The sequence below is a fragment of the Rhinoraja longicauda genome, chromosome 12 (assembly GCF_053455715.1).
Source record: "Rhinoraja longicauda isolate Sanriku21f chromosome 12, sRhiLon1.1, whole genome shotgun sequence".
Lineage (NCBI taxonomy): Eukaryota > Metazoa > Chordata > Chondrichthyes > Rajiformes > Arhynchobatidae > Rhinoraja > Rhinoraja longicauda.
The window spans coordinates 10,846,902-11,099,515 of NC_135964.1; the positions used below are offsets into that span (position 1 = coordinate 10,846,902).

Here is a 252,614-nt window from a genome sequence, read left to right on the forward strand (position 1 = left end):
CATTGTTGGACACAACAGATGGAAGTGAAATACACCAATAGATGTGACGTAACCAAACTGAAATGCCTGTTTCTGGGAACCTGATGGCCATGTTGTGGAGCCACACCAGGATCCACTCTCACCATTGATGGCAGCTACTGTGTCAGGCACAGGGTGTCACCATTAAAACCAAGAATACCAATTGGCAGTGCTTTATTGTGACGGTCGACAGACTAGCACCTCTAAAATGGCAAACAAAATTAACATTATTAGAATTTTTTTTTAATTTTGATTTTATACTATAAAAAATATTATTTTATTAAATTAGAAGTTGATTGGTCACAAAATCAAAACGGAAGAGGAAGGTATATTGTTGGAAATTATTGATAAATGCAGCTTAGTTCTTAATTGGGATGTGTATTGACACCGTTTTGTTCTCAAATTAAGCACTGCCAATTACAGCTCCGACCACAAGTATGCTTTCAAATATTGATGTTCATGAAACGCTTTGCTGTCATTGTTAGATTTCCACATGCCAATAGACTTTCTGTAGGTATTTGCATGAAAAGTTGTCAAGTAAACAGCAAAATTCACAGAGCCCTGAACACGACAGCTAGGATATTGATGGAGAGGGAGAGTAGGTGTGATTTGCTTCATCAATCTGAGTGAAAACTCATTGACGGGCAGCATTGTACCTTGAGCAGGAAGAGCGAGTTGAAATATTCAGATCCTGTCCGAAGAAGGGTCTCGACTCGAAACGTCACCCATTCCTTCTATCCAGAGATGCTGCCTGTTCCTCTGAGTTACTCCAGCATTTTGTGTCGATCTGCGATGTAAACCAGCATCTGCAGTTCCTTCCTACACATAAAATATTTTATTCACTGTCAAATCAGATCCAGAGAGTTGTTTCATTTCTCAAAAATGGATGACAAAAAATACTTAACAAAAAGCTATAAAAAAAGATAGAAAAGTAAATGAAAAGTTGTATAACGAAGAATTAAGAATAGTTCAAAGCTGAAGAAGACTGTAGCACTGAGTTACTTTTCAGTGATGTGCAGGTTGTCAAAGATAAGACTTACCCTTCCGTTCAGATGGTACATAGACGAGAATGTCCATGTCCTCACCGATTGGAAAACTTTGTCTTTCAATGGACTGGACAAGCTAGATGCAGGAAAAGTGTTCCCAATGTTGGGCGAGTCCAAAACCAGGGGCCACAGTCTTAGAATAAAGGGGAGGCCATTTAAAACTGAGGTGAGAAAAAACTTTTTCACCCAGAGAGTTGTGAATTTGTAGAATTCTCTGCCACAGAGGGCAGTGGAAGCCAAATCACAGGATGGATTTAAGAGAGAGTTAGATAGAGCTCTAGGGGCTAGTGAAATCAAGGGATATGGGGAGAAGGCAGGCATGGGTTATTGATTGGGGACGATCAGCCATGATCACAATGAATGGCGGTGCTGGCTCGAAGGGCTGAATGGCCTCCTCCTGCAACTATTTTCTATGTTTCTATATTTCTAATGGCACGCTGGGTGATAGGATGCTATTTTCAGGAGGCTTTGGAGAAGCAAAGCACCTTGTACATCTCAGATCACAAGGCCACATTTAACTGGACAAATGTCACGAACAAAGCTGTACGAGATGAGGGATGTTAGATTTACCATTCAGCCAAATCCAGCCCTATGTGCTTTCAACGACACATGCTCTCCATATCCTGAAATTAAAACATGATATTCATTTTAATGTTGCACAAACAATTCAATAATATAATGATGAAGTTCTCAATATTACAGTCTGAATATCAGTCTGAAGAAGGGTCCCGACCCAAGATGTCACATATCCATGTTTGTCAGAGATGCTGTCTGATCCGCTGAGTTACTCCAGCAGTCTTTTTTTCTCAATATTACAATTTGTTACACAGAAACATAAGGAAACATAAGAAATACAGGGGCTAGTTAAGCCCCTGGGTTTCTTACATTAATCAATATAATCCTGGTTGATATGCACATTTACCTGCCCGTTCACCGTGAACCTTTAACATGTGCATGAAGCATAAATCAATTGATCATGGCTATTACCATTCCACCTGATCCCACATTTACACACTTTTGGGGATGGCAGCTCGAAGTTTCCATGTCGGTTTGCGTCGATTCTTGCTTTCTAACCACTTCTAGCTAATGAAACTCTAATTTTAATATCATGTTTTATATTCCGTATATATTCCACTTCTCTGTATCGGTCTATTAAAATCTCACGGGTACACACAAAATGCTGGAGTAACTCAGCAGGACAGGCAGCATCTCTGGAGAGAAGGAATAGGTGACGTTTCGGGTCGAGAACCTTCTCACAGGCAGCATCTCTGGAGAGGAATGGGTGACGTTTCGAGTCGAGACCCTTCTTCAGTCTGAAGAAGGGTCTCAATCCGAAATATCACCCATTCCTTCTCTCCAGAGATGCTGCCTGTCCCACTGAGTTACTCCAGCATCTGTGTCTACCTTTGATTTAAACCAGCATCTGCAGTTCTTTCCTACATATTCAAATCTCATTATCATTTTAAAAACCGCAACCAGATCATGTCTTGAACTTCAGAAAACACAAATCAAGTTATGCAACATCATAATTTAATCATTTCAATTTTCGCAACATTTTCGTAATTTTCAATACCTTCTCTCAAAATATATTTTCAGCAATGCAATCACCAAATCTAAATGCAGTACTTTGGTGCTGAGTAAAGTGCTCTGCAACTCAAAGACCACTCTCTTGCTTTTATATCCCAACTTGCTGTTTAATTGCTTTTTGTACTTGCACTATCGTCTTTATGGTTTGTGTATATGGACACTTCACACTGCCTCAGGAAAGCAGCCAACATAATCAAGGACAGTCATTACTAAACAGTCATTCCTTCTTCTCCCCTTTCTTGTCGGGCTGAAGATACAAAAGTCTGAAAGCATGCACCACCAGATTCAGGAACAGCTTCTTCCCCGCAGTTATCAAACTACTGAATGTACCTCTCATATCCTCAGGGTGTAGTTCCAGTCTCCCAATCTATCTCTTTGCAGTCCTTGCATTGTTTTAAATCTGCACTTTCTCTGTATCTGTAACACTACATTCTGCACTCTCTTTCCTTTCTCTTTTGCCCTACCTGTTGAAGACATGTATGGTTTAATTGTACTCATCTGCCCAGACAGCACACCAAAGAACCTTTTTCACTGTGTCTTGGCATACAAGACAATAATAAACCAATACCAATAAATTAATTTGTTCCTGCACAATTGCAGTGTCTCCTCATCATGAAGATAATCCCAATTTCTCAGATTGTAAGGGGACAACCTCACTGTTTTTAGATTGAACTCACTTGCGCTGATTTCCTCATTTATTTACTCTACCTTGGTCTGATTTGAACCTACATAATTTCCTGTTCTGTCGTGGAGTACTCTCAAAAAATAAATAATAAGTGTGGAACTCTTTATCCTTGCACTAAATCATTAATATATAAGATGAAAATCTGGAGATCCTGCACAGATCACTGTTACGATTGTCTTTAATTCTTCAGTGAGACACATCCAGATCTAAAAAACACCAAGGAATAAATCTTCTTTATTGCTTGATCTGTTATAGCTTCTCTAATCATTCTCAATGCTCTGAAGATGTTGCCATATGTCATATATTAAATAACGCCCTTTTTCCTGCATTTCAAATGCACGTCTTTAGTGCTTTTTAATGTGAGATAATAAACTGACTGTGCATTGATATATGTGAGAGTTCAAAATTATATGTCGTTTAACACCGCATTAATACATTTATACATTGAATTACAATAGTACAATGTTAACATTAATAACTTACTTTCGTTTTTATAATGTTTACTGTAGATCTTCATTTTGATCCTCTATACTGACAATGTAATGTAAATGATATATGAGGGTATTTATATACTTTATTATAACAAAAACAGAGGTAAATGATCATAACTTTGGCAGATTGAGTTCAATTTATTGAAAAATGTGCTGTACCTTGAATATCTAATGTAAAAAAAAATCAATAGGATATTTGTTTTAATTCTAGAGAAGAGGCCTTAGTTTCCATTTGTTTGATTCTTTAGGTTTCTTGTGTTTTTTGGTTATTATTCACTTATTGATGGTGGTCTCGCTGTTTGCCAGGGAGCAGATGGTAATAATGTACCTTGTTGAATTGCTACAGCCCACCAGGGCATGGTATAATAGACTTCAGGCACAGGAACAATGAGGGAATGGCAGAAGGTGGATTCTGTCTTGAAGGCAAGCTTACCAGTGTTACTATTACCAAGCACAAGCTTCTTTTTGGCTCCTTGGTGGTAGAGGTTCTGGTGTTGTTCAGACAAATCTGTCTGCAGGGATACACTGCTTCCTGTTCAAAAGAATGGTTCAGGAAACTGAGTATGTCCAGTCTCTAGGTACATCTGCACTTGTGAACTTGTGATGGAAAGAAAGCTACCGATGAAGTAGCTGAAGGACTAGATTACAAAAGCATGGAGGTCAATCCAGGATCTTCTAAATCACTCATTATGTCTCTGCCGGAGAATGGTGGACCAAATTCTGGCACCACACATCACAATGGGTGTGAAGGGTCAGGAAGGTGCACAGGAGACATGCCAGGGAAGGACTCAGTTTATGAGAAGACCTCAGGAAAGATACCACTGTTCTTCTTGAAGCAGGTTGCTAAATAGTGATGCAGGAAAGGACTCGGGCGGCACGGTAGCGCAGCGGTAGAGTTGCTGCTTTACAGCGAATGCAGCGTCGGAGACTCAGGTTCGATCCTGACTACGGGTGCTGCACTGTAAGGAGTTTGTACATTCTCCCCGTGACCTGCGTGGGTTTTCTCCGAGATCTTCGGTTTCCTCCCACACTCCAAAGACGTACAGGTATGTAGGTTAATTGGCTGGGTAAAATGTAAAAATTCTCCCTAGTGGGTGTAGGATAGTGTTAATGTACGGGGATCGCTGGGCGGCACGGACTTGGTGGGCCGAAAAGGCCTGTTTCCGGCTGTATATATATGATATGATGACTCGGGATGGAGAAGATTGAGAAAAACGATTTTTTTTAATGGGATATCAAAGAACGAGGTGACTCTTTGCTGTTCTTCCCAGAGAAGGATCTACCATCATCCTATACAATTGCTCTACTCTTTGAAATTTATTTTCTACTCACAGGTATAGTGCTATTTCTAAACTATATTCTGTATCCACTCCGTACCTTTCCCTTTGTTCTATCTATTGTACTTGAGGTTGGCTTGACTGTATTTATGTATGGGATATTTGACCTGTTTGGATCGCATGCAAAACAAAGCTTTCCACTGTACCTCAGTACATGTGACAATAAGAAAACTGAATAAATTCAAAATCACTGACAAAAGTTCTTGAGAACTGTTTTAATCAGAATTGTCAAAACTAGCCAATAATATAAAGGAGGATAGCAAAAGTTTTTTTAGGTACGTGAAGAGGAAAAAAATAGTCAAGGCAAATGTGGGTCCCTTGAAGACAGAAGCAGGGGAATTTATTATGGGGAACAAAGAAATGGCAGACGAGTTAAACCGTTACTTTGGATCTGTCTTCACTGAGGAAGATACACACAATCTCCCAAATGTTCTAGGGGCTGGAGAACCTAGGGTGATGGAGGAACTGAAGGAAATCCACATTAGGCAGGAAATGGTTTTGGGTAGACTGATGGGACTGAAGGCTGATAAATCCCCAGGGCCTGATGGTCTGCATCCCAGAGTACTTAAGGAGGTGGCTCTAGAAATAGTGGAAGCATTGGAGATCATTTTTCAATGTTCTATAGATTCAGGATCAGTTCCTGTGGATTGGAGGATAGCAAATGTTATCCCACTTTTTAAGAAAGGAGGGAGAGAGAAAACGGGTAATTATAGACCAGTTAGTCTGACATCAGTGGTGGGGAAAATGCTGGAGTCAATTATAAAAGACGAAATTGCTGAGCATTTGGATAGCAGTAACGGGATCGTTCCGAGTCAGCATGGATTTACGAAGGGGAAATCATGCTTGACAAATCTACTGGAATTTTTTGAGGATGTAACTAGGAAAATTGACAAGGGAGAGTCAGTGGATGTGGTGTACCTCGACTTTCAGAAAGCCTTCGACAAGGTCCCACATAGGAGATTAGTGGGCAAAATTAGGGCACATGGTATTGGGGGTAGGGTACTGACATGGATAGAAAATTGGTTAACAGACAGAAAGCAAAGAGTGGGGATAAATGGGTCCCTTTCGGAATGGCAGGCAGTGACCAATGGGGTACCACAAGGTTCGGTGCTGGGACCCCAGCTATTTACGATATACATTAATGACTTAGACGAAGGGATTAAAAGTACCATTAGCAAATTTGCAGATGATACTAAGTTGGGGGGTAGTGTGAATTGTGAGGAAGATGCAATAAGGCTGCAGGGTGACCTGGACAGGTTGTGTGAGTGGGCGGATACATGGCAGATGCAGTTTAATGTAGATAAGTGTGAGGTTATTCACTTTGGAAGTAAGAATAGAAAGGCAGATTATTATCTGAATGGTGTCAAGTTAGGAGGAGGGGGAGTTCAACGAGATCTGGGTGTCCTAGTGCATCAGTCAATGAAAGGAAGCATGCAGGTTCAGCAGGCAGTGAAGAAAGCCAATGGAATGTTGGCCTTCGTAACAAGAGGAGTTGAGTATAGGAGCAAAGAGGTCCTTCTACAGTTGTACCGGGCCCTGGTGAGACCGCACCTGGAGTACTGTGTGCAGTTTTGGTCTCCAAATTTGAGGAAGGATATTCTTGCTATGGAGGGCGTGCAGCGTAGGTTCACTAGATTAATTCCCGGAATGGCGGGACTGTCGTATGTTGAAAGGCTGGAGCGATTGGGCTTGTATACACTGGAATTTAGAAGGATGAGGGGGGATCTTATTGAAACATATAAGATAATTAGGGGATTGGACACATTAGAGGCAGATAACATGTTCCCAATGTTGGGGGAGTCCAGAACAAGGGGCCACAGTTTGAGAATAAGGGGTAGGCCATTTAGAACGGAGATGAGGAAGAACTTTTTCAGTCAGAGGGTGGTGAAGGTGTGGAATTCTCTGCCTCAGAAGGCAGTGGAGGCCAGTTCGTTGGATGCTTTCAAGAGAGAGCTGGATAGAGCTCTGGGCGGCACGGTAGCGCAGCGGTAGAGTTGCTGCTTTACAGCGAATGCAGCGCCGGAGACACAGGTTCGATCCTGACTACGGGTGCTGCACTGTAAGGAGTTTGTACGTTCTCCCCGTGACCTGCGTGGGTTTTCTCCGAGATCTTCGGTTTCCTCCCACACTCCAAAGACGTACAGGTATGTAGGTTAATTGGCTGGGTAAATGTAAAAATTGTCCCTAGTGGGTGTAGGATAGTGTTAATGTACGGGGATCACTGGGCGGCACGGACTTGGAGGGCCGAAAAGGCCTGTTTCCGGCTGTAGATATATGATATGATATGATATGATAGCGGAGTGAGGGGGTATGGGGAGAAGGCAGGAACGGGGTACTGATTGATAGTGATCAGCCATGATCGCATTGAATGGCGGTGCTGGCTCAAAGGGCTGAATGGCCTACTCCTGCACCTATTGTCTATTGTCTATTGTCTATTGACCTAACAATAGGAACATAAAAATTCTGATAAATAATTATAAAAATAAATTAGAAATGTAGTTCAAAATGATGAACTTACAGAATATTGGAAGAAGGTGTGAAAATGGAAAAATACACAACCTCTTTTAAAGTGACATGAAAGAACCTATTCCATTAATTTTGATTCTGTGAATATTAGCTACAGTGTTGTGTGGCTGTTGTCAATATTCTCAGTATAACTGTTTTTCTTCAATGTTTGTTGGTAGTCAAATGGCACAGAAAATAACACGTTTGATGTTGCTAATTTAAATTTAGATTGATTGGACGGGATCTGGCAAATATTGAATTTAATTCAGTTTCGGAATCAGGACCATTAGTTTTCCCATGCAACTCAAATAATTTTGATTGACATGTACTTTTTCATTTTCATTTCTCATTATGCTGAAAATAATGCAGAATTATTTTTCTTCCAACACAAAAAAGTTATGCTAACTTTTCACGTTCTTTAAAATACAAAGCATTGTCCTCACTGTTTTGTGTCTCTGCTTCTGAGGAGGTTCACTTACACCTCCTCCAACGTCATCTACTGTATCCGGACTCCTAGACATCGGCGAGACCAAGCACAGGCTCGGCGATCGTTTCGCTGAACACCTCCGCTCAGTCCGCCTAAACCTACCTGATCTCCCGGTTGCTAAACACTTTAACTCCCAGTCCCATTCCTATACTGATCTTTCTGTCCTGGACCTCCTGTCAGAGTGAGGCTCAGCGCAAATTGGAGGAACAATGAGTTCTCCAACCAGTCTGACTGTCCCCCTGATTAAATTTTATCTGTGTATGCTTCTTTGTCACCTTCTCCGAGCTAACAATGATCGATTCTACATTTTCCTTGAACTGCATCCCCCTTGATGTCTCGTTTTCACACCTTGTGCCTGTCCCGCTGAGTTACTCCAGCATTTTGTGTCTATCTTCAGTGTAAACCAACATCTGCAGTTCCTTCCGACACACTAGCAATGCTCACCTGGTTAAGAATATATCAACATCCAACAACTTTACATTGCAGCAGCATTTGCTTCTTCAGTCTTGCACAGGTGGAAACAAGGTTTGAGAATTTTTCCTAGCAAAATATACTTCACTTACACAGTGAAAATTATCAGCCATGAAAAAAGGATTCTTGAGGCCCACTTGCCACAAAATTTAACAGTTCACATTCTTACGCATCTTTTCATTTCTACTTGGGCCAAGTGGGATTTACAGAGTTCCAATGTTTTGTCTTCAGCTGCTGTTTCCTGGTATTATAATAATGTAATTGGATTTTAAAATCTTATGTTGAGCTTCTGCAAGCACCTTCCTGTCTCTTGACATTTTTAGAGGCATGAGGGAGACCATACAGTGTGGTATGTGGAGTATATAGTTTCTGCATTTGTTGCTTTGTGTCTATGCACTCTTACATCGAGCATGCAACACGCCTGTTGCTGACTTTAGTCGAGCCTGCCTGTTATTTACCCAGTGTCGCACCGGTTTAGAGCTGCTCTTTGTCTGTGCTGTGTTGCTAGTTTCCCGGAGATCTGGTTACAGGCTGTACACTGCATCTGTTGCAAATGTCCCAGCGCTTCCTCCCGCTGCTGGCCGAGTGCTGATCCCGGAGAGAGCCGCATGAGGGATGCCCGGCGCCGGCCGCTGCAGCTGCCTCCGCCCGCTGCCCTGAGCCGGCGCTGAGCCTGGCCCCGAGTCCGCCCAGCACATCCCAGCTCATCGGGCCGGGCCGGGCCGGGCCGGGCTCAGGCAAGTGAACCGCCGGCTTCCTGCAACAGGGGGAGAGGCAGGCTCAGGCTCAGGCTCAGGCTCCGGCTCCGGCCGCCCGCCCGCCCGCTCTCAGTGTGTACATTGGTAGAGGAGGGAGTGGCGGGGAGCAATGTGAGAGGGCTGAGGGGCAATGTGAGAGGGCTGAGGGGCAATGTGAGAGGGCTGAGGGGCAATGTGAGAGGGCTGAGGGGCAATGTGAGAGGGCTGAGGGGCAATGTGAGAGGGCTGAGGGGCAATGTGAGAGGGCTGAGGGGCAATGTGAGAGGGCTGAGGGGCAATGTGAGAGGGCTGAGGGGCAATGTGAGAGGGCTGAGGGGCAATGTGAGAGGGCTGAGGGGCAATGTGAGAGGGCTGAGGCAGAGAAACTGAGATAAGACAGTGTGTGAGGGGGATGGAGACGGACGGCGGAAAGGAGTGAGGGGAGGAGTGATGGAGTGAGTGTGAGGCTCTGAGGGGAGTGAGTTATGGTGAGGGGAGTGATGGAGAGTGAGTGATGGTGAGTGAGTGATGGTGAGTGAGGGGAGGGAGTGACGGTGAGTGAGTGATGGAGAGTGAGGGGAGGGAGTGAGTGATGGAGAGTGAGGGGAGGGAGTGAGTGATGGAGAGTGAGGGGAGGGAGTGATGGGGAGTGAGTGATGGTGAGAGAGGGGAGTGATGGAGAATGAGGGGAGCGATGGTGAGTGAGTGATGGTGAGAGAGGGGAGTGATGGAGAGTGAGGGGAGTGAGTGAGGGGAGTGAGTGAGGGAGTGATGGTGAGTGATGGAGAGTGAGGGGAGTGATGGAGAGTGAGTGGAGGGAGTGATGGAGAGTGAGGGGAGTGAGTGAGGGAGTGATGGAGAGCGAGTGACAGTGAGTGATAGTGAGAGAGGGGAGTGATGGAGAATGAGGGGAGTGATGGTGAGAGAGGGGAGTGATGGAGAATGAGGGGAGTGATGGTGAGAGAGGGGAGTGAGGGGAGTGATGGAGAATGAGGGGAGTGATGAAGAGTGAGTGATGGAGAGTGAGGGGAGTGATGGAGAGTGAGGGGAGTGATGGAGAGTGAGGGGAGGGAGTGATGGTGAGTGAGGGGAGGGAGTGGTGGAGAGTGAGTGATGGTGAGAGAGGGGAGTGATGGAGAATGAGGGGAGTGATGGTGAGAGAGGGGAGTGATGGAGAATGAGGGGAGTGATGAAGAGTGAGTGATGGAGAGTGAGGGGAGTGATGGAGAGTGAGGGGAGTGATGGAGAGTGAGGGGAGGGAGTGATGGAGAGTGAGGGGAGGGAGTGATGGAGAGTGAGGGGAGTGAGTTAATGCGAGGGAGTAATGGAGTGAGTTATGGTGAGGGGAATAACTCACCATAGGGGAGTGAGGAGAGTGAGTGATGGTGAGTGATGATGAGTGAGGGGAGGGAGTGATGGAGAGTGAGTGAGGGGAGGGAGAGAGTGATGGTGAATGAGTGATGAGGGGCCGGGGTTTGCCGTCACTCACTCACTCACTCACGACCCCTCACAACATCCCGGTAACTGGGGGGAGGAGGGGGGTGTCCGGGTCGCGACCCTCGCCCCCACCCCGTTCACAGACCCCCCCCCCCCCTCCTCCCACCGCGACCCACGCCGGTGCTGGGCGAGGCCTAGGCCGGGCCGGGTCGGGCCGGGCCACGGCGACGGTGAGCCCGGGGCCGAGTGAGTGAGGGGGGGTCGGGCCCTCCAGGCCGGCCAGGCCGGCGTCCAGCTTGGAGCTGACTGGGGACCTGTGGCGGGGGCCCGGGGGGAGCCGGGCAGTGCAGGGGGAGAGCGGCACCCGAGCACAGAGACTGTCAGTGAGGGGAGAGTCAGCCCTCCCTGGTCACCCTCACCTCCATCATCGCTGTGTGTGTCTGTCTGTGTGTGTGTGTGTGTGTGTGTGTGTGTGTGGACACCGGCGGTTGTGGTCTGTCAGTGAGAGAGGGGAGAGAGGGTCAGTGAAGGGGGAGAGAGGGTCAGTGAGGGGGAGAGAGGGTCAGTGAGGGGGGAGAGAGGGTCAATGAGGGGGGAGAGAGGGTCAATGAGGGGGGAGAGGGGGGTCAGTGAAGGGGGAGAGAGGGTCAGTGAGGGGGAGAGAGGGTCAGTGAGGGGGGAGAGAGGGTCAATGAGGGGGGAGAGAGGGTCAGTGAAGGGGGAGAGGGGGGTCAGTGAAGGGGGAGAGAGGGTCAGTGAGGGGGAGAGAGGGTCAGTGAGGGGGGAGAGAGGGTCAATGAGGGGGGAGAGAGGGTCAGTGAGGGGGGGAGGGGGTCAGTGAAGGGGGAGAGAGGGTCAGTGAGGGGGAGAGAGGGTCAGTGAGGGGGGAGAGAGGGTCAATGAGGGGGGAGAGAGGGTCAGTGAGGGGGGAGGGGGTCAGTGAGGGGGGAGAGGGTCAATGAGGGGGGAGAGAGGGTCAGTGAGGGGGGAGAGAGGGGAGAGAGGGTCAGTGAGGGAGGAGAGAGGGTCAGTGAGGGGGGAGAGAGGGTCAGTGAGGGGGGAGAGAGGGGGGGAGAGGGTCAGTGAGGGGGGAGAGGGTCAGTGAGGGGGGAGAGGGTCAGTGAGGGGAGAGAGGGTCAGTGAGGGGAGAGAGGGTCAGTGAGGGGGAGAGAGGGTCAGTGAGGGGGGAGAGAGGGGGGAGAGGGTCAGTGAGGGGGGGAGAGGGTCAGTGAGGGGGGAGAGAGGGTCAGTGAGGGGGGAGAGGGGGGAGAGGGTCAGTGAGGGTCAGAGAGAGGGGAGAGGGTCAGTGAGGGGGGAGAGAGGGTCAGTGAGGGGGGAGAGAGGGTCAGTGAGGGGGAGAGAGGGTCAGTGAGGGGAGAGAGGGGAGAGAGGGTCAGTGAGGGGAGAGAGGGGAGAGAGGGTCAGTGAGGAAGGAGAGAGGGTCAGGGGGGGAGAGGGTCAGTGAGGGGGAGAGAGGGTCAGTGAGGGGGGAGAGGGTCAGTGAGGGGGGTGAGGGTCAGTGAGGGGGGAGAGAGGGTCAGTGAGGGGGGAGAGGGTCAGTGAGGGGGGAGAGAGGGGAGAGAGGGTCAGTGAGGGGGAGAGAGGGTCAGTGAGGGGGGAGAGGGTCAGTGAGGGGGGTGAGGGTCAGTGAGGGGGGAGAGAGGGTCAGTGAGGGGGTGAGGGTCAGTGAGGGGGGAGAGAGGGTCAGTGAGGAGGGAGAGAGGGTCAGTGAGGGGGAGAGAGGGTCAGTGAGGGGGGAGAGAGGGTAGAGGGTCAGTGAGGGGAGAGGGTCAGTGAGGGGGGAGAGAGGGTAGAGGGTCAGTGAGGGGGGAGAGGGTCAGTGAGGGGGGGAGAGGGTCAGTGAGGGGGGGAGAGGGTCAGTGAGGGGGGAGAGAGGGTCAGCGAGGGGAGAGAGGGTCAGCGAGGGGGGAGAGGGTCAGTGAGGGGGGAGAGTCAGTGAGGGGGGAGAGTCAGTGAGGGGGGAGAGGGTCAGTGAGGGGGAGAGGGTCAGTGAGGGGAGAGGGTCAGGGGGGGAGGGGGTCAGTGAGGGGGACAGAGGGGAGAGGGTCAGTGAGGGGAGAGAGTCAATGAGGAAGGGAGCGAGAGTGTCTGAGTGGGAGAGAGGGGCGGGGAGGTGGTACCTCACATCCCCACTCTGTGTTGTTAGGGGGAGAGAGAAAGAGAGAGACCCCTGGTCTTCCCTCATCTCCATTCCTGTGAGTCTGTATAGGCTGTTGTGGTCAGTGAAGGGAGAGAGGGGAGGGGAGGGGGAGGGGGGGGGGGGGGGGAATATGGTCCCTCATATCGTTATTCTGCATTGGTCAGTGAGGAGGAGAGGGACAGTGAGGGGTGGGAAAGGGGACGGGGAGCAAGGGACAGGGGTGGGGAACAGGGAGAGAGGGATGGAGGGTGGGGGACAGGGAGGTGAGGGACTGGGTGGTGGTGGGAGGGGGGCTGGTACCTCACACCCCCCACACCCTCTGTCGTGTTTAGTTTAGAGATCCAAGATGGAAACAGGCCCTTCGGCCCACCGGGTCCAATGCCGACCATTGTTCATCCGTACACATTAGTTCTATGTTATCCCACTTTCTCATCCAGTCCCTACACACTAGGGGCAAATTACAGTTAACCTACACGGTTTTGGTTAAAAGTTAAACCCGCACGTCTTTGGGATGCGGGAGGAAACTGGAGCACCTGGAGAAAAGCCACGCGGTCACAGGGAGAACGCGCAAACTCCACACAGACAGCATCCGAGGTCAGGATCGAACCTGGATCTTTGGTGCTGTCTGTGTGGAGTTGCACCACTGGGTCGCCCATGTGTCACTGAGGGGGAGAGAGACATTGTTCCCCTACTCCCTCACCCCCTGTGCAATGTTTGCACACTGGGCAATGTGGTGCATCAGTGAGCGAGAGGCCTGGTCCCTCATCCCCCCCACCCACCGCCTTCTGGTCAGTCACCGCGCACTGGGCAATGTGGTCCCTCACACTAATCCTCTGTGTAGTGATGTTGTTAGCAGGGAGAGAGGGAGAAGCCTAGACCCCCAGACAACCCCCACAATGGACAAACAGATATGTCAGTGAGTGAGGGGAAAGGCCTGGTACCTGGTATGCCTCCCATTCCCCCTCCTGTGCATGCACACTGTGCACTTGACAATGAGAGGGGGTGAAGGTGGGAGATGGGCCTCATCATTCATCCCTTGCAATATGCCACCTCAAACGCTCCCTGTGTCTCAGCTGTGGTGTACACTGGGGTGTGGATAGTGAGTGGGGGGTAGAGAGAGGGAGAGAGAACTGGTTTCCCATCCCTTGTGTGTGCTTCACCCCACCCTGTCTCTCATGGTATAAGGTGCTGTAAGCGAGGGAGGGGTAGAGAGAGGGTGGGGTGGACTCCCCTTGCATGTGCCTCCAAGTCTCCCTTTGTCGTCTACCCTGCACCGAGGCATTGTCAGTAACAGGGGGGGAGGAGAGGGGGAGGCCTGGCCCCCCCAACTCTCCCCGCGTTGTCTACCCCACCTCTCACAGTGTTGTCTCCCTTGCACTATTTTCAGCGGGGATAGGAAGGGAGAGAGAGGACAGGACATTCCCTGTCATTCAGACGTGTGCCTCCCACGTCTCCCTGTATGATACACTGAGGTGTTGTCATTGAGCGGGGTAAAGGGAGGGGCATGGGCCCCTCTCTGTGTGTGTCTCACCTGCACCGTGCAGTGTTGGCAGTGAGTGGGGGGATGGGGAGGTAGGGTTGGGATGGATGGGGGGGGGAAATAGGAGGAATGGGGAGGGAGCTTTAGGGTGATAAAGAGGAATAGGGGACAGAGAGGGAGGGATGGGGAAATATGGAAGGGATAGAGGCTTAATCCCCATTGCCTGTGTATTCCCCCTCTCTCCGTGTGTGTGTGTGTGTGTCTCTACCAGTGTGTGTGTGTCCCCGTGTGTGTGAGTCTCTCTCCTAGTGTGTGTGTGTCTCTCCCAGTGTGTGTCTTTCCCAGTGTGTCTTTCCCAGTGTGTGTGTCTCTCCCAGTGTGTGAGTGGCTCTCTCCCAGTGTGTGTCTCTCTCAATGTGTGTGTGTTTGTGTTTCTACCAGTGTGTGTGTGTGTGTCTACCAGCGTGTGTGTGAGTCTCTCTCCCAGTGTGTGTGTGTCTGTCTCCCAGTGTGTGTGTCTGTCTCCCAGTGTGTGTGTGTCTGTCTCCCAGTGTGTGTGTGTGAGTCTCTCTCCCAGTGTGTGTGTGTCTGTCTCCCAGTGTGTGTGTCTGTCTCCCAGTGTGTGTGTGTCTGTCTCCCAGTGCGTGTCTCTCCCAGTGCGTGTCTCTCCCAGTGCGTGTCTCTCCCAGTGTGTGTCTCTCCCAGTGTGTGTGTGTTTGTGTTTCTACCAGCGTGTGTGTGTGTCTACCAGCGTGTGTGTGAGTCTCTCCCAGTGTGTGTGTGTCTCTCTCCGAGTGTGTGTGTGTATCTGTCTCCCAGTGTGTGTGTGTGTCTGTCTCCCAGTGTGTGTGTGTGTCTGTCTCCCAGTGTGTGTGTCTCTCTCCCAGTGTGTGTGTGTATCTGTCTCCCAGTGTGTGTGTGTGTCTGTCTCCCAGTGTGTGTGTGTGTCTCTCTCCCAGTGTGTGTGTGTGTCTGTCTCCCAGTGTGTGTGTGTGTCTGTCTCCCAGTGTGTGTGTGTGTCTGTCTCCCAGTGTGTGTGTCTCTCCCAGTGTGTGTGTGAGTGAGCCTCTCCCAGTGTGTGTGTATGTGTCTCTCCCAGTGTGCGTGAGTCTCTCTCCCAGTGTGTGTCTCTCAATAGACAATAGGTGCAGGAGTAGGCCATTCGGCCCATCGAGCCAGCACCACCATTCAATATTATCATGGCTGATCATTCTCAATCAGTACCCCGTTCCTGCCTTCTCCCCATACCCCCGACTCCGCTATCCTTAAGAGCTCTATCTAGCTCTCTCTTGAAAGCATTCAGAGAACTTGCCTCCACTGCCTTCTGAGGCAGAGAATTCCACAGATTTACAACTCTCTGACTGAAAAAGTTTTCCCTCATCTCCGTTCTAAATGGCCTACCCCTTATTCTTAAACTGTGGCCCCTGGTTCTAGGCTCTAACGTGTCCAACCCCTTAATAATCTTATATGTTTCGATAAGATCCCCTCTCATCCTTCTAAATTCCAGTGTATACAAACCTAGCCGCTCCAGTCTTTGAACATATGACAGTCCCGCCATTCCGGGAATTAACCTAGTAAACCTATGCTGCACGCCCTCAATAGCAAGAATATCCTTCCTCAAATTTGGAGACCAAAACTGCACACAGTACTCCAGGTGCGGTCTCACTAGGGCCCCATACAACTGCAGAAGGACCTCTTGGTATAAGCTCCTATACTCAACTCCTCTTGTTATGAAGGCCAACATTCCATTGGCTTTCTTCACTGCCTGCTGTACCTGCATGCTTCCTTTCAGTGACTGATGCACTAGGACACCCAGATCCCGTTGTACGTCCCCCTTTCCTAACTTGACACCATTCAGATAATAATCTGCCTTCTTATTCTTATCACTAAAGTGGATAACCTCACACTTATTCACATTAAACTGCATCTGCCATGCATCCGCCCACTCACCCAACCTATCCAAGTCACCCTGCAACCTCATAGCATCTTCCTCACAGCTCACACTACCACCCAGCTTTGTATCATCTGCAAATTTGCTAATGGTACTTTTAATCCCTTCATCCAAGTCATTAATGTATATTGTAAATAGCTGCGGTACCAGCACCGAGCCTTGCGGTACCCCACTAGTCACTGCCTTCCATTCTGAAAGGGACCCATTTATCCCCATTCTTTGCTTTGTCTTTCAACCAATTTTCTATCCATGTCAGTACCCTACCCCCAATACCATGTGCTCTAGTTTTGCCCACCAATCTCCTATGTGGGACCTTGTCGAAGGCTTTCTGAAAGTCGAGGTACACCACATCCACTGGCTCTCCCCTGTCAATTTTCCTACTTACATTCTCAAAAAATTCCAGAAGATTAGTCAAGCATGATTTCCCCTTCGTAAATCCATGCTGACCTGGAACGATCCTGTTACTGCTATCCAAATGCTCCGCAATTTCGTCTTTTATAATTGACTCCAGCATCTTCCCCACCACTGATGCCAGACTAACTGGTCTATAATTTCCCATTTTCTCTTCCCCTCCTTTCTTAAAAAGTGGGATAACATTAGCTTCCCACCAATCCACAGGAACTGATCCAGAATCTATAGAACATTGGAAAATGATCACGAATGCGTCCACAATTTCTAGAGCCACCTCCTTAAGTACCCTGGGATGCAGACCATCAGGCCCTGGGGATTTATCAGCCTTCAGTCCCATCGGTCTACCCAACACCATTTCCTGCCTAATGTGAATCTCCTTCAGTTCCTCCGTCACCCTAGGATCTCTGGCCACTAGAACATCTGGGAGATTGTTTGTATCTTCCTTAGTGAAGACAGATCCAAAGTACCGGTTCAACTCATCTGCCATTTCCTTGTTCCTCATAATAAATTCCCCTGCTTCTGACTTCAAGGGACCCACATTTGCTTTGACTATTTTTTTCCTCTTCACATACCTAAAAAAGCTTTTACTATCCTCCTTTATATATTGGCTAGCTTACCCTCGTACCTCATCTTTTCTCCCCTTATTGCCTTTTTAGTTATCTTCTGTTGCTCTTTAAAATATTCCCAATCCTCTGGCTTCCCACTCCTCTTTGCTATGATATACATCTTCTCTTTTATTTTTATGCTGTCCTTGACTGCCCTTGTCAGCCACGGGTGCTGAATATTCAGATCCCAGCCCTGGTCCTCTTGTAGCCATGTCTCTTACTCCCCTTAGAATCTTTCCTCCTCTTTGGGATGAATTGATCCTGCAACTTCTGCATTGTTCCCAGGAATACCTGCCATTGCTGTTCCACCGTCTTCCCTGCTAGGGCCTCCTTCCAGTCAAATCTGGCCAGCTCCTGCCTCATGCCTCTGTAATCCCTTTGCTATTCTGTAATACTGACACTTCCGATTTTCCCTTCTCCCTCTCAATTTGTAGAGTAAAACTTATCATATTGTGATCACTGCCTCCTAATGGCTCTTTTACCTTGAGTCCCCTTATCAGATCAGGTTAATTACACAACACTAAATCCAGAATTGCCTTCTCCCTGGTAGGCTCCAGTACAAGCTGTTCTAAGAATCCATCTCGGAGGCACTCCACAAACTCCCTTTCCTGGGGTCCAGCACCAACCTGATTTTCCCAGTCTACCTGCATGTTGAAATCTCCCATAGCCACCGTAGCATTACATTTGCGACATGCCAATTTTAGCTCTTGGTTCAACTTGCACCCTATGTCGAGGCTACTGTTTGGGGACCTGTAGATAACTCCCATTAGGGTCTTTTTACCCTTACAATTCCTCATTTCTATCCATACTGATTCTGTCACCCCTTACAAGGGAGTGAATATCATTCCTTACCAACAGAGCGACCCCACCCCTTCTGCCCACCTGTCTGACTTTTCTATAGGTTGTGTACCACTGAATATTCAGTTCCCAGCCCTGGTCCTCTTGTAGCCATGTCTCTGTGATTCCCACAACATCATACTTGCCAATGTCTAACTGAGCCTCAAGCTCATCCACTTTATTTTTTATACTTCGCGCATTTAAATACAACACTTTAACTTCGGTATTCACCTCCCTCCCCTCTCACACCAGTCACAATTGGCCCTGACCTTACTCTCATCCCTTCTAGAACTTCCCTTCCCATTTATTCGAGAGTCTTTTGCAATTTCTCCTGTATTCACTTCCCCTTTAACTCCATCTTCATATTTCCAATTTGTCAACCCCTCTCCCCCACTACTTAGTTTAAAGCCACACGTGTAGCACTAGCAAACCTGCCTGCCAGAATGTTGGTCCCCCTGCAGTTAAGGTGTAACCCGTCCCTTTTGTACAGGTCACCCCTACCCCAGAAGAGATCCCAGTGGTCTAGAAATCTAAATCCCTGCTCTCTGCACCAGCCCCTCAGCCATACATTCATATCCCCGATCTCTCTGTTCCTGTTCTCACCAGCACGAGGTACAGGTAGCAGTCCAGAGACAACCATCCTCGACGTCCTACTTCTCAGTCTTCTTCCTAACTCTCTAAACTCACGTTGCAGTATCTCCTTCCTCTTCCTCCCGACGTCGTTCGTGCCCACGTGCACAACTACTTCCGGTGGATCGCCTTCCCTCGCTAGGATGTTCTGAAGCCGGTCCGTCATGTCTTGAACCCTGGCACTAGGGAGGCAACAGACCATCCTCAAGTCCCGCCTGCGGCCACAGAATCTACTGTCCGTACCTCGGACAATGGAGTCACCCACTACTATGGCTCTTCCTGACTTCAGTCTCCCTGGTCGAGTTTCCTTGCCTGGATTAGAGCCGCCAACCTGTCCGCCGCTCGGACTGGAAGCGTCTTCTGCCCCGACAGCTCCCAAGAGGGTGTACCTGTTTGCAATAGGCACAGCCACTGGGGTCTCCTGTAGTCCACGTTCACTCCCCCCTGAAACGGTCTCCCATCTTCGCTTGACCTGGACCCTTGGCATGACAGCCTCACAGTAGGTCCTGTCCAGGAAACTCTCGCATTCCCGGATGGCCCTGAGGTCATCCAGCTGCTTTTCCAACTCCACCACACGTCCATTCAGGAGCTGCACTTGGACACAGTTCTTGCAGGTGTAGCCCCCAGAAGATCCAGCGGTGTCCCTACCTTCCCACATCCTGCAGGAAACTCACTGCACCAACTTATCCGCCATTACTTTAGTGTCTAAAAACAAATCAAGCTTAAAAACAAGAGTATCCTCCTCACCTCAGCCAGACAGGGCTCCCAATGTGTGTGTTTGTGTTTCTACCAGTGTGAGTCTCTCTCCCAGTGTGTGTGTGAGTCTCTCTCCCAGTGTGTGTGTGTGAGTCTGTCTCCCAGTGTGTCTCTCTCCCAGTGTGTTTGTTTCTACCAGTGTGTGTGTGTTTGTGTTTCTACCTGTGTGTGTGTGTGTGTGTGTGAGTCTCTCTCCCAGTGTGTGTGTTTGTATTTCTACCAGTGTTTGTGTTTCGACCTGTGTGTGTGTCTCTCTCTCTCTCCGTGTGTGAGTCTCTCCCAGTGTGTGTGTCTCTCTCCCAGTGTGTGTGTTTGTGTTTCGACCTGTGTGTGTGTCTCTCTCTCTCTCCGTGTGTGCGTGTGTGAGTCTCTCCCAGTGTGTCTCTCTCTCTCCCAGTGTGTGTGTGTGTGTCTCCCTGCGTGTACGTGTGTGAGTCTCTCTCCCAGTGTGTTTTTTGTGTTTCTACCAGTATGTGTGTTTGTGTTTCTACCTGTGTGTGTCTCTCTCTCTCCCAGTGTGTGTCTCTCTCTCCCCCAGTGTTTGTGTTTCTACCAGTGTGTGTGTGTTTGTGTTTCTACCTGTGTGTGTGTGTGTCTCTCTCCCAGGCCACTCACTCAACACTGTGTGTGTGTCTCTCCCAGTGTGTGTGTGAGTGTGAGTCTCTCCCAGTGTGTGTGTGTATGTGAGTCTCTCCCAGTGTGTGTGAGTGAGTCTCTCTCCCAGTGTGTGTGTGTGTATGTGAGTCTCTCTCCCAGTGTGTGTGTATGTGAGTCTCTCCCAGTGTGTGTCTCTCTCTCCCTGTGTGTGTGTGTGTGTGTATGTATGTGTGTGTCTCTCCCAGTGTGTGTGTGTGTGTGTGTGTGTGTGTGTGTGTGAGTCTCTCCCAGTGTGTGTGTGTGTGTGTGTGTGTGTGAGTCTCTCCCAGTGTGTGTGTGTGTGTCTCTCCCAGTGTGTGTGAGTCCCACCTCTCTCCGTGAGTCCCGAGGTGAGGCGGGCTCGGGGCTGCTGTCAGCATACAGTGAGCGCTGGGGGAGGGACTGTGTGAGGGAGATCCGTGTGTAACGGCGGAGATCAGCTGCTCGGCCCTGCTCCGCCGGCCGCCCTTGATTCTCTGCCCCCGTGTACATGCAGAGAGCCGGCGAGGCCCCGGTCCCGGCCCCCCGCTGCCCGATGGAGGAGTAAGGTAAGGCACAGCACATCTTGTACCTGCCCCCGGGCCGCTGTTGAATGCACCATCTCCAACTCCTCCTGCCCGCCTGCCTCAGCTTGCACTTTCTGCAAAGTGTTATTTCCTCGCCCCGGCTGTCGGCGAGTGGGGACTGGAGGGAGAGAGAGAGAGAGAGAAAGCTGAAACCATTCCATGTCCTGCAGATCACACGTCCATGCCTCGCAGCCACTCGCCCACTTGCAACAGGGACACTTTAAAAAATATCGTCGTTAAAGCGTGAGTGAGTGAGCAGAGCCAGGCAGGCAAGCAGAGGAGTGGGTGAATGAGTGGCCTGGTGTGGAGTGAGGGGAGTGACTTGGTGCTCATGGAGGGGAGAGGGAGGGAGGGAGGGAGTAGCCTGGGGTTGAGGGAATGAGTGAGTGGCCTGATGCTAATGGAGGAGTGAGTGAGTGAGTGAGTGGCCTGGTGTTGAGTGAGTGAGTGGCCTGGTAGTGAGTGAGTGGCCTGGTGTTGAGTGAGAGAGAGAGTGAGTGGCCTGGTAGTGAGTGAGTGTTGCAGGGCCGGCAGAGGGGAAATGGCAGCGTCGCTGGCAGCTCTGTCTGTGGGTCTGTGGGTCTGTGACTGACTGACTGACTCTGTGCTCTCGGCTTCCCCCAAGCAAGATGGACTCTCGCACTCGCTGTCTTGTCAGCGCTCGCATCGACATTTTGCACACAGCGATGCAAACTTGAGCTTGGCCTACTTTGCACGGCCACCGTGGTGCTGGGCGAGGGAGGGCTGGCTGGCTGGCTGGCTGGCTGGCGGCTGGGGCCGGGCCCGGGGCCCACATTGTAACTTAGTGAGTGAGTGTACTTTTTGTTGTTGGGCCGGCTGCTTGTGTGTATGTGTGGAGCTGCCGGGACCAGAGAGCCTGGGGGTTTTGTCTGTGTTGTTGCAAGCCGTCCTTTTCCGGAACACCCCGTGTTTGGACGTCGGGTTACAGTGTACCTGTGTCGCGGTCTCAGAAAAGTGATTGGTTTCCAACTTAATATCATTGTTCAGTGGCAGGGGAGGCTGTACAATTACAGCATATTGTAGTGTTTTAATACGCAAGGCGTAGTGTACGTCCCATGTGCCGAGTCTGCACAGCACACACAGCACAGCACAGCACTGACAAGTCCTGTAACTACTGGCTGCCACCACTGAACCAATAGACAGAGTTGGTCCACAGCAAACTCGTCGCATTTCGCCGGATTAATTCAACACAAACACCATTTTTTAGCCAGTTCTGTTACCATAAGTTTGCACTTTGAGTCAACGTGCGCAAGTTTTAATTCATGCTTAAGTTAAACACAGGTAGAATGCAGGGGTGTTGAGTATTTCAAAACCTCAGAAAATGTCAATGTTTTCAAAACTTCGGTTCTTCCAATAGGGTATTGACGAAAATCAATGTGCAGGGTCACTGCTTGAAGGAAGGTAAGCTGAAGGAATTAATCACAATTATTTACAGTTGTTAACTGCTTCGAGGAAATGGCTGCAGTTCTGTTGTAAAAGAGAGATTTTATATCGCAGTTGCTTTAAGAAACATCTTTATTCATAACGTATGGCTTGTTCATTTTGTACTGTTTGTTGGTGGTCTTCAATTATAAGGAAGATTAACTGAGGCTTTCTCCATTGGTCATGAATTATCCTATTGGAACAGTTGGTATTCAGATTTGAAGTTTATAATCAGCGATGTGATTTGACTAAAGTTTATTATTTTGTTAAGAGAGTTGTAATTAGAACTTTATTCCGAAATATCCTTCCTTGGTTTGGTGTATTACTGATATCATGCTATTTTACAGCTGATAGAGATTTTTTGTATTAAAGTTTAGAAAAATATAATTTCATTTTAGTTAAGGTGACATTATGAATTAAGATAAGACGCTGTTTGAATGGATTCCTTTTCATTCTCTTCTCAAAACACCCAAACCTCAGCTACTAGCTTTGACATTTTTTTAATGAAAAATTCAAAACGGCATTCTATGATCAAAATACAATTTGGACGTGTCTCCAACAGCTGTAATAAAGGGCATTTACCACTGCTCAGTGATATTTGTGCAGGATTCTTTTTAAAAAAAAACCAGTTGTGGAGAAAGAGAGTAAGAATAGTAAATATCTTGATGATTATTATCAAGAACGGCCAACTCAAAACAGAAATGGGAAATTCATTTGTTTGAAGCATTCCCGTGTTGTACTGTTCTATGTTCTAAATATCCCAACCATTGGTGTGTTAGATAAGTTGTAGGAAGTTAAGACTCTTTGGATTATCCTGATGTTTGTATGTGAAAGAATTCAGGCTTATGGTGTAACAAAAAATATGATTTTATGAGCGAATAATTATGATTTTAGATCTTCAGATTGTACCTTGTCAACTCTCATAAGTCTTCCAATGCAAGGTTTGTACAATCAATGTAAAAGAGAAAAGAAGTTGAGTGTATGTCCAGATTTTGGGGTGCATCTCAGATAATGTAGTTCATCTCTGCATTTGGACAAGGGGATGACTAAGCCCATATCCCTGATCTGTAACTTTGATATGCTCATTACACTTGTGTTTGTTTGAATCAAAAATATTGGTGTATAGTTCTGTCATCTCTGAAAGCAGCATTGTGTGAATGAACTTCCCTGTGAACTTATTTTAAGTTGTAAAATATTTTTCAGCTGTGATACCACAGTTTCCCATCATGCAAGAGGAAATTGTGAGGGTGTGGAAGCAATTTTTGTTGGAAGATGTTGACATAAAAATACTATTATAGGCACAATGGAAAATGCCAATAACTTAAATTCCAATGATGCTAAACTTATGGCATACATAATATGTGTCCAATCAGTTCTCAATGGTTCAAATTCCAATTCATTAAAAAAAATCAAAAGTGAAAATGAGGATCAATTGATGATGAGATTGATCACTGTACCTTAATTGGTACACGTGACGATAAAAGACCTTTGAAACCTTTGAAGGGGTGAGGAAAGAAGGTAGAGTTGTCTTTCATTCAGAACATTTCATTATTTAACACTCTTGCTCCATAATTTGCATGTGGACCTGCCTGATGGCCTTAAGAAGTTGATGTGTGCCTCTTTCTTCAACCACTGCAGTCAGTGTGGTGAGTGAATGATGCAACTGAATGGATTGCAAGGCCACTTCAGAAAGGCAGATTCTTGCATACAGACCTTGACTAAGCTATTACAAATGGGTATGGTTGGTATAAAATGTTAGACTTAAAAGTTACATTTGAGGTTGAGAATGCGGTTCTGTGTTCATTAATACAGACTACTTGTATAAGGTGCAGAACAGCAATCCTGCAAAAGTATTATAACTTCAATTGGTGTAATGTCCTTTTGTGGGGCATGATCTGTATCTGTGCTGATGGGTATAAGGTGGCAGACGGTGAGTTTTAGTGTTGCATTAGTGATTACTAACTTGGATGAAGGAAGGGATATTGGAGAGAGTGGACTTTTTTTTCCCAATGTGATATGCCCAGCCATAGGCGGTTGTGATTTTAATTTTCTGCGACATAACACCTAAGGTGGGAAGATCTTTAATATTTCACAGTACTAAGTTAATGATTCTTAACCTGTTGACGGGATTGGAAGGACTGGTTCTGTTACAGGCTACATTACTTCCAGAACATCCTGAAATCATTCCCAGGAAGGCCATGGAGATTCTTCAGGGCACCTTGATCAATATTTATACATCAACTCACAACAACTAAACATATGATCTCATCAAATTACTTTTGGGAAATCTTACTGTGGACAAATTGGCTGCTATGTTTTCTATATTACAACACAATGCACATCAGAGTATTTTATTGTTGGGTTGTGAAAGACTTAAATATTTCATGAAACTTTTACCAATCAATACCTAATTTTTCTAATTTAAAATTTTTGTTTTAATTATTGTTCAGTAGTCTGATTTCAGAATATTGCAGTATGTCAATAATTTTTCATACGAGAAATACAGTGCAGAAACAGGCCCTTCCCCCCAACTTGCCCATGCCGACCAAGATGCCCCATCTACACTAGTCCCACCTGCCTGTATTTGGCCCATATCCCTCTAAACCTTTCCTATCACGTACCTGTCCAAATGTTTTTTAAGTACTGTTATTGTACCTGCCTCAAATACCTCCTCTGGCAGCTCGTTCATCATACCCACTACCTTCTTTGTGGAAAAGTTCCCCTCTGGCTCCTATTAAATCTTTCCCCTCTCACCTCAAACCTATGTCTTCTGGTTCTCAATTTCCCTAATTCTTGATTCCCTTTTGAAGAAAAATAAAATTGCATAGATATAACGTCCTGATTGTTATGCTGAACACATTGTCTCTTTTGCCATATGGAAAATATGGAAATTGAAAGTGATATGTGGATTCAGTTACGCATTCACAAATACCAAGGTTGTTATTATTTTTAATCAATTTTTGTGGGTTTGAGCATCAACGGCAAGGTTGGGTCTCATCCCAACTTAACCTTGAAAATGTGGTGATGAGCCATCCTCTAGAACTGCTGCAGTCCTTCTGCTCAAGGCACACCAATAACTTGTTTGGGGAAAGATATCCAGAATTTAGGCCCAGCGATGATGAGGGAATGGCAAAAGTCACAAAGGCGTACAACGTGGAAAGGTGCAGTGAGGTAGTGTATTCCATGCATTTCAAGCCCTCGCCTTTCTTCGAGGTAGAAGTCAGACCTGTGGCGGCTGCTCAGATGAGTACCTGCACTGTGCTTTGTGGATGGTACACACACATAATGAAGGGAAGGGTTGTTCAGGGTGCTTGAAGTACCAATCAATCAGGCAACATTTTCCTGGATAATGTCAACCTTCACTTGTCGATGAGCTGCACCATCCAGGCAGGAGACAGTTATTCCATCACACATTCATCATTGATTCTGCTCTTGTAGCCACGGATTTTGTGTGGTTGGACCAGTGGAATTTGTGATGAATCGTGACTCCGAGGATGTGGATGGTGAGGGCTGATAATTATGCACAAGAAAATGGGGCAGGAAGAGGCCAAATGATCCTTGGTAACTTCAAAGGAAAAATCCAATTGAACTTCTCAAACTTCAACTGCTTGATATTAAGCACCTGAACCATACAAAAACAGGGAAGTCCAAGGTTTGACTTTTTGTCTCTGCTGCTGTTTGTTTCAGGAAGGAATTGACCAGCTCACGTTTATCTCTGCTCTCCTTCTGGCTAAAATCTGGCTTCCTCTTGACATGGGGCAACTTTTGTTGGAAATGCACCTGCTGTGCTGGCTCTTACTCACGATCAGATAATGTGCTGCAGGATCCTCTTGAGGGATGGTTACTTGGTGAGATGCTGGAGAATGAGTAATTTATGTTAAACTGGACTCCATGAAGGAGTCTATTTCTAGAGAGAAGAAATTGCAGCTAAATGAAGGAATTTTTAAATAGAGTATTATTTGGGTTTAATATTTTAAGAATGGCATGTCTCTTAAATTGATTTCTACAAATTGTTTACTAATATTTGACCATTGCAAGATATAGTACGGAGTGGGGCATTCCTTGGAAATGTAGTTATTGCAGCACCTCCTACATGCGGGGTTAGTAAATTTTAATTATACTCAATATATTTCTGATAATATATATAAACTTCAGGAACGTACTTCCCAAGTAACATCAGCATGCATCCTCGAGTACTGTTACACCACCATCAGGTATGCCTATCGCTCCGTTCCTAATCTCGGCTGGTCTGGTCATCCGTTGGTGCTGCTCCTGCAAGCTTACGGACAGAGATTGATGCACGAGGCTCCAACAAAGAGAGTATTACATCCATGGTCTTAGGAAGCGGAGGGTCCACTGAACGTCTGCTTTGAGTTGATGGACTGGAGCTTGTTCGAGTGCACCATCCAGCCTGAATGAGTCCACCTCAGACATCGCTGGTTTCATCAAGAAATGTGTTGACAACTACATTCCGACAGACACTCTCTGCTAAAGTCTAGATCCCAGGCTTTCATGAAGGATGGTCCCTCGCTGTACAAGAAGCCAGGTGGGATCTCCGCAAGTCCATCGGGAATGCCGAGAGGAACATGCAGAAGAAGCTGGAGGTTCAATTCAAGCAGATGCCTGGTGACTGGCTGGACCAGAATATCATCACGGGGTACAAGTTAAAATCCAGATCTCTGGCACCGATGCATCTCCACTGGATGAGTTCAATGAGTTTTACGCCATTTTGAACTGGCACACAATGTTCCAGTGAGGCCCGTTTCCACACTCCTATCCCCATTGGCTCTGTTCCATGCATCTCAGAGGCTGACGACGGATCTGCTTTTATGAGGGGGATCTCTCGGAAAGTGGCTGATCCGGATGGAGTCCCCAAACGGATTTTGAAGTCTTGACCAATCAACTGACCGCAGTCTTCATCGATATCTTCAACCTCTCGTCATCAGCAGGTACTGTTCCCATCCGTTCAAGGAAACGTTCGTCATTCCAGTCACCAAGGGAAATAAAATGACCTGTGTCAATGACCCGCACCCAGTAACACTAATGTTGACCATAATGAAGTGCTTTGAGAAATTGGTAATGGCCCACATCAGTGCTAGTCTTCCAGGCAATCTTGACCCATTGCAATTAGCGTGCAGGAAATTTGGATCTACAAAGAATGGCATCTCTCTTGCACTACATTCTGTTTTGGACCACCTTCATATAGCACAGACTTCAACATCACAATACCAAATAAGCTCATTCTTAACCTTCTGGATCTTGGCCATGGGGCCACCATCTCCAGCTGCCTGAACGTACAGAGAGTGGTGAACACAGCCTAGTCTCTCACAGGCTCCTCCCTCCTACTTCACGGTGCGTTGAATCGGGAAGGTGGAATGGATCATTAAGGATGCCCACTACCCTGGCCATTCTCCTTTCTACCTTGTGGCATAAGAACAGACTTAAGAACAGCATTTCCCCCATGGCTATCAGGCTCATGCAAAAATCAGCTCTTTCTCACCAACTTCCTGGAAGGACTACTGCGAACCATTATGCTTGACTCGACTTCATTCAGTTATTCTGCTCCTGACTTTAGTACTATTTCACAGTGCGCCACAATCATTGCATTATTCTGCTGATTTGCACTCCTTGTATTTATTGTTTATTTATCATTACTGTAAGTACACTGTTTACTCTGTGAGCTTCAAATGAACAAGGAATTTCATTGCACCCTGGTGGATATGGCAATAAACTAATTTGAATAGGGCCTAAATATATTTGTTCTACTGTAACAGTGTGAGGTATGTTGTGGTGTTAATTGATTACTTTCAGAGTGATAATCATAAGTAAGATTTGAATTAAATTTGTGATTTTCAATGTTCATAAAAGGGAAACATAACCGTCTCATAATTTTAGACCGAATATTAAATTGCATCAATTGTTTTAATTTGATTTTTAGTATGAGTATGACTATTGATGGTTGCAGTATTTTACTCAGTCGGGGAACCAAGAACCAGAGGACATGGGTTTACAGAGAGATCTAATAGGAAATTGAGGGACATCTTGTTCACACAGAGGGTGGTGGGTTTATGGAACAAGCTTCCAGAGGAAGTAGTTGAGGCAGGTACTATAATAGCATTTAAAAGACACTTGGACAGGTACATGGATTGGAGAGGTTTAGAGAAATATGGACCAAACGCAGGCAAATGGGACTAGCTTAGATGGGGTAGATTGGTCGGCATGGGCAAGTTGGGCCCCAAGAGCCTGTTTTCATACTGTATGACTCAATTTGAGCTCCCCACGTGTACATTTATTGTTGTGCATGGAATTTTGATTTAATGGGGATTACACCACATTCATTTCATGTTGATTCCTCGTCTGACCTATTATGTTAAGAAATGGAATTGGAAAGGCAGGTGTTTGAACCGTTGTCAGTGAGCTGGTGCTCACTGGTGTTGGCCACTCAGCTGTCATTCACTTCAACCACAGCGTCATAAATTCGCAGCGTTGCTCTAGACCACTTGGTGCTCTAGTTTTGTAGACAAAATGTGCTGGTATGCACATCAATTAAAAATTAAGCTACATTTATCAACAGTTTTTTCCATACATATATATCTGCCTCATCTGTCTCTTTTTTTATTTACCAATTAACTTCTAATTTAATAAACTATAATTCAAAAAGTATAGAATGCACACACTACAAATAAAACCTGATTATGTTTTTAACGTTTTCGTGGTGTTGGTGTGCTGGACTGGTGGGCATTGTCAGAGAGAAAGCACTGCCCAAACTAAATAAAAACCTATTGATTTCTACAAGAAACCTCCAAATAACCCAGCTTTCACAGTCTATTGAGGGAATGCGTCTATATTTGTCTTCTATTATCATTTGCTATGAAAAATGTTTCTGCTCATAGGTGTAAATTAAGATTATATTCTTTTGCTCTTGTTTTTCTCACCGGAGAAAATCACTTTTTTTGCATCCACCGTCTCTAATCCTATTAACATGTTCAGTGCTCCAATTATATCACTCGTCAATCTTCTGCACATCCGGAACAACAGCCCGGTTTATAAAATTCGCCTTCGCTTTAGGAATCTTTGAATTGCGGTGCAATGAACAAAATAGTATTCTTCGTGGAAGATAGATGTTGGGAATGTTTTTGTGTTAATTGATGAATGCAAATGTCATTAGTCGTAATGGGAGGCTAAATGCATCAAAAGTAGTGTCTGACTGCTGCAGAGTGGGGCTGATGGCGTCCAGGTTTGCTGCAATGTTGGAGACATTGAAACAAAATGTACTTGCTGTGCCTCCTGTCCAGGTGGTGGCTGCAAGCACTTGGTGCTGTGCCTTCTGCAGGATTCGCAGTGGGAGCATGAACAAATTTGCTGCAGGACGATTTATTTAATTGATATGCAATTTGTATTAATTGGACCAAGCATTGGCAGGTGGGACTAGTGTAGATGGGGCAGCTTGGTTGGCATGGACAAGTTGGGCTGAAGGGCCTGTGCCCATGCTGTATGACTCCATGACTCGATTACATTTGAAGATGGGTTGAATTATGCACATAGAAGGAATAGAGAGAGATGGTCAGTATGGAAAAGTAGCACTGTGATGCAAAGATCAACCATGAACTTATTGATCCATGAAGCAGGCGTGGGGTGTAGGAAGGAACTGCAGATGCTGGTTTGGACCGAAGATAGATGCAAAATGCTGGTGTAACTCAACGGGACAGGCAGCATCTCTGGAGGGAAGGAATGGGCGATTCTTTGGGTCGAGACCCTTCTTCAGACCTCAAACCCACTAGGAATGCTGCGTTGCCCGATGTGGATGCATTGCGACGCAGACTGTCTCCTCGGCCTTGGCTAGTAGGTTGCATAAAGATATTGAAGATTTGCGGCATTGGAAGAGTGGATATTTCTTCATGGTCTTGCTGAAGCACTCCATCGACTGATGCAATCAGAACATTCCTGCACGGTCGCTGAATGGCGAATGCTTTCTGCAACAGCAGTTCAGAGCAATTCTTTCTGATGCCTTCTCCATTTTTGGTGAGAAGTGTGAAGTGTTAGATAAATTTAAGTTCATTTTCTTTTCAAATGTATCTTGGAATGAGACTTGTGAATATTAGGAATATAGTCACTTCTGCCAGTTTTTTAAAATGTTATTCATTCATAGAATGTGACCATTGGTTGCAAGGCCAAGTCGCGCTTCAGTGATTATGGACATAAAAAGCTGGGGTAACTCAGCGGGACAGGCAGCATCTCTGGAGAGAAGGAATGGGTGTCGTTTAGGGTCGAGACTCTTCCTCACTTCAATGGGTGGTTTGTGACTATATGAGTCACTACGATTCAGGTGAGAAAGGATTTCTGGATCTATGTCCAACTGGTGGTGAGGTGCTTTGCATCAGGTGAAATCTGGCCATGGCAATGTGATTGAACCTCCCAGAATGGCAGTCACTTTTCTTGCTGGAGACTGTTATTTCCTCGCATTTGCATGCATACATTTTGTTTGAAACTTGTCAGATGAAGCATGGATATTGTCAAAGACTTCCTGCCATATGGGGGGAGACTGCTTCAATTTCTGAGAAAATAGATTTTTTAGATTTAGAGATACAGCGCAGAAACAGGCCCTTCGGCCCACCGGGCCCGCGCCGCACAGCGATCCCCACACACTAACACCATCCTACACCCACTAGGGCCAATTTTTACATTTGCCCAGCCAATTAACCTACATACCTGTACGTCTTTGGAGCGTGGGAGGAAACCGAAGATCTCGGAGAAAACCCACGCATGTCAACGGGGGGAACGTACAGACGGCGCCCGTAATAAGGATCGAACCTGAGTCTCCGGCGCTGCATTCGCTATAAGGCGGCAACTCTACCGCAGGACAGTCCTGATGAACTAATGCTGATGATGTCCTTAGGATTTGGTGTCCAGCAACCACATACCTCCTTTGCAATGGTGTGGTTTCAGAAAGTGAAGAATTGTGTTCTTGGGTTTACCTTAACTTCAGTTTTACTGGATTCCTTGGCATCATAACTGCTTTGATGTAAAAAAAATCACTCCCAACTTGCCTCTGGAATTCATTTTCTTTCTCCAGGCAGTGGGACCTGGAGCCAAGAGCTCCTGGTGGAAGTAAACCTGAGCACCTGTTTAATTACTCCTTTTATAGCAACATCTTCCATCATTTAGTTGATGACTGAGACTGCTGTTGATGGTCCAGTTTAGGTTGGTTTGTTTATTTCTGGATACAGACAGTTGCAGGGCAGTTTTTCAACGAGCAAGGAAGCTGTCGTTGTGTTTTAACGAAGGGTGTCCAACTTGAAACGTTGACTCTGTTTCTCTTCCCTCGAAAAGCAATCTGACTTGAGCAATTCCAGCATTTTCTGCTTTTGTTTTAGATTTACTGCTTCTGCAGCTTAAAAAAAATATTTGGAGGCAGATGCCATTGGAAGTGCTTGGATAATTCATATAGGAGTTTGGTGGCTGCCATAGATTTTACAATTCATAAAACTGTGCCCAAACACCTCTGGCTGGCCTCCATATTTCTCAGCTCTTCTCTTGAGATCATTCAAAATTCTTCTTCTTTGAAGATGCCCGAGTTAACATTTCTGGCATATGTTCATAGTTCTACAAGTAAAGAATAAACAGCCTGGAGTCTCCAAGAATTGCAGGTTGTCATTTTGGAAATACATGATGGGACGATCCCATCGTTTAGGAAACAGTTAGACAGGTACATGGATGGGACAGGTTTGGAGGGATGTGGACCAAACCCAGGCAAGTAGGACTAGTGTAGCTGGGAGATTGTTGGCTGGTGTGGGCAAGTTGGGCCGAAGGGCCTGTTTCCACACTGTATCACTCTATGACTCTATAAGCTTCCAAATGGCCCTGTACAGCCTGTACAGGGCTTGATAAGATAATTGCTGTGTGACATTTCCCAAACAAATTGGGATCGTCTTAGGAAAGAGAATCACTCATTTCTCCTCTAAAGGTTATGGATCTTTGGATTTTCCCCGTAAGAGAGCTCTGGATGTTAATTCAGAAACAATATTCAACACTGAGGAAAATGTTTGGACCATGGGGATTTCTGAGCATTGGAGGTAAGACAGGAACATGTTGAAGTCAAAGATGAAATCTGCCAAGCTGATAAATGGTGGAGAAGCTGTGTAGTGCCATCCTGCTCGTACGTCATATTATTACCCTGTTTTTCTTTAAATTTTTAAAATTATTATTTATGTTTTATTGGAAGCATTTGTGTAAAAAAAAAACATGACAATTTTGTAGCTTTATGAACAACTTCAATTTTAACACTTCAAAAAGGGCATTTAATTAAAAAGAGAAAGAAAGAAGGAAAGAGAAATAAAAAAGGAAAAGAGAAAGAAAAAAGAAAAAAGGGGAGATATACCCAACAACCCACCCTTGTGCCCGCTCACCCAGCTCTACGAGTGATTTTGAATTGTGTTCAAATATTGTATGTTCGAGAAAATCAATAAAAGGTGACCATATTTTTAAAAATTGCTTCAGTTTGTCATTCGAGATAAACCTAATTCTCTCTAAATGTAATCTGTCCATCATTTCTGCAATCCACATCTTCACTGGAGGAACTTCAACACTTTTCCAGAATTTAAGTATGAGTTTTTTTGCTAATATTAGTCCATAGCCGACAAAGCGTCGCTGAAAAACAGTCAATGTACTACATGCTTCTGATATTCCCAGTATTATCAGTTTTGAGTCTGGCTCTAAAGGGATTTTCAGTATATTGGAGAAAACGTTGAATATTTCCGTCTTAAAACTTTCTATTTCTGTACATAGTACGAAACTATGGATTAAAGTGGGTTCTTGGAATTGACGCTTATCGCAAAGAGGAGAAGCACTGAGGAAAATTTTGTTCAGTTTGGTTTTTGAATAGTATAACCTGTACAGCACTTTGAACTGTATCAGGCAATGTCTGGCATTTAAGAAGCAAGTATGGATATGTTGTAAGCTTTTGTCCCATGTATCATTGGAAATTTGTTGACCCATCTCATCTTCCCGTGCACGCCTGTAAACCTCAGATGATGGGGAGTTGATGTTTTGAAGAACATTATAAATGTAGCATACCAATTTCTCTGTATCTGCATCTCTATTCAAACATTCGTCAAGTTTATCTGGACTTGCAGTGTTGTAGTCTTGCATGTATGTTTTCACATAGTCCCTAACCTGAAGATATCTGAAAAAATTATTCGTATTCAAATCACCCGCAACTCTTGGAAGGAGGAAAAAGTCCCCTTCCAGTATAGGTCTCCCACAGTATTAATTCCTTTGTTCTTCCATTGGGTGAAGACACCGTCTAAAGTAGAGGGTTTAAAAGAGGGGTTATTTGCAATAGGAAAGAGGAGAGACGTGTCTCTCAATTTAAGACTGAACTTCAACTGTTTCCAGATACGAATAGTACCATGAATTATAGGGTTGTAATCATACATTGACTTATTCAGGGTTATTGGAGACAGGACAATCGAGCCTATGGAACAAACCCTGTGTTTTCTGACCTATAGTGTGTAATGGTAACACAGTGCATTAACATTGACTACAGTGTGTACTGGTAAAACAGTGCATTAATACTGACTACGGTGTGTACTGGTAAAACTGAATTAACATTAATTGCAGTGTGTACTGGTAAAACAATGCATTAACACTGACGTGCAGGAGGTAGGAGGGAGAGATAGATCAGACACGATTGAATGGCGGAATAAATGGGCCGAATGGCTTAATTCTACTCCTATTCCTTATGATCTTACAGTGTGTATGGTAAAACAGTTCCTTAACACTGACCTGCAGTGTGTACTGGTAAAACAGTGCCATAACCTTAGAAGATCTTGTTCTCATTTTCATATCCTTCTATGGTCTTGAACTTCTGGATCTCCTGATCAGTTCGGCCCTCCTGACCATCTCCACTGATAGTCCCTGAATTCAAACACTTCACCGTTGGTAGCCAAGGCTCCAATTCCCATTTTAATTCTTTTCACTCCTTCCATATCTCCTCCTTAAAGCTTTTGGTCCCCCACACTAATATTAATAGTTGTTTGATGTGAAATTCTGCTTGATAATGTACCTTGTGAGGTGCCTGGGAATATTTTGCCACCACTGAGGCACTACATAACTGTAAGGTGTCCTGGTGTATCATGTATTTCAGCTGTTTCTTGATGGCGTTGACTGCAGACACAATTGTGATGCTTGGGACTCGATGGAGAGGCAGGATGTTCATGAGCTGGGCTTTTCTTGACGAAGATTGTGTGTGCCTTTTGCACTCGCATGCTTGGCTTGGTTGTTGTTGAGATTGGTGATATCCATTGGGGTTATTTGATTGATCTCCAGAAGTGACAACTGGATGTGACAGAAATCTTGGCCATGGTTTAATTTCTTGGGGGGGATCTGTTGGTTTTTCTGCTGATCAGGAGACTTGTTGATGATCAGTTTTGCAACTTTACCATGTTGTCACCTTGTAATGCTTGCCTTTGTTCCATGAACCAGGCATGTCGTGACTGTAATGGCTGAGAGAGATGTGCAAAGCCATGAGGTTATAGAGGTTTGTTTATTTCTGGGATGTGGTCATCTTTGGCAAAGCCAGCATTTATTGCCCATCCCCAATCACACTACCTTGTTGCACCTGCAGTCCATAGAGGTGGGATCTAGATGGGTACATTTGTAATCTTGGTGCAGTATCATGGCAATGACTGGAGTGGGTATTTTATTGTTTTTAACACCCACGCCAATTGAAATCCAATTATTTTCAGACCTGTGGTCATGTGTGCCATTTTCTGTTCTTCCTTGACGAAAGCAGAATCGATAATTTGGTGGCATGGCCTTTAGCTGGATTCTCTCCTTGTGACTGCATATCTGTTTCACTTTTCTCAAAGACGGGAACATGTTCTGCATGGTTGGCTGATGTCAGATTCAGGTTTTGCTGATGCTTCTTCAGCAATCACGTCAACGCATTTCTAGTTTGGCCGGTTAAATACTCTCCTCGATAAAGGTATCCAACCACAAGAAGACCACCACCACACAGGGCAAAGCACCACTTCAATGAACTGTACACAATCGTTCCCTCCGCTGCTGGTTGTACTTGGAACCATGCACTGTGATCACTCACCTCAACCTTTGACACCGCTTTCCAAATGTGTGACCTCTTCCAGAGGACAAGGGTAGCAGATGTACACCAACGCCCTCACGTTATCTTCCAAGTCACACACCATCCAGACTTGAAAATGTAGCGCCATTCGCACATTGTCACTCAACCCTGGAGCTCGCTCCCCAGCAGCTGTGAAGGAATATCTTCCCCAAGAGGTTGGCAGCAGTTCAAGAATTTTGCTCGTCACCACCACCACCTTCTTAAAGACTGTGACAGGCCTTAACAACAATGCCTGAATATCAGGAACAAATAATGTGGACGCCAATAGGGTTAACAAACTCATTAGGAAGGCTGGCTCCATCCTGGAGGTGAAGTTGGATTCATGGGAGGTGGTCCTGGAGAGGAGGATGCTCCTCAAACTGTGAAGCATCTTGGACAATACAGCTCAGCCCCTCCATGACACATTGGTCAACTTGAGGAGTACCTCCAGCAACAGACTGGTTCCACCACGATGCTGTACAGAATGCCACAGGAGATCTTTCTTCCCTGTGGCTCTCAAACTGTGTAACTCCTCCCTCATGTCATGGAGGAGATTGACTCCCCTCACCCCCCCCCCCCCCCCCCCCTAAAATCTTTGCACATCCCCAATCCTTTCCACTCGTCACTTTAATTTCAAGTTTCATATATTTTGTGTTTTATGGCTGTTGGCAGATCAATTTCCCTCCTGGGATAAATAAAGTTCTATCGTATCGTAAGTAGTTTAATTCAGAGATACAGCGCGGAAACAGGCCCTTCGGCCCACTGAGTCCGCACCGACCAGCGATTCCCCACACACCAACACTATCCTACACACATTTGAGATAATTTACATTTATACAAAACCAATTAACCTATAAAACTGTACGTCTTTGGAGTGTGGGACAAAACCGAAGATCTCAGTACAGACATGGTACCCTTAGTCAGGATCGAACCCGGGTCTCTGGCACTATAAGGCATTAGCTCTACCACTACTTCCTTAACTGTTAGAGAATAAAATGGACATTATTTGAATTTCAAATATATATTTTTTAATAATCAACCAGAAACAAACCATCGGTATTTCTGTAGATAATGATAAATAGAGAAATGAACCAGTGACCTTTTTGGACTACGGTTTTTGTAATCACTGAAATTTATAGCTTTTTTCTGCAGGAAATTAAGTTGTGGGATCATCAGCCAGGATCATAAATAGTGGCCGAACAGATTCAGAGGACCAAGCAGACCAGGCCTGCTCTTCATTCTTGTTTCTAAGTGGATTAAGAATGGAGTTTATGACTTGGGCAGCATGGAGCTCTTTCATACTGTATCTAATGGAACTCCCTGTCACTGAAATATTTTAAACATTTCTCATTTATCATTGAAGATGGTTTTTTGCCGTTGCAATAAATCTTCATCGTTACCAGTGCAAGGAATTGGAAATAAAATAATTTTTTTGTATTATGTAACAGACTGTGAAAAATAGTGGAGAAATATACAAGTATTACAATTGCAGATTATAAGGTTCAAGTCATGGGGATAGTCACAAAAAGCTGGAGTAACTCAGCGTGTCAGACAGCATCTCTGGAGAATAGGAATTGATGAATTCTGAAGATAGAATATTCTTCAGAACAAGGGTCTCGACCCGAAACATCACCTATTCCTTTTCTCCAGATATGCTGTCTGACCCGCTGAGTTACTCATGCTTTTTGTGCCTACCTTTGGTTTAAACCAGCATCTGCAGTTCCTACCTGCACTTAAAATCATGGAGGTCAGTCATCAATCGAAAAATTGTCCTGTGTTTCAATGTTAACCTTTTTTCTTCTATAGATGTACTACAGAGGGGGGGGGGGGGGTTGGGAGAAACTTTTTTAAATTCCTTACCTTGACGGAGATGCGATTGTTTTTTCCCCCCCCCGTATCGTATCTCCGTCCGCACTGTGGCCCAACATCGAGGAGTTGGCGGTTTTTGCTGGAGACCGACTTCGGGAGCTCCAACCGCGGGAGCCTGTGGACTTTAACATCGTGGAGCTCCTGATCCCTTTGCCAGGAATCGACCTCTGAGCTCCAACCGCGGGAGCCTCCGGACTTTAACATCGTGGAGCTCGTGGTCTCTGGTTAGAGACCGACTTTGGGAGCTTCGACTGCCCCAACGCAGAAGCTTCGACTGCCCCGACGGATGGTTCGACTGCCCAGACCGCGGGAGAAAAATTAGGGAAAATTAGACTTTATTGCCTTCCATCACAGTGAGGAATGTGGGGAATCCGCTGTGGTGGATGTTTATGTTAACTTTTATGTAGTTGTCAGTCTTGTTGCTGTTTTTTTTGTATGGCTGTATGGTAATACAAATATCACTATACCTTAATTGGTACATGTGACAATAAAAGACCTTTGAAACCTTGACACGAGAGTTTTGAGCATTTTCTTTTTTTTATATTACTCTGTTTAAATATTTTCATGTCTTAAGATTACTAGAAGATGGACAGTTTACATCTTTCTCTATTTACAAACGTGCCTTTAGTTTAAACTTTCCTACTTCTGGTGGAAGTTCATCAGCCTGCAATCTGTCTCCCTCAGAGGCTTCCTGACCAGCTGAGTATTTCAAGCATTTTCTGTTTTTATTTCCCCGAATCTGCAATGTTTTTGCTTTTTGTTTCTACGATTGCTGCAGCTGTTAAATTTTAATTAGGCCACATTTAGTGTATTGTGTAGAGTTCTGGTTGCTAAACTACATGAAGAATGTTGAGGAGCGGATCAGAAGAGGTTCACTAGGATACTGCCCGGATTAGAGGGTAAATCTATCAGGAGAGGTTGGACAAACTTGGATTTGTTTTAGTTTAGGTTAGTTTAGAGATACAGCACAGAAACAGACCCTTTGGCCCACCGAGTCAACACCGACCAGCGATCCCCGCACATTAACACTATCCTACACACACTAGGGACAATTTACACTTAGACCAAGCCAATTAACCTACAAACTTGTACGTCTTTGGAGTGTGGGAAGAAACTGAAGATCTCGGAGAGAGCCCACGTGGTCTTGGGGAGAACGTACAAATTCCGTACAGACAACACCCGTAGTCGGGATCGAACCCGGGTCTCCGGCGCTGCAAGTACTGTAAGGCAGCAACTCTACCGCTGCGCCACCGTGTCGTCCTTTGTGAATTGTTCTACGAATTGTTTTCTGAAGTGAGACCTGTGTGAAATATATAACATGAAGAGAAGCACAGAACCTTTTTTTCCCAGGGTCGAAATGTCAAATACTAGAGGGCATAGGTTTAAAGTGAAAGCGAGAACGTTTAAAGGAGATGTGTGAGGCAAGTTGTTTTTTTTTTTACAGAGAGTGGTAGGGCCTGGAATGTGCTGCCATGGGGTAGTGGTAGAAGCAGATACAATAGCATCATTTAAGATGTATTTAGATATGCACATGAACAGGCAAGGAATAGAGGTGTATGGTTCACGTGCAGGCATGGGATTAGATTGGCATCATGGTCGGCACAGACATGGTGGGGGGAAGGGCCCGTTCCTGTGCTGTACTGTTCTCTAATGTACCCGTGTGGCTGAAATTGTTAATCCTCTTTTGGGCTTCACGTAATTTTGTTTTTCTTGTCTCTGAATCTTTGCTAATCATCCTTTCTCTTCAGTTCGTTTTCTGTTGGCCTTCTCTTTGTCTCACTGTTGATTTCTTTGTCTCTACCTCTCATTCTGAGCGTGCTTCCTCTTTTCACAAGTCTCTATCTCTGTGTCTTTAGTTTCTTTTTCTCTTCCCTTTTCTGCACTCCGATCTATCTTGCTGCCTTCTGCTCTCCTGCTCTTTCCCAAACAGACTGCTGAAACCATCTTATCTGCAGGAATGTTGTTATGCCACATTGATTGCCAACCCACAGCTCTCCTTTTCAGCAGGACTACCCAGGATTCCTAATATCCTGAGGACTACAAAAATACTTGCCTCTGGGTATGGTGAATGAGTATTGAGACTGGTGCCTGCCTATGACCTATTTCGGTGGTTGAAAAACCTGCACATTTTTTTTTGTTGAGATTTAGAGATACAGTGCGGAAACAGGCCCTTCGGCCCACCGAGTCTGCCCCGCCCAGCGATCCATGCACATTAACACTATCCTACACACACTAGGGACAATTTTTACATTTACCTAGTCAATTAACCTACATACCTGTACGTCTTTGGAGTGTGGGAGGAAACCGAAGATCTCGGAGAAAACCCACGCAGGTCACGGGGAGAACGGACAAACTCCGTACAGGCGGCGCCCGTAGTCAGGATCGAACCTGAGTCTCCGGCGCTGCATTCGCTGTAAGGCAGCAACTCTACCGCTGCGCCGCCGTGCCGCCTCAATATTGAAAATGTGCCTTCTGGCACTCCACGACGACACTGGGTTGGGGATTGTAGTAAACCAGTGTCTTGGAGCGGGGGGGGGGGGGGGGGGGGGGGATGTGAGCCCAGGAACATTGAAGGTCTGAGCATGGGGCATAAGGTGGGTGGGTACAGGTTAGGGACAGGCAGTTCAGAGAGAATATGGGGGATTATTGAACTATTAGTTCAGAGAAAGACGTGGCTGTGCTCGTGGTAGTAACTCTGGAGTTTTTGGGGACGGGCAGTGGAGGAGGGTTGGGAGTGAGTTTGGGGGTGAGGATGGTGATGTCGTATGAGGGAAAAGTATGAAGTATTGACCACATGGCAATGGTAAACCTGGAAATTGTTGTGGCTGTGCTTTATTGGGTGGGGGAATCAGTTTTTGATTCCATAACGTGGAGGAGTGGACAAGTGATGTAATCACACACACAGGCAATTATTTTCTCGGAGATAGGAAAAAAGGAATAGGTGATGTTTCGGGTCGAGACCCTTGTTCTGAAGAATATTCTATCTTCAGAATTCATCAATTCCTATTCTCCAGCGATGCTGTCTGACACGCTGAGTTACTCCAGCTTTTTGTGACTATCCCCATGACTTGAACCTTATAATCTGCAATTGTAATACTTGTATATTTCTCCACTATTTTTCACAGTCTGTTACATATTACAAAAAAATATTTTATTTCCAATTCCTTGCACTGGTAATGATGAAGATTTATTGCAACAGCAAAAAACCCATCTTCAATGATAAATGAGAAATGTTTAAAATATTTCAGTGACAGGGAGTTCCATTAGATACAGTATGAAAGAGCTCCATGCTGCCCAAGTCACAAACTCCATTCTTAATCCACTTAGAAACAAGAATGAAGAGCAGGCCTGGTCTGCTTGGTCCTCTGAATCTGTTCGGCCACTATTTATGATCCTGGTTGATGATTCCCACAACTTAACTTCCTGCAGAAAAAAGCTATAAATTTCAGTGATTACAAAAACCGTAGTCCAAAAAGGTCACTGATTCATTTTTCCATTTATCATTATCTACAGAAATACCGATGGTTTGTTTCTAGTTGATTAAAAAATATATATTTGAAATTCAAATAATGTCCATTTTATGTCCGAGTTGCTCCAACATTTTGTGTCCACCTTCATTTTCTGGGAGATCACTGACGTACGACATCTCAGGGTTAATAAGTTGATAATAATTTATATACGTCCCTGAATTATTTTTGGCCTTTTACTTTCTCGCTATTTATTGTCAGCGTCGTAGAGACCCATTCCTTCTCTCCAGAGGTGCTGCCTGTCCCGCTGAGTTACCCCAGCATTTCGTGCCTACCTTCGTGGAGTGTCAACCTCGGTTTATTTTATGAACACAACATTAGCTCTGGGGCACCCACTAAATGGAAGAGTTAACATTTCTTCTTTCTTTCTTTTAAATTGAGATTACTGATTCATAACTGAAGTATAATAAATTTGTGCTTTGGGATTACACCCATTAGCAACTGGATTCAAATGATGCAACTTTATTTTGGAGGGAGATGTTAATGGTCCCTGTGCTGATCTTTAGGCAATGAGGCATGTGTCACAAAGCGAGCTGCAGAAGCTGTGTGCAATTTGTAGTTGTGCCCAGTAATTCTAAGAGGCAGAAACATGTGAGGAGTGTGTATTGACCTGTGCACTTGGCGATTATATTTTAATTCATGAAGTTCACATTAACACTGCTACTTCATAAAATGTAAAGCCATGTGTGCCAGAGCCACAGGTATGCCAGTGTGGATCTAAGAGTAGAGAGACAGGGTCTATTTTGCTGTACATGTTTTTAAAGCATGGTTCTGTAATATTTGAAGCAACAAGTGTTGCATAATCTACCCATCTTATTTTGTTGGATGAATTCCTTCGGAGTAAATGAACCGCGTGCTGTTGTTTGAAAATCTCAGTTTATTTAAAAGCCGTGACCTGTGGGTGTATTTCTTGTATAGTTATGATATAACAGCGTGAACCACTTTTTCTAATGAATGCTACGTTGCTGCCTGTGAGCACTGTTGAACACACTGGCTCCCCTTACTGGCCAGGCAATACTGTGGACTTTGAGCTGCGGGAAGCGTTGATCTGTGTTTAGCACAACCACTTTGCAGATAGGCCTCTGTTAGCAGCCAACAATGTAACATCAGACTGTGATGGCATTCGCACTGTTTAATAGAGGGAACATCAAGCATTGTTAATGTCTGATGAGCAACTTCCCTCTCCCTTTCTGTTTTTAGATGTCGAGAGCGTTTAAACACTATAATTGTTTTTTAAAATCTTGTAGTTCCTTCTGATGTTGTGGCCCATTAACCCCATCTGAAAATTGCACAGCCAGAATACAGCCCATGTCTCCATAACATAATTATGGTTTATAATCGTGACTGGTTCTTTCATGAATAAAACCCACTAACCTAGAAGGAGGGTTCTTTCTTCAATAAATTGGGCATCTTTATGAAGAACTCCATTTGTTGCTAAAATGTTGTGCAATACTCAATTAATCCTGTTTACATATTCTGTTGTGCTGCAGCGAGTAAGAATTTCATTGTTCTATCTGGGACCCATGACAGTAAAACACTCTTGACTCTTTTGAGCTTTATCATAATTCTACAAAGGCCATATGTGAGATCTGCCTTTAATTGACTTCTAAATGAGTTATTCATTACTCTGTTTCCCACTTCCTGTGTTCGTGCAGGTAATGGTGCTAGTTGGTTAGAAATTCAGCCAAAAGTAGACAGTATGTGTCCTCACCTCCTCTTGCCCTCAAATTGGCCAAAAGTCTTTGTGGTTGCTTTAATCTATTTTTGTCACAGAAATAAATTGTGCAGTTCTGTATTCGAGGTCCTTTCTAAAGATACAACACATGTTGGAATTGTGTTTAAAATACAACCTTTACCATCCTTTGGGGAATCTGTAGAAAAAGTGTAAAATTAAAATACTTTAGTATTTAATAATTAGATTGTTACTATATGATTCAACTGGAAAATTCTACCAAATCAGACATCCTCATCAAATTTTATGCAGAACAGAATCGATAATTTATTAATTGTCATAAATAAGAGAAATTGCATAGAATTGTGGACCCAGTCCAGACCCTAACACAAATCAACCTCCCGTCCATTGACTCCATTTACACCTCGCGCTGCCTCGGCAAGGCCAGCAGCTTAATCAAGGATGAGTCGCACTCTGGCCATTCCCTCTTCTCCCTTCTCCCATTCGGGCAAAAGGTACAGAAGTGTGAAAATGCACACCTCCAGATTCAGGGACAGTTTCATCCCAGCTGTTATCAGGCAACTGAACCATCCTACCAACAACTAGAGAGCAGTCCTGAGCTACTACATTGGAGACCCTCGGACTATCTTTGATCAAACTTTACTGGACTTTATCTGCACTAAACTTTATTCATGTTATTCCCTTTATCGTGTATCTGTACACTGCGGATGGCTCGATTGTAATCGTGTACAGTCTTTCCACTGACTGGTTAGCACGCAACAAAAGCTTTTTACAGTATCTTGGTACACGTAACAATAAACTAAACTGAGTTTTCTTCTGAAGATTTTGATTTTGAAACGTGACTGTTTTCTTTATTTTGTGAGGGTGTAACTTCTGATTTAATCAGTACGATTTGCACTGCTTGGTTTCTTAAAATGAAAATCACGGGAGAACACTTTTGGTTATTATAAGTTTATTTGGGTGATAAAATTGCTAGAAAATTGCTATAAAATAATCGTAAACTGCTGTAAAAACAAAATATAATCTGGCCAATCAATTCATGCTAAGCAATTGGGAATTGTTACCTGTTACTTTCCCCTTAATGACTTTCTTTGCAGTAAATATCATGTATAGAAAACAAACTACACTAGCAATTACTGAAGGGACAGCGTGACACAAGACTTGACTTAGAATTGAATGGAACCACACGTGGAATTTGCATATAAAATTAGGATCCTTTGGGCTATACCTTGAAACCTAATTTTAGTGAAGTTAAGTTTTCCAAAACATAGAACTCCATTATCAGCTTCTTATCATCCAAAATCATCTTTGAAATGATCTTGAAATGACTCCCTAGTTGTCTACTAATGTTTCAACGCAGATTTGCTAAACTGTTAATTTTCGCCTCTCAATCCTCGAATGACTAACAAACAATATTTAAGCACATAGTATGACCTTTTATTAATGCCGTTTGAAACGAAAACCATTAGCATTACAATACTGGAGGAAAAAATTCTATTGAGATAATTTGGTTTTGGGATCACTATGCTAAAAAAAACGTAACCTCTTGGTTTGACTCCTCGTTAAGGAACAGTCCATTGCTTTCCTCGGGTTGAAGGTTGAATGATACGAAAGTTGGCTCACCACGCTGGCCCATACCTCCCAATCAAGGTTGAATTGGAGTTTGTCTTTCCATTTTTAACAACATTACACACAAGGTACAGTAAATGAAATTCTCCTTTCTTGCCAGACCGCCATGGAAGAAGCCAAGCAAGCAGCCCAAATATTAATTGCTTGTTAATGCACTCAACAATTACTACATCTTAAAATGAAAAATGGAGTATGTGACAATTACGAGATGTAATTGGTTGTAGATGGATTTACCCAGCAATTTAAATAATAAGTAGTTGGGAAGACGATTCAGTGGTCCAGAATCTGCCGCCATCAGCAAGTTCATTCAGTTTCAGTGATCGTTGTGGGAAAAGCCTCTCGTTTCCAGACCTTTGCTGTTGTGTGAGGTGTTTGCATGGCCTATCACAGGGAGGAACTTGCCCAGCTCAAACCAGGTAGCTAATAGTACACTTTATTCACTTTTTAAACATTATCCAAAGTATTTACTATTGAATGAATTTAAAGTTTAATATGTTTAAAGTCAAAGTTTTATCCATTGAAATATTTATGCAAGGAAATACATGAAGCAAGCATTTATATTTAACTAAATAAACACCAGCTACGATGGAGTAACTATTGCTTGGTAGCCATTGGAATTCTAATAGATCACACAAGGCAGTGCTGCTTTCTCGTTCCCTGAAAATTCACATCCAGTGATTGCTCTCCGTGATTGCAAGCTGCAGACCCCAAGTGCACTGAATCCCTGGCAGAAAGTTTGAGATTTCAGCATTAAACTTTGCGAGAAAGTGCGGATAAAAAGCGACCAAAGGCTGCAATAATATAGATTGGGGGATCACAAATCTGCTCAAGAGTCCGATTCCAGTGGGGAAGAAACTGCTCTTGAATCTGGTTGTATGCTGTCAAAGTTTTGTACCGTATGTCTGACGGGATTGTGGAGTAGAGGGGATGTCCAGGGCGTGAGATTATGTTGGTTGCGTTCCTGAGGCAGTGTAGATGGAGTTGATGTGTGGAAGTTGGCTTGCATTGTGGACTGGATTGCGTCCACATCTGCCTGCAAGTCCTTGTGGTCTTGGGCAGGGCAGTTGGCAACCAAGTTGTGATGCATCCTGATAAGATGCTTTCAATGGTGCATCTTTAGAAATTGGAAAGAGTCATTACCTTGGTCTTCTATGAAAGTAGTTTGTTTTTTGAATGTAGCATCAAAGTGGTTGAACCATGACACATTGCTGGTGATATTTACACCTCGGAACAAAGCTCTCGACCATCTCCACCTCGGCACCATTGCTGATTGGGGTGTGTACCCCTCGCTTCCTCAAGTCAGTGACTCCCTCCTTCATTTGCTGACACTGAGGGAGAAGTTGTTGCCTTGACACCATGTTACTAAGCTCTCTGCCTCTTTCCTCTGCTCTGTCGTCATTGTTCGAGATCCGGCCTGCTACGACGATGTTGTCTGCAAACTTGTAAAGGGAGTTAGATCAAAATCTGTCTGCGCAGAGAGAAGTGACCCATGACTCCCTGTAAGTGATTTGTTTCGTAACCGTAACCCTGGTGGTTGCAAATGCAGAAAGAATAAGACAAAGAATTTCCAAAACTTTTTACACCTGCTGGAGAGGTTACTGCAGATGAAGGCAAAATATCTTCAAACTATATCTAAAATAGTCAAGAAAAAAATAGTATGTGTCATAGGTGTTCCCTAAAGGGCTGAACATTGTTGGATCTAGCCTGCTGCCTGCACCCTCTCTGTGACCATAGTAATTTAGTGCAAATGTGCAGGGAATCCTTGCTGGATCACTGTGTTTGTGGAATCTGGCAAGATGCAGAGAGACTTGAGCAGTGAATATGCCTCAGGAAGTGTGATCATGAAAACTCGCCTCTGTACTCTACGACAGTGCTTGATGGAAGGTCGGGCCATCGCGGATTTTACATTTATAAATGACTTTGACATTCACATTCCTTTAACGGCTATTAAAACTGTCTGGAAAAAAGTATAAATTATTTGAAGACACAAGGAACTGCAGATACTGATCTACGAAAAAAGATACAGTCTGGCACTTTTAAAATTATTTGAACCTTTTTTTAAAAAAAAGTGATTTTTCACACAAAATTACTTGCTAATGATCAAAATCATTGAACCAGAAAAAAATATAAAGATATTTTTCACTTTCTCCATTTCACACTGTACAACTAGCATTCAAATGAATGGGGGCCCGGAAATTGCCCGACTACATTTTAACATCGCGTAACATCTCGGTTTCTGTAAGTTTCATAAATGATGCAATTTTCAGTTGTGAAGTCACACCACAGTATTGTTGGATTTTCTTCTGTAACAGCAGTCAGTATCGACTAATCTCGCAGCTGATAGCACCTAACCTCAGCTGTGGCTTCTTGCAATCAACTTCTAAAATGTCAAAGCAGTAATGCTCTTTGTTGCGAATCCTAATAATATTACTATTGCAATGTTTAAGAAACAGGTACAGGAACAGGAAAGATGTAGAGGGATATGGGCAAAGAGCAGACAGGTGGGACTAGTGTAGATGGGACTAGTGTAGATGGGGCATGCGGGTGGGCGTTGGGGTGGGCAAAAGGGCCTGTTTCCACGCTGTATGATTCTGATTCAAAGAATAGGGCGGCGCGGTGGGGCAGCGGTAGAGTTGCTGCCTTGCCGCGCCAGAGACCCAGGTTTGATCCCGACTACGGGTGCTGTCTATACGGAGTTTTTACGTTCCCCCCGTGACCGCGTGGGTTTCCTCCGAGATCTTCGGTTTCCTCCCACACTCCAACGACGTACAGGTTTGTAGGTTAATCGGCTTGGTATAAAAATGTAAAAAAGGTTTCCCTAGAGTGTGTCGGATAGTGTTAATGTGCGGGGATCGCTGGTCGGAGCGGACTCGGTGGGCCGAAGGGCCTGTTTCCGCGCTGTATCTCTAAACTAAATTGAACAAAACTAAATAGATGCTGAAGTAATGGGAAGGAGTTGTGAGAATGCACAAAGGACTAGGGACAGGTTGGGGAAGAACTCTGGCAGGAGACACATTCTGCATGTAGTGAAACCAAGAGTAAAGCCAGAGCTTGCTTGTGGCAGGCACTTGGATGGCTTTTGGGAAGAGTGGTAGCACTGGGTGCGGGCCAGGATCCCACATGTTAGGGAAGCCAGCTGTGTAGGCAAATCTCCGCGCTTGCTGGACCTCCAGCATCTTCTGGTTTTGTTTTAGATTTCCAGCGTCTGCTGTATTTTTCACTTCCATGCATGTTGTGCCTGGTCAGGTGGACTGAAGGAAAAGCTGAAGAGATTTTCCCTTGAAAAGGGAGCTTGGATGACCTCCCTTGTACAGCGGTGAAGTGGAAACTGAGATGTGGCAGAGATCAGAAGTATGGCCTGGAATGATTCTGCAGCTTGGAAGCTAAGAGTAACCGTGACCCTGACCTTCGAGGGGAAACCCTCGAGCCTGTGTTGGAGATCACGAGGTTGCAGATCACAGTGAGGACCCAAAATGTAGTGTGAATGTCAGCCTTTTAAGTAACATTGCTTCAATGTAAATGGGGTTAATTTAATTGTTCTCAAATTAATTTAATGAATGAAATCACTGATACAGATGGGAGGTGATTTTAATTTTAACCAAAATCACGTGATTACTTGCTGTTAGTAATTGATTTATTACCAAATTGACATTGTTTCCACATTGAACACGTATATTTGTGCCAGGCACATACAAAGTTGAAACTGATTGATATATTTTATGTTCCTACAAAGTTGTGACATATTTGTATGATGAGGTAAAATTAAAATTTAACAATCTTTCTATTCAAATACATAAGCCCATCCAACTTCACAGTCTCTGTGTTAACTTCTTTTCTAACTTTGAGTCAAAACAGGGTGGTTTTTGGTGCATCCAGTGGGGACCTGTGTCTGGAAGTAGGAATACTTGTGGGACTTTCAAGCGTGACCGCTGTGACACGGGGATAATCTCCAACACGTTGCGTTTGGTAGAGTGCACTTGTTGCTTGCATCTCCCATTGACCCACTTGCTCGGTCTGGGCCTTGTGCAGTTTAGCCAGATCCCTTGGGTCGGCAGAAACGAGACCCGCCAGAGTATTGCTGAGCAGACCTTTGACAGGTGGCAAAGCCATGCTGCCCAATAAAGGTGACAAGCTTTCAATATCCATAGTCATTCAAAAAGTATGCAAAATGCATAACAATGAAAAATACTCCCGTTTTAAATATAATATCAAAATAAATTGTATTTTTCCTATTTTCCTCACGGTTGTAAGATGTGTATTAAACTAAATGAGTTTGCTGATTCTGCACTAGGCAGGTATCCTGTGAATCTTGGCAAATTAGTGCTCTGCCATTGGGCTGCATGGAGAGATTTACTGAATGGAATCTGTCAACAAGTTCAAAATGTTTGCATCTACACTGGTAAATGCCAGCAGAATATTCAATTCATATCTTTCATTTAGATCTTATTGAAGGATTTGAAGGTTTCGAAAAAGTTCACCTGAGTGGTGGATTGTAGAATTTGGTCGCCTAGCCAGAAAATATGGACAGTAAAGGCCAATAGTATCAGAGATGGCCATGGAGCTAAATGGAATGATTTCAGTGTGGTCTTGTACCTCGACTGAACATGCACATTCACTTCATTGTCAACAGAATCGTCAGTTCCTGAGCAATATCTGTGGTAGAAGTTGTTGTAAAGTTGAACGTGCGATCCTACATACTTTGATAGGTCAAGGGTTGGAAACTAGCATTATTTATGTAACCATGGGGTATTGATCAAAGTTAAATATTTTAAAACCTGCACATTATTATGGTTACTGCAGCAATGATTGCAGAGTTTGGGGCATTTTTAGTACAGAAATAATTAAAAACACCACTTGGTTTGCTTCATCACATTGCCCCACGATGACTTTGAAATTAGTGTGTTACAGCATATCATCTGAGGGGTTAGCATTTTCCTTCCAAAATGTAAATGATCATGAGATAAAATCTGACGGTGGAGAATTCTGGCAGATTATACACATGGTGGTTCTGGACTTGATTCTATTGAATGCGTGGCATTCTCCAGCAAGTTCCTGGCACTTGTATTTAGTAACTTAGCGGGTCAGACAGCATCTCTGGAGAAAAGGAATAGGTGATGTTTTGGGTCGTGACCCTTCTTCAGACTGAATTCGCCTACTCCTTTTCTCCAGAGATGCTGCCTGATCCGCTGAGTTACTCCTGCTTTTTGCATCTATCTTCGGTTTAAACCATCATTTGCAGTTCCTTCCCACACACTTGCTTAGCTGTGCTATAGAGTGAAAGAATAGATTGCAAGCCTGGAAGGACAGATTGGAATAGCTGACGGAGACTGTTTCAACATAAAATATCCAGTATGGTAGAATGGAAGAGGTTTAAAATTTTTTGGGAAAAGAGCAAGGGTTTTGCAGACACTGGTTTTCTTCGGTGTGGTGATGTGTTGGAAATGTGTGTGTTGTGTCTTCCTGATGTGTAATTAGAAGCTTTAGGAATGTGTTAGAATAAACAACCATGATCATACAATTTAGCCCTCGGAGTCAGCTCTGATACTAATTTTGATTGTGAATGTTCAACAGCCTAGTTCAGTGTGCTGGAGTTAAAGAGGGATATAATCCAGTTGATGCATTTCCTAGAGGGCAATTAGTTGAGGAAAAGGACAGTGTTGAGCAGTGTATTTTTTGTGCGGTGATCATCGGCAAGTGTACTGGCACCTCGAAAAAGCGAATATTTTTAGAATTTCAATTTTTAAACATGTTAATTTCATAATTTGTATCCTGTATCTCTAAAGGTTTATAAACTACGTTGACGAACAGCAGCCAATAACATTGAGTGAACTATCATATGCCAAAATACCTTTTATAAAAGCACTGGTGTGAAGTGGATAGTCTTGGGGAACTTTGGAGGTAGTGGTGTGTGGACAAGTGGGAAGGCCTTTTGTAATATTTATAGTGTGGCGAGAGGGGGTTAGAACACCACACCACACTTTCTACTATTATACCCCTGAAGTTAACATTTCTGTTTGATTTATGTATTGCATAAACTTTGATCATCTCTGATTTTCACATGGAAATACAGCAGATCAAAGTTGTTTATTTATACTGTAAGACAGTTTGGCTTCAATGGAGATAACTGCAGAGGATTTACACAGATGCAGAGGGTGTGCTGCAAGGCAAAATTGTGATATGCTGCCTTCAATGTGAGCTGTGAAATGGTTGAAAAGATTATTCTTGCTCAATTACTTACTCTGGAAGTGACTTCCACAGCCTTGAGAATCTCCTGCTTTTTATTTATTGCAAAGCTCTTCCCTTTATTCTTGAATCTGATTACATACTTGGATGGTTCAAACTTTAGCACAGTCTGAAGAAGGGTCCCAACCGAAAACGTCACCTATCCACGTTCTCCTCACCTGCTGAGTTATTCCAGCACTTTGTGCCTTTCCTTGGTCAACCCGGATCTACAGTTCCTTCTTTCTAAAGGGCCTGTCCTGACCCCCTCAGATGATTGTAAATGATTGCATTATATTTCAAAGAGGAGGAAGGAGTCTTTCAATACTTCTCTCTCTATCAGCATCCTACCAATGACAAAAGCAAGCTATCTGGCCATGATTGCATTGCTGTGACCAGGAGCTTGCTCTATATAAATTAACTGCCTTGTTTCCTATATTGCAGCAGTGACTACTGCAAATACACCTGTGAAACACTCGAGGATGACCCTGAGGTTGTGAAGCATGTCATTTGAAAAATAAGTACTTCTTTCTTTTGGCTCTGCGACTTTATAAAACCAATGTATTCCAGGTTCTCACTGCAATCTCGTAGGTCCTCTAGGTCGATTAATATGTGGGCTCTGGTGTTCTGGGTTTGCATGTTGCCCACTCCTGATTGCTGGCCATTGACCATAGGTCAGGATGCTGCCATGCAAATCACTGACCAGGCTGTGTTGTAATTGCCTTCTTTTTTTAATTTAATTTTAATTTTTAATTTTTGAAAGCATATGTACAAATAATAATAAACGACAAACTGGTTATAGAGTTCTTGCATAGCTTCAATTTTAAATTTTTAAAGAAAAAATAAAGATGAAAAGAGACTGAAAAAAAAAAGACTATAAACTAATAGAGAGAAAGCAAAGAAAAAAGAGAATTACAAACATAAAGATTATGGGGATAGATCCGGGAGTTAGTGAGTATAGTTGTACATCCAACCCTAAACTCAAGTTTTAACTTAGGTTTAAATTTTAGTTTTGTGACAAACCCATTTACTTTTTTAAAAATTCAATAAATGGAGACCATATTTTAAAAAATAGATCTGGTTTGTCAATTAAGGCAAACCTTGTTTTTTCCAAATGCAAGGTCTCGGTCATTTCCGTAATCCACATTTTAATTGTGGGGGGTTACTGTTTTTCCCCAAAATTTAAGTATTAATTTTTTTTCGCAGTTTTTAAACGAAAGTCCTAATGCAGTTTAAACCATCAATATATGTCATGAGGGATATGCGATCTGATGGAACACACCACTCCGATCCTTGAGTGGCATCAAATACAAGAAAGAATGGAAGAGCCGCAGAACAAAGAGCAGGAGAGTCACAAAGCTGCAGAGGTCACTTCCAGAGTTAGTTACTGAGTTAGAATAAATGTGTATCTGACCCCTTGGATTTAACTTGTTTGTACAACCACTTACATGAATCACGTGCTCACCTGCCCCGGCTTAGTTTCACCTCTGACACTGGACATCCCAGATTAAAAGAAACAGGCGGGTGAGGCATGTGAAAACTGGATGGCGAACTGATCAGTCATTCACTGAGGACAAAGGCTGCTCCAAAGATGCTGTTTCAACCCAGTAATTCCATGAAATGAACGTTATAAATATGTCTTCCCCATTCCAACACCGGCGTATTTTGTGCCCTGTGTTTATATCAGTTGCGCTTATTTGATTTTGCTGTAATATTTTTGTTTTTCTGGGTCAATGAAGGGAATATTTCACAATGTGAAGCACTTGTGAACAGATTTTTCATGACATATCCGTGTCATTGAAGTGTATGGTTCAGACTGTGCCATCTTTCGGTTGCGTGAGGCTGTGTGTTGCCGTGTTATGCTAGATGAGGAGCTGGGGTAGGGTAGGACGATTATTTACAACGAGCTATGCACACGTTGAAACACAGGCTTGTAAATCTTCAGCCTGTATACCAGACTACTGAATCTGACATGTCCTATGAATGATTCATTCCATAAAGCAATATCTGTTTCTTTTTAGGTCGCGATCAAGTGAGAAGGAGTTTGGAAAAGGTTCATTCTCATCACATCAATTTCCATTTTAATTGTTTGGGTAAGAAAAATGCAAATTTTTTGACGCACAAGTCCATCCAGAATGCACTGTGTTTTTGGAGATGTTGGCAGAAAACTCTTTGGCATTTATCTTACTTTAACTGTTCATTTGACTATAAATCTACATACATTCAAATTATTGTTCTGAAGGGATTTATAACAATGGAGTTTGACCAATCTTTGACCAATAGTTCCAATTAACAATATCATGTTAATGTGGTTGTTGTCAAAAATTGCAAATCATATATTGAGTGTTTATTTGTTACACTGCTGTTGTACCTGCCATAGATCTATTATCTATTCCCTTCGTTTCTGTGAGGAAGGCAATCAATTCAAAATTATTTTCAGAAGTACCTGTTGGGATGTGTCTTACATTATTGTGGTTGATGTTGATATTTTTAGTGTAGTTTAGAGATACAGTGTGGAAATGGGCCCTTTGGCCCACCAAGTCCTTTCCGACCAGCGATCCCTGCACATTAATACTATGCTACACACATTGGGGTCAATTTACACATACCAAGCCAATTAACCCACAAACCTGTACGTCTTTGGAGATTGGGAGGAAACCGAAGATCTTGGAGAAAACCCACATGGTCACGTGGAGAATGTAAAAACTCCCTACAGACAGCACCCGTAGTCAGGATGGAACCTGGGCCTCTGGTGCTGTAAGCGCTGTAAGGCAGCAACTCTACCGCTGCGCCACCGTGGCATACTTAAAGTAAGAAAACGGCTTGGAAATCAGAAAGAGCACTACAACATTCCAATTGCAATACTTTCGGTATAATTGAAAATCAAAAGTTTAATCTATACTTGAAGCTGTGGAAACAAATTTGTTTAAGCTAAACTTAAAACTTTTTTTGCGCTGCTGTTCTCTGTTGCAAGATAGTATGATTTTTTTTTGGCCTCGGTACAATTCTGAAGCTTGGAACAAGCTTTGAAAAACATGTAATAGATTTCTGTTGTCAGGCAAAGAAAAATTATGGGGAGGGAAGATTTATCCTGGCATTCTGGTTTCCACCACAGATATTCCAACTGTGTTTAGTTGCATAGTTTCTGCTATATTTTCTCCTTGCTACTTTATCTGGAATAGCTTCTATTTTAACATCATACTAGTCTCTACTGCCTAAATTTGGATCAAATAAATAAAGTCTTATTTCCAGACACTTTCCAACACTTTATATTTGGATTTTCAAAATGATATTCATTCAAGTGAACGTGTTTCAAGCTGCTTCACTAACTACAATCACTCTCAGTAACGTAACATTATCCGAACTTATTTAAACAAAGATTTTGTGAAATTAATTCCATGGAAGTTTATTACTCAATTTCTGTAAAGATAATATTTGAACTATATAGTAGATTAATATTTTAGTGAGGGAGTGATCTTTCATTAATGGGACATGTGAAGCTGGTATAATGGTGTAGGAGAGAATTGCTCTTTTACACCGAAGATAGACACAAAATGCTGGAGTAACTCAGCGGGACAGGCAGCATCTCTGGATAGAAGGAATGGGTGACGTTTTGGGGCGTGACCCTTCTTCAGACTGAAGAAGGCTCTCGATCCGAAACGTCACCCTTTCCTTCTATGCAGAGACGCTGTCTGTCCCGCTGAGTTACTCCAACATTTTGTGTCTCTGCTGATATAATTGTTGGCCGTATCTAACCTGAAATTACTAAGGAGGGAGCTGACCGATTTCTTCAGTTAGTTGTGTATTGTTGAGACTTTGCTCCAGTACTGCTGAGCATGCAGTATAATCATTCTGTGTATCATCGGCTGAAAGTCAAGAGTGTTTAATTGTCATGTGTACCGACAGTGGAACAATGACATTCTTACTTGCCGCAGCTTTACAGGCACTTAAAGCAATAACACAACAAATAAATACCCAATAATCAACAGTACAACAAATTATCAGTAATACCAGGTAACCAGACAGTAATAGTGCAAACTGAAGCACACACTACAACCAAAACAAAGTCCACAGTAGATCTGAGCATTTGTGAAATTGAAACTGAAGCATTTGTGGATACAGAGGGAATCAAGGGACGTGGAACTGGCACAACGAGCTGAACATGTACAATACAATACAATATATCTTTATTGTCATTGTACAGGGGTACAACGAGATTGGGAATGCGCCTCCCATACGATGCAATAAATTAATTAGCTAGTCAGTATTAATTTAAACAACCAAATGAAATAAATTGGAACAGTTTTAAAACAGAATAAAGTGCAAGTAGATCTGTGCCGATTCACTGTGCGATGTGACCATCCGGCTCAGCAGGACCGGTTCATAGCAGCTATGGCCCTGGGGATGAAGCTGTTCCTGAGTCTGGAGGTGCGGACGTAGAAGGCCTTGTATCGTCTGCCCGATGGTAGAAGTTCGAACAGACTGTTGCAGGGGTGTGAAGAGTCTTTGTGGATGCTGATGGCTTTTCCGAGGCATCGCGTGTTGTAGATGCCCTCCAAGGCTGGTAGTGCTGTAGTGGACGAATGACACTTGCTTCTGTTTCTTACATCCATGATATACTTCAACATTACAGTTTATTGCCGGGTTAGAATGACTGCTGTAATTTCACAAATTAGTCATATTAATCAGAAGACGCGGAATAGAACAGTGGTAAATATTTTTCTGTTTCGAACAAGAAATGGTAGGCAAAACAGAAGAAATCTTTTATTTTGCATTGATTGACATTTGTCGCATTTGCCATTACTTGGCTTTTATCCATGCAGTAAGATGGTTTAAAATGGAAGGTTGTTCCTGGTTTGCAGGGGTGTTGTCTGTGTCAACTTGGCTCCATGTTCGTGTGCACTTGGCTGAAAGCCAACCTGAACGGTTAGTTTGTGCAATTGTGGGTCTCAGCCCATTCTCCCGTAGTGATGGGAGAGGGGAAGTTACTGCACTGTTACCCCTGTTCACTGGCAGGGAGTTTTTGATGTACCCCCAGCTGTACATTTGTCCTGCAAGCACTTTGTTTCTATGCCTATTGAGATGTGCAGCCCACTTCTTGTCAACAGGTCTGTTTCATGATACATAGGGAGAATTAATCTCCTGTGTGTGTGTGTGTTTTCAAAAAAAAAGGAAAAGTTCTCTGAAACTTAGAAATTAAGTAATATAATGTGACAGTGAAGCTTTGGAAATAGTTTGTCATTAATGATGACTGATCAATGACATGTAAGTAAACATGCAGGTACAGCAGGCAGTGAAGAAAGCTAATGGCATGTTGGCCTTCATAACGAGAGGATTTGAGTATAGGAGTAAAGAGGTCATTCTGCAGATGTACAGGGCCCTGGTGAGACCACATCTAGAGTATTATGTGCAGTTTTGATCTCCTAATTTGAGGAAGGACATCCTTGCTATTGAGGCAATGCAGCGAAGGTTCACGAGGTTAATCCCTGGGTTGGCGGGACTGTCATATGAGGAAAGATTGGAATGACTGGGCTTGTATTCATTGGAATTTAGAAGGATGAAAGGGGATCTTATAGAAACATAAAATTATAAAAGGACTGGACAAGCTTGATGCAGAAAAAATATTCCCAATCTTGAGGGAGTCCAGAACCAGGGGCCACAGTCTAAGAATAAAGGGAAGGCCATTTAAAACTGAGATGAGAAAATACTATTTCACCCAGAGAGTTGTGAATTTGTGGAATTCTTTGCCACAGAAGGCAGTATAGGCCGATTTATTCACAAAATGCTGGAGTAACTCAGCAGGTCAGGCAGCATCTCGGGAGAGAAGGAATGGGTGACGTTTCGGGTCGAGACCCTTCTCCTGCCCCTTCTCTCCCGAGATGCTGCCTGACCTGCTGAGTTACTCCAGCATTTTGTGAATAAATCGATTTGTACCAGCATCTGCAGTTATTTTCTTAGGCAGTATAGGCCGATTCACTGGATGAATTTAAAAGAGAGTTAGATAGAGCTCTAGGGGCTAGCGGAATCAAGGGATATGGGGAGAAGGCAGGCACTGGTTACTGATTGTGGATGATTAGCCATGATCACAATGAATGGTGGTGCTGGCTTGAAGGACTAAATGGCCTCCACCTGCACCTATTTTCTATGTTTCTTTGACAACAAAGCTGAAAGAAGTACTTTCAATCGAAGGTCTTGAATTATATGTTGCGGCACCTTATTCCATGCAGAATCCATGGGCGCTAAACTTGTAATATTCAAATAACGATGCGGATTAATAAAATACATCTATCAGAAAGGATTTAATGTATTAAAAAGCTGGATATTTTTGTACAAAGGAAGACATGAGCATTATGGCTTTTTTTTGCCCATGGACACATCCATGGTCATGGCTGGATAAGATTTACACCACATTTACTCCAGCCTGCACACTATCACATCTTTTGTCAATTTCTGCTGTTTAGGCTAAATCCCTGCTCAGGCAACCTCAAATCATGGCACAGTTTCAAAGTTTGGCATTTCAATGCATGAAAAGCAAATTAGAATATTAAATTCATTAAGAAACAGCACAAAGAAAAAAATATTCTATTTCTCGATCAAGGAAAATGAAAGCAAGCGAGAAAATATATTGTTGATAGATATATCCATGGTTGGTAGTGGAGTACAAGCTATACAGAAATTGCTGGACATTATGTCCCCGGAATTCAGTTCCAGTAATAAAAAAAATATTTCAGAATCTTGAACAATAATTAAAAGCTGAAAGAAGGAGTCTCCATATATTTCCTGGAGGCATTATTGTAGCCAAGGCACTTTCTCTGGCATGAAGACTGCCACGATCTGTTCTGTTGCCACTTTCATTCAACTTGATTCCATGTTTATTCCTGAAATCACATTAAAGTTTTAACTCTGTTTTAACCACATTAAAAGGTGGACATCCTTCAGTGTTTCCACTTATTTTGATTTTAGTTTGTAAGTAGTGGGCAATTATTTTTCTAAAACTTAGTGAAAGCTTTTGTCAGAATTTGTCATCTTGTTAGAATTTATGTTTTGCATTAAGAATGCATCCTATCCTTTTCAAAGTGTTGATGCAAACTACTTAGCCCCACTTCCCTGAGCAATATTCTGGTTCACAGAGTCACAGCGGTGATGGAGTAAAACCACGGGCGGAAATACGGCACAAAGGTGTGTTCTATTACGTAAAATAGTATCGTTTTGCTGGAGAAATGGTTCAATGAAAGCCCGAATCAGTCGAAACACTCCAGAATTATTTCCGGTAATACCAACAAAATGACCTGTCAGATTGCAGAGTTGCATCATGTGCATTTCTCAGCAAATTAAACAATTCTATCTCAACTGCAAGAAAACAAATTAGTGGTAGCAAACTAAACTGAAACGGGAGCTTGAGGAAGGGAATGACACATGCATGGATTAGTTTGGGCAGTCATCCAATAAGGAATCCGGGCGAATAAAGTAAATCAGCCATTTGGTGAGTTGTTCCACAAAAGAGTTCTCACGCAAGGATACAGCCGCGGGGCGGCACAGTGGCGCAGCGGTAGAGTTTGCAGCGCCGGAGTGAGACACGGGTTCCATCCCGACTACGGATGCTGTTTGTACGTTCTCCCCGTGACCGCGTGGGTTTTCTCCGAGATCTTCGGATTCCTCCCACCCTCCAAGTTTGTAGGTTAATTGGCTTGGTATAAGTGTAAATTGTCCCTAGTGTGTGTTGGATAGTGTTAATGTGCAGGTTGGTGTACAGCCTGTTTCCGTGCTGTATCTCTAAACTAAGGTACACCATTCTTCTAACAAGTATTTGTACATGGTTTCTGAAAATAGTTTGCTGAGCAGTGTAGCAAAATGGCCATGTTTCATGCCCAAATATGTCTGCTGGGCTTGCTGTAAATCACCTGTGTACATTCAGTAACAAGGGTAGAAATGGGAGGTGTATTCTCACGGCTGAAATGGAAGTTGCACCAGTATTGCTCAGAATTGCCCATGTTGAACAATCCCTGTTCCAGGTGTATACTGGCCCTATCCCCAAACTCTATCTCTGTTACATTGATTTCTGCATCGGTGCTACCTCCTGCAGCCAAGCAGAACTCTCCGTCTCCATCACAGGAAATAGACTATTGACTGACGTCTATTACAAACCCACTGACTCCCACAACTATCTCGACTACACTTCTTCCCACCCTGCTTCCTGCAAAGACTCTATCCCCAACTTCCAATTCCTCCGTCTACGCTGCATCTGAGCCCAAGATGAGGTGTTCCATACCAGGACATCCGAGATGTCCTCATTCTTTAGGGAACGGGGGTGCCCCTCTCCCATCATAGATGAGGCCCTCACTCGTGTCTCCTCAGCACCCCGCAGCTCCGCTCTTGCTCCCCTTCCTCCTAGTCGCAACAGAGTCAGAGTCCCCCTAGTCTTTACCTTCCACCCCATCAGCCGTTGCATACAACACATAATCCTCTGGAAATTTCCGCCACCTCCAACAGGGTCCCACCACTAGAGACAATTTTCCCATCTCCACCCCTTTCCGCCTTCCGTAGAGACCGTTCCCTTCGCAACTCCCTAGTTAACTCATCCCTTCCCACCCAAACCACACCCTCACCAAGTACCTTCCCCTGCAACCGCAGAAGATGCTACACCTGTCGCTATACCTCCTCCCTTGACTCTGTCCAGGGACCCTGACAGTCCTTTCAGGTTAGGCAGAGGTTCACTTGCACCTCCTCCAACCTCATCTACTGTATCCGTTGTTCAAGATGTGGACTCTTGTATATTGGCGAGACCAAACGCAGACTGGGCGATCGTTTCGCAGAACACCTTCGTTCAGCCAGCCTGAACTAGCCTGATCTCCCGGTTGCTGGACACTTATTATCTTTCCCATTCCTGCACAGACCTTTCTGTCCTCGGTCTCCTCCATTGTCAGATAGAGGCTAAACGCAAATTGGAGGAACAGCATCTCATATTTCGCTTGGGCAGCTCACAGCCCAGTGGTATGAATATTGATTTCTCTCACTTCAGGTAGCCCCGGCATTACCTCTCTCTCTATCCCTCCCCCACCCAAGATGCACTAGCTTCTCATTTTCACCTTACAAATAGCTAACAATGGCCTGTTTCCTTTATCATCTTTACTTTTTTGCACATCTTTCATTCATTGTTCTGTATCTCTCCACATCACAGTTCATATCACTCGTTTCCCTTATCCCTAACCAGTCTGACGAAGGGTCTCGACCCGAAGCGTCACCCATTCCTTCTCTCTAGAGATGCTGCCGGTCCCGCTGAGTTACTCCAGCTTTTTGTGTCCATCTTCGGTTTAAACCACCATCTGCAGGTCCTTCCTACACATTGCTCAGAAGAGTTCTGATCATCCAGCACGTTGCACAAACTGGGACAAACGTGAGTCCCGGTATAATCACTCGGACACACGCAGAATGGGCACGGTCTGAATAAGATAACTGGATGTAAAGCAAGGTCAGGCAACACCATTGGTGATAGTGCGACCCTACCTGGTGAACTGAATGCTTTCTATGCTCACTTTGAGCTGAAGGCCAACAGGGTTGAAGGTTGACACCCGTCCCTTCAGACTCCAGTGTGCCTCTCCCCAAGGTGACTGTAACAGAGGTTAGATTAGTCTTCCCGAGGGTAAACCCACGAAAATCAACCGGCCCAGACGGATTTCCTGGCCACGTCCTTATTAGCTGCGCGAACCAGCTAGCGGGAGTATTCATGGACATCTTTAATCTCTCCCTACTCTATTCTGAGATACCCATCTGCTTCAAGAAGACCACCATCATCCCAGTGCCAAAGAAAAGCAAGACCTCGTTCGTAAACGACTACCATCCAGTGGCCTTGACATCCACCATCATGAAATGCTTTGAGAGGCTAGTTATGGAACGCATTAAATGCAGTCTACCAAGCGGCCTTAACCCACTGCAGTTCACCTACTGCCACAACAGGTCCATGGATGATGCCATCGCCCTGGCCCTACACTCATCCCTGGAACACCTGGAGGAGAGACACCTACATCAGACTCCTATTCATAGACTACAGCTCTGCCTTTAACACCATTATACCTTCCAAGCTCATCCCCAAACTCACAGGACTTGGTGTCAGCACTCATCTCTGCAACTGGATCCTCGACTTCCTGACCAACAGACCCCAATCAGTGCGGATAGGGGACAAGTCATCCTCTGCGATAATCCTCACCACTGGTGCTCCTCAAGGATGTGTCTTCAGCACCCTTCTTTATTTCTTGTACACCCATGACAGTGCAGCCACGTACAAATCTAATTCAATTTTCAAATTCGCAGACGACACCAGCATTGTGGGATGGATATAAAATAACAATGAGACGGAGGAAGGAGATTGAGAACCTGGGGTCGAGACAACAACCACGATGTTTGTTGCAAGACAATGTCAGCAAGACAAAGGAGATAGTGATCAACTTCAGGAAGCGAAGCGGTACATATACCCCAGTTTGCATTGACAGCGCCAAAGTAGAGATGGTTTAAAACTTAATTCCTAGGAGTCAATATCACCAACAACTTCTCCTGGACCACCCATATTGAAGCAACGACCAAGAAAGCACACCAACGCTTCTACTTCCTTAGAAGTCTTAGGAAGTTTGGCAAGTCCCCTACAACTCCCACCAACTTCTACAGATGCACCAAAGAAAGTATTTTATCAGGATGCATCACAGCTTGGTTTGGGAACAGCTCCATCCAAGACAGCAAGAAATTGCAGCAAATTATAGATGCAGCCCAGACCATCACACAAAACTACCTATTGACTCCATTTATACGTCACGCTGCCTCGGCAAGGTCAGCAGTATTATCAAGGACAAGTCACACCCTGGCCACTCCCTCTTCTCTACCCTCCTATCAGGCAAAAGGTATAGCAGTGTGAAAGCGTACACCTCCAGATTCAGGGACAGTTTCTTCCCAGCTGTTATCAGGCAAACTGAATCATCCTACCACAAACAGAGAGCAGTGCTGAACTACTATGCATTGGTGACCCTCGGACTATCCTTGATTGGACTTTGGTGGCATTATCTTGCCCTGAACATTGTTTCCTTATGTACAGTGCCCTCCATAATGTTTGGGACAAAGACCCATCATTTATTTATTTACCTCTGTACTCTACAATTTGAGATTAGTAATAGAAAAAATCACATGTGGTTAAAGTGCACATTGTCAGATTTTAATAAAGGCCATTTTTCTATGCTGTAATTTCTACATGGTGAAACCAAAACGCAGTTTTTATACATAGTCCCCCCAATTTCAGGGCACCATAATGTTTGGGACACAGCAATGTCATGTAAATGAAAGTAGTCATGTTTACTATTTTGTTGCATATCCTCTGCATGCAATGACTGCTTGAAGTCTGTGATTCATGGACATCACCAGTTGCTGAATGTCTTCTCTGGTGATGCTCTGCCAGGCCTGTATTGCAGCCATCTTTAGTTTATGCGTTTTGGGGGCTAGTCCCATTGTTTTCTCTTCAGCATATAAAAGGCATGCTCAATTGGGTTCCGATCAGTTGATTGACTTGGCCACTCCAGAATTTATCATTTTTTCGCTTTGAAAAACTCCTTTGTTGCTTTAGCAGTATGTTTGGGATCATTGTCGTGTTGTAGAATGAACCGCCGGCCAATGAGTTTTGAGGCATTTGTTTGAACTTGAGCAGATAGGATGTGTCTATACACTTCAGAATTCGTTATGCTACTACCATCAGCAGTTGTATCATCAATAAAGATAAATGAGCCAGTACCTTAAGCAGCCATACATGCCCATGCCATAACACCCCCATCACCGTGTTTCACAGATGAGGTGGTATAAAACATAGAAAATAGGTGCAGGAGGAGGCCATTTGGCCCTTCGAGCCAGCACCGCCATTCATTGTGATCATGGCTGATCATCCACAATCAGTAACCTGTGCCTGCCTTCTTCCGATATCCCTTGATTCCACTAGGCCCTAGAGCTCTATCTAACTCTCTCTTAAATTCATCCAGTGAAATGGCCTCCACTGCCTTCTGTGGCAGAGAATTCCACAAATTTACAACAATCTGGGTGAAAAAGTTTCTTCTCACCTCAGTTGTAAATGGCCTCCCCTTTATTCTTAGACTGTGTCCCCTGGTTCTGGACTCCCCCAACATTGGGAACATTTTTCCTGCATCTAGCTTGTCTAGCTAGTCCTTTTATAATTTTATACGTCTCCATAAGATCCCCTCTCATCCTTCTAAACTCCAATGAATACAAGCCTAGTATTTCCAATCTTTCCTCATATGACAGTCCCTCCATCCCAGGGATTAACCTTGTGAACCTATGTTGTACTGCCTCAATAGCAAGGACGTCCTTCCTCAAATTAGGAGACCAGTACTGCACACAATACTCCAGATGTGGTCTCACCAAGGTCCTATACAACTGCAGAAGGACTTATTTGCTTCTGTACTCAAATCGTCTCATTATGAAGGCCAACATGCCATTAGCTTTCTTCACTGCCTGCTGTACCTGCACGCTTACTTTCTGTGACTGGTGTACAAGGACACCCAGGTCTCGTTGTACCTCCCTTTTACCTAATCTGACACCATTGAGATAATAATCTGCCTCCTTATTTTTGCCGCCAAAGTGGATAACCTCACATTTATCTACATTATTCTGCATCAGCCATGCATCTGCCCACTCATTCAACCTGCCCAAATCACCCTGCAACCTCCTAACATCTTCTTCACAGGTCACACTACCACCCAGCTTTGTGTCATCCGCAAATTTGCTAGTGTTACTTCTAATTCCATCATCCAATTCATTAATGTATATTGTAAATAGTTGCGGCCCCAGCACCGAGCCTTGCAGCACTCCACTCGCCACTGCCTGCCATTTTGACAGGGACCATTAATTCCGACTCTTTGCTTCCTGTCTGCCAACCAATTCTCTATCCATGTCAATACCCTACCTCAATACCATGTGCTCTAATTTTGCTCAGCAACCTTCCGTGTGGTACCTTATCAAAGGCTTTCTGAAAGTCTAGATACACTACATCCATTGGCTCTCCTTTATCCATTTTACTTGTCATATCCTCAAAAAATTCCAGATTATTCAAACTGGATTTCCCCATCATAAATCCATGCTGACTTGGACTGATCCTTTTACCGATATCCAAATGCGCCGTTATTACCTCTTTAATAATTTACTCCAGCATCTTCCCCACCACCGATGTCAGGCTAACATCTATAATTCCCAGTTTTCTCTCTCGCCCCTTTCTTGAAAAGTGGGATAACATTAGCTACCCTCCAATCCATAGGAACTGATCCTGAATCCACAGGAACTGATCCTAAATCATGCTTTGGATCTTGGGCAGTTGCTTCTCTCCTCCATACGTTGCTCTTGCCATTGTTCTGATATGTTCATCTTTGTCTCATCTGTCCACAAGACCTTTTTCCAGAACTGTGGTTGATCTTTTAAGTACTTCTTGGCAAACTGTAACCTGGCCATCCTATTTTTTGCAGCTAACCAGTGGTTTGCATCTTGCATTGTAGCCTCTGTATTTCTGTTCATGAAGTCTTCTGCAGACAGTGGTCATTGACAAATCCACACCTGACTCCTGAAGAGTGTTTCTGATCTGTCGGACAGGTGTTTGGGGGGGGTTTTCTTCATTATAGACAGAATTCTTCTGTCATCAGCTGTGGAGGTCTTTCTTGGCCTGCCAGTCCCTTTGCGATTAGTAAGCTCACCAGTGCTCTCTTTCTTCTTAATGATGTTCCAAACAGTTGATTTTGGTAAGCCTAAGGTTTGGCTGATGTCTTTAACAGTTTTATTGTTTCTCAGTCTCATAATGGCTTCTTTGACTTTAATTGGCACAACGTTGGTCCTCATGTTGATAAACAGCAATAAAAGTTTCCAAAGGTGATGGAGGAAAGACTAGGTGCTGAGAGCTCTCTTATACCTGCATTAAGGAGGCAATCAAACACACCTGAGCAATTACGAACACCTGTGAAGCCATGTGAAGCCTGAAATGGGGGGACTATGTATAAACACAGCTGTAATTTCTACATGGTGAAAGCAAAATGTATAAAAATACCCTTTAATAAAATCTGACAATGTGCATTGTAACCACGTGATTTTTTATACTATTGTTAAATTGTGGAGTACAGAGGCAAATAAATAAATGATGGGTCTTTGTCCCATACATTATGGAGGGCACTGTATCTATACACTGTAAATGGCTCGATTGTAATCATGTTTTGTCTTTCTGTTGACTGGATAGTGCCCAGCAAAAGCTTTTCACTGTACCTCAGTACACGTGATAATAAACTAACCTGAACTAAACTGAATAGAGATCAAATACTGATGCATCCCTTGATGGGAGATTTTGAACAACTAATTTTGTTGAATATTTATCACCCCATGCCTCCTCAAAATGAACCAAAAAATTCAAATAATATTTATGATGTAAATGTCGGCTTTGAATTTGACAAAAATGTAGCGGAGATCTAAAGTGTCCCGTCTGAGGGTCAAAATGCCGATAATTATATCCTATTTAGAAGGAATGTTTTTTACACAGAAGGGTGGTGGGTGCCTGGATCATACCACAGGGGTGGTGATGGTGGAGGCAGATGCAATGGTGGAGTTTGAAGCTTTTGGATAGGTACATGGATATGGAGGGATATGGATGACGTGCAGGCAGATATGAGTTGGTAATAAGTGTCAGTAATGCTGACACAGCAGTTTCCAAAGCTGGCTCAGCACTACCATCTTGAGGGCACTTCGGAGTAGGCACTGACCTCATCAGTAACACCCCATGGCCCACGATTCTTTTAACTGAAAAGGAAAATTTAGCATGATACTAATTCTCCCCCTGAAACAATTGCAAGAAAAAATAGGTCACAGAACAATCTATAACATTAAGCATATTGAAACGTTGTTGTTTTGTGCCACTTGACTAAAGGGAAGAAGCGAAATCCAACAAGTACTTTCCTGCAGGCATGTCTGATATTGCAAGTCCAGAAAGAAGTGATTAATATTATTCAAGATTATCATTTAAAGCTTCCAAGTTTTTTTTCTATTTCTACCTTGTACCAATAGTTGACTGTACCCCTCTGTAAGTCCCTCTCCTGAGAAAACCAGGATCAGGATTTTTCCCCTGTGGAGCTGTTTTTTTCCAGGCTTCTTGCCACACTACATCATGCTCATTTGCAAAAAAATGTATTTCTTCAAAACAAGATGCTGCAAGATGGTAAATTCACCCTCCTATTACACACACACGTCCTCACCCACTGAACTCCATACGTAATAAAACGGGACTGTAGATGCAGGTTTATACCAAAGATAGACATGTTGGACCAGCATTTTGTGTCTATCTTTCATGTGCCCCCTGTCCACCTCAGTTATATCTAGCCTCCTTTTAAGTCCTCTGCAGCCTCCATCCACCCTATAACATCTATCACTCTATCCCTTTGACATAATTTATGACCTTTTTGTTCTGTACCTTTTTAGAGAATTTTCCACCTCCTTGGCAATGCAGTTGTGAATGCCGCCAACACAGTTAGCCACATAGTTCTATAAGAAAATAACTGCAGATGCTGGTACAAATCGATTTATTCACAAAATGCTGGAGTAACTCAGCAGGTCAGGCAGCATCTCGGGAGAGAAGGAATGGGTGACGTTTCGGGTCGAGACCCTTCTTCAGACTGATGTCAGGGGGCGGGACAAAGGAAGGATATAGGTGGAGACAGGAAGATAGAGGGAGATCTGGGAAGGGGGAGAGGAAGGGAGGGACAGAGGGACTATCTAAAGTTGGAGAAGTCGACGTTCATACCACTGGGCTGCAAACTGCCCAGGCGAAATATGAGGTGCTGTTCCTCCAATTTCCGGTGGGCCTCACTATGGCACTGGAGGAGGCCCATGACAGAAATGTCAGACTGGGAATGGGAGGGGGAGTTGAAGTGCTCGGCCACCGGGAGATCAGTTTTGTTAATGCGGCGAAGCGATCGCCGAGCCTGCGCTTGGTTTCGCCGATGTAAATTAGTTGACATCTAGAGCAGCGGATGCAATAGATGAGGTTGGAGGAGGTGCAGGTGAACCTTTGTCTCACCTGGAAAGACTGTTTGGGTCCTTGGATGGAGTTGAGGGGGGAGGTAAAGGGACAGGTGTTGCATCTCGTGCGGTTGCAGGGGAAAGTGCCCGGGGTTGGGGTGGTTTGGGTAGGAAGGGACGAGTGGACCAGGGAGTTACGGAGGGAACGGTCTCTGCGGAACGCAGAGAGGGGAGGGGATGGGAAGATATGGCCAGTGGTGGGGTCCCGTTGTAGGTGACGGAAATGTTGGTGGATGATATGTTGGATCCGCTGGCTGGTGGGGTGGAAGGTGAGAATGAGGGGGATTCTGTCCTTGTTCTAGCCACATAGTTAGCCACATAGTTAGTTTGGTATAAACCCGGGTTCGATCCCGGCTACGGGTGCTGTCTGCACGGAGTTTGTGCGTTCTCCTCGTGACCTGCCTGGGTTTTCTCCGAGATCTTCGGTTTCCTCCCACACTCCAAAGACGTACAGGTATGTAAGTTAATTGGCTTGGTAAATGTAAAAATTGTCCCTAGTGGGTGTAGGATAGTATTAATGTGCGGGGATCGCTGGTCGGCGCGGACCCGGTGGGCCGACTGGCCTGTTTCCGCACTGTATCTCTAAACTAAGAATACTGAACACAGTCGGAGCTGTACAATGTGGAAACGGGCTCAGCCCATCTTATCCTGACCTTGCCATCCAAGTTGACAAACTGCACGAGTCCCATTTGACTGCATTCTGCCCATACCCTTTCAAACCTTTCCTATCCACTTCTCCACTTTTTCTTTCCATTTTTAAATAACTATCTACAAATTTTACTTGTGGATATATATGGGTTCACATCCTGAATCCATCTCTAAGCAAGGGTATCCTTTCTTTCTGTGAAGGGATGTGGAAAAATTACCACATTTAAAGGCAGTACATGAATTTATGTTGTTGTCACAAACCAAGCCGCTTTCTCCATTAGTTTGTTAAATCAATCATCTACTCTCAGTAATTGTAACGTCTTAATAGACCGATAGCAATTGAATGATGAAGTGACTCCAGTCTAGTAGAATATTTATTCATCATCACTTAAAAATAAATTTTTGAAAAAGCGGTATTGTTTAGTTTATTTTCACATTTAATGAATTTTCCACCTTCTTGGCAATGCTGTTATGAATGCCTCTCTTTAGGCAGTCTTGGTGTGAGATGGCAATATAAAGGATTTGGATGTCAGTAGTGAAGATGGGCTCTATGGAAGGCAGCAAACTGGAGACAAACAAAAGCAAGGGAAACCCAAACCATTGACTGCAGGGTAAATAAGACAATGGGAAATCCCATCAAAGGCAGCAGAGATTTGAGTCCAAATACAGAATCCGTGTCTCATTTTAGTTTAGTCAGTTTATTGTCATGGGGCACAGTGAGAAGAATGTAGTTGTGCACTGTCCAGTCAGCGGAAAGACTGCACACGATTACAATCAAGCAGGCCACAGATACAGGATAAAGCCAATAACGTTTAGTGCAAGGTAAAGTCTAGTTAAGTCCAATTAATGATAGTCTGAGGGTTTCCAATGAGGTAGAGGGTAGGTCAGGTCTGCTCACTAGTTGGTGATAGGATAGTTCAGTTGCCTGATAACAGCTGGGGATAAACTGTTCCTGACTCTGGAGGTGTGCGCTTTCACACTTCTTGTACCTCTTGTCTGATGGGAGAGGGGAAAACGTGGAGTGACTGGGGTGTGATATGTCCTTGATTATGCTGGTGGCCTTACCGAGGCAGCGTGAAGTGTAGGTGGAGTCAATGGAAGGGAGGTTGGTTTATGTGATGATCTGGGCTGCGTCCACAATTCTCAGTAATTTCTTGCGGCCTTGGATGGAGCTGCTCCCAAACCAAGCTGTGATGCATCTCAATAAAATGCTTTCCATGGTACATCTGTAGAAGTTGGTGAGTGTTGTTGGGGACATGCTGAAATTCCTCAACCTTCCAAGGAAATAGAAGCAATGGTGTGCTTTCTTGGCCATAGCTTTGATATGGCTTGATATAATCTCTTATAATGCCCCAGGCTAAGCAAGGGAATAGAATTGTCTGAAGAAATGTCCGAGCACAAAACATCACCTATCCACATTCTCCATCGATGTTGCCTGACCCATTGAGTCATTCCTACAATTTGTCTTTTTCCTGTAAATCGGCATCTGCAGCTCCCTGTGTCGCCAGAATATTTTGATGCAAGGGCTGCTTTAGCTGAAACCTGGATGCCAGAAAATGTGACGGTCATTTGCTTCTGATTCTATGTTCTCAACCATTCAATGACTGACTGCTAATTGCAGGCATATTCTTGAATTGGTTGAAATCCATGTGCCCTGTTCAAGTTGTTATTACATTGAACAAAAGGTAAAATGGTTTGTAGAGTGGTCAGGAATCGGCTAATAGTCCATTTCCTCGAGTTAAAGAAATGATGAAAATTAGTATATATTCACTCGAAACTTGTCTTTAATTTGAATTTGTTAAGTGAAAAATAACCGTAAAATTAGTGTGAACAATCAGAAGAAATATTCAGTGTTTAAAAAAAGGGAAGTCGTGCCTTTCGATATAGGGTATGTCTGTAACGCTTGTCTTAAGCAAGTTGAGTGTTTAATCTCCAAAATTGTTAGCTTTTATTAAAATAATAATGTGATTTAAATGTTACCTTTCAAAACAGTTGCTTCCATGATTTAAAAGGTATACATTACTGATATTCTGTTATTACTGATGTGATTAAAACCATTTTATCAAATTGCTTATCTGTGCTAGAATGGATTAAATCAAGCAATGTAGGTTAATAAAATCATAAAGTATCAACAAATTACTGCGGTTCATCTCCAAGGTAATAGTTTTTAAAATCAGAGAGGTTTTGCTGTTTAGTTATTCATCGAGTATTGGGAGCAATTGTGTTGTCCGCATTTCAAAAAATATGTGGCGACAGTGGAGATAGCAGGGAGCTGCAGGCTTTACCTGCAGAGAGATTGAACAAGCTATCTCTCTCTCCTGTGGGGAAAAAAGCTGGCTGAGAAATCATCTAATGGCTTAAAATTATGTGATTTTGATAGGGTAGAGCAGAGAAGATGTTTCTTTCTCCTGGGTATTCTAAACTCGAGATCATGAACTTGACGCTGTCACTAATAAATCCATTATCAATTTCAAGAGAAACTGCTGTAGCCAGGGGTCTGGAGAAGAGTCCTGACCTGAAACGTCGCCTATCCTTTTTCTGCCAGAGATGCTCCCTGACCCACCGAATTACTCCAGCTCTTTGTGTCTATCTCTGCTTTAGCCAGGGAATGGTTAGAACGTCGAGCCGAACACAAGGAGAACTTGGGGTGAATAGAGAGCAAAAGGAAAATTGTTGGAGAACCAAGCGAGTCAAGCAGCATCTGTGGAGGCACTTTGGATCGAGGCCCTGCTTTAGGACAGAGAGTGTAGATGGGAGGTAGCCCGTGTGATGAAGTGGCAGGGAGGGGCGAGGCAGGGGCTGGTCAGTGAGAGATGGAAATAGGTGAGGAGGTGGTTAGGGGGCAGGTGGGGCCAAATGAGGCCAGGAAAAGGTGGGCGATAGATAGAGACAGAGAAGGAAAGAAGGGAGAAAGGGCGAGGGGGAAGATGGTTAATTCCACTGATGTGTTCCTGAAATGGAGAGGAGAATGAATGAACTTCAGGGTGATGTTAGCCGAGTTCTGTAATTCTGATTCAAAGAAGATAAAGATCCCGAAGAAGGGTCTCAACGTCACCCATTCCTTCTCTCCAGAGAAGCTGCTTGACCTGCTGAGTTACTCCAGCATTTTGTGTCTATCTTCAGGGTAAATTCCTGATCTTCTAATGTATCTTGTTATGGCATGTGCTTTTGAAAGAATCTGCACTTACTCTGTAGCTGTAACACAAGATTTTGCACACAATATACCGGATCTATAGCATGATGTGATTGTGCACACAATATACCGGATCTATAGCATGATGTGATTGTGCACACAATATACCGGATCTATAGCATGATGTGATTTTGCACACAATATACCTGATCTATAGCGTGATGTGATTGCATAGCATGGCAAACAAGTTATTTTTTTACTGTATCTGGAACACGCGACAATAATAAACCAATATTCATAACAAGCAGCATTCAGGGTGGTACTGGGAACCTGAAACTCACTCATCAGGAACTCACAGGAGTCCCACATTAGCAGTGAAGGATCGCACCATCTCACCTGTCACCGCGGAGCCTACGGAACCAGTGCAGAACCACGTCACTGCTGATCCCAAGGGACTGCCTAAGTCAGTAAATCTAAGCTAATTTAATGGTCGTGCAGGTGTCGGGAATGCCATCTCTCCGCTCTGCTTCTGTGGGTTGTTGTGCCATCTACTCATAGAGTGATACAGTGTGGAAGCAGGCCCTTCTGCCCAACTTGCCTACATGTCCCAGCTACACTGGTCCCACCTGCCTGCGTTTGGTCCATATCCCTCCAAAACAGTCTTTCCATGTGCCTGTCTAACTGTTGCGATAGTCCCTGATTCAACTACCTCCTCTGGCAGCTCGTTCCATACACCCACCACCCTTTGTGTGAAAAAGTTACTCAGATTCTATTAAATCTTTCCTCCTTCATCTTAAATCTATGTCCACTGGTCCTCGATTCCCCTACTCAGGGCAAGAGACTGTGCATCTACTCGATCTATTCCTTTCTTGATTTTATACACCTCTATAAGATCACCCCTGATCCTCCTGCGCTCCAAGGAATAGAGTCCCAGCCTACTCAACCGCTCCCTGTAGGTCAGATCCTCTAGTCCTGGCAACATCCTCGTAAATCTTCTCTGAACCCTTTCCATCTTGACAGCATCTGCACCAGGATTTTTGAAGCTGTAAGCACAAGGCAAGTTTTGTGCTTGTTTTTTAGACAATAGACAATAGGTGCAGGAGGAGGCCATTCGGCCCTTCGAGCCAGCACCGCCATTCAATGTGATCATGGCTGATCATTTTCAATCAGTACCCCGTTCCTGCCTTCTCCCCATACCCCCTGACTCCGCTATCCTTAAGAGCTCTATCCAACTCTCTCTTGAATGCATTCAGAGAATTGGCCTCCACTGCCTTGTGAGGAAGAGAATTCTACAGATTCACAACTCTCTGACTGAAAAAGTTTTTGTGTCGATAAATGATGCATTCTCCAAACCAAACTCAGAGCCCTGCCAGGGTATATACAGGATACCAATCGCAGTGCAGAAGGCACTGGTGCTCCCTTGTACATCTTTCCCAAGCATTCTCCTGCATTTACTGTCAAAGCCAACTATTAAATGACCTCGGAAGTTGTAATCTGATCATCATTGCGGCATGACGGGCCATGCTGTTTGCTTTTGAGGCACAGATACCACGCTACCTTTTTACTGGCTGTGCTTATCTGATGGTTTTAAAAAAAATAGTTGGCAGCAGGAAATCCACAGGAATACAATTACAGCTCCTTCACCGTAGATTAGGCCAGTATTTCAATTCTCCGCCAGTCGTGGGATTTGCTCTGTGCTCCAGGTTCATGTAAATTTATCTGCCTCACCTGCAGTCATTCTCCACAATGCCAAGGGTTGTGCATGAACTTAGTTAGCTTTGCTCTTCACAGTAAAATGTTATTTTGTGTTTAGGAATGATTCTGACAACAGTGACAACAGTTGCCATGACACGAAGCTTGGCGGAAGTTGTAGTCGGAGCAATTTAGATTATGGCGAGAGACAGATGACAAATTCGGGGGAGGATTGAACCCATTATGATTCCGACGGGCTGAATGGCCAGCTTCTGTGCTGTCCTTGCACCAGCCAGCCTCACTCAGTCAGATATTACGCATGCACTCTCTGAGGTTCACACGCGGATGGATAATGCCCAGCGTCCCCCACAACCCAAGAACTGTGAATTGCCCCATGGTGGACCAGAAATAAAAGAGGCTGGTTGGAGCATTCGGGAAAAAAAGAGCAACTCTTCTTTCATAAGTGATAGGAGCAGAATTAGGCCATTTAGCGCATCAAGTCTACTCTGCCATTCAATCATGGTTGATCTGTCTTAACCCCATTCTCCTCCCCATAACTCCTGACACCTGTACTAATCAAGAATCTATCTATCTCTACTTTAAAAATATCCATTGACTTGGCCTCCACAGCCTGTGGCAGTGAATTCCACAGATTCACCACCCTCTGACTAAAAAAAATCCTCATCTCCTTCTGAACCGAAATTCCTTTTATTCTGAGACTATGGCCTCTGGTCCTAAATTCTCCCACTAGTGGAAACATCCTCTCCACACCCACTTTATCCAAGCCTATCACTATTCAGTAAGCTTCAATGAGGTCCCCCCTCATCCTTCTAAACTCTAGCGAATACAGGCCGAATGCTGTCAAACGCTCATCATATGTTAAGCCACTCATTCCTGGAATCATTCTTGTAAAACTCCTTTGGTACCCTCTCCATTGCCAGAACACCCTTCCTCAGATATGAGACCAAAACCACTCACTTTGTTGAAGAAAGCCACCTGGAATTGAACATTGAGTGAAATATTGCTACATATCCTGTTTGTCATTCAACAGTGTAAGAGTCTAATCAGCAATGGTTGTCCACTTGAACAAAGGTCTGACTGGCATTGCCCTTTTGATGCTTGCATTCCCCCCTGATGCTGCACAGCCTGCATTTCTGCATGTGTGCATTCACACTGAACTCCACCGTTCTACGTCCCCTCTCTTTGTTCGCCTGCCCTTTCATGTTCCATGTTCCACATTCCAATCATTTTTTTGTACAATATTGCCAGCTCCCCTCACATGACACTGCTCCTGCCCCCCCCCCCCCCCCCCACTACTCATTTTCACCTGTGCCAATCCAACAACCCAATCCAACAACTTATTCTGCACTAACCTTCCAGGCCCCTTTGAACCATCCTAGAGGAAGCCCCGATAGCTACCACCCATCCTTGGCGCTGATGTTTCCCCTGCCCCCAGGCCTGGTTCCTCACACCATTCACCCTCCTTGACCCAGGCTTCCCACTATCACTCTGCCCCCACCTTTCTCCTCTCCCCAACCGGCCCCTCCTCTCCCCCATTGGCCTCTCCTCCCCCCATCCCCACCGATCTCCTCTTCTCCCCACTCATCGGCCTCTCTTCTCCCCCCCCCCCCCATTAGCCTCTTCTCTCTCCCCCACCTCAGCCTCTCCTCCCCTCCCCCACCAGCTTCTCTCTCTTCCCCCCTCACCAACCTTTCCCCTCAATCACCAGATTAATCTGCTCCCCAACCACCCTCTCCCATTTGATAGTTGTGTGAGGACTCTTGTCGGAAAAAATCCTTGCTATCCCAACACCAATATCACAACACAGACAGTGACAGAATTCCTACAGAAGTGAAAGTAGTTCACGGGGACTGGTTACGCTTAGAAACAGTGACATTTGCAAATATTCATGATCAGACAAAAATTGGCAACACTTCCTCCATCAAAACTAGTAATGGTGGGAATTCTTCCCACCCTGATTCCTGTAGAGACTCTATCCTCTACTCCCAATTCCTCCGTCTACGCTGCATCTGCGCCCAAGATGAGGTCTTCCATACCAGGACATCTGAGATCTCCTCATTCTTTAGGGAACAGGGGTTTCCCTCTTCCATCATCAGTATACTGTCTCCTCAGTATCCCGCATCTCCGCTCTTGCTCTCCCTCCCCCAGTCACAACAGGGACAGGGTCGCCCTAGACCTCACCTATCACCCCATCAGCCGTTGCATACAACACATAATCCTCCGACATTTTTGCCACCTCCAACGGGACCCCACCACTAGCCACATCTTCCCATCTCCTCCGCTTTCTGCAGAGACTGTTCCTTCCCCAACTCCCTGGTTAACTCATCCCTTCCCACCCAAACCACCCCCTCCCCAGGTACCTTCCCCTGCAACCGCAGGAGATGCAACACCTGTCCCTGTACCTCCCGCCTCCACACTGTCCAAGAGCCCCGACAGTCTTTTCAGGTGAGGCAGAGGTTCACTTGTGCCTCCTCTAACCTCATCTACTGTACACGCTGTTCCAGGTGTAGACTCTGATATATCGGCGAGACCAAGCGCAGGCTCGGTGATCGTTTTGCGGAACACCTCCACTCAGTCCGCCGAAACCTACCTGATCTCCCAGTTGCTAAACACGTTAACTCCCCCTCTCATTCCCACACTGACCTTTCTGTTGTCGGCTTCCTCCATTGTCAGAGTGAGGCCCAGCCTAAATTGGAGGAACAACACCTCATATTTCGCTGGGGCAGCTTACATCCCAGCGGTATGAATATTGACTTCACTAACTTCAAGTAACCCTTGCCTTCTCTCTCGCTCTCTCTCTCCACCCCTCCCCTTCCCAGTTTTCTGACTAGTCTGACTGTCCTCATTTATATTTTATCTCTGATTGCTTTGTTGTTAACTTATCCTAGTTAACAATGATTTATTCTAGATTTTCCTTGATCTCTATCCCCTTTGATGTCTCGTTTTCCCATTGTACACTTCCTTATCTCTGTATCTCTCCCTCCCCTGACTCAGTCTGAAGGGAAGGGTCTCGACCCATTCCTTCTATCCAGAGATGCTGCCTGTCCCGCTGAGTTACTCCAGCATTTTGGGTCTATCTTTAGTAATGGGGGGAAATGTGGTTAATTGATATGGTTCATTGTTTACACCATTTTATGTTTGATCTATTTAAGCTCCTGAACCTAATTTATCAGGCACTAGTGTGTATGAAGGAACTGCAGATGCTCGTTTACACCAAAGATAGACATTTACACCAATAATACTTTATCATATTGTTTACAGTGTACTATGTTTACATATTCTGTTGTGCTGCAGCAAGTACGAATTTCATTGTTCTATCTGAGACATATGACAATAAAACACTCTTGACTCTTGACAAAATGCTGGATTAACTCAGCGGGACAGGCAGCATCTCTGGAGAGAAGGAATGGGTGACGTTTCCGTTCTAAAGAGGGGTCGCAACCCAAAATGTCACCCATTCATTCACTCCATAGATGCTGCCTGTCCCGCTGAGTTACTCCAACATATTATCAGACACTAGAATGATTTTGCAGATTAAAAAATAGTACATTTGTGCAGGCAGGTCTTCAATGTTTGAAAGAAAAGTAAGTTAACATTTTTGGTGGGAGATACAGTTAAACGTTTTGCTAAACAAAGTTTCTCATGATCGCTAATAACTTATTTGTTCCTCAAACTGCTTGACTTGTTAAGAATAATCCATTCCTCTTGTTTAGGATTATTATTGTCATGTATACCAAGGCACAGTGAAAATAATTGTTTTGCATGTTATCCAAACAGATCAGATAATACTAAACGTAAATATCATCAAGTCAAGCTCGTACAATAGAGCAAATACAGAGTGCAAAATATAGTTCTCAGCATTAACGCAACAGTTCCACAGACACAGTTGTTCTTACTGCTTGTTTGCTAAAGTGAGTTAGTGGAGGCCAAGTCGATGGATATTTTTAAGGCGGAGATTCACAGATTTTTGATTTGTACGGGTTTCAGGGGTTCTGGGGCGATGGCAGGAGAATGGGGTTGAGAGGGAAAGATAGATCAGCCATGATTGAATTGTGGAGTACACTTGATTGGCCAAATGGCCTTTTTCTGCTCCTACAACTCATGAACTTATGAATTGGATGTATTTTTTTAAATCAGTAGCTGCGAACAATCATTATGGAAACATTCAAAATTGCTCCAAGCTTTTATTTATCATGAAACATTGCAAAGTACACTGAAGGATTGTGTTCTAAATATTAAACAATGCAGCGATTTAAAAGTAGGAGATTTCTTTATCCCTTGCGGCGCGTGTGCTTTGTAAACTGCACTCTGTACAAGATCCTGGAAAATAAGGGTGTAGAAATCGTTGTTTATTCATGTGGCTTTTTAATCTGGGTGGAATTGGCTCTGTAATATATAATTAATCAATTATGCACAGGGTGCTGTTCCATGTACCAAAATATTCCTCTGTATTACAAGCAGTTTGATTTGAGTGTTATCAGTCTGAAGAAGGGTCTCGACCCGAAACGTCGCCCATTCCTTCTCTCCTGAGATGCTGCCTGACCTGCTGAGTTACTCCAACATTTTGTGAATAAATACCTTCGATTTGTAACAGCATCTGCAGTTATTTCCTTACACTACCTTTTGGGTTCAGGATCGTTCCGAGTCAGCATGGATTTAAGAAGGGGAAATCATGCTTGACTAATCTTCCGGAATTTTTTGAGGATGTAACTAGGAAAATTGTGGATGTGGTGTACGTTGACTTTCAGAAAGCCGTCGACATGGTCCCACATAGGAGATTAGTGGGCAAAATTAGAGCACATGGTATTGGGGATAGGGTACTGACATGGATAGAAAATTGGATGACAGACAGAAAGCAAAGAGTGGGGATAAATGGGTCCCTTTCAGAATGGCAGGCAGTGACTAGTGGGGTGCCGCAAGGCTCGGTGCTGGGACCGCAGCTATTTACAATATACATTAATGACTTGGATGAAGGGATTAAAAGTACCATTAACAAATTTGCAGATGATACAAAGCTGGGTGGTAGTGTGAACTGTGAGGAAGATGATAGGAGGTTGCAGGATGACTTGGACAGGTTGTGTGAGTGGGCGGATGCATGGCAAATGCAGTTTAATGTGGATAAGTGTGAGGTTATCCACTTTGGTGGTGAGAATAGGAAGGCAGATTATTATCTGAATGGTGTCAAGTTAGGAAAAGGGGACGTACAACAAGATCTGGGTGTCCTAGTGCATCAGTCACTGAAAGGAAGCATGCAGGTACAGCTGGCAGTGAAGAAAGCCAATGGAATGTTGGCCTTCATAACAAGAGGAGTTGAGTATAGGAGCAAAGAGGTCCTTCTGCAGTTGTGCAGGGCCCTAGTGAGACCGCACCTGGAGTACTGTGTGCAGTTTTGGTCTCCAAATTTGAGGAAGGATATTCTTGCTATTGAGGGCGTGCAGGGTAGGTTTACTAGGTTAATTCCCGGAATGGCGGGACTGTCATATGTTGAAAGACTGGAGCGACTAAGCTTGTATACACTGGAATTTAGAAGGATGAGAGGGTTTCGTATTGAAACATATGATTATTAAGGGGTTGGACACGTTAGAGGCAGGAAACATGTTCCCAATGTTGGGCGAGTCCAGAACCAGAGGCCACAGTTTAAAAATAAGGGGTAGGCCATTTAGAACGGAGATGAGGAAAAACATTTTCATCAGAGACTTGTAAATCTGTGGAATTTTCTGCCTCAGAAGGCAGTGGAGGCCAATTCTCTGAATGCATTCAAGAGAGAGCTGGATAGAGCTCTTAAGGATAGCGGAGTCAGGGGGTATGGGGAGAAGGCAGGAATGGGGTACTGATTGAGAATGATCAGCCATGATCACATTGAATGGTGGTGCTGGCTCGAAGGGCCGAATGGCCTCCTCCTGCACCTATTATCTATTGTCTATTAAAACCACACCACCAACGCCCAGCTCTACGGGGGGATTCCACCTCTGACCGAGAAGATCAGGTCGAGAAGGATGAGGCTCACTGGTCACTGCCACCGCCATCCAGAAATACCAGCAAACAAGGTTGTGCTGTGGGAACCCACCCATGGAAGACGGAACCCGGGATGACCCAACATGACGATGCTGAAGATGTTGATGGAAGACGCATATGTAGAGACAAAAGAGGAGCTTGCCAGCTGTATGGAGGACAGAGATGTGTGGTGCGTCCGTCACCATGCCCGTCGGAAACCAGCACCACGGCGTCGCTAATGTTTTCAACGATTTTAATTAATTTAATTAAAAAACCAACATAACAATTTCAATTTAAATTGAGTATCAACAATTGATCCTAAAGCTGACTGAACCAATGAATGGGTGTCCTCTCTCCAGATGCTTCACTTCCTAAATTAAACTACCTCTGTTGCTACATGAGAGGGATTATTGAATTTGCTATTGCTGAAGTGCATTTATCTTTTTTTAAACTGCAATTAGCATGAGTATGTGTTCCGATTAAGAAATGCTGTATTGCTTAAAGCACATCCCCGTTGATATGAGAGTTGTGAAATTGAGAACTAGAGAGCAGCCCTGAACTACTATCCGGCTTTATGGTGCACTAAACGTTATTCCCCTATTGGCACTCAACCCAGGCGACTCTTTGTGTGCTGGTCACAGAAGTGGATCTGCAATCACACATTACAATCGCTGCACTCTTTTAAATCTCTACTCCCACAGCAGCATTTCTTACTTTCACTATGCTAGTCCCTTCATCATGCATCTGTATGCTGCGGATGACTCAATTGTAATCATGTGCTGTCTTTCTGCTGACCGGTTAGCACGCAACAAAAGCTTTTCACTGTACCTCGCTCGGTACACGTGACAATAAACTAAACTGATAGTTCATTGTGCGTCCGGGGCACACTTGTTGTGGCGCGTGCAGGGTAATTCTTGGGTTGGAGCAAGAGTCTGCGGCTGGAATTGTTGCTTGCGTAACTGTGCCATTAGTTCCCGGGCCAGGCCCCCTTGTCTGAAGAAGGATCTCGACCTGAAACGTCACCCGTTCCTTCTCTCCAGAGATGCTGCCTGTCCTGCTGAGTTACTCCAGCATTTTGTGTCTATCTTCGGTTTAAACCAGCATCTGCAGCACATTCCTTGTGCTGCCGACAGGGGGCCAAAGGTGTTGATCTTTCACTGGGTGCTTTGCTTTGTATCCTATCATTACATCATGCCCAACGTGGGCCCATTATCACCGCCACCACTTCCTCATTACTGGCTGACCCCTCAGCAGCTTAGTGAGTGGCTACTGTATATAACGATGAGTGGAACTGATTGGCTGAAACCGGCTTGCAGTTGAAATTAAATGCATGGTTCCTCGATTGTGCAGGAGATTAATTCAAATTAAATTCAAGTACTCTTCATTAAGTAGTTTACATCACCACCCACGTGGTATCTATGTATATAGGGACAGGCAGAATCTCTGGAGAGAAGGAATGGGTGACATTTCGGGTCGAGACCCTGAGTCTGAAGGATCTCTACCCGAAACATCACCCATTCCTTCTCCCCAGAGATGCTGCCTGTCCTGCTGTTACTCCAGCATTTTGTGTCTAACTTCAGTGTAAACCAGCATCTGCAGCTCCTTCCTATATATCTTTGTACCCGTAGATAGAATGGATTGTGTCAAACGAAGAGAAACTTTTTCTGCTGCTCATCTTGCAATAGTAATGTGTTGTTTCACAAAAGGACACAGAGTGCTGGAGTAACTCAGCGGCTCAGGCTGGAGAACATGTTTCCGGTCGGGACCTTTCCAGTGTGTGTCAGTCTGGACAGTACAGAGTTGGGACAGGGCCCGTCTCTTTGTTCCGGTTCAGTAGGGACTTTGATACATTTGGCTGGATTTTAATGCTTTTGTAATTCATTTGAAATTTGTTTCACTTTATGAGAACGTGAATTTTGGTCACCCGTTCTCAGGTGTAAGGACTAAATGTGAAAATGTTTGCGTGGACCAAGCAAGAGACCACCATGTTGAATGATAATTATTAAATTTCCAAAGTCCTGTGTGTGTGTACACTTTGCATTATTAGTAACATTTCACTATCATGGACTGATATTTATTTTTTAAATAGTATCAGAGTACTTGTTCTGCAGACATACAGCCCACATGTGCTAATATTATGAATAATTTCTAGCTGCACAGTTCATTGCACATAATAATTAACATACCTGGGTTGTAAATCGGACTGAGTTTAGAAAATTGTGCTGTTTTCGTCATTAAAGATGTATTTTTTGCATGAATCTCACAAATATTCACCATTCTTTATTTCCTGTGCAGCTTCGAAACAACCTTGTTTTGTGCATCTTCGAAACAACCTTGTTTTGTGCATCTCAGGCCATGTAATAGAGAAGCCAATCAGTGTAAATGGCATGGCCTTTTATACTTTGGGTGGGGAGAAAATGTTCCTGGTGCTTATCTAAATGGGATGACAGTCCACTCCACGAGTCTCCTTTGCTCAGCTTTAATGGAACGTTATGTCAGGGAGGCCTTAGAACTCAATGGAATGTTACTTTATGGTCGTAACTTGCCAATTAAAATGGAAGTTCTGCTGTCTAAAGGCAAGATAGTCCTTCTGCCTTTTGATTCCTCCTTTTTCTCCTGTCTCCAGGTCCTAACATGCATATAATTCCACTTTTGCCAGGTGAAATTAAAAATAGATACATGGAACATAGAACAACTCAGCACAGGAAAGAGCCCTTTGGCTCCCGATGTTTGTGCCGACCATGATGCCAAGTGAAACTGATCTCACATGATCCATGTCCCTCTATTTCCTGCACTTCCATGTGCCTATCTAAAATCTGATAAACGCCACTATCATATCTGCGTCCAGCACCACCTCTAGCAATGTGTTCCAGGCCCCCACTACATTCAGTGTAAAGCAAACATCTGCCCTGCACATCTCCATTTAACTTTCCCCCTCTCACCATATAGGTATGATCTCTGGAGTTGGACGTTTCCACCCTGTGGAAATAGTTTTGACTATCCCATCTGTGCCTGTCAATTTTTTATACTTCAGTCAAAAGTCTCGCCTTAACATTTAGATTTAGAGATACAGCGCGGAAACAGGCCCTTCGGCCCACCGAGTCCGCGCCGCCCAGCGATCCCCGCACATTAACACTACCCTACACACACCAGGGACAATTTTTGCATATTACCCAGTCAATTAACCTACATACCTGTATGTCTTTGGAGTGTGGGAGGAAACCGAAGATCTCAGAAAACCCACGCAGGTCACGGGGAGAACGTACAAACTCCGTACAGACGGCGCCCGTAGTCAGGATCGAACTGGAGTCTCCGGCGCTGCATTCGCTGTAAGGCAGCAACTCTACCGCTGCGCCACCGTGCCGCAATCAGACGTTCTAGAGAAAACATCCTCTCCCTGTAGTTGAAACCCTCTAAATCAGGCAGCGTTCTGGTAACCACCTCTGCTCCCTCTCCAAAGTCTCTGCATCTTTCCTGTAATGGGGCGACCAGAAATGCATGCATTGCTCCAAATTGTAGATGAGGTTGATCATAAGAGACTGCAGGTGCTGGTTTACAAAAAAAGACACAAAGTGCTGGATTAACTCAGTTGATCAGGTAACACGGATAGGTGGTGTTTCGGGTCAGGACCCTTCTTCAGACTACAGAATAAGTTGCATTATTAGTGAAAAAATCCATACACTATTCCCACTGTTAGTGGAAATAGTCGCTGTGGCACTACTTGGAATTCTGGGCCTCATTTGCAAACTAGTTTTTTCTCAATGCTATTTTAAATTTGTAGCTCGCTACCCTAGTGGCTTATATTCGCTTAACAACCATGAAGTATAAATGGGTTTTTAATTATGGTTTAAGTTGCCCTCGGTGAAGTCACCTAATACCTGACTCAAGATGCCACCACTGGCATGATTTAATTAGGCAGCAGCAGGTTGTTTTCCTGTAACTGCACTGCCAGCATCTGTGTGGCTCGGGTTAGTGTGCTTTGCCCATTTGCCTACACTTTCTAAATCCAATCAGACATAACACAACTGATACAGGCAGATTAGGAGCAGGCTGCCAGGAGCCTGGTGCTGTGCCTCGGTTTGTGGAAAGCAAGTAATGTTACTCCAGACTGTGGGTCCACCTCTCCCTTTCTAACGATAGCCATCAAATTAATTTAGATTTTAAAGGATAGTGACGTCTGTTTCTTTTCCCATGGCAAATCCCGTCCTGTCAGTATAGTTCTTGCAGTAACACGTTAGTGATTCACAACTGACAGTCAATCGATTTACATTCTGAATGCTCACAATTGCTTGGTTGCAGATTAAGAATGAAAAATCTGTCAAATTGTCAGAAACATTCCCCCAACAAATGAACCGTAAAATAGTTTTAATATGGAAACATTCAATTATCGCTACTCCCACATTAGCCATTTTAAGCCTAGTATGTATGTCACAGCATGCTAATGACAACATTATGTAAATTTGTCTGGATGTTACTACTGAGGGATTTGTAACAGCTAAAGAGCTATAGACACAATCAACCTATCTATGATAACTTGAAATCAGCAATCAAACACCACATACTAAACGTCAGCTTGTAAATGAAGTGCTTTAAACACACTTGAAATAATTTATACAGGCTTGCTTCGAACCTAGAGCTTTTGTTAATGCGATGTCAAACACCACAGGCCTCCTTCATTCGCAGAGATGGGTTCAGTTTGTCTAATGGGTGCACAAATCTTTTGTCAGTGGAAGTTAAGTGTGTGTAGTAAACTGGTGTTTGCAATTTATGTTCAGATTAAATATTTATCCATTTGGAATGGAATATGATTTAACATGCACTTAGATCCCTGCTCCTTTTAGAGTTAGCTGGTTCAGTCTGTTGCGGATACAATTCTAAAAAGTTTTCAATTCTGCTAATCCTCTCCTGCTCATCTTTACATCTATCATTAGTTTATTTTATTAATATAAGAAATGCGCCCAAAATGCATTTGGCAATTGTAATTTCTTGAGCAAGAACGGGCTTGATGGCTTCTGTGTGGATTTAAGGAGACATATTGGCTGTAATACTGAATTGTTTGTTGCTGCAGTTAAATGGTGTGTTGAAGTGACATCTGGAATACTACATGGAGTCTTTCCTTGCTGTCAAAAGGAGCAATTACTTTATTCTGATTGCATTTTGGGGATTCTCAATCACAGAAGGTTGTGAACTGGCAAGTGTATTCAAGTTGTTGTTTAGTTTAGAGATACAGGCCCTTCTGCCCACTCAGTCCGTGCTGACCAACGGCCACCCGTACTCTGTCCCTAGTGTGTAAGATAGAACTAATTTACAGAAGCCAATTAACCGTTACAAACCTGCACGTCTTTTGAGTGTGGGACGGAAAAGAGCACGCGGTCACGGGGAGAACATACAAACTCTGCACAGACAGCACCCGTAGCCAGAATCGAACCTAGGTCTCCGGTGGTGACCAGGCAAGTGGAAGACAAAGCAGTAAATGGCCTGAAAACAAAGCAAATGGGATGGAATGAAAGTAAAAGCAAAGCAGTGGTGATGCCACTGTTCTGAAGCTGCAACTGGTGTTGATAGCAAAGGCCGAAAGCAACAGGGCTACTTTTTTTTCCACAAAAATAAATGTGATCAATTATTACAAGAGTAATATATACAATACCAAACAACATCAAACAAGCCACCGACATAATACAAAATCACCCAATTATCAAAACAAATATTCTTAAATGTCAAATACACTCTTAAGCAACTATATCACCATCCTTATTAAGGATGCATTCCACACCCGGCGCTGCCCAGTGGTCCTGGAAACCCCCCAGGGTGCCCGTGGACAGCACGTTGTCCCTTTCTAGTACCACCCAGGCGCGGACGTAACCCCGGGAAAGGGGCAGGCAGCCGGCTTGGGCAGAGCCCTCTTCTGCCTGGCACCCTGATTTGCAGATGGCCAGCTTGGCCAGGCTCCGTAGCTGGAACCACTGCACACTGCCCTGGAACACTGGCGTGGTGAATGTCTACCACTGTCCCTACTCTTGCCAGAAGAATGTAAAGGTTGGAATAAGAATGGGAAGAGATACCGAAAACAAAAACTGCAGGAATCGTGCGAGCCAGGAATCACAGGGATATTGTGCTTTGTGTTTGGTCTCTGCTGTGTGTGAAAGTCCGAGATGAGCTTGGGAAGGGGGGGGGGGGGGCTCTTATGGAAGGAGTCTGATCAAAACTATCGGAGGAAAATATGACTGCATTAACATTGCTGTGGTTTCACAATTAACTAAGTACAAGTGGCCCGGCATTATGGGGGTATTGCATACGTAGAGAATGGTCCACATCACGATCTTCTGTATTGCAAAGCTGCGTCATCTGCACACGCATCAGGAAATGCAAATTGAAAAATAATGCTGTAATTATTCATTCAATTTTTTTCCAATATATGTTCCGTGGAGGAAATGGACAACGATGTTTCGGGTTGGGACGCTTCTTCAGAAACGTCGTCTGTCCATTTCCTCACAGATGCTCCCTGACCTGCTGAGTTTCTCCGGCATTTAGTTTTTTGCTCAAAAACTATTAGCACAAAATCCGGATCGGTGGATGGGATGTGTAGGGAAAAAAACTGCAGATGCTGGTTTAAATCGAAGGTAGACACAAAATGCTGGAGTAACTCAGTGGGTCAGGCAGCATCTCGGGAGAGAAGGAATGGGTGACGTTTCGGGTCGAGACCCTTCTTCAGACTGAAGAAGGGTCTCGACCCGAAACGTCTCCCATTTCTTCTCTCCTGAGATGCTGCCTGACCTGCTGAGTTACTCCAGCATTTTGCGTTTACCCCAGATCAGTGGACTATTGGTTCTGAATATTCTGGTGTTTTTTTCTCTTCGTGCCTTCAAGCATTAAGATGCTACGAATGCTATGTAATGCTACGAATAGGTATAAGTGTAAGTCGACGGTGGCTTCGTCAGGTGTTCTGGCCCCAGAATAAGTGATGGCACCAGCAGTTTAATGATAGGAATTCTGGTGAGTTAGTGTGGAAATGCATCAGTCAGCTTTGGGACAGGCCATTGAACCAGTCAGTATATGCAGGGCAGGCTTTCTATGCACCTCTCCATGGTCAGTGTGGAACATAACAAGCATCATTGGTGCTGGTGTTAATTGTCTCATCCTGTTCAGTACCTTGACTTTTGTATTACATAATAATAATAATAATAATAATAATAATAATAATAATAATAATATAATAATATAATAATAATATTCATTTATTGTCATTGCAACGAGTACAACGAAATTAAAAAATAGCCAATCCTGACGGTGCGTACAAACATATATGCAATAAATGCAAAAACAAATAAATACATAAATACAATTAAATACAATTATATTAAGTACAAGATTTTTTAACGGTGTTGCCTAGTGCAAAGGTAGTGTTCAGTTCTCGTATGGCCCTGGGGTAAAAACTGTTCTTAAGTCTGTTTGTTCGGGATTTGATCGACCTGAAACGTCGACCAGAGGGCAGATGAACAAACAGACGGTGGCCGGGGTGGGATGGATCTTTTATTATTTTGCCTGCTCTACTGAGGCAGCGTAGTCTGAACAGGTGCTCCAGGGAGGGCAGTGAGCAGCCGATGATCTTCTGGGCCGTCGTGATGACCCTCTGAAGGGCCTTCCTGTCCTTTTCTGAGCAGCTGGCATACCATGTGGTTATACAGTATGCCAGCACACTCTCGATGGAGCAGCGATAGAAGGACAACATGAGCTTCTCCTGCAGGTTGGTTTTCCTGAGGATCCTCAGGAAGTGGAGTCTCTGCTGTGCCTTCTTTACTGTGGTGATGGTGTTGGTAGACCAGGTAAGATCCTCTGCGATGTGCGTACCCAGGAACCTGAAAGCTGGTACCCTTTCCACACAGACCCCATTGATGTAGAGTGGGTCGTAATCTCCACTGGTTTTTCTAAAGTCAATTATAAGTTCCTTTGTTTTGGAGGAGTTCAGGACCAGATTGTTCACTGAACACCATGCTGCCAGCCTTTGGATTTCATCCCTATAGGCTGTCTCATCTCCTTCTGAGATGAGTCCAACCACAGTCGTGTCATCCGCGAACTTGATGATGGTGTTGGTGGGATGGGTGGGGGCGCAGTCGTGAGTGTAGAGGGAGTAAAGGATGGGGCTCAACACACAGCCCTGTGGTGAGCCGGTGCTCAGTGTAATGGTGGAGGAGAGGTGAGGGCCTATTTTGACGGTCTGGGGGCGGTTGGTCAGGAAGTCCTTGATCCATTGGCAGATGGTTTGGGAAAATCCAAGGTCGGAAAGTTTGGTGACCAGTCTGCTCGGGATGACCGTGTTAAAGGCAGAGCTGAAGTCGAGGAAGAGCATCCTCACATAGCTCCCCTGGTGTTCAAGGTGGGTCAGTGCAGTGTGAAGAGCAGTGTCGATGGCATCCCCTGTAGACCTATTTGCTCTGTAGGCAAACTGGTGTGGGTCGAAGGTGGGTGGGAGGCTGGCTTTGATGTGCTGCAGGACCAGTCTCTCGAAGCACTTTGTGATGACCGGTGTGAGTGCTACCGGACGGTAGTCGTTAAGACCGCTGATGACAGACTTTTTCGGCAGTGGGATGATTGTGGCGGACTTCAGGCAGGGAGGGATGGTGGATTTTAAAAGGGACAGGTTGAAGATTTTTGTTGAACGGTTATCACAAGGGCCTTTATATTGTGTTCACGTATATTTTTACAGCTGCTTTACCTTGCATTGCTGATTTAACATCAAAGGTTTTAGTCTTGACCAATAATAATGGGACTTTCTTCATATTTACCATTGTGTAAGGAACAAGGCCAAGTTTTACGATCCTAAGAAAAGTCTGTAAATTTAAAAATAATTCTACCATTATATTGTACTGATTGCACTGATATCTAACATTGGTAAGAATGCTAGGATTTAACTCCATATTGAACATGGCGCTTTGCAGTTACTGCTTGGTTTTAAAATTATGTCATGCAATTCTGAGAGAGACGTTTAGTCTGGCGATGTGTAAAGGCAGTTTCTATACCTTCTCAAAGTCCAACTTCGATGGCCATTACTGCTCGGGAATGGGGTGGAGATATAGCTTATGCACACACCGCACTCTGAGATAACTAAAACGAAAATTCCAAACGCTGTTTCTGGATTAATTGGTCTTTATTAAAGTAGCACAAATCAAAAGAGTAATTCATAACTTTTCGTTCTTATCAACTGTTTCTTCTTCAAACAATACAGTCGGGACCGTGTGGTCATTACTGTGTGGTCGTGGCTAAAAAACTGTATTCTCTCCATCCGAGACTAAACTGACCCCCAATCTCTGTGGCTGCACTAGCCTCCTCCGATGTAGACACTCCCCATTATGTATGAAATCACACTCACAAGCATGCAAAAAAGACAAAAACCAGGAAGATTAAACATGGCCATAATATAATGACAGCAACTAATTTAAGCGGAAATGGCTCCTACACTAGGCAAATGTAATTGAACTGTCACTGCGTTTAACCCACTGCGTGCTTGATCAGTTTGATTGTAGAATTCTTTTTCAAGTTATAAATATCACAGTAGCACATCAGCCATCCAGCATTGGAGGAAGGTTAACATATACAAGTGGGATGCTGGCACTCAGCTTATTGGTAGGAAGGGACAGCAGATGCTGTTTTAAACCAAAGAGCTGGAGTAACTCAGCAGATCACACAGCATCTCTGGAGAAAAGGAATAGGTGATGTTTTCGGTTGAGACCGAAACTGAAGATGGGTCTCGACCCGAAACGTCACCTATTCCTTTGGTCCAGAGATGCCGCCTGACCCGCTGAGTTACTCCAGCTTTTTGTATCTACTCATCTTATGGGCTGAGAAAAAGTTTTTGGCAAATTAAAAATTCCAGTTTAGTTGAGGATAAAAGCATACGAAAGATGTCCATATGGTATAGCGTCTAAATCAAAAAAGACGCATGCTGCTCCTGCAGAAGGTTTTGGACAGAAATGAAACTAGCACCAGAGATGGAAGTAGACGTAGTTTCACATCGGCCATGACCTTGCATGTCAAAATTCTTCACTTGCTCTGAAGAATGGCAAGATCTCCTGCACCATTAGAACCCATTATCGCAAAGAAAACGGCACAGGACTAAGGTTGGAATGGCCAAAGTCTGGAGTGCCTAATGAAATGGGGGAGGGGAATGGTAATCCAAATCAAAGCCCTGTGCTTCAGGAAATAACAAGCCTGCAGGAGATGCTTCCCACCTGTCCACAGTGCAGGAGGGGAAGCCATGACTATAGACAATAGGTGCAGGAGGAGGCCATTCGGCCCTTCGTGCCAGCACCACCATTCAATGTGATCATGGCTGATCATTCTCAATCAGTACCCCGTTCCTGCCTTCTCCCCATACCCCCTGACTCCGCTATCCTTAAGAGCTCTACCTAGCTCTCTCTTGAATGCATTCAGAGAATTGGCCTCCACTGCCTTCTGCCTTGGCCTTCATGCGTCAGGAAGGAGGAGCACCTTCCAGGGGCGTGGATTGTCACGTTGGAGCAAATGCAGAGGAGCTGGAGCAACTGGCAATCCTTGCAGAGGGCAGCATCACTGTTGTCACCTTTGTCTTTTACTTTGAGGTAGATCCTCACAAAGTCCCCCAGGGAATCCCCAGCGAGGATTGGGCCCGGGGTTTTTTGCAACACCTTTAGTTCAGTTTAGTGATACAGCATGGAAACAGGCCCATCGGTCCACCGAGTCCACACCGACCAGCGATCCCTGCACATTAACACTGTCCTACGCACACTAGGGACAATTTGCAATTATACCTACAACCCTGTACGTCTTTGGAGTGTGGTGCGGTCGGCTGTGGTGCCCTGATGGGGTTGTGTGGGGATGTCCAGAAGTTGCTTTCAGTTTCACATAGTAACAGGAACAGACACCAACAATCTTGTTGATGTAGACTCAAAATGCTGGACTAACTCAGCGGGACAGGCAGCATCTCTGGAGAGAAGGAATGGGTGACGTTTCGGGTTGAGAAGAAGGGTCACGACCTGAAACGTCACCCATTCCTTCTCTCCAGAGATGCTGCCTGACCCGCTGAGTTACTCCAGCATTTGGTGTAAACCAGCAGTTCCTTCCTACAAAATCTTGTTAACATCACTGCTGCAAATCTGGGGGATGAACTCGTGGCAATGTGGAGATTTATATCATGGAACACAGTGCTGGAGCAACTCAGCGGGTCAGGCAGCATCTTTGGAGGACATGAGAGCTGACGTTTCGCGTCCAGACTGTTCTTCAGACTGTTGTAGTGGGTGCATAAAGTTGAGAAAAAGGTGTGGGGGGGGAGGAGTGCGGGACAAAACCTGGCAAGTTATCTTTGTCCCACCGCCCCATCTTTTTTCCAGCTTTCTCATGCCACTGCAATCAGCCTGAAGAAGGGTCTCAACCTGAAATGTCGCCTATCAGGTCCTCCACAGGTTCCTCTAGAGATGCTGCCTGACCAGCATTTACTCCAGCATTTTGTGTTTTACGCAAGATTCTAGCAATGACTTCCTCTTTATATTATGGAAGTCATGTTCCAATTAAGAGCGGGACTATCTGTTTGGTATTTGACACAGTGATGAAGGCCTTGTCCAGGCTTTAACTCTGCTTTGTAGTTTTATGTGAGTGGTTAGTGTTAGTTGGGCCGAATGGCCTACTCCTGCACCTATTGTCTATTGTCTAGTTGTCCTGTGGGAGCTGATGGGCATTTGAGCCAAAATAGGCCTAAAGGAAAGTTTGTGCAGGGATGGGAGTGCTCTGAGGGCTAGCATTGACTTGATGGGCCAAATAACCAATACCACAAGAAAACGTGAAAAAAAGTCAAAACTGGAGTTCATTTCTGATGGTATTCAGAAATAGAATATATGTACTACATTATCATTATTGTCAGCCATGAGTGAATGCAGTTAGTTGCCTGTCTCAGTGTTTGTGGTTGAAAGCCCACTTCACAGAGCTGAGCATATGATCTGTTTTGTTTACACTCAGAATCAGATGATAGAGAATATTTACAGAAAGTTTTGTCAATGGCAGGTCATGATCGAATATGGAGATTTGTAGTAATTTCCTTGTGATCCTGTCGGTGTGTTTATTCTGCTTAAGGGCCAAGTATCATGCCAGAAAACAATTCACTCCAAGCAATCTGGATGAATGCATGAATTTGCATTTTACTTGGTCATTGTCAAAATATTCTCTGACCATGTGTTTGGCCTGTTCTCCATGTTGATCTGCACTTCCAACTTTAAAAGATTCTATGTGTAGGATGGAACTGCAGATCCTGGTTTATACTGAAGATAGACACAAAATGCCGGAGTAAATCAGCAGGACAGGCAGCATCTCTGGAGGGAAGGAATGGGTGACGTTTTGGGTCGAGACCCTTCTTCGAACTGATATCAGGGGAGAGGGAGATACATAGATAAGGAAGTGCGAGGTGTGAAAACAGGATAAAGAGAATGTGGATCAATGAAAATTGTAGAATAGATCATTGTCAGCTATCCGGCCTCCAGGTGTGTAAGAGCTCTGTTCCACAGGTAGATGGTTACTGGAAGTTAGAGAAGTCAATATTCATACCGCTGGGGTGTAAGCTGCCCAAGTGAAATATGAGGTGCTGTTCCTCCAATTTGCGCTAGACCTCACTCTGACAACAGTCAACATAAAAGATTCTACAATGAATTATAATCTGTTTGATAGGGCCACATTTATGTTAATCAAGCCAAATGTTCTATTCTGTACACCATTGTTTTGTTTCCATTTGTGATTATAACCTCACTGAATTGTGGTGAAGTTAAATCATTGGCTTGTTACTGGTGGAATAAAAGTTAGAAGGTGTCTCTTCTCGCCTTGGTGGAGACAGATGTGGATATTTTGAACCCAGGAAGCTGTGAATTAATTCCTCCTTCCTCGTGGTGCTTGTTTACAAGGGAAACCTCCGGTAGCTCAACGCTGCCGCTGACAGGCACGCAGTGGTACTGCAGCTTGCTCTGATTCATTGCAAAGTGAAACTGAAGGAAATGTTTCCTTGAGAAGCGAATCTTACATTTAACTCTCATGTTGGTCTTGGAGAAATTATAAAATGGGACCACAACGCTGAAATAGTTACACGAGGAGGTGGGCATCATTTTAATTGTCTTTTAAAATGTTAACAGATGAAATCTCTTTTCTTTTTATGGGATTGCATTTTGCAAGTTACATAAAACTGAGCGTCGAGAGCAGACGATTCACCAGTAGCCATGTGCTGTTGTTAAATAAAGGAACAAAATATGTATGCATCGTACAATCATTAGGGCTTGAGGATTTTGGGTGACCAAGTCTTTCTTTAAAAATCTTTCTTTCCTAATATGGGCAATTGATTTTTAAAACTTTTTCCACTGGTGCTGTGCATGCAGGCAATAAATTATATTTTTGTTCATCTTGCTTTAAGAAAGTTTGTTCATGTTGTGTCCTTATCTTAAGGTTTACTTCAGATGCCTCGAGTTCTTAAGTCTTTGGTACCAGGCAGATCTTGAGGCCGGTCTTCTGTCTCCATGAACTTGCTGCCTGCTGTACTTGGACCATACCTCACTTGAAATATTGCTCCACATACAATCTTGTGCTCGGAAAGTGGCTTCTCACAGTTCAGAGGTGGAGTGCAAGCCAGGAGTTGTCTCAGGTTAGCCCCACCAAGTGGCGCTGCCAGCTGGTGAAAGCCCCTTTGCCCTGGGCTGACCAGCTGCTGAAACTGGCTCTGTTAGTGGATATCTGTGTATGTCATCGACACGCACAATCATTCACTAACACTTGGGAACTGTGAGATTATTTGACCATTTAAAACATGCAAAGAATATGCATAATCACTCTGAACGTGCAGGTTCTTGAAACAACCTGCACAACGCTAATCCTACTTTGCCAACTCGTGCACTTCCAGGGACTTGTTTTTTGTTCTAGTTGTGCTTGCGCTAATATCTTGATTTCACAGTCTTTTAGTAATGTTATGTGTAATTTATGTATAATTTGCTTTGTGTGTCGTCTGAGTCTATGTGACTGATACTGCAAGATTTTCATTGTACCCGTACCTCACTGTACTTGCACATCTGACAATAAACCCGACCTGACTTGAATGCAGGTAGACCCAAAATGCTGGAGTAACTTAGCGGGTCAGGCAGCACCTCGGGAGAGAAGGAATGGGTGACGTTTCGGGTCGAGACCCTTCTTCATGCTCAGTCTGACGAAGGGTCTCGACCCGAAATGTCACCCATTCCTTCACTCCCGAGGTGCTGCCTGACCCGCTGAGTTACTCCAGCGTTTTGTGTCTACCTTCGATTTAAGCCAGCATCTGCAGTTCTTTCCTACACACTGACTTGAATGCACCCACAGAGTCTTTGATGGACTGAGGAAAGACTGGAGATGGACGCGTTGCGGAGGGAGATGCACGAGAGCAGAAGAGGAGATGTTCGATATGACAGAACTGGAAGCGCACCAACTTTGTGACAGAGGGAATATGGGGAGAATAACTAGGTGGGGTTGGTGTAAATGGCTTCTTGTCTGCATGGTATTTCTGAGTGTGTCACAATCTGAATGCAAGCAGCTTGAGGTGAGATGAAGATGGAATGAATAATTTTATTTTTTGAATAGTAGTGAAATAGCATTGTCAGTTGTTAATTTATGGTGGGAGCTAAAATTTGTCTCAAACACACTAACAGTCCATCATTTCAGTCGATCGCCAACACTTACAGTCATAGAGTGATGCAATGTGGAAACAGGCCCTTCTGCCCAACATGTCCCAGCTACACTAGTCCCATCTGCCTGCCTTTGGTCCAAATCCCTCCAAACTTGTCCTATCCATGTACCTGTCCAACAGTTTCTTAAATGTTGGGATAGACAGACCTCCCAACCCTTTCGAATTTGGCGGAAAGTTTCCGCTTTCTTATTTCTTTTCCGCCACTCTGATTTCACCTCACATTTTCCCGCAAAACACATGCCTCGCCGCTGAGCTCGCCCCACCTCGCCTTGCCGCTGGCTTCCCCTCGCCGCTGGCCTCGCCTCGCTGCATAGCGCGAGGCCCATTGATGTTGAGAGGGGATGGGGAGCGGGGGAGGGGGGTGGAAGAAGGGAGGGGGAGGATGGGTGGGAGGGAGGGGGAGTAGAAGTGGAGGGAAAAGGTGGGGAGGGGAAGGCGGGATGGGGGGATGCGGGAATGGGGGGTTAGGGCGGGAGTCGGGAGTGGGGGTAGAGTGGGAGTGGGGGGGGTGGGAGTGGTGGGGGGGAGGGTAGTGGGGGCTGTGGGGGTCATGGACTGTTGTGATTTGCTGTTGAAGACCACTGGATCAAGTATGTCTTCAATGAAATTAGGTATGTGCAGTTTTAAATGAACCTCTTTCTTCATAACTTAGTCATACATTTTGTGTTAGGAAAAAGCAAAATAGAGAAAACAAAACATTTTTTTTTCTTTGTGTTGTGAAAAGTATTTCTGTTCAATAACCTTTCTATAAATAGCAGAATATACTCATGATAATAATAATAATAATAATAATAATGCATTACATTTATATAGCGCTTTTCATATACTCAAAGACGCTTTACAGGGATTTAGAGAACATAGGGAAGTGAATAAATAGATAAATAAGTAAACGAACAGAGAAAGGAGACAGAAGGTGAGGTGACCTTCAGTGGTTGAAGGCAGTACTGAACAGGTGAGACTTCAGTGATGTTTTGAATGTGGTGAGTGTGGAGGAGTCTCTGACGGTTTGGGGTAGTGAGTTCCATAGGGTGGGAGCAGCGATGAAGAAAGCCCTGTCCCCCCAGGATCTGAGTTTGGTCCGGATGTGGGGGGATAGGAGATTGGCAGCAGCAGAGCGGAGGGTGCAGGTGGGAATGTGCCTGTGGAGGAGGTCGGTCAGGTAGGATGGGGCCAGGTTATGGAGGGCTTTGTAGGTCATGAGGAGGATTTTGTACTGGATTCTCTGGGGGATGGGGAGCCAGTGGAGTTTGTAAAGGACGGGGGTGATATGGTCACGGATCGGGGTGTGGGTGAGTAGACGGGCAGCGGAGTTTTGAATATTGAAGTTTACTGATGATTTTTGAGGGTGCGCCATAGAGGAGGCTGTTGATAGGCCTGACATTGTACGTAGTCCAAGAACTGCAGACTGTTGGAAATAATAGTTGTTTTTCACACATGAGTGTAGCGCAACGTGTATGCACATTTGGCGCGCATACATTTTTTTGCTGAAAAGTTGCATTACGCGCCATATTATGAATTTTGATGTAAAATTCTGAATTTTGGACATAAATTCTGAATTTGTAAAATCAAATGTTGGGAGGTCTGGATAGACCCTGCTTTAACTACCTCCTCTGGCAGCTTGTTTCATATACCCACCTCGTTTTGTGGGAAAAAGTTACCCCTCGTATTCTATTAAATCTTTTCTCCTTCTCCTTGAAGCCATGTTCTCTAGTCCTCGATTCCCCTACTCTGGGCAAGAGATTTTGTGCATCTATCCGATTTATTCCTCTCATGATTTTATGCATCTCTATAAGATCACCCCTCATCCTCTTGTGCTCCAAGGAAAAGAGTCCCAGCCTACTCAACCTCTCCCTATAGCTCACACCCTCTAATCCTGGCAACATCCTCATAAATCATCTTTGAACCCTTTCAAGCCTGAAAATATATTTCCTGTAACATGGTGCCCAGAACTGAACACAATACTCTAAATGCGGTCTCACCAACGTCTTATACAACTGCAACATGACCTCCCAACGTCTTCATTCCCTGCTGACCTAAACAAGACTTGATCTGGAATGCCAGTATTAACTTCAAATGTTTGAACCCTGTTGGCAACTTATAAATTTGAGAATTAAAGTAGTTAAATGAAATCTCAGTCCGAAGGGCACACGTTGGCACATACCAGATCGTTAAATTCACTAATAACTGGTGTTATATTAATGAAGTACTGTACCAGCAGGTTGATGAACTGAAATGTTTTGTATTGTGCTGGGCTGAAGTGGGGAAAGCAAATTGCTCATTGTCTTTCTTTTTTAAAATTAATATATTTTTATTTTTAGTTTAATTAATTACAATGCCTATAACAACAACAACAGTAAACCCCATCCCTCCCCTTCCCTACATAATCATGAAAAAACTCCAAAACAAACAAATAAATAAATAAAAATAAATAAATAAATAAACCATAACTACAATGTGACAAAAAAGACAAAAGCACAAAAACATGAGTCAAGGTAATTTTCACAAGTCAAATATTTCAATATTTTCACTGCTGGATTCAAAGAAGGTACAAAAGTGTGTGGCATTGAGGGGATAGTTTTACATGTCCTTAATATGCTGCAGCACTGGGTTCCATATGTTGAAGAACTTCTGAGGGTTGCCAGACAATTCATATCTCAGCCTCTACTTAATGAAGTACTGTACCAGCAGGTTGATGAACTGAAATGTTTTGTATTGTGCTGGGCTGAAGTGGGGATACCAATTTGCTCATTGTCTTTCTTTACCCAAATCTAAATGTGTTGTGAATGTCACAGAGGGGGTGTGTGGGTCTGCCATGGTCTGGGCCCGGGAACAGTTAGAGGCACGTGTGTCACTCCTCTGTGAGATCAGCTCACTACACAGTAACAAGGGGCAGTGTGGGCTCAGTGTGTGGGTCAGTGTGTGGGCAGTGGGGTCAGTGTGTGGGCAGTGGGGTCGGTGTGTGGGCAGTGGGGTCGGTGTGTGGGCAGTGGGGTCAGTGTGTGGGCAGTGGGGTCAGTGTGTGGGCAGTGGGGTCAGTGTGTGGGCAGTGGGGTCAGTGTGTGGGCAGTGGGGTCAGTGTGTGGGGTCAGTGTGTGGGCAGTGGGGTCAATGTGTGGGCAGTGGGGTCAGTGTGTGGGCAGTGGGGTCAGTGTGTGGGCAGTGGGGTCGGTGTGTGGGCAGTGGGCCAGTGTGTGGACAGTGGGGTCAGTGTGTGGACAGTGGGGTCAGTGTGTGGGCAGTGGGGTCGGTGTGTGGGCAGTGGGGTCTGTGGGCAGTGGGGTCGGTGTGTGGGCAGTGGGGTCGGTGTGTGGGCAGTGGGGTCGGTGTGTGGGCAGTGGGGTCGGTGTGTGGATAGTGGGGTCGGTGTGTGGACAGTGGGGTCGGTGTGGGGTCAGTGTGTCGGCAGTGGGGTCGGTGTGTGGGGTCAGTGCGGGGTCAGTGTGTGGGCAGTGGGGTCGGTGTGTGGGCAGTGGGGTCGGTGTGTGGGCAGTGGGGTCGGTGTGTGGGGTCAGTGCGGGGTCAGTGTGTGGGCAGTGGAGTCAGTGTGTGGGCAGTGGGGTTGGTGTGTGGGGTCAGTGCGGGGTCAGTGTGTGGGCAGTGGGGTCAGTGTGTGGGCAGTGGGGTCAGTGTGTGGGCAGTGGGTCGGTGTGTGGGCAGTGGGGTCAGTGTGTGGGGTCAGTGTGGGCAGTGGGGTCAGTGTGTGGGCAGTGGGGTCAGTGTGTGGGGTCAGTGTGTGGGCAGTGGGGTCGGTGTGTGGGCAGTGGGGTCGGTGTGTGGGCAGTGGGATCGGTGTGTGGGCAGTGGGGTCGGTGTGTGGGCAGTGGGGTCAGTGTGTGGGCAGTGGGGTCAGTGTGTGGGCAGTGGGGTCAGTGTGTGGGCAGTGGGGTCAGTGTGTGGGCAGTGGGGTCGGTGTGGGCAGTGGGGTCAGTGTGTGGGGTCTGTGGGCAGTGGGGTCGGTGTGTGGATAGTGGGGTCGGTGTGTGGACAGTGGGGTCGGTGTGGGGTCAGTGTGTGGGCAGTGGGGTCAGTGTGTGGGCAGTGGGGTCGGTGTGTGGGCAGTGGGATCGGTGTGTGGGCAGTGGGGTCGGTGTGTGGGCAGTGGGGTCAGTGTGTGGGCAGTGGGGTTGGTGTGTGGGGTCAGTGCGGGGTCAGTGTGTGGGCAGTGGGGTCAGTGTGGGCAGTGGGGTCAGTGTGTGGGGTCAGTGTGGGCAGTGGGGTCAGTGTGGGCAGTGGGGTCAGTGTGTGGGCAGTGGGGTCGGTGTGTGGGCAGTGGGGTCGGTGTGTGGGCAGTGGGGTCGGTGTGTGGGCAGTGGGGTCAGTGTGTGGGCAGTGGGGTCAGTGTGTGGGCAGTGTGGGCAGTGGGGTCGGTGTGTGGGCAGTGGGGTCGGTGTGTGGGCAGTGGGGTCGGTGTGGGGTCAGTGTGGGCAGTGGGGTCGGTGTGGGCAGTGGGGTCGGTGTGTGGGCAGTGGGGTCGGTGTGTGGGCAGTGGGGTCAATGTGTGGGCAGTGGGGTCAGAGTGGGCAGTGGGGTCAGTGTGTGGGCAGTGGGGTCAGTGTGGGCAGTGGGGTCAGTGTGTGGGCAGTGGGGTCAGTGTGTGGGCAGTGGGGTCAGTGTGTGGGGTCAGTGTGTGGGCTGTGGGGTCAGTGTGTGGGCAGTGGGGTCAGAGTGTGGACAGTGCGGTCAGTGTGGGGTCAGAGTGGGGTCCGTGTGTGGGCAGTGGGGTCAGTGTGGGTTGGTGTGTGGGCAGTGGGGTCGGTGTGTGAGCAGTGGGGTCAGAGTGGGCAGTGTGGTCGGTGTGTTGGCAGTGGGGTCAGTGCGGGGTCAGTGTGTGGGCAGTGGGGTCGGTGTGTGGGCAGTGGGGTCAGTGTGTGGGCAGTGGGGTCAGTGTGGGGTCGGTGTGTGGGCAGTGGGGTCAGTGTGTGGGGTCTGTGGGCAGTGGGGTCGGTGTGTGAGCAGTGGGGTCGGTGTGTGGATAGTGGGGTCGGTGTGTGGACAGTGGGGTCGGTGTGGGGTCAGTGTGTGGGCAGTGGGGTCGTGTGTGTGGTCAGTGCGGGGTCGGTGTGTGGGCAGTGGGGTCGGTGTGTGGGCAGTGGGGTCGGTGTGTGGGCAGTGGGGTCGGTGTGTGGGGTCAGTGCGGGGTCAGTGTGTGGGCAGTGGGGTCAGTGTGTGGGCAGTGGGGTCAGTGTGTGGGCAGTGGGGTCGGTGTGTGGGGTCAGTGCGTGGGCAGTGTGTGGGCAGTGGGGTCAGTGTGGGGTCAGTGTGTGGGCAGTGGGGTCAGTGTGTGGGCAGTGGGGTCGGTGTGTGGGCAGTGGGGTCGGTGTGTGGGCAGTGGGGTCAGTGTGTGGGCAGTGGGGTCGGTGTGGGCAGTGGGGTCGGTGTGTGGGCAGTGGGGTCGGTGTGTGGGCAGTGGGGTCGGTGTGTGGGCAGTGGCAGTGTGTGGGCAGTGGGGTCAGTGTGTGGGCAGTGGGGTCAGAGTGGGCAGTGGGGTCAGTGTGTGGGCAGTCGGGTCAGTGTGTGGGCAGTGGGGTCGGTGTGTGGGCAGTGGGGTCAGTGTGTGGGGTCAGTGTGTGGGCAGTGGGGACAGTGTGTGGGGTCAGTGTGTGGGCAGTGGGGTCAGAGTGTGGACAGTGCGGTCAGTGTGGGGTCAGAGTGGGGTCCGTGTGTGGGCAGTGGGGTCGGTGTGTGGGCAGTGGGGTCGGTGTGTGAGCAGTGGGGTCAGAGTGGGCAGTGGGGTCGGTGTGTTGGCAATGGGGTCAGTGTGTGGGGTCAGTGTGTGGGCAGTGGGGTCGGTGTGGGGTCAGTGCAGGGTCAGTGTGTGGGCAGTGGGGTCAGTGTGTGGGCAGTGGGGTCTGTGTGTGGGCAGTGGGGTCGGTGTGGGCAGTGGGGTCGGTGTGGGCAGTGGGGTCAGTGTGGGGTCAGTGTGTGGGCAGTGGGGTCGGTGTGTGGGCAGTGGGGTCGGTGTGTGGGCAGTGGGGTCGGTGTGTGGGCAGTTTGTGGGCAGTGGGGCCGGTGTGTGGGCAGTGCGGTCAGTGGGCGGTGGGATCGGTGCGTGGGCAGTGGGGTCGGTGTGTGGGCAGTGCGGTCAGTGTGAGCGGTGGGGTCGGTGTGTGGGCAGTGGGGTTACAGCATTGTGGACATTGCATGACCAGCAGGCAAGGCTTGTGTAATGATTCATTGAGGGAAGATACTGTACATATACACCAGAATTAATCTGCCACTTCTGTAATTGTGCAGCATATTATCCTGCAGTGCATTATTCATGAATTCACAGCAGTGAGGTTTAAATAAGAATTCTGTAGTTACATTTCATAAATATTTGAAGGAGTTCATGCTGTGTTTGAATATTTCTGTGCATTTCCACCGGGTTTCTGTGACTAAACAGACATAATGTGCAGCTGAATGGTCACTTAACCCCTTTAACCTCTGGATTATTAAACTATAAAAACTTGTTAGCATCAAATTGAAGCAATGCTTTATGCTTTATTTTGGTGATAAATATAGTGCATGATCCAACTCCTGAGGTTTCAGTAAAGTTCAATTTCCAGTCAATTCTAAAGTACTCTGATCAAATTGTCCTTTGAAATTGCTCCGTTGTCCTCAATATTTATTTTAAGGTGCAAAACACACCTAAAGAATCATTGTGTGCCTGGCTTATGCCACAAAAACAGTGCCACAATAACTCTCTTTAGCTTTGTATAAATACACCAAAAAATGACAGTGTACTTTCATGCCAAAATGCAGCCTGGTTGCTTTCCTTTAAAATGCATTCAGTATAGTGCATTAAATGCTTTGGATTTCGCCAATGCTGCATTGCAGCGATTGTTGACAGTACCCAGCTTACCGCAACAAAACAGAAGGTAGTCACAAAATGCTGGAGTAACTCAGCGGGTCAGGCAGCATCTCTGGAGAGAAGGGATTGGTGACGTTTTGGGTCGAGACTGATGTGACATCAGTCTGAAGAAGGGTCTTGACCCGAAACGTCACCCATCCCTTCTCTCCAGAGATGCTGCCTGACCCGCTGAGTTACTCCAGCATTTCGTGTCTACCTTCGATTTAAACCAGCATCTGCAGTTTTCTTTCCCGCAACATAACAGAATTTACAGTAAAGTCATGTTGAAATTCTTGTGTGTTGGTGCCTACCTTGCAGACTTCTGAAGGTCCAAAAATTTCTCGACTCTCCGGGTTGGAACTTGTTGGGACATTGTGACAATGGTTCCGACCCAGAGAATTCTCCACACAAGTGTCACTGGATTTGAGAGCCCAGTGCAAATCAGGACGTTCTGCCCACTCTCCTCCTGTCTGTACTCTGATGATGTCTTGCCGGGACAGGGTGGGGATTTGTGGCTGTTCACTTGTGCTTCCATCAGTGACTATTCTGATTGAACCTGCATCCGTCCACACCTGCTTTAGGTAGAGGAGGTCCATTCATTTCACTTGACATTCGCAGCCAGAAGGAAGAGGCACCTAAGATGGACACACAAAGCTGGAGTAACTCAGTGGGTCAGGCAGCATCTCTGGAGAAAAGGAATAGGTGATGTTTCGGATCGAGCCCCTTCTTTAGACTGAGAGTCAGGGGAAAGGGAAACGAGAGATATAGATGGTGATGTAGAGAGATGGAGAACAAATGAATGAACAAACAATTTAGTGTGCAAAATTAGAGCACATGGTATTGGGAGTAGGGTATTGACATGGATAGAGAACTGGTTGGCAGACAGGAAGCAAAGGTAGGAATTAACGGGTCCTTTTCAGAACGGCAGGCAGTGACTAGTGGGGTGCTGCAAGGCTCGGTGCTGGGACCCCAGTTGTTTACAATATATATTAACGATTTAGACAAGGGAATTAAATGTAACATCTGTAAGTTTGCGGATGACACAAAGCTGGGTGGCAGTGTGAGCTGCGAGGAGGATGCTAAGAGGCTGCAGGGTGACTTTGATAGGTTGGGTGAGTGGGCAGAAGCATGGCAGATACAGTATAATGTGGATAAATGTGAGGTTATCCACTTTGGTAGCAAGAACAGGAAGGCAGATTATTATCTGAATGGTGTCAGATTAGGAGAAGGGGAGGTGTAATGAGACCTGGGTGTGCTTGTACATCAGTCACTGAAAGTAAGCATGCAGGTGCAGCAGGCAGTGAAGAAAGCTAATGACATGCTGGCCTTCATTGCGAGAGGATTTGAGTTTAGGAGCAAGGAGGTCCTACTGCAGTTGTATAGGGTCCTGGTGAGACCGCACATGGAGTATTGTGTGCAATTTTAGTCTCCTAATGTGAGGAAGGACATTCTTGCTATTGAGGGAGTGCAGCATAGGTTCATCAGGTTAATTCCTGGGATGGTGGGACTGACGTATAGACAATAGACAATAGGTGTAGGCCATTCGGCCCTTTGAGCCAGCAGCACCATTCAATGTGATCATGGCTGATCATTCTCAATCAGTACCCTGTTCCTGCCTTCTCCCCGTACCCCCTGACTCTGCTATCCTTAAGAGCTCTATCTAGCTCTCTCTTGAATGCATTCAGAGAATTGGCCTCCACTGCCTTCTGAGGCAGAGAGTTCCACAGATTTACAACTCTCTGACTGAAAAAGTTTTTCCTCATCTCCGTTCTAAATGGCTTACCCCTAATTCTTAAACTGTGGCCCCTGGTTCTGGACTCCCCCAACATTGGGAACATGCTTCCTGCCTCTAACGTGTCCAACTCCTTAATAATCTTATATATTTCGATAAGATCCCCTCTCATCCTTCTAAATTCCAGTGTATACAAGCCATGATGAAAGAATGGGTCGACTGGGCTTGTATTTGCGGGAATTTGGAAGGATGAGAGGGGATCTTATAGAAACATAATATTCTTAGAGGATTGGACAGGGTAGATGCAGAAAGAAATATTCCCGATGTTGGGTGAGTCCAGAACCAGGGGCCACAGTTTAAGAATAAGGGGTGGGCTGCTTAGGACTGAGATGAGGAAAATCTTTTTCACCCAGAGAGTTGTGAATCTGTGGAATTCTCTGCCACAGAAGGCAGTGGAGGCCAATGCACTGGATATTTTCAAGAGAGTTAGATTTAGCTCTTAGGGCCCCATATCAAGGGATATGGGGAAAAAGCCAGAACGGGGTACCAATTTTGGATAATCAGCCATGATCATATTGAATGGCCGTGCTGGCTCGAAGGGCCGAACGGCCTACTCCTGCACCTATTTTCTATGTTTATATATGTTTCCATGAAAGATATGCAGAAAGGTAATGATGATAAAGGAAACAAGCCATTGGTAGCTGTTTGTTAGGTGAGAACGTGTACAGACAATGAGACTCAACAAGACGACTTTGAAGCTGATACCACTTGGGTGGGGGAGGGATGGAGAGAGAGAGGGAATGCAGGGGCTACTTGAAGTTGGAGAAATCAATATTCATACCGTTGGGTTGTAACCTGCCCATGCGAAATATGAGATGCTGTTTTTCCAATTTGTGATATTGGATTGTACTTGGATGTTTTTTAATGTTGAAATTATTTAATTCTCCTTTTCGTATGTTTTGAATTTTTGATTGATCCACTTACTTTAACCATGCTTGCGTGTTTTTAGATACCATGGTGGTGCAATATTTCCCCTTGTCCCTGACCGTCGGGCAGCAGACGGAGGCTGGCTCTGAATTAGCCAGCTGTCCATTTCTCTGCTGCTCTGTGGGCCGGTCTCATTGTGGCCAGATGGTGGTATAATACAGCGCAAGGTCACATCAGAGAATGGGTCTAATGGTTTTACGACTATGACTAACGTGTTATTAAATAGCTCCGTCAACAACTATTCTGAGGGAAGACACAGAAGCTATTAGGCATCATTAATTCAGACATACAGAGTCTCCCTGAAGCGTGTAATGCGACATGTAGGAGTTTGGTTGCCGTTGTGTTTAGCAGGTTGCTGGGCCCACGATGACCACCTGCTTTCTGTAGATGGACACAAAATGCTGGAGTAACTCAGCGGGGCAGGCAGCATCTCTGGAGAGAAGGAATGGGTGACGTTTCAAGTTGAGACTCGGAACGTCACCCATTCCTTCTCTCCAGAGATGCCGCCTGTCCCGCTGAGTTACTCCAGCATTTTGTGTCTACGGTTTAAGCCAGCGTCTGCAGTTCCTTCCTGCACCTCCAATCTGTGGGTCTCTGAGGGGAGGAAAAGCATATTTTTGTGCAGATGGTAGAATATCTGCAACTCAACGGCTCAGTAATACAACATAAATATATTGACAAGCTAATTATTGGTAAGATCATCATTTTCCCCTGTCCTATGGATTGTTCAGTCTGTCATTGTTTTAGATTCCCAGAGTTAGACAGGACAGGCTATTTTCCCTGCCTAGAAAATCAAGATCAAAAACACATAAGTATGTGGTGTGGAGTAGGCCATTGAAGGAAGAGTTGCTTTCTTTAGAGAAGGGCGACTTTTTGAAATTCTCTCTCCCGGAGAGGTGTGGATGCCGAGTTGTTTGAGGAGATAAGCGCAACATCAATGGATTTTTTTACTTGAAACAAACAGAGGGATCTGTGGATTGAACGTCAAAATGGAGTTGAGGTGGAAGAGTGCAGAGAAGATTTACAAGGGTGTTGCTGGGTCTCGAGGGCCTGAGACTTTATAGATACAGTGTGGAAACAGGCCCTTCGGCCCACCAAGCCCGCGCCGACCAACGATCCCCGTACACTAACACTATCCTACCCACTAGGAACAATTTACATTTTTTTCAAGGCCCATTAACCTGCAAACCTGCACATCTTTGGAATGTGGGAGGAAACCGGAGCACCATGAGAAAACTTACGAGGTCACAAGCTCAGCCCAGATGGCACCTGTGGTCAGGATCGAACTCTGGTTTCTGACGCTATAAGGCAGCATCTATACCGCTGCACCACTGTGCTTCTACAGAAGGGGCTATTGGGAGAGGTTGGGAAGGCTAAGGGGTTTATATCTTGGAGCACAGGCGGCTGAAGGATGATCTTATAGAGGTGTTTACAATCATGAAAGGAATAGAGAGGGTGAATGCACAGACTTTTTCCCAGAATGGGGGAAATCAAAGTTAGAGGGGAAAGATTTAAGAAGAACATGAGGGGCAACCTTTTCACTCAGAGGGTGGTGGATAAATGGAATAAGTTACTGGGCTAGCTGAGGCTGGTACAATAACAACTTTTCAAAGATGCTTGGACAGTTATATGTGTAGGAAGGAACTGCAGACGCCCGTTTAAACCGAAGATGGACATAAAGAGCTGGAGTAACTCATTGGGACAGGCAGAATCTCTGGAGAGGAGGAATGCGTGACCTTTCAGGTCGAGACCCTTCTTCAGACAAGTTAGGGAAAAGGGAAATGAGGTGCCCTGGTCGTTTCCCTTTTCCGTAACTAGTCTGAAGAAGGGTCTCGACTCAAAACGTCACTCATTCCTTCTCTCCAGAGTCTGATGCTGCCTGTTACTCCAGCTTTTGTGTCTATGGACAGATATATGGGTGGGAACAGTTTAGAGGAGTAAGGGCCAAACGCAGGCACATGGGACGCGTTTACATGGACAACATGGTTAGCATGGTGAATTGGGCTGAAGGGTCTGTCTACGACTATCGCCTTTAGGATCTCTCACAGTCGTGTGTTGGGGCTGAGATGAGTAGCTTCTGATAACCATATTCCTCTGCCATTGTGCAAAGTGTGACTACCTTAAAGGGCGTTTACTTTAGATACTCATTGCCCTCAGTTTTACCGAGACACCTAGACATTACTCGATGAAGTGCCGCCTTGGTATCAAAGGCAATCAATCTCGGCTCATGTCTGGAATTCAACTCTGAGGTCCACATTTCAACCAAGGAGAGTCTCAACCCGAAAATTCACCCATCCTTTTTCTCCAGAGATGCTGCCCGACCCGCTGAGTTACTCTGGCACTTTGTGTCCTTTTTTATAAATCATCATCTGCAGACACCTGTCGCGATACCTCCTCCCTTGATTCTGCCTAGGGACCCTGACAGTCCTTTCAGGTTAGGCAGAGGTTTACTTGCACCTCATCCAACCTCATCTACTGTATCAGTTGTTCAAGATGTGGACTCTTATACATCGGCGAGACCAAACGCAGACTGGGCGATCGTTTCACGGAACACCTTCGCTCAGCCCGCCTGAACCAATCTGATCTCCCGGTTGCTGGACACTTTAATTCTCCTTCCCATTCTTACACAGACCTTTCTGTCCTCGGTCTCCTCCATTGTCAGAGTGAGGCTAACTGCAAATTGGAGGAACAGCATCTTATATTTCGCTTGGGCAGATTACAACCCAGTGGTATGAATATTGATTTCTCTCACTTCAGGTAGCCCTGGCATTCCCTCTCTCTCTATCCCTCCCCCACCCAAGTCACACTAGCTTCTCATTCTCACCCAACAAACAGCCTGTTTCCTTTATCGGCGTTACTTTTTTACATCTCTTTAATTCATTGTTCTTTATCTCTCCACATCACCGTCTATATCTCTCGTTTATCTTATCCCTAACCAGTCTGAAGAAGGGTCTCGACCCGAAACATCACCCATTCCTTCTCTCCAGATATGCTGCCTGTCCCGCTGAGTTACTCTGGCTTTTTGTGTCTATCTGCAAATCTTTGTTCTTTACAGGGCTGTTATGATTGCTTGCGACTGAGCAGTCCTGACTAAAAGTGAAACTGGAATTTGAATAGTTTATACGAGAGTGTGGTGAAAAGCTGCCCATACGTGAGCTATGCTCTGAGAATGCAAGGGTGATGGGCAGGGTGGACTGTGCAGTAAATGTCTGCAACATAGTGGTGCTCAGGAGAGGGATCTGTAGTCATTGTCATCCCACTGCAAATCCTGAACACTGAGGCCTCCCATAGAATCATACAGCATGCAAACGGGCCCTTCTGCCCAACTTGCCCATGCTAACCAACATGTCCCATGTACACCAGTTCCACCTGCCTGCGTTTGGCCCATATCCCTCTGAAGACAGACACAAAATGCTGGAACAACTCAGCGGGATAAGCAGTATTTCTGGAGAGAAGGAATGGGTGACGTTTCGGGTGAGACCATTCAGATTTATTCAGTCAGAAGAAGGATTTCTTCCCGAAACGTCTCCCATTCCTTTCCTCCAGAGATGCTGCCTGTCCCACTGAGTTACTCCAGCATTTTGTGTCTATCTACGGTGTAAACCAGCATCTGCAGTTCCTTCCTACCCATATCCCTCTTAACCTATTGTATCCATGTATCTGCCTAAATGTTTCCTAAACGTGTTGCACAGTGCTGCTGCCCCAGCTGAGAACGGTGTGCTGTGCAGGGCTGGGTCTGGCGCTGGGAATCCCTGAACTTACTGCATCAAAAGCTGGGGGATGTCCTTAGAATCTGCACTAAAATCAGGCACTCACCTCAAATAGCATCTGGTCTTTCGTGGGATTATCCTGGAGGTTTCACATTAATTGCTGCATAATGCGAAGCTTTCATTTTAACTGCAGATCAAGCAACACTTTGAAGCAATTTTACATTTTTGCCTTTCTAGCATTTCTGTTCTATCATGTACGAAGTAGCAGTATTGCAATTTGTTTCACTATTAGACAGTCTAGGTCTGTAACTACTTTGGTTTAATTTAAAAGGGTGGACCTTTTCAATTTTGCATCCTAATCAGTTGCAACTACTCTTACCTCCTGCAACATCTTTTCCTCTTCACTTTCCTTTTCATAAAAGCACTATTCTGCTTTGTACAAATAAAAAATCTGCAAGAAACATTTTATTTAAATTGTACATGTATCAAGAGGGTCTCCTTTATCCAGAGTACCCCCACATCGCCCGTGTCAGGAAGAAGGAACGGCTTCTTGCATAAAACTTGACTCCAGAACTGTGATGACTGAGGGCAGCGATGCCGCTAAAGTGACCGGCCATTGTGGCCCTAACAGTGTCCAGTTGCCCATGTTGGACAGGACCCATCATTCGTACGACCCCAAACAGACACTCTGTTCCGAGGTCTGCAATGGGACGAGATTACCGGGCAGAAAGAAGAAAAGGTTCGAAGATCTGCTCAAACCTTCCTTGGGGAAAAATGTCACGTTCCCACTGACACTTGAGAATCCCTGGCCCACGACTGCTGGGAGTGGAGGAGGAGTGGTCAGGGTCTATTGAAAGCCTTGAGTCTGTGCATTGGAAGTACAAGGAAGCTCTGCACAAACAGCAGAACGAGTGACCTACCTGATCAAACCACCGACCCGATTGCCCAAAGATGCATCTCCTGCCCCATCTCGGGAAGAGCCTGCAGTTCCCACGTGGGTCTGAATCACTCCTGAACCTGCAACAGAAGGGTGAAGAGAAGGCGTCTTTGATCTTGAGGGACCATCTGTGAAGGGGATGAGGAACATGTCCAGATCCAGATGGTTCGAAGCAGTTTATTTTGTTATTCAAAGTTTAATGAGATTGTTAATGTCAAGTCATAATTCATGTTCAAAGTAAATCAGGGGGAGTATGACGGAAACATTCCTTTGATAAAACCGTGGACACACCAGCACTGACGTTTCTTACCCACCGCACTTGGCAAGGAGGGAGGCAGGTTGACCATCCACCTGAATTGGAAGTGCTTGCGTTCTCTGGGTTTGGCGGTGCAGGCTGGAGCAGGCTGGTGCTCCTGAACACACATGGCACTGAGCCACACAGGGTGGCCGGTTTATAACACAGCCAATTATTGCGTACAGCTACTCCTCAGGTAATGGATGCCCGATTGAAGTGCAGCCCGTTCACACGATCACGGGTTTGGGTGCCGCAGGATGGGTTTCCCAGTTGATGACATCTTCTGCCATGTGGGAACTTGGTTTGCAGCAATGTCATTGCATCTTGCAGAGAAATCGGAATGGTTGCATTAAACGCCCCGGTCTGACTGCACCTTGCCATTCAGACGAGCCAGGGGAAAGGGGAATGAGAGGTATAGACGGTGATGTAGAGAGATAGAGAACAAATGAATGAAAGACATGCAAAAAGTTACGATGATAAAGGAAACAGGCCATTGTCTGCTTGGTGGGAACGGGAACGGGAACCTGGAATGAGAACCTGACTTGGGTGGGGGAGGGATGGAGAGAGAGGGAGTGTAGGGGTTACTTTTTTTTATATCAAAAAATACTTTATTCAAGTAATAAATATTTACAAAACATCTTCTTTTCAAAAACCCCATCCGACATTTCCGGAGGTTACACATTCAATGCAGATATTCATTTCCAAATTCTTCTCTGTATTAACTTTTATTTATATGCTGTAACTAATTCTTTTTTGTGCACAATCCGCAGGCATTGCCACTTTCATTTCACTGCACATCGTGAATGTGCATGTGACAAATAAACTTGACTTGACTTGACTTGAAATTTACACAGAATCCCTTATTTGGAGGGGCGTCTCCACCACACCCTGGCCCCCATGTCCAGCAGCGGAAGGACCCTAGACTGTGGTCCTCCCCCACAGCGTCGGCGTACTTGACGTTAGAGTGCTTCAAGTAACCCCTGTAATCTAACTGCAATCTAACTCCTGCATTCCCTGTCTCTCCATCCCTCCCTCACCCAAGTCCCCACTGGGTTCCCGTTCACACCGAGCAAATAATGGCCTTTCCTTTACCATTGTTACTTTTTTTGCATACCATTCATTCATTTGTTCTATATCTCTCTACATCACTGCCTATATCTCTCGTTCCCCTTTCCCCTGACTAGTCTGAAGGGTGTCTGACTGCAACCGTTCCAATTTCTCTGTCTGAAGAAGGGTCAACCCGAAACGTCACCCATTCCTTCTCTCCAGAGATGCTGCCTGTCCCCGCTGAGTTACTCCAGCATTGTCTGGTTTTCGGTTTAAACCAGCATCTGCAGTTCCTTTCTACACGATACTGTTGGATATCCCAGAAAGCTGGTTGGGCTCTCTTATTGCAGCAGGGCATTGCCTAGCCATGAATAGACTCCTATTCATAGACTAAAGCTCTGCCTTTAACACCATTATACCATCCAAGCTCATCATCAAACACGCAGGACTTGGTGTCAGCGCTCATCTCTGCAACTGGATCCTCGACTTCCTGACCAACAGACCCCAATCAGTGAGGATAGGGGACAAATCATCCTCTACGATGATCCTCAACACTGGTGCTCTGCAAGGATGTGTTCTCAGCTCCCTTCTTTACTCCTTGTTTACCCACGACTGTGCAGCCAAGTACAAATCTAATTGAATGTACAAATTTGCAGACGACATCAACATTGTGGGCCGGACATCAAATAATGATGAGACGGAGCACAGGAAGGAGATCGGGAACCTCGTGTCCTGGTGTCGAGACAACAACCTTTCTTTCAAAGTCAGCAAGACAAAGGAGATAGTGAATCGACTTCAGGAAGCAAAGCGGAGCACACACCCTAGTTTGTACTGATGGTGCTGAAGTGGAGATTGGTTGATAACGTCAAATTCCTCGGAGTCAATATCACCAACTTCTCCTGGACCACATGTATTGAAGCCACGACCAAGAAGACACAACAACGCTTCTACTTCCTTAGAAGGCTTAGGAAGTTTGGCACGTCCCCTACAACTCTCACCAACTTCTACAGATGCACCGTAGAAAGCATTTTATCGGGATGGATGACAGCTTGGTTTGGGAACAGCTCCATCCAGGACCGTAAGAAATTTCAGCGAATTGTGGACACAGTCCAGGCCATCGCACAAACCAACTTCCCTTCTATTGACTCGATTTATACCTCGCGCTTCCTGGGCAAGGCCAGCAGCACAATCAAGGATGAGTCATACCCTGGTTACTCTCGCTTCTGCCCTCTTCCATTCGGCAAAAGGTATAGAAGTGTGAAAATGCACACCTCCAGATTCACCTCTGATGTCTCTCGGACTACCCTAGACTTTGCTGGCTTTACCTTGCACTAAACGTTATTCCCTTATCATGTATCTATACACTAAATTGATCGATTGTAATCATGTATTGTCTTTCTGATGACTGGTTAGCACGCAACAAGAAGCTTTTTGCCGTACCTCGTGACATGTGACAATAAACTAAACTGAACCATTGTGTGGTGTGCAGGTTCTCCAGGGCTTTCTGCAGTGGCATGGACCACACTGCAGAGACACCTGGATGGAGCTGAACACTGCAATGATTTACCAGTAGCTCAACCTCCTGAGGTAGTTAATGAAGTGGCTAAAAGAAAGCTGCAAAGAAACAGACAGAGTGCTGGAGTAACTCCGCGGGTCAGGCAGCATCTCTGGAGACCAGGACTTGGTGATGTTTCGGGTCGAGGCATTTCTTTAGACTGATTGTCTTGCTGCCCTGCGTTTAGAGTTTTGGGAAACCTGCCTTGAGGAACTCCTTCAAGCAGTGTTCTTGAACTGAGATTATGAGCCACTACCAGCCCTGCCCTCTGTAGCAAACAGTGGGAAGGAGAGGTTTACACACTTGCACTGCATTGGCTTCATGGTTATCAGAGTTGCTTTGTGGAATGGTGGAATGTAGCCTTGGCCTCAAAGCTGAAGAGTCCCAGGAAACTCCGGGCCTAGGTAGACGCTGAGCCAGATGCAAGCATTATCCCAAACAGTGAGCCTCTGAAAACTGGTAACACAGACAAGTGCACAGTGTCCAGGTAATCATCCAGGAGGGAACCATCTCTAGACATCTGCCATTCCCACATGCCTGGGCTCGGGTAAAAAACAAGCTGAGAATCAGCATGTTTTTGGAAATGAAAGTCATCGCACTTGTTTAACTGCTGCTGTTACTTTGCTTGTGACCACAGGTGACTGGTTGGGGTGGAAGTTTGCCAGGCTTGTTCTATGGACAGACTACACCTGGGCAAGGGTCCTCATTGTGAAAGTTGGCTGTGATTAAACAATAATATTATTGGCACCTGCCTAACAGCTTAGTTAATGCTACTGATGCAATACCACCATTGCCATTGCATCCTTCTCTCTGGTCAGAATATTCCAGTAAAAATCTATTTTTGTAGACATTTGGGGTACTTTCCTGCTGCCGTAACTGTTTATCATCTCACATGAAAATAGTATTCTATTTCAGGTCCAGACTGTGCTTTACATATTCCGAGTTAGACGTGCTGTAACATTGGTTAATATCTGAGTGCAGGTTAAAGGGTCATGATGAACTTGGATTTAAATGTGCATTGGCATCCGACTTGGGTGTCCAGTCGGCAGAAAGACAATATATCATAGACACAAAACGCTGGAGTAACTCAGCGGGACAGGCAGCATCTCTGGAGAGAAGGAATGGGTGACGCTTCGGGTCGAGACCCTTCTTCAGAATACGTGATTACAGTCAAGCTGTCCACAGTGTACAGATACAGGATGGATGTGATCAGGGAGCTTTCCCACTGCTGCCACATCGCAGGGCAGCTTCTGGATTGGACCGAATTTCAAGGCATAACGTTCACAGATAGTGGAGTCTGCAATAAAGGCAGAGCAACCTAAATATTTCAAGAAAGTTTAGCATATGATTGTGTGTAAAGATAAAAGTTGGGTTAAGTAAGGCCAAGAGGCCGCTAATCCCATCAGCACCGTGAGTAGAGTTGCTCTAGCTGCCACTTCACCCAGACTCGGGGTAGTGGCTCTGCACTGAAATGTGATTCGTAATAATGTGAGACAAGAGTGGCAGAAGGGTAGAGTATGTGGGAGACCCCCTATTTCATTAACCTTCTCCTCAATTTAGAGTCATTGAGTCACACAGCATGGAAACAGGCCCTTCGAACCAACTTGTCCATGTTGCCCCATCTCTGCCTGTCCCACCTGCGCACGGTTGGCCCATAGACCTCTAAACCTTTCTTATCCATGCACCTGTCCAAGTGCCATTTAAATGCTGTTATATTTCCCACCTCAACCACCTCCTCTGGCAGCTCGTTCCATAAACCCACCCCCCTCTGACTAAAAAAGTTGCTCCTTAGGTTCCTACTAAATCTTTTCCCTCTCACCTTAAACCTATGTCCTCTGGTTCTTGATTCCCTACCCTGGGTAAAAGACTCTACATTCACCCTATCGATTCCCCTCACGGTTTTATACACCTCCATAAGATCACAGCCTCCTGAACTCCAAGGGATAAAGTCATTTAAAAAACATTTGGACAGATACATGGATCGGAAAGGTTTCGAGGGAAGTGGGCCAAAGGCGGGCAGGTGGGACTGCTGTAGATGGGACACCTTGACTGGCATGGGCAATTAGGGCCGAAGGGCCTGTTTTCTGCTGTATAACAACATGACTAAGTCCTAGCCTGCCCAACCACTCCCTGTAGTTTAGGCCCCAGTGCTCGTAAATCATTTTAAATTATTTGCATTCTAGAAAAAAACATCAGTTCACAAATTCCCACGGTCTGAAATGAGAAGCAGCTGTGAGAACGAGGGAGCAGAGGTTCCACGGGAGCCATTCTGCCTGTGCTCTGGGGAGAGGCTTCCCCTTTAAGAGGTGTGCGGTGAGGCAGAGCTGAGAATGCTGCTGGCTTCTGCTGTTGCCGGCCGGCTGGCAGTGAAGCAGCAGAGGGAGCTCCTGCTCACTCTCAGCCCTGATCCAGGCGCAGCAATCTGTGCAACAATGAGGTGTGTCACCCTGGCTGCTGCTCCTGGATTGAGGATCAGTGCCCATGCCTGCCGCCTTGTCCCCATTGATAATCATGTGCTCTCTCTGTTTGTGTGATGCAGCTCGGCACCATGAAAGCCAGCAGCAGAAATAAAGACCACTCAGCAGACGGTGATGGAACTGGGAAACGACCCAAACGGAAGTGTCTCCAGTGGCATCCGCTGCTTGCCAAGAAGATGCTGGACTTCTCTGAGGAGGAGGAGGAGGATGAGGAGGATGAAGACATTGATAAGGTAGACGTGGAGTTAGTGCTCTTTATAAACTTGGCATCACACTGACCCGTCCTGTCCCCATGTTGATGTGTCAGTGTCCAATGTCCACAATCACACAATGCTCCAGAATAAAGTGACTTCAGCAGCACAATCTTTGTTTATGTTCCTTCAGCTGCCCGATCTTCTTGTCACTTTCGACAGTCAACTGTTCAATTTTTCTACTTTGCCCGTTCTTAATAATTCAGTCTGAAGAAGGGTCCCAACCCAAAACGTCGTCTGTCCATTCCCTCTACAGACGCTGCCTGACCCGCCGAGTTCCTCCAGCATTTTGTGTTTTGCTCAAGATTCCAGCATCTGCAGTTCCTTGTGCCTCTCTCTTAGTAATTCATTCTCGGGATGCATTTGTCTATCCCACTGTAGCCACGACACCTGCTGAAGTAGTTTGTGCAGCTTCTCAGATTTCCTGGCAGGGGTCAGTGGGATGATCTACCGGACCACAATCCGTCCTGCGCATTGGCCTGGATCTCAGCAACCACCTGCACCTCCATGGTTCAGTGCGGAGTGATCTCAGTGTCCAGTCTGTGGGTCAGTGCAGAGTGATCTGTGTCTAGTCCGTGGGTCAATGCAGAGGAACCATGTCTAGTCTGAGGTTCAGTGCAAAGGGATGTGTGTCTAGTCCGTGGGTCAATACAGAGTGATCTGTGTCCAGTCTGTGGGTCAGTGCAGAGGGATCTGTGTCTAGTCTGTAGTTCAGTGTGGAGTGATCTCAGTGTCCAGTCCGTATGTCAGTGCAGAGGGTTCCGTGTCTCGTCTGTGGGTCAGTGCAGAGAGGTCTGTGGGCCAGTGCAGAGGGGTCTGTGGGCCAGTGCAGAGGGGTCTGTGGGCCAGTGCAGAGGGATCTGTATCTAGTCTGGGTCAGTGCAGAGGGATCTGTGTCTAGTCTGTGGGTCAGTTCAGAGGTGTCTGTGAGTCAGTGCAGAGGGGTCTGTGGGCCAGTGCAGAGGGGTCTGTATCTAGTCTGGGTCAGTGCAGAGGGATCTGTGTCTAGTCTGTGGGTCAGTGCAGAGGGGTCTGTGAGTCAGTGCAGAGGGGTCTGTGGGCCAGTGCAGAGGGATCTGTATCTAGTCTGGGTCAGTGCAGAGGGACAGTGTCCAGTCCGTGGGTCATTGTGGAGGGCTGGCCTTGTTGGACCTCACACCAAGTGGTCCCCCAGTGTCTGGCCCCTGGCTGATGAATGGTGAGGCTCCCCCTGCACCAACCCAACTTGGCAGAAGTGCAGAGTGGTGAAACGTTGTCGTCTGTTGAATCTTGCAAGTTTCTAAATGCCTCCAATATTGAGACATCATTAAAATAATAAATATATTAAAAAGATTACAATTACTCGTTTCTTAAAACACTAAAATATTTACAAATCAGTAAAATAATAAAATCATTAAAGTAAAGTAAAGTGACCAGACTACCTGCCCAGTGACTCCTTGCAGCTGGTGCTCTAAGGCAACCCTTCTGACGCCAACGCGTTAGTTAAGTGCAGTGTGCTTCTGCTCACAATTTACGTTTCCCCACCTCCACCAGTTACTGATAAATAACTGGCACAAAAACCCTGCTGTGCTATAGACAATAGACAATAGGTGCAGGAGGAGGCCATTCGGCCCTTCGAGCCAGCACCGCCATTCAATGTGATCATGGCTGATCATTCTCAATCAGTACCCCGTTCCTGCCTTCTCCCCATACCCCCTGACTCCGCTATCCTTAAGAGCTCTATCTAGCTCTCTCTTGAATGCATTCAGAGAATTGGCCTCCACTTCCTTCTGAGGCAGAGAATTCCACAGATTCACAACTCTGACTGAAAAAGTTTTTCCTCATCTCAGTTCTAAATGTTATAAATGTTTTTACACATTTTTCACCACTCTTTCCAGAGGGCATTCCACATCTTAAAGTGATATAGAGTCCTAGGGTCATACAGCATGAAAACAGGCCCAACTTGCCTATGCCGACCAAGAAAGCCAATCTACTCTATATCACCTGTCCGCATTTGGTGTCCTCTTTGATGTTCAATTCAGTGCTTAATTTGGGAGCCTGCAATCAGACAAGTAATTAAATTAATCTCTTCCATTCAAAATCAGGTGTTTTACACAGTCGATTATGCGCTCATTTAGTGGGAGAGTCTAGGACCAGAGGACACAGCCTCAGAATAAATGGATGTACTTTTAGAAAGATAAGGAGATATCACAGCATGGTGAATCTGTGGAATTCATTGCCACAGAAGGCTGTGGAGGCCAAGTCATTGGATATTAAGGCAGAGATTGACAGGTTCTTGATTAGTATGGGTATCGGGTAATGGGGAGAAGGCAGGAGAATGGGGTTGAGAGTGAGATCAGCCATGATTGAATGGTGGAGTAGACTTGATGGGCAGAATGACCTAATTCTGATCCAAGAACTTATGAATTTCACATCTCTGTCTGCTGAAGGTGAAAACATTTACCTCCATTCATTGTTGTTTGCCCAATTCCTGGGAATAATTTTCCTTTTTGCAAACATTAACCTTATCCGTTATAAATGTTTTTACACATTTTTCACCACTCTTTCCAGAGGGCATTCCACACCTTAAAGTGATATAGAGTCCTAGGGTCATACAGCATGAAAACAGGCCCAACTTGCCTTTGCCGACCAAGAAAGCCAATCTACTCTATATCACCTGTCCGCATTTGGTCCATATCCCTCTAAACCTTTCCTATCCATGTACCTGTCCAAATGTTTTTTAAAATATTATTGTACCTGCCTCAACTACCTCCTCTGGCAGTTTGTTCCATATATCTTCTGCCCCTCAGGCTCCTATTATAATTTCCCCCTCTCACGTTAAACCTATGTCCTCTAGTTCTCGATTTCGCCTGCTCTGGGTGAAGGAATCTATGCATTCACCCAATCTATTCCCCTCATGATCTTATTAAACACCTCTATCAGATCACCTCACATCCTCCTACACTCCCAAGGAATTAAAAAAAAAAAAAATTTAATTTTAATTTTTTTTAAAAAAAGGAATAAAGTCCTAGCCTGCCCAACTCTGTAGCTCAGGTCCTCAAATCCTGGCAACATCCTCATAAATTTTCTCTGCACTGTTTCCAGCTTAATGGCATCCTTCCTATAGCAGGGTTATAAAAACTGAACACAACACTCCAAATGCAGCGTCACCATAGTCTTGTAGGACTGTAACATAACATCCTAACTTCTATACTCGGCACTCTGACTGAAGAAGACCAGATATCTTCACATGTGTAGGGAAAAAAACTCCAGATGCTGCTTTAAATCAAAGGTAGACATAAAATACTGGAGAAACTCAGCGGGTCAGGCAGCATATCTGGAGAGAAGGAATGGGTGACATTTCGGGTCGAGACCCTTCTTCAAATATCTTCACATAGTAAACACCTAGCTTCTCATTGGTTTAATTTGATACATGCATGGGTCTGGTTATTAAAAGTGACAATAGGTTGTTGAAACACCTCTTGAATATTAGCATCAGATTTTCTTAGCCTTCTCTGTGCTATTGGAAGGACTCCTAGTTTCTCCAGTATGTACTCATAATTAAAATCTTTCAACTCTGCATTTACTTCCTGTGCCTTTCCGAAGCTCTGGTTTTCTTAGTAAAGCAGAGCATAAAATGACCTGGTGGTGTTGTTATGAGTGGAGGGAAGATATGATGATGTAATTGTTTGTCTCTAGTGTAAGGATGCCAGTGTAGAAATGCCAATGATATATAAATCTTTGTAACTGTGAGGAGTAACACAGTTGGTCTTTTTTTTAAACTTGAAGATTAGTATCCATCCCCAGGATTAGGTGTATTTCAAAATGCAACCATTTTCTTTTCAGTTTTGCTGAGATCATTCTGGTCTTTAATCTGACTGCAGTTTGTCATGTTAGTGACTCTGCTTTCAGGAATAAAAAGGATTTGCATTCAATAGTAAGGTGGTAACTTCAACACATATCAGCCTGTAAGTGGTGATGCAAAGAACTGCAGATGCTGATGTACATTAAAAAAAGACACAAAGTGCTGGAGTAACTCAGCAGTTCAGGTAGATGGGTCCCAATCCAAAACGTCACTTATCCATATATTCCAGAGATACTGCATAACCTGCTGAGTTACTCCAGCACTTTGTGTCTTAATATGTAAGTGCCTTGCCATAACATTTTTTATCATATTTTCTAACATTTCGCTCACATTAGACCAACTGGTCTGTGATTCTCTGGTTTCTTTAATTTTGAATAGTGAAATTGCTTTGGACATTTCACGTTCTAATGAAAGCTTCCCCAAATCTAGGGAATGTTGGAAATGTAAATCATTCACTTTAACTATCTCTCTGGTAACCATTTTGAGACACGAACAAGAAGTCAGCCAGGGCCAAGAGTTTGTCAGCCCAGTGCAGTACCAGTTGCCTGAGAACCACTGCCATGATTGTAACTCCCCTCAGTTCCGCCCTCTGTTTTAATTCCAGAGTAGCTGCAAGTTCCAGGATATTGCCTGTATCGCAGTGATGAAAACCTACACAAAATACATGCTTAATGCAGCTCACTTTCTCCAGGAACAACCTGTGCAAAATACATCAGCCCGCATTCTACAAGAACAAAAATTAATTAACTCATTCCTGCTTAAAATATCCATTGAAACTCTTAATATGTTTGCATTTCTGGCTAGCTTTATTTCATACTTTTAAGTTTACTTGTTAATCTTTTCATCATTCTTTGCTACTTGTATACTCTTGTTATCCATCTTTGCACAATTATGGCATAAAACGTTTTGAAAATGCACGTCATTAACTTTTAAAATTACAATGGATGGTGGGTCCTCCCCTTAGAATGTTTCTTTTGCAATGGCTTGTATCTTGTGAATTCTGCAAGGTCCTCTTAGAGCCTGCATCTCCATAGATCCATCCCTGAACCTACTCTGGGAGTCCGCTCATACCCTCCTGATTATCCTTATTTAAGTTTCATACTCCTTCTGGAACTTAGTGTTAAAGTCCTAGCTGCTGTGCATGGACCCTTTCCATGTGAGGAGAGTGATCAATACTATCTCATGGTGCAACACAAGGTCATGTGCGCACTGTCTCATGGTCAGCTCCAAACATCCTGTGGTAAAAACTATTCCAAAACACTGTTTAAACTTCTAATCCAAGCTCCCTCTACCCACCTGACTTCTAATCCAAGCTCCCTCTGCCCACCTGACTTCTAATCCAAGCTCCCTCTACCCACCTGACTTCTAATCCAAGCTCCCTCTGCCCACCTGACTTCTAATCCAAGCTCCCTCTGCCCACCTGACTTCTAATCCAAGCTCCCTCTGCCCACCTGACTTCTAATCCAAGCTCCCTCTACCCACCTGACTTCTAATCCAAGCTCCCTCTGCCCACCTGACTTCTAATCCAAGCTCCCTCTGCCCACCTGACCTTTCTCTCTCATCTGATTACAATCCCCTCGTGTATATCAATAGACAATAGACAATAGGTGCAGGAGTAGGCCATTCAGCCCTTCGAGCCAGCACCGCCATTCAATGCGATCATGGCTGATCACTCTCAATCAGTACCCCGTTCCTGCCTTCTCCCCATACCCCCTCACTCCGCTATCCTTAAGAGCTCTATCCAGCTCTCTCTTGAAAGCATCCAACGAACTGGCCTCCACTGCCCTCTGAGGCAGAGAATTCCACACCTTCACCACTCTCTGACTGAAAAAGTTCTTCCTCATCTCCGTTCTAAATGGCCTACCCCTTATTCTCAAACTGTGGCCCCTTGTTCTGGACTCCCCCAACATTGGGAACATGTTATCTGCCTCTAATGTGTCCAATCCCCTAATTATCTTATATGTTTCAATAAGATCCCCCCTCATCCTTCTAAATTCCAGTGTATACAAGCCCAATCGCTCCAGCCTTTCAACATACGACAGTCCCGCCATTCCGGGAATTAACCTAGTGAACCTACGCTGCACGCCCTCCATAGCAAGAACATCCTTCCTCAAATTTGGAGACCAAAACTGCACACAGTACTCCAGGTGCGGTCTCACCAGGGCCCGGTACAACTGTAGAAGGACCTCTTTGCTCCTATACTCAACTCCTCTTGTTACGAAGGCCAACATTCCATTGGCTTTCTTCACTGCCTGCTGAACCTGCATGCTTCCTTTCATTGACTGATGCACTAGGACACCCAGATCTCGTTGAACTCCCCCTCCTCCTAACTTGACACCATTCAGATAATAATCTGCCTTTCTATTCTTACTTCCAAAGTGAATAACCTCACACTTATCTACATTAAACTGCATCTGCCATGTATCCGCCCACTCACACAACCTGTCCAAGTCACCCTGCAGCCTTATTGCATCTTCCTCACAATTCACACTACCCCCCAACTTAGTATCATCTGCAAATTTGCTAATGGTACTTTTAATCCCTTCGTCTAAGTCATTAATGTATATCGTAAATAGCTGGGGTCCCAGCACCGAACCTTGCGGTACCCCACTGGTCACTGCCTGCCATTCCGAAAGGGACCCATTTATCCCCACTCTTTGCTTTCTGTCTGTCAACCAATTTTCTATCCATGTCAGTACCCTACCCCCAATACCATGTGCCCTAATTTTGCCCACTAATCTCCTATGTGGGACCTTGTCGAAGGCTTTCTGAAAGTCGAGGTACACCACATCCACTGACTCTCCCTTGTCAATTTTCCTAGTTACATCCTCAAAAAATTCCAGTATCATTGTAACTTTTTGAAAAGCCTCTAATATTTCTACCTTTGCATTATGTCCTGCAGCGTGGTTGCTGTTAAGGGGTTTGTACACTGCTTCCGCTGCGATTACTGTTGATTCCTGGTGACTGGTGACTTTCAGGTCGGGACCCTTCTCCGGGATGCTTCCTGACCTGCTGAGTTACTCCAGCACTTTGTGCCTTTCTTTTGTGAGGCAGGATCTGCACTTCCTTCTGTCTTCTCTAAAGCGAGATCCCTTTTGTTACCGGATATCACTGAGAATCTACAAATCGGGTTTCGGGATGAAAGTGAAGCGGTTTGCTTTGCAGTGAGCACTCATGGTTATTTTTCTTGCTAGCTATATTAATATTGCCGTGACGTTGCTTCCCGCAGGATGCCCTGATGAGTACCGAGGGTCTCGAGCACGAGGCAGATGAGACGGACGACGACTCTTCCGAGCAACGTGCCCGCAGGCCAATGAATGCGTTTCTTCTCTTCTGCAAACGTCACCGCTCCCTGGTCCGACAGCAGCACCCTCGCCTCGACAACCGCGGTGCAACAAAGATTCTAGCCGACTGGTGGTCTGTCTTAGATCCAAAGGAAAAGCAGAAGTACACCGACCTGGCGAAGGAGGTGAGCCGTGTGCTGGGGTCTCCGTATTCTGTGTAGCAAGGAACTGCAGATGCTGGTTTACATCAAAGATAATGCTGGAGTATCTCAGCATACACAAAATGCTGGAGTAACTCAGCGGGACAGGCGGCAACTCTGGAGAGAAGGAATGGGTGACGTTTTGGGTCGAGGCCCTTCTTTAGACTCTCTGTACTCTCCACGGGCCTTTGGCTACCTACAGTGGCTACCATCTCCATACTCTGCGTCAAGAGTGTGCTTGGGTCTCCATTCTCTACAAGGGCTGGTGGCTACCAGCTGTGGCCACCATCAGTGTGCTGGTGTCTCTGTACTCTGCAGGGGCTAGCGACAACTAGCGGTGGCTACCAGCAATGTGCTGGGGTCTCCATTAAAGTTGCCCCCTCTCAACAAATTTTAGACCCTCCCCTCGCCTTGGGGAAAGACTGCTCCCCATACGCTCTTCATTCCATCTATTCCGCTCATCATTCCATCTATTCCCTTCATCCTCCTACGCTCCTGGGACTAAAGTCCCGACCTGACCAGGATCTCCTTGTAACTCAAACCTTCCAGATCCGAAACGGTCCTCGTAATCTACTTTGCACCCTTTCCAGTTGAATAACATCCTTCCTGTACCAGCGTGACCAGAACGGTACACAGAACTCCATGACGAGAGATGAGAGGAGGGAAACGGAGCAGGATGGTGGGAGAAATGTGTGACCGTTCTGTCCTGGGCCTCCATTGCCAGAGTGAAGCCGCACACAAGCTGGAGGAACAGCATCTCATGTTCTGCTTGGGTAGCTTGCAACCCAACGGTATGAACATGGAATTCTCCAATTTCAAAAACTCCTTCAAACCCTAACCCCCCTCCTCACTTCTCTTCCCCCTGCAACCCTCCCAGTGAGGAGAGAACCCCCTCCAATAATTTACCCACTCAGGACTATAGTTCTCATTTGTTTTGCCTTACAGCCTTCATTAAATAGGAGCATAAGATTAGCCACCCTCCAGTCTTCCCGCATCAATGATACAAATATCTCGACTGGGAGCCCCATAATTTCACCCCGCGACCACCTGGGATACACTTGATCAGATCCTGAGGATTATCTACCTTCATGCATTTGAAGACCACCAGCACCTCCTGTTCTGTAACATGGACCCTCCTGAAGACATCACCATTGACTACCCAGCTCCCCAGCCTCCCTGCCTTTCTCCACAGTAAATGCAGACCTGAAATATTCACGTAACACCTCCTACGGCTCCACACAGACAACCTTGTAACCGTTTAATCTACCCTATTCTTTCCCTCCTTGCTCTTTTACTCATGATATACTCTTAGAATCTATTTTGGACTTTGCCAGCCAGTCTATTGCATGGTACTTTCTTTAACTGGCTTTTACAATGCATCCATGTATTATCAGCTGTGTTAGTCCTCCGAATCCTCTCCACCATTTCTGCAAAGAGCTCAATTGCTGGTCAAACACTATTTTCCTTTGAAGAAATGCTGACTTTCGCATATTACATATTTTTCACCTTGGCTGCACCATAACAGTGAGCACTGACTGCACTCCCCCGAGTGGCCAGGCAGAGAAGCAACTATTTATTGTCAATTTCCAATGATAAATTTGTGTTAATTGATGGTAAGTTTCAAAATTATAACGGGCTCCATTAGTTAAAGTTTGCAAATATATATATTATACATTTGCAGATGGTAGATTGTGATAATTTCAGCTTTCACATCGCCTTTAGGATCTTATTTAAACGTTGTCATGGGTAACTTGATTGCTCAGGATGCTAATGGCAATTAAGCTCATGCTTTGGTGATTGAGGGAATGGAGAATCTTGTTCTGTTTAATGTTTTTGAAGCAAGGAAATGGCACTTTTATAATATCAAGTAAAACGTTAATGTGGATTTCTGTCCAACTTCAGCTTGTGCTATGGTTATTATGGACTCTTGAGGAAACTAGGAAAAGCTCACTGGATAGTTATAATTCTCCATCCGCAGACGTGCATTATATCTGTGTGATTGTTGGAACAAGTTCAGCAAGGCATGTCATATGCTTAACACTATTTACCTGAGGTAGCGGTGACTGACCAATTCTATTATTATTTTCCAAGTGCACTACTACTTCTGATGTCAGTATTAGGGGAAATGCTTTTCTCTCAGCCTCTTGGAAAAATGGGGTAGAATATCATGTGTAGGAAGGAACTGCAGATGCTGGTTTACACCAAAGATAGGCCCAAAATGCTGGAGTTACTCAGCGGGTCAGGCAGTATCTCTGGAGAGATGGAATGGGTGCCGTTTCGCCCTTCTTCAGACTGAGAGTCAAGGGAGAAGCAGACTAGAGATATGAAAGAGTAAGGTGTGAAAACAACAGATCAAAGCAGACAATGGTCAAGGAAATGTAGATTCTCAACATTTGTTTGGACAGATACATGAATAGGAAAGGTTTAGAGGGATATATGGGCCAAATGCTGGCAGGTGGGACCAGCTTAGATGGGGCATCTTGGTCATCATGGACAAGTTGGGCTGAAGGGTCTGTTCCTGTGCTGTATGAGTCTATAACTCTATTTTTTCCCTTTATAAAGTGCAGGATTGCAATATTGTGCCTTGCAATTTTATTGAAGCATTTCCTTAAATTGCGTCTGAGGCAATAGTTTCCATTTTGGAAACACTCCTTTCATTTTTCAAACTTAACATAACAATATGATAATTTTTATTTCACTAGTAATTCATTCCACATTATTGGGCCTTGCAGTAGTTGAAAACAAACTTGACCAATATGTGATAGTCAGCCCTGAAATCACAACTCTGCTTTTTGAAGGCAGTATTGTGCCATAAATCAACCAGTGTGCATATCGTTAGAGGCATAAACACTGCTCTTATGTGGTTTTCATCCTTGATGTGACAACCAAGCTCATCGCAAGACTGGCATCCGTCAACTGACTGTCATTCGACGTTGCTTGTAGGTTGCCTGAGCCCTCATTCTCCTCCCATGCCAACAATATGACGTTAATGTCCTTCAATATCCGGTGGCATTTGGCCTTTTCCAATTGCAGGCCATTGTCAATACGAGACATAGTCATAAAGCACAGAAACAGGCCTTCGGCCCAAGTTGCCCGTGCCAACCGAGAAGCCCCCTGGGCAGGCCGGTATAACATTGTAAGAGTGTGAAAGCAAAACTAGGGAACAAGAAGAAATGAGCAGGGCCTCGCCAGGTCTGGTGAGACTGGGCATGGTGGGCTGCAACGGAACTGAAGAAGCGGGTAGTGGATAGGGTAAAGGGACGGTGAGCACAGAGGCAGCCGGTGATGCACTAGCCTGAGAGATGGGACGACACTAGGGATGTGTAGAATTTCACATTTGCTGGGACATCAGAACCTGACAGAGAAGGCAGGGCTGACGAGGCCACTCTGATTCCTGAATCTGTTACTGTTTGATGTTGTCATCTGTCCAGGAGTCTGTGTTAACAAAACCAGATTGCGTGGCAGCTGATTGTTGCTAAATTTACATGCTTCCAGTGGGCAAGCCATAATTTAACCTGGTGCGATGCGAGTCTACTCACCAGCCATGGGCTCGGATTGGACTTTGTGGAAGATGTTAAGGTGCATTATAATAGGTGAATTGTCCACTACATCCATTTAATACTGATACGATAGGACATATGGAAACTGCTGTCTATATTCTGGGTCTTGCTACCAGTGCCTTAAATATATAAGAATGGAAAGTTCACTCAACATATCGTGAAATTCTTAAAACTGATTCTCTGCACTTTGTTGTTACAAACTGCTCAAGGAGGATAGGAACCAAGATACACCTCTCAGCATTCCCTTCCACAGATGCTGCCTGACCCACTGAGATCTTCCTGCGCTTTGTTTTGGGCTCAGGATTCCAGCATCTGCAGTCTCTTGTGTCCACGTCTATAATATCTCAGGCTTCACAACACAGTGTTCTATGACCAAGATACTTACTTATCTCCTCAAGTGCGTGTTAAGTTGCCGCAAAAACAATCAAAATTATTTCTTCTGACATGCTTGAACTGTTCCCAAAGTTGGTCTGTGTTTGTAGGAAAAGTTTCAAGTCAACATTTATATGCTCGTGAAACCTGTGTATAAATATGATCTTGTTGATTTTTGGTTTATTTTCTGTTCTTGGGATGATGGATAATGTTAGCAAGGTTGTGGTGGGTGTACCGATGTACTGTACTGTTCCCATTAATGCTCCTACTATCCTCCCGTAGTATAAGGATGCCTTTCTAAAAGCTAACCCCGGTTACAAGTGGTGTCCGACCACGAACAAGCCTCTGAAGAGTCCCTCACCCACCGTCACCACGAGGAAGAAGCTATGGACCTTTCCAACAGAGCCCACAAAAGACTTTCCCATTATCAAGCGGGTGGTGAAGACTGAGGAAATGCCACAAATCAACTTTGCCATGGCAGGTAGATAATCTCATTGATGGTTCAAACATGTTGATCATTATTTCAAGGATTATAATTGGGGGATAGCGAATTCAAAACTATCCCTTTTGGAGTTCTTGTCTCTCTGGCAGTCATAGAGTGAGTGATACAGTGTGGAAACAGGCTCTTCGGCCCAACTTGTCCATATCCCTCCAAACCTGTTTATCCATGTACCTGTCTAACTTTCTTGGTCCCAGCCTCAACTACCTCCTCTGACATCTTGTTGCATACACCCACCACCCTTTGTGTGAAAACGTTACCCCTCAGATTCTTATTAAATCTTTTCCCCTTCACCTTAAACTTATGTCCTCTGGTCCTCGATTCGCCTACTCTGGGCAAGAGATCTGTGCATCTACCGGATCTATTCCTCTCAAGATTTTATACACCTCTATATGATCACCCCTCGTCCACCTGCACTCCAGGGAATAGAGACCCAGTCTGCACGACCTCTCCCTATAGCTCAGACCCTCTAGACCCGGCAACATCCTCGTATATCTTCCCTGTACCCTTTCCATCTTGAGTAAATCTTCTCTATACTCTTTCTGTTCCTCTGCTCTTCCTCTGATCTACCCAGGGTCCACCCGGCTCTTAAACACTGCACTGTGTGGGCTGGTGTTTTGTTCACTTTTCGGTACCAATAATAATAATAATAATCCATTTATTTTATATAGCGCCTTATCACATGCTCAAAGCGCTTTACAAAAACAATTAACATAGAAACAAACAGACAAACTATACTGACGGAAAAGCGGCGAATACACAACGCCAGCGTCCTCTCACGTCAGGGTCCGGCAGTAGACATTAAAAAAAACACAAGACACACAGATATAATTTTTTACACAAAACAGCCATCACAGTGATTGCTCTAGGCATACCCTCACTGTGATGGAAGGCAAAGTCTTATCTCCTCCTCATTCTTCCCCCGTGGTGCTACGAGGTGATCGAGGCTCCCAACTTTTTGAAGCCCCCACCGGGCGATGGAAAGTCCCAGGGCCGAGCCGAGCAGGCCGATGAAAGTCCTGAGCCCCCACCGGGCGATGGAAAGTCCCAGGGCTGAGCCGAGCAGGCCGATGAAAGTCCTGAGCCCCCACCGGGCGATGGAAAGTGCTGCGGCCGAGCCACGCAGGGCGATGAAGGGCCTGCGGGCGGGTTGATCGTACCTCGCGCTTCGGGGCGGTCGAAGCTGCTACGGCTGGAGCTCCCAAAAGCCGGTCACCAGCCAGGGACCTGCGAACTCCCGATGTTGCGGTCTGCAGGGCCCACGGCCGAAGCCTCCGAGATGGTAAGTCCAGGCCCTGCGACCAGAGTCTTCAAGGTCGATCCCAGCTGGAGGCCGCCGACTCCACGATGTTAGGCCGTAGCGCGAACGGAGATACGACACGGTAAAGGTCGCATCTCCGTTGAGGAGGAGATTTGAAAAAAGGTTTCCCCCAACCCCCCCACCACCCCCCTACATACACAGAATTAAAAATAAAACAAAACGTACATTTAACAACGACAATGACAAAAAAACAACAAAAAAAACAGAGAGACTGCCGGTGAGCCGCAGCTGCAGAACACAACCACGCCACAGCCAATGTGTTCAGCTTGTGAACGTGATGTTGCAGGGCCACCAGCGAGAGTGTGGTGTGGGGGGCTGCAGCTCGGAGAGCAGTGACTGAGCCCCACGCCTGATTCACAATCAAGCTTGGCTGAAATTAGTAGGCAGTTCAAATATAAAGTCCATAATCTCCTTGCTAAACCATAAGTCAACCTTGAGCAGCAAGAAAGGAGAATAGACATAGGGGTGGCCTTACAGCCCCAGGGACCCGGGTTTGATCCTGACTGTGGGTGCTTGTCTGTATGGAGTTTGTACGTTCTCCCCGTGACCTGCGTTGCTTTTCTCCAGTATCTCCGGTTTCCTCCCACACTCCAAAGACGCACAGGTTAATTTGCTTGGTATAATTGTAAATTGTCCCGAGTGTGCAGGATAGTGTTAATGTGCGGGGACCGCTGGTCAGAGTGGACTCAGTGGGCCGAAGAGCCTGTTTCTGTATCTCTTTTTTTTTTTAAATATTTTTTTTTATTTCCCTCCATTTTGTTTTTTATACATAACAACAATAATAATAATAATAATAACCCTCACCCACCCTCCCCGGACACCCCCCTGCAGCTGATGTGTTCACAATACACCATACCACAAACACAAATGCACAACCCGACAGCAAAACCTCCACATTCCACCAAGGCGCAGGCCCACACACATCCACAACATGTCAGATGGTTCAGGATACACTCATTCACTATGCATCAGCCATCCTGTGAGGTAATCGGCACTTATGTAAACAAAAATAAGTAAATAAAGAAAAGTAAAACATAATTAAAGACAGATCCCCAGCTGTATCTCTAAACTAAACTGAACACTGTGGTTTGTCCAATTAAGAATCGATTTTCTGACATTCACATAACTCTGAGGCTAATTTTTAACAAGGGGTGGAGGAGTGAATAAACTGAGTTGGAATGATTGTGACCAGAATTCTATCGTGTCATATATCATATATATATCATATCATATATATACACAGCCGGAAACAGGCCTTTTCGGCCCACCAAGTCCGTGCCGCCCAGCGATCCCCGCACATTAACACTATCCTACACCCACTAGGGACAATTTTTACATTTACCCAGCCAATTAACCTACATACCTCATTAGTCGCACAGAATAAAACCGTGTGAAACGCAGTGGATAATTACGATCGGGAACGCTGGTGCACAGAGGGAGATAGTAGTGTGGTTCTCGACGTATGTCACATGTTTATGCAGAGAGGTCACTGAGAACACAGCCCTGACGTTAATTGGCATGCAGCACACGATTGATTTTGTCATTATCATATTCTAGCACGCACACGCTTAAGAAACCACACGGACCTCAAATGTAAGGGTAGGCCTTACTCGAGGTACAGATCTAATGCAACGTAACTGGAGGGACCCAGCTGGTGACAGTGAAAGGAAGGCTCCTTTGATGCAGTTACAGTGGTGTCCCTTTAGTTTCTCGATTGGGGGGGGGGGGGAAGTGTCACGATGATGCCGTGCCCATTTCCTACTGCTCCGGCAGCGGCCTGTGGAACATCCTCCTTGCTCCCTTCATCTACCAGGCAGGTAACAAGCACATTCACCACTCGGCTATGGCCTTTTTAAGCCCCCTCCCCCCCCCCCCCAAAATATTTTCAAGAACACATTCGCCACACAGCATTTCCACCATTTGATGTGTTCCACTCAGGCGTGGTCTTTTTAACCCCCCCCCCACAAATATTTTCATTGAAGGAAACTTAAAATAAAGATATAACTTTATACAAAGGTTTAGAAAGATTTATACAAAGAAACTGAAGAAAAAGATATAAGGGCAACACAGTGGAGCCGCTGCCTCATTACACAGCTCCATCCTGACCTCGGGTGCTGTCTGTGTGGAGTTTGTCCGTTCTCCCTATGACCGTGTGGGTTTCCTCCAGGTGACCGGTTTTCTCCCACATCCCAAAGAGGTGCTGGTTTGTAGGTTAATTGTCCCTCTGTTAATTGCTCTGGGGGAGTGGATGAGAATGTGGGATAACATAGAACTAGAATGAATGGGTGACCAATATTCAGCATGGACTCGGTGGGCCAAAGGGCCTGTTTCCATGCTATATCTCTAAACTAAACTAAACTTGCATCTTCTGATCTTGATGAATCTCTCTGCATCATCTCTTTTCCTATAAAACAGTGCCTGCACTGCAGGTTTCCATTTGTATGTTCAGGCATTCATACATTTCTCAGGAGAGTGATGGGGTGAACATGTGAACAGTTCTTGACCCGGCTCTTCATTCCATTTACCTCATAAGCAGTCAGGAAAGTTTTATTCAAAGTAATGTATTTTAACAATATAACCATATTTTATTTTGGTGGCAGATGGATTTGTGGCTGTTGATTGGGTTGCATGTTATTGTCAAAGCTGTAGTTATGTGTGATAGATTGTGTCATGGAATGACTTTGGGAATGAATAACGCATACCTATATCTCGTTACCGATAGATCCCACCCAAATGGGAGGACTCAGCATGCTGCTCTTAGCAGGAGAACATGCCTTAACGGCCAAGGAGGTAGGTTGATAGGATGCTCTTTGCCATAAATTGGTTTAAGAACTTGATCTTGTTCGATAAGGTTACTGCACTTAAATGTGGAAAGTTCCTTGCCTTGTTAGATTTGCTTTATACCGCACAATTTTAAAAAAAAACAATAATGAATACATTTCTTTCATAATCTTGGTGGGAAGTTTGACGGGTGGTGACAGGAGAAAATATTTTGTTAGTAGGTCAGTTCATACTGAGCAAATTATCTTCTTGATAATAAAACTTGTTGCTCTCATTCCTTGCATATTGTGCTATATTTTATGACGGCTGTCTGCATCTTGATCACCGTTGTACATCTGTTGTATTGGAGTTTCTGACATGTGTTGAAATCACGCACTATCATTTCACATGAAACAGGATATTACTCTTCTCTGGGGAAGATGAGCTTATTTTCCCTTTAAGCACTCTCTCTGTTCTCATTTACTAATCTCCTGTACCACCGCACACAAGGCCATCAATATTTTCTGTCTTGCTGCAGGTAGTTGATCTATTGCCTCATTAGAAACATTTCTCTTTTTTATGCACGGTAAATTATTTTTTAAAAACTATTTTAGTCATTAATTGCAGATTTTGTTGAATTTCTCAAATGTAATTGGTAATTTATATATTTCAACTGTCGATTTTCCGGGATATTTGATCAATCAAAAAAGGTGCTTAACTCTGAGGTATTAGTTTATTATTGTCACGATTACCAAGGTTCAGTGAATAACTTAATTTGCAGTCAAATTAGACCATATATAAATATATCGTGAACTACAGAGCCACTTGAAAGTCACTTTGGAAATTGACAACAAGGAAAAAAGCTGTATTGGAAAAAAAGTAGTCTCGGGATAAAAACTGCTTCCATGTAACCTCCCTGCTGCAATCAGGCGTCTCTGTCTAGGAACTCTAGTTTCACCGCAGTTGGCCATTGAAATTGACCGGCAATCACTTCTATTGGCACCTGCACCTTGATGCTCCATGAAACTCTGCTGCTGCCTTGTGGCAGATTACGTTGTTTGTGTGTTGTACCATTATTTCTGCAGATCAACCTGTTCTCACATTGATCTCAGTCACTGTCACTGTCTTAAGTTACATTTCTCACTACCTATGAATTATATTGGATGATGGATGTCCCTTTTTCCAGTCATTCATGTATATATTCGTGTTGTCACTCATTTTCCATTTGGTATTATACCGAGAGTGTATGAGACGTGTGGTGCGATAAGACATAAGAGCAGAATTAGGCCATTCAGCCCATCAGGAGAACTGCACAATTTAATCATGGCTGATCTATCTTTCCCACTCCTGCCTTCTCCCAATAACCTTTGGCACCCTTACTAATCAAGAATTTATCAATCTCTGCTTTAAAAAAAACCAATGAGTTGACAATAAATTCCATAGATTCACCACCCTCGAGCTAAAGAAATGCCGCCTCATCGCCATTCTAAGGGTATGTCCTTTTATTTTGAGGCTGTGCCCTCTGGTTTTAGACGCTCCCAATGCTGGACACTTCCTTGCCATGTCCACTTTATCTCGGTTATTATCCGGTAGGTTTCAATGAAATCCCCCCCTTGTCCTAAACTCCAGCTAGTACAGACCCAGAGCCCTCGAATGCTCCTCATACATGAACAGGATATCACTTCAACAGGATACCAAGTGTTGCTTTAAGTAGCAACATTTGACTGCTTACAAATTTTACACAGAACTGGAAAGTAGCTAATAATATTTTGAACTCGACCCTTAATGAAGGCTTCTTACAAACCGTATGTGACGTTTACCATGCACTTAGTCAGCACTAATGTTCAAGTTCTCAGGACAGAAGATTCATCTTATGCCTTCTCTGCCTCAGAAATGTGAACATTATAAAAAACGAGTAGGATTTAATTTGATCTGACGGTCATTTCTTTCTCCACGCAGATTTCCTCCAGCACAGTACAGCCAGGGGTTGTGGACTCGACAAGACAGTGTGGGAATTCAGCATTGTTTCAGTTAGCAGAGGTATGCCAGGAGACTGGGATAACACTGGGAAACGTGTGCTTTAATACGGCAAAAGCTCCATCTGCTGCTAGAACTGTGTGTTCTGGCCGCAGTGCTGAGTGTGTGCTTTTATAGTGAATAAAACAACTTGTAAATAGTTTTACAGAACTGTCACTATATAAACCTCCAGGCCTTGAGGCTTATCTGCAGCACTGTGCAAGTGAGAACATGCCAAGGGCAGTCAAACATGTACAGCTATACAACTGGAAATTAAAATAAAATCGCAGTGCAATGTAATTAACGGTGTGTCAGATTGCTTTAAAATCTATCCAATTCCTCTCCTAAAGTCAATAAACTTTTGACTTTAAACAATCATTATTTTTCCCAGGGCCCTGCCAACTTACAATGTGGTACAGCTAAGGTTATATTGAGTATAACAGAGCATCAGATGTCGTCATCTGTACATGGCAATTTGTAATCTCATCATCTGCGATGACGGGCTCGAGCGATACGGGTAACTTGAGAAGTGTTTGGTCCAAGCTCAGGCTAATCGAAGGATGAAGGCCCTGTTCTTCCTCTTCTGAATCTCAATTGATAGTGACTGCCAGACAATGTTGTCTCCTGTCAAAGCGAACCCCACTTTGCACATCCCTACCTCACCTCCTCCAAGTTCAGACGGATACCATTTCACACTCAGCCCTGGAGTTTAGCTTGGGTTTTATAGCTCCGGTGCTGCTGTTAAATGCATTGCTGTTGCCACCTTGTTAATTAGAATTATTGGCGGCCTCTTTGCTCTTCAATTGTTTACAAATAGCGATGCCAACCTTCCAGGATTATGGTGTTTCCATAAATGAATGATTAATGCACCAGACAGTGGACAGTCAGGAGGAGGGAAAGTCAGGCTTGAACTCAGACTCAAACAATCGCAGGCTTGATTATTTTGAACATTAGTGTGAATAATAAGCAATTGGAATAAAAGTTACTTGATTACGGGTGTCAGGGGTTATGGGGAGAAGGCAGGAGAATGGGGTTAAGAGGGAGAGATAGATCAGCCACAATTGAATGGCGGAGTAGATTTGATGGGCCGAATGGCCTAATCCTATCACTAATGATATGATTAGATGGGGCAGGTGGTAATGTGATGAAGCTGCTAGGATTATATACTTTTTTAAAACCAAATGTTAAAGTGCAGGAGTAACTGGGCGAGTCAGGCACTTGATAATTGCAAAATGGTGCCAGAACGTGGCAACTCTGCGTGATGCTGCTGAAGAGGATCTATTCTACTCATGTTTAGCGTGATTTTATTGGATAGCATGTAGGACAAGCAAATAAAAAATACAGTGCAAGGGTAACTCAGCGGGTCAGGCAGCATCTCTGGAGAACATGGATAGGTGGCCTTTCGGGTTGGGACCCTTCTTCGGCCTGATTATGGGGGGTGGGGAAGAAAGCTGGAAGAGAGGTGGGGGCAGGCCACAACTAGGCGAGTGATAGGTGGACACAGCGGAGGGGTGGGATTGGCAGATGGTTGAACGAAGGCCAGAGATTAAAAAAGACTATGAACTTCTTCTTGCGTTTGAGGCAACAGAAGTTATGAAGCTGCTTCTGCTGTCTCTGTTTGTTGTCGTTCGCCTGACTGAGGTCAGTTGACAGGGCTCACCAAGGGGAGGTCGACAACATGAGCCCCAAGACTATGATAAGGAGAGGAGTGACTTGTAAGCCCGGAGGAAGGGATGAAGATGGAAGCAGAGTGGGGGGGGATGGTGGGAGAAATGGGTGCGTATCCAAGTGGGGCACAGGAAAGAGAGGGAGAAGGAAAACGAGGGGGGGGGGTGGGGGGTGTTGTTGGTTAGTTCCTTAAAATTGGAGAATTCAATGTTCATACAATATTGTAAGCTACCCAAGCAAAATATGAGGTGGTGTTCCTCCAGTTTGCGTGTGGCCCCGATCTGGCAATGGAGGAGGCCCAGGACAGAAAGGTCAGGATGGGAATGGGAAGAGAAATTAAAATGGTTATCAACCGGGAGATCCAGTAGGCCTTGGCGGACCGAGCGCAAGTGTTCAGTGAAATGGTCGCCGGGTCTACGCTTGGTCTCGCCGATGTACAGGAGGCCACATCGAGAGCACCGGATGCAGTAGATGAGGTTAGAGGAGGTGCACATGAATCTCTGTCTCACCTGGAAGGACTACTGGCATCCCTGGATGGGGGTGGGAATATGTACAGGCGGAGTTGGCAGCTGTATTCACAGGCTGGCCCCTGTTATCTGTAATGGAAATTGAAAGTCGTGCAAACTCTAGTCTGTTCTGAAATTCCCTGCTTAATTGCCCGGTTTGTCATTTTGTTCAGATGTGCTCGGATCGGCTGGTAACAGAGGGAGTGAAGAACGAGCCTTCGACGGTGACAGTGGAGGTGGGGTGTCAGCCTGAGATCCCGTCTGGCAATCCTGCCCTCGGTACACAGAGTGACGACGAAGCTGGGCCCAGGGAGAGGATCATCAACGACAAATCCTTGTCTTTGCCAACTGGCAATTCTGTGACGAGTCTTAACAAAGGGGAAAAAATTAAGAAAAAGAAGAAAAAGAAGAAAGTTAAACTCGAATCTACCAAAGTTGATAAACAGACATTTAAAAAAAGTGGCAAGAAGCGGGAATCATCGGAATCTGACATCGACAGCTTAATGTACACTATAGACGCAGTGGCTAAAGGTGACTGGGGCACTGAAAAGCCTTCGGGAAGTCCAGTGAAAAGTGCTCGATGTTCAACAAAATCAACGGAAAATCAGTTACACACCGACTCCAGCCCACCAAAGAAAAGAATTAAACCAAAACAAATAAAATTACCGACGGAGAAGGTTTATGAACTTGACAAACTTTCCAAGGTTTGTGATCTTGAGAAGATCACCACCAGCCCCATCAAAACTGAAATGTTTCCTGTCACGGATCAAATACTTCCCCACGATGCACTAAGTGAAGTGAAAGGTGAAAACAAGGAACTGAGTAAAAAAACAGAAGCCTCTGGCTCTCGCAAATCTGAGCGTGCGTGCAAAGGTGCCCTGTATAAGACTCTTGTATCAGAGGGCATGTTGACATCTCTTCGAGCTAACGTTGATAGAGGTAGGTGCAGAGATTCAGAAGCAGTGTGTTCCCGGGGCCGCTTGTCTCATTGTGCAGGAAGGAACTGCAGATGCTGATTTACCGAAAATAGACACAAAATGCTGGAGTAACCCAGTGGGACAGGCAGCATCGCTAGATAGAAGGAATGGGTGATGTTTCAGGTCGAGACCCTTCTTCAGACTCAATGGATGACGTTTCAGGTCGAGACCCTTCGGAAGTCTGAAGAAGGGTCTCAACCCGAAACATCACCCATTCATTCTATCCAGAGTTGCTTGCTGTCTCGCTGAGTTACTCCAGCATTTGTGTATCTTCTCTCATTCTTGCTCTAGACAATGAAATGAAGGGCACGATTGGTTTATTCAGGGTAGACATGCAAACCTTCCACAGGATTGTTGTGTCAGCTGATCTCCCCTGCCTGTCTCCTGCATTGGCAGCAATGCCTGGAGTGTGGAGGTCACTCGGTGTTCCAACTTTGCCGGCTTCCCACACAAGCAGCTCTTTATTGGGCTGCCTCTGATATCTCGCGTACACAATGCCTGCCTTCTCTGCTCATCTCCGTGTCGCGTGTTTAACTGTCATCTCCCCCGTGACCAGGACAATGACATTTTTACTGCAGCTTTACAGGGACATTAACACAGCACAACAAATAAATATGGAATAAGCAGTAATACAAAAGTCATAGCCTCAGAATTAAAGGGCGTTCTTTTGGGAAGGAGTTGAGGAGAAATTTCTTTAGTCAGAAGGTGGTGAATCTGTGGAATTCTTTGCCACTGAAGGCAGTGGAGGCCATCAGTGGATATCTTTAAGGCAGAGATAGATTCTTGATTAGTACGGGTGTCAGAGGTTATGGGGAGAAGGCAGGAGAATGGGGTGAGGAGGGAGAGATAGATCAGCCATGATTGAATGGTGGAGTAGACTTGATGAGCCCCGAAGGGTTTAATTCTACTCCTATCACTTATGACCTTATGACAAAATAAAACAACAGACTATCAGTTATACTAGATAACCAGAGCGAAGAGTGCAAAGCAAAGTACTTATACAAAGTCCACAGTAGACCATTGCTGAGGTAGGGTTGTAGTTCGTGTTGTCAGGGTGGTTCAAGAGCCTGATGGTTGATGAGAAACTGTTCTTGAAGCTGGAGGTCACGGTTCAACACCTTCTTCCTGATGGTAGCAGGGGGATGAGAGGGTGGCGTGGGTCTTTGATGTATTAGCTGTCTTCGTGAAGGTGCTGTTGTGGAACCCGTGCAAACCGTCCCCATCCCTCCTGCTTCCCTTAATCCTGCTGAAACTTTGTAGGAACATAAATGGCGTCATTGTAGAGCTACTACCTTGCAGCGCCGGAGACACGGGTTTGATCCTGACTACAGGTGCTCTCTGTAGGGAGTTTGTACGTTCTCCCCGTGACCGCGTGGGTTTTCTCCGAGATCTTCAGTTTCCTCCCACATTCCAAAGGCGTAAAGGTTTGTTGGTTAATTGGCTTGGTATAAATGTAAATTGTCCCTAGTGCGAATAGGATAGTGTTAGTGTGCGGGGATCGCTGGTCGGCGCAAAATCAGTGGGCCGAAGGGCCTGTTTTCGTGCTGCATCTCTAAAATTAAAAAAACTAAAATTATCCCTGTTGATGGAAAGGTTGTTAAATGGGAGCCGTCAATGGGCAGCCGATGTTGTCTGCCAGTAATGGTGACCAATCCCAGGCAAATTAGTGCTGTCTGCCTCTCAATTAAATCAGAGTGAATCACCTGTTTATTGAGCAGGCAAAACAGGAACCATGCAGAGATCTGCAGCAGACCCTCGTACTGTTCCTGTGGCCAGGACATTGAGGCTTAACATCCCTGGTCCTCAGTGAGGGAGAAATCCAATGCAAATCAGCACAGCAAAGGCCTTCACACAGGAGGTACACACACATTGTTGGTCACAGGCCCAGGTAACATGTAGAGTCTCTGAAGACTCTGGGAGGGTTTTTTCCCCAGGGGCAACTCCTTGCCTCCTGATCGTTTGTTCCAGATGCCAGCATGTGCCTCTCTCGGGCCTGCTGTTATTTTGACGCACCCTGTGGTCTTTGGAAGGTGTTCAGCAGCCTACATCGGTTCTGAAGCCACCCAGTCAGTTCCCCCAGTGTTAGCTGAGTGTTCCCTTAAATACCACAGAGAACAAACAAGAACATTGTGCTCCTCATTGTACAGGGACTGTTCCAGCCGGTTGTAGGTTGTAACTTGGAACTGCAGTTCATGTTGCTCTGAGTGAAAGTGGATATTGGAAACCATCAAGAGTAGTGGCATGCATTGGCCCCAGAAGTACCCAGCCTGCCCTGTGAGGGGCACTGTTTCACTGTTTTATGCGGATCAATTAATGTAGAACTGGGCAGCACGGTGGCGCGGCGGTAGAGCTACTGCATTACAGCACCAGAGTCCCTGGTTCAATCCTGACTACGGGTGCCTATCTCTACGGAGTTTGTACGTTCTCCACGTGAACGGCATGGGTTTTCTCCGAGATCTTCGGTTTCCTCCCACACTCCAAAGATGTACAGGTATGTAGGTTAATTGGCTTGGTATAAATGTAAATTGTCCCCAATGTGCGTAGGATAGTGTAAGTGTGCAGGGATCGCTTGTCGGCAGGGACTCGGTGGGCCAAAGGGCCTGTCCCCACGCCGTATCTGTAAACTAAACGATACTAAACTAAAGTAAACAACGTGACGTGTAATGCTTAGACTTCAACAGTTGTCTGCAATATCTAACCCTCAGCCAATGTTGGGCTCGTGGAAATAGAACATAGAACAGTAAAGCACGACCACAGGCCCTTCGGACCACAGTGTCTATGCCGAACATGATGCCAAGTGAAACTAATCTCCTCTGCCTGCACATGGCATATCCCTCCATTCCCTGTATCCATGTGCCAATCTAAAAGCCTAATAAATGCCACTCTCATACCTGCCGCCACCACCACTCCTCGCAGTGTGTTCCAGGCACTCTGTGTTAAAAACAAGCTTGCCCCTGTATATCATTAAAATTTCCCCCTCTCACCTTAAGCTTTTGACATTTCCACCGTGGGGGAAAAAGGTTCTATCTATCCTATCTCTGTTTCTCACAATTTTATACATTTCTATTGGGTCTCCTCTCAGCCTCTGCAGTTTCATAGAAAACAATCTAAATCTCTCCCTGGAACTGAAACCTTTCTCTCACTGGAGCTGAAACCTTCTAATCCGGGCAGTGTTGTGGTAAACCCCTCCTGCACCCTCTCCAAAGCCCCCTCATTCTTCCTGTAATGGGGTGACCAGAACTGCATGCAGTACTCCAAATCAATTTTTGTTTCTTAACAACCAAACAATTTTGGTTTCATGTTTGTTTGATTTTAAAGGATCAGAATATCAGGATTGCTCAAAATTAGATTTTAGATTTATTGATACAGCGCAGAAACAGGCCCTTCGGCCCACCGGGTCCGCGCCGCCCAGCGATCCCCGCAAATTAACACTATCCTACACCCACTACGGACAATTTTTACATTTACCAAGCCAATTAACCTACGTACCTGTACGTCTTTGGAGTGTGGGAGGAAACCGAAGATCTTGGAGAAAACCCACGCAGGTCACAGGGAGAACGTACAAACTCCGTACAGATGGCGCCCGTAGTCAGGATCGGACCTGAGTCTCCGGCGCTGCATTCGCTGTAAGGCAGCAACTCTACCGCTGCGCCATCGTGCCGGAATTAGGAATGAGGGACGAACAAAATATCAGGAACATTAACATTATATATCGTAATTCAATGTATAAACCATAAATATATACAAGTTATCTGTTCTATATCATTGTGTTTGTTTGGCAGCCGTGTATTCACAAGAAAAAAAGTATTGACAGATATAAATATAACTTCTGTCTTTCTGTTCAATTCGAATGGGTTGTTCAATAGTTTCTGTTTCAATTAACTTCGATTATTGATACTGGAAATACATTTTGGTGAAATTAGTGTTTACCACTTTATACATGGCACCCTGCCACGCCACAGTTCACTGCAGATTGTCCCATTTACAGAAGAGCTCCTACCCCAATCTAGAGCAAATCACAGTGTGGAGCACCTCAGTGGACAGGCAGCATCTGTGGAGGGAATGGATAATGCCTGGACCACTCTTCCCTTTGCCTCCTCCCACCTCGGCATAGTTCCTGGGTGGCCATCCCCTTCCCTGCTCTCCACCCCGTGCCCCACATCCCAGCCCAGAGTGAAGCACTCAGTTTCCCTTTTCTCCCAGCCCAACCTGACAAGTAAAATCACTGGTCTCATCGTTATTTTGGGCTTGCATTTCTTCTTTGAAAAACTGGAATGTAGAAACAAGGAACTGCAGATGCTGGTTTGTAAATAAAGACATAAAGTGCTGGAGTTCCAGTGAATCACATTCCACCGAAGATAGACACAAAAAGCTGGAGTAACTCAGCAGGTCAGGCAGCATCTCTGGAGAACATGGATATGTGATGTTTTGGGTTGGGACCCTTCTTCAGGCTGATTGTGGTGTGGGGGGGGGGGGGGGGGAAGGCTGGAAGAGAGGTGGGCAGGACAAACTCTGGCAAATGTTAGGTGGATACAAGTGGGGGGGGAGGGAATGATAGGCAGATGGTTGGACAAATGCCAGAGATGACGAGACTGAAGGTGTTGGATAAGGATCGAAGTTCTGCCAATTGTGAAGCCAGAGGAAGGAATGTCGGTGGAAGGGGAGAAATGGATGTGAGTCCAGTTGGGGCATTGAGAAGAGAGGGTGAGGGGAAGAGGGGGGGGTGTAATTGTGCAGGAAGGAACTGCAGATGCTGGTTTAAACCGAAGATAGACATAAAAAGCTGGAGTAACTCAGCGGGACAGGCAGCATCTCTGGAGAGAAGGAATAGGTGACTTTTTGGGTCGAGACGCTGAAGAAGGGTCTCGATCTGAAAAGTCGCCCATTCCTTCTCTCCAGAGATGCTGCCTGTCCCGCTGAGTTACTCCAGCTTTTTGTGTCTATCTTCGGTGGAATGTGATTCACTGGAACTCTTTGATGATGAACCTAGGTCAGAGAAATTCAATGAAATTAAAGTTTGTGATCAGTAGATGGCAGCATTGGCAAGATTGTCCCAAGAATGTTTTCTGAGTAGTTTCTAAGGACTCTGTCTGAAAGGAATGCAGTGTGGATGTGTCGGGCTCTGTACTGGGATCTGTTATTGATGTAGAAGTGGTGACATTATCTTTGAAATGTATCAGCCTAGGAGATTGGAGTTTTAGCTGGGGTTCATAACGGCAGAATTACATCTGACTTCAGCAGCCAGAAAGCGGAGAACAAAACAAATCCAGCCGGCTCGGCCTTTCCTGATGACACATCACTGGTGATAGGATTGTTCAGTTGTCTGATAACTGCTGGGAAGAAACTGTCCCTGACTCTGGAGGTGTGCGTTTTCACACTTCTGTGCCTCTTACCTGATGAGAGAAGGGAGACGAAGGAGTGGCCGGGGTGAGACTCGTCCTTGATTGGGCTGCTGGCCTTGCCAAGGCATCGTGAAGTGTAGATGGAGTCAATGACAGGGAGGTTGGTTTGTGTGATGGTCTGGGCTGCGTCCACGATTCTCTGCAATTTCTTGCAGTCTTGGATGGAGCTGTTCCCATACCATGTTGTGATGCACCCAGATAAAATACTTTCTATGGCGCGTCTGTAGAAGTTGGTGAGAATTGTTGGGGATATGCTGAACTGCCTAAGCCATCTAAGGAAGTAGAGGCAATGGTGTGATTTCTTGGCCATTGCTTCAATATGGGTGGTCCGGGACAGTTGCTGGTGATATTTACTCCGAGAAACTTGCTATTGAGGGCGTGCAGCGTAGGTTTACTCAGTTAATTCCCGGAATGGCGGGACTGTCATATGTTGAAAGACTGGAGCGACTATGCTTGTATACACTGGAATTTAGAAGGATGAGAGGGGATCTTATCGAAACATATAAGATTATTAAGGGGTTGGACACGTTAGAGGCAGGAAACCTGTTCCCAATGTTGGGGGAGTCCAGAACCAGGGGTCACAGTTTAAGAATAAGGGGTAGGCCATTTAGAACGGAGATGAGGAAAAACTTTTTCAGTCATAGAGTTGTAAATCTGTGGAATTCTCTACCTCAGAAGGCAGTGGAGGCCACTTCTCTGAATCTATTCAAGAGAGAGCTCAATAGAGCTCTTAAGGATAGCGGAGTCAGGGGGTATGGGGAGAAGGCAGGAACGGGGTACTGATTGAGGATGATCAGCCACGATCACATTGAATGGTGGTGCTGGCTCGAAGGGCCGAATGGCCTACTCCTGCACCTATTGAAACTTGAAGCTCTCAACCATCTCTCAATCGGCGCCGTCATTGTATGATGTGTGTACTGCTTCGCTTCCTGAAGTCAATCACAATCTCTGTCTGACATTGAGGAAACGTTTTTTATCTCGGTGCAAGGTTCTCAATCCTGTACTCTGTCTTGTCACTATTTGATATCCAGACCACTACGACGGTGTCTTCTGTGAACTTAATAAATTGAGTTGGATTTGTACTTGGTTGCACAGTCATGAGTGTATAAGGAGTAGAGAAGGGGGCTGAGAACGCATCCTTGCGGGGCACGAGTGTTGAGGATTATCAAGGAGGACGATTTGTTCCCGATCCTCACTTGTGGTCTGTTGGTCAGGAAGTCGAGTATCCAGTTGCAGAGGTGAGTGCTGACTCCAAGTATCAATGCACCGAGCGACTGGTCTCCTCTGTTGCAAACAAACCCCCCAGTACTCCAGCCTGGCAATATACGTGTGAGCCTCCTCTCCCCGTTACGTGATGGGACATCCTTCCTGCAGAAGTCCACACACACGTTTGCCTTCATCTCTGCTGATACCTGAGGCAGCCTGACCTTGGTGGAGTTGAGGAAGACCACTTTGTGGAGTTGAGGTAGGACCCCACTCATGCAGGAGACATGAGGGACTGTAAATGTAGGGATCTGGAGCAAAAACAAGTGGTGGGGCAGTTGCTGGGGTTCGATCCAAAACGTTGACCATCCCTCTGCCTCCAAGGATGCTGCCTGACTGCTGTACCTACCAACAGCTAGTCTTTTTGCCTGTATAAATAGACTGTTCATCATCAGACTGGGAGAACATACCAGTTTTAATGTTCACCACATGTAACTGGGAGAAGGAAGCAACATCCATTGGTATAGGGAGCATTTAGTCTGTCAGCTGTGGTTAGTGTTGGCTTGGCAGTTCAGTTTATTGTCACATGCACCAAGGTACAGTGAAAAGCTTCTTGCATGCTAATCAGTCAGAGGAAAGATAATACACGATTACAATCGAGCCATTTATAGATAAATGATAAGGGAATAACGTGTAGTGCAAGGTAAAGCCAGTAAGTCTGAGAGTCACCAATGAGGTAGATAGTAGTTCAGCACTGCTCTCTGGTTGTGGTTAGATGGTTTAGTTGCCTGATTACAGCTGGGAAGAAATTATCCCTGAATCTGTCGGAGTGCATTTTCACACTTAGTGTCATAGAGTCATAGTGATATAGTGTGGAAACAGGCCCTTCGGCCCAACTTGCCCACGCCGGCCAACAATGTCCCAGCTACACTAGTCCCACCTGCCTGCGCTTGGTCCATATCCTTCCAAACTTGTCCTATCCGTGTACCTGTCTAACTGTCTCTTAAACGATGGGATAGTTCCTGCCTCAACTACCTCCTCTGGCAGCTTGTTCCATGCATCCACCACCCTTTGTGTGAAAATGTTACCCCTCGGATTCCTATTAAATCTTTTCCCCTTCACCTTGAACCTATGTCCTCCGGTCCTCGATTCCCCTACTCTGGGCAAGAGATTATGTGCATCTACCCGATCTATTCCTCTCATAATTTTGTACTTCTATATCTTTTGCCCGAAGGGAGAGGGGAGAATAGGGAGTGGCCAGTGTGCGACTCATCCTTGATTATGCTGCTGGCCTTGCGGTGTCAATGGAAGGGAGTCTTACTGTCTCCGACTACATTTTATCTCTGCTTTGTTGTTACCTTCTCCCAACTTTCAATGATCTATTCTACATTTTCCTTGATCTGCATTCCCTTTGTCCTGTTTTTACATGTTACACTTCCTTATCTATACGCTTCCTTATCTATGTACCTCCCACTTCCCTGACATCAGTCTGAAGAAGGGTCTTGACCCGAAACGTCACCCATTCCTTCTCTCCAGAGATGCTGCCTGTCCCACTGAGTTACTCCAGCATTTTGTGTCTACCTTCAATGGAAGGGAGGTTGGTTAGTTTGATGGCCCACAATTCGCTGCGATTTCTTGCAGTCTTGGATGGAGCTGTTCCCAAACCAAGCTGTGATGCATCCCAAAAAAAAATGCTTTCTGTGGCGCATCTGTAGAAGTTGGTGAGAGTTGTTGGGGCCTAAGCCTTCTAAGGAAGCTGCCAGCAGTACCTGGTTCTCACCGGGTTAGCTCACGTTTAGATGGGAGGAGCCGTGCAGATCTGAGACAAAGCTGCAGGCTTTCAGATCCCAATTCCAAAGCAGTGAATGTAATTAATGTTTTCTGTTGAATATATTGTATTGAGTGCTGTTAATTAAATGCCAGACTAATTTACAGTTTGCAAAATTAATGTTTGAATTCCGAGCCTGAGAAAAAGCCTGAGACGTTGGCCCAGTTGGAGATCATAAGGTGGTTGGAGCAGAATTAGGCCATTTGGCCCATCAAGTCCACTCTGCTATTAAATCATGGCTGATCTTTCTCTCCCTCCTAACCCCATTCTCCTGCCTTCTCCCCATAACCCTTGACATCTGTAATAGTCAAGAATCTATCCATCTCTGCCGTACATATATCTACTAACTTGGTCTCCACAGCCTTCTGTGGCAAATAATTTCACGGATTGACCACCTCAAGTGACGTGGGCAAGGCCAATCATGCAATGTTCACAGTGGGTTTTGAAGAGCCTGGGTTACTCGGGTACTCTGTTATCATTCTGCACAGCGCTGTGATTTCTACACATACACCGGTCAGAAATATATTTATCGTACTTTCAGGCAAGAAAGCTTCAGGGAAAGGGGGTTCCTCGGATCACGAAGGGTGTTGGAAGGAGGAAGATTGGACGTTTTCAAATGTGGGGAGCAGTGGAACCAAAAAGTTGAAGAAATTAAAACAGAAAGAAGAATCGGCTCTTGGGTAAGAAGCCTGTTTTTTTAAAAAAACGTTTTCCTCCCCACTACTGCCAGCGATCTACCTGGTCAGCTTCCTGCCACTGACTCAATCAGCAGATGGATTTATGTGACCGGCGAGATCGTTGGAGTCTAATTGTAAATAGTGAAGTGAACATTGTTGGTGTTTGGTTTTCAGCGGGCCTCGAGAGGAATGACACTGTGCGACAATCAGTCTCTCTCTTTATTGCTTCGAGCTGCAACCCACACCTCTTATTATGTGATCTTTATCCACAAAATTGAAAGTCTGCAGACTCAAAATTGAAAGTCTGCTAGAAAACAGTCCTTCCTTTTGTCAGATTACCCTCCACACAGAATAATCTGTGTGTGTGCTTGCTATAACTTGTATTTGCGACCAGAACTCAGTTAAAGGTCAGAAAAATACTTGCAGTGTTTTATTATGCTTCACTATTGCCAGTAACCTCTCTAACCGTACCTTTTTTAAAAATATGTTACGTAATTTTTTACATGTTTTAATAACCAAGCACCTACCTAATTATAGTCTGGTCATTTTACGAGTGAAAGCATTCCCTTCATCCTCCGTTCACCAGACATGGGCCACTAGTAAAGTCAGGGTGAGGGACACTCTGCCATTGATGTGCTATATAGACCATGTATAGAGTAAGATCAAGGGGCGACACGGAGGAGCAGCAGTAGAGTTGAAGCCTTACAGCATCAGACCCGGGTTCGATCCTAGCTGCAGGTGCTGCCTGTGCGGAGTTTGTACGTTCAGTTCTCCCCTTGGCCTGCATGGGTTTTGTCTGGGAGCTTGGGTTTCCTCCCACACTCCAAAGACGTTCAGGTTTGTAGGTTAATTGGTTTGGTATAATTGTAAATTGTCCCGGGTGTGTGTATGGGATAGTGTTAATGTGCTGGGATTGCTTGTCGACACAGAGCCAGTGGGCTGAAGGACATGTTTCTGCTGTATCTCTAAACTAAGCTAAACTAATAGAATATGAAGTATAATAGTCCAACAGAACTTCATTATTACTTGGAACTAAAGGAGTTACTGCTGCAGTTTAATGATCTGACCAAGATCCGTCCGGTTTGACAACTCCCTTAAAAAAAAAAGACACAAAGTGCTGGGGCAACTCAGCGGGTCAGGCAGCATCTCTGGAGAACATGGATAGGTGCTGTTTCGGATTGGGACGCTTCTTCAGGCTGGTTCTTCAGACTAGCATCTGCGGTTCCCTGTTTTCTCCACTTGACACCTCTCCCTCTTTCCTTCCAGGTTGGGGAATCTGGAGCAGGAGTTTGAAAAGAAGTTCAACAGCCTTCCACAGTACAGTCCGGTGACCTTTGATCGCAAGAACACGACGGTGACGAGGAAAAAGAAGAAGACCAGGAGTGGATCCACTGAGCAGCAGAAATGTGATAAAGGTGGGAGTGGAGCTGACCTGGGTCAGGGGGCATTTTAACCTTGATGTACAGGGTAGCGATGTAGGCTGTGATGCTCCCACTGACCACTGGTGCATCTCAGTAATAGACCCTCCCCCCCCCCCCCCCCATCAGCTACTTGTTCACCTTGCAGGAGACCCTGGGAAGCATCTGGCAGGCCAGGTAGTACCTTGGGGGGAGGGGGGGAAGAATCATCATTAAAGTTTGAGGGGAAAGGAACGTCAGCCAAGTGGGATGTTTTTAAAAATGTGCTGACAAAAGCTCAGGATATGTACGTCCCTGTTAGAGTGAAGGGCAAGGCAGGACCTCCACTCAGTCTGCCTAAACCTACCTGGTCCCTCCGCTCAGTCCGCCTAAACCTACCTGATCTCCCGGTTGCTCAGCACTTTAAATCCCCCTTACCCTCCCATTCCCACACTGACCTTTCTGTCCTGGGCCTCCTCCACTGTCAGGATGAGGACCAGCGCAAATTGGAGGAACAGCACCTCATATTTGGCTTGGGTAGCTTACACCCCAGCGGTATGAATATTGACTTCTCTAACTTCAAATAGCCCTTGCTTCCCCTCTCTCTCAATCCCCTCCTCCTTCCCAGTTCACCCACCAGTCTTACTGTCTCCGACTGCATTTTATCTCTGTACCGCCCACTCCCCTGACATCAGTCTGAAGAAGGGTCTCAAACTGAAACGTCACCCATTCCTTCTCTCCAGAGATGCTGCCTATCCTGCTGAGTTACTCCAGCATTTTGTGTCCATCTTAGAGTGAAGGGCAAGGCAGGCAAACACAAAGGAAGCTTGGCTGACGAGAGAAATTGAGGCTTTGGTTAAGAATAGGAAGGACGCATGGGACAAGTATAGGCAGCTGGGATCAAGTGTATCCCTGGAGGATTTTCGGGAACTAAGGAGTAAACTGAAAAAGGAAATCAGAAGGGAAAACAAGGGCCAGGAGATAGCTCTGGCGGGTAGCATTAATGGCAATCCCAAGAGATTTTATAAATGCATAAGGGAGAAAAGGGGTAACTAGAGAGAGAGTGGGACCCCTCAGGGATCAAAGTGGTCACCTCTGTGTGGTGCCACAGGAGATGGGCAAGGTCCTCAATAAGTGTAGGAAAATAACTGCAGATGCTGGTACAAATCGAAGGTGTCACAAAATGCTGGAGTAACTCAGCAGGTCAGGCAACATCTAGGAGAGAGGGAATGGGTGACGTTTCGGGTCCCGAAACGTCACCCATTCCCTCTCTCCTAGATGCTGCCTGACCTGCTGAGTTACTCCAGCATTTTGTGATCAGGTCCTCAATAAGTATTTCTCCTCTGTATTTCTCGAGGAGAACGACAGGAGGATTGAGGAACTTGGGGCAGTCAATGGAAGTGTCTTGAGAGCAGTCAGTGTTACGGTCGAAGAGGTGCTGAAGGTACTATCGTGTATGAAGGTAGACAAATCTCCAGGGCCTGATCAGATATATCCGAGGACATTGCGGGGAAACTAGAGAGGAAATTGCCGGAACCCTGGTTGTAATTTACGAGTCGTCTTTCAATAAAGGAGAGGAGCCAGAAGACTGGAGGGTGGCAAATGTTCTGCCTCTTTTCAAGGAGGGCTGCAGGGAAAATCCTGGGAACGAAAGGCTTAACATCTGTAGTTGGAAAGTTACAAGAGGGTATTCTGAGGGAAAGGATATAAAGACATTTGGATGGACAAGGGCTGATTGGGGATAGTCAGCATGGTTTTGTACGTGGGAGGTCGTGTCTCACAAATCTGATTGCATTATTTTTTAAGACGTGACCGAAAAGGTCGATGAGGGCACAGTTGTATATGTGTACATGGGTTTCAGTAAAGCATTCGACAAGGTTCTGCATGGTTGACTGCTCTGGAAAGTTAGATCCCATGGGATCCAAGGAGAGATAGCTGAATGGATAGAAAATTGGCTTCATGGAAGGAAGCAGAGGTTGATGGTGGAAGGTTGTTTCTCAGACTGGAGGCCTGTGACTAGTGGTGTGCCTCAGGGTTTGGTGCTGGGCCCGTTACTGTTTGTCATCTACATTAATGATTTGGATGCGAACATTCATGGCAAGATTAGCAAGTTTGCTGATGATACAAAAGTGGGCGGTTTTGCAGATAGTGAAGATGGTTGTAAAAAATTGCAGCAGGATCTTGAGCGATTGGCTAGGTGGACTGAGGAATGGTTGATGGGATTTAATATAGAGAAATGTGAGGTGTTGCATTTTGGTAAGTCTGACATGGGCAGGACCTACACAGTGAATGGTCGGGCTCTGGGGAGTGTTGTAGAGCAGAGAGATCTAGGAATGCAGGTGCAAGGTTCCTTGAAGGTCGAGTCGCCGGTAGATAAGGTGGTCAAAAAGGCTTTTGGTACATTGGCCTTCATCAGTCAGAGTATTGAGTATAGAAGTTGGGAGGTCGTGTTGCAGTTGCGTAAGACTTTGGTGAGACCGCGCATTTAGAGTATTCTGGGCACCATGTTATAGGAAAGATGTCAATCTTAAGGGTTCAGAGAAGATTTACGAGGATGTTGCCAGGACTAGCGGGTCTGAGTAGGGAGAGGTTGAGTAGGCTGGGTCTCTATTCCCTGAAGCGTAGGAGGATGAGGGGAGATCTTATAGAGGTGTATAAAATCATGAGAGGACTAGATCGGGTAGATGCACAGTCTCTTGCCCAAAGTAGGTGAATCGATGACCATAGGTTTAAGGTGAAGGGGAAAAGATTTAATAGGAATGTGAGGAGTAACTTTTTCACACAAAGGGAGGTGGATGTATGGACCAAGCTGCCTGAGGAGGTCGTGGAGGCTGGGATTATCCCAACATTTAAGAAGCAGTTAGACAGGTACATGGATAGGACAGGTTTGGAGGGATATGGACCAAACGAAGGCAAGTGGGACTAGTGTAGCTGGGATACGTTGGCCGGTGTGGGCAAGTTGGGCCGAACGGCCTGTTTCCACACTGTATCACTCTGACTATTTAACATCTTCCAAAATCAAAACATTGCATCTACCTCTCACTTCCCAAGTGCTTCCTTGCCTCAGTATTTACATTAAATATGTTCTCATTTTAGTTTTGTAGCATCTGCAGTATTTAGATTTTGTACGACGTTACCAGAAGTAGATGTTTAATTACCTTGTACCAGCAACTCAGAGGAGAAAAAAGACCCAGGGTATTTATGTACCAACTGTTTATAGAAAGTACCATGGTCCTTTACCAAGACGTACTTGGACTTGTCTTTCCCCACAGAGTTGTAGACACAAAATGCTGGAGTAACTCAGCAGGACAGGCAGCATCTCTGGAGAGGAGTGGGTGACGTTTTGGGTCGAGTCCCTTCTTTAGACTGAGAGTCAAGGGAGAGGGAGTGTAGAGATATGGAGTTGAAGAAAGATTCAGTGCCCGAGGAACAGGGAGTGCAACCGTAGCTGAAGGTCCCCCCATCAATAGTGGAACAAAAGAAGAGGCAGGAATTCACAATGTCCAGGAGCACTGGCTGGCGCTGGAGCCAGAGGAGAAATGTCACGATACATCAGGACGAATATTTCAGATTGGGGACCAATGCCGTATTCATGCCGTGAGCGGGATAACGGATGAGGCAGTAAGTTTCTGGGAAGGATGCTTCAGTCAGAGGTTTGGTCCATTGGTGCATTGTTGAGAGGAAAGATGTTGACTAATCAAGTCGAAGGATCCAAGGTGGGGCAAAAAAAAAAAATGTCTTGTAAAATTAAAAAATACATTGACCAAGATTAAATTTGTGTCGGTAAGCTGGCACGGGTATAATGCACATGACGATGTTTACTCAGAGAGAGAGTTTGTCCTCAGTTACTTGTGGGAAACAAGAATATTTAGTAGTGGCTGCATTCTGAATGTTGGTCTTGTTGAAATCAGTGATGGTTAATTTTGGGAGAAGATGGCAATACTTAGCGGCTAATAAGCGTGCAAGTTTCACACATGCGCGGTTGGGAACCAGTGTACGCCACTGCTCTCAGTACAAACATGCTCATTTTTCTGCTACACTATCAGTTATAGGAGAGTTTATGGCCTCATGAGGGCAGATGGGACCAGCCCAAGAGAGCATCTTGGTCAGCATGGACGATTTAGGCCGTTCTGAATGACGCTGCAAGTCTATGACTGCAAGTCAGTTTGATCTTTGTTGACATCCTATTCAAAGCCAAACAAATCTATATGTTTATATAAAATTCGATACAAAGTGCTGGCGTAACTCAGCTGGGTCAGGCAGCAACTCTGGAGAACATGGAGATGCTGCTTTAGATGTGATGTTAACAGATGGTGAGCGTTTGACAGCACTGTGCCTGTACTCACTGGGGTTTAGAAAGATGAGAGGGGACCCCATTGAAACTTACCAAATAGTGAAAGGCCTGGATAGAGTGGATGTGGAGATGATGTTTCCACCAGAGGTCGTAGCCTCAGATTAAAAGGACGTACCTTTAGAAAGGAGATGAGGAGGAATTTCTTTAGTCTGTGGATAATGATTCTGTGGAATTTTTTGCTACAGACGGCTGTGGAGGCCAAGTCAATGGATATTTTTTAATCGGCGATTAACAGATTCTTGATTGGTAAGGGATTCAGGGGTTATGGGGAGAAGGCAGGAGAATGGGGATGAGAGGGATAGATCAGCCATGATTGAATGGCAGAGTAGACTCGATGGGCCGAACGGCCTAATTCTGCTCCTATAACTTATGAACTTATGAATAGGTGACATTTCGGGAACGGTCAGTCTGAAGAGACCTGACATGAAACGTCACCTATCCATGTTCTCAAGAGATGCTGCCTGACCTGTTGAGTTAGCGCGGCACTGTGTCTTTTTTGTAATCCAGCATCTGCAGTTCCTTGTTTTCCTATCTGTTCACGCCAATAATGCTGTCATCAGATGGCCCCCTTTATCAATTAAACAGCGATAGTTAGCTGGTGTTTTTTCCATGCACTGCTAGTGACCTAGGCTAATCACATCAGAATCAGAATAACCTTTATTGTCATCCAAAAAACAAGTCTTTTGGACAAATTTCCGTTACCCACAGTCCAAATTATTATTATTATAAGCAATAAAAATAAAGCAATAACACACAATCAAACCAACACAAAACAGAAAAAAGAAACATCCATCACAGTGAGTCTCCTCCAGAAGATAGACACAAAATGCTGGAGTAATTGTATCGCCCAGCTGCAGCGCTAGAACTGTATGTGCAAATATTCATGGAATAGAGCATCAGCACACACAAAATTCCCAATGCATGTTACACACACCGAGACGTACATCAATTTATACACGATGATCTAAGTGCCCACTTGAGACTGTTAGGTTGTACTATAATGTGAAACTATAATGTGTTGGATTGTAATTAAATCCAGGTAATCGTGCCTCTCATCGTTACGTACTACACTGGTGATAAATTACACGATTTACCAGACTGCCTCTGCTTTTAAGGAGCATCATTACAAAGGATTACTGCAATAAACGTCTTTAAAAACATTTGTTTTATTTGTTATAGTGCCTACAAGATGGCCTGTTTCATGTTCCCAGTCATAGTGAGTCAATAGCATGGCAGCTTGCGGGGGTAGATCAAACCTAGACAGAGAAGACCGCGGCGAAATGAGTTTAGAATTGAATTTGTGCTCCCTCCATTGTTGGGAATCTAGGATTAAAAATGCGGTATAAAAATCTACTATTTGTGGCGAAATGTACAGACACAGATGGTTCATTTCAAATAAGAGCATGGAACAGGAAAGCATTGGAACAGGCCCTTCAGCCCACAATGTCTATGCTGAACATGATGCCAAGACCGACCCTTATCTATCTACGGCGCGGTAGAGTTGCTGCCTTACAGCGGCAGAGACCCGAGTTTGATCCCGACTACGGGCGCTGTCTGTACCGAGTTTGTACGTTCTCCCCGTGACCTGCATGGATTTTCTCTGAGATCTTCGGTTTCCATCCAAAGACGCACAGGTTTCTAGGTTAATTAGCTTGGTAAAATTGTAAATTGTTCCTAGTGTGTGTAGGGTAGTGTAAGTATGCGGGGATCGCTGGGCGGCACGGACTCGGTGGGCCGAAGGGCCTGTTTCTGCGCTGTATCTCTAAACTAAACTAAACTAAACTAAAAAAAACTAAAACTAGACTATCTGAACATAATCCATTTCCCTGCATATCCACGTGCCTATCCAAAAGTCTCTTAAGCGTATCTTCCTCCACCACCAACCCTGGCAACGCTTTCCAGGCACCCACAACCCTCTGTATAAAAACACCCAGCACATCTTCTTTAAACTTTGCCTCTCTAAGGCAATGATATTTCCATCCTGGGACAAACGTTCTGACTGTTGTGATGTCCCCTGTAGTGTTACAACTTATAATTTGAGATCAAACAGTTCCTTCCGTTGCAGACACTGTAAAGATTACTACCTATGTGAACCATTTCTTCAAAGTTCCTCACAAGCAAATCATTAAGGGGGATCTAGCCATTTAGGTATAAGTTGGCAAATGAGTACGTGTAAAGAATGGATCGACTGGGCTTATATTCACTGGAATTGAGAAGGATGAGAGGGGGATGAGAGAGAAGCAGATAAAATTCTTAAGGGATTGGACAGGCTAGATGCAGGAAATATATTCCCGATGTTGAGGGAGTCCAGAACCAGGAGGTCACAGTTTAAGAATAAGGGGTAGGCCATTTAGGACTGAGATGAGGAAAAGCTTTTTCACCCAGAGAGTTGTGAATCTGTGGAATTCACTGCCACAGAAGGCAGTGGAGGCCATTTCACTGGATGTATTCAAGAGAGAGTTAGATTTAGCTCTTAGGGCTAACGGAATCAGGGGATATGGGAAGAAAGCAGGAACGGGGTACTGAGTTTGGATGATCATCCTGAATGGTGCTGCTGGCTCGGAGGGCCGAATGGCCTACTCCTGCACCTATTTTCCATGTTTCCATGTGTACAGTGTGTCTGACCCAACTAACAAAACGGGCTTGGTTCAGGTGGATAGTTCCAGCGACCTGTCGTGCTTGAGATTGAGCCCGCTTGCTTCCTCTGTTTCAGCCATAGTCCCACAAGACAGCAACTCTGAGGAACACGCAGGCAAGGCGGAGCTGTCCGCCGCCGCTCCAAGCATCCTGGCGGTGGCACAGGAGCCGCTTGTCGGCAGCCAAAAGCGCAAGGCCAGAAGAACCAAGATCACGCACCTGATCCGGACAGCTGACGGAAGATTGTCGCCTGCAGGGGGTGGGTACCTTGCGGCCAGGTCTACGGGCAGTGCTGAGGGAAGCACCAGCTCTCCGGGGGCTTCTCTGTCGGCTTTGAGCGTCGTCGTGAAATAACGTATGGCTCACCGAATCTGTGAAAGGGAGTTCTGTTACTTGCGGAGTGTGTCCAGAGATTTCAGTGGGATCACTCCACATTGTAGACACATTCCCGGGGGGGGCAGTGTGAAGCAGTGGTACTTTATCAGTACCATCACAACCCTTTAGCGGGCATGCAGAACAGAGCTTTACATGTGTAAAGATTTGTTTTGCACCTGGTAAGCAGTTTAAAATATGTTAAACAAATCCCAGGCAAACACCTTTACTTCTCAAAGTATTTAAATGGGACCTACTAAATGTATAAAGTGCACCGATGGAGTTCGTCCTGAATCTAATTGAACTCAAGTCCAGAAGTCTGTGGGAACTGCTGCAGGAAGTTAAAATATGGCTTGATCTGAAAGATGGATTCTTCCTGCTGGTAAATCTAGGAGAGCTCCATAGTACTTGGTAGATGTTAAGCTAACCCATCCCATGGGCGGTGTGACCTCTTGCATACAGACAGTAATGAGAAGTAAGCATGTTCCCAGAGGGGGAGATGGCGAGCAGATGCAACCACCAATAACCATGCCTGTATCTGCAGTAGGTAACGTCACTGGTGGCACCACATTGCCACTGGCAGAGAGTCAGTCCCACATGGGGCTCTAGTCTAGTTTAGTTTATTGTCACGTGAAAAGCTTTTGTTACGTGCTATCCAGTCAGCAGAAAGTCAATGCATGATTACAATCGAGCCATTTACAGTGTAAAGATAGATGCAGGATAAGGGAATTAAGTTTAGTGCAAGGTAAAGCTGGCAAAGGGTAGTCCGAGGGTCACCAATGAGGTAGATAGTAGTTCAGCACTGCTCTTTAAGTTGTGGCAGGAGTGGAGCTCGAGTGAAAGCAGTGAAACTAGTCCGTTTTTTAAATGTGGTGTGATTTTACTTGACCTTTTCAATACCCCGTGTGTCAGAACTGCTGTTCAATTTCCACAGATCCAGCAAAGGAGAAGGTGTCTTGTAAACATGAGAAGAAGAAGCAGCTGAGAAAGACGGATGGTTTGAGTGCGGCCCACCGCGGCAGCTCGGAAACTGAGCAGGCGTGCAGTATTTCACCAGAAGTGCAAACTGCATCAGCTATCCCGGCCTTCTTCAGTTTAGCTGCTTTGGCAGAAGTGGCAGCCATGGAAAATGCACACAGGTGGGTTCATAAGTGAGAGGAGCAGAATTAGGCCATTCAGCCCATCGAGTCCACTCCACCATTCAATCAAGGCTGGTCTATCTTCCCCTCTTAACTCCATTCTCCCCAAAACCCTTGAGGTGGCTCAGTAAGTGTGTAAAACACAACCCGTGAGAAACTACAGAGAGCAGCTATTCACACTCTCCTCAGTTGTGGTCCACACTGCTGTGAGTGAGATGCATTAAGCTGGCACGGGTGCAGAGAAGATTTATGAGGATGTTGCCAGGATTCGAGCTGTAGGGAGATGTTGAGCAGGCTAGGGCTCTATTTCTTGGAGTGCAGGAGACTGAGAGATGATCTTAGAAAGATGTATAAAATCATGAGGGGGATAGATAGGGTGAATGCACAGAGTGCATTCCTAGAGTAGGTGCATCCAGAACCAGGAGACATAGGTTTAAGGTTAGAGGCGAGAGATTTAATTGGAACCTGAGGGGCAACCTTTCCACACAGAGATGGCAGATATATGGAACAAGCTGCCAGAAGAGGTAGTTGTGGGAGGTACAATAACAACTTTTAAAAGACATTTTGATAGGTACATGGATAGTAAAGACTTGTACGGACATGGGCCAAACACGGGCAAGTGGGACTGTTGGAGATGGGACAACTTGGTCAGCATGGGCAGGTTCTGAAGGGACTGTTTCAGTCCTGTTTGTGAGAAAATGTCAATAAATTGGTCAAAAAACACATTGCTAAACCATCAGGCTGAAAATCATTTGATAATCTACTGTACAACTTTAAAAACCTAGTTGATAAGTGACCCCAGTGTGCAATGGCTACTCAAGTTGATAAGTGACTTACAAGGAAGAGTGGCACCTATCCATTGAGATTAGCCAGGTGAAGCTGGCCTCACAGCAAGGCTGTGTAGGAAAGAACTGCAGATGCTGGTTTAAATCGAAGGTAGACACACAATGCTGGGGTAACTCAGCAGGACAGGCAGCATCTCTGGAGAGAAGGAATGGGTGACGTTTCAGTCTGAAGAAGGGTCTCGACCCGAAACGTCACACATTCCTTCTCTCCAGAGATGCTGCCTGACCCGCTGAGCTACTCCATCTTGTGTCTACCCACAGCAAGGCCTCTGGGGTGTAAATATTCCACTGGGAGTCTCAGCAGACACACTGTAAGCCCTCCACAATTATGTGTAGGATTATGTGTAGGATGAAATGAGAACTTCTTCAAACTAGGCATACCTTGAGGAGATTGAAGGAGACTGAAGAAGGGTCTCGACCCGAATCGTCACCCATTCCTTCTCTCCAGAGATGCTGCCTGTCCCGCTGAGTTACTCCAGTATTTTGTGTCTACCTTTGATTTAAACCAGCATCTGCAGTTCTTTCCTCCAACCTTTCAATGTCTATGTTCTGTAATATATTTGGGATAAATTCCTTCGAGTATTTGCTGATTTCCCTCTCTGGTACGAGTCTATCCAATATGCATGTGAACACTGCTATTTCCTATTTAAAAAAACGATCCATATATCGCTTAATATTTACTGTTCTGTCTTTCACCTGACCATGGACACAAGGCCTTGATCATCCGATGAGCCTGATGTTTACTCAAAATATCAAAACTTCAATTTCAACTAGGTGAAAATTTTTGTGCATGGGTGAAACTTTTATATACATCCCCAACAGCTAGAATATTAACTAATCAAATGCTGTCATCTAAATTTCATTTAGCTAGGGGTTGTAGACAAGGATGTCCACTATCACCACTTTTATTTGCCCTTATTATAGAACCACTTGCTGAGAGTATTAGATCAAATTCAGATATTTATGGCTACAACACTAAACATACAACCAATAAAATTTCTTTATATGCGGATGATGTATTGATATATATTACAAAGCCAGAAATTAGCATTCCGAATTTATTAAATCTCATAACTCAATTTGGTTCATTTTCAGGTTATAGAATTAACTGGTATAAAAGTGAAATTATGCCAATAATGGAGCATAATCCGGCCATACTTCAACAATTTCCTTTTAAAATTGCCTATGAAAAGTTTAAATATCTTGGAATTTACGTGACTAGGAAATATACTTCTTTATTTAAATCAAATTTTCCTCCTTTACTTGCTAAATTACACAGAAATATCCAATTTTGGAAAACACTTCCTATATCATTAGTTGGTCGTAGTAATGCTATAAAGATGATCTTTCTTCCACAGCTACTATACTTATTTCAAGCAATTCCGATCTACCTTCCAAAAAAGTTTTTAAAAAAAATTGATTCAATTGTTACTAATTTTATTTGGGACTACAAGACTCATAGAATAAATAAAAGACACTTATGTAAGTCTAAAATTAATGGAGGAATTGCTTTACCTAACTTTTTATTTTATTATTGGGCGGTTAATATTAAAAATATAACCTGCTGGTTGGATGATTCTGATCAACAACCGGATTGGTTAAAGATGGAGAAAGAGGATTGTTTACCATTCGATATTGGTGCGATCCTCTTAGCTCCAATAAATTTAAATAAAAAAACATATGGAGGTAATCCCATTATACATAGTGTTATCCGTACCTGGAAACAATTAAAGCTTACGTTAAAATTGAGTAAATTATCTGTTTTCCTTCCTATTGCGAATAATCCTTCTTTTAAACCGTCTGTCTTAGATAGAGGCTTTGCTCAATGGAAAAGTTATGGAATCAAAAGGGTGGGAGATCTTTATCATAAGGGAACTTTTCTTTCGTTTCAGGAGTTACAGCAGAAGTACGGATTACATGTTAATAATTATTTTAGATATTTACAACTTAGAGATTATGTAAAATCACACATGCAAGAATATAAGTTTAGAGGTCCAGAAACACTTGATGTATGCCTGAATCGACATTATAACTCAAATAAATTAATATCTTTTATTTACAATATTCTCCTTGACATTGACATTCCGTCATCAGAATCTTATAGACGAGCATGGGAGGACGAATTGAATCAATTTATAATGCAAGATATATGGGATGAAAGTTTACAACATATACATCAATGTTCATTGAATACTAGACATTCCTTAATACAATTTAAAATAATACATAGATTACATTATTCGAAGACGAAATTAAATAGGATTTTTCCTAGTATCTCTCCTATGTGTGATAAATGTCAATTTCAAGAAGCTAATTTAACTCATATTTTCGTAACTTGTATAAAAATGCAAAACTTCTGGTTGGAGATTTTAAAAATAGTTTCTAAAGTTATTAATAAAAAATTAGATATGGACCCAAAATTAATTATATTAGGATTATCAGAACATACTACAAATTTTACAGTAAGTCAGGTACATTTTCTTGATTACAGTCTAATAACTGCGAAAAAACTAATACTTAAATTTTGGAAAAAACCAATAACCCCCACAATTAAAATGTGGACTATGGAAATGACAAAGACCCTGCATTTGGAAAAAATAAGGTTTGCCTTAATCGACAAACCTGAGTTATTTTTAAAAATATGGTCTCCATTTATTGAATTTTTAGAAAAGTAAATGGGTTTGGCACAGGACTAAAATAAAAAAATAAAAAATTTAAATAAAAAGTTGAAACTTGAGTTGGGGGTTGGATGTACAGCTGTGGTTTTTGTCTCCCGGATCTACTCCCGTTAATTTTTATTGTTAGATCCTTTTTTTTTTTTTAACCCTCTTACTCTCTCTTCCCAAGTTTATAGTTTTATATTTTTATTTTTACTTTCTCTCTTTAAAAATTGAAGCTATGTAAGAACTTTGTAACAAATGTGGTTTTTTTTAATTTCGATTTGTACATATGCTTTTCAAAAATAAAAAAATAAAAAAATAAAAAAATATCAAAGACAGACACAACTGCTGGAGTAGCTCAGCGGGACAGGCAGCATCTCTGGAGAGAAGGAATGGGTGACGTTTTGGGTCGAGATCTTTGCTCAGACTGTCACCCAAACGTCGCCCATTCCTTCTCTCCAGTGATGCTGCCTGTCCCGCTGTTACTCCAGCTTTTTGTGTCTATTTTCGGTTTAAACCAGCATCTGCAGTTCCTCCCTACACAAATTGCCAATCCACAGAGCTTCCATCACATATGTCCACTCCGACCCTGATTCATTCTCACTCACACAGACACGCTCTCTCATGCACAGACACTCACACACACACACACACACACACACACACACACACACTCACTCTCACACACAGACACTCACTCTCACACACAGACACTCACTCTCACACACAGACTCTCACACACAGACACCCACTCTCACACACAGACACGCTCTCTCACACATCAACACTCACACTCGGACACTCACACACACACTGGCACACTCACACACCACTCTCTCACACACACTGACACACTCTCACACACACTGACACGCTCTCTCACACACCGACACTCTCTCACACACACTGACACGCTCTGTCACACACACTGACACTCTCTCACACTGACACTCTCACTCTCCCGCACTCTCTCACACAGCGCAGTCTTGCGATACAAAGCGTGTCAGTAGATGCTCCACTGTAGTATTTAAGCCCTGTGGAGATGTGTGATGTTGTCGGTGATGACTTGTTTTGTCAGCGTTTGCCTGTGCTGCACTGATTTGGCTAACCTTGTACCGGCAGAGGTCAGCGTGCGGTGTCTCTGAGCCACGATGGGCAGCCCAAGGACATGGCACAAACCCCAGTACTTATCTCCTGCGCTGACCAGTAACCGGACGTTGGTTTGTACCCTGACGAGCCTCGCCACCGGAGCGGAGGGAGCGCGTGCGGCCTGACATGGACTGCATTGTGGGAATGGACGGGCCAAGGAAGCACACGATGAGCGCCGCGGTGCCCAGAGACAGGCTCACCGGAGCAACAATCACGTGCAAACCGGGCTCACCCAGTTCCCTCAGCTTTTGCACCCAGTCTGAAGACAGCTTGGTTATATAGAACACTGCTGTGACACACAATGCAAGGCCATGATCCTCTCTGGCCCCTCTTGCAGACGGGAGCGCCGCAATTAGAGTGTGAGATACACAAATCTGCTGCAACTCTTAGCTTTTCTCAAGTAACACTGATGCACTGTGCTAGTGACTAGATATCGTCAAGTTCTCTCTTTCCCTTTTTTTTAAAAAAAGAGCACATTATTGTTTAAGTTTTACAAGAAAAACTGTATAATCATGAACTTCTGCCTGATCGCTGAGATGATGGTGCGAAGAAAATATGTTCTTAAAAATACTTTGCCGTTTGCTCATTTCATTAAGTAATTTTATTTCAACAGCATCATTATTTAGTTGAAAATGTCTGTCGCTGAGTTTAATAGTGAATCTGCCTCTGAACAGATGGTACTTATTTTTACACAGTTTTTGCTTGAGTTTTTTCCCCATACTGACTTCATCCCTATTGTTTTTTTGCTTCTTGCTACAGCTCAGCGGGCCAGCACGGGGTCAGTTTACTGGACATGACTGTTTTCCTATATACTGTTAAGATATGTAAAATAATTTGCTTATTTTTTAAGCAATTAGGCACTAATAGTGGCATAAATCCTGTAAGCTTTCTAGGTCTCAACTGTTGCACTGCTGTGTTTTTTACAGTGGATGATTATTATGATGGTTGTAGGGTTACTAATTCAGCAAATTACTGAAGAGATATTCAGGTTTTATTTCAGAAGTTTATTAGCACAAAGAGATCCACTTCTTCTGTCAGACCAACAGCTAGAATTACTGATGTTTTGTACGACTTTGTTTAATACAAACTGTTTCCTTCCTTTATTGGTTGAAGATCATGTTACCAGAATGGAAAATGAATAGGGATCACAAAGAACATTTCAAAGCAGTTGTATGGACGTGAAGGGTGGTGAAGTACTCTACCCATGCCTTGCCCTGTGCTCTTCAGTGAAGTCACTGTCGTACAGCTGTAATTAAGAACCACATTTGGTGGTTGGTGGCTCAAGTTCCAGATGCCAATGATACCAGAAATTGGCTGTGCAAGTATTACTCCATTGCAGGAAACTCACAGGGATTACTTGGTCTCCGATGAGACACTCATGAAAGGAACAGCACATGGTGTTCAGGACAAAGGGCTTGGTTATTTGAGGAGACCAGGGTTGGAAATTGTAATAAAACACTGCAAGTATCATGAAATGGCACGGTTATAATGAAGCCTGTATCTCCAAAGCATTCGTCCCAATTGACTTAACTCCTCGCTGTCTGCATTAGATCAAAATCAATCCTAAATTTGGCCTGGGTCGTATGACTGAAATATATACAAAGTCCTAATTTTAATATGACATTTGTTGGTAAAATTAATATATTTCTAGCAGGTTTTATTGGCAATGTTAAACTTTAGCTAACAGTTTCGTCTTCTTAGAATAATATTTCAGATTGATAGCCAATAAATAGAAATAGTGAACTCGGAAGAGTGGAATGATAACAAGGAGAATTCTTTACATGCAATATACTTTTCAGAGCTCTGAAGGAAGATAAACTTCATCTGTTCTCGATAAAAACCTATTATAGATTCAGCAGCAATCTTGATTGTCAGATTAATATGCTCTCTGAGTAAAGGATCTTCATGTGATCAGTGAGGCTGAGGGTTTGATGATTTGTCACGCTGGCCTTGGTTAGATGGTGGCCTTTCCCAGAACTTCCAAAGTAGATGTGAGCAACTTTCTGTGCCTGGATGCAACAAGCCATCGTGGCCCTGTTTTATTCATTTGCACTCGTGTGCTTTGTTCGTTCATCTCACTGGCAGTTCTACATTTTACCTCTGGCCCAGATATCATCTGTCAGTATTGAGGGGCAAACAGATCTACTACATAGCACTTGTACCTGAGGGATGAGCAGGACTTCCAGCAGCACGGGCCACTGGAAATGGTGACTACAGCAGTCCGGGTGAGGCCAGACCTCAGCTTGCCTGGGTTAGGTCTGCAGTGAGGTGCTTGTATACTGAAGGAGACACAGTGAAGGAGAGAGATGGGGGATACAAGGGGGAATTAATAGCGGTGATTATGTGCAGGATCCCTCCCAGAATCAAAATAACACTGAGTGGAGGGATTTGGAGGGAATTATATTGTCTACAGTATCTGGCTATTTGCTCTTCAGATGAGGGAAAGGTGAACGTCACTGTCAGAAGGAAACTCAACTAATGGAGTGTCTGCACGTTGTCATTGGACCTAGCGCGGGGTTAACTTGAACGTTGTGTTAGCGTGTGGTTCACCTCTCAGCGTTGAATACTGTGGGCAGAGTCAAATAGAACAATTGGCAAGTCCGAAACATTGTCTACATGCACACAACCATTGAACCCTGGATCTCTGAGTATAATTCAGAAAATTAATCAGTTGAGTACCTCAGCAAAGTGAGGTGTGGACTGGAAATGCACAAGCCTTGTGGTGACTTTTGGAAGCGGCACCTACACATTGATTGAGGTCAGAATTGCTGATCCGGGTTGCAACACCAGAAGAGGCATACGTGACTCAAAGCAGCTGAGACTGTTCCACTTAGTCTGAGCTGACGCACAAGATGGATGCACTTTTCTCAACAGAATACAAGGAGCTGTAAACAAACTTGCTCTCCCTGCGTTTAATTGGAAATTGGCCGTTAATTTGTGCAGAAGCTGCAGAGTACAGGCGATGGTGAGGCCTAGTGTGCCCAAACAGCCCATCCTGGTGACATGATCCTTCGCACAATCGGACACCGCGCTTCATACTATATTTGGTTTCTCTTTTTCACTCTAGCTGTAAATAACATCTTGTTAAAGTTTTGTGAAATTGTCATCCTTTGCTTGTCATTAGAAATAACGACTTTCCTTGTTGTAGAAACCAGCTTTTGCCCAAAGTCTAGCTAATATTTAAAAATGGAGAAGTACACAAAGTAACTGTATTTAAATGTTACAATGCTTTTTCACAAGTTGAGTATAATGATAAAAATGTCTACTTTTTATGCCTGACCAAGTAGAATATAATTAATTGTATTTTTGCATTTATTTTGTTTGTTTTACTGTTAAGTGACGTTTCCATGACATTGATAGGTGGGATATCGAGTTCATCGATGAACTCCCTTTGAACTATAGCGAGAGAGAGAGAGTGTGACTATTTTGAAGTATAGCTTATTGCACTTGATATCACTTTTTTTAGCATGTGAAAAGACTGCAAAATTTGATCACCAACATAGAGATATGTGAGTTTGTAACAGCGGTGGTTACTGGATGCCCCAGGTCTGCCATGGTGCCTGTTCTGTGAGTGTGGCCAGTTGCTTACAATGGACAACTTGAGAGTTAGTGGATGAGGGAGAGCAGGGAGGATAGACAACGCTGCTTCTGTTCCTGCTGCAGTGGCCAACTGTGGTGAGCACAGGGCATGTTTGCTGTCATTGCCACTGTTGTACAGCGGGGGGCAGTAGGATGAATGTTGTTGGCTTCAGGGGTGGCTCATTGATTACTTCTCTGAAACATCTGCACGTTCACTTTGGCCCTTGTGTACATCTGAAGGGAATAGGGTCTGTGCCAGAATCTTCTCCAGGCTTACGCCCCAATGCCATAACTTTAGGAGAAGTTTGATAGATAGCCGATATTACCCAGTGAACATGAGGCTGTGGGAGGAAGAGCAGGGATTGTCACGGTGAACAGCAGGCGATAAGCCTTCATCACCATCAGCTGAAAATGGATGGTTTCCTCATGCCATTTCATTTATTGGCATCTTGATACTGGAAAAAATGACTATTGGAAAAATTCCTCAAATATATATAAATCAGGGTTGCATATTACCAAATTTTATTCTGATTATTTTTTTAAATGCCGAATCGTTGAGGATTGAGTTATCAAATCAATTCAGAACTGATTTTGACCACAACAATCCTTCTATCATATTCCAACTACATAAGTTGCAATAATCCTGTGAGGCTCCTAAATTGTTCCACCCACTGGGATTGCTTGTGATTAATGTGTAACTAAAATGATATAATATCCCCTACGTGTTACGTCGTTCGTTTTAGTAACCTAAGAATTTATATTAATCTGTATGGGAATAGGCTGGACAATCACAGCCTGGTTTGTACAGAGGATTTATCTAATCTCCGATTTAAGTGTTTTACTTACAACGCATCACATGCATAATTTATAATAGTGTATTTTAAGTAGCTTTTGTTATGAAGAAATGCAATGACCAGTCAATATTTCCATTGTGAGTGTAATGGGTGAGACGGTAAGGATAGTCTGTGTAGCTGGAGTTCATCCTCCTGTAGGAAGAAAGGAAAGAAGGAGGCAGTTGAGCCTTCTTTAAGGCATAACTCCGTTATCTACAAAGAAGGGAGATGGGCCTCGTTCTGGTTGGAAACTTAGCCCAGTTGCGTTTGTTTGAGACCAAGTTGATATGTCACTCAATGTTTCTGACCCTGTGTCGTGCAAATAAATAATTGCGAAGCTGAGAATGAATAGGCTTGTTGTTAAAGAATACTCTGAATTAGAAATGAAATGGCAACAAACGATATTGCTGCCTGTAATTAATAATTTATTCAGACAAGAGAACTTGGGGTATTGCTCTACATTTCTAGATGGAATTTCTTAATTCAGCTATAACATGCACATTTTTATTGCAGATGTTTATTTTAAATGATGTTAGTACTTTACCAGATAATATAACTTGTAATTTCCTTTTTATCTTCTATTGTAAAGCGTAGATTAGCAAACAAAGGAGACATTTATTTGGCCAAAAAATGATGAGGTTTCTCTGAAATTGGAACTGAAAACAAATGTGGCTTTACAAAGTGTAAACCCCTTAATATTGTTACGTCTTAGTTATTATAACTGCTGCAGCAACATATTTGTAGCCAAGAGATTCATTTACAATAGCATTTCTTACACACTGTTTCAAGCTGAATTAAGAAAAAGTTTAATTTTGGAAATTTTAGATTTGAAAGAAAAGTCAGTCTTCAGAGCCAGTTAGTTGTGTGTATGAACTAGCGTGTTTATATCAGACTCGTGTGGTCACAGGTTGCAGCCTTGACCATAATAACTGGACCAGTAAAATACCCAATTAATGAGAGAGGATATTCAGTGATAAACTGGTGCTGTTAAACACAGGTAGCCTGCACAGGTAACCTGCACAGGTAACCTGCACAGGTAGCCTGCAGGGATGCAGAGAGCTGTGTAATGCACCTAATGTGTTGACCAAATCGATGATGCGGTTTAATAATTTATAAGCACAAATTTGTTTTGGCCAATTAAAATGATTCCAGTAGTACATTTGTAAATGGTAGCTCAGCAATAGACTGAAATATTTAATTTTTTTGGATGGGGATAGATTGATGTAATAATGTATAGTCGATTTTAATTTTAATACCAAAAATACAGGGATGTTTTCTGATTCACAAGAAGTATTAAAGGAACTGTATTTCATTAGAATAATCAGCAGATACACAAATACCGCAGACAGTCAGAACTATGTTGATCAGCTGAAAGATTCAGCATTAGTTTCTGTAAACATATATAAACCACAACCTTTAGGCTTTGGTTAAAATATTATCAAACTGTGTTAAAGGAAGATTAGTTTGCCCACCAGTCATCCCAGACCAACAGGTAAATTTCAGTAATTGTCAAATACTTTTTGCACTTAAAATAGAAATTGCTAATATTTGAAATAAGCAAGATAAATAACACAGCAATGTATGTATTTAATGCTTAATTAATATCAAACAATTAGAAATAAGGAACTTTGAACAGGAAGAGTCGTCGTTACTCTTGTGTCCACCAGTCACAATATAAATCCATTATGATGCCTATAAAAACAATCATTTACATTACGCATTTATTGTCTTTTAAAAGATTTAGTTTGAACTCCAAATTTTTTGTTTAATATCCATTCTACGTTCACATAGTAATTTTGATTCCAATTAAAGTCCAGATTGAAGCCCTTATTGAAATAGGGCTATTTTATTACATTCTTTGGGTTCTCTGAATTAAATGCCAACTCCCAAATATTTAGAAGTGTGTGGAGATGTTTCTTGAAGTGAACCTCCACTCTGCCTCCCCAGGGCTGGACTGTCCAGTGACTAACTTTCCTTTACTCTGGGGAAACTACCCTCATCGCTGCATGAACCGATGGTTTTGATATTAATACTGCATTAGGACAGGGAGATCATAATCAGCAGTTCTTCACTTCCGTTGTTGGAGGCCTTTGATCCTGATGTTCCACATTGATTGTACTGCTAACATGAAAGTTCAGAGTTTCAGATGTGTCACTGTAATCATCGCTACCCATCGTGCCATTGCGGCATGTAATCCATCGAAAACTCAGGAAGGGACTGATCAAATTCCTGGATCAGGCACTTTACAGCATAACGTCATTCACCAAAACATTGACATTACATTTCCCACGATACAATTCTTCACGCAGATCCAAACGCCAGAGGCTGGCGGCTCTTTGCTCGGTGCTGGTCCCAGATACAACAAGTCTCTTTGGACTTTGTTGAGCAGGACATTGAAAGACAAGGAAATCCCCTATCGGCTGCGAAGCTCTGCGATCCATTGCAGTGAGTTAGTTCATGTCCAGGGGTCCTGGCTCACCTTGTGCTCCAGGGAGACACATGGTTGTTATGGTTTGTCAGATGGTGGTGTTTAAAACCACCTGCAGCCTTGGTACCCAGAGAAGTGGTGGTGATCCTCGCGATATTGAAACATTTGCCTTTTTTACTATTGTTGCAGGCAACAAAGTACATGACAAAGCATTTAGCTGCACTGTGTTCCACAGAGTACTACAGTTCATAATATAAATTGAAAGGGTTAATGGCATGACTGTTGTCATTGCTGAATCTTGCAGGGAACAGGGATTGTAAGCTACTTGGTGAAACACACTTACGGTAACTGGGGAACTGCAGTGGGCCATCGCTTTGATGTTTCTGGAAGAGTCATTTCAGTGAAGTATAATTCTGAAAAAGTGAAGCAGAATTCTTGGTGATGTTAGGATATCCCTATTACAGGAGAATCAGTTCTTGTTACAGATGGTGCCTGTGTACATAGCTCCTTTGTATTGCTTTGAGCAGAGTCCCGTATATATTTCTTACTAACATGCTCTGTAGAAATTGAATTCAGAAATTTTACTACTGATAATTAAGAGTTTAAAGCCACTAATTATATAAAAGTTGCATAATTTGACAGATGATCATTTTATATTGCGTACTGTTTATTGCCTGTGTTTAGTTTTGTGATTGAAACACAGTTTTCCTTTCCCTCTGTTATAATGCTGTATGCTGCTGCAGTGATTCTCTCATTATTTCCTAGCAGGCAATAAAGCATATTGTACAGTATTATACACGGAGTGGGATTATTATTTATAACACAATGTAGTCTTAATGTGCTACCAAAGCCAGATTGAAAGTCATTGAAAATACCGAACTAGTTTTACAGCAAACTAAATCAATGTATTTCATCCACCATCAGCTAAGATTGGTAAATGTTTTAACTACTTAGACATGTGTTCTCACATGGTAAGAACACCTGTTAAATTACATTAAATTACATTGTTAAGCCTCTCCACTTAGTTCAGTTTATTATTGTCACGTGTACCGAGGAACAGTGAAAAACTTTCATATGGGTGCTATCCAGTCAAAGAAAAGACTATAAATGATTACAAATAAGCTGCCCACAGCGCACAGATAATGGGAACAATATTCAGTGCAAAGATATAACATTGAAGTCCGATTAAAGTTGAATTAAAGATAGTTCAAAGGTCTCCAATGAGGCAGATGGGAGGTCAGGACATTGGCTGCACCTCTGCAACTTCTGTACCCGCCCATGGCCCTGGGTCTTTGACCATCACACCACCCAATTCACTGCCAGGAAACCCACGTGGAAACCCATGTGGTCACAAGGAGAACGTGCAAACTCCGTTCAGACAGCACCCGAGGTCAGGATCGAACCCGGGTCTCTGGCGCCGTGATGCCTCTTCAAGTACGCGCAGGCCCTGGCGTTGGGCGAGGTGAATTTGCTCTTACCACATATCACGAGTCACCACCCCAAAATTTGAGTTACAGAATAAATTTGCTCTCATGAAATTAGTGTGAGAAAACAATAGTCAACCGACGAGCAGGCCAACTCACATTTCTTGAGACGGCTTCGAGACGCAGAGCATCGTGTCGCTGACTGTTTTCTCGGAGCACACCAGCTTTGTTGCCAGCCTTCCCTGTGTGTGGAATTATGAGAGGCATGGATGGGGTAGACAGTCAGAAACGTTTACCCAGGGTGGAAATGTCCAACGCTAGTGGACATCGCTTTTAGGTGAGAGGGGGGGTGGAGATGAGTGGGCGGGGGCAAATGTGATTTTGACACAGAGTGGTGGGGTCCTGGAACACGCTGCCAGGGGTGGTGGTGGAACCATATACAATAGTGGTGTTTAAGAGGCACATTAAAATGCGGGAAATAGAGGGGTATGAATCATGTGCAGGCGGATGAGGTCAGTTTAACTGAGCATCATGTTCGGTGCAAACATTGTGGGCCGAAGGGCCCGTTCCTGTGCTGTACAGTGCTTGTTCCCTGTTTTATTCAGTTTTCCAATGAAGACCAACTCAGCCGCACAACCCCCGACTAAATGCCAACACGCCGCCATCATTAATTCCCTGTTGGTCAGTTAGACTTTACATCTGATCATGTGCATTAATCCAGCCCAGTTTTGGAACTGTTATTCAGTGCCATTTCTTATTTCCCGTAGAACCCTTCACGATGATTTTTTTCCCCCTGAAACAACCAGCATCTAAAACATTTTTTTTTTTTTAAAGGAAATGTCTGACATCTTCGTTTTAAAACAATAAATTAATTAAATGAGAGTACTTACTGGGTTTGAAATACAAAACAAGTGACGCCATCACAATCAGCATTGCCACAGCTAAGACTGTGACTCTTCCTATAGCACGTGTAATATTTTCTTTGCCTACAAAGATTTAATAATAAGGTATAACATAATTATCCACTGATCAGACACCGATATAACATGGCTCCTTTGTCTGTACATTGACTTATATTTTCATCAGGTTGTGAGTGCAAGACCATAAGACATGGGAACAGAATTAGGCTATTTGGCCCATCAAGTCTACTGCTATTCAATCATGGCTGATCTATCTTTCCCTCAATCCCATTCTCCTGCCTTCTCTCCATAACCCCTCACACCCATACTAATCAGGAACAGCAATCTCCATGTTAAAAATGACTTAGCCTCCACTGCCATCTGTGAGAATGAATTCCATAGATTCACCAACTTATGACTAAATAAGTTCCTCCTCATCTCCACTCTAAAGGTACGTCGTTCTATACTGAGGCTGAGTGCTCTGGTCCAAGACTCTCCCACTACTGAAAGCCTCTGCCTCAGCTGGTTTACATCAGCTTCCCTCTTGCCATTGTAAATTAAGTCATGAAACCGAAGGGCGTCAGGGGTTATGCGGAGAAGGCAGGAGAATGGGATTGAGAGGGAAAGATCGATCAGCCATGATTGAATGGCGGAGTTGATTTGATGGGCTGAATGGCCTAATTCATCTCCTAGATCTTGTGAAGCTCGGGAATGGTGTGGGGGTGATGCCTAAAGCGGGGAGAGGATGCTCGGGGGACGGGGCAGCTTCAGACGGAGCCAGGTGGACAAGAGATGGAACATCACACCTGGAGGACAGAAGCAGCCAGTGGAACCATCTGCTGCCCACCACCGTTGCCCTTGTTCGGTGGATGTGCATCACTGGAATATGTCATCACACCTGTACCTCCTGTTCTTACCTGTGCTGCGCGCAGAAATGTGTTGTCTGATGGGTTTGTGGAGAGTGGAGTGGTTCACCTGGCAGGTGTAGTTTCCCCCCTGGCCCCAGGCGGTGAGGGAGAGGTTCAGGAAGCTGGAGATGGAGAAGGAGCCGTCGGGGTTGGGGGAGAGGGGCCCGGTCTCCGTCCCATTGGTGAGTTCGTGTCCGTCTGTGAACCAGGACACCTGGATGGGGCCGGGGTAGAAGTCCAGCGACGTGCAGGTGAGCCGGACCCCCTGTGTGGGGGTGGACAAGGGCTCCACTCTCACCCCGACCCACGGACGAGCTGGGGATCAAGGGGAAAACAAGCATTCATCCCTTACATCCCTCGCCCCACATCCCACACCCTACACCTCTCGCACACATCCCTCGCCCCACATCCCACACCTCTCGCACACATCCCTCGCCCCACATCCCTCGCCCCACATCCCTCGCCCCACATCCCACACCCCACACCTCTCGCACACACCCCTCGCCCCACAACCCCACGGCTGCACCAACCGTGAGGTTTGTCTTGTGCTTTACAGAAAGGTCTTCATTAAAAGCAGCATCAGAAATAAAAACAGAAACACTGGGAATGGCCATCAGTCGAGTCAGCCTCTGTGAGGAGCTGCCCACTGTGGACATTGGGGTCTGTCTCTGGCCGATGTGCTGCGATGCTGAGAATGAGACTGCACTCTGTTTTCGTGACACCCTTTCTAATCAAGAACCAGTCAATCTCCACTTTAACAACACCCATTAACTTCGCCCCGGCAGCCGTCTGTGGCAATGAATTCCACCATCCGACTAAAGAAATCTTTATGCTCCCTATCTGGTACAGTTTAGTTTAGAGACACGACACGGAAACAGGCCCTTCGGCCCACCGAGCCCGCCCTGACCAGCGACCATCCCGCACGCCAGCACTATCCCACACACACTAGGGACCATTTACTATTTATACCAAGCCAATTAACGTACAAGCCTGTACGTCTTTGGAGTGTGGGATGAAATCAAACATCCCTGAGAAAACCCACGCAGTCACGGGGTGAATGTACAAACACCGAGCCCCAGGTCCCTGGCGCTGTGAGGCGGCAACTCTACCGCTGCCACCTGTGCCGCTCACGTTATTGAGTCTCACTTGATTGTATCTGTGTGTGGTATATCTCATCTGTTTGGACAGCATTGCAGAACAACGTTTTCCACTGTACAAGTGGCGGTAATAAACGTAACCCTGACGGTGGGCAGCCTCTTGGCCAAGGACCGTGGTCATCTGTGGAACAGGCTGGCCGGGGATGGGGCCAGTGATCTGCGGCACAGGTTACCTGTAGCTGCGCAGGTTACCTGTAGCTGCGCAGGTTACCTGTAGCTACACAGGTTACCTGTAGCTACACAGGTTACCTGTAGCTACACAGTGGGGCATCTAAGCACCCAGCATCCCAGCTACACTCGCTGGCCTTGCCTTGCCTTGCCTCGCCACTCACCTTCCACGGTCAGGTTGGTCGAGTTCCCCATGACCATTTGAACAGGAGGGGGTATTTCAAGGGACATCCGGCAGAGATAGATGCCAGAATCGTTCACCTGCAGGTTGGAGATTGTTAGTATGAACGAGTTTGTTGTGGGGTCCAGCGTAATGCCGGCACGTCGCGTACAATCCCTCTGCGTGTATTTTGGTTTAAATCTGTTGAAAGTGTAGTCACAGAGCCTCTGGGCAGAATGTTTGCGTTCCCATTTGATCCACACTTGCTCGTAGTTGTCATGGCTGTAGGAACAGTTTATCTTCGCGCTCTGCCCCCTCAGTGCAAATATCGAGGGTGGAGTCTGTGACACCGCCAGACTTTGGTATTTTCCTTGGGATAATGGCAGAATCAGTGTTATCTGAGGAGAGACGTCTTTGTCTTGCATGCTATCCAATCAAACCAGATAACATTGAACATAAATATAATTAAGATAGACACAAAATGCGTGAGTAACTCAGCGAGACCCTTCTTCTCGACCTGAAACGTCACCCATTCCTTCTCCCCAGAGATACTATCTGTCCCGCTGAGTTACTCCAGCATTTTGTGTCTATCTTCGGTTTAAATCGGCATCTGCAGTTCTTTCTTACACATCAATATACAGTAATTAAGCCTAACTCAAGTACAACAGGTCGATCAAAGGGTGCAAGCGACCCCTGACACCCTTACTAAGCAACAACCTGTCTATCTCCACTTTAAAAATACCCACTGATTTGGCCTCCAAAGTCTTCTGTTGTAATGAATTTCAAAGATTCACCACCCTCTGACTGAAGAAATTCCTCCTCGTCTCCTTTGTAAAGGTGCGCCCTTTATTCTGAGGCTGTGCCCTCTGGTCCTAGACTCTCCTACTAGTGGAATAATCCCCTCCATATCTACTCTATCCAAGCCTTTCACTATTCTGTACGTTTCAATGAGGTCCCCCCTCATTCTTCTAAACTCCAGCGAGTACAGGCCCAGTGCCGACAAAAGCTCATCATAGGTTAATCTGCTAATTCCTGGGATCATTTTTGTAAACCTCCTCAATTATTGCAATACCATTGTTGTTTTTTCGCGCGTGTGTGTGTGTGCGTGTGTGCGCGCGTGTGTGTGTGTGTGTGTGTGCGTGTGTGTGTGTGTGTGCGTGTGTGTGCGTGTGTGTGTGTGTGCGTGTGCGTGTGTGTGTGTGCGTGTGTGTGTGTGTGTGTGTGTGTGTGTGATGCACCGATCAGCCAAAACATTATCACCTGATGAGCCCCAAAACATTATCACCACCTGCCTAATATGCTGTTGGTCCTCCTTGTGCAGCCCCATACACAGCAGGGTGCGATGCACTGTGTATTGTGACACATTCCTCCCGTGACCACCATTAAATGTTTCTGTGACTTGTGCCACAGTAGACCTTCTGTCAGTTCGGACCAGACGGGATAGCCTTCGTTGCCCTCGCGCATTGATGAGCCTTGGGCGCCCAACACCCTGTCTGTTGCCAGTTTGTGGTTTGTCCCTCCTCGGACCACTGTCGGTAGGTGCTCACCACTGCTGACCGGGAGCACCCCACAAGCCTTGCCGTTTCAGAGATGCTCTGACCCAGTCGTCTGGCCATAACAATTTGGCCCTTGTCATAGTCGCTCAGGTCTTTACTCCTGCCCATTTTTCCTGCATCCAACACATCAACTTCAAGAACTGACTGTTCACTTGCTGCCTAATATATCCCACCCCTTGACAGGTGCCATTGTAACAAGATAATCAATGTTATTCACTTTGCCTGTCAGTGGTCTTCATGTTTTGGCTGATCGGTGTATACCTGTATATATGTGTGTGTCCTTGTGAGTATGCGTATATATAGACTGAACTTTTTTTTCTCTCTCTCATTTATCATGTTGTTTACAGTGTACTATGTTTACATATTCTGTCGTGCTGCTGCAAGTAAGAATTTCATTGTTCTATCTGGGACATACGACAATAAAACACTCTTGACTCTTGACTCGACCCTCTCCAGAGCCGGCACATCCTTCCTCAGATATGGCCCCCAAACTTGCGCACAATACTCTAAATGCGGTCTGACCAATGCCTTATACAGCACTACATCCCTGTTGTATATTCTAGTCCTCTCGGAATAAATGCTAACATTGCATTTGCCACATTAGATCTCTTGAAGTAAATGCTCGCATCACCGTCGAAGCCACGTCCATCTGTTCAATGGATCAGCACAGTCACGGGCCGGCAATGGACCAAACTTCCCTTTGCTTTATTTTGGAGGTGACGAGGATCCTTGGTCGTTCCACCAGCGCTGATCTATTAGCTCGAGTGAAGAAGGCATGGTGAGAGAGCGGGGACTTGGCGAGTCTACGCGTGGGGCTGAGCAACAGCAGGGTCTGGTGTGGAATGAGGCGAGGCAGCACAAGTCCTTACCTTCAGCGAGGAGGGAGTGCAGTAGAACGAGAATGAACGGATTTACCAGCGGTGACATTGCAGCCAGGGTCTGGAGAAGACAGAGAGGGGAACAATAAGGGCACGGAACTTTAGTGGGGAATCTCATTGATTACTTGTGTGGGAAGGAACTCCAGGTGCTGGTTTAATCCAAAGATAGAGATGAAATGCTGGAGTAACTCAGAGGGACAGGCAGCATGTCTGGATAGTAGTGTGAGGAAGGGTCTCGACCCAAAACATCACCTTTCCTTCTCTCCGGAGATGCTGCCTGTCCCACTGAGTTTCTCCAGCACTTTTGTTTAAACCAAAGTCTGCAGCTCCTTCCTACACCAGCATTGTGTGTGTGTGTGTGTGTGTTACTCCAGCGTCGTGTGTGTGTGTTACTCCAGCATTGTGTGTGTGTGTGTGTGTGTGTGTGTGTTACTCCAGCATTGTGTGTGTGTGTGTGTGTGTGTGTGTGTGTGTGTTACTCCAGCAGTGTGTGTGTGTGTGTGTGTGTGTGTTACTCCAGCAGTGTGTGTGTGTGTGTGTGTGTGTGTGTGTGTGTGTGTGTGTTACTCCAGCATTGTGTGTGTGTGTGTGTGTGTGTGTGTTACTCCAGCAGTGTGTGTGTGTGTGTGTGTGTGTGTGTGTGTGTGTGTGTGTGTTACTCCAGCAGTGTGTGCCAGAGGCAGACGTGCCTTTGAATTGGTACCAGGACATTCACACCGGGTCACTGCAGCGCCGAGGTCCTATGGCCAGTGCTGAATATTACAAGTTAAGGTGTTCATTGCAAATGAGCTACGCGGACGGTCCACATGACAAAGTATCTCCTGTTTATCTTACGCATCGCACCAAACATCTCCCTACCTCTCCTTTCTCTGGTGCTGGGGACGTCTCCGGAATAACGTGGAGCAGGGAAGTACTCCCACGGGGAGAGGCGAGGCGAGGCGAGGCTCCGCTCCGCTGCTGGGTCGCCGACAACTCAGGGCAGCCCGGGTCCAGCTGCCTATTGCGGTGGAGCAGAGTCACACCTGATACTCACCGAGGTTCAGGGGAAGTGAAGTGTTCTGACTTTGCGCGAGTCATTTGTAACTGCGCGGTGGAGTGAATTATCTTTCATTTCAACAGGAGAACCAACACTGAACGTGGTGGCCGAGTGTAAAGGCATAACGCGTGTAAAGGTGTCTCACCCACCGGTGAGTGGGGAGGAGGGCTGTGATGTATCTCCCGCGCTGCAACCACTGATGGACTTGGCCCTGCAGCACAAGGTTTATCTCACCGACGTACCCCTCCATCTCAATGCAGCTGCCTGCTTCAGTGTTCACATCTGTCATAGAGTCATAGAGTGATACAGTGTGGAAACAGGCCCTTCAGCCCAACTTGCCCACACCGGCCAACATGTCCCAGCTACACTAGTCCCACTTGCCGGCGCTTGTCCTATCCATGTACCTGTCTAACTGTTTCATAAATGTTGGGATAGTACCAGCCTCAACTACCTCCTCTGGCAGCTTGTTCCATACACCCACCACCCTTTGTGTGAAAAGGCTACCCCTCAGATTCCTATTAAATCTTTTCCCCTTCACCTTGAACCTATGTCCTCTGGTCCTCGATTCACCTACTCTGGGCAAGAAACTCTGTGCATCTACCCGATCTACTCCTCTCATGGTTTCATACACAATCTGTGTTATCTGTGTTTTGTTTAGTTTAGTTCAGCTTAGTGTTTAGTTTAGTTTAACTAAACTAAACTAAACTAAACTAATTTGTGACAGGCACAAAAAGCTGGCGTAACTCAGCGGGTCAGACAGCATCTCCGGAGAAAAGGAATAGGTGGCGTTTTGGGTCTGGATCTTCAGCAGATTTGTGGCTGCTTTCAATATGTTTTTCATAATATTCTACTTCATCCACAGGCTTGTCGATTCTGTTGTTAAATTGAGAACAATCCCCCTTGCCCTGAACATTCCCTCACTCACCTCCCAAGATTCTTCCTCGGGTCTGGACCCACGATGTTCATGATTTCATGAGTTCTAGGCGCGGAATTAGGCCTTTCGGCCCATCCAGTCTACTCCACCATTCCATCATGGCTGATCTATCTTTCCCTCTCAACCCCATTCTCCTGCTTTCTCCGCAGGCAGTGAAGAAAGCCAATGGATAGTTGGCCTTCATAACAAGAGGAGTTGAGTATAGGAGCAAAGAGGTCCTTCTGCAGTTGTACAAGGCCCTAGTGAGACCGCACCTGGAGTTCTGTGTGCAGTTCTGGTCTCCAAATTTGAGGAAGGATATTCTTGCTATTGAGGGCGTGCAGCGTAGGTTTACTAGGTTAATTCCCGGAATGGCGGGACTATCATATGTTGAAAGACTGGAGTGACTAGGCTTGTATACACTGGAATTTAGAAGGATGAGAGGAGATCTTATCGAAACATATAAGATTATTAAGGGGTTGGACATGTTAGAGGCAGGAAACATGTTCCCAATGTTGGGGGAGTCCAGAACAAGGGGCCACAGTTTAAGAATAAGGGGTAGGCCATTTAAAACTGAGATGAGGAAAAACTTTTTCAGTCAGAGAGTTGTGAATCTGTGGAATTCTCTGCCTCAGAAGGTAGTGGAGGCCAATTCTCTGAATGCATTCAAAGGAGAGCTAGATAGAACTCTTAAGGATAGCAGAGTCAGGGGGTATGGGGAGAAGGCAGGAACGGGGTACTGATTGAGAATGATCAGCCATGATCACATTGAATGGCGGTGCTGGCTCGAAGGGCCGAATGGCCTCCTCCTGCACCTATTGTCTATTGTACAAATGTGGAATCTGTCAATCTTCACCTTAAAAATACCCATTGGCTTGGCCTCCACAGCCGTCTGTGGCAATGAATTCCACAGATTCCCCAGTCTCTGACTAAAGAAATTCCTCCTCATCTCCTTCCTAAAGGTACATCCTTTTATTTTGAGGCTGTGGCCTCTGGTCCTAGACTCTCCCACTAGTGGAAACATCCTCTCCACATCCACTCTATCCAGGCCTTTCACTCTGCAGCTCCGACCGTTGATTCCAGAGGTGCTGGATGGAGCTCTACTGGCCTCAATCTGCTGAGCCAATCTTTCTCCACTTTCCAGCTTAGTTTAGTTTACAGATACAGCAGAGAAACAGGCCCTTCGACCCACCTATTCCTGCACATTAACACCACCCTACACATAGTAGGGACAATGTTACATTGATACCAAGCCAATTACCCTACAAACAAACCTGTAGGTCTTTGGAATGCGGGAGGAAACCGAAGACCCCAGAGAAAACCCACGCAGGTCATGAGGAGAACGTACAAACTCCGTACAGACAGCATCCGTTGTCAGGATCGAACCCGGGTCTCTAGCACTGTGAGGCAGCAGCTCTACCACTGCGCCACCGTGCTGCCTATGTGAATAATTAATTCATCAGGTCGAAGAGTAAATCCAACGAGCCCAGGAATCAAGAAATATTTCAACTTTGACGAATGAAGTGTTCATTCAACAAGCCCACACAAGCAGTCCTATGAACACTGCCTCCTGCTGGGCGATGGGTGAAGCACCTCCCTTGTCTCTTTCCTCTTGCTGGGGAGCTTTGCTCTTCCCATCTCGCTATGTACTCGTGTTCCACAGTGAACACATCCTCAGCTTGGAATAGTTTCCAAAACCGTTGCACCACCTTAGGGCCCCTCATGATTTACATAGATATCTCAGTGCTTGGATCTTAATCGTTTTGTTATAATTTAGCTGGGAATAGAATCTTGGATAGTTGAGCTTTAGTTTGTCCAAGCATTTCAAATAGCTGCTGTTTCCAGCAGTGTGTTGAGATTGATGCAGTTTGTTGACTGGCAATGTTGGGACCAGTGGATTAGCGAGACTATTCTTTGCGTTTCAATCCAACCACACTTTTTTCAAATGTTGTCCAGCTATCTTATGCAGTTTAACATCCTTTAGACCACACACAGCAGCTGATAACACCCAAGTCATGGAGTCATACAGCATGGAAACAGGCCCTTCGGCCCAACTTGCCCATGCCGACCAAGATGCCCCAACTAAACGGACCCACTCACTCTATACTGTCCGACCTTTGAACATGTATATGGATCGCAAGGGTTGTGAGGGATATGGGCCAAATGCAGGTAAATGGGACTTGCCAAGTTTGCCAACTGGGTCGGCATGGACACGGTGGGCTGAAGGGCCTGTTTCCATGCTGTACAGCTCAGTGACTCTGTGGAAGTGCTTTCACCTCTCATGGGAATGGGTGTGTGTGTGGGTTAGTTTTGTTTATTGTCACGTGTACCGAGGTAGAGTGAAAAGCTTTTGTTGCATGCTATCCAGTCAGTGGAAAGACAAAACATAGTTTGGCATCGGCTGCACTGTCCCATTCTCACTGCAGCCCTGCCTTGGGTGAGGATCTCACACCAGCCCTGCATCCCCCACTATCAGTCTGTGTTGCAGACAGAGAGATGATATCTAGCTCTCCTTCCGCTGTGCCCTGACCTGGATTAAGAGACAGATAGCTGAAGGCAGGTCAGATATGGAACTGTTGATAGTCAGTCAGTGTCTGGTCTGAACAGCCCGCTGGACCCTGTTTCCCGTCACCTCTGGAAAGGGCAAGTTTTACAGCAAACGGCTTTGAAACAAGTAACAAGAAAATATTTCAACAGAAGGGGACACGAGTCATCTGACGTGAGTCTGGATGGAGGTTGATGAAAGGTCCCAGTGTGGGACAGTTGCTACAACTCTGGTACAGTGAAAAACTTTTTGTTGCGTGCTCTCCAGTCAGCGGAAAGACTAGAAATGGTTACAATCAAGCCGTCCACAGTGTACAGATATAGGATACAGCAAATAACGTTTAGTGCCAGGTAAAGTCAGTAAAATACGATTAAAAATGGTTCGAGGGTCTCTATTGAGTTAGATGGTTGGTCAGGACTGCTCCCTAGTTGGTGAGAAGATGATTCAGTTTCCTGTTAACAGCTTGGAAGAAACTGTCCCTGAATCTGGAGGTCAGTTTTCACACTTCTGTACCTTTTGCACACCCACACGCCACATGCACACACCCATACGTGCACACACACACACACACACACACACACACACACACACACACACACACACACACACACACACACACACACACACACACACACACGCACACACACATGCATACACCCGCACACATGCACACCCATGCACACACAGGAGCTCTTGCCTATTGCCTCCCTCTATGCTTCTTGCACCCATCCCCCCTCCCATCACACTCCCAGCTACACTCCATCTCTATCTCCAGCTCAGCGCCCACCTACCCACCTGTCCACCCGTCCATGCCCACCTGTCCACCTGCCCCAACAGCCCCACCCACCCACCTGCCCATTCGCCCACCTGCCCACCGTCCATGCCCACCTGTCCACCTGTCCACCTGTCCATGTCCACCTGTCCACCTGCCCCACCTGCTTCACCTGTCCATCTACACCCACCTGCCCACCTGTCAATGCCCACCTGTCCACCTGCCCCACCTGTCCACCTGCCCCACCTGTCCGCCTGCTCCACCTGTCAATGCCCACTTGTCCACCTGCCCCACCTGTCCACCTGCTCCACCAGTCCACCTGCCCACGTCCACCGGCTCACCTATGCACCTGTCCACCTGCTCCACCTTTCCATCTGCCCACTTGTCCACCAGCTCACCTATGCACCTGCCAACCTGCCCACCTGAGCTGCTGTGAGCAATTGCAGCCCCAGCCCCCAGATGTGGCCTGACCACCCCTGCAGGGCAGCAGCACATATGGGCCTCGTGGCAACCACCGCAACTGCACTGAACCAGCCAGAGGCAGGCAGCATCTGGGCACTGCTCCATCATTACGTGTCCTCCAACACCTGGCCAAACTCTCTGAGCTCTCTGCACCACCACAGCTGGGCAGGACGTGGAGCCAGGCTACAAACTGACAGGTGACTATCTCCACCTGTCCAGGCGATGGTGCTCACCTGTGCCACCTGTTCCACCTGCCCATCTGCTCCACCTGGCCATCTGCCTCACCTGCCCACCTGAATACCTGTCCACGTCCACCTGACCATGACCATCTCCACCTGTCCAGGTGATGGTGCAGTCACCTGTGGACAGAGATCCCTCACTCCTCTCCACACTTAGGCATCCACAGAACATGGAACAGTGCAGCACAGGAACAGGCCCTTCAGCCCACCGTGTCTGTCCTGACCATAATGCCAGTCTAATTAATCCCATCTGCCTGCATGTGATCCATACTCCTCCGTTCCCTGCATATCTGAGTCAATCCACAAACCTTAAATGCCACTGTCGTATCAGCCTCCACAGCCACCCCCTGATCGTGCGTTCCAGACACTAACCACCCTCTGTGTAAAATAAACGCCCTGCAAACCATCCCTCTCACCTTAAAGCTATTTGACATTTGCATCCTTGGAAAAAGACTCTGACTGTCTACTTATCTACACCTCTCAGAATTGTATAAACTTCCATCAGGTGCTGTAGGCCTCCTCCAACCTGTACATTAGCTCACTCCATCCTGACACTTTATAAGCTCCTACCCAAAGAAACTGATTGGAAGCCACAATTCAATGGTCAATGGTCAATCAATGGTCAATATTTTCTTTATTGTCATGTGTGTCAGGTGCAGTGAATACATTTTTTGCATACAGGGAAGTGTGAGGTGTTGCATTTTGGGAACACTATCGTGGGCTAGACCTACACAGAGAATGGCTGGATTCTGGGGAGTGTTGTAGAGCAGAGGAATCTAGGAGTGCAGGTGCATGGTTCCTTGAAGGTGGAGTCGCAGGTAGATAGGGAGGTCAAAAGGCCATTTGGCACATTGGAGTAACCTTCATCAGTCAGGGTATTGAGTATAGAAGTTGGGAGGTCATGTTGCAGTTGCATAAGGCGTTGGTGAGATCACATTTAACGTATCGTGTTCAGTTCTGGGCACCATGTTATAGGAAAGATTTCAAGCTGGAAAGGATACAGAGAAAACTTTCGAGGATGTTGCCAGCACTAGGTTGATTCCCGGAATGGCGGGACTGTCGTATGTTGAAAGGCTGGAGCAATTAGGCTTCTATACACTGGAATTTAGAAGGATGAGGGGGGATCTTATTGAAACATATAAGATAATTAGGGGATTGGACACATTAGAGGCAGGAAACATGTTCCCAATGTTGGGGGAGTCCAGAACAAGGGGCCACAGTTTAAGAATAAGGGGTAGGCCATTTAGAACGGAGATGAGGGAAAACTTTTTCAGTCAGAGAGTGGTGAAGGTGTGGAATTCTCTGCCTCAGAAGGCAGTGGAGGCCAGTTCGTTGGATGCTTTCAAGAGAGAGCTGGATAGAGCTCTTAAGGATGGCGGAGTGAGGGGGTATGGGGAGAAGGCAGGAACGGGGTACTGATTGAGAGTGATCAGCCATGATCGCATTGAATGGCGGTGCTGGCTCGAAGGGCTGAATGGCCTACTCCTGCACCTATTGTCTATTGTCTATTGACTAGAGGGTGTGAGCTATAGGGAGAGGTTGAGTAGTTTGGGTCTCTATTCCTTGGAGCGCAGGAGGATGAGGGGTAATCTGAAAAAGGTGTATAAAATCATGGTAGATGCACAGAGTCCCTTGCCCCAGAGTAGGTGAATCGAGGACAAGAGGAAATAGGTTTAAGGTGAAGGGGAAAAGATTTAATAGGAATCTTAGCAGTAACGTTTTCACACAAAGAGAAATGGGAGTATGGAACAAGCTGCCAGAGGAGGTCGTTGAGGCAAGGATTATCCCAACATTTAAGTAGCAGTTAGACAGGTACATGGATAGGCCAGGTTTGGAGGGATATGGGCCAAACGCGGGCAGGTGGAACTAGTGTAGATGGGACATGTTGGCCGGTGTGGGCAAGTTGGGTCGAAGGGCCTGTTTCCACACTGTATCACTCTCTGATTCTATGACTCTGTGACTAAGAGGGAGTGGCCAGGGTGCGACTCGTCCATAATTATGCTGCTGGCCTTGCTGAGGCAGCGTGAGGTAGAAATGGAGTTAATAGAAAGGAGGTTGGTTTGTGTGATGGTCTGGACTGTGTCCACCATTCGTGCTTCTCCTGAATGCTTTGTGCAAAAGCAGAAGGTCATTCAGGATAGATACAAAGTGCTGGAGTAACTCAGCGGATCAGGCAGCATCCCTGGAGAACATGGACAGATGACCTTCTATCTCTTCTGCCTTGGCAATAACCACTCTCTCAGTGATGAACGGGTCTCCTCTAGGTTCCACACAAAATCCAGTTTTCTGGCAATGAAGCAATGTGCAGAAGGAATGTTGTGTTGCAGGAGTGTTCAACGCTACTGGAGAAAGTAGTGTGAGATAGCAACACATTAATATTTATTCCAGAGACTCTCTGCTGAGAATGAAGGCTCCATTACGTACTAAGGAGCTTCTGAGGAACCCATGGCATGTTCTTGGGTTGAGCTGCCAGTTTAGCCAGCAGTAAATGCAGGAGTGCTTCTTCTCACTGGAGTTGAAGCGAGCTCCAGGAATACAGCTGGGAGCACCATCAAGGGGTGGATTGGCACTTCAGTATCTGCTGCCACCCATCATGTATGCAGCATTTTGGTGGAGAGCGCTGGGCATAAAGCCTTCTACTAACAGTGGCATGCTAATTAGTAAACACATCCTTGCTGAGGATTTTCAGTGATGCTCAAGGGCACACTCAACCTTTGCTGATCATACGATAATGGACACAATTGAAGAGGATTTTTGAAACACACAGGGGAAAGTTTCTGGGACTTTATCAACATGGGTGTAGTGGTAAAGCCACTGCCTGAAAGCAGCAGAGACCCAGGTTTGATCCTGACTATGGGTGCTCGTTTAGTTTAGTTTAGAGATAACAGCACGGAAACAGGCCCTTCATCCCACCGCGTCCGCACCAACGACTATCCTACACGCACTGGGGACAATTTACAATTGTACCAAACCAATGAACCTACAAACCTGCACGTCTTTGGAGTGTGGGAGGAAACCGAAGATCTTGGAGAAAACCCATGCAGGTCATGGGGAGAACGTACAATCTCCATACAGACAGCACACACAGTCGGGATCGAACCCGGGTCTCTGGAGCTGTAAGTGATGTAAGGTAGCTACATTACCACTGCCCCAATGTCTATATGGAGTTTGTACATTCTCCCCATGACCTGCGTGGGTTTTCCATGGGTGCTCCAATTTCCTCCCACATTCCAAAGGTGTACAGGTTAGAAGGTTAATTGGCTTTGGTAAAATTGTAAATTGTTCCCAGTGTGCGCAGGATAGTGGTAATGTGTGGGGATCGCTGGTTGGCGTGGACTCGGTGGGCTGAAGGGCCTGTTTCCGCGCTGTATCTCAAAACTAAACTAAAAGACTTTCAGACAGAGTTTTGCAGACAGCGATCACTCATGAACATCTTAAATATATTATCACACATTAGTTATCCGTCTGACCTACTTTCCAGCAATCTCAAAATCTGCCCAGTGAAGCTTTCTGCAAGACAATGTGCAAACAGCTCAGGATTTCAAATAAAACACAGGAACCTTTGCTGATTTAATCTGCTGCCAACCACTTTAAGTCCCCTTCCTATTCCCATTCCCATTCCCATACTTACCTTTCTGTCCTGGGCCTCCTCCATTGCTAGAGTGAGGTCACACGCAAACTGGAGGAACACCACCTCATGTTTCGCTTGGGCAGCTTACACCCGTGGTATGAACATTGAATTATCCAACTAGACTCTTGAATACTTCACAGCACTAACCTCAGCAACTATGATCTATGGACTGTGTCTTTGGTCGCACTACAGTCTTGGGGTTTTACACTGTTTTGGTTACCCAGTGTTATTAATTATTAATTGATTGTATTATTGATTATTATATATATTTACCTGTGCATCGTTATGTTTGCAGGTCCGTAAAGCTGCAGCAAGTTAGAATTGTATTGTTCTGTCGCTGGTACAGATGACAACTAAATGTGTAGGAAGGAGCTGCAGATGTTGGTTTACACCAAAGATGGACACAAAATGCTGGAGTAACTCAGCAGGACAGGCAGCATCACTGGATAGAAGGAATGGGTGCCGTTTCAGGTGGAGACTCTTCTCCAGTCTGAAGAAGGGTTTTGACTCGAAACATCGCCCATTCCTTCTCACCAGAGAAGTGTTGTCGCTGGTCGATGCAGACTCGGTGGGCCGAAGGGCCTGTTTCCACGCTGTATCTCTAAACCTAAAACCTAAAAAACTAAACGTACAGGTTTGTAGTTTAACTGGCTTGGTATAAATGTAAAAATGGTCCCTAGTGTGTGTTAATGTGCTGTGACTGCTGGCCGGTGTGGACTCGGTGGGCCGGAGGGCCTGTTTCCGCGCTGTATCTCCAAACTAAACTCTCAACTAATTATGTAAAATGGAATAATCTGAGAGCAGGAATTTCAATTGAATGCGGGTGTGAAATGGGGCAGTGATTGAACATTACATGTCCCCAGACTCTGGTGATATTAAACACTCAATCCCATGAGCGTGATATTCACCAACTACAAACCCAGCCTGACTGAATCGATCAGGTTCATGCCAAATTGCGATATCTCATCACAAAGTCGCTTAATTCCATAAAGCTTCATCTGTTCAATAATGTTGGGTCATTGTCAGATCAGGAAGTACAATAACATGACTCATTCCACAATTATGTGAAGTAGACTTCTGACTTTCCTGCAATTAACTGAAGTAGTCACAGGCAGCGAAATACCATGAAAGCAAATGAAATATTCAACATCTCCAGAACTTGGCTCAATATCTGGACATCCAGTTTGTATATTTGATCCTGTGTCATGTTAAGTCAAGTTGAGTTTATTGCAATATGTTTGCACGTTTGGTGAGGTACATAGGCTCAGACAACACACGAAACATAAGTCGTTCAGGATAGCAAAAATAAAAAGACTGCAAAAAAAAGGCACTAATGCAAAACACAAGTAGAAAAAAAACAAGTCCATGGCAGTGCCAGAGGTGGTCCATGGTGTTCCGTTGCCGAGGTCGGAGTTGGGTCGAGCGGGTCCGTTCAAGAACCTGATGGTTGCAGGAAAGTCGCTGTTTCTGAACCTGGTGGTGTGGGACTTCAGGCCGACGGTTCAGTGAGAAGACGGCAGGCCCGGATGGTGGGGATCCTTGATGGCAAGATGCCAACTCTTGGGCAGAGTCTGATGTAGATGCTATTGATGTTGGGGAGGGCTGTGCCTGTGATGGACCGGACTGAGTCAGACTGGCCTGTGAATGAATGAATGAATGTTTATTGGCCAAGTATGTGCATATACAAGGAATGTGCCTTGGTGCTCCGCTCACAAATGCCAACACAAACATACAGTTAACAATTAAGAATAAAGCATAAACACATCAAAACAATAAGGACATAACATTACGGTCTAAACATGTGGGTGAAAATAAACCAGAGCAAAAAAGAGACTACAGACTTTGGTTATTGAGTAGAGCTAATACTCGTGGGAAAAAAAGCTGTTTTTATGTCTGGCTGTGGCTGCTTTGACAGTCCAGAGTCGCCTTCCAGAGGGAAGTGCTTCAAAGAGTTTGTGGCCAGGGTGAGAGGGGTCAGAGATGATCTTGCCCGCTCGCTTCCTGGCTTGATGGACCGGGCTGGGTCAGACTGGTCTGTGATGGACCGGGTCCTTCAGACTCCAGTGTGCTCTCCCCAGGGTGACTGTTGCAGAGGTTAGTTCGGCCTTCCCGAGGGTGAACCCACGGAAAGCAACTGGCCCAGACGGAGTTCCTGGCCATGTCCTTATTAGCTGTGCGGACCAGCTAGCAGGAGTATTCATGGGCATCTTTCATCTCTCCCTACTCCATTCTGAGGTACACACCTGCTTCAAGAAGACCACCATCATCCCAGTGCCGAAGAAAAGCAAGACCTAATGCCTAAACGAGACCAACCTGTGGCCTTGACATCCACCATCATGAAATGCTTTGAGAGGCCATGGGGCCTTCCATCGCCCGGTACGGCTCGGCCACCGGGCCTTCCATCGCCCGGTGCGGCTCGGCCGCGGGGCCTTCCATCGCCCGGTACGGCTCGGCCGTGGGGCCTTCCATCGCCCGGTACGGCTTGGCCGCGGGGCCTTCCATCGCCCGGTACGGCTCGGCCGCGGGGCCTTCCATCGCCCGGTACGGCCGCGGGACTTAACAGCGCCGGTGCGGCTCGGCCGCGGGGACTTTCCATCTCCTTGCGGGGGCTGTGCGGGTCGGTCGCCTCGGTAGGGGTCGAGCTGTCTGTCCGTGTGAGGGGCATGGGGGAAGAGAGAGGAAGTTTTTTTTGCCTCCATCACAGTGAGGGGGTGTTTGGAGTCACTGTGATGGATGTTTGTGTTGGGGTTGTGTGTCTTGTGTTTTTTGTTTTTTGTACTGCTGGCAAATTAATCTCGTTCGGTAAAACGAATGACAAATAAAGCTATTCTGTATTCTGTTATGGAACACATTAAATCCAGGCCACCAAGTGGCCTTGACCCACTCCAGTTCACCTACTGCCACAGCAGGTCCATGGACGATGCCATCGCCCTGGCCCTACACTCATCCCTGGAACACCTGGAGAAGAGACTCCTACTCATAGACTACAGCTCTGCCTTTAACACCATTATCCCATCCAAGCTCATCACCAAACTCACGGGACTTGGTGTCAGCGCTCATCTCTGCAACTGGATCCTCGACTTCCTGACCAACAGACCCCAATCAGTGAGGATGGGGGACAAATCATCCTCTGCGATGATCCTCAACACTGGTGCGCTCTGCAAGGGTGTTTTCTTTACACCCAGTTCACCCACAAATGTGCAGCCATGTACAAGTCTAATACAATTTTAAAATTTGCAGACGACACCAACATTGTGGGCGGATATCAAATACTGATGTCGAGACAACAATCTTTCTCTCAATGTCAGCAAGACGAAGGCGATAGTGATCGACTTCAGGAAGTGAAGCGGTACACACAACCCAGTTTACATCAATGGCGCTGGAGTGGAGATGGTTGAAAACCTCTGAGGAGTCAATATCACCAACACCCTGTCCTGGACTCCCATATTGAAGCAATGGCCAAGCACAACAACGCTTCTGCTTCCTTAGAAGGCTTGAGAAGTTTGGCACGTCCCCTACAACTCTCACCAACTTGTACAGATGCACTGTAGAAAGTATTTTATCAGGATGCATCACAGCTTGGTTTGGGAACAGCTTGAAGGCTGCAAGAAATTGCAGCAAATGGTGGGAAGCAGCCCAGACCATCACACAAACCAACCTCCCTTCCATTGATTCCATTTATACCTCTCGCTGCCTCGGCAAGGCCAGCAGCACGGTGGCGCAGCGGAAGAGTTGCTGCCTTACAGCGAATGCAGCGCCGGAGACAGGTTCGATCCTGACTACGGGCGCCGTATGTACGGAGTTTGTACGTTCTACCCGTGACCTGCGTGGGTTTTCTCCGAGATCTTCGGTTTCCTCCCACACTCCAAAGACGTGCGGGTTTGTAGGTTAATTGGCTGGGCAAAATGTAAAAATTGTCCCTAGTGGGTGTAGTGTTAATGTGCGGGGATCACTGGGCGGCGCGGACCCGGTGGGCCGAAGGGCCTGTTTCTGCGCTGTATCTATAAAAAAAAAAGCATAATCAAGGACGAGTCGCACCCTGGCCACTCCCTCTTCTCCCCTCTCCCATCGGGCAAAAGGTATAGAAGTGTGAAAACGCACATCTCCAGATTCAGGGACAGTTTCTTCCCAGCTGTTACCAGGCAACTGAATCATCCTACCACAACCAGAGAGCAGTGCTGAACTACTATGCACCTCATTGGTGACCCTGGGATCAGACTTTGCTGGCTTTACCTTGCACTGAACGTTATTCCCTTATCATGTAGCGATTGTAAACGTGTATCGTCTTTCTGCTGACTGGTTAGCACGCAACAAAAGCTTTTCACTGTACCTCGTTACACGTGACAATAAACTAAACTGAAGTGAGTCCACCCTCTGTGCAGCCTTGTGTGTTCCTGTGCGTTGGATTTGCCGTACCAGTCTGGCCCGTTCCTGCACAAGATCTGTAGAGGTTTGTTGGAGCATCCAATGATTTGCCGTATCTCTTTAAACTTCTGGGAAAGTAGAGGTGCTGATGTGCCTTCTTCACGATGATATCTGTGAGTTGGCCCAGGCAGCTCATCCAAGATGGTAATGGCCAGGAATGTGAAGCTGCTCCCAGTTTCTCCTTGTGGGTGGTGATAGAGTGCAAGCTGACAAGCATCTGTCCGCGACCCCACCTACGCCCGGAATTATATCTTCACCTGGATGTCTTGTATGACTCTGGACCAGTCCGAGACACCATCGAAACACCCCCATAACCGTTCCCATCAATGTTCCTTTCACCTCCTCTTCACCCCCCCCCCCCCCCCCCCCCCCACCTACAGCCCCCTGAGACCAGAACTCAGGGAAGATATCAAACATTACCTGGTATTTGTCCCACCACACATTGATCTTGATCTTGCATTTTCTTGTAATCTGATAGAAGATCATGGGGTGATGTGAACACATAAAATTGTTTTAGTGTAGGAAAATAACTGCAGATGCTGGTACATCGAGGAGAGAAGGAATGGGTGACGTTCGGGTCGAGACCTTTCTTCAGACTGAAGAAGGGTCTCGACCAGAAACGTCACCCATTCCCTCTCTCCTAGATGCTGCCTGACCTGCTGAGTTACTCCAGCATTTTGTGATAACATTGTTTTAATTGTGTAATATGCAGGAAAACAATATCAAACTGAATGTAAAGGGCAAAGCTTAGAGTGAAATTGCTAGCTTCAGATGGGAAGGAGCTCTCTGAGGCACCTGCGTGTCGATGATTGTGTTTGCAGCTTTTAAACTGATGCAGACACATGGTCAGTTCTCAGACAGATGAGGAGATCAGAAAGATCAGCTCTGAGTTGCAGGGCTGGGTGGATAGTCATTGTGCCTACGATATTTGATTGAAATGCTGGAGGAAGGAAGTCGAGTTCTGTGACATTACAGGTGCACGGACTTCACGGCACGCCTCCACCAAACAAGCTCTCAAAGGAAAAACCCAACCATCGCACATGTATTACGCAACTTGCAAACTCTCTTCAGAAGCAGAACTTCAGCCAGATTGAAGTAATCAGAAGAACGAGCAGTTATCCACGAGAGTGTGTCTGAGATACTTGTCTGCCTGAGCATCGATACAACAAGTGACCCTGGAGTTTCCACTTGTAGGTAAGATGAGATGAGTTTATATCTCCAATCACCTCTGTCCTCATCCGCGTGAGAGACGTAACAGTGAGGAACCTAATAAGAGTGCAAGTGTTGGAGCTCACACCAGATTAACGGTGAGTACTTCAAACAAGTCGTATCTACCACGAGTGGACACACTTGCAACGGGGTCTTGAGTTTTCTGACGGTGTGGAGAAGGATCTTGTTTTTTATAGGTTTTGCATCATTTATGATTTAGTAGGTGCATGTATCGTAAACACATTGATGTGAAATTTAAACATTCTGCACAATTCGAACACATTCAGACTGTATACAATACTGTAGGTGATGTTTATCACGAATTTTAATTTTAAAAATGGACTTAACAATTGTCTGTCTGGTGGGTGCTTTTATGCTTCACCTTCCTCCTTTTATCTTTCCTCAGTCATTCGATGTTTCTGTTTTATTAGATATTTCCTGGCACGAGCATAAGCCCATGGAGAGAGAGCTTGGGGTGGAGATGAGGAGAGGGAGCTCGGGGTGGAGATGGTGAGGGACAGGGGGGTGGGGATGACAGAGGGACAGAGGGGGTGGGGATGGTGAGGGACAGGGGGGTGGGGATGGTGAGGGACAGGGGGGTGGGGATGACAGAGGGACAGGGGGATGGGGATGGTGAGGGACAGGGGGGTGGGGATGGTGAGGGACAGGGGGGTGGGGATGGTGAGGGCCAGGGGGGTGGGGATGGTGAGGGACAGGGGGATGGGGATGGTGAGGGACAGGGGGGTGGGGATGGTGAGGGACAGGGGGGTGGGGATGGTGAGGGACAGGGGGGTGGGGATGGCAGAGGGACAGGGGGGTGGGGATGGTGAGGGACAGGGGGGTGGGGATGACAGAGGGACAGGGGGGTGGGGATGGCAGAGGGACAGGGGGGTGGGGATGGTGAGGGACAGGGGGGTGGGGATGACAGAGGGACAGGGGGATGGGGATGGTGAGGGACAGGGGGATGGGGATGGTGAGGGCCAGGGGGGTGGGGATGGTGAGGGACAGGGGGGTGGGGATGGTGAGGGACAGGGGGGTGGGGATGGTGAGGGACAGGGGGGTGGGGATGGCAGAGGGACAGGGTGTGGAGTTTACGAGTTGGGACGTAATGTTGTAGCTGTACAAGGTATTGGTGAGGCCACACTGGGACATTAGCTGCTGCCACCCTAGGCCACACAGCAGAACTAAGGAGTGGCGTGTGAATGGGAAGGAGAGGGCAGCTTCAGGCTTGTTGTTGACGTTTGGTGGAGCAGGTTATTTACAGGTGACAGGACGCCGGTGATGCTGTGGGTTCAGAGCGGGTGGACACAGTGTCCTCACTCGCCCCTCCCGTCTCTGCCACCGTGTGCGTGACACTCACTCCATCATCCCTGCTGCTCACTGCCACTCCACCTCCTGTTTGACTGCCCACTGCACCCAAGGAGTTAAACATGTACATGTTTTAAATTGAAGATAAAATCTTTGTAGAATTAAAACAGTTATGTACAGAGTCACAGAGGCGTACCGCGTGGAAACAGGCCCTTCGGCCCAACTTGCCCGCACCGCCCAACATGTCCCATCTACTCTAGTCCCACCTGCCTGCGTTTGGCCCATATCCCTCTAAACCTTTCCTATCCCTCTCTAAGTGTCAATTAAATATTGTTATAGTACCAGCCTCAAATACCTCCTCTACCAGCCCATTCCGTATACCCACCACCCTCTGTGTGAAAACAGTGCCCCTCAGGTTCCTATTAAACCTCCCCCCCCCCACCCCCCACCCCCCACCCCCCACCCCCCACCCCCCAACCCCCCAAACCTGCATTGATGGAGTAACTGATACAAGTTGCATCTAACTAATACAGCTCTCTTCCCCTCACCCATGAAGTGGTGACCTTCTGTGTCAGGATGGTATGAACAGGCAGCAGCTAGCCTGTGTTCACTTTGTTCATGAGAGTTTGAAGGAATTATGGACTCAGAAGAGGTGATGAGGTGAAAGGTCACTGGACCTAGCAGCTGCAGTTTGTTTATATCAGCCCTTCCACTGAGTTGCATGACTGATTAGTGATTGTGACTCTGCTTCATGCTGTTCTCACCCCTTGTTTCCAGTTTCTGGTCTCAAAGGTCATGCACAAAGCTTCATAGAAACATAGAAAAATAGGTGCGGGAACAGGCCATTCGGCCCTTCGAGCCGGCACCACCATTCAACATGATCATGGCTGATCAACTCTTGATTCCTTTAGCTCTAAGAGCTAAATCTAGCTCTCTCTTGAAAACATCCAGTGAATTGGCCGCCACTGCCTTCTGTGGCAGAGAATTCCCACAGATTCACAACTTTCTGGGTGAAAAGGTTTTTCCTCATCTCAGTCCTAAATGGCAGACCCCTTATTCTTAAACCGTGATCCCTGGTTCTGGACTCCACCAACATCGGGAACATTTTTCCTGCATCTAGCCTGTCCAATCCTTTAAGAATTTTATATGTTTCTACAAGATCCCCTCTCATCTTTCTATCCCTCTCTATCTTCACAAATGTTCAAATTCCTGCCGGGCTGCTTATTGATTAATACTTGTTCAAACCTCATCCATTTTACTTCATGATTCTGTTCTCCATACATCGAACTACTCCATGTGCCTTGATCCTTCAAACGTTTCATTGCCCACCATACCTGTGCTTGTTACCAACCATGCACTCAGTAACATCACAGCTTGTATTACACAATGTTACCCGGCCCCAGGTTCCCCCTCCCACGGTCATGGTGACTCATACTGGTTTAACAACCTCACCCATTGTCCTCACACACATGCGTCCAGCGACTGTTCTTCCTGCCTTCACCTGCCATTGCCCAGGGCCTGAGGGGGGGGTCAGGGCAAGAACAACAGTACACAGTGTGCTTTCCTTCTCCAGTTGGGGCATTGAGCCGGCTAGAGTCAGGAAGTCATGATGCAGCGATATAGGACTTTGGACATTTGCAGTACAGTGTAGATAGACACAAAATGCTGGAGTAACTCAGAGGCAGCATCTCTGGAGAGAAGGAATGGGTGACGTTTCTGGATGAGACCCTTCTTCAGACTGAGAGTCAGGGGAGAGGCAGACCAGGGATATGGAAGGGTCTGGTGTGATAACGGCAGATCAAAGCAGACGATGATAAGGAAATGGAAATGTGGAATGGTTCATTGTTGGCTGAGGGGAAGGAGACAACGAGCCACACAGTTGGTAAAACTAATCAGGAGGACAGTGAAACTAGCCGGAGAATTAGCGTGGGTGAGGGATGGAGAGAGAGGGGAAGCAAGAATTAATTGGCGTTAGAGGAATCAATGTTTATACTGCTGGGGTGTAAGTTGCCCAAGCAAAATATGAGGTGCTGTTCCTCCAATTTGTGCAGGGCCTCATTCTGACAATGGCGGAGGCCCAGGACAGAAAGATCAGTGTGGGAATGGGAGGGGGAGTTAAAGTGTTTAACAACCGTGAGATCAGGTAGGTTTAGGCGGACTGAGCGGAGGTGTTCAGCGAAATAATCACCGAGCCTGTGCTTGGTCTCGCTGATATATAGGAGTCCACAACTGGAACAGCGGATACAGTAGATGAGTTTGAAGGAGGTGCAAGTGAACCTCTTTTTAACCTAAAAGAACTGTTTGGGTCTCTGGACACAGTCGAGGGAGGAGGTAAAGGGACAGGTGTTGCATCTCCTGCGGTTGCTGGGGAAGGTAACTGGGGGGGGGGGGTGGTTTGGGTGGGAAGGGGCGTTGTGGAGGGAATGGTCTCTGCGGAAGGCGGAAAGGGGTGGAGATGGGAAGATGTGGCTATTGGACGGATCCCATTGAGGGTGGCGAAAATGTCGGAGGATTACGTGTTGTATGCGACGGTTGATGGAGTGAAAGGAGAGGACTAGTTTGAGACTGTCCCTGTTGTGAGTAGGGGGAGGGGGAGCAAGGGCGGAGCTGTGGGGTACCGAGTAGACACGTGTGAGGGCCTCTTCTATGATGGAAGAGGGGACCCCCGTTCCCTAAAGAATGTGGACATCTCAGATGTCCTGGTATGGAACACCTCATCTTGAGCTCCATACCAGAACGTGATTTACAGGTAGACAGGGTGGTGAAGAAGGTTTTCGGCACGCTGGCCTTCATCGGTCAAGGGATGGAGTGTGGGAGTTGGGATATCATGTTATAGTCGTACAACACATTGATCAGGCCACACATGCAGCATTGCATTCAGTTTTGGTCACCCTGCTTTAGGAAGGATGTTGTCAAGCTGGAAACAGTACAGAGCTTTGTGTTTGTATTGTAGGAAAATAACTGCAGATGCTGGTACAAATCGAAGGTATCACAAAATGCTGGAGTAACTCAGCAGGTCAGGCAGCATCTCAGGAGAGAAGGAATGGGTGACGTTTCGGGTTGAGACCCTTCTTCAGACTGATGTCAGGGGGGTGGGACAAAGGAAGGATATAGGTGGAGACAGGAAGATAGAGGGAGATCTGGGAAGGGGGAGGGGAAGGGAGGGACAGAGGAACTATCTAAAGTTGGAGAAGTCGATGTTCATACCGCTGGGCTGCAAGATGCCCAAGCGAAGTATTAGGTGCTGTTCCTCCAATTTCCGGTGGGCCTCACTATGGCACTGGAGGAGGCCCATGACAGAAAGGTCAGACTGGGAGTGGGAGGGGGAGTTGAAGTGCTCAGCCACCGGGAGATCAGGTTGGTTAAGGCGGACTGAACGAAGGTGTTGAGCGAAACGATCGCCGAGCCTGCGTTTGGTTTCGCCGATGTAAAGAAGTTGACATCTAGAGCAGCGGATACAACAGATGAGGTTTGTGTTTGTATTAATACTGCAAACATCATCCACAAAATCATGTTGTTCTGGCTTCAGTTACTGCATAAAATTTTATTAAAATATTTCTGCACTCTGCCGTTGTAGCAACCGCTACGTTCTGGCAGCCCACGTAATGTGCAGATAATAGGCCAGTGCGGAGATCAGTGTGGTGATAAGTCCAACTGGCATCCTGTGTGGGCAGGATGCTGGCCACGCTTATGTTATCTGGACATCAGTGATCCTGCCCCGTGTTGAGTGTTCTATGTACTAAACAACATAGAACGTGCAACATACCACAGAGAGCATCAGTATCCCACTGCACATAATCCATTCCTTGCATCTCCGTGCGTCTATCCCAAAGTCTTTTAAATGCCTCTAACGTATCTTTCTCAACCACCACCCCCCAGCTGTGCTTTCCAGGCACCCACCCACTGTGTGTAAAACCTGCCTCACACATCTCCTTTAAACTTTGCCCCTTTCACTTTAAAGCTATGCCCACTAATATTTGATCTTTCCATCCTGGGAAAAAGGGTTCTGACTGTCCACCCTAACTGTGCCTCTCATAATGTTCTATGCTTCCATCAGGACTCCTCGAAACCTCCGGGCTGTTCCAGAGAAAACTATTCAAGTCAGTCCGACCTCTCCCTGTAGCTGATACCTCCCATTCCAGGCGTTATTCAGGTAACCATTCTATGCACTCTCTCCAAAGCCACCACATCCTTCTTGTAACGGGGCGATTAGAACTGCACGCAATACTCCAAATGCGGCCTAACCAAATTCCTATAAAGCTGTAAAGGACTTCCTGCCATGCACCAACTTGTGTTCTTTACTTTCTCACTGGTGAAATCGAGTCATCGAGTCACACAGCACGGACACAGGCCCTTCGGCCCAACTTGCCCATGCTGACCATTGTGCCCCATCTACACTAGTCCCACCTGCCTACGTTTGGTTCATATCATAGAGTCATAGAGTCAAACAGTGATACAGCGTGGAAACCGGCCCTTCGGCCCACACCGGCCAACATATCCCATCTACACTAGTCCCACCTGCCCACATTTAGTCCATATCCCTCAAAACCTGTCCTATCCATGTACCTGTCTGACTGTTTCGTAAACGTTGGGATAGTCCCTGCCTCAACTACCTCCTGTGGCAGCTCATTCCATACACCCACCACCCTTTGTGTGAAAAAGTTACCCCTCGGATTCCTATTAAATCGTTTCCCCTTCACCTTAAACCTATGTCCTCTGATCCTCAATTCACCTACTCTGGGCAAAAGACTCTGTGCATCTACCCAATCTATTCCTCTCATGATCTTATACACCTCTGTAAGATTACCCCTCATCCTCCTGCGCTCTAAGGAATAGAGTCCCAGCCTACTCAACCTCCCCCTCTAGTCCTGGCAACATCCTCATAAATCTTCTCTGTATCCTTTCCAGCTTGACTACATCTTTCCTATAAACGTGGTCTCACCAATGTCTTGGACAACTGCAACATGACCTCCCAACTTCTATACTCAATACCTTGACTGATGAAGGTCATGTGCCAAATGGCTTTTTGACCACTTTATCTACCTGTGGCTCCACCTTCAAGGAACCATGCACCTGTACTCCTAGATCCCTCTGCTCTACAACACTCCCCAGAGGCCTACCATTCACTGTGTAGGTCCTGTCCTTGTTAGAAGTCCCAAAATGCAACACCTCACACTTCTCTATATTAAATTCCATCAACCATTCCTCCGCCTACCTGGCCAACCGATCAAGATCCTGCTGGAATTTTCCACAACCATCTTCACTATCTGCAAAACCACTTTTGTATCATCTGCAAACTTGCTAATCTTGCCCTGTATGTTCTCATCCAAATCATTGATGTGGATGACAAACAGTAACAGGCCCAGCACCGAACCCAGAGGCACACCATATCCTTCTGGATCTTTCCTATCCCTGTCCAAATGTCTTTTAAATGCTGTTATACTACCTGCCTTAACTACCTCCTCTGGCAGCTTGTTCCATACACCCACCACCCTCTGTGTGAAGTGGTAGTCATAATGAAAGAATACTAACCATGGAACCCACTATTAGTGCAGAGTGCACAGAACTATGTATCACAAAGTGACCCCATTCAAGGGGGCGATGGTGCTCATTTTGCCACCTACCCCATGCCTTCTGGCCCACACTCCTCTGGCCATGTGCTTGTCCACCAATTTACACAATGGAACCTTCCTTGGCACCATCGTCTCCAACGTCACAGAGAAGGCAGCAGCATTGAACGCAGGAGGCTGAGGAGTGATCTTATAGAGGGGTATAAAGGGGAATAAATAGGGTGAATGCACAGAGTCTTGTACCCAGGGGGCGGGGAATCAAGAACCAGAGGACATTGGTTTAATGTGAAGGGGGAAAGATTTAATAGGAATCTGAGGAGCAACTTTTTCACACAGAGGGTGGTGGGTGAATGGAACGAGCTATCAGAGGAGGTAGTTGAGGCAACTACCATAACAATATTTAAAAGACATTTGGACAGAAACATGGATAGGAACAGTTTAGAGCGATATGTGTCAAACGCAGGCAGGTGGGACTAGTGCAGATGGGGCATCTTGGTCGGCATGGATGAGGTGGGCCGAAGGGCCTGTTTCCGTGCTGTGGGACTCTGTGACTTGGTGATTGCTGTCAATGTGTGGCAGCCCTGCCGAACACAAACCATCACAAAACGTGCGTGGGCAGGACTGGGCCCTCTGTGTTACAGCTCTGCACGTCCTTGTGGTCAGAGAGTTGCTGTGTGTGTGGGAGAAGGGCCAAAGTGGAGCCATGGCAGTAGACTGACCCTGGAGAATGTGTGCAGCACAAACTCACGGCCCCAACCACCAATGACCATCAATATTGTTATTCTGTTGAAGTTTTGAAGAGGTAACAAAGTGTATTGATGAGGGCAGGGTGGTGGTTTACATGGACTTCAGTAACTGTGACCTGTTCCACATGCGAGACTGGTTGGGGCCTGTGAGATCAGGGCAGGTTGGTGACTGGATCCAACCTCAGCTCAGCAGAAGCAGACAGAGGGCTATTTAGTGGGTGATGATGAGTGACTAGTGCTTGGCCCATATCCCTCTAAACCTTTCCTATCCATGTAACTGTCCACATGTCTTAGATGTTGTGATAGTTCCTGTCTCAACTACCTCCTCCAGCAGCTCGTTCCATATACCCAACATCCTTTGTGTGAAAAGGTTGCCCCTCAGGTTCCTGTCAAAGTTTTCCCCATCACCTTAAGCCCATGTGTCTGGTTTTCCATTTGGGTGCATTCAGCATCTGACACTGATGGACAGAGGACAGATGTTGCCAGTGGTACCCAACGGGCAACATCTGGCTGGGAGCCACACCTTTAAATCCCACCTCTGTACACGTGGCTTGTGGGTGAACATAACTTGTTTCGGTTAAACATCGTGGACTCCTTTCTTTTGAACCCCAAATCCCCGCACACTCCAAGAGGGTCCCCTCTCAGTCCTGAAGTATCATTCGCTTTCATCCCCACAGAGGCTGCCTGACCTGCTGAGTTCTTCCAGTGTTCTGTTTTCATTCTAGAATCCAGCATCTGCAGTTCCTTGTGCATCCATGCTTGGAAATGGCTGGTGATATTTGCAGAGTTACGTGAAGCAACTTGGAAACGCTCTAACAAAAACCAACCTTTATGGCACACTACCGAGAAAAGCTTCTGGCATTTCCCTGGCCAGGAATACTGAGAAAACCAGAAGTGATCTCAGCACAGTCGCCACTAGGTGGCAGACTGTGGCAACAACACAGGATCAACCACGAAAATGCAAGTTTAGTTTAGTTTAGTGTAGTTTAGTTTAGTTTAGAGATACAGCAAGAAAACAGGCCCTTCGGCCCACCAAGCCCACGGCAATCATTGAACACCCGTTCACAATAGTTCTATGTTATCCCACTTTCTCATCCACTCCCTGCACACTAGGGGCAATTTACACAGGGCCGATTAACCTACAAACCCACACGTCTTTCAGAAGCGGGAGGAAACCGGAGCACCCGGAGAAAACCCACGCGGTCCCAGGGAGAACGCGCAAACTCTGTACAGACCGCACCCGAGGTCAGGATGGAACCCGGGTCGCTGGTGCTGTGAGGTAGCAGCTCTACCCGCTGCACCACGGCCCAAAATCCAAGTAAAAAAATAAAACACAAAATCCCCTGCAATATCAACAAGTTGCCATCGTGCTTGCTTTCTCCAAGCTTTTGACAGTAAACAAGAGGGGAATAGATAGGGTGAGTCTTTTACCCAGGGTAGGTTTACTTTAGTTCAGTTTATTGGCACATGTACCGAGGTACAGTGAAAAGCTTTTTGTTACGTGCTAAGCAGTCAGTGTGTAGACTATACAAGATTACAATCGGGCTGCCAACAGCGTACAGATGCAGGATAAAGGGTTTAATGTTTACTGCAAGGTAAAGTCCAGTAAAGTCCGATTAATGGTAGTCCAAGCGTCTCCAGTGTGGTAGATAGTAGCTCAGGATCACTCACCAGTTATTGATGGGATGGTTCAGTTGCCATCGAGAATCAAGAAACAGAGGTTAAAGGTGAGAGGGGAAATATTTAATAGGAACCTGAGGGGCAACTTTTTCCAAAATAAAGGGTGGTGGGATTATGGAACGAGCTGCCAGAGGAGGTAGTTGAGGCAGGTACTGTATCAACATTTAAAACATATTTGGATCAGTATAACTTGGCCTCATGTCCGGCAGAAACATGCGGGCCGAAGGGCCTGCTCCTGTGCTGTACCATTCCATGTTCTATGTTCATGTTCTACAGTCTATATTCCATGGTCTAGGTTCTATTGTCTATGTTCAATGGACAGGTACATTGGATAGGATCAGTTTAGAGGGATATGCCTGTAGTTTGGATGCAGGAAACTGGGATTATTGTATGTTGGTCGGCATGGATGAGTTGGGCCGAAGGGCCTGTTTCTGTGCTGTATGAGTTTCGGTGTCGCTTGTTCCCCTAGGTGTGGACTAAAACTTGGTGTCTCCAGCAACCACATGTCAACAAAGGAGCAAAATAACCTGGAAGGCCAGTTGAACCAGAAAAAAAACCAGTCTCCCTGCAAAGTATCTGAATCTCAGGCATGGAAAGAATGTCAAAAACGCACTAAAGTAAAACAACATGTGACAGCCGAAAATAGAAGAGAGTAGAAACAAGGAGACTGCAGACTCTGGTTGACAAGAAAAGATGCAGAGTGCTGGAGGTACTCAGCAAGTCAGGCTGAATATCACATCTCACTGTGATGGATGTTTCTTTGATGGATGTTTCTTTTTTTGTGTGTTTTTTGGGGTTGGGTGGTTTGAGTGCCTATTTAATGCATTTATTGTTGGACTGTGTTTTGGGGGGTTTTTGGGGTTGGGTAATTTGGGTGCCTGTTTAGTGCTTTTATTGTTGGACTGTGGGTGATTGAATTAACATTTTGTTCAAGATGGCCGCGCCATTGTGTTTGGCTGCCTGCCACTGTATGTTTCTTTTTTTTTTCCTAGTCAGATGTGCAGCACTTTGGTCAACGTGGGTTGTTTTTAAATGTGCTATACAAATAAATTGACTTGACTTGACTTGACTTGACATCCCTGCCTTCTCTCCAGAGATGCTGCCTGTCCCATTGAGTTACTCCAGCATTGTGTGTCTATCTTAGGTCTGGGACTAAACCTACTTCACCAAATTGAAAATGGAAGCTTGCTTCAGAAATGTCGATCCATTCTCAGCTGAATCCCATGGGTTAGTATCAGGATTCCTGATTAATGACTCAGTCAACCCTTCACCCCTTCAGCTCACACCATCCAAATCATGTTGTATTAGCATTATGAGTGCAGGCAAGATTGGTTTGGCTGAGATGCATGGGCCAATTACTCTACAGCCAACGTCAGAAGCAGGGCTGAGATGAAGGCGGAAAGGAAAAGCAAAACTAAACACACCAAAAATTAGAGCCAGTTTCTTCCCCTTCTGGCCTCCAAGGGGAATAAATGACAGGCCTGTGATCAGACATTTAGCACTTCCAGTTCCAAATTCATCTCCCCAAGAGCTAGGGGTGCCAACTATCTCACTCCCAAATAAGGGACAAGGTGACGTCACCGCCCCGTGCCCCACGTGACCTCACCCAGCCAGCGCCCACGTGCTCCCGCTCCACCAATGGCGGCCGCCCGGGCCGGGAGGCGTGTTGCTACGAAACCTCTGTTAGGCAGCGCCCGGGCCTCTGGACCTACACTGTCCAGACCTACACTGTCCGGACCTACACTGTTGGTACCTACAGCATCCAGTCCCACAGCGTCCGGGCCTACAGCGCCCCCCGGGCCTAATACGGGACAAGGGCGGTCCCGTACGGGACAAACCAATTTAGCCCAAAATACGGGATGTCCCGACTAATACGGGACAGTTGGCAACCCTACCAACAGCTATGCTGAAAGGCCTGGAACTTCCCTTTGATTTACAAACTGGTAACTTGGAAAGGATGCAGAAAAGGTTCACCAGCATGTTACCTGGGCTGTGGGCTTGAGTTACAGGGAGGGGTTGGACAGGCTGGGACTTTTGACTTTGGAGCATAGGAGGCTGAGGGGTGACCTTATTGATGTGTACAAGATCATGAGGGGCACGGATAAAGTGAACACTCACACTCTTTTCTCCGGGGTAGAAGATTCTAGAACTAGAGGGCACAGGCTTAAGGGGAGAGATTTAAGAGGGACCTCAGGGGCAACTTTTTCACTCGCAGAGTAGTCCGTATCTGGAATGAGCTGCCAGAGGAAACTATAGAAGCAGATGCAATAATTACTTTTAAAAGACATTTGTACAGATATATGGACAGGAAGGGTTAGTGGGATAAGGGCCAAATGCAGGCAAATGGGACTAGCCCAGAATGCCAACTTGATTGGCACAAAGAAGGTGAGCTGAAGGGCCTGTTCCCTTGCTGTACAGTTCTCTGACTGTGACTCGATGTGTAGATAGTTACTCCAAATTATAGTCAAGAGTCAAGAGTGTTTAATTGTCAAATGTACCGACATTTGAACAATAAAGTTCTTACTTGCGGCAACGCAAACAAACGCACTGCTCTGACCCACCAACAGGTCATTCCCTGCATGAGCAGTTGAATAATATCTGTTCTCCTTCTTCAGGATGCCAGGGGTACAATGAGGTGCATGAGAACACCAGTGGCCGGCATTGGTGTTGTTCTTTACATGTGTCTAACTGCAGGTGAGTCTCGTTCACACCCATCAATGTGCAAGTGATTGCAAAAACGATCAATTATGTTTGTCTAGTTTATCGTTGTCGCGTGGACCAAGGTCCAGCAATAAACCTTTGTTTGTGTGCTGTCCAGTCAAAGAACTCTGCATGATTACAATCAAACTGTCCACAGCGCACAGATAAAGGATAAAAGGCACAACGTTCATTGCAAGATATAACCCCCCCCGTCGTGCCGGCGAAAAGCACTTACCGAAAAGCACTTAGCGATGGACTTAGGGTGCTACATTGCTGCGAAAAGCACTTACAGATCGCTGTGAGAAGCACTTAGTGACCGAAAATGTTGCGAAAAAAACACTTATTGAACCTACATTTTTAAAGTAATATTTATTTATTGCAAGTCACTTAACATACACAGATCAGCATGGGGCCCCTATGCTCGTGGGCCCCCGGGCAAGTGCCCATCAGGCCCATGCGTTAAGACGGCCCTGGTGCTGACACATTGTGTTGCGTTAAACTTTCACCGTACAAACCATCACAACAAAACCGAACACCGCCGGCATTCAACACTAATTGATCTGAAGCACGTTCAAGACCAGAAATATGATCTCTGACTTTAAAAAAAATAGTTAGTTTAATTTTGTTTAGAGATACAATGTGGAAACAGGCCCTTCGGCCCACCAAGTCCCTGCTGACCAGCGATCCCCGCACACAAACACTATCCTACACACACTACGGACAATTTATAATTATACCAAGCCAATTAACCTACAAACCTGCACGTCTTTGGGGTGTGGAAGGAAACTGGCGATCCCGTAGAAAACCCACGCAGGTCACGGGAAGAACGTATAAACTCCGTACAGACAACACCCGTAGTCAGGGTCGAGCCCGGGTCTCTGGTACTGTAAGGCAGCAACTCTACCGCTATGCCACGGTACCATAGTTTCCCTTTATTCACAAAATGCTGGAGTAACTCAGCAGGTCAGGCAGCATATCGGGAGAGAAGGAATGGGTGACGTTTCGGGTCGAGACCCTTCTTCAGACTGAAGAAGGGTCTCGACCCGAAACGTCACCCATTCCTTCTCTCCCGAGATGCTGCCTGACCTGCTGAGTTACTCCAGAATTTTGTGAATAAATCGATTTGTACCAGCATCTGCAGTTATTTTCTTATACTTTCCCTTTTGTTCTGTTTGCACGAAGCTTCTGCGGATAATTTGAAGGAAGGAGATGATGAGATGTCACTGTGTTGAAGCAGGTTTGCTCCATTGTACGGATAGGTGCAGGCACACAAAACCATTCACACTCCAGGCAGCATTACTGCACTCAGTGTGAAAGTTGTACTATCCACAACACACCACTTCCCAAGGCAACTCAGCTCATGGTTTTGAAGTTAGTCCCCAACAATGGAGCCAATTTTCACACAGAGATAAGGTTTTGATGACTTTACTGAAGGATAACTGTGGTCACCACGGAAGAGTCTGGAGGAGGGTCTCGACCCGAAACGTCACCCATTCCTTCCTTCCAGAGATGCTACCTGACCCGCTGAGTTACTCCAGCATTTTGTGTCTACCCCCAGAAGAGGAACCCTCTTCTTCAAGAGCTGGGGTCTGCTGAGAACACAGTGAGGACAACTGCACACAACATGACTCCAGCAGTTAAACCTGAACATATTTACACTGGTGTTTATTCAGACTAACTTAGCGCCACACCTTCTCGTCTTCCACCCAACTACAAATGCAACTGTAAGCTCTTCACTTCATATCTTCATATCTACACCATATCCCAATACCATATCTTCATATCGTCACCATATCCCAATACCATATCCTCATATCATCATATCTCAACACATCATATCTACACCATATCTCAATACATCATCATATCTTCACCATATCCCAATACCATATCCTCATATCACCATATCTCAACACATCATATCCTCATAAAATGCTGGAGTAACTCAGCAGGTCAGGCAGCATCTCGGGAGAGAAGGAATGGGTGACGTTTCGGGTCAAGACCCTTCTTCTGAAGAAACGTCACCCATTCCTTCTCTCCCGAGATGCTGCCTGACCTGCTGAGTTACTCCAGCATTTTGTGAATAAATCGATTTGTACCAGCATCTGCAGTTATTTTCTTATACATCATATCCTCATATCTTCATCATATCTCAACACATCATATCTTCATTATGCACTGGAGATTACAATCACTTCATCTTCTTCCTTCCTCAGTGAACAGCAAGACCCTGATCGTATCGCAGACACCAGCAGAGATGGTGGTGTTGGTGGGGGATGTGGCACGGATAAACTGCTCCTACAGTAGCAGAGACGGAGAACAGATGAGGATAGTGTGGACGAGGAAGTCCAGTGCACGGATATTGTGCCATCATATGGAAAATAAACTCAGCTCCGGTTCGCTTCCGTTCTGCACGAGCCGTTTTAATGTTACACTGGACCTCTCAGCCAACTCCACGTCTTTAATAATCTATGACGTTCGCCTGAATGACTCTGACATATACTTTTGTCAATTGTCTGTTGAAATACCTCCCCCGACACTGACAGAAAAAGGAGAAGGTACGAGGCTGATAGTGAATGGTGAGTGGGGGTCAGAATTGTGTAGTATTGCCGTACGTACTGAGGTATGGGCAAAAGCTTGGTTTTGGGTCCTAACACGTCTAATCCCACACATGAGTACAACAGGGTGTGCGAAGAGAAAATAAACAGAGCAGAGTATTACAGCTACAGAGAAAGTGCAGATAAAAAGTGCAAGGGCTGCAAAGAGGTAGATTGGAAAGTTAATGGGAATGGGAGCGCGACGGTTTGGGGGATCAGGTGAAAGTGGAATGACACAGTAATCGTGTGACCACCGCCCCTCCAGCCAGACCTCCCCATGCTGTCAGCCCTGGGATTATCACCACCCACCCCCCAGCCAGACCTCCCCATGCTGTCAGCCCTGGGATTATCACCGCCCCTCCAGCCAGACCTCCCCATGCTGTCAGCCCAGGGATTATCACCACCCCTCCAGCCAGACCTTCACATGCTGTCAGCCCAGGGATTATCACCACCCCTCCAGCCAGACCTCCCCATGCTGTCAGCCCAGGGATTATTGCGTGCCTTGTCAATGGTCAGTGCTTCAAACGTGATCATGGTCCTGGTCGTTCTGGATTAGAATGGATGTCAAGGGTTGTGGGCAGAAGGCAGGAAAATGGGATTAGGAGGCAGAGCTCAGCCATGATTGAATGGTGGAGGGGGCACGATGGGCCGAATGGCCTAATTCTACTCCTATAACTTGTGAACCTGTGAACTTGTGTTCCTTTCTTGTCCGATTCTAGAGATGGACTGTGTGTTGAGGAGAGACTTGCTAACGTGCAAGATATGGCAATGTGCAGTTTACTGACCACAACCCTGAGCCCCCAACGTCAGTGAAGCTGGGGAACAGGGGACAGCATCTACTCATCATCTTGTGGGAGCCCCCCTGTGGTGGGACATCTACTTGTGGGTGCAGTGGGGACATCTCTAGCCACCACCGTCCATTAACTCACCACCCTTGATCCTCAGCTCGTCCTCGGGTCGGGGTGAGAGTGGAGCCCATGTCCACCCCCACCCAGGGGGTCCGGCTCACCTGCACGTCGCTGGACTTCTACCCCGGCCCCATCCAGGTGTCCTGGTTCACAGACGGACACGAACTCACCAACGGGACGGAGACCGGGCCCCTCTCCCCCAACCCCGACGGCTCCTTCTCCATCTCCAGCTTCCTGAACCTCTCCCTCACCGCCTGGGGCCAGGGGGGAAACTACACCTGCCAGGTGAACCACTCCACTCTCCACAAACCCATCACTGAACGAGCGCACGCCAGCAACACAGGTGAGACACGCACTGCTCAGCTGGGACATGCACTGCTCAGCAGTACAGGTGAGATGCACACTGCTCAGGTGTACAGGTGAGATGCACACTCCTCAGTACAGATGAGATACACAATGCTCAGATGTACAGGTGTGATGCACACTGCTCAGGTGTACAGGTGAGATGCACACTGCTCAGCGGTACAGGTGAGATGCACACTGTGCAGGTGTACAGGTGAGATGCACACTCCTCAGTACAGGTGAGATACACAATGCTCAGATGTACAGTCAGTCAGTCCATTTTTATTTGTATAGCACATTTAAAAACAACCCACGTTGACCAAAGTGCTGTACATCTGATTAGGTACTAATTTTTTTAAAAAATGAAACATACAGTAGCACGCAAACAGTTCACAGCGCCTCCTCAATGAGCCTCAAACGCTAGGGAGTAGAAATAGGTTTTGAGCCGGGACTTAAAGGAGTCGATGGAGGGGGCAGTTCTGATGGGGAGAGGGATGCTGTTCCACAGTCTAGGAGCTGCAACCGCAAAAGCGCGGTCACCCCTGAGCTTAAGCCTAGACCGTGGGATAGTGAGTAGCCCCAAGTCGGCCGACCTGAGGGACCTGGAGTTAGAGAGGTGGGTTAGAAGATTTTTGATGTAGGGGGGGGAATGTCCATTTAGGGCTTTATACGTGAATAGGAGGAGCTTGAAGTTGATTCTGTACCGTACAGGGAGCCAGTGGAGAGAGGCCAGAATCGGGGTGATGTGGTCCCTTTTACGGGTACCCATCAGGAGTCTCGCTGCGGCGTTTTGGACCAGTTGCAGGCGGGACAGGGAAGATTGGCTGATCCCAGTGTATAGGGAGTTGCAGTAGTCTAGGCGGGAGGAAATGAAAGCGTGAATGATTTTTTCTGTGTCGTCGAATTGGAGGAAAGGTTTGATTTTAGCTATGGTTCGAAGTTGGTAGAAGCTGGCTTTTACCACAGCGTTGACTTGCTTATCAAATTTTAATGCAGAGTCAAATATCATGCCGAGGTTTTTGACATGCGGTTTGACTAGGCGATGCACACTGCTCAGGTTCAATGGTTCTTTATTGTTACGTGTGCACCGCACAGTGAAATTCTTGCCCCAGTTGTAATATTTCGGCGTTATTTACAAAAGAAAAAGGTCCAAAGCCCAACGTTGAGTCCAGGTGCTGGATGTACTGGAGCACCCCCGATCCAGGTAAGCATCAGGCTGCTGCAGAGCCTCCTCTGTCACCCTCGATCAGCTTGGCCCTGGTACCGACGTCCCTCTCCTCGCCTAACCACCTCTGTGTCCTGGGGACACCACCTGCAGCTGACCTTGAAGGCGCTGGAAGCAATACACCAGCCCAATCCTTGCGTCCTTCGCTGCCAGGGGCTCCCTCCTCCTCAGCTCTACAGTCTTCAGGTCCGAGGTCGGTGCCTTCAAAGCTTCCACTGCAGGCAGCGGCCCACCGGGTCCTTCTTCACAGTGGCGAACCAGGCCTGTCACCACCCATGGCTGTGTGCAGCCCACTGGGTGCGTCCTTGCTCTCCGTGACACATCCCAGGAGCTTTCAGCTGTTCAGGGGTCTGAATCATCTGGTCCCACGAAGCTTTGGTTTTTGTATGTAGTTATGACCCTGGGGAATAGACTGCGAGCGTTCACTTTACCCCTGCCCCTCATGACCTTGTCCACTTCAGTGAGGTCACCCCTCAGCCTCCTACGCTGCACAGAAACAAGTCCATAGCCTCTCCCTGTAACTCAAGCCCACCTCAGGTGAATCTCTTCTGCGCCCTTTCCGACTGAAAGACACCCTTCCTGCAGCTGGCTGAGCAGAATGCACACAGTACACAGCGTGGCCTCATCAATTGCTTGAGTATTGGACTGGAAATCAGGCGAGGTCCATGTTGTGAAGCGTTGCCTGGGTAGTGTTCTCACTCAGAGAGGGCGGGAGGTGGGTGGGACCACACACACTTTGCTGTGGAGACGAGTGGCCGGCACTGAATCGTCGTGTGAACAAGGGAATAGTCCACGGCACTCTGACTCATTCAGATTCCCGGCCACAGAAACCAGCACGGTTGTTAATCCATTGCCTGAGTCTGTAATTGAACAAGAGTTTGGGAAGCAGCCAAGTCCAACTGATTGTACCTTCCTGCTACAGGCCCAGAGAGGCAGGGGCTTTCCACCATTCTCACCTCCCGACTGTTACTGAAGGTTCACCCTTCATTCTGAGAGTGGGGTGTAAATCCCTGACTCCAAACCGGGCGGAGAATGGACATTAGATCTTACTGCTCGCCACTTAATGTGCAATCAGGCAGGAGGAAGTGGCTGTAGGAACGGAGGGCCACATCTGTACAAATGCACGACAATGGGCTCAATGGTTCTTATTTGTTGGCACAGTGAACTTCTCTTCTTATATACAGTCCAATAGAGTATTGCCACACCTCAGCACAATCTCCAAACAGCAAAGTGTCCTCTCAGCCCCCATGCAAGAGGCGCCAGGTTTTGGCACCATTTCCGAAGCCCAGTCCTCACTATGAGGGGCTCCTGATCCAGGTGAGCCCCAGGCTGCTGCAGGGCCTCCAGCCACCACCTTCCACTTTCTCTTGCTGCAAAGAAGCAACACTTCACAGTTGCCGAGAAGTCAATGTGTACGAAGACCAAAGCAGAAAAAAAATAAACTCGGAAGCTTCAAGTCCAAACGTTGCCGCACATTATGCGCTGCAACCTTTAATGCGTTTGCTAAATTATGTGTGCAGGTCATTCCAGAGACAAGCTGCTGTGGATAATACTGGCTTCCTGTGGTGTAACTGTGCTGATGGTTGCTGTAATCGGTACATGCTCAGTGTCAAGTGAGTGCTGGTGTTCTCTTGTTTCCAATGTAACGTTATCTTCTATCTAGAAGGAAGCAGGCAGCAAGCATGCTGGGAGCATGGTGTTGCTGGGAGTTATGTGGCCAGGTTTATGCGGGGAGGAAGCACGTCTCTGTCTATGGATCTGCGACTTTCCAAAGGCATTTCACTGAGATTCCTGACAAACATATTGACGATGATAAGGAAATGAAGAATGGATCATTGTTGGCTGAGGGGAAGGTGTCACCTTCTACATTTCCTTAGCATCGTCTGCTTTGATCTGTCGTTTTCACACCATACTCTTCCGTATCTCTAGACTCCCTCTCCCCTGACTCTCAGTCTGAGGAAGGGTCTCGACCCGAAATGTCACCCATTCCTTCTCTCCAGAGATGCTGCCTGTCCCGCTGAGTTACTCCAGCAGTTTGTATCTATCTTCATTGTAAACCAGTATCTGCAGTTCCTTCCAACACACCTGACAAGGACGATAGAGCTTCACATGTGTCCCTTTATCCTTGCACACGACCTCTCCTCCTCCAGTCAGGTACGCACACACAGCTTCACCCTCAGACTGCACCGCTGTTTGCTGGTGGAATCCATTCCTGTGGAATACCGCTCTGGGACAGTCTGGGACAGTCTGAGACAGCCCCACTCTCGGGGACAACTAGTGCCGCCTGGTAGAGGGGAGAAATGAAGCACAGACAACATCGCACAGCAGCACAGGAACAGGTCCGTCAGCCCACAATGTCCATGCTCAACACAATGCCAAGTTAAACTCATCTCCTCTGCCTGCATGTGATCCATATCCCTCCATTTCCTGAGCATCCATGTGCCTATCCCAAACCTTCCTAAACACCACTATCGTATCTGGACATAAAATGCTGGAGCAACTCAGCAGGTCAGACAGCATCCCAGGTGATGTTTTGGGTCAAGAACCTTCTTCATGCAGACCTGAAACGTCATCTAACCATGTTCTCCAGGGACGTTGCCTGACCTGCTGAGTTACTCCAGCACTTTGTGTCTTTTTGTGTAAACCGGCATCTGCAGTTCTTTGTTTCTCCGATGGTATCTGCCTCAACCACTACCCCTGGCATTGCGTTCCAGGCCCCCACCACCGTCCCGCACATCTACGTTAAACATTGTCACCTTAAAGACAGGCTCTCTTGCATTCGATTTTTCCATCCTGGGAAAAAGATTCTGAATGTCACCCATAATTTCACCACTCATAATTTTATATATTTCCCTAAGAGGTTCTCTTTCCCATATTTTTCCGGCTGCCAACCATTTTAACTCCCGTTCCCGTTCCCGTTCCCACACTGGCCTCTCTGGCCTGGGCCTCCTCCAGTGCCAGAGTGAGACCCAGTGCAACTTGGACGAACAGCACCTCATATTTTGCTTGGGCAGCTTACACCCCAGCGGTGTGAACGTGGAATTCTCCAAAGTTAGGTGACCTCCTCTACATACACTCCCCTCCCCCTCCTCCTCCATCTCCCCCCCACCACCCTTCCTCCACTAAAAGTCAGGTAACCAGTTCCACAGTTCACACCATCTCTAGCCAACAATCAGCCTCTCAGGAAAACCTCCCTCCCCGAGCTCATCTGTTGCCAGCTGTGATTTGTCTTGGCCTTTTCTTGCTTCCAGTTCTCTCCAAGCCCCCTCCCCCCTCCACCCACCTGGCTGAAGAAAGGTCCCGATCTGAAACGTCCCCTATCCATGTTCTCCAGAGATGCTGCCTGTCCCGCTGAGTTACTCCAGCACTCTGTGAAACGTCCCCTATCCATGTTCTCCAGAGATGCTGCCTGTCCCGCTGAGTTACTCCAGCACTCTGTGTCGACCCAACGTGGTTCTGTTGCTTTTCCTTCCAGCAAGTTGTTGGTTGTTGATTTGTTACCCGCCCTCTTCACGAACACAAAGGTTTTCATGACAACATTTCAAAGAGTGGGAAATGTTTTGTCCCCAGTGGCCTGAGCCCCAGCTAAACCTACTAATTATCACATTCCCCTCCTCACAACATTGTTGTGGACACCTTTGCTGTTCATGCAGTAGAACGGTTCGAGGATATGCGATCGCCTTTAAAATGCTGTGGGAAATGCTCAGACTATGAGGGGCAGTGAGAAGTGGAGATCTTTGTATTCACCGACATTCCTACTCACACTGTAGACTTTGACAAGGTCAGGTTTGCCATCTTCTCTGTACATTAGTGATAGGAGAAGAATTAGGCCATTCGGACCATCAATTCTACTCTACCATTCAATCCCCTCTCAGCCTCATTTTCCTGCCTTCTCCCCATAACCCCTGACACTCATACTAATCAAGAATCTATTTATCTCTGCCTTAAAAATATCAACTGACGGCCTCCACAGTATTTGTGTAGTATATATGTTTTATTCTGAATGAAGTTTATTTTTAAAATATATTTAAAATTGCTGCAGCATTTGATGTTTCACAGATGGCTAGCTGCTTGTTCATAAGTTCAAAGTGATAGGAGCAGTGGGAATTAGGCCATTCGGCTCATCAAGTCTCCCCCGCCATTCAATCATGGCTGATCTATCTTCCCCTCCTAACACCATTCTTCCTCCTTCTCCCCACAACTAATCAAAAATCTATTTATCTCTGCCTGAAAAATATCCACTGACTTGGCCTCCACAGCCTTCTGTGACAATGAATTCACAGATTCACCACCCTCTGACTAAAGAAATTCCTCCTCATCTCCTTCCTAAAAGAACATCCTTTAATTCTGAGGCTGTGACCTCTAGTCCTAGACTCTCCCACTTGTGGAAACATCCTCTCCACAGCCATTCTATCCAAGCCTTTCACTATTCGGCAAGTTTCAATGAGTTATGTTCATACTTATGTTCAAATTTATGTTCATAAGTGATAGGAGCATAATTAGGCCATTTGGCCCACCAGGTGCACTCGGCCATTCTATCATGGCTGATCTATCTCTCCCTCCTAACCCCATTCCCCTGTCTTCTCCCCATAACCCCTGACACATGGATCATTTTCGGCAGTGTAGTTCAGTGCCCCATGGCTGAATGTGCCCAACATGATTTGAAACCATTCACCTTGCTGTAGTCAGCATTACTTGCACGCTGCAGCTTTTGAGCTGAGTTCCGCTTAGAGTTTTCCTCTTTGGTTTATTGCAGTGAAGAAGGTGGTGAGATCAGTGAAGCGGTCCAGGTCGGAGACTGTAGAGAATGTGGGGCCGGTGAGGAGGGATGACCATGACAATGAACATTCCATCTACCTGCTGCTCGGACAGAACTGTGCCCGTGAAACGTGAACGCCCCCACCAGAGGCCGCCCCACAGTCAGAGCATCGGAAACGTTCAGCCTCCAAACAGTGCTCTCTTACAACCCTGCCACCTCTCTCGCTGTCCACAGCTGGTGACCCATTCGATATTACTCTGGAAATCCTTCTGGTGAACTATTAATTAAATAACTATTATGTCAGGAAACTGGTTTAAGGCTGGAATTTGGACAATCCCCTTCTGTATGAAGGGTCCCGACCCGAAACGTCACCTATTCAAGTTCTCCAGAGATGCTGCCTGACCTGCTGAGTTACCCCAGCACTTTGTGTCATTTTGTGTATTAACCAGCATCTGCACTTCTTTGTTTCTAGCAAATGTGTAGGCTTTGTGAAGCTGGGTGAGCTCTGACACTCAATATCTACGTCAGTCTCAAACTTCCCACTGGAGTTCATCCATGCGGTCTTTAAATCTTTGCCATTGCATCTCCACAGTCAACATTTTAAAGTATAATTTGCTAGTCTATCCTAGCCAATTCCCGTCTCATACAATAGACAATAGACAATAGGTGCAGGAGGAGGCCATTCGGCCCTTCGAAGTCTCATTTATTCAAGTTCAGGACCCTAGTCTCCGAATTAACCGTGTCTCTCTCCATCTCAATACAGAAGTTTACCATATTATGGTCACTGTCGCCCAACAAGATCGCTAACTAATCCTTCCTCATTACACAATACCCAGTCTAGGATGGCTTGCCCTCTAGTCGGTTCCTCTACATATTGGTTTAAAAACACATCCCGTATACATTCCAGGAAATCCTCCTCCTCAGCGCTGCTGCAAGTTTGGTTGGCCCAATCTATATGTAGATTAAAGTCACCCATGATGACTGCTGTACCTTTGCTACACGCATCCCTAATTTCCTGCTTGGTGCTATCCCCAACCTCCCTACTGCTGTTTGGTGGTCTGTACACAACTCCAACAAGCATTTTCTGCCCTTGGCTATTTCGCAGTTCTTCCCATACAGATTCTTCAGCATCCAAGCCAATGTCTCTCCTTGCTATTGCATTAATCTCCTCTTTAACCAGCAATGCCACCCACCTCCTCTTCCTTTCTGTCTATCCTTCCTGAATATTGCGATGTTTGGTGTACTGTGTGGGGTGGGAGGACCCGTTGCTCCTCCCCTGCAGCAGGTGGCGCTGCACAGGACAAAGGGAGATAGTTATCTTGGCTTTACACAGTGTGGAGTGTGCAGCCAGATTGTGGGGTGGCAGCCATTTTAGTTGTCTTGCTGCCGGCATTGAGTTACTGTAATAAAGACTTCTGTTATACCTTGAAGACTCGCAAAGTTTCATACATAGAACAAGAACACAAAAAATACCGAATACCCCTGCATGTTCAGCTCCCAGCCTTGGTCATCCTGGAGACATGTCTCCATAATTCCAACTATATCGTATCCCTTAACTACTAACTGCGCATTAAATTTATCCACCTTATTTCGAATGCTCCTCACATTAAGCTTTCAAGTTAGTTTTTCTTATCTCCCTTCTACCTTTTGCTTCTGTCCTCCTTTTACGGCCCTCTGTCTGCTTGCCCTGCCCTGTTACTTGAAACTTGACCTTTCCCTCGCCAGAATGCCAGAGAGTGTGCCTGTGAAATGACAAGAAGGATCTAAGAGAAACAGGACCCTTGTTGCAGAAATGGTGTATTCAGGGACAAGACTGTTTCACCCACAGCAAATGGAAATAAAACCAAGAAATATTACAGTCTACAGATTCACTGTCAACCATTGTCCTGAGCTGATGGGAAAAGTCCATTGAACAAACGGCAGGTTCTTGTTAAAGATTAATGGTGAAATATGAAGAAATCAATGCTCTTGAACTCAGAGTAGACATTGAGATCAAGATAAGTTTTTGATAATTCATGTTGTCGCATGCTTATGAGCCTCTGCAGTCGTCCCGTACTTTATCAGGAGCAGCAGAAATTAGCCGTATGTTTGTTTTTCATTAAAAAAACAAAATAGCAAAACCTAAACAAATACGATATTTTGGGGGCTCTGCTATTACTGTTAAAACTTCACAGTAAATGTGTGGCGATCACACTGAAACCAATGATGGTGGATAGATTAATTTTATCACCGTCTAGATTAGATCTGTAGACTTTGCACATATTTCACTGACCACTCCTTCGCCAATGATTCTCTCATTTGCCCGTCATGACTGATTTTCTGGGAGTGTGGGAACAAAGACTCTTAACTTCCCTCACTGTCAGACAGAGAGAGGGAGAGAATGTGTGAGAGAGAGACAGAGGGAGAGAAAGACAGACAGACGGAGAGAGAGAGAGGGGTGGAGAAAGAGAGAGGGAAAAAAGAGAGAGGGAAAAAAGAGAGAGGGAAAAAAGAGAGAGAGAGAGAGAGAGAGAGAGAGAGAGAGAGAGAGAGAGAGAGAGAGAGAGAGAGAGAGAGAGAGAGAGAGAGAGAGAGAGAGAGAGAGAGAAACAAACAAACAACTAGAGAGAGAGAGAGAAACAAACAAACAACTAGAGAGAGAGATGTCAGAGGTGTCAGAGGTGTGTGGGTCTCTACTGGCCTTGTGAACATGACAGTTGTGTCCCCCACATTCCCCACACTCACCACACTGGGGGGGGGGAGGGGGGGGGGGGGGGGGGGGCAGTGAGCCCAGGCTGGGAGGGGGAGGGGTGTTACAGGTCAGGCCCTCTCCTCTGGCCCACAGCCAGTGAGCTCAGGCAGCAGCCTCTCATGGGGGGAGGGTCAAAGCTGCCTCTTCCAAGTATAAAACACATTGCAGCTTTCCACCAACGGCAGCTGCTGCTCCAAGTGAAGAGAGAACATTCCAGCATCTCTCGCGGACACATCACGGACACATCACGGACACATCACGGACACATCACGGACACATCACGGTCACATCACGGACACATCACGGTCACATCACGGTCACAGGCCCATGGTACAAGGTACAAGAGCAAACTCAGCTTGCACCGCAGGCTGTCCACATCGATGCAGCAAGACGCATTCCATACAAGATACACATCATGCAAGATACACACACCTAGGGTTGCCAACTGTCCCGTATTAGCCGGGACATCCCGTATTTTGATTTGTGCTGCACGGGCTAAATTGATTTGTGCTGCACGGGACTGCCCTTGTCTCGTAGGCCTGAACACTGTAGGCCCGGACACTGTATGCCCGGACACTATGCCTGGACACTGCAGGCCTGGATACTGTAGGCCCGGACAATGTAGACCTGTATGCCTGGACACTGTATGCCTGGACACTGTTTGCCTGGATACTGTAGGCCCGGGCACTTTAGGCCCGGGCACTTTAGGCCCGGACACTGTATGCCTGGACACTGTAGGCCTGGATACTGTAGGCCCGGACAATGTATGCCTGAACAGTGTAGGCCTGGATACTGTAGGCCCGGACACTGTAGGCCCAGACACTGTAGGCCTGGACACTGTATGCCTGAACAGTGTAGGCCTGGATACTGTAGGCCCGGACACTGTAGGCCTGGACACTGTGGGCCTGGACACTGTGGGCCTGGATACTGTAGGCCCGGACACTGTGGGCCCGGACACAGTGGGCCCGGACACTGTGGGCTGGGATACTGTAGGCCCGGACACTGTATGCCTGGACACTGGGCAGGTTGTCCACATCAATGCCGCAAGATGCATTCGATGCAAGTGCGGCAATTTTACACAGAGGGTGGTGGGTGCCCAGAACACACTGCCAGGGGCAGTGGTGGAGGCAGATGCGATAGTGGCATTTAAGAGGCTTTTAGATAGGCACATGGATATGCATAGAATGGCATGGACTGGACCACGTGCAGGCAGAGGAGATTAGTTTAACCTGGCATCATGTTCAGCACAGACATTGTGGGCCGAAGGGCCTGTGCCTGTGCTGGGCTGTTCTGTGTTTTATGTACTACATTCCTTGACAGGCGGAAACAGATGAGAGGCGGGGCAGTCACTTTATCCAACCTTTAATCGAAAAGGTGATTACCTGTGGCTCACCCTCAGACTTAGCTACAATTCATTTCCCTGTTCAGCCAGTCTTACCTGATAGTCTCAGCTGGAAGTGCAACACAAGATCTCGACGTCCAGTCATGTAACAAATATTACAGTGAAGAATGAAGGCAAACAAACGTTTCTGCTAGTTGCGAAATAACTGAAAAGTAAATGAAACTGCCGGATAGAGAATGCGGAGAGGAGGCAGGAAATGTAAGTCCATTATTTTAAACGCACTACTTGTGATGGAATGTGGAGATCCAACCGTGATAAATTCCCAGTTTAGGACTTTGATTCATGAAATAATCTTTGTGACGATGATTGAAAATGAAGTTGGGACATTGTGTTCCAGTGTTTAGTTTAAATTTTTTTTTAGAGATACAGCGCGGAAACAGGCCCTTCAGCCCATCGAGTCCGCACCAACCAGCAATCCCCGCAGAGCAGAGAATACAGAGCAACTCTTCCGCGACACTTACTCAAACATTAGAATCAGCAAACTTCATACAAGCTGCTCATCAAATCATTGATATTTTTCACATTGCTCTTTTCACGAGTGGCCAGGTAAATGCACTGAGCTATCCTTGCCCCCTAATGCATACAGCTCCGTGAATATGTTCCAGGAATTCCCTCAGGAAATTCCCAACACTTTATGCCGCCTTAAGATTAAAGTCAGGACTGCTTTGAATCAGTTATAGACACAAGGTAAGGCACAAGGTTAAACCCTGTTCAGCCAGAGGGTGGTGAATCTGGAATTCATTGCCACAGACGGCTGTGGAGGCCAAGTCAATGGGTATTTTTAAAGTGGAGATTGACAGGTTCTTGATTAGTATGGGTGTCAGGGGTTATGGGGAGAAGGCATGAGAATGGGGTTGAGAGGGAAAGATAGATCAGCCATGATTGATTGGCAGAGTAGGCTCGATGGGCTGAATGGCCTAATTCTGCTCCGATGACTTATGAATTTGTGAACATACGAGTCATAGAACTGTACAGCATGGAATCAGGCCCTTTGGCCCATCTTGTCCAATGAGTCATAGAACTGTACAGCATGGAATCAGGCCCTTTGGCCCATCTTGTCCAAGCCAGCCATGTTGACACTATGGGCCAGTCCCACGTCTGCATTTGGCCCATATCCCACTTTCTATCCAAATCTCCATGGTGCATTACACAGTTAATTTTTCATAACCATAAAATATTGGGCTCAGCGGTCGAGTTGCAGCGCCAGAGACCCGGGTTTGATCCCGACTACGGGTGCTGTCCGTACGGAGTTTGTCTGTTCTCACCGTGACTGCATGGGTTTTCTCCGAGATCTCCCACACTCCAAAGACGTACAGGTTTGTAGGTCAATTGGCTTGGGTTTGTATACTTGGTATAAGTGTAAATTGTCCCTAGTGTGTGTAGGCTTATGTTAATGTGTGGGGATGGCTGGTCAGCAAGGACTCGGTGGGCCGAAGGACCTGTTTCCGCGCTGTATCTCTAAACTAAACTGAGGATAAGGCAAAGAGTAAAAACCCCTGTAGTAATTTCCTTTGTGGATCTGTCAGCTGAAGGTAATTATTCTTAAAATTACTAACGATTTGGGTAATTTGTCACCTTTGGTAAGTCTTTCCCTAACTCATGACTTAAATGATGGTTTGGGATTCTGGATGTGAGTGGAGTGTGCGTGTGCATGGAGTGTGCGTGTGCATGGAGTGTGAGTCTGGATGTGAGTGTGAGTGTGAGTATGGTGTGGGCGTGAGTGGGTCTGTGTGAGTATGTGTGTGGAGTGTGGGTGTGTGTGTGCATAGATACATAGATACATAGGCAATAGGTGCAGGAGGAGCCATTCGGCCCTTTGAGCCAGCACCGCCATTCATTGTGATCATGGCTGATCATCCCCAATCAGTACCCCGTTCCTGCCTTCTCCCCATATCCCTTGATTCCGCTAGCCCTAAAAGCTCTATCTAACTCTCTGTTGAAAGCATCCAGTGAATCGGCCTCCACTGACTTCTGTGGCAGAGTATTCCACAAATTCACAACTCTCTGGGTGAAAAAGCTTTTCCTCATCTCAGTTCTAAATGGCCTACCCCTTATTTTTAAACTGTGACCCCTGGTTCTCAACTCCCCCAAAATCAGGAACATGTTTCCTGCATCTGGCGTGTCCAATCCCTTAATAATTTTGTATGTTTCTATAAGATCCCCTCTCATCCTTCTAAATTCCAGCAAATACAAGCCCAGTCGCTCCATTCTTTCATCATATGACAGTCCCCCCATCCCAGGAATTAACCTCGTGAACCGACGCTGCATTGTCTCAATAGCAAGAATGTCCTTCCTCAAATTAGAAGACCAAAACTGCACACAGTACTCCCGGTGTGGTCTCACCAGGGCCCTGTACAACTGCAGAAGGACCTCTTTGCTCCTACACTCAACTCCTCTCGTTATGAAGGCCAACATGCCATTTGCTTTCTTCACTGCCTGCTGATCCTGCATGGAGTGTGTGTTAGTGTGGGTGTGAGTGTGAGTGCGAGTGTGAGTCTGGGTGTGAGTGCAGTGTGAGTCTGATTGTGAGTGTGAGTGCGAGTGTGGGTGTGAGTCTGGCTGTAAGTGCAGTGTGAGTCTGATTGCGAGTGTGGGTTTGGGTGTGAGTCTGGCTGTGAGTGCGGTGTGAGTCTGGGTGTGATTGGAGTGTGAGTCTGATTGTGAGCGTGGGTGTGGGTGTGAGTCTGGCTGTGAGTGTGAAGGGAGTGTGAGTGTCAGGGAAGTGTGTGTGAGTTTGAGTATGTGTGAGTGTGAGGGGTGTGAGTGTGCGTGAGTATGAGTGTGAGCGTGTGTGAGTGTGTGAGTGTGTGTGAGTATGTGTGAGTGTGTGTGTGTGAGTGTGTGTGTGAGTGTGTGTGAGTGAGCGTGTGTGGGCATGTGTGAGTGTGTGTGAGTGTGTGTGTGTGAGCATGTGTGGGCATGTGTGAGCGTGTTTGAGTGTGTGTGTGTGTGTGTGTGTGTGTGTGAGTGTGTGTGAGTGTGTGAGTGTGTGTGAGTGTGTGTGTGTGTGTGAGCGTGTGTGGGCATGTGTGAGCGTGTGTGTGTGTGTGTGTGTGAGTGTGTGTGTGTGTGTGTGTGTGAGGGGAGTGTGAGTGTGCGTATGTGAGTGGGAGTGTGCGTGTGTGTAAGTGTGAGTGAGTGTGTGTGTGTGTGTGTGTGAGTTTGCGAGTGGGAGTGTGAGGGGAGTGTGTGTGTGTGAGTGTGTGAGTGTGAGTTGGTCTGTGTGTACCCAGGTCCGGTCGATGTTACAGAGGGCAGCACTGCCTCTTTTGCCTTGTTGGGGGGATGTTTTACTCGAGGGGGTAAGCTGTGAAATGCAGGGTTCCTGTGACACGCTGTGGCGCTGCATCCACTTTAAACATCGTTTTTCTTGCAGCCACTGTTTCTGGATTGCCTCATGAACAAGAAGCTAACAATTGGCATGACGTGCATGTTTATGTGTGATGCCATGTTCAGATGCGGACTGCTGTGAGCTGGAAGAGCTACAGAGATGTTTCCACGGACAGCCTGCCTCTGTGTTTTTGGCATTTTTCAACTCATAAGAGCAGGTGACAATCCACTTTCCTGATGTTTTGTATGAGAAACATTTATCTAACTTTATCAGAACCTGGATCACAGGTTCACAACTATTACGAGAACTATACCGTGGGCATTGACGTCACCTTGTCCCGTATTTAAGGCCTCTTTATAACATATGCTACGGGCCCTGCACTAGCTAAATCTGGCCCAGGGAAGGATGTTGTTAAACTGCAAAGGGTGCAGAAAGGATTTATCAGGATGTTGCCAGGACCCGAGAACCTGAGCTACTTGAGCAGGCTAGGGCCATTCCTTGGAGCGCAGGAGGATGAGGGGTGATCTTATAGAGGTATCTTGACCAATGTGCTGGAGGACCTCAGTGGGTCAGGCAGCATCTGTGGATACATTGAAACATACCAAAAATAGGTGCAGGAGGAGGCCATTTGGCCCTTAGAGCCAGCACCGCCATTCAATATGATCATGGCTGATCATCCAAAATCACTACCCCGTTCCTGCTTTCTCCCCATATCCCTTGATTCCTTTAGCCCGAAGAGCTAAATCTAACTCTCTCTTAAAAACATCCAGTGAATTGGCCTCCACTGCCTCCTGTGGCAGAGAATTCCGCAGATTCACAACTCTCTGGGTTAAAACGTTTTTCCTCATCTCTGTCCTAAATGGCCTACCCCTTATTCTTAAACTGTGACCCCTGGTTCTGGGTTCCCCAACATGGGGAACATTTTTCCTGCATCTAGCCTGTCCAATCCCTTAAGAATTTTATATGCTTCTATCAGATCCCCTCCCATCCTTCTAAATTCCAGTGAATAGAAGCCCAGCCGACCCATTCCTTCATCATATATCATCTCCTTTCATCAAGTGTGGGGGGGATGGACAGGTGATGTTCAGGACCTTCTTCAGACCCTTTGTGTTACATTTAGTTCAGTTCTCAGAATCACACCTCTGTTGCTCACAACCGTACAGCACAAGCCCTGTGGCCCACATTGTTTGTGCCGAACATAGTGCCATGTTAAACAGATCTCGTCTATCCCCCTATTCCCTGCGCTTCTATGTGCCTATCCAAAAGCCTCTTAAATACCACTAATGTATCTGCCTCCACCACCACCTATGGCAGCAGGTTCCAGGCACCTCCCCACCCTCTGTGTAAAAATGTGCCCATATGGCTATGCTGAATATAGTTCTATGATTAGAGTCAATGCCAGTAGGTTCTGTTAATCCCCCTACCCATCTCAAAATACCGCTCCAGCCTCCGGCACTGTAGCGCAAAGGTAGAGCCACTGCCTCACAGCACCTGGGTTCGATCCTGACCACGGGTGCTGTCTGTGTGGAGTTTGCACGTTCTCCCTGTGTCTTTTCTCCGGATGATGCGGTTTCATCCCACATCACAAGACGTGCGGGTTTGTGGGTTATTGGCCTCTGTAAATTGCCTCTAGTGTGCTGGGAGTGGATGAGAAAGTGGGATAACATAGAACGAGTGTGAACGGGTGATCGATGGTCGGAATAGACGCGGTGGGCCAAAGGGCCTGTTTCCGTGCTGTACCTCTGAACTACAGTAATAATAATAATAATAATAATAATAATGCATTACATTTATATAGCGCTTTTCTAAACACTCAAAGACGCTTTACAGGGTTTACTAAAACATAGAAAATAAAATAAATAGATAAATAAGTAAACGAACAGAAAAGGAAAAAGAAGGTGAGGTGACGGTCAGTGATTGAAGGCAGTGCTGAACAGGTGAGACTTCAGTGATGTTTTAATGAGGTGAGTGTGGAAGAGTCTCTGACGGTTTGGGGTAGTGAGTTCCAGAGGGTGGGAGCAGCGATGGAGAAAGCCCTGTCCCCCCAGGATCTGAGTTTGGTCCGGATGGGGAGGGACAGGGGGTTAGCAGCAGCAGAGCGGAGGGTGCGGGTGGGAGTGTGTCTGTGGAGGAGGTCAGTCAGGTAGGATGGGGCCAGGTTATGGAGGGCTTTGTAGGTCATGAGGAGGATTTTGTACTGGATTCTCTGGGGGATGGGGAGCCAGTGGAGCTTGTAAAGGATGGGGGTGATATGGTCACGGATCGGGGAGTGGGTGAGTAGACGGGCAGCGGAGTTCTGGATGTATTGGAGTTTATTGATGATTTTTGAGGGTGAACCATAGAGGAGGCTGTTGCAGTAGTCCAGACGGGAGGTGATGAAGGCGTGGATGAGGGTTTCAGCAGCTGTGGAGGAGAGGGATGGACGGAGACGGGCGATGTTTTTGAGGTGGAAGAAGGCTGTCTTGGTGATGTGTTTGATGCGTTTGTCAAAGGAGAGGGTTTGATCAAAGATGATGCCAAGATTCCGGATGTGAGGGGAGGTGGAAACTGGGAAACCATCAATATTGAGGGTGAAGTTGTGGGTGGATTTGGTGAGCGTTTTTGGTCCAATGATGATGATTTCAGATTTGTCGCAGTTGAGTTTGAGGAAATTGAATTGAAGCCAAGATTTTATTTCAGTGATGCAGTTTGTCAGTAAACGGATGGCTGTGAATCGTGCTCTTGCTGATGCAGGAGATGTGGACGATACGTTTCCCATGAGTAATGGTCAATGTGGTGGTTTGCTTGCAGCTAGGGGCTTGGTAGCCGTGGTGTCCAGAGACGTGGTGCTGCCCTGCACATTCCCACCGGCCCCTCTGCCAGAGATCGTGCTGCACTGGATGTCCGGTGTGGGCCAAAGCGCCCAGGTGGTGTACAGCTTTTACCGAGGAGTGGATCAGCTGCGTAACCAGGTCCTACGGTACCAGGGAAGGACGGGACTCTTCCACGGTGAGATAGCGAGAGGGAATGCATCGCTCCGTCTGACCGCTGTCAGTGTCTACGACGAGGGATTGTACCACTGCTACGTCAGCACCTCGCGAGGGAAGGTGGAGACCGACGTCCCCCTACAAGTGGCTGGTCAGAACCCAATTTATATGTCTGTCAGTCCTGTGTTATGTGTGTGTGTGTTTGTTTTTTATTCATCAAAAATATTAATTCCAATATTAAAATAATATATACAATACAATAAAACAAAAACAGAACCCACCTCCATAATACAAGACGAACAATAAACTATTTACAACTATCTTACGTTCCTTGTCAGGGATGCATTCAACCCCCCGCGGTGCCCAGCGGTCCCGCAAATCCCCCAGGGTGCCCATGGACAGCGCGTAGTCCCTCTCTAACACCACCCGGGCACGGACGTAACCCCGGAAAAGGGGCAGGCAGCTGGCTCGGGCAGAGCCCTCTTCCGCCTGGCGTCATGACTCGCGAATGGCCAGCTTGGCCAGGCCCAGGAGCAACCCAAGCAGGACATCTTCGGCCCTACCCTCTCTGTCAGTCCTGCTAGTCATGCAGTCACACAGCACGAGAACAGGCCCTTCTGCCCAACACCCTCATGCCGACCAACATGCCCCATCTACACTAATCCCACCTGCCCAAGTTTGGCCCACATCCCTCGAAACCTTTCCTATCCATGTACCTGTCCAAATGTCTTTCAAATGTTGTTATTGACCCAAGTAGAGTGTTAACAAATCTAATTGTCAGTACTCAACAAACGATCAAAAAACAAACGCAGAGCAAAGTAAAACAAAATATAAAAAGATGGCAGGGTCTGGGACAGTGGAGGTTAATTTGGTACCTGTGTAGGAAGGAACTGCAGATGTTGGTTTATACACTGAAGACAGACACACAATGCTGGAGTAACTCAGTGGGACAGGCATCGTCTCTGGAGAGAAGGAGCGGCTGACCTTTCGGATCGAGACCCTTCTTCATTCTGAATTTTTAATTGATTTGTGCCCCTTCCAGTCTACAAAACAAGCACTACTCTGAACAAGGTCTGAGGAAGGGTCTCGACCGGAAACGTCACCCATTCCTTCTCTCCAGAGATGCTGCCTGTCCGGCTGAGTAGGTCCGGCTCTCCCGGGGGGGGGGGGGGGGGGGGGGGGCACTGAGGGGGGAGGTGTACAGAGGCCAGGCCTGGCTTGCTGCTCTTCACCACTGCAGTTTGTTTGGAAGGGCAGCCGGGCTGTGCTGATGGAGGGAGCAACTTTCAACGCTACTGTAGCGACCATAGAGAATGGTCCAGGTCGTCGAACCCTCGGATTGGCCAGCGAGGTCACGTGTGAACGCGACCATGGGGATTGGTCCAGGGAGCGACATCGCTGATTGGCCAGCGATGTCATGTGCGCGTTTGGCGCCCGAAATAGTTAGTTCGGCGAAGTCTTCGAAGAAGACAGTAAGTTTTTGATGGTTGTCCTTTACCTTGTTGTTTAACTCTGTATTCGAATATTGCGGCTGCAATAAACTTCTTCTACAACCAACAAGTTTCCGGACTCGCCATATTGGTGACCCCGACGTGATCTGGACGATCACCGACTATGCAGGGACCCGACGCCTCGTCGGCGATGGCCGCGCCGGGCACACCGGAGTCAAGCGCGGTAAGCGTTCACCTTCCGTGGTTTTGGACGCACGCACCGCAATCTTGGTTTATACACACCGAAGCTCAATTTCATATAAAGAAGATATCGGACGACTCCACGAGGTATTACTACCTCGTCAGCGCTCTATCATCGGAGACGACCACGCGCGTGATGCGGTTCATCGTTAATCCACCTGCGGAAAGCAAGTACGAGGCCCTGAAGAAAGTAATACTGCGAATCTTCGGGTTTAATAAGCATGGTGGTGCGGCAAGACTTCTGCACCTACCGGATCTTGGAGACCAACTGCCTTCCGTCCTCATGTCCGAAATGATGATGCTAGCCGGTGAGCATACGGATTGCCCTATGTTCGAACAGGCATTCCGCGAGAAGCTTCCTGAGGATGTCCGACTGCTGCTCACGGATTGTTCTTTTAAGGACCCCGAAGCATATGCAGCGAAAGCGGACGCGCTCATAGCGGCTAAAAACAAGGCAAAGGACCAGGCAAGCGGTTCGATCAACAAGGTCTCGACATCAGTGACCACGCCACAGCGACGGCAAGATGGCGCCACGTCTCCCGCCAATTCTCCGAAAGCCCGCCAAAAAGATCCGCACAAGCGCGGCTGGTGCTATTATCACCTACGATGGGGTAGCGAATCCCGCAACTGCCGCTCACCTTGTACCTTCGCGGGAAATGCCTCGGCCGATCGTACATAGGGGCAGTTACGATTGGCCAGAACCGGCGCCTCTATGTCCATGATCGATTCACGGACACAGAATTTTTGGTGGACACGGGAGCCATCGTCAGCATAGTGCCGCCGACCGACCTCGAAACCAGATCGGGTACGACAGGTCCCACCCTCATCGCGGTTAATGGCAGCCCAATTCGCACTTTCGGTATACGGAAGATGTCCCTTGTGTTAGGCCTCCGCACGTACGAATGGCCATTCATCATAGCCGACGTCAAACAAGCGATCTTGGGAGCAGATTTTCTCTGGGCTTTTTCACTGGTCCCTGATGTCCGCGGTAACGACCTCCGACCCTCCGCCGAAGATGAGCACGTCGCTCCGACAATCGCCTCCTCGCCCAGCCCTACTGTCCAGGCCGTCGTCGCGGCCCCCGACTCGTATGCTGAGATTCTGGCGGAGTTTCCAGAGCTGCTCATTCAACGTTTCGACACGTCTTCGGCCAAGCACGGTGTGGTCCATCACATCCGCACCGAAGGCCCTCCTGTTTTCGCTCGGGCCAGGAGGCTACCGCCAGACAAACTGGTGGTGGCACGGGCAGAGTTCAGGAAGATGGAGGAAATGGGAATTGTTCGTCAGTCTGACAGCCCGTGGGCCTCGCCGTTACATATGGTCTCCAAGGCATCTGGGGGGTGGAGACCATGTGGCGATTATCGGCGTCTCAATGCTGTCACCACGGCTGATCGCTACCCCATACCGCACCTACAGGACTTTTCATCTGGGCTGGAAGGAGCGATGGTGTTCTCCAAAATCGATTTGGTGCGAGGATACCACCAGATCCCGGTGCGACCGGAGGACATACAGAAAACTGCAACGATTACTCCGTTCGGGTTGTTTGAATGGTTGCGTATGCCTTTCGGTTTAAAGAACGCGGCACAGGCTTTCCAACGGCTGATGGACCGCGTGGGCCGGGATTTACCCTTTTTGTTTATTTATTTAGACGACATCCTGGTTGCCAGCACCTCAGTACAGGAACACCAGGCCCACTTGCAGACCGTTTTCCAGCGGCTCCAAGACCACGGGCTCATAATCCAACCCTCCAAATGTCAATTCGGCCTTCCTGCTCTTGATTTTCTAGGGCACAGAATTACCCCTGCCGGCGCCTCCCCTTTGCCCGAAAAGGTGGAGGCTATCCGGGCATTTCCTAGGCCCACCACAGTAAAAGGGCTACAGGAGTTCGTAGGCATGGTTAATTTCTACCATAGGTTCGTTCCGGCAGCTGCGCGAGTCATGCGCCCGCTTTTTCAATGCCTTGCAGGGAATCCGGTAGAGTTGATATGGTCCCCGACCGCAGAGTCGGCTTTTACAGCAGCTAAGGCAGCTTTGGCAGACGCCACCATGTTGGTCCACCCGAGCCCCTCCGCCCCCACGGCCCTGACGGTTGACGCCTCTGACGTGGCGGTGGGCGGGGTTCTGGAGCAGCAGGTCGGTGGCCATTGGCAGCCTTTGGCGTTTTTCAGCCGGCAACTAAATTCGGCTGAGCTGAAGTACAGCGCATTTGACCGAGAGCTTTTGGCCCTCTATTTAGCTGTTCGTCATTTCAGGTACTTCCTTGAGGGCCGCCCATTTGTGGCCTTTACGGACCATAAACCATTAACATTTGCTTTTGTCAAATTGTCTGACCCATGGTCGGCCCGCCAGCAGTGGCACCTGACTGCTATCTCCGAATTCACCACCGATGTCCGTCATGTCGCGGGTAAGCTTAATGCCGTTGCTGACGCCCTGTCTAGACCTGCTTTTCCCCCTATTTCGGCGGTGGACTGCGAAGTGGATCCCCAAGAGCTTGCGGAGGCACAGCTTCTAGCGGATACCGCTTCGGCATACCAGTCCACCACTTCGGGATTGAAGTTGGCCCAGGTAGCTTGTGGGTCAGAAGGCACAAAAGTCTGGTGCGATGTTTCTCTTCCCCGTCCCAGGCCGGTAGTACTGCCCTCCCTTCAGCGCCGGGTTTTCGATGCCATTCATGGGCTGGCGCACCCGTCCATCTGCTCCACCTCTGCTTTGGTAGCAGCTCGGTTTGTCTGGCATGGCCTACGGAAACAGGTAGCGGGTTGGGCGCGTGCCTGCGTTCCCTGTCAGACCGCTAAAGTCCAGCACCATGTCCAGCCCCCCGTACAGGATTTCGAGGTCCCGGCTGTTCGTTTTTTCCACATCCACGTGGATTTGGTCGGTCCTTTGCCTTCCTCCCGGGGCTACACCCACCTCCTCACGGTGGTGGATCGGTTCACCCGGTGGCCAGAGGCTTTCCCATTGTCTGATATTTCGTCAGCGTCTTGTGCTAGGACTTTGGCCCTTCATTGGGTAGCTCGTTTCGGGGTCCCGGCAGTTATTACCACTGACAGAGGCCCACAATTCACTTCGTCCCTCTGGGCCGCGCTCGCAGAACTGTACGGGTCCAAGTTACAACCCACGACTGCATATCACCCCCAGGCAAATGGACTCGTAGAAAGGTTCCACCGCCAACTTAAGGCGTCCCTCAGTGCAAGGCTTGAAGGCCCGGACTGGGTAGACCAGCTCCCTTGGGTTCTTTTGGGCATCCGGACTGCTCCTAAGCTAGATCTCGGTGCGTCGTCCGCAGAGCTAGTATATGGCTCGACACTTCGAGTACCCGGAGATCTGTTTCCGGACCCTTCAGACCAGCTGCCTACAGTCCCATCAGTGTTAGCATCTCTCCGGGAACGGGTGGGCTCCCTGGCTCCAGTTCCGACTTCACGTCATGGGTGTCCCATGGTACATGAACCGCCTTCCCTGAAGGACTGTGAGTTCGTTTTTCTGCGAAAAGATTCCCATCGCGCCCCGTTGCAGAGGGTCTATCAAGGGCCGTTCCGGGTTTTGCGTAAGGGAACGGCTACCTTCACCTTAGACATGTGCGGCAAGAGTGAGCTCGTCTCGGTGTCCCGGCTCAAACCTGCACATTTGGATCCGGATCAACCAGTCCTGGTCGGTCAAACCCCTAGGAGAGGCCGACCTCCGTTAGTTCCGCTCAGTCCAGGACCCCCCGTTCCGACAGTTCCTCCAGGACCCCCCGTTCCGGCAGTTCCTCCAGGACCCCCTGTTCCGGTAGTTCCTCCAGGACCTCCCGTTCCGGCTGTTCCGCCAAGTCCGGAACCCCCGGCTCCTGTGGTTCAGGCTGTCCCTCTCCGTACTCGTTATGGTCGCGAAATCCGGCTCCCTGCTAGGTTCCGCACCTCGGGTTCTGGGGGGGGTCATGTAGCGACCATAGAGAATGGTCCAGGTCGTCGAACCCTCGGATTGGCCAGCGAGGTCACGTGTGAACGCGACCATGGGGATTGGTCCAGGGAGCGACATCGCTGATTGGCCAGCGATGTCATGTGCGCGTTTGGCGCCCGAAATAGTTAGTTCGGCGAAGTCTTCGAAGAAGACAGTAAGTTTTTGATGGTTGTCCTTTACCTTGTTGTTTAACTCTGTATTCGAATATTGCGGCTGCAATAAACTTCTTCTACAACCAACAAGTTTCCGGACTCGCCATACTACCCCTGTGGAAGGTGGAAGCAGATCTCGGGAGAGCAGGACAGGGAAGCTACAGTGTGTCTTTCGTTGAGGGTTGAGTTGGCAACGATACATTGTGGGCTGTTAGTACAAGGGTCGGCGATAGATTGCCAAAGTGAAACATTTAAAAAGCATTGTAATGATTCTTCATTCCCGTCTGGCACCAAAATAAAACAGGGAGGGGCCCCAATTAAAATCAGAGATCTTTGATCTCACAGGCAGTGTTTTTCTGTGCCGGGACAGCGCGTACATCAAACATCATTGGTTTGTTTTCCAGTAGGTGACACGTACGTTTATTAATCTTTTATAAGCCTACACCTTCTTTTCAACAACAGAAATGGCTGCTGAGATGATTCAGGTGTCTGTGACTCTCCCCATCAGAGGGTGTGTGGCACCAGAGTCCTGGAGTCCATTTCAGACAATGGAAGCTGGAGTCTTGACGAGGAGAAATGTGGGTGGAACCTGCTCCAATCCAACCCGCCGTGAACTTCCTGGAATCGGGGGTAGGCCCGGAGCAGGTGAACCCACACACATCAGGATAGGCTCCACTCCCCACTCCTGTAGATAGATCACTGTGCGTAGGATTTTGCATTGGAGATAAAAGTGGCGTGACCCAAGAGGCTGCCTGCCGTTGAAACGCAGGAGCACTGAGCGGGGAGATGTACAGAGGCCAGGCCAGCCAGCAGAGGCAGAGCTGACTACAGCCTGGCTTGCTGCTCTTCACCAATGCAGCTTGTGTGGAAGGGCAGCCGGGCTTTGCTGATGGAAGTAGCACCTATGGTGCACGGGTGGGTTTAACCTAAAACGTGGGGGGGGTTGAGTCAACAACGTGGACGCATATCCGTGCAGCTAACGGGAAAGAGAGTGCAGGAAAGGTCACGTTTAAACTAACAGGGGCATGGGACCCAGACAGAAGGCCACGAAAGGAGGACTGAAGCAAAAGGTGGAAGGGTAGAAGTAAGAAAAACTAACCTGAAAGCTTTGTGCCTGAATGCGAGGAGCATTCGTTATAAGGTGGATGAATTGAATGCGCACTTAATAGTTAAGGGATATGATATAGTTGGAATTAGGGAGACATGGCTCCAGTGTGACCAAGGCTGGGAGCTAAACATGCAGGGGCATTCAATATTCAGGAAGGATAGACAGAAAGGAAGAGGAGGTGGGTGGTATTGCTGGTTAAAGAGGAGATTAATGCAATAGTAAGGAGAGACATTAGCTTGGATGCTGTAGAATCTGTATGGGTAGAACTGCAAAATAGCCAAGGGCAGAAAATGCTTGTTGGAGTTGTGTACAGACCACCAAACAGCAGTGGGAGGTTGGGGATAGCACCAAGCAGGAAATTAGGGATGCGTGTAGCAAAGGTACAGCAGTTATCATGGGTGACTTGAATCTACATATAGATTGGGCCAACCAAATTGTAGCAGCGCTGAGGAGGAGGATTTCCTGGAATGTATACGGGATGTGTTTTTAAACCAATATGTAGAAGAACCGAGTAGAGGGCAGGTCATCCTAGACTGGGCATTGTGTAATGAGGAAGGATTAGTTAGCGATCTTGTTGTGCAAAGCCCCTTGGGCAACAGTGACCATAATATGGTAGAATTCTGCATTAGGATGGAGAATGACATTGGTTGATCAGCCACGATCATATTAAATGGCGGTGCAGGCTCGAAGGACTGAATGGCCTACTCCTGCACCTATTTTCTATGTTTCTATGACGCTTGAATAACCCTTTCACTAATGTTGTGTAAGGGGTTTCTGCGCCGAGCTTTCGCCCGACCTAAGGGCCCCGTGCCTTGCTCTGGTCCCTCGACCAGGCCGCGCACACTGGTTCCCCGTGAGTGGCTCGACCCACTCACCCCCTACGGTTCTAGACACTGGACTTAGATGCAGGAGTGTTGATAGTACAGAAAATTCAACCAGACCAGATTTGAAGACCAGGGTTTAAACGGAAAAAAAGTTTTTATTGAGCGGTTGGGACTATGGTACATGAATACTTTGACACAGTTCTATAAGACACATGCATGGTACATGAATACTTTGACACAGTTCTATAAGACATATGCATAATTACATGAATACTTTGACACAGTTCTATAAGACATATGCATAATTACATGAATACTTGTTTCTGAATCATAAACGCAATGTTCTATAAGACATATACTTGACTGTAAGATGGGGAATGTACGACACATCGTAAAATTGGCCAACACGTATTCACTTACACCCACGTTAATAAAACCACCCTCCCCTCTATACTAAACTATGTCCAGGACGTGCAGGATCGGGGTACATGCTCACAATGGGGCTATTACTGGGGTTACTGGCTGTTCGTGCTGCTTCCTCCGATTAGGTAGCTGTGGAAGGGTCGTCGGCGGTCGTCTCGGTCTTTCGGGTGGTCCCGGGCTTCACCTTGCCCAGGGGTCGTTCTCGTTCGCGATCGCCTCCGCTCAGCGCAACCCGACTACGCTGCCTGTGTTCCTGTGTTCCTGCGCCTCCTGTCTGTTCTGTCTGTGCGCTTCCGTGCTGTCTGTTCTTCCGTGCGTTTCTCTGTGAGTTGAAAACCCCAAAAATCGTGGCCAGTTATACTAATCCTGACCCGTCCTATCTCCCGCCAGATCTCGGGATCTCTTTGTTTCAAAGATGGGTTTCGAGTTTTCTCTTTGTTCTGCGTTATGTCCGGGAGTACCGGTGATGGCTAGACGGTCTGTTAATCTGTTTCTCGTTAAGAGGTGATGGGTTGAACTGGTTTCCCATCACCGGCCAGGTAGTTTTCTATGGGCTATTGTGCCCCCTTAACGAGATTAACTGTGTAGGTCGTCTTGGGGCATTGTGAAGCATGCTGATGTCAGCGCCCCAGTGTCTGGACTTCGACCTGGTTTCGCGGGTTTCTGCACGGCCAATATCCATCTATTGTTCTGGCCGTGACTTTGCAGAAACCTAGAGACTGGGCTGTGGGGTTTTCTTGCTTTTGTGGCTGTTCACGAGGTCCCGCGGCCATCTTGGGACCCACTGATTGTGACATCCCTTGTTAAAAACTGACCGCAGCCTTTTCTCTGCTATCAGCCCCAGTCCCGTATAAAATGTCCAAACTGCAGCTCTTTGGTTTTGTTGATTGCAGAATGAGGGAAAACTTCTCAAATCTTACAGTTGTCTTTAATGCATGCTGCTAACATTCAGCATTTATATACAGACCAAAGAATCATTCATTCAATCCATGGCTAAATTATTTCCTTTCTAGTTATTTCTTGAGGTAAATATAATTTTAAAATATTTTTTTAACTATAGGATCCCATTAAAAAGTCTCATCTTTAGCGGGGCGGCACGGTGGCGCAGTGGGTAGAGATGGTCTTACAGCACCAGAGACCCGGGTTTGATCCTGACCTCGGGTGCTGCCTGTACGGTGTTTGCACGTTCTCCCCGTGACCGCGTGGGTTTCCTCCGGGTGCTCCGGTTTCCTCCCACACCCCAAAGAAGTGCGGATTTGTAGGTTAATTGGCCATCTGTAAATTGTCCTCAATGTGATAACATATGTAAATTGTCCTCAATGTGATAACATAGAACTAGAGTGAGCAGGTGATCGATGGTCTGCGTGGACTTGGTGGGCCGATGGGCCCATTTCTGTGCTGTATCTGAGTTCCAAACAATAACTGGCAAGCCAGTAATTCCCAAATAATTTAGTTTTTTTTGCCAATAAGCTCATAAATGACATTTCAAGGAAGGTTTATACATACATTATCAGTTCACCAATCCTGGGTAGAAAGTTGCTTTCTCTCTTCCATATCAATTAAAAACAGACATTATTACAAAATAGTAAAGTGCTTTCCAGAACATTCCAGAGATTAACAAGATAGCCTTACAAATGAAGGTGATCAGAATAGAACATAGAACAGTGCAACACAGGAACGGGCCCTTCTACCCACAATGTTGTGCTGAACATGATGCCAAGTTAAATTGATCTCATCTACCTGAACACGAACCATATCCCTCCATTTCCTGAAATTCCTTGTGCTCGTCCAAAAGCCCCTTAAACACCACTATCGTATCTGCCTCCACCACCACCCTGGCAGCATGTTCCAGGCACCCACCGCTCTCTGTAAAAAACCTGCCCCACACATCTCCATTAAACTCCCCCCCCCCCCCCCTCTCACCTTACAGCTGTGCCCTCTCGTGTTGGATATTTCCACCCTGTGGAAAAAGGTTCTGACTGTCTACCTTATCTATGGCTCTCAGAAGTTTATATACTTCTATCAAGTTTTGCCTAAACCTCGGGCGTTTCAGAGAAAACAATCCAACTCCATCTAACCTCTCCCTGCAGCTGAAACCCTCTAATCCAGGCAGAGTTCTGATAAACAAAATAATGATGAATCTGATATAAAATAATGCCATGAAATCCTCAATTAGGTTATATCAGTGCATGTTTTGTAGACAAAAGGAACCAGTACACATGTCTGTTCAAAATTAATGTACATTTATCAACAATTTTTATCCATCAATATACACAATGTGGGGACACTTTAACGTGTAATATAATAACGTCTAAGCAAAGAACTGCTCTAATTCATTCACTTAAGTTACCTGTTAGGTAAGCATGACTCATGAACATACGTGTCACATTAGTGGTGCCCCGTACAGTTGTGTACCGTGTTACAGTAACAGGATGATTACCATCAGTACTTATACTGAGAGGATAACAGATTAATTCGTTAATGAAGCATTGTATAGAAAGTGATTTATATTTCATTTTAACTATCTCCTTTAAAGAAGCAACATAGAACATGACAATGACGTAAGATTCAAGTACAAAATATACTTTGCACCTTGGAGCCAGGGCCGAGGAGTGAGTGGGAGGGGAGGATGGGTTCAGTTCATAAGTTCTAGGAGCAAAGTTAGGCCATTCGGCCCATCAAGTCTACTCCGCCATTCAATCATGGCTGATCTATCTCTCCCTCTCAACCCCATTCTCCTGACTTCTCCCTATAACCCCTGACACCCGCACTAATCAAGAATCTGTCAATCTCCGCTTTACAATTACCCATTGACTTGGCCTCCACAGATTCCACAGATTCACCACCCTCTGTCTAAAGAAATTCCTCCATCTCCAATCTAAAGGTACGTCCCTTTATTCTGAGGCTGCCCCCTCTGGTCCTAGACTCTCCCACTAGTGGAAACATCCTGTCCACATCCACTCTATCCAGGCCTTTCACTATTCAGTAAGTTTCAATGAGGTCCCCCCTCATCCTCCTGAACTCCCGGTCGAGGTTTTGCTTGGATTTGCTGAGGACCCTGTTGATTGATGTTGTGAGAGAGAGATGAGAGCAACAAAATTCCACTGGGCTTTCCACCAACTTTCCTGATCCCGATAAAGGGAACCTGAGGGAATCCCCAGCCAGAGATCTCCAGCAGAGTCCCGCATCTTATCAAAGATGAAACAAAGTGGCTTTGGATCAGAATTTCAAAGTGCTGGAACAAAGTAGATCAGTTTAGTTTCATTGAGAGATACGGCGTGGAAACAGGCCCTTCGGCCCACCAGGTCTGTGCCGACCAACAATCACCCATACACCAGCCCTATCCTACACACTAGGGACAGGTTACAGAAGCCAATTAACCTGCAAACCTGTACATCTTTGGGATGTGGGAGGAAACCAGAGCTCCTGGAGAAAACCCACGCGATCATGGGGAGAACTTGCAAATTCCATACAGACAGCACCTGTAGTCAGGATCTATCCTGATTCTCTGGCGCTGTAAGGCAGCAACTCCACTGTGGCACTGCTGTGCCGCCCTGAAGGATCCTGACCTGAAACCTGGCCTGTCCATTCCCTCCACAGAGGCTGCCTGACAGGCAGAGGTCCACCACACTGAATTACAGTGACATCTCGGAGTTAACAGGGAGGCGTGGGGCCACGTTGGTGCAGGGAGACAGAGGGGCTGTGAATACCAGGGGGATCCTGCGGCTGCACCACAATGGCCTGTGTTGGGACACAAGGACCTGTGGGCGCTGAGATTGGTGCCTGCACGTTGACAGTAACATTAGGAAACAGCTCAGAAAAACGTTTAAAATTTGTTTGAAAAGAAGCGCATGCAATTACGACTTTTAAAAGTCATTTGGACAGATATATGGATAAAAAGGGTTCAGAGAGATATTGGCCAAATCCAAGCAAATGGGACTAGCCCAGTATGCCAATATGGTTGGCATGGGCTGAAGGGCCTGTTTCCGCGCTGCACCGTTCTGATTCTACAATGAGAGATGAACTTTGGTTTCGTGTGATGGCATTATCCATTCCATGAAGTGGAAGTAAATAACTTATTACTTAAGTTATTTAACTAACACAGTAAATAACGTATTAAATAAATTAATGATACGTCATTAATTCTGAACTCATTAAGTTAATAAATAACTCATTCTCTGAAGGGCAGGGAGTGGAGAGATATGGATATGTGTTCCTGTGTTATACTGTTCTATGTTCTATTCTCATCACCTTCAATTGTAAGAAAATAACTGCAGATGCTGGTACAAATTGCTGGAGTAACTCAGCAAGTCAGGCAGCATCTCAGGAGAGAAGGAATGGGTGACGTTTCGGGTCGAGACCCTTCTTCAGTCTGAAGAAGGGTCTCGACCCGAAACGTCACCCATTCCGTCTCTCCTGAGATGCTGCCTGACCTGCTGAGTTACTCCAGCATTTTGTGATACCTTTACCTTCAATTGTAAGGCGACCTTGTTGCTCGCTGAAACATGCCGGAGGGCACGGTACTATTTTGCAATAACTTCTGAGTTTATAATTGACATGGAAAAGATGGAGCAACTTTCTACCCAGGATTGATCTTGTTGACCAAAAGCAAATTTATTTCTCTGGGACTCATTGTTTTACAAGATACAGCCTGGAAACGGGCCAATGCATGTTGTACTTCAGATTGGAAAATAATTTACAAATCAAAGCCAAACATACCAGCTTTCACTTTCTATTTGGTTAATTGTCACCTAAACCCTGGACAGACAACACAAGTGGACGACAACTTATATTATCTCGTTCACCCTGGCTCACTATCCTTTCTCATTCTCACTATCTTAATCATGACCAATTTGTGCACATGCTCCCGGAGAAAGTACCATCCCTCTGGTACATCCCTTTTGCACACCTGTCTTAATTTCCTGGTGGCAGGACATTTCCCAGCAGTTTTTCGCCAGCACGGTGGCGTAGCGGTAGAGTTGCTGCCTTACAGCACCAGAGACCCTGGTTCGATCCTGATTGTCTGTACGGAGTGCTTGTTTGTACGGAGTTTGTACGTTCTCCCCGTGACCCGAGTGGGTTTTTTCCCGAGATCCTTGGTTTCCTCCCACACTCCAAAAACGTACAGGTTCGTCGGTTAATTGGCTTGGTGGAAGTGTATAAATGTAAAATTGTCCCAAGTATGTGTGGGATAGTGTCAGTGTGTGGGGATCGCTGGTCGGCGCAGACTCGGTGAGCCGAGGGGCTTGTTTCCGTGCTGTATCTCTGAACTAAGCAAAACTAAACGACATAGTTCTGGGTACTGTGATTACTCAATGTTTCCAGCATGGAACCAGTCCTCGTAACGATGAAGTTGCCCCGGTCAGTGCAAAGGGTCATCACAGATCGCCACATCCACCCAGCTACTGTTGCACAGACTGTAGCATGTCAGACACGTACCCTGAAAATACCTCACCTCCATCTTTTATTTATTTATCACACCCTACCCTCTCTGAATAAACAGCTTCTTCCCCTCTGCTATCAGGCTTCTGAATGGTCCTTCCATAAGCTAGGGTGCTGTCCAATTCACCTCTACCCCGTTGCAGATATTGGACTTTGTCTTTGGGACGGGTGCGCTCCAATGCTGAGAACTATATTCTGAACTCTGTATCTTCCCCTTTGCTCTGCCTGTTGTACTTGGGGTTGACTTGATTGTATTTATATTTAAAGGGAAGCCCTCCGTTTCCTCCTCGACCGCAGAACCATCCAATTTCCCTCTACTAACCTTCTGGCTGTCTGTCTTCCACAGCCTCCAACCTTATCGTTCCCCAGCCCAGCATGGCCCAGTTTTATCTTCTCCCCAAAACCCATAAACACAACTGCCCTGGTAGACCCATTGTTTCTGCCTGCTCCTGTCCCACTTAAAAGATTTCCGTGTACCTTGACTCCATCCTATCCCCCCTGGTCCAATCTATGTCCAAGATACCTCGCATGCCCTTTGTCTCTTTAATGGCTTCCGCTTTCCGAGCCTCCACTCCCTCATCTTTACTATGGATGTTCCTTAAAGCCCTCCATTTCATCCTCGACCGCAGAACCATCCAATTTCCCTCTTCTAACACTCTACTCTGCCTAGCAGAGCTGGTCCTCACCCTCAACAACCTCTCCTTTGACTCCTCCCACTTCCTCCCAGGCCTAGGCGTAGCTATGGACACCCGCAAGGGCCCTAGCTATGCCTGCCTCTTTGTAGGGTACGTTGAACAATCCCTGTTCCAGGCGTACACTGGCCCTATCCTCAAATTCTATCTCCGTTACGTTGATGACTGCATCGGTGCTACCTCCTGCACCCAGGCAGAACTCATGGACTTCTTCAACTTCACCACCAATTTCCATCCTGCACTCAAATTTACTTGGACCATCTCCAACACCTCCCTCCCCTTTCTTGATATCACAGTCTCCATCACAGGAGACAAGACTATCGACTGACGTCTATTACAAGCCCACTGACTCCCACAACTATCTCAACTACACTTCTTCCCACCTTGCTTCCTGCAAAGACTCTATCCCCTACTCCCAATTCCTCCATCTACACCGCATCTGCGCCCAAGATAAGGTGTTCCATAGCAGGACATCCGAGATGTCCTCATTCTTTAGGGAATGGGGGCTCCCCTCTCCCATCTTAGATGAGGCCCTCACTCGTGTCTCCTTGGTACCCCGCAGCTCCGCCCATGCTCCCCCTCCCTCCATGCGAAACAGAGACAGAATCTCCCTAGTCCTCGCCTTCCACCCCATCAGCCGTCGCATACAACACATAACCCTCCGACATTTTCGTCACCTCCAACGGGATCCCACCACTAGCTGCATTTTCCCATCTCCACCCCTTTCCGCCTTCCACAGAGACCGTTCCCTCCGCAACTCCCTGGTTAACTCATCCCTTCCCACCCAAACCTCACCCTCCCCAGGTGCCTTCCCCTGCAACCGCAGAAGATGCAACACCTGTCCCTGTACCTCCTCCCTTGACTCTTTCCAGGGACCCCGACAGTCCTTTCAGGTTAGGCAGAGGTTCACTTGCACCTCCTCCAACCTCATCTACTGTATCCGTTGTTCAAGATGTGGACTCTTGAACATCGGCGAGACCAAATGCAGACTGGGCGATCATTTCGCTGAACACCTTCGCTCAGTCCACCTGATTCTACCTGATCTCCCGGTTGCTAAACACTTTCTGTCCTCGGTCTCCTCCATTGTCAGATTGAGGCTAAATGCAAATTGGAGGAACAGCATCTCATATTTCGCCTCGGCAGCTTACTGTCCAGTGGTATAAATGTTGATTTCTGTAACTTCAAATAAGTCCGGCATTCCCTCTCTCTCTAAAAACTCCCCCACCCAAGTTGCACCAGCTTCTTGTTTTCACCCAACAAACAGCTAACAATGGCCTGTTTCCTTTATCATCGTTACTTTTTTGCATATCTTTCATTCATTGTTCTTTATCTCTCTACATCATCGTCTACATCTCTCGTTTCCCTTTTCCCTAACCAGTCTGAAGAAGGGTCTTGACCCAAAACGTCACCCATTCCTTCTCTCCACAGATGCTGCCTGTCCCGCTGAGTTACTCCAGCTTTTTGTGTCTACCTTCGGTTTAAACCAGCATCTGCAGGTCCTTCCTGCACATTGATTGTATTTATATATGGTATATTTGGTCTGTTTTTTTGAGAGCATGCAAAACAAAGCTTTTCACTGTACCTCGGTACACATGACAGTAATAAACCTGAACATAAACCTCAACGGGCCAACTTTAAATGAGCAATTAAGTAATACTCACTCTCCCTGACCATACCCGACCACTTTATGTTTTGCATTTAAAAATCTCCTTGAAATCTATTGTTCTGACTACTTTGAGTTATCTCTCCTAACTTCATCTCTAACTCAGCTTTGCGTACCAACACCTACACCTGTGAAGCAAGTGCGTAGATTCATTTATATATGTTTAGGTTTGAGTGATAAGGCCCAGTGGAGCAGCTGGTAGAGCTGCTGGCTCACAGCGCCAGAGACCCACGTTCCTTCCTGCTCTCAGGTGCTGTTCATGTGGAGTTTGCACCTTCTCCCTGTGACCATGTGGGTTTCCTCCGGGTGCTCCGGTTTCCTCCCACATCCCAAAGAGGCGCGGGTTTGTAGGTTCATTGGCCCTCTGTAAGTTGCCCCCAGTGCTTAGGGAGTGGATGGGAACGTGGGATAACATAGAACTGGTGTGAACAGGTGATTGATGGCCGGTGTGGACTTGGTGGGCCGAAGGAACTGCTTCCATGCCGTATCTCTAAACTGAACTGAACTAAACTAAACTAAACTAAACTAAAGGAGATGAAAGCGAATTGGCAGCTTGTTAACTCTCTCCAGATGTTGATTGGCATCTGTGTATCTAGAGACAGCTCCATTGTCTGAGGATGAAGTGGGTTATTGCTTCCTTTCAGGTGACAGTAAGAATCTGACGTTTCTGCCCCCAAACACGCTGAATGCTGAGGTCCACATCTCCTGTGGTGTGACGGGTGCTTATCCATGGCCGTTAATAACATGGCAAGATGAGAATGGGATCGACCTGACTAACAATGCAACATCAAGTAACACTAGTGACTCAGGTCTTTACAACGTTGAAAGCATTTTAAAGACTGATTCTACGTCAAGGACAATGTACAAGTGCACCATATGGAATGAACGATTACGAAAGTCTTGGACTGCATCCTGGAAAATGCAAGGTAACAATAAAGAATACAGTCTGTGATCGTGGTTAACTGGATATAAGGTGATACTGGATATATACCGTGCATGCAACTGTAGCAATTTCTGTCATTCAAACGCCTGTCAAATTAAGTGATGATGCCAAGGTGTCCATCCAAGTACCCCAACAGTCTTTCCAGGTGAGGTACTTGCACCTCCTCCAACCACATCTACTGTATCCGCTATCCGCTATAAGTTTTAAGTTGCAATTTGAGAGGGAGAAGGTTAAATCAGAAGTGTCAGTGTCCGCTATCCGCAACTCCTGTACATCGGCGAGACTAAGCGCAGGCTCGGCGATCGTTTCAATAGACAATAGACAATAGACAATAGGTGCAGGAGTAGGCCATTCAGCCCTTCGAGCCAGCACCACCATTCAATGCGATCATGGCTGATCACTCTCAATCAGTACCCCGTTCCTGCCTTCTCCCCATACCCCCTCACTCCGCTATCCTTAAGAGCTCTATCCAGCTCTCTCTTGAAAGCATCCAACGAACTGGCCTCCACTGCCTTCTGAGGCAGAGAATTCCACACCTTCACCACCCTCTGACTGAAAAAGTTCTTCCTCATCTCCGTTCTAAATGGCCTACCCCTTATTCTCAAACTGTGGCCCCTTGTTCTGGACTCCCCCAACATTGGGAACATGTTATCTGCCTCTAATGTGTCCAATCCCCTAATTATCTTATATGTTTCAATAAGATCCCCCCTCATCCTTCTAAATTCCAGTGTATACAAGCCCAATCGCTCCAGCCTTTCAACATACGACAGTCCCGCCATTCCGGGAATTAACCTAGTGAACCTACGCTGCACGCCCTCCATAGCAAGAATATCCTTCCTCAAATTTGGAGACCAAAACTGCACACAGTACTCCAGGTGCGGTCTCACCAGGGCCCGGTACAACTGTAGAAGGACCTCTTTGCTCCTATACTCAACTCCTCTTGTTACGAAGGCCAACATTCCATTGGCTTTCTTCACTGCCTGCTGAACCTGCATGCTTCCTTTCATTGACTGATGCACTAGGACACCCAGATCTCGTTGAACTCCCCCTCCTCCTAACTTGACACCATTCAGATAATAATCTGCCTTTCTATTCTTACTTCCAAAGTGAATAACCTCACACTTATCTACATTAAACTGCATCTGCCATCTATCCGCCCACTCACACAACCTGTCCAAGTCACCCTGCAGCCTTATTGCATCTTCCTCACAATTCACACTACCCCCCAACTTAGTATCATCTGCAAATTTGCTAATGGTACTTTTAATCCCTTCGTCTAAGTCATTAATGTATATCGTGAATAGCTGGGGTCCCAGCACCGAACCTTGCGGTACCCCACTGGTCACTGCCTGCCATTCCGAAAGGGACCCATTTATCCCCACTCTTTGCTTTCTGTCTGTCAACCAATTTTCTATCCATGTCAGTACCCTACCCCCAATACCATGTGCCCTAATTTTGCCCACTAATCTCCTATGTGGGACCTTGTCGAAGGCTTTCTGAAAGTCGAGGTACACCACATCCACTGACTCTCCCTTGTCAATTTTCCTAGTTACATCCTCAAAAAATTCCAGTAGATTTGTCAAGCATGATTTCCCCTTCGTAAATCCATGCTGACTCGGAATGATCCCGTTACTGCTATCCAAATGCTCAGCAATTTCGTCTTTTATAATTGACTCCAGCATCTTCCCCACCACTGATGTCAGACTAACTGGTCTATAATTACCCGTTTTCTCTCTCCCTCCTTTCTTAAAAAGTGGGATAACATTTGCTATCCTCCAATCCACAGGAACTGATCCTGAATCTATAGAACATTGAAAAATGATCTCCAATGCTTCCACTATTTCTAGAGCCACCTCCTTAAGTACTCTGGGATGCAGACCATCAGGCCCTGGGGATTTATCAGCCTTCAGTCCCATCAGTCTACCCAAAACCATTTCCTGCCTAATGTGGATTTCCTTCAGTTCCTCCATCACCCTAGGTTCTCCGGCCCCTAGAACATTTGGGAGATTGTGTGTATCTTCCTCAGTGAAGACAGATCCAAAGTAACGGTTTAACTCGTCTGCCATTTCTTTGTTCCCCATAATAAATTCCCCTGCTTCTGTCTTCAAGGGACCCACATTTGCCTTGACTATTTTTTTCCTCTTCACGTACCTAAAAAAACTTTTGCTATCCTCCTTTATATTATTGGCTAGTTTACCCTCGTACCTCATCTTTTCTCCCCGTATTGCCTTTTTAGTTAACTTTTGTTGCTCTTTAAAAGAGTCCCAATCCTCTGTCTTCCCACTCTTCTTTGCTATGTTATACTTCCTCTCCTTAATTTTTATGCTGTCCCTGACTTCCCTTGTCAGCCACAGGTGTCTCTTACTCCCCTTAGAGTCTTTCCACCTCTTTGGAATAAATTGATCCTGCAACCTCTGCATTATTCCCAGGAATACCTGCCATTGCTGTTCTACCGTCTTCCCTGCTAGGGCCTCATTCCAATCAATTTTGGCCAGCTCCTGCCTCATGCCTCTGTAATCCCCTTTGCTATACTGTAATACCGACACTTCCGATTTTCCCTTCTGCCTTTCCATTTGCAGAGTAAAACTTATCATGTTGTGATCACTGCCTCCTAATGGTTCTTTTACCTCTAGTCCCCTTATCAGATCAGGATCATTACACAACACTAAATCCAGAATTGCCTTCTCCCTGGTAGGCTCCAGTACAAGCTGTTCTAAGAATCCATCTCGAAGGCACTCTACAAACTCTCTTTCCTGGGGTCCATTTCCAACTTGATTTTCCCAGTCTACCTGCATGTTGAAATCTCCCATAACCACTGTAGCATTACATTTTTGACACGCCAATTTTATCTCCTGATTCAACTTGCACCCTATGTCGAGGCTACTGTTTGGGGGCCTATAGATAACTCCCATTAGGGTCTTTTTACCCTTACAATTTCTCATTTCTATCCATACTGATTCAACATCTCCTGATTCTATGTCACCCCTTGCAAGGGAATGAATATCATTCCTTACCATCAGAGCAACCCCACCCCCTCTGCCCACCTGTCTGTCTTTTCTATACGTTGTATACCCCTGAATATTCAGTTCCCAGCCCTGGTCCTCTTGTAGCCATGTCTCAGTGATCCCTACAACATCATACTTGCCCATGACTAACTGAGCCTCAAGCTCATCCACTTTATTTTTTATACTACGCGCATTTAAGTACAACACTTTAACTTCTGTATTTACCTCCCCTCTCACATCGTTCACAATTGGCCCTGCCCTTAATTTCTTTTCCCCTCTAGAACTTCTGTTCCCATTCTTCCGAGAGTCTTTTGCAATATCTCCTGTATTCCCTTTTACCTCATCTTCATATTCACAATTTGTTAACCCCTCCCCCCCACTACTTAGTTTAAAGCCACAGGTGTCACACTAGCAAACCTGCCTGCCAGAATGTTTGTCCCCCTGCTGTTAAGATGCAACCCGTCCCTTTTGTACAAGTCACCCCTAGCCCAGAAGAGATCCCAGTGGTCCAGAAATCTAAATCCCTGCTCTCTGCACCAGCCCCTCAGCCATAAATTCATACCCTCTATCTCTCTGTTCCTGGCCTCACCAGCACGAGGTACCGGTAGCAGTCCAGAGATAACTACCTTCGACGTCCTACTTCTCAGTGCTTTCCCCAACTCTCTAAACACCTCCGCTCAGTCCGCCTTAGAAACATAGAAACATAGAAAATAGGTGCAGGAGGAGATCATTTGGCCCTTCGAGCCAGCATCGCCATTCATTGTGATCCACAATCAGTAACCTGTGCCTGCCTTCTCCCCATATCCCTTGAATCCGCTAGCCCCTAGAGCTCTATCTAACACTCTTTTAAATTCATTCAGTGAATTGGCCTCTACTGCCTTATGTGGCAGTACAACTCTGGGTGAAAAAGGTATTTTTCATCTCAGTTTTAAATGGCCTCCCCTTTATTCTTAGACTGTGGCCCCTGGTTCTGGACTCCCCCAACATTGGGAACATTTTTCCTGCATCTAGCTTGTCCAGTCCTTTTATAATTGTATACGTTTCTATAAAATCCCCTCTCATCCTTCTAAATTCCAGTGAATACAAGCCCAGTCTTTCCAATCTATCCTCATATGACAGTCCCGCCATCCCAGAGATTAACCTTGTGAACCTACGCTGTACTGTCTCAATAGCAAGGATGTCTTTCCTCAAATTAGGAGACCAAAATTACACAATATCCTCCAGATGTGGTCTCACCAGGGCCCTGTACAACTGCAGAAGAACCTTTTTATTCCTATACTCAAATCCTCTCATTGTGAAGACCAACATGCCACTAGCTTTCTTCAATACCTGCTGTACCTGCATGTTTACTTTCAGTGACTGGTGTACAAGGAAACGCAGGTCTCGTTGCACTTCCCTTTTTCCTAATCTGACACCATTAAAATGATAATCTGCCTCCTTGTTCTTGCCGCCAAAGTGGATAACCTCACATTTATCTACATTATACTGCATCTGCCATGCATCTGCCCACTCACTCAACCTGTCCAAGTCACCCTGCAACCTCCTAGCATCCTCTTTGCAGGTCACACTGCCACCCAGCTTTGTGTCATCTGCAAATTTGCTAGTGTTTCTTTTAATTCCATCATCCAAATCATTAATATATATTGTAAATAGTTGCGGCCCCAGCACCGAGCCTTGCACCACTCCACTCACCACTGCCTGCCATTTTGACAGGGACCCGTTAATTCCTACTCCTTGTTTCCTGTCTGCCAACTAATTCTCCATTCATGTCAATACCCTACCCCCAATACCATGTGCTCTAATTTTGCCCACTAATCTCCTGTGTGGGACTTTATCAAAGGCTATCTGAAAGTCTAGATACACTACATCCAGTGGCTCTCCATCCATTTTACTTGTCACATCCTCAAAAAATTCCAGATTAGTCAAGCAGGATTTCCCCTTCATAAATCCATGCTGACTTGGACCAATCCTTTTACTACTATCCAAATGCGCCATTATTACTTCTTTAATAATTGACTCCAGCATCTTCCCCACCACTAATGTCAGGCTAACTGGTCTATAATTACCCGTTTTCTCTCTCCCTCCTTTCTTGAAAAGTGGGATAACATTAACTACCCTCCAATCCACAGGAACTGATCCTGAATCTATAGAACATTGGAAAATGATCACCAATGCGTCCACGATTTCTAGAGCCACCTCCTTGAGTGCCCTGGGATGCAGACCATCAGGCCCTGGGGATTTATCAGCCTTCAGTCCCATCAGTCTACCCAATACTATTTCTCGCTTAATGCAAATTTATTTCAGTTTCTCTGTCTCCCTAGATTCTCTGTCCTCTAGTACACCTGGGAGATTGTTTGTGCCTTCCTTAGTGAAGACAGAACCAAAGTACCTGTTCAATTCTTCTGCCATTTTCTTGTTCCCCATTATAATTTCACCTGTTTCTGCCTTCAAGGGACCTACATTTGTCTTTACTAATCTTTTTCTCTTAACATACCGAAAGAAGCTTTTACTATCCTTCTTTATATTCTTGGCCAGCTTACCCTCGTATTTTATCTTTTCACCCCATATTGCCCTTTTTGTTACCTTCTGTTCTTTGTAAGTTCCCCAATCCTCTGGTTTCCCGCTACTCTTTGCTATGTTGTACACCTTTACTTTTAGTTTTATTCCATCCCTAACTTCCCTTGTCAGCCACGGTTGCCTCTTACTCCCCTTAGAATCTTTCTTCCTCTTTGGAATGCACTGATCCTTCATCTTCTGGATTATCCCCAGAAATTCCTGCCATTGCTGTTCCACCGTCATTCCAGCTAGGATCCTTTTCCAGTCGACCTTGGCCAGCTCCTCTCTCATACCTTCATAGTCCCCTTTGTTCAACTGCAACACTGACATTTCTGATTTAACCTTTTCCCTCTCAAATTGCAACTTAAAACTTATCATATTATGGTCACTACCTCCTAGCAGTTCCTTTACCTTGAGTTCAATGTGAAAGGTGAAATCTAGTTCATTGGACAACACTTAACCCAGAATTGCCTTCTCTCTGGTAGGCTACAGTACAAGCTGCTCTAAGAATCCACCTCGGAGGCACTCTACAAACTCCCTTTCTTGGTGTCCAGAACCAACTTGATATTTCCAGTCTACGTGCATATTGTAATCTCCCATAACCACAGTGGCATTACCTTTGTTACATGCCAATTTTAACTCCTGCTGCAATTTGCACCCTATATCCAGGCTACTGTTTGGGGGCCTGTAGATAACTCTTATTAGTGTCTTCTTACCTTTACAATTCATCATTTCTATCCACAGCGACTCTACATCGTCAGTCCCTATGTCACCCCTCGCAAGGGACTGAATTTCATCCCTCACCAACAGAGCTACCCCACCTCCTCTGCCCACCTGCCTGTCCTTTCTATAGGGCGTATAACCCTGAATATTCAGTTCCCAGTCCAGATCCTCCTGCAGCCACGTCTCTGTAATCCCCACAATGTCAAATCTACCAATCTCTAACTGAGCCTCAAGCTCATCCACTTTTCTTCTTATACTTCGCGCATTCATATATAATACTTTAAAACCATTACTCACCTTTCACATTGATTCCTATTACACTTGGCCATACTCTCCTATCCCTTCGTGAGCTTTCTGACCCATTAATTCTGGTGTCTTTCTTAACTTTTCCTCTACCCTCTTTCCCTTTAACTCCATCCTTGTCCATCCCATTTGACACCCCCCCCCCCCACCACTATTTAGTTTAAACCCACCCGTGTCGTGGTGGAAAACCTGCCTGGCAGAACCCCGCCTGTTGAGGTGCACCCCGTCCCTTTTGTACAATTCACCCTTAACCAAAACAGATCCCAGTGGTCTAAGAATCTAAATCCCTGTTCCCTGCACCAGCTCCACAGGCACACATTCACATCCACTATCTCCCCGTTCCTGCCCTCACCAGCACGAGGAACTGGAAGCAAACCGGAGATAACCACCCTGGAGGTCCTGCTTTTCAGCCTTTTTCCGTTCTCTCTAAAGTCACGCTGCAGAATCTCTTTCCTCTTCTTCCTGACGTCGTTTGTGCCGACATGCACTACCACTTCCGGCTGCTCACCTTCACCCTTGAGGATGCTCTGCACTTGGTCCGTGACGTCCTGGATCCTGGCACCAGGGAGGCAACACACCATCCTTGAATCCCGCTTGTTGCCGCAGAAACCCGTCTGTACCTTTCACCTACTACCACGGCTCTGCCTGACGTCGGTCTCGTCGGCTTTGCTTCAGCGCCACGTTTTGCCTCGCAGACTTGTCCGCCGCTCAGACTGGCAGTGCCTTCTGTCCCGACAGCTTCCAAGAGGGTGAACATGTTTTCAAGAGGTACAACCCCCGGGGTCTCTTGTACTCCAAGCTTCCTTCCCTTCCTCATCGTCACCCACCTTCTCTTTTCCGGTGCCTTCGGTGTAACAATCTCGCTGTAGGTGTTGTCCAGGGAACTTTAATTTTCCCGGATGATCCTGAGGTCATCCAGTTGCCTCTCCAGTGCCCGAACATGGTCCTTCAGGAGCTCAACCTGGACACACTTTCCACAGTTGTAGCAGCCAGAGGCACCAGCTGTGTCCCTGACCTCCCACATCCTGCGAACATCACACTGACTCAGCTTCCCTGCCTTACCTTCACTGCGTCTCACCCTCTCCAACTTTTGGCATATTCTTCTCCCTTTGCCTCCTCGCCAAAGACTCGCACGTTTCTCACAAGGCACTTCCCTCGACAAGGCCACCCCCCTGGAGCAAACCCTGCTTATATTAGCTGATAAACTGACTGATTCACTAATTAGCTAACTTACCGATTTGCTAATTCAATTCCTCAGCCAATCCCCGCACTCACTCCTTCACCTGCCGCTCCTCTGCCGACCTTGAAGGTAAACTACCTGATCTCCCGGTTGCTCAGCACTTTAACTCCCCCTCCCATTCCCAATCTGACCTCTCTATCCTGGGCCTCCTCCATTGTCAGAGTGAGGCCCAGCGCAGATTGGAGGAACAGCACCTCATATTTTGCTTGGGTAGCTTACACCCCAGCAGTATGAACATTGACTTCTCTAACTTCAAGAGTTCATGAGTCCAGTGGTCGGCTCATAGGTCGATTTTCTCGCTCCGGTTCAGGCAACGTCACCAGGTCATCTAGGTCAACATCAACGCGATGAAATGGCTCGTTGGTCTTCCTCAGATGGCGCCGATTCCGACGATAGATGACGCCGTCCTCGGTTCTGACTTCATAAGATCTGGGTTGCGCAACACGGCCTACAACCACAGCCTTCCTCCAGGACTGATGTCGATTATCGGTCGGCTTCACTCGAACTGGATCGCCAGCTTTCAGGGGAATCAGATCTTGAGATCCTCTGTTGTAGTAGTCTGCTTGTCTGTCTCTAGCTGCTCTCAACTCATCTCTTACTTTTTTTGGAATTTCAGGTTTGAGCAGCCTCTGAGTAGTCGGTAGAATGGTCCTGGTACGTCTGTTCATCAATCTTTGAACTGGACTGCTACTCATGCCAGGTGTTGGTGTGTTGCGAAAAGCTAGTAGGCTCAGGCAAGGGTCAGCTCCAGCAGCCTTAGCCTTCCTCAGCAATGACTTCGCAACTTTCACACTGCTCTCCGCCTTTCCATTACTCTGTGGATAATAGGGTGATGTGCTCGTATGTTCAAACTGCCACTTCTTGGTAAAACTCTTGAACTCCTCAGCTGTGAACTGTGGCCCATTATCTGTGATGAGCTGATCTGGTATTCCATATCTTGCCAACTGGCCTTTCATTTTATGGATGACATTCACTGCCAGTGTTTTCTCTAGATAGTCTATTTCCCAATATCCTGAGAAATAGTCCACAGTGATCAAATAGTTCCTTCCATCCAAGTGGAACAAATCTGCACCCACCTTCGCCCATGGTCTCTCTGGAATTTCATGGGAATGCAGCGTTTCTTTTGGTTGCTCTTTCCCTTGAGCTTGACATGTCTCACATTTTTGTATGAAGTCCTTGATTTCTGCACTCATTCCGGGCCAGTGCCGACATTCTCTTGCCATTCACACCAATGTGGGAATCATGTACTCTTGTGAGCATGTCGCGTCTCCTGGCTTTAGGGATGATTACTCTCTCTCCCCTAAATATGAGACCATCTCCAACACTCAGCTCGTCCCTCACATGGAAATAGGAGATGAGCTCTGGGGCAACATCCTTCTTGTTCTCTGGCCAGCCTCGTTTGATCACCTCTTGCAGTTTCTGCATAGTCTCATCTTCTCCTGTTGCATCCCTTATGCCATTTAGCAGAGGCTGTGCTATTGGGATGTGCCTTGCCAGGTTTACAGTCTTCAGTTCTCTCATGGTCTTGTCAGTCTTGCCAGTCTGAATATATGCTCTGCTCAGCGTATCTGCAAGCTGCATCTCCTTCCCTGGTCTGTATCTTATTGTCACATCATAGGTCTGCATCCTCACCAGCATCCTCTGCAATCTCTTCGGTGCCCGATGAAGTGGTTTTGTGGTGATTATCTCCAGTGGCTTATGGTCTGACTGCACATTCACTGGCCTTCCATATGTGTACACATGGAACCTCTCTAGACCAAACATCACTGCCAGCAATTCTTTTTCTATTTGTGCATATCTGGTCTCTGCATCCGTCAGGGCCCTGCTGGCATAGGCAACTGGATGGCCCTCCTGCATCAGCGCAGCACCAAGTCCAGTTTCTGACGCGTCGGCCTGTACTGTCAGCTCCTTGGATGGATCATAGTATCTGAGTACTGGCTCGGCAGTTACTAGCTTCTTTATGTCCATCACCGCCCTGTCATGCACCTGTGCCCACCACCAAACTACATCCTTCTGCGTCAGCTTGCGTAGCGGTTCACATAGACCGCTTAATCCAGGAAGGAATTTGCTCAAGTAGTTAACAAAGCCAATAAATCTCTGAACTGCTTGGACATCCTTTGGGTTAGGCATCTGTAGCACTGCCTCTACCTTCCCTGGATCTGGTTTCAGTCCTGCAGCAGAGACTCTATGTCCTATGAAAGTGACTTCCTTCACCTTCAGCTTTGCCTTCTCTATGTTCAGCTTCAGGTGTCGGTCACGACATCTCTCCATCAGAGCTTTAACCTTCCTGTCATGGTCTCTTTCTGCTTCCTCTGCCGTTTTTCCTTTCCCAAACACTAGGATGTCGTCAGCAACAGACCTCACTCCTTCCAGGCCCTCCAGCACTTGGTTCTGTCATCGCTGGAACTCCTCAGCTGGCCGTGGACAGACCAAACGGCATGCGTCTCCACCTATATCTACCATATGGTGTGTTAAATGTCGTAAGCTGAGAACTCTCATCATCCAGTTCCACATGCCAAAACCCATTCTTGGCATCAAACGTGCTAAAGACCTTGGCATCATTCAGGTCGGTGAGGACATCTTCGATCGTCGTCATTGGGTAATGACTTCTTTTAAGCCCCTTGTTCAGATCCCTCGGGTCTAAACACACTCTCAACTTCCCATTGGGCTTTTCCACACACACAAGGCTGGATACCCATGGTGTGTGGGTCTCTACTGGAAGCAATTATTTCCGCTTCTGTCAGTCTGCCTAACTCCTCTTTCAGCTTACTCCGTAAGGCTACAGGGATTCTTCGTGGTGGGTGGATCACCGGCGTTATGCTGTCAGCTACCAGCAGATGGCACTTGCCCTCAAATTTACCTGTCCCTTCAAACACATCAGCATACTCCGCTATCAATCTTTCCTTGGTCAGAGGGATTTCACTGCCACTCAGTGTCATTATGTTCTCTGTACACACTGAGATGAGACCCATCTGCTGGGCTGCCCTGATTCCCAGGATTGGAATGCAGTCTTCCTCCAGGACTACAAACTCTACTTTGTATTTCTTTCCATTCTTTGGGTTTACCAGTCTCATTTTGCTTTTCCCAAGAGGCACCACTGTCGTATTGTTGTACATGGACAATACTTGCTTGGTTTCATCCACATCCTTTACATACATCTTGGGAATGATGTTACATGTGGCTCCACTGTCCACCTGGAATTTTACTTCCTTCCCTTTCAGCATCATGGTCGCAAAGATTTTCTTTGGGAATTGAGTCTCCTCAACCCTGTGCACACTTCCTGCTTTTCCTGCTTCTGGTTGCAGTTCCATTGTGTGAATGTCATCATCCTCTTGACTGTCATCATACTCATCACTGGAACTCTCCACTTCCACCACTGCATGCACAGGTTTTTTCCCTTTCTTTTCTTTCTTCTGCTGCCCCTGCTTTTCCATGCATTGTGAGGCGAAATGATCTTTCTGATGGCATTTGAAACACTCCCTGCCATATGCCGGACATTTCTCCTTCTTTCTCTCATGTTTGTATCCACAGTATTTGCACTCTATGGTTGGCTGGTATCGTTTCCCCTCCTGCCTCACTGCACAGACATCTTGTCGCTGGTCCCCTACCAGGACATCAACTCTGGCCTTGGCCAGCACCGAAGCCTGGCATGCCTTCACACACTTTTCTAAGTCAAGTGAGGTTTCTCGGAGAAGTCTTTCCCGCAGCAAGTCATCCCTTATGCCGCATATTATTCTATCACGTATCAGTGAATCCTTCAACTCTCTGAAACTGCGATGAGCTGCCAAGAGCTTCAGTTCTATTAAAAACAAATCAAAAGTCTCCCCTCTCTCTTGGCTCCGCATAAAGAATCTATACCTGTCGACGGTCTCGTTCCTCACGGGTTGACAATGCTTTTCGAAAGCATCGATTGCCTGCGCTAGCGTAACCTCTTGTGCGTTGCCCTCCGGCGTCCGTGTCTCGAGCGTCTGGTAGAGCTCTCTCCCTTGCGGTCCAACTAGGTACATTAGCAGTTTCCTCATTGTCTTGTCCTCCTTCCCTTCCATGCTCAAATCGACATAGAGCTCAAACTCTTCCCTCCATTGTCTCCACTCCATTGGCAGGTCCCTTGCCTCAAAATTCATTTGCCTAGGGGGCTTCAGCTGCTCCATTTTCCTGATAAATCCGCCCCTTTCATCAGTCTGAAGAAGGCCGTGGAGGCCAATTCTCTGAATGCATTCGAGAGAGCTGGATAGAGCTCTTAAGGATAGCGGAGTCAGGGGGTATGGGGAGAAGGCAGGAATGGGGTACTGATTAAGAATGATCAGCCATGATCACATTGAATGGCGGTGCTGGCTCGAAGGGCCGAATGGCCTCCTCCTGCACCTATTGTCTATTGTCTATTGAAACGTCACCCATTCCTTCTCTCTAGAAATGCTGTCTGTCCCACTGAGTTACTCCAGCATTTTGTGCCTACCTTCGGTATGAATATTGATTTCTCCAACTTCAAGTAACCCCTGCATTCCCTCTCTCTCCATCCCTCCCCCACCCATGTCGACCCAGCTTCAAAGTCATCTTGTGGAATCTCATTGTCTGTAATTTGTTCTCACCTAACAAACAGCTAACAATGCCCTGTTTCCTTTATCGTCATTACTTTTTTGCATATCTTTCATTCATTGTTCTATACCTCTCTACAACACCGTCTATATCTCTCGAGTCCCTTTCCCCCTACTCTCAGTCTGAAGAAGGCTCTCGACCCGACACGTCATCTATTCCTACTCTCCAGAGATGCTGCCCGTCCCACTGAGTTACTCCAACTTTTTGTGTCTATTTTCAGTTCAAACCAGCAGTTCCTTCATACACATGGCAATATACTTGTTTTCAAGTTCCCAGATTCACTGCACCTTTACTTGTTCCTGTTGTTCGATGATTTTTACTGCAGAAAACCTGAGGTGAGCTGGATCTGGCACCTGGATTATTTTGATGCCTGTCATTTTCTGCAGGGCGATATCCATGACATTTCTGACTGGTGTATCATGCAAACCCTTAACATGAAGTGATTTTGGCCAGAATTTGATATAAAATGCCAGCGGTTCACTGTCCATATTTCCCCACAAAAATGTCTGCAACGTTGGCATTTCACCAGAAAATGACACAATTCAGGTCACTTCTTTAGACCCGAAATGTCATCTATCCATGTTCCCCAGAGATGCTGAGCACTGTGTCTACTTTCTGTAAACAAACGTCTGCAGTTCCTGGTGTCTACGTTAATTTCACCAACCCTTCTGAGACTCGTACAGCATGGAAAAAGGCCCTTTGGCCCAACTTGTCCACGTTAAGCCTAGTCCCACCTGCCCCCGTTTGGCCCTTATCCCTCTAAACGTTTCCTATCCATGCCCCTGTCTAAATGTCCTTTAAATATTGTTATAGCCCCTGCCTCAACTACCTCCTCTGGCAGCTCGTTCCACAGACCCACCATCCTGTGTGTGATAAAGTTGCCCCTCAGGTTTCTATTAAATCGTTCCCCTCTCACCTTAAACCTAGGTCCCTCGGGTTCTTGAGTCCCCTACTCTGGGTAAAATACTCTGTGCATTCACCCCCTCTATTCCTCTCATTATTTTTTTACACCTCTATAAGATCATCCCTCAGCCACCTGCTCTCCAGGGAATAAAGTCCTAGCCTGCCCAACCTCTCCCTGTAGCTCAGACCCCCGAGTCCTGGCAGATGGTATAAATGATTTTGAAAGTGTCGGACATTTCAATGCACCATATTAAATCAAAGAACCAGGCGAAGAAGCCAGTATGTACATGCCCCAGTACCTGAAGTGGTACCAGTCCCTTCCACAGCTCAGGAAAACAAAGAGATCTCACATCCAGTATTCCATTCCATTCCAAGCAGTAGAAACGAGGGACTGCACATGCTGGTTAATACACAAATGGACACAAAGCGCTGGAATAACTCAGCATCTCTGGAGAACAGAATCTAAAGAATGTTCCCTCCCCAAAACGTGACCTATCCATGTCCTCCACAGACGCTGCCTAACTTGCTGAGTTACCCCACCACTTTGTGTCCTTTTGAGATCTTACGTCAAAGAGTTTACTGTGTTTTATGCAAAACATTAAATGTTTTTGTTTAATTTTGTTTTGAAGGCACATTGAAAGGAAATGAGACTCATCCCCCTGCAATTCATTGCCAATATCCCCCTAACAGTGATCAAAATTTGGCAATTATATGGAGTTTTAGGGATTCAGCAAACACTTCCTTGGCAGTACTGTGTGAATCAACGCCCCAGAATGGCAGTGAGAGGTCAGATTGTAAGAACGAGCAACTGAAAGTGATAAACACCCAGAACTCTTCCACACTTCAACTGGACCGTGCCGGGAAGGAAGATGCTGGAGAATATATCTGTGAAATCAGGACCCGAGATGTGTGGCAAATATTCACCTACGTACTGCAAATAGGTAGGCCGTCAACAAGTCTGTGAGCTTAATTCTTAACATTTGAAGGAGCGCCAAACCTTTAATTGAACTAAACTAACGATATGATATAACATGAGAAATAATGGCGACACAGTGAGCAGCGGTAGAGCTGCTGCCTCACAGTGTCATAGTCCCAGGTTCGATTCTGATCTCTGTACGGAGTTCACACATTCTCCTGTGGGATTTCTCCAGGTGCTCCGATTTGCTCCCCCATCCCAAAGACGTGCAGGTAAGTAGGTTAATCGGCTTCTATGAGTTGTCCCCAGTCTGTAGGACAGTGCAACAGTGCAAGTGTATGGGTGGTCAATGCGGATTCGATCGGCTGAAGGGCCTGTTCTCCGGCCCCAGCTCCAAACTAAACTAAACTACAGAGGGTAGAGGTTCGTCCTGAGCAGTAGTGCTAGTGGGTGGTTGAGTCTTTGCTGTTCATCCTCCAGAACAGAACTGTTTCAGTGACAGAGCACATTGGTGTACCAAACTAATCCCTGGGAACAGTTGAAAGCCAGATAGTCACATTTTTAGCATTTGAATTTGTTAACAGTGTTGATATTATACTTTTTATTTCTCAATTTTACAGACAGGAAGGGTTTAGAGGGATATGGGCCAAAAGTGGGCAAATGGGACGAGCTTAGATGGGGCATCATGGTCAGCATGAACGAGTTGGGCCGAAGGGCCTGCTTCAGTGTTGTATGCCTCTGTGACTCTAAATTAGAAATGAATGGTTCACAATAAAAGCAGATGAGGGGATTATATTGATGGAAAAAAAATTGTTGACAGATGTAGCTTAGTTTTTAATTGATATGTGCCCCTACTTGTCTACAAAACAAGCACTGCTCCAGAATATTCAGCTATTTTGAAGACACTGGTTACAATCTGGGATGCATAAAAAATGGCTGATCCACCCTCACTCCTGAACCATTCTGGCTCCTGATCTACTATTGCTCTTAATCCACCATAACTCCTGATCCATCCAAGCTCCAGATCCACTCTCACTCCTGGTCCACTATCACTCCTTGTGGAGGAAAGAACTGCAGATGCTGGTTTAAATTGAAGGTAGACAAAATGCTGGAGTCTGAAGAAGGGTCTCGACCTGAAACGTCACCATTCCTCTAGAGATGCTGCCTGTCCCGCTGAGTTACTCCAGCACTTTGTGTACACCCCCACTTCTGATCCACCCTCACTCCTGATCTATCCCAGCTCCTGATTCACCCTTGCTCCTCATCCACTCTAGCTCAACCAAATCTCCCCCTATCATTTCCCACCTCTGTATTTCCCTTCTAGGAATGGGATGTGAAGGGTCCAGGTGAGACTGGCATTTGTTGCTCGTGGAAACCAAACCTGGCTAGACCGGCCCTTTGCAACCACTTCCTTATTCTCCCACAGATCTCCCCCAGTTAGTGAAGATTCACTTCAGCAATCTTCAATGCAAAGATGATTTAATTTAATTATTTAGTTTAATTATCACTTAATAACATTTTCCTTTATTAGTAAACTTAACTTAATAAAGGTTTCCTTTCCTACCACTAAGACCAGGGAGTACATTTGGAGACTGTCTTTCAAATGGAGGTCCATAAAAACTAACATTAGTTTGCAGTCTTTTTCACTGGGTGAATAGACGATATTAAATAAACAAATTATTGTGAATGGTAACCAAAACGTCTTGTGTTCTTCCATCAGGCGATAATGGCCTTACATTTAAAAGCATTCTCTGCTTATATTTTTGTATTTCAAAACCATTTATTGAGTAACAACTAACCATCTTCCAAGTATTTAAAAAAATAATAAACAAAACAAAATAATTGAAAAGCTGGAACTCAAACTGGCCAATTTTTGTTTTGAGAGAACACCCAGGTATTTAAGTAGTTTTGCTGTATTTATTCTTGAATTTTTATTTTTTTATTTAAATTCTCTATTATAGTTGGATCTTTTTATGTCAATTCTCTGATTTGTGCTAAGAATGTATTTTGTTCAAATTTCAGACTCGGCAGCATTCGAGGAAAGTCACAAACGCGCACATTACGGACTAGTTGCTGTCTTGTTGATGGTTTTGCTGATCTGTATTTTAATCATAATCTGCTGTAGAGATTCTCAGAGGCATTAGCTCAGACTTTTTGCACCAGAAGGGTTCACGCAGTTGCAATTATAACGTCACCAAACCTGGAACAAACGTGGTGTGGACAGTGACTTTTCATTTATATTTGAGCTGGAGTCAAATACCGGATTTTATCTTCTACATGTGCTTCTGAACTCCATTTCCAGCAACAAGGATTATTTCAACCCGAGTACCTTCCTGATCCACTGGAACAGTGCCATCATGCTAAATGACTACCATCTGAATCACTGTGCAGTTCGATCAGAGTTACCCACACTGAAATATGTAGTCACAGTTGGGGAGGATCTCACTTCACAACAGATTTAGGTCTCCAGGATTGGATGACCTACTTTAACGGTACTGATTTTGAAGTGCAGATACCCAGACTTGGTCTTAAACGACAACTAACTAGTGGGAGAGTCTAGGACCAGAGGGCACAGCCTCAGAGCAAAAGGACGTGTCTTTAGAATGGAGATGAGGAGGACTTTCCTTAGCCAGAGGACGGCAAATCTGTAGAATTCATTACCCGAGTCGATGGATATTTTTAAAGCAGAGATTGTCAGGTTCTTTGTTAATGGTACTTAAATTATCACTTTATTGGATTAGTAAGGGCGTCAAAGGTGATGGTGAGAAGGCAGGAGAATTGGTTGAGAGGGAAAGATAGATCAGGAATTATTGAATAGCAGAGCGCCCAATGGGCAAAATGGCCTAATTCTGTTCCACTTGTCATATGAACTAACTTTTCAATCTGGATTTACA

The 252,614-nt window shown here is 46.1% G+C and overlaps 2 protein-coding genes across 7 annotated transcripts; one reads left to right on the forward strand and one right to left on the reverse strand.

The window, feature by feature from the left end:
* The first annotated feature begins 9,077 nt into the window (after positions 1-9,077).
* bbx (BBX high mobility group box domain containing) lies at positions 9,078-164,827 on the forward strand. Of its 6 annotated transcripts, none has more exons than XM_078409007.1 (13): positions 20,687-20,816; positions 22,213-22,256; positions 112,256-112,426; positions 119,518-119,757; positions 123,987-124,185; positions 128,247-128,314; positions 130,244-130,324; positions 132,648-133,413; positions 142,426-142,564; positions 143,828-143,976; positions 151,026-151,208; positions 152,256-152,460; positions 157,088-164,827. In XM_078409007.1, the coding sequence occupies exons 3-13, from the start codon at positions 112,265-112,267 to the stop codon at positions 157,173-157,175; spliced, it is 2,280 nt and encodes a 759-aa protein (XP_078265133.1). In that variant the 5' UTR covers positions 20,687-20,816; positions 22,213-22,256; positions 112,256-112,264; the 3' UTR covers positions 157,176-164,827. The 6 variants fall into 6 exon arrangements, with proteins under 6 accessions (XP_078265132.1, XP_078265133.1, XP_078265135.1 ...); XM_078409005.1 differs by lacking the exon at positions 22,213-22,256 and adding an exon at positions 52,356-52,427 and having other exon boundaries at positions 20,733-20,816; XM_078409006.1 differs by lacking the exons at positions 20,687-20,816; positions 22,213-22,256 and adding an exon at positions 9,078-9,364.
* On the reverse strand, positions 163,055-212,472 carry LOC144598703 (immunoglobulin lambda-1 light chain-like). The gene is made up of 7 exons (XM_078409011.1): positions 212,341-212,472; positions 171,096-171,165; positions 168,675-169,040; positions 167,195-167,500; positions 166,269-166,364; positions 165,538-165,620; positions 163,055-164,367 (listed from the first exon to the last, which is right to left on the reverse strand). The coding sequence occupies exons 2-7, from the start codon at positions 171,151-171,153 to the stop codon at positions 164,347-164,349; spliced, it is 930 nt and encodes a 309-aa protein (XP_078265137.1). The 5' UTR covers positions 171,154-171,165; positions 212,341-212,472; the 3' UTR covers positions 163,055-164,346.
* Positions 212,473-252,614: the final 40,142 nt, after the last annotated feature.

Coding starts and splice junctions, on each gene's coding strand:
- bbx (XM_078409006.1), top strand. CDS start 112,265: ATGAAAGCCAGCAGCAGAAATAAAGACCACTCAGCAGACGGTGATGGA. Junction 130,325..132,647: donor CATTGTTTCAGTTAGCAGAG/GTATGCCAGGAG, acceptor CATTTTGTTCAG/ATGTGCTCGGATCGGCTGGT. Junction 142,565..143,827: donor AAAGAAGAATCGGCTCTTGG/GTAAGAAGCCTG, acceptor CTTTCCTTCCAG/GTTGGGGAATCTGGAGCAGG.
- LOC144598703 (XM_078409011.1), bottom strand. CDS start 171,153: ATGTCACCGCTGGTAAATCCGTTCATTCTCGTTCTACTGCACTCCCTC. Junction 169,041..171,095: donor GCACTCCCTCCTCGCTGAAG/GTAAGGACTTGT, acceptor CATTATCCCAAG/GAAAATACCAAAGTCTGGCG. Junction 165,621..166,268: donor TGTTTTGTATTTCAAACCCA/GTAAGTACTCTC, acceptor TTCCACACACAG/GGAAGGCTGGCAACAAAGCT.